The following is a 244,289-nucleotide window of genomic DNA, read 5'->3' as shown; positions in this document are numbered from 1 at the left end:
TCAGGGGGGAGTTTTTTCACACCCCTGAGTGCGAAAGTTGCAGCGCTGTAAAGTGCCAATGTAGCCAAGCCCTTACTCTCACAGATATTGTGGAGCACACAGCAAGCAGTAATAACGATGGGAATATTGGTTTCGCTGAGGTCTAACTGAGTCAGTCAACTGCACCAGCGCGCTTTTAAACATCCAAAGGCACATTCTACCACCATTATGCACTTGCTCAGCCTATAGTTGAACTGCTCCTTACTACTGTCCAGGCTTCATGAGCCATGGGCGCGAGGGGTAGGCTGGGGTAGGTGCAACCACGTGGTGCTTCTGACTGGGAAAGCAGCCTGAGGCAGAAGCCTCCAGCTGGCATGATATTCCAGGCAGGACTGACTCTCCATTAGACAAAACTTAAAGAAGAGAATGACCTGGAATCATTCCCATTTTTGTTCAGGGTCCCCCAACTGACCTGACCGAGGCTGGTCAGGAGCACCCATGAGACGACGACGATGATGATTAGCAGTTGTATTACATCGTCCGCAAGGCAAGGGGATGCTGCTGCATCGCACTGCAGTACCGCATCTAGGGTGACCAGATGAGAGGAAGAAAATGTTGGGACACATTGGCGGGGCCACCAGCGGAGCAAAAAAAAAAACAGAAACGGAGTGCGAAATATCAGGACAAATTGCCTAAATATTAGAACATCTGGTCACCCTAACTGCATCTGCCAGCAGCACCCAGGAGACATATGGTGACAGTGAGCTGAGCAGGCTCTATGCTTGCCGTGGTATGTCATCTGCACGGGTAACCCAGGAAAACAGGCGAGAAACTATTTTTTGCCATTGCTTTCACCGGGTGGCGGAGCTGACGATATGTACCCAGAACCACCCGTGACAATGTTTTTGCTCCATCAGGCATTGGGAGCTCAACTCGAATTCCAATGGATGGCAGAGACTGCAGGAACTGTGGGATAGCTACCACCGTGCAACACTCCGAAAGTCGATGCTAGCTTCGGTACTGTGGACACACACCACCGACTTAATGCGCTTAGTGGGAACACACACAATTGACTGTATAAAATCGATTTCTAAAAAATCGACTTCTATTAAATTGACCTAAATTCATAGTGTAGACATACCGTATGAGGTGCAGCACAGAATTTTTAGCCCAGGAGAAGGGGAACGAAAACACCAGTACACGATCCTTGCATCTCCCGATCCCATGCTGCTCCAGGATCTGGAGCAGTACCTGCTATAATTCAGCCAGCCCTAGGGCCTGTTTAAATTACAGCTACATGCCCCAGACACCCCCTCTCACCCTTAGCCCCAACCCCTGGTACAATGCCTGCAATAGGGCTTGCAAGGGCTTCCACAGAGGGCAGCCTTGTAGCTGTCTCCCTCAATTGTTGCACTGGGAAAATCCTCCCCAGCCAGAACACTTTTATGTTTGTAGCTCACTTTTGGACTCTACCATGGAAAAACTTAACCAAGGAAATACAACGGTTTGCCCCTCATCACAAGGATTGGACTATAACATAGTTGGCACCTGTTACAAGCTCCTATGATGCACAGGGCACATTGTTATGCTTATAAGAAGCACACAGGATCTTTTTCAGGGAAAAGGCAATACGCCGCATTTATTGAAGATCCAACAATTAGCGCACGCGCTCACACACACACACACACACACCAGCCAGTCGATGTTATAGTTACCAGTCCAGAGTCTGGATCAATCTACTGGCCAGCTAGGTTGATCATGGGTAGGGAGGAGCTAGGTTCCATCGGTCACAACACAATGCTCCAAGTAAGTCTTGGCAGGATGAACCCAAAGTTTCATGGCAAGACACCCTGTTTATTTAGTGATTTTCCTTCATTGGGACCAATGACTTTTGCTCCATCATGCTGTAATCTATTGTTGTTTGATGAGTGCTTGTTTTCTTAAATTGTCCTTCTCATTCTTTATCTTGCTCTTTCATCCTCAGGGAGTTATCACACGCTGGTTTTGATCACAGCTATCTTGTCCCCATTGATAGCTGCCTGTCTCATCTTTAGAGTTGTCAATCTGCCCTCCTCTGACATTTCAATAGGGGCATGTTGCAGCCTCCTGGCAGCCTTGCATCTGTCTCCAGTTCCTCCCTTGTATATCTGGTTCAGCGATGGCCTTCACACTTATCTCTTAACACACACATTCCTCATTCACACACAAAACAGAATTAATTTACACAGAACATTTTGAACAGGAACATTGTTGCAATGCAAAAGAGAACAATCATGGCATTCTTTTACTTATTTTAAAATGCTAAACCTACAACAAATTGGTGACCCTCAAAGGTCTGTTACTGCCTTGAAATCAGTCCAGACACAGATTCTGGCTGATGTATCTCTACCCATTGGCCCATTAGGCTGTTCCTTTCTGTTATTCAAAAAGGGTGGCTGGCAGGATATGATCAAATCATACACCAATACATTTAACACATGCTACATTATTATTCCTTATCCTTCATTCTAAATTATATAAAATACAAACATAAAATCATACTACTACATCAGCCAGGCCAGGCCTGGAAGTTTATAATTTTTTTTTAGTGGTTGGAGGTTCCTGTTTTTAACTTGCCCACATCTGGACCCACATGTCTATGATTTTTTTTTTCCAGTGATGCATTGAAATGTTAACTTTTCCACTTTTGGACCCTGAAATGGAAAGGAGGGGTTTGCCCAGAAACCACACATGGTTGCCTTCCATCATACAAAATGGGCCAGAGCCTACCTCACCCCATGGCAGAGGTGCCGACTCCCTGGGTGCTCTGGGGCTGGAGCACCCATGGGGAAAAAATGGTGGGTGCTGAGTACCCACAGGTAGCTCCCTATCAGCTCCCCCTCCCCAAGCGCCTCCAGGCCTTTCCACCAGCCCATCTGTGGATCAGGCTTTACTTTTAATAGTGCCCAGAGTTGCTGGGACAGGAAATTAGTTCCCTGGTCAATGAGGAGCTCTGAGGGAAGGCCTGCCCAGGAAAATATCTGGATTAGTTCCTGCACAAGTGTGGAAACTGTGGTGTCCCATAGGAGAACAGCCTCAGGGTACGGGGTGGTATAGTCCACCAGTCCCAGGATGAACCTATGTCCTAAGATGTGTTTTTCTAGGGACCAATTGTACCAAATCTCACTGTCTCAAAGGGAGTTGCGGTCAGGGGTGGGGAATTAAAGCGGCTTGACCCTTACCTTTTGGGGTGACCCTTTTGCAGCCAGGACATTAGAGGCAGAAGTCTGCTACAATATCATCCATCCCCATGCAAAAACACTGGGCCAATTGTGTTTCTTGGATTTCAACCTTACCTCGGTGTAATGTGGGCCTGCTCTAGGAATGCCATTGAGCGAGTTTAGGCACCAGGAGCTGGTATTGGAGATCCTTGGTTTGAAGATGTCTCTCCACCTGTGCAATGGATAGCACATCGTCTCCCCTGGTTTGAATTGTGCAATGAGCACAGCAACTCATTGCACAATTCAAACCAGGGGAGACGATGTGCTATGCAGTCTGTTGTTGTCATAACTATAAAGGGAAGGGTAACAACTCTCCTGTGTACAATACTATAAAATCTCTCATGGCCAGAGACACCAAAATCCTTTCACCTGTAAAAGATTAAGAAGCTTAGTAACCTGGCTGACACCTGACCCAAAGGACCAATAAGGGGACAAGATGCTTTCAAATCTTGGTGGAGGGAAGGCTTTTGTTTGTGTGCTCGTTGTTTTGGGGGTTGTTCGCTCTTGGGACTAAGAGGGACTGGACATCAATCCATGCTTTCCAAGTCGTTCTGAACAAGTGTCTCATATTTCAAACTTGTAAGTAACAGCCAGGCAAGGCATATTAGGTTTATCTTTGTTTTCTCAACTTGTAAGTGTTCCTTTTGCAAGAGTATTTACCTCTGTTTGCTGTAACTTTGAACCTAAGGCTAGAGGGGGTTCCTCTGGACTCTTTGAATCTGATTACCCTGTAAAGTTTTTCCATCCTGATTTTACAGAGATGGTTTTTACCTTTCTTTCTTTAATTAAAAACCTTCTTTTTAAGAACCTGATTAATTTTTCCTTGTTTTAAGATCCAAAGGGGTTGAATCTGGACTCACCGGGAATTGGGGGTGAGGGGAAGGAGGGGGAATGGTTAATTCCTCCTTGTTTTATGATCCAAGGTTTTGGATCGGTGTTCACCAGAAAATTGGTGAAGAAGTCTCTCAAGGCTACCCAGGGAAGGGTTATAGTACTTGGGAGGGAGATATTCTTGGGGGGGAGGTAGACAAAGTTTCCCAGATAACTCATAAATAATTTAGGTGGTGGCAGCAAAACCAAACCTAAGCTGGTAGTTAAGCTTAGAGGTTGTCATGCAGGTCCCCACATCTGTACCCTAAATTTCAAAGTGGGGAAGGAACCTTAACAGTTGTGAACATTTCTCTGACAGCCTCCCTGTGGGTAAGACCCTCCCAAAGGGTCTGGTCCTTCCATGGGGCTTTCATGATGTCAAAAGCATCACTAGGGACACTAATCTAGATCAGGAGCTTGGTCTGCTGTGTCTCTTCCCTGGACAAAAGGGAGTTTTGGCTGTTGGGAGGATCCTGGCCCCTCCAAAAGATGGTGCTATTCTTCAAAGACTGCTTTGATGGCCAGCAGTTCTTTGTCCAGGATTCATAATTCATTTCAGTGGAATTGAGATTTCATGAGTAAAAAGTGCATGGGTGAAGCTGATGATTGAGAGGAACAGGTTGGGAAAGGTCTGCCCTAGCATGAGGTTTGAAACATCCGCCTCCACCATAAATGATTTGGTAGGGTCTGGGTGCACCAAGATGGGAGCTGTGACACATCTGTTTCAAATTATCAAATGCAGCCTGTGCTTCTGGGGACCATGAAAACTGGACTCCCTTTTGCAGCAAGGAGAGAATGGTGAGAGGACTGGCCAAAGCAGAGAATCCTAGGATAAATAGTCTATAAAAATAAGCAAAACCCAAGAAACATTGGATTCTTCAGACATCCTTCAGTGCCACCCAATCCATGATCGCTGTCACCTTGCAGGAGTCTGTTGCCAACCCCTTGGGTGAGATAATATATCCAGGAAATTCAAGGGTGTCCAGTACAATGTATATTTCTCCAGCTTGGCATATAGATAATCTGGTGTAGTTTTTCAAGAATGTTATGCATTTACTTGTTGTGAAGAGCTGGGTCTTCAGAGAAAATCATTATATTGTCAAGGTATATAATGACAAAATGGTCCTGCATATCTCAGAATATATTGTTCATAAAGAGTTGCAAACTTGCTGGAGCATTGCATAGGCCGAATAACATGACTAGGCCACTGTACTGAGCATGAAAGGCAGTCTTCCACTTGTCTCCCTCATGCATATGCACCACTTTATAGGCCCACACAGATCTAACCTCATGAAAATGTCAGATGTGCGTAGCTGGTCTAGGAGCTTGTTGTTAAGGGGGAGCAGGGAGTGGTTTCATATGGTCAGTTGCTCAAGAGTCTGATAAATACATGGCTGCAAAGAGACATCCTTCTTCTTGACAAAAATGATCAGAGCACCCCCTGGGCACATGGATGGGCGGATGAAACTCTTCTGAAGTTTGTCCTGCAAGTACATGCAGCGAACCCAAAGTTCAGGTTCAGAGAGGTCATATACCTGATCAAATGGGACCTCTGCTTTGCATTGGAGATTGATCTGGCAACCATAAGTCTGAAGTGGGCCAGGATGTCTGCCTTCCCCTCTTCAAAAACATCAGCATAGTCACAGGATTTGTGCGGGATCTTGGCCGTGGCAGGTGCTGCTCCAGGGGACACTGAGGACACTGGTGGCTTGCTGCCTGAGGGTTGAGGTCTTCCAGAAGGTAATGTGAACCTCAGAGTATACCAGTCTGGTTCTTGGATCCTGGGAGGTGGGATAGTCAGCAATGCTGGAAACTAGAGTGTAGAGTACTGTGACGGGGTGTACCAATGCTGCACTGGTGTGGAGAGGGTTAAAAAGCTGCTTTGGGCCCAAGAGGACACACCCCATCGCCTCTGTTGGGCATGCTCCTAGGGGAGGGAGCATTTAAAAGGGAGTGACTAAGCTCAGTCTGGTATGACAGTGGAGGAGAGCTGCAACCTGCTGCTGGGAAGTCACCAGGGCTCCACACTGCCAGGACCAAGCCTCATAGCAGTTTGGGAGATGAAGCTGATGACTCACCATTGTCAGCGAGGAGACTCAAGATGCAGATCAGCAGGAAACATAGAAGAGACCCCCAAGACACTGCCAGAGGAACTGGAACAATGGTAGGAAGTGACCCAGGGAGCGTGTTCAGGGGTATAAGGCCTTAGGCCCTATTCATGGGCTACTGGCTTGAAGGGCCTAGGTCAGAACCCAGTGGAGCAGGGTGGGCCCAGCTTCCCCTAACTCCCCTCACTCGCCAGTGAGCAAAACTATCCTGAGCTGTTGCTGCTAGGCAAGGAAGTCTTTGGACTCTTGACAGTGGGTAACACTAACCTGAGCCATAACTGCCAGGAAAACTGACCCTTGAACACTCACCATTAGGTGTTACCTCCCCGGAGTATCACCATTAGGTGATACTGCTGGCCCAGAGCACACAGCCAACCCCCACCATCAGTTCCCCTTCTGCCAACAAATATGGGGGTCATGAGTGTAAGAAAGGGCATTCAGTGAATTAATCTGGGGCTCCCACACTCCCATCATCCTAATTAGAGGGTTTCCTGATTCCCCCAGGGCATGATAACTGTTACTGGCAAGGTCTGGTGGGTTATTGGTCCTGAAGAGAGAAAAGAGACCAATCAGTAGTCTTGACTACAACTGGGGAGTTCTTGCATATGGTGGGAACCGCATGGGCCTTAGCTAAGTTCAAATCAATAAAGTTACCTGATGCCACCACATTGACTAGAGCCTCTACGTGAATCCCAGAGCTGACTGTAGTCAAATCAATAGAAGTATTTGGAGTTACAAAAGAAACTGAAATGGGGGTCCTGCTGTGCCAATTGTGGCCTGTGGGTGCTAGGAAATGCAAGAGGGGGTAGAAGACCAGCTCTGCCCAGACCTGCTCCTTGGGGCTGGGGACCTGGTGTTTCCCAGCCCCAGTTCCACCCAGTCTTTGCTGGATATATCAAGACAAGATGGCAGGGTTCCCCACAACCTAAACACAAGCCTAACATAAAGTGTCAGTTCTTCTCCAAGTCTTGTGTGTTTGGTGTGTCATGGGCAGGGTGGCTAGCAACCTTTGGAGAATTCTGGTACTCTCACGACGAAGCTTCGTGAAGCAACCATCGATTCTAATGTACAAGTCAATCAGAATGTTCAGATTAGGTAGAGGCTCCATCTTGTCCTTTATATCCTTGTTTAACGCCAGGTGGAAATGGTAACACTCTCCTGCCTCATTCCATCCAGTGTCAGAAACCAAACAACAAAATTCAGCAGCATATGTGGGAATGGGCCAGTATCCCTGCTGTTAGGCCTGAAAGATTGTCTCAGTGGTTCACATATGGTTGGGGTCGGGGTTATGGATTTTTTCTGAAAGTGAGGGGGCCATGAGACCCTGCCCCCTCTGTGGCCCTGCCCCTGCCCATCCTATTCCCCCCTGAGGCCCCGCCCACCCCAGCAAAGCCAGAATCCATAGCCAGACTAGGGAATATGGACCCCCACATCTGCCTGGGGTGGGGAGGCCCTGGAAATCAGCCCCCAGCCTATGTTCTCACCCCCCCAGACCCTCTGCCCAGGGCAGGGGGAGGGTCTGCAGCTCCCCACAGCTTCACACATGGCACTTATCCTGACCCGGGTCCAGCTTCCTGCCTGGCTGGGGACTCAGGGGCTGAAAAGCCAGAACTGGGCAACTGTGTGGAGCTGCAGACCCTCCATCTGTCCTGAGCAGGGATGACACAGGCTGGGGGCTGCTCTCAGGCCTTCATCCACCCAGGGTAGGTGGAGGGTCTGTGGCTCCCCACAACTGCCTGGGTGGCTCTTACCTGGGCTGGGCTCCAGCTTCCAGCCTGGCCAGGGGGGCAGGGCCTTGGGGGAAGAGGAAGGGCAGGGGGCTGGGCCTGTGGTGAAAAGGAGGAGGGCCATGGCCCTTTAGTCCCCCTGTTCCAGTGCCTCTGGTTGAGGTCATCAAAGATAATGAACATAGCTTGAATGAATTCCTCTAAACACAGGAGCAGTCATCATGGTGGACATGAGCACTGAGCAGCCAGTGAGCTGCTGCTGCTGGCATAAGAGCTGGCTTGCTGGTCCCTTCAGCCAATCAACTGGTGTGGCCAACCAGGCAGCACGCTACAGGCCAGCCATAGTAATGAGGCTGCCTGGAGACTGGTTCGGCTGCAAGCCCTGATTGCTGACAACCTTGGAGCTTTGATCAGTGCCTTGCTCAAGGCCATGAGGCTCTAACCCTTGGAGCTATGATCACCCCAGGTGTTTGAAGTCTGAGTTTTATTGCTCCCTAGTGGTGAGGGGCAGGACTGAGATGAGCTAAGTAAGGCAGACTTGGTTTAAAAAAAAAAAAAGTTACTTGCAAGGTGAACTCGAGAGATGTGAACAGAGGCAACTAAACAGGAGAGTGCCAGAGGGAGTTGAGAGGGAATGAGTGAGAGTGGCTTTCCTTCCAGGTTCAATACTATCTATGATATCCAGATGCCCAGCGATAGAACAGTGGTGGTGACCTGCAATAGATGTGCCACGTTCTCTTTCCTGCCTGAAGCCAGAACGGGTTTCCTGTGCATGAAATGCAAAGTGCTGGCTGTGCTACAGGAGAAGATTCTTGAACTGGAAGGGCACGTAGCGATGCTACTGAGAATCACAGAAGCTGAAGAGTTGCTAGACAGACAGGTTTGGAAACACCAGTACGCTAGGTTCAAAGAAGAATGGAGTTGGTCATGGGAAAAGAAAGAAAGCAAGTCAGAGAGGAGGCCCGGCAGTTCATAACCACCAAAGGTAAGAAGTCAAGATGGGTTTCTACATCGTTGGAGACAAATGAGGAGAAGCAGGCAACAGCAACCAGATGGAAGAGGACCGGGAAGAATTCCACACAGCTAGAAGTTTCAAATTGATACCGTATCCTCAGTGTGGAAACCATGGAAGATACCTCTCCAGAACCAGCAAGTCCAAGAAAATGGAGGGATATACGGGACACACACATGGATGGAAGCTCAGCCCGACCTGTAAGAAAAATCAAGCTTCCTCGCAAAGAGTTCTCCTACCATCCAAGGAAAACAGACAATGCTTGTTTGAGATTCAATACTCAGAAGAACTGAAAGACCGTTCTGCAAGGGACAGGCAGACAATAGAACATAAGAACGGTCATACTGGGTGTGATATTTTGTACCTCATAGAAACACCCTACATCCCCATGTTCATCCTTATAATATGATTGTATGGTATCCAATGCAAAGTTTGCCATGTCAGGTGTCTTTGGAAGGCTCATGATCACTGAGCATTGTTGTTATAGTAATTGTCGTTACAGTAACATTATAGTAATGTTATAGGTTGTAATTTCATATATATATAGATAGGAGGCTGAAAATGTATCTTCATGCTTAAAATAAGCCCAGGCAAAAACTCTCCAAGAACAGAGGGGCAGTTCACACCTCATCAGGGCATGTATGGGACAAACCCAGCCCAGCCTCACAGGAACAAAGGACGCTGGCGTAGGCAGCAACAAAAGTATCTTTTGGACTCTCGAATGAGTCAGCCCCCTTCCTCTGGTCAGTTTGGGACTGTGATGAGATAATGCTCACCTGACTCTGAAGGGGGAGGGAGGTAAAGTCTACAGGGAAAAAAGAACATGATAAAAGAGAGAGATGTTTGCCATGCTCTTCCTCTCTCTTCCACCTACATCTGCAGACGCCACACCAAGCAACTGAAGCGCTGATCAAAGGGGAGAGCCTGGCTGAAGATTAACTAGCCAGCCTGAGGTGAGAAGCATCTAAGTTTGTAAGGGCATTGAAAGTGTTAAGATCAGCTTAGAATGCATTTTGCTTTTATTTCATTTGATCAAATCTGACTTCTTGTGCTTAGACTTATAATCACTTAGAATTTATCTTTATAGTTAATAAATCTGTTTGTTTATTCTACCTGAAGCAGTGTGTTTGGGTTGAAGTGTGTCAGAGACTCTCCTTGCGATAACAAGCCTGGTACATATCAATTTCTTTGTTAAATTGATGAACTCATATAAGCTTGCTGCATCTAGCGAGCATAACTGGAAATTGCAAGACAGAGGTTCCTAGGGTTGTGTCTGGGGCTGGAGATATTGGCTAGTGTCATTCGGTTGCACAATCCAAGGAGCAGTTTACATGTTAGAGGCTGTGCGTGAATAGCCCATGAGTGGGGGTTCTCACAGCAGAGCAGGGGAAGGGCGGCTCCCAGAGTAAAGTATTGGAGTGACCTAGCAGATCATCGGTCCAGATAACACAGGGGAATGTCACACTGTGTCAGACCAAAGGTCCATCTATCCCAGTATCCTGTCTTCCAACAGTGGCCAATGCCAGGTGCCCCAGAGAGAATTAACAGAACAGGTAATCATCAAGTTATCCCCTCACTGTTACCCATTCCCAGCTTCTGGCAAACAGAGGCTAGGGCCACTATCCCTGCCCATCCTGGCTAATAACCATTGATGTACCTAGCCTCCATGAATTTATCTAGTTCTTTTTTAAACTCTGGTATAGTCTTGGCCTTCACAACATCCTCTGGGAAAGAGTTCCACAGACTGACTGCGTTGTGTGAAGAAATTCTTCCTTTTGTTTGTTTCAAACCTGCTGCCTTTTTTTTTTTTGGTTTGGTGACCCCTAGCTGTTGTGTTATAACACTTCCTTATTTACTTTCTCCACATGAGTATGATTTTATAGACCTCAATTATATGCCCCCTTAGTTGTCTCTTTTCCAAGCTGAAAAATCCCAGTTTTATTAATCTCTCCTCATATGGCAACCGTTCCATACCCGTAATCGTCGTTGCCCTTTTCTGCACCTTTTCCAATATATATTTTCTGAGATGGGGCAATCACATATGCACGCAGTATTCAAAATGTGGGCAAACCATGGTTATATATAGAGGCAATATGATATTTTCTGTCTTATTATCTATCCCTTTCTTAATGATTCCCAACATTCTGTTTGCTTTTTTGACAGCTGCTGCACATTGAGTGGATGTTTTCAGAAAACTATCCACGAGGACTCCAAGATATTTCTTGAGTGATAACAGCTAATTTAAACCTAGGACAATGTGCTGGCTTCCCAGAGGCAAGATACATGACGTCACTCTAAGAGTGGAAGGGCTTCTGAAGTCAATGGGAAAGATCCATTGGTGATGTTTTGTATCAACACTAACAGCACTGCATCACAGTATATCTTGCAGATAGTAGATGAGGTCAGGGAACTTTGAAGTGCACTGGGAAAGAATGTCCAAGTGATCTGAGATCCTTCCTGTCCCACAACCAAAGGCAGATAGAAGATTCTGGAAGTGAACCTCTGGCTAGGCAAGTGGATAAGGGTTTGGGATGTGTGGAACATCTGTCCACCATCAATGGAGAAAGGGGGCTGTGTAGTTTGGATGGCCTCCAGCTCAGTAGAATAAGGACCAATCTTCTCAGGAACAGGATGGCTAAAGTAGTCAGGAGGGAGTTACTGATAACAAAAGAGGGAAGATATAAGCACAAAATCAACATGTTGAGAATAAAATCAAGGAATCAAAGGACATGAAGAGAAAAAATTCTTGAATTGCCGATACACCAATACTAGGAGCCTGAGTAACAAACAAGAGGAATTGGATTTGCTCATTTATGAGCATAAGTATGCTCTAGTTGATATTACTGAAAATTAGTTGGACAATTTGCACTATTGGAATGTTAAAATCAATGGTTATAAGCTATTTAGGAAAGATTGAGTGAGCATGCGGGTAGGGGAGTTAAAATGTTAAAAATAGCATTACCCATTTCCAAGGCACTGATAAGTTGGAAGAAAATTATCTTGAATGCTTATGGATCAAAGTCCTAACCAATAAAGCACAAGATGGGGTATTAGTTTGTATCTGCTACAGACCTGAAATCACAATGGGGAGCAGAATGATTGCTCCTTTTGCATCTATGTGCAATGTATAGGGGAAAAAAGCTGCATGATCGTTGGGAACTTCAATCTGACTGACATATGCTGGAGGTCTCAGACTATCAGTACTAAAACATCCTAGGAATATCTAAACATTATACAGGACAGTTTCCCAATTCAAAAAGCATTACAGCTAACATGGGAGAACTCTTTATTACACCTTGTCCTAACAGACAAAGAGGAAGTGATCATAGATCTTAAAAAAAACCAAACCAATAGTAGCTTAGGCGTAAGTGATTATTACTGGATAACATTTATAAAGTGCAAGCAGAATAAAGTCCAGACCAGTGCTATTAAAGCAATAAGTGTGCATTTATAGGACCAATTCCACAAAGCTGAAAACAATTGAGTCAAATCAATTAGGGGAAAGAATTTTATAAGAAAAGCATGTATGATAATAGGGAACCATTTAAGAACGCCTCACTAGAAGTCCAAAAAGCCACAATTGAGGAAGAACGCTGTAAAAAAAGTGACTTGGTTTAGTAAAGTGAAAGCAGCTATAAAAAAAGGGAGGGGGGAAATCTATAACAAATGAAAGAAAGGGGAAGTTGATAGTAATGGATATCAGTGTGACAGTCAGATTCCAGACACTTCCAGGGGAAAACAGGGCATCTGAACCCCCAAGGAATAAACCGAATCAACTGCTTGTATATAATGTGACTGTGTAAAAATGTCAGGCAAGGTCTTTTATGAAAGCTTGTAACGTTCTAAACTTGATGGTCATTCTGAGATTTATACAGACTGTGGTTATGAATGTATGTATTTGTGTAGATACAAAAATGTGTTCATCATTTGTGCTGAAACAATCAGCTGCACCTCACAACAAGGCAGTGGTCAGACAGACAGGGAGGGGTTGCCTTCTCAGACGGCCAAGACTAGTGCCAACCACCTACATTGTCCAACCCAGGAGAAGACAAGTGATGGGCCATTAAAGTGGACAAGAAAACAATGAAACAACTAGAAACTGAAGAGAAAACCTCAGTCTTGGAAAACTAAGAAAGAAGGGAATTTTTGACAGAGTGCCACTGCTCCTCCACTTTTGTCTACTCAATCCTTCCCAAATTGATTGTAACTATTGATTATAACATTCCAATCATGGGAATCATCCCTTCAAGACCAGGGTGTGGATGGTCATGCCTACTGGTCAAAGCACTGGGCGGTCCATCCTAGTGGTCAGAGCCAGCATCCGAGGCCAGGAACAGCTCTGAGCATCAGGGCTAGAAACCAGGAATCAGAGTAGTGTGTCAATCAGTAACCAGGAGTTAGAGTCAAGTGTCAGGGCTGGGTCATAGGTGGCCTTTGGCCATGGAGTAAGTTGCTCAGTACTGGGGCCAAAGGTCAGAGATCAATCTGGGGCTAGGCCAGCTCAGAACTTCAGAATCAGAGTCCATTACCAAACAGAGCCTGGGGTAAGAATTGGGGTCAATTTGGGCCAGAGTCTCATCTGGGTCAGCAATAGTCTTACACCAAAGACAGTAAATCAGGGTCAGGAGCTGAGCCTAAATGAAGAGCTGGTAGTCTGGGATCACAGTGAGTTGCAGCAAGCAGGGTTTAAGGCATAAGCACACCAAAGGTCTGTATTGTTCAGAGAACTCCCAGAAATGGTGTCCTGGTTTATGAGGAATTACAGCTAATCACAAAGGGCTAGCACTTATGCCCCTTACAGAGGGACTTCCTTCAGAGCTTAGCCTTTCATTTGCTCTTGGTGGCAATCCTGCCTTGGCTCCTGATGGCAATGAGGAAGCAGCACCTCCCTCACATCCTGGCTCTAGGCCCCTGGATTCTTACACCAAGGGCCAGGGCCAAGGGCAGGAGCAAGGCGGGGAACAAGGCAGGTACAGGAGCAATCACAGCTGCGGGTGTAAGTGTTGGGCAGCTGGCAACCTGCTAGTGTTGCTGGGCTTAAGAGCATATCTGACGGCTCCCGTCAACCAACTAGGCAGGTCAGGCAGTTTTGCTATAGCCCATTTGGGCTCATTAGTCTGCTTGCAGACTGAACCGGCTAGTCCAGGTGCTCATCCCTGACAATTTCCACCAGGTTACAGCAACACCAACTTGCTTGTAACCAGGGCCGGCTCTAGCCATTTCGCCACCCCAAGCACAGCGGCACACCGCAGGGGGGGCGCTCTGCTGCTCGCCAGTCCCGCGAAGCTCCATCGAGCCGCGGGACCAGCGGACCCTCCGCAGGGACGCCTGCAGGAGGTCCACCGGAGCCGCCTGCCGCCCTCCCGGCAACCTGCAGAACGCCCCCCACGGGATGCCTCCCCAAGCATGCATTTGGCGCGCTGGGGCCTGGAGCCGGCCCTGCTTGTAACCCAGGCTCCCAGCACTAGTGTACAAGCAATTCAAGAATTTCTTCTCTTCATATCCTTTGGTTCCTTGATTAATTTTGTCCTCAACCTCAATTTTATGCTGAGTGCCCATCTCTTCCCTCTTTTTACCCTCTCTTTTTGTTATTAGCTTAATGCCCTCCTGACTTCCCTAGCTAGCTACAAAACCAAACCTCTCCACCCTACACCACTTACTTAGCCAGCAGTTCACTTCCATACTCTTCTGCCATCTGTCTTCATTTGTTCATGGGACAGGAAGGATCTCAGCAATGACCACTTCGACAGTATTCATCTTCAGCCTGCTTCTGAGTTCCCTGAAGTCATCCACCACCTGCAAGATACCCCACAATATGGTGCGATTAGCACCAATATGAACCATCACTAATGGAACATTTCCCATTGATTTCAAAAGCCCATCTAATCTTAGAGTGACAGTTATGGGCCTGGTCTACACTACGAGTTTATATCGAATTTAGCAGCGTTAAATCACATTAACCCTGCACCCGTCCACACAACGAAGCCCTTTATATCGATATAAAGGGCTCTTAATACCAATATCTGTAATCCTCCTCAATGAGGGGAGTAGCCCTGAAATCGGTATTGTCATTTCAGATTAGGGTCAGTGTGGCTGCAATTTGACGGTATTGGCCACCAGACGCTATCCCACAGTGCACCATTGTGACCTCTCTGAACAGCAATCTGAACTCGGATGCACTAGCCAGCTAGACAGGAAAAGCCCCGTGAACTCTTGAATTTCATTTCCTGTTTGCCCAGCGTGGAGCGCCGATCAGCACAGGTGACCATGCAGTCCCAGAATCAAAAAAGAGCTCCAGCATGGATTGTACGGGAGATACTGAAGCTGATCTCTGTATGGGGAGATGAATCTGTTCTATCAGAACTCCGTTCCGAAAGACGAAATGCCAAAGCATTTGAAAAAATCTCCAAGGCTATGATAGACAGGGCCACAATAGGGACTCAACACAGTGCTGTGTGAAGGAGCTGAGACAAGCGTAACGGAAAGCCAAGACTTAAATGGATGCTCACGGAGGAGGGAGGGAGTGGGACTGAGGACTCTAAGTATCCCACAGTTCCGCACTCTCCGAAAACCATTTTACATTCTTGGCTGAGTGCCCAATGCCTGAAGGGTCAAAAACCGGTAGTTCAGGGTATATACGTCAGCCTCCCCCCTGCCATGAAAGAAAAGGAAAAAAATCATTTCTCACCTTTTTTCAATGTCACCATATGTCTACTGGATGCTGCAGGCAGACGCAGTGCTGCAGCGCTACACAGCAGCACCCTTCCTTCCTGATGGCAGACGGTGCAATATGACTGGTATCTGTCATCATCGTTCCGTGAGTGCTCCTGGCTGGCCCGGTGAGGTCGGCTGGGGGCGCCTGGGCAAAATGGGAATGACTCCCAGTCATTCTCTTCTTTAAGCTTTGTCTAATGGAGATTCAGTCTGCCTAGAATATCATAGCAGCTGAGGCTGCCTTCCCCACCCTTTTATCTCTGGCTTGCAGAGGCGATAAAGTCAGTGTTTTTTCTTAATTCCTGCATTCTTTATTACTTCATCACAGAAATGGGGGGATAACTGCCACAGTAGCCCAGGAGGGGCGGGAAAGGAGGGAAGCAACAGGTGGGGCTGTTGCAGGGGCACCCCCTAGAATGGCATGCAGCTCATCATTTCTGCGGGCTATCTGAGGCTTTGACCTGGAATGACTGTTTGCCTCTCTGGTTCTTTAGTAGGCTTGCCTGATATTCTAGGCAGGACTCACTCACCATTAGACAAAACTTAAAGAAGGGAATGACCTGGGGAGCCATTCCCATTTTTGTCCAGGCACCCCTGGCCAACCTCACCGAGGCCAGCCAGGAGCACCCATGACAGCAGCAGATGGTACAATATGACTGGTAACCGTCATTGCCAACTTGCAAAGCAGCAGACAGTACAATATGACTGGTAACTGTTTCTGCTAACTTGCAAAGGCAAGGGATGCTGCAGTACCACGTCTGTCAGCAGCATTCAGTAGACATACGGTGACAGTGAAAAAAAGGCTAAACGGGCTCCATGGTTGCCGTGCTATGGCGTCTGCCAGGGCAATCCAGGGAAAAGGGCGTGAAATGATTGTCTGCTGTTGCTTTCGTGGAGCGAGGATTGACTGATGACATTTACCCAGCATCACTCGCGACACTGTTTTTGCCCCATCATGCATTGTGATCTTAACTCAGAATTCCAATGGGCAGGGGAGACTGCGGGAACTATGGGATAGCTATGGGATAGTTATCCATAGTGCAACACTCCAGAAATCGACGCTACCCTCGGTACATGACACACACCGCCAAATTCATGTGCTTAGTGTGGCTGCGTGCACTCGACTTTATACAATCTGTTTCCAAAAACCGGTTTCTGTAAAATAGGAATAATTCTGTAGTGTAGACATACCCATGACGGTTGCGTTTAGTGTCATATAAACACTTGCACCATCCTCTCAGTATAGGATAGGCTGCTTGTGCCTCCTCAGTGCCACAGGCAGGGAGGGGATTTGGCAGAGCAGGTGTAGTGGGTTAGCAGTGATTCCTCTGCCTCCGGTTCAGTGGGAGGCCACTCCACCTCACTACATTTCTGGGCATCACCCCCCTATCCAAGATTACAGCTCTGGCTATTAGGGAGGGCAGGGCCAACAAACAATCTGACATCCCAGTTCTGGCAGACGGCAGACAAATACAGGCCTTTTGGCCTAACGTGGGGAGACTGCCACCCCAGGGGTGGGTTGGCAACAAAGGGGTAGGGGGACTCAAGCCCACCCTACTCTACCTGGTTGCAGACCAGGGCCCTAACAGTGTCAGAGTATTCCATCATTGGGTCAGCAGGGATCCACCCAAAACACACAGACACAGATTCAGGCAACAGTCCAACTGGACTAACATCTGGTTTCCCAGGGCCACTTCCTACAATCCCCTTGTTGGGTACTTGCACTCCACAGGCATCCTCTGTCTCTTCAGGATATACAGCAAGCAGCAGACCTGGCAGCTCTTCACCTTGGTCAGTCTCTTCTAGGGGCAGGGCATGGCAGATCATGGGTTCAGCGCTGGTCAGTCTGAACCAGGGAAGGGAGCAGACAGTTTCAGGACGCTCTAGCACACAGCAGCCTGGAAATGTCTGCTCCCTTCCCCAGCCCAAACTCAACTGGGTTAGAGGCTCTCTTTTATACTTCCTGTCATTCCCCTTGGCTTCTGGTGGGAGGGGCAAGCCCAGCCTGGCTCCACCCACCAGGGATCACAGAGTGACTCCTCCCACTCCAGGTCCTATTGAATTGCAGTAGGTCACTCCACCTCACTACAAGGGCAGCAGAGCCTTCCCAAAAGTCGGGGGCTAGGGCCTCCCTGAGGCCCCGCCACTTCTCCTGATGCATCACCCCTGCCTTGCCTCTTCCTCCTGTGGTCCTCTCCTCTTCCCCTGGAGGCCCCTCCCCTTCTCTTCCCCCAAAGACCCTGGCCCCCGCCAAGCTGAAGCAGGGCTGGGGAACCTGGCCTTCCCCACCCTCCCGGGGGCCAAAAGCAGTCCACTGCGTGTCCCAGGTGGAGGGACCCGGGCTCCCCACAGCTGCTCACACAGCACCGTTCTTACCCTTACCTGGCTCCACCCAGGGGGCAGAGCTGCAGCTCAGCCATGGTAAGAGCTGCACGGGCAACTGTAGGAAGCTGTGGCGTGGACCCTCTATCTGCCCTGGGCAGGGAGTCCAGGAGGTAGGATGGGGACATGGGGGGGAAAGAGAAAGGGAAGGGGGTGGGGTTGCCATGGTGAAAAGTGGGTGGGCCATGGCCCTCTGCCCCCCCACTCATTCTGGTGCCACTGCACTAGACAGTCCCCACTCAAGTCCAGCTCCTGGTTTTCAGGGTTGGTGTCATTGCTTTTCCCCAGGCATGATAAAAAGTCCGTGTTAGTGTAACCCACACACCTTCTGGGTGTGGTGTTCTGTCCCATCTAGTGGCACTGAGACCACTTAGAGAGAGATTAATGAGTTTGTTCTACAGCCTTAGCTAATAGCCATATGGCTTTTAGCTCATGTAGTACAGGCTCATACACTGAGATCCCTGGTTCAATCCCAGCCACTGACAACCAGGGTCTGTTGGTGTTACCATAAGCGTCGACTCCATGGGTGCTCTGGGGTTGGAGCACCCACAGGGAAAAATTGGTGGGTGCTCAGCTTCCCACCCAGCTCACCTCTGCTCTGCCTCATCCCCTGAGTGTACCACATGCCTGCTTTTTCCCCCTGGCTCCCAGCACTTGCGCCATGAAACAGCTGTTTTGAGCAGGAGGGAGGGAGAGGTGAGGCAGTTTGAGGCAGGAATTTGGGAAAGAGATCAAATAGGAGTAGGGAGGGGGCGGAGTTGGGGCAGGGACTTTAGGGAATGGGTTGGAATGGGGGCAGGGCAGGGCAGGGGTGGGGAAAGGGTGGATTCAGGGGGGTGGGACGCTTGAGTCCGCACCGGCGGTGGGGAAAGTTGGTGCCTATGAGTATTACAAGCGGGGGCTCATCTGGGATTTCAACTGGGAAGTCTCTGAAGCTCTGGACACACTTCCTCAGCTAGCGGAAGTATGTAACCCACACACCCTCTGGGTGTGGTGTTCTGTCCTATCTTGTGGCACCGAGACCACTTAGAGAGATTAATGAGTCTGCTTTACAGCCTTAACTAATAGGAATATGGCTTTTAGCTCATGCTGTAGAGGCTCATGCATTTAGCTCCAAAGGTCCCAGGTTCAATCCCAGCCAACGATGACTGGTGTCTGTCGGTGTGACATTAGCATTGTCCTTACCCAGTCGGTGTCTGAGGGTGAATGTGAATAGTTGGAGAGTGAAGTACCACTGCATCAACTTGAGATTGGTGTTCTTCTTAGTGTTCAGCTATTTTAGGAGGGCATAGTTGGTTATCAGCAGGAAGGGGATGCCGAGATGATAGTACCTGAAGAATCCACCACCCATCTGACGGCAAGGGTATCTTTCTCAATGACAGAATAATTCTGCTGTCTCTGGAACAGCTTCCTACTGATGTATATGACAGTTGCTCATCCCTTTCTGCTGCCTGTGAAAGGATGGCCATGAGCCCCACCTCTGAAGCACCTGTTTGGACAATAAATTCCTGGTTGAAGTCAGGGATGAAGAGTACCGGTTCCCATCACAGGTGCTCCTTCTGGGTCCGGAAGGTGTTTTCACACTCTGCTGACCAGTGTACTCAGTGGGGGCTGTCCTTAGTCAGGAGCTTGGTCAAGGAGGCAGAAATTAACTATAACATTGGCCAGCCCCAGGACAGCCGTACCTGTTGCTTTGTGGTTGGGGCCAGGCAGGCCTGCAGGGCCTGGACCTTCCCCATGAGAAGGCGTATCTGAGTTGCCCCAGGGTGTATCCCAGGTAAGTGGTTTCTTGCCACCCAATCTGGTATTTCTTCATGTTCGCTGTCAACCCAGTGACTCACAGTGCCTGAAGAACAGTTGCTACCTCCCAGCTCTGGCTGTACACCATCACATCATCTAAATAGGGTGCGACATACATAGTGTAGGGCTGCAGGAGGCGGTCCATTAACCTCAAGAACGTTGCCAGGGCTCTGTGCTCGCTGAAGTGCATTTGCATAAAATGATAGAGTCCAGTCGGGGTGGAAAATGCTGGGCTCAAAGATGTGAAGTCTGAATCCGTGGTTGTAGATCTGCTCTTGTGCCCCTTGGGCTGCCCACAAATTCTCCTTAGCAAGGTTCCCGGTCTGGGATAGGTGCTTCTGCAATTGCACGACACATTGTAAAAGTACCTGTGCCATCAAAGGGCTGTGTTCCCAGGCTTCCCTCATTAGGTCCAACAGTCTGCAAGGTTGTTGGCCATATAATAATTCCAAGGGTGAGAACTTGGTATAAGACTATGATGCTTCCCTAATTGCTAACAGCAGAGGGGGGAATCAGTTGGTCCTATTGGCAGAGCTCCTGCAGGAGAAACTTATGCAGTATCTCTTTTAGGGTCTGGTTGAACCGCTTGACCAACCCATCAGTCTGGGGGTGATATACCAAGGTCTGTAATTTCTTGATCCCTAACAGTGGACATACCTGGCAGAGCAGCTGGGAGTTGAAGTTGGTACCTTGATCAGTGAGGAGTTCGTGGGCGTAAGGAGCCAGGGTGGCTTCCCTCTGAACCTGAGGGTAAAGAGCCGCTCTCTCAGACTGAGTGGGCAGGGCCAGGCCAAGCTTACGCCACCCCCCGGAAGGGGTGGAATAGGAAGTGCAAAGGGCGGGGCCCTTAGCCCAGTGAGAGCAGCACCAGGGAGGGAGGCAGACGCAGACTGTTGGCTGCTCCCTTCAGACCCTGCTGCTGCGCCAGGGGAGGCTCTGGACCAGGAGAAACCTGACCTGGAGGAAGAACTGGGGCTACCAGGACTGCCTGCCACCAAGAACCCGAAGGAACTGGAGGAGCCTGACGTGGAGGAAGAGCTGGAGCTGCCAGCAGCTGAATACCCGGAGGAGCTGGAGGGACTGGAGAGACTCGCTTGAGCGACTGGGTAGGAAGTAGCCCAGGGACAGAGCTGCACAGTGTGGTGAGTCTGTTTGGTCAGCATGTTGTGGAAGGACCCCCACTGACCCTGTGGTGGGACCCTCGCCCTGCCACTGTTGGGGCCCTAGGCTGGAACGCAGTGGAGTTGGGTGGGCCTGTGTTGCCCTACCCCAGCCAACCTGCCTCGGGTAGCAGAATCCCGACAATGCTATGGACTCATGCGGGCGCTCCCCTGCCCAAGGGGCGTGCTGGAGACCCTTGCCGGCGCTCCCCTGTCTGAGGGGCACTCTATAGACCCTTGCTGGCACCCCTCCCTCCGCTAATTCCCTAGTGACAGAGGCGTGACTCAGGCCAGCCAGTGAGGCAGTAGCTCCCCACCGCCCTCTAGCGACTTGGTGGGCCAACCAACACAGGTCAGAGTGGGGGAGTCCAACCCAGGTGAAAATCTTCACGAGCTCTGCTGTAATGGTCTTGGCATTGGTGTTAGCCTTGGGGAAGTGGGTGGCATGATCCATTAGGATGAGAATATACCAGTAGCCAGCGTTACTCTTTGGGAGGGGTACCACCACGTCCTTTGCAACTTGCTTAACGGGAACATCAACCACAGGTAATGGAATCAGGGGCCCTCTGCACTCCCTGGGGAGCAGTGAGCTGACATTCGGAACACAAGTTCCAGTATTCCATTACTTCGCAATGGACTCCTTACCAGAAGAACTGGGCCAGGACCCAAGCCAGGGTCTTCTCCTGCCCCAGATGACCGGCTGCTGGGATGTCATGGGCGAGTTGCAGGATGGCCTGTAGGTGACACTGGGGAACAACTAGCTGAGTCCAAGTCTCTTGGGTTCGGGGGTCTCAGTTAATGTGGTATATGTAATTGCTGGTCAGCTCAAAGTGGGGTCCCTGGGCTGCCCGCCGGGGCTCAGTCACTTCTTCATCCATGAAGGTTAACTGTTCATGGGTATATCTGAGGGTGTGGTCTTCTCTTTGGTCATTGCTAAAGTCTGTAAACATGGTTGGGATGGTGGTCTCTTCATCCGGACAGTCCTGGCCCAGCACCGGGCCCAGTCATACATCAGGGTTCTCTCTCCCGGGTTCCTCCTTTTCTTCCTCGGGTGGGTCCCCCTCAAGGACCTCCTGAATAGGGAGACTCCCAGTGTTTGTAACCTGAAGCAGTTCTGTGAACCCTGGGCAGTTGTGGCCAAGGATGACAGGGTAGGCAAGCATGGGGGCCAACTCCATTGTCATCACCCAGGTCACTCTGTTCTCAGTTGGGAGACCTGGACACTGGGGTATGGTTTCATGTCCCTGTGGATACACTGGAGCCCTTATTTCCCCAAGCGCCTTCTTGGGGTCTGAGGTAAGCTCCCAGAGGATGAGTGTCTGTCAACAGCCTATGGGGTCAGTGACCTGTAGTGCCCCACTTCTACAGGGAGCATGAGCTTTGCAGCAGTCTGTCAGCAGGCCTGGGATTTGCCTATGTAAACTCAGCCAAAGCCGCAGTCCATGTCTGGATATTCCCATTATAGATGCCCTAATCAATCGCACAAGAAGCAGGGCCCTAAATTTGGGCGCCCCAGGCAGGTGACCACCTCAGCCAGAAGATTTGGCAGACTCAGGTTTGGCACCCTCTCACTCAGGTTGGGGCACGCCAACGGTCCCCAGAATGTAGGGTGATATTGGCAAGGGGTGTTGCTGACCAGGCTGTCATGTCTTCGTGCTCCTGGTTGTCCCTCGACCATAGGCCCAGATTTCCTCTGTGGGTCTGGGGTGGTCATTCTTGATGCCAGGGTTCAGGTCTTTGATCCGACAGGGGCTTCTGGGGCCAGGAAGTCTTCCATCAACCCCACAGCAATGGATAGCATAGCAGGCCAGTGTTGAAGGACCCAGGTCTTACCTCGTGGCGGGAGGACATAAACAAATTGCTCCACAACGATCTGTTTGGCAACCTCACTTGTGAAGCGCTGTTTGGGTTACAGTCAATGCCAGCAGGTGTCCTTCAGTTCCTGGGGCACAGCCCAGGGTTGGGCGTCCGGCGGATAGAGCTTCCCTCAGAACCATTGTCTGAATGTCTCTGGACCGATGTCTAGGGTGTCCAAGATGGTGGCCTTCACCTGTCCATAGTCCTGGGATTCGTAGTCTGGTAGCCCTTGGTAAGCATTTTACGCCGACCTGTAAGATATGGGGCCAGGAGGGTGGCCCACTGTTCAGGTGGCCTCCCAGCTGCTGAGGCGACCATTCAAAGATCACAAGGCATCTTTGACAGCCGTACTGATACTGTGGGGATAGAGGTGGTCATAGCCTCTACCTGGTGGGGCCCACCAGAACTGGACAGCAGGGCTTCCAGCTACTGCAGGCACTACTGCTTCTCTTCAGGATATTGGGCTTCCAACTCTCAGAGGAGCTGCTGCTTCTAGGCCCCTAGCTGTTGCACCAGCTGCTGCCGCTGTTGGAGTTCAGTCGCCTGCTGCTGCTGGTGGCTGTCAGCCAAGTACTTGATTAGCTTGCGGCAAGGCACCTCCTTTGTCTTGCGAGTCCAAGCACTTCCCCCTCTGAAGATGACAGGCCTGGGGTAAATCAGACCTATCCCACTCTGGGCAGTGTTCGTCCTATCCCCATTCTGTGCTCCTTTGGTCTTATTTCCTGGATAGGCCTCAGGATAGGCCTACGGGGTGATCCTCCATCAAACAAAAGGGGAATAGTCTCATAGACACAAAAACAAAGGGTGATACTTTCCCTTGCCTCCTCCCTGGTGCTGGGTGTCACGCCGTAGTCTGCCCCTGGATGTCAGTCCTTCCCCTAGCAGGCATTCAGGCTTGTCTGCTTCCCCTATGGGGAAGCTTACTTCCCTGTTGCCACTAGCTTTGTAGCGGCTTGTCTCCCTCTCTCTCCCTGTCCCTCCTAGTTTTAAAAGATCTCAGGAAGCCCTTAACTGGATCCAGGTATTCCTAATTGACCTGAGGTAATCCATGTGGATGTAACAGCTTATCCATGAGCTGCTGGAAGATTGTGGGTGTGCCATGCCATATAGCCCAAAAGGGAGGACAGTGTACTGGTACAATCCCTCCAGTGTCAAAAAGACAGTCTTCTCTTTGGCCTTGTTGGCCACAGAGATTTGCCAATAACCTTTGGTTAGGCCAATGGTGGACAAGAATCGACTAGTCTGTCTTTTCCAGCTTTTCCCAGTCAGTCGATTAGCTCATCTATCTGAGGTATGGGGTAAGCATCAAACTGGGATACCTCGTTTAATTTCGGAAGTCATTGCAGAATCCCATGCTGCCATCTGACTTAGGTACCAGGACAATTGGACTGGACCATTGACAATGGGACTTCTCAATGACTCCTAGCTTCAACATTTTGCTAACATGGGTCTTGATCTCCTCTCTTTTTGCCTCTGGGATCCGATATAGCTTAACATTCACCTTTATTCCAGGATCCATGATGATGTGACGGTGAACTTCTGTGGTCCTGCCTGGCCTTTCTGAGGTCACATTGTGGTTTTGTTCAATCATACCGACGACTTTGGCTTGTTGTTAAGGTGTCAATTCAGGTGATATTCCCACCTGCCCCTGAGGTTTGCTTCCTTGGGGTGGTGTCTCTAGAGTGATCAGATGAACCTCCCTGTTTTGCCAGGTTTCAACAAGTTGCTATGGTAGATTTGTTCCGGCTTCTGATGATTAGGCTGTCAAACTTTATAGTCGACCTCCCCAATGGCTTCTGTCACTTCATATGACCCCTGCCATCTGGTCAGGAGTTTGCTCTCTGCTGTGGGCACCAGCACCATTATCTGATCTCCCACTTGGAATTTCCGAGTCATCGCTCACCAATTGTAATAGATCTTTTGGGCCTCTTGGGCCTTCTCCATGTGTTCCCGCACTATGGGGGTGACTTGGGCTATCCTGTCCTTCATTTGCAGCACATGTTCAACGATGCTTTTTCCCTGGTTAGGCTGTTCTTCCCAGCCTTCCTTGGCAATGTTCAGTATGCCACCCGGGTGGCAACTGTATAAACAGTTCAAAAGGGGAAAACCCTTATAGCAAACATCAGAGAAGGTAGTAAGGTATCCCAATTTTTCCCATCCCGACTCACCACATTCCGTATCATGGTCTTCAGTGTCCTATTAAAATGTTTGACGAGGCCATCAGTCTGTGGATGGTAGACTGACATTCTTAGGTCCCGTATGTGGAGCATCGCACACAAGTCTTTCATCAACTTGGACACAAAGGGGGTCCCTTGATCTGTCAAGATTTCCTTGGGTCTTCCCACCCTAGAGAAAATTTGGATTAATTCCTTAGCTATCGTTTTGGACATTGTGTTTCGTAAGGGTATGGCTTCTGGGTATTGGGTGGCATAATCCAGTACATCGAGCACACTCTAATGGCTCCAGGCGACTTCTCCAGTGGGCTATCTTCTTGAATGGGACTTCAATAATTGGCAGAGGGACTAAAAGGGCCCTTAAGTGCAGTCGGGGGCCATGTAATTGGCATTCTGGACAGGAGGTGCAATATCGTCAGACCTCCATACAAACTCGTGGCCAAAAGAACTTCTGAAGGATTCGGTTGAGGATTTTATCCACTCCTAGATGTCCTCCGAACAAATGACTGAAGTCCAACACTGCCCTCTGGTGCTTTCAAGCTATCAAGAGCTGCTCCACTTCTTGCTCTTGCATTTGGACTACCCTGTATAGTAGGTCCCTTTTTATCATGAAGTATGGCCCTGGGGCCTTTGGTTTTCCCCTCCACTGGGACCCCATTTACCTCACCTACCTCTTTCCTAATGTTATTTTATAGCGGATCATTGGCTTGATCCTTCCCCAAATTCTCAAAGAGGGTCCAATATGCCCAAACTCAAGGGGACCTATTTTTGTTTCCCTCCAAGGAGGGGCCTCCATGGAACTGGATCCAGCTTCTGACTCATTGGTCATTTGTGTCACCCCCATTGTCAGCTGGATCAGACTTCTTCCCTATGAGCACAGCCTTTTGGTTCTGGGCCAAGATTCTGGTTCCGAACCTTTTATTGCCCCTCCTTTCTCGCCTAGTCTTCCGAGGATTCCCACCTATAGAGAATAGATCCTGAGCAAATTCACAGAAGACTGGAGGAGGGCTAGCTACTGGGGTCATTGTATTGATCCCAGGGTCACTACCCTCCTCTGACTCATCTATGAAGAGTAGGCCTCCAAACTCTGGGAAGTCTAGTCCTATGAGGACCAGGTATGGGAGCTTCAGGACCACCCCCACCATCACCCTTGTGGTATTCCCCTGGACCTCAGTTTGTACAGGAATGGTCAGATAATAGTTGACAGCACTGTGTACATAGGTTATTCCTGTGTGCTTGGCCTGAGACAGCTGATCCCAGCCCACTCATTTCCCTGAGAAAAGCGTGATGGCACTCCCAGAGTCCACTAAGGCAATGGTCTCTAATGACATTCATCTTAACTGGCTGCCTGTACCTATAGGGTGCCATCCCAACTTCCATGAGGTTTATCAAGCCACATGGAGCTTCAGGATCCCCCAGATTACATTGCATGGGCTCCTCCACATTAGGATACTGGCTGCTATATGTCCTACTTTCTCACATGCATAACACCTATATTCTGCTCAGGGTATTCCCTTATTCTTTGGGCTATTGGGCCTTAACCCACAACCCTCTCTCCCCAGTTCTCCAAGTCCCTTTGCGGCCTCTGGCTGCTCTTCAGCATCCTTCCTCCCCATCATAGTTCTTCCCCGCGCTTTGTAAGCCAGGGCCCTCAGGGTGGGGCCTGGCCTCTTGACCCAGAGCATCTCTTCCATGATAGTCCAAGAAAGTTATTTGGCTGTTAAGCGTCTCTCTATAAGGGTGACTAACTCATCATAGGGAGAGGAGTCATTTTGGCTGACTCATCCCCATAGGTCAGGCGGTAGTCTTCTCATGAACTTGTCCAACACTATGATTTCCATAAGTTTCTCCAGGCCATGAGTCTCAGGGAGCATCTACTTCTGCATTAGACTGATCAGGTCAAATAGCTGGGACCTTGATGCTTTGCTGTCCCGGTACTGCCACTCATGGAATCCCTGGGCCCTTATAGCTGTCAGCCCGGATCTTGCCACTGGCAAGATGAGTTAGTCACCCTTATAGAGAGACACTTAACAGTGTCTCACCCCAATGGATGTTTCAGGCAGTTTTTATTACACAGACTGAATTCCCTTTCAGCCTGGGACCAATCTCCCCAGTTCAAAGTCTTTATCTTCCACGAGTTGAGATGAGGGAGTAGAGAGGCCAATTGGTGATGTCACTGTCCCTTTTTTATACTTTCCTCCAGCTGCTAGAAAGATCCTTGCTATGTCACATGAGTTAGGTTGCCTCCACAGTGTACATACCCTCTGAAGAGTCTCTGGGATGGGCATTGGGAGTGTCTGGTATGGGCCATCAGCACATATCTGGCTGGTCCTGACGTAAATCTATTTCATTAGATGCTCCTTTGTTGCCACTGAAAGGCTGGCTCTGGGCGCCTCCCAACCTCACGACATATTTCAATAACACACACAGCAATAGTTCACAACTTCAGATACAATGGTAACACACAATTCAACAGGATAGTAATGTTCAATAGATCATGACTTAAATGATACCTCACAAGCATACTTTGTACAAAACATATCATAATCATATCACAGTGGTGAATATGAGGGTTCCAGGGTGCTATTTTGAGGTACAAATGTCACAGTAGCCCCTCAGAAGTCCCAACTAGTGCCAGGGCTCAGTGATGAAGAATCAAGGACCTTCACTCGACTCCTTGATGACACTCTGCACCATATCCAAGCAGGGGAGAAGCAAGTCTTGAAAGTCTCTGGAAGAAGTCCTGCAATGATGCTGGATTCTACTATATTTGTTTTGTCCTCCTTCAGTTCTGTCATTTTCCTAACCAAGGAAGTCCACCTCTTCACTATAATTGAACCCCACACCTACAAACCCAGTCAACAGTTTGAAATCTTTGTCTCCCTCCTTAAAGCCTCTCCCTCCCCTCTCCCACTTCTCGCACTGCTTAGGAATTTGATGACTTTTGCACAAGATCAGACATGAGCTCTCCACAGGGGTGTTGGAACAATTTGTATAGTGGGGATACTGAGAGCCATTGAACCAAACTGTAAACTCTGTACATACTGGAAACCACTTCAAGCTGGGGTGTGCATGGCAGCACCCCTAGTTCTATCACCCATGATTCTCCATTCCCTTACCTTTTACCACACTCTCCTCCTCCTTCCCAAACACTGACACTGTTTCTCATTTTTTTCTCCTCCTCTAAGCCCTCCACCTGCTCCTGTGTGACCCCATTCCAAGCGTACCTCCCCAGCCCCCATTCTCCCACCTTTTTCTTCAGCACCTTGGATCCTTCCCTTTGTAATCAGGGCCAGCTCCAGGGGTTTTGCCGCCTCAAGCAGCTAAAAAAAATAATAAAAGCCGCGATCACGATCTGCGGCAATTCAGTGGGAGGTCCTTCGCTCCGAGCAGGAGTGAGGGGCCCTCTGCTGAATTGCCGCCGAATACCTGAAAGTGCCACCCCGCTCTGGAGTTGCCGCCCCAAGCACCTGCTTGATAAGCTTGTCCCTGGAGCCAGCCCTGTTTGTAATACAAGCATGCTTCAGTCTTCCTCATCATGGAATAAGTCACCTCTGACCACATCTGCCTCTGCAGCTATCACACCATTTCCCTCACACCTTCAGTCTTATTGAACATGCTTCTACAATCACTACCTTAAGTTCCTCTTCTCACACCTTTTCCCTCTCAATCCAGTTTCTGCCTTCTGAACTCCACTGAAATGACTCCCAATATAATCTCAAATGACGTCTTCTTGGCCAAACCCCAGGGTTTCTGCTCCATTCTCATTCTCCTTGACTGCCCAGTGACCGGTGACAGCATCAACGACTCTACTTTTAATAGTTCTATCTGTTGCTATTTGAGGCATTGCTCTCTGATTGTTCTCTTCTTTCTTCTCTGATCAGATCTTCAGTATCTTGTTTGGTAGGTTACCTTTCTTTAGTCCCCTGCTGGCTTTCTCTACACCCTATCTCTAGGTGCTTTCATCTACAAGCATGGGTTTTGAATGCCATCTTCATGCTGAAAACTCATAAATCTACCTTTCCACTAAAAAAACCTCCATCTTAGACCATCCGATTCTGCATCTTAGCTTGTATTTCTGATGTTTCCTTGTGGATGTCCAGCTTAAACTCAGCATGGCCCAAACTGAGCTTCTGATCTTCTCTCACCCAAATGTTCTCCCCATCCCATTTCTCAGTCATCATGAGTAACACCACTATTCTCTCCTAGTCACTGTGGCCTGTAATATGAGCATTATATTAAACTTCACCCTCGCTCTTGATGCACACATCTAGGCCCTGTCCGATTCTTGTTGTTTCTTTCCATATATTTCTAAAATTCTGCCTTTTCTATCTGTCTAGCCAACCAAGGCTCGTATTCAGGCCTCATTATCTAATGTCTTGATTATTGTAATCTCTTCCTGGTTGAAGACTATTCAAAACACTGCTGATGGGATTATGTTCCTTGCTCCATGCGCCAACCATATCATCTGCTACTTTAATTTGTTCCGCTGGGTTCCCCTCCTCCACTACTTCAAACTTAAGCATCTTGTCTTTAACTTTATTGAGACTTTGACCCCTTTGCTCTGCTAATTAGAGGCTCAGCAGAATTTCTTACTTTTTTAGCTGTCTTCATCCAACCTACTTCTCACGTTGTCTTTTTTGTCTGTTTTCTGTGCCCTAACACCTAGATTGTGAAACAATACAAGTATGAGTGAGAATTTATTTACAACAGGAAAAACCCAAAGGCTGGTGGGTGGAAGGAGTCTTTTGGATCAGTGCCTTTATGGTGCAGGTGGGGACTCTGAGTCCTGTGTCTCATGCACTTAGAAGTCCCAGGGCCTGTGTCTTCAGGGAATGTGGGGTGCTGATGTATCTGGGGTACAAGGTGGCTCTTTGGCCAATCTCTTTGGGGTAACAAGCAAAGGAAACAGGACTGTCAGGCTTGTGGTATCACCAGGTCAGAGTGTTTTGGGCTGCTGGTGCTGGCTAGGACTATGTCAGCTGCCTTTCTGGATGCACAAGTACTTCTAGGAACAGCAGACACCCCACAGAAGTGAGGGACCATGCCTAACACGTGCCCAAAAGGGAGGGAAAAGAAGATCTGTGAGAGCGTTCCGCCCCGCCCCTTCCTGCCTGCAACACAGGCCCCGCCCCTTCACCTGAGCCTCCCCAAGTCCCCGCCCCTTCTTCGGGACCACTCTCTGTACCCCGCCCCATTCCCTCGCCTACTGGCCCCGCCTCCTCCCCTGAGATCCCGCGCCAGCCCCCTCCACCCTCGCGGCGGCGCCTCAGCCGCGGCGGCCATTTTGTGGCGCTGGGTTCGCGAGGGGAGCGGGGCCTGGGCGGCGATTAGCCCCTTTCTAACCCTTTTTCTGCACAGATTCCTCGGTAAGAAACCGACAGCGTCCGGGCCGGGCCCGGCCCCGCCCCTTAGCGGCCCCTTCCCCGCGCGGCTGGGCCCTGTCTCGGGGGGAGGCCGGGCTCGCCACGGAGCGTGTTCTCCGAGCCGCACAAAGGGGGGAGGGGCAGGGACTGGGCTGAAGAGGCCCCGAGGCCGGGGTGGCTCCTGCCGCAGCCTGGGGCGCGGGCCCCATCGTGCCTGTGTCTCCGCCCGCGCTTACAGGGCTCCGCTGTCGCCCGGGGCCGGGGGGTCAGAGTCTGGCCCCTGCGCCTCTGAGTTGCGTGGCTTGGAGCGGCCCACGCGGGGGAAGTGAGTATTTGCGCCCTGCAGCGCAGGCGCTGGCGGGGCCCGCGCGGCGAGCGGGCCCAGAAGGGTCCCCGGGGCGTCTCCGGCTTAGCCCGCGGAGACGCCCAGCGCCGCCTGTAGTGCAGCCGCCCTGCGCTAGCACTTGTGGCCTCCGCGAGTCGAGGCGGCGCGCTCGGGTGGGCGTGGAGTGCCCGTGGTCGCGGAGCCGTGTTTTCTTCTCGCAGACAGCCCGGCGGCTTCCGCCCCTTTGTGCTCCGGGCTGTTGACTGTGAGCCCCGGCGCGGGGCTTTGGCTCCAGGGGCCTTGGAGCGGAGGATGGGAAACAGGAGTGAGCTGGATACTGACTCGCCTTTAACATGCCAGCGTCTCGGGGGGCTTTGCAGAAATGAGCGATGGCTCCCTCAGTGCGTGCAAGGAGTGTTCTGCGACAGTGACCACGGATTAACGTCAAGCTTGTGTGCCTTTGGGAGGGGGCAGAAATAAAAGCAAGGGCACGATTAAGGTTGTGATGATGTGTGTACCCTCATAGGCCAGCTGGATACAAGGTGTAAGCACAACACTTCTTGGTGAGCTGACTACAGTGTTTGTGGCAATCAGATTCTTCTCTGTGGTTCACATTATCACGTTGTTTCACTAGTAGGTGTGTGTCAGAGGGTCCTGGCATACTTCACCTGTAATTCATTCTGGTTTGAACGGACCCACTTCTCAATAATAGCAAATACAACAAACAGCCTCTTTTAGACAGACTGGTTACCAGAGATTGTTGGATATGGGACAGTTGTGGACATCTTTCAGTGAGAGTGCCTTTAGGCTGTGGGTCTCTAATGCACTTTTTGTTACCATTGTTGGCTTTACAAGAAACCTTCTGCTCTGTTCTACTGTGAGGTGAGACATCAAAGTGAACGTGTGGCCTTGGTGAAACAGAAGCTGTTCTGGAAAGATTATAAAATGTCCATCTGTTCTTAAGGAGAAGAAGGCAAAAAAATTAATAGGAAACTTACTGTTTATCACAAAAATAAGGAAAATGACTCTTTGAAAGATGTTTACAAAAACTGGCATTTACTTTAATCGCTAACCTCCTAATAGTTGGTTCACTAGCTGGCTGCCACTTCAGCTTTTCATAGGTTTGGTAAAAATAAAGAAAATGGTTTTCAAAATAAGTCCACAGAAAAATGCATTTAGTTATGTTTAAAGGGAGGAAAGCTCAGACATAGTTGTTGTACAGTATTACTTACTGTTCCTGGATTTGAGTATTGCTCCACCCCCTACTTCAGACAAATAGGGTAAAGCGGATCTGTATTGAGTTCTCAGTGCTAGAGAGCCTAGGTTCAAATCATTGTTTATATCCCCACCCAAAAAAAGTTGGATTACAGACTCACTGGAACATCTGTCAGAATTGAATCTGTTCAAGAAAGTCTAGAAACACACATCGTTAGATCAGAATTGAAGTGTATTGGTAATGTTATATGGGAAAACAATACATCTCTTTTCACTATGGGCAGTTTTGAGAACCAGCTGAGAACCCTCACTTTTGAGAACCAGCTTGACCATGGAAAAGTAGCTCCATGTCCCCAAATTACTATGTGCAGCATCAAATGTTATGCAGATCCTGAAAAAATAATTTGAATTTGTGTATAAAAATCACAACACTGATCCAAAATAAAGTTATACACGAGACTGGGTAGATTCAAACAGGATCTTTGAAAAATCCATGTTCTAGATGGCTTGGGGTGGTATGTGAAGTTTAGCAGAACATGTCTCTGTCATGCCATAGGTATTACCTCAACATATTTTTATTAGTCTCTTAGTTTCTGGATAATTGTACAGAAGTTCACAACTAAAAGTTTTTGAGAAATGCTTTGGGTGACCTGGGATTCTTTTAGTGAAATGTTGCTTGTGCACAAAAGATCTGTTCTAAATCTGTACTTAAATAGCTGTGTTCCGGTGGAAAAGTGGTCAAGTTGTTCCATCTTTGTGTGTGTTGTATATTGCTGTTTGGAAGCACAGAGAAAAGTCCTCCTGATTTGGGGTTGTCTGGTGTTTAAAAAAAAATCTTCATTAAAAAAAAAAAAAAAGTGTTGGTTCTGTTCTGGTGATGGGTGTATTGATCAACTTAATCCAAGTGATCCAAAATCTAATTTGTGGGAGTTCAATTTACATTCCCTCTTATCCTACCCTCTTTTAAAATCTGTTCACAGGCCAGGGATAGCTCAATGATTTGAGCATTGGCCTGCAAAACCCAGGGTTGTGAGTTCAAGGGGGGGTGTGTGATTTAGGGATCTGGGGCAAAAAAAAAAATTAGTTGGGAGTTAGTCCTGCGTTGAGCAGGGAGTTGGACTAGATGGCCCCTGAGGTCCCTTCTAACTCTGTGATTCTGTGCTCTGTTTCCTGAGGGGCCTTTTGACTGTCTTTATCTTAATCAGGCTGATAGTGTATTGTTCTGGATGATAAGCAATTGGTTTTCATTAAAAAACAGTTTGTGGGTGAATGTAGACTGGGTTCGGCAACCTTTCAGAAGTGGTGTCATATTTATTCACTCTAATTTAAGGTTTTGCATGCCAGTAATACATTTTAACATTTTTAGGTCTTTTTCTATGTCTATAATATATAACTAAACTACTATTGTATGTAAAGTAAACAAGGTTTCTAAAATGTTTAAGAAGTTTTCTTTAAAATTAAATTAAAATGCAGATCCCGCCAGACCAGTGGCCAGGACCCGGGCAGTGTGAGTGTCGCTGAAAATCAGCTCACATGCCGCCTTTTGCACACGTACCATAGGTTGCCTACCCCTGATGTAGACAGTATTTGTTCCTAATAGGCGCAACCTGTGTTGAAACATCATAAGAAATGAAATTAACTTAAACTCTTGTCACATGTTCACTTTCTTCTTAACATATCTTCTCCCAGAGAGACCATTTCTCACACTATACAGTACTTTGGGCTATCAAATAGTTGCTGATGAATAGTTACTTAGAGATCTTTAAGCCTGGATATTGACAAAAGTTCTGTCAAATCTTCCAGTTTTCTTGGTCACTTGTGAGTCCTCAGAATAGAACTTTAATAATCTTGAGTTTTAAGCAATATGACGTGGACCTGAATTTTATATTGGGTTGTAATTAGATTTGTAGGTCTATAGCCTTCATTCTAGGAGGTATGGGTTCACATGAGTGTTTCAGTAGTGTGTGGAGACAAGTGGTGTTGCAAAGTGATGGGTCTCTAGTGTGTGGATTTATTTTTAACTTCAACTGTTCTTCATGGCCCTTCTAAGGATGTTGATATATGTAATTTTTGGAGTGATTGCTCAGCAAAAAGTATTGTTTGCGCTCAGGGTCATCACTAGAACTGTATACTATAAGTGAAAGGGTAAAATTTAACAAGTAGAGTTTGAGGAATTGAAACTTACATTGAGAAAGTAATACCCTGAAAAGTAAAAGCAGATTGGATATGTCAAATTTTGTGTAACATTAATTCTGCCTGTTAATCTGTGTTCTTAGGGCATAACTGTGACTTGAATTGTTCAAGAGCAATTATCATAAACTACTAAGTCTTCAAGTGACACATTTAACAGAAGACATCAAATTTTGCACACTTATGGATATTGTATGCTTCAGCGTAGTATATATGGTCTCAGACTTGAGCTGCCTTAGTGCATAGTTCATTGTAGACTGCTGCTGTTTGTGTGGCATCTATTTAGTTTTACGTCCTTTATTCGTTGTAATCTAAAAGTTTGTTTTGCTTGGTTGCCTACAGGATTGTCTTGACTTCTGCTACTTACCTTGCAAAAACTGATGTTTTTCTTTATTTTATTAGTTTTTGCAAAAGATTTTGATTTTAAGATTTCATTGTATTTGTCTACACATCAGTAGTTATATATTCGACACCTATAGTATGAATAATAAGACCAACACCTGTCTTATAATACAAGTATGTAGGAACAAAATCAGAAAGGCTGAGGCACAAAATGAGTTACATTTGGCAAGGGACATAAAAGGTAATAAGAGGTTCTTTAAATACATTGGGAGCAAGAGGAAGAGGACAAAGGAGATGTAGGAAGGAAGGAAGGAGAGCTAATAATATGACATCAAGGAAGCTCTGAGGTGTTTAATGCCTGTTTTGCTTCAGTTTTCACTAAAAAGGTTGATGGTGACCAGATACTCAGCATAATTAATATTAACAGTAAGGGGGAAGGAACACAAGTTAAACAGGGAAATAATAGGTTAAAGAACATTTAGAAATTTGATGTATTCACGCTAGCAGTGCCTGATGACATTCATCCTGGGGTACTCAAGGAACTAGCTAAATCAATCTTGGACCTGTTAGTAATTTTCTTTGAGAACTCCCTGAAGGACAGCTGAGGTCCCAGAAGACTAGAGAAGAGCAAACAGCACTAGTCTTTAAAAGGAACAAAAAGGACCTGTGGAATTATAGACAAGTAGCCTAACTTTGATACCTGGAAAGATACTGGAACAAATTATTAAACAGTCGGTGTGTAAGCACCTGCAGGTTTGTAAGGAATAGCCAGCATGGATTTGTCAAGTACAGATTGTGGCAAACCAAACTAATTTCATTCTTTGACAGGTCACTGGCCTAGTGGATAAAGGAGGAAGCTGTAGATGTGAGATCTTGATTTTAGTAAGGTATTTAACAGTCCTTCATGATATTCTCGTAAGCAAACTAGGGAAATGTGGTCTTGATTAAATTACTGTAAAGTGGATGCACAACTGATGGAAAGATTGTATTCAAAGAGTAGTTATCAATGATTTGCCGTCAAACTGGGAGGGTTTCAATAGTGGTCTTGCAGCGGTCAGTACTAGGTCTGGTACTATTCAGTGTGTACATTAATGACTTGGAGAGTGGAGTGGAGAGTAAGTTTTAAAAGCTTGTAGATGATACCAAACTGGGAATGGTTGCAAGCACTTTGGAGGGCAGGATCAGATTTCAAAATGTCCGTGACAAATTTTAGAATTGGTGTAAAATCAACAAGATGAAATTCAGTGAAGACAAGTGCAGAGTACTTTACTTAAAGAAAAATCAAATGCACAGCTATAAAATGAGGAATAACTGGCTAAGTGGTAGCACTGCAAAAGTATCTAGGAGTTTTAATGGATCACAAATTGAATACAAGTCAATTACATGATGCTGTTGGGGAAAAAGGCTAATATAATTAAGTGTATTAACAGGAGTGTCATACGTTAGACACAGGAGGTGATTGTTCCACTTGGTTCTGGTGAAGCCTTAGCTGTAGTACTGTGTCGAGTTGTGGGTGCCACAGTTGAGGATCGATATGGAGAAATTAGACAGAGTTTAAGAGCAACAAAAATTATAAAAGGTTTAGAAAATCTGACCTATGAGGAAAAGTGAAAAAACTGGCCATGTTCAGTCTTGAAAGAAGACTGGGGGGGGACCTGATAAGTCTTCAGTTAAGTTAAGGAGTATTACAGAGAGGATGGGGATCAGTTGTTCTCCATGTCTGCTAAAGGTAGGACAAGCACTAATAGGCTTAATCTGCAATAAGAGAAACTTAGTTTTTCCAAATATCTAATCTTTCTAACTATAAGGATAGTTTAAGCTCTGGAATAGGCTTCCAAGGGAGGTTACGGAGTCCCCATCACTGGATATTTTTAAAAACAGATTGGATGGATACCTGTCAGGGATGATCTAGGTTTATTTGGTCCTGCCACAATGCAAGGGGCTGGACTTGATGGCTTCTTAAGGTACCTTCCAGCCCTACATTTCTATGGTTTTTTAATCAAATATTTATAATCAATAAAAATTGCATCTGTGTATAGTTTGTCTTCATAAATTTAATTCCTATTGGTGATAGTGGATTCTGTGCCAGTGATGTCCTTGTAAATATTTCCTCTTTGAAATGCCTAGGTGATCCTATTTTATCAGCATGTGTGGTAATTTAGGATACTGAGTCAGTGTAGGTAACAGTGGCAGCTAATAGGAATGTGCAATATTAACAGCTACAGCTCTGAGTGTAATATTGCTGCTCCTGTGTGCATCCATGTGTTCACAGGTTTGAAACATTTTACTGGTGTTGTCTGAGTCTGTACATGTACTGTATATGCCTTTGCATCCCTCCCCACCTGAGGGCATATAGGGGAGTGCCGGCCCCCTATTACTGCTCTGTTCCTTTACCACCCATGGCAGTGAATTGGAATTCATCAGTGTCTTCCCTGCTCCTTGTAGCAAATTTGCCTCACAGATCTCCTTAAAAAAAAAAAAAAAAAAAAAAAAAAAAAAAAGACCTGTCTCACTTTGTATTCCTTTAGCAAGTTTTTCTGTATATTTTCAGAGAAAAAATATTTACCCTGTAGGTGGCTTTTTCTTTTTCCTTCGTTGATCGCTTGGTGAGCACCATGGCTTGTTTTCTCACTTTGTGTCTGGTGTTAAAACCTTGGGCTGCAACTCTGTTGCTCCTACAATGGCAACACTCAGTTCTTGTTCTGCAAAAGAAGGGAATGTGCCTAATTGATATTTGCTCTGGTGGTCCTTCTATAACAGGATCCTCAATGGTAAGGAAAGGTGGCATCAGATTCCGAGCATCAAACTACTTCCACTAGGGGGTCTTGCTCCTTTAGTGCTCCTGCAAGCCAGAACTCAACACATTTGATTCTGTGTCCCTGGGATGGGTGTAGTGGGGTTAGCTCCCTCTCTGATCTGCTCATGGTCCCCGAAGCCAAGCACATTAGTATCTGTGCACTCTGCACTGGCTCTCGTTGCCACATTGACCTTGGCACTGAGCTCTTTAGGCAGAACAGGATGTTGCTCGAAAGGTGACTCGGTGCCAGTTATTGTCCTCTCTTCCAGGGAAGAAGAAAAAGGACTTATGACTGTCCTGGGCAGCACATCTCAGGACTGGACATAGAATTGGCCTATGCCGTGGAGGCCTGGGCTTCCAAGGCACCATTTGCCTCAGTGCTATCATCCCTTGCATCAGAGGCATTACCAGGCTCTTTTCCTGTGTCATCTGTCTAGGTGCTGATACCTCTTATACCAGTACTGACCACATTGGTGCCTTTAGTGCTGAGAAGCTCTGATCATGCCATCTGAATATTCCTGAATCTGGGGAGATCTGCATCACATTTGACTTCATTTATTCTTCCTCTGTGGCATTCTTGGAACTCCTGTATGTACAAATCCACTTAAAGGATTGCGGTCATTCTTGCAGTCATCCAGAATTGACATTTGAAGCCCACTGTACAGTTCCCCTTTTTAGATAATCTGATGGTCTTCCTGACTCTTCCCAGTCCTACATCTACACCAGGGGATCCCCAGAGGGTGGTGGTATGGCATTACCAGGAAATTTGTGCTCCACCTACCTTTCCTGAAAGAGTGCCTCACTATTAGGTTTCCTCAGAGATTACCTCGAACTTCTTCCCAAGTCAGGTCTACTAATGGACTGGCCAAAGATTTCATTAGGAAGAGGTGGAAGGTTCCTGATGAGGACCTTAACCCAGATTCAGGGCCATCTTGCCTATCATTGTCTCCTTATGAAACTTTACTCCTAATTGGTGTCCTTGCAGTGATTATAGGGCATTGCAAGACTGCACAGAATTACTGAACACCAGTTATGGAGCAGTTGGTGGAAGAAGAGGATACAAACTACTTGAAAACTTGCAGGTAAAGTAGCTAGGTGGGGTAGCTGTGCTGATTGATTAGGGTGTCCTTGGACTCTTGCTCTAGGCTTCATCTGCACCCTTTCCAACATTCGCTGAAGTCAGTATTCCAGTCCTTAGTCCCATATGGACAAGGATCTCGTTGTTGCCGCCATCCTTTCCTCTGTGAGGTGGTGGATAAACCTGGAGACAATCTGCAAAGGGGTGCCCTTTCGCTTTCCTTTTTTCTTCAGCGATACAGGTAACAGAGGTTACCACATAAGGATGGGGATTACACTTTGATCATTTTGCATACTCAAGGTCTGGGGTCTTGCGTCAGCTCTTCACATAAATATATTAAAGCACAGGGCAGTCTTGCTTACAAATTTCTTTCCTTTTCTGAAGTGTCAGTCTTCAGATACAATACATAGATCTTGATCTTCCTTCCCCTCTGTGTCAGGAAGCAATCAAATTTTGAAGCCGATGGCATTATTTGATGCTAAACATGACAGCCCTTCACAGACATTGGAGCGAGCAATAGCCTAGCAGTTTACTGCATCAGGCAGTACACAGCTCATCATGTGTGGTCCATGGAGGATTCTCTGAAAATCCTTTTCTGTAGGTGAGATTCTCTTCAGGTAGTCTTATTCTGGTTGGTGGCAAAACACGTGCTGCCTATTCTGCCCCAGAGGAAGGGGGAAAGAAGTTTCGGTTCTCTTCCAGATGCCTTTCTTGGTCTGGTCTTGTGTGACTTCCCCACTGGCTCCTTTCATCCTCAGTTATCAGAAAGATGAGACAAATTACAGCCACAGTGACTTTCACAGCTTCTTCTTTGGTGAGACAGTTCTGGGTCATGGATCTGCTACATCCAGCTCTCTGTATGACCTTTCTCACTCCTGAACATTCCAGATGTTCTCTTTCAAAATCAGGGGAGGATCCATCACCCCAAGTCTCTGTATCTGATACATGGAAGTTGACTGGCTGAGTATAATACTGAGGCCAGGTCTACACTGCGACTTTAAATCGGTTTAATGGCCGATATACCGATTTAACGCTGTATCCGTTCACATGACATCGTCATTAATATCGAGTTAAACGGCTCCTTAAATCGATTTCGGAACTCCTCCCAAACGAGAGGAGTAGCGCTAAATTCGATAGTGATAACTCGGATTAGGGTTCATGTGGACGGAAATCGACGTTATTGGCCTCCGGGCGGCATCCCAGAGTGCAGCACTGACCGCTCTGGACAGCAATCTGAACTCGGATGCAGCGGGCAGGTAAACAGGAAAAGCCCCGTGAACTTTTGAATTACATTTCCTGCTTGCCCAGCGTGGAGCTCTGATCAGCACGGCTGGCGATGCAGTTTGAAATCGAAAAAGAGCTCCAGCATAGACCGTACGGGAGATACTAGGTCTGATCGCTGTATGGGGAGACAAATCTGTTGTATCCAGCTCCGTTACAGAACACGAAATGCCAAAGCGTTTGAATAAAAAACTCCAGGATACACAGCGCTGTGTGACAAGCGTAACGGGAAGCCAGAGACTCAAATGGACGCTCATGAAGGGAGGGAGGGGGTACTGAGGACTCCAGCTATCCCACAGTCCACAGCAGTCTCTGAAAATTATTTGCATTCTTGGCTGAGCTCCCAATGTCTGTAGGTTCAAACACAGTGTCTGGCGTGGTTCAGGGAACAGCTCCTCAGTTTATTTCCCCCCACCACCACGTGAAAAAAAAAAGGGAAAGATTGCTGTGCTATGGCGTTTGCTCAATGCACTCCGCGAAAAAGGCGCCAAAGGGTTGTCTGCTGCCTTCACAAAGGGAGGGGTGAGGCTGTACCCAGCACCACCCGGGGCAATGTTTTCTGCCCCATCAGGCACTGTGCTGTCAACACGGAAGTGGGAACTATGGGATAGCTGAGGAACAGCTACCCACAGTGCACCGCTCCTGAAATCGATAGTAGCTTTGGACCATGGACGCAAACAATCGATTTCGGGATCCCACTGTGGACGCGCTAAACCGATTTTATTAGATCTGTTTTGTAATATTGGTTTAAGCTAATTCGAAATAATCGTGCAGTGTAGACGTACCCTGAGAGAAGCTGCTCTGAAGAAGTACAGAACATTCTCCTACAAGAAGAAAACCACTTACTAGATCTCTCTCTAGGATGATGTGGAAAGATCTTCTATCTTGGCCACTAAACAAGGGCTTGGTTCACTGAAACTCCTGTCCCCAAAATTCTGGACTCAGTAAAATTTTCAGAAGTGACTAAGTGACTTAAGCTCCTGAATGTCTGTCACTTTTGAACATGGAAGTTGGTATAAAATTTTCAGAAGTGCCTATCTCCTACACCTCAAGCAAATGCACCTTTACTGTCAGGTCAGTGAGTCTGTTTAGCTGTCATATCTGTCATCAGTTTGTAGAAGTCCAAACAGTGACACTTCAAATGTAATCTTTAATTGGTGGTCGCTTTAGCAGATAAGATCTATGGGACAGTGGGAGTGAAGTATAGTGGGGACTGAAATAGGGAGTTGCTTCAGAAGGGAAAAAAAGAATTGCTTTAAGAAGAGTTAACTGCTGCTGTACAAATTCTCTTTACATGGACTGAAACACTGGAAGATTTAAACAGGTATTTAGAATCCAGAGTATGTGAGAACAGATTAGATTAAAGGAGGGTCAAACTTATTGTGGGGAAAGAGTCAAATTCCATTTTAAAAATATAGCTCAGGATATAAGTTTAAGACCCTGCACTCCTGTTTAGTACACAGCAGAATTTTAACTAGTAACAATGGGAGAGTTGCACAAAGATCAAGGGTGGAAGATAGGTATTCTGTAGTAATTAAGCTTTTAGTTAACGCTTCCAAAGCTCTTCTGCGGTGGTTGGCTCACCAACTGAGAGGCAGTGTGGACAAAACAACTCCTTTGGTAAAAGGTAAAGTAATTAGTGTAATACTTCTGATATTTAAAGGCATCCAAATACAAAATAAAGGTATATACATGGTATGTCTCTTAACAAGGATTGCACTGAACAGTTACTAAGCCTCAATATTTACGGTGCTTTCACATTTAAAAGTTGGGAGTTTCTGAAGGTGTTAGCTGTATTATTTAGGAACTAAAAGTTACTCCTTTAGGTAACTGTTTTTCAGAACTTTAAAATACCTTTGTTATAGCACTGATATGACTTTTTTTTCCTTCCTGCAGTCATAGGTTAAACATCTGAAATGTTTTCAGCTATATAAGCAACAGGGCTTTTCTAGGTGAGTATTATAATCATATAAGTACAGCTCTTTTATAACAATTCAGTAGTACTGCTCTTAAATTTCAGAATTATAATTAATACCTAGTTTGACTCTTTTTATAGTCTTACCATAAAAGATCTGTCAGTTAATATTTCTCCCAAATCAAACAAATAATGTTGGTATTTTTAATATGAAGTATACATTGTTTCAGATGCAGATTTGCTTTTGTAGAAATCATGGCAGTTTGAATAATACAGAAGTAGTAGTTAATTTATTCATAGTATATTCTAACGCTTCTATTTAGAAAAAAAAATTCACCTAAGTCATATTATTCTTGGTAAAATTGAACAAGCAAGCTTGATTTTAGGGATTTCTGCTTTGCATTTTTAATTCACACTCACATTGTGGGACTTCTAGAAAGTATTGACATAAGATTAGAACAAATAACTTCAGTTTAGCCAAATATTTAATATATTTCTGAAGAGATTTTAAAACAAAATTCCATAAATGGTGATGAGTACACCTTCCTTTTAAATCACTCTTCGCAATTCAAGGAGAGGAGGATTTTTTTATTTTTGAATTCCTCTTGTTTGGTGGATTATACCTCCTTAGTCTTCACTTCCAGATTGGTCCTAGTCCCTGAATTCATAGTTCTCAAGTGTCCTTCCCTCCCCCATCAGAGTAAGAGGCAGGGAGGAGAAGGAAGAGGTTGACTTCCCCACAAATATCCTGTGGTTTAGGGAAGGTAAACTGACCTGGGAGCCAGGGGACCATGAATTCTGGTGTCTCACCTGATTTCTGTTCATATTTCTGGAAACTGGAGTCCTTTATTGAGCAGGCACTCATACCTTGTTCTAGAAGGACTGGCAGATAAAATCATTTTTCCTCATTACACAAGTAGGTTAACAGAGAGTTCACATTGTCTGTGATAAGCAGGATACTAAGCAGGTTCCAAATTCAGTAGATCCAAATCTTACTCACTGAGACTCACTGCCTCTCAGAATGAATGTGCCAAATCTATGGATTTAGCTATCCTGTCTATAACCACTACATAACATCTTCCTTCCAGATCCTGGAATAGGTACCCAGGATTAATGATATCAATATCCTACTGCTCTTTAGCAACTAATTGTGTAACTCCCAGGCAAAATATGTGGCATCCTGTTCTAGTGGCTAGTTCACAGAGTGGATAACAATAGATTAATGGTTTTTTAAAGCCATTAGTGACTATTGTGATCATCTAGTCTGACTTTCTGCATAGGACAAGTGAGAAAATTTCCCCAAGTTATTACTTCATCAAGCCAATACTTGTGTTTGGACAGAGTTCATCTTTTGGAGATGAACTGGTGGGGAGTCCATCATATGTTTGGTAGTTTATTCAGATAGTTAATTATCCTTATTACTGGTTTGATTGTTTCTTGTTACTGCTTTAGCTCAAATGATAGATGTCTTGATTGGGGATCTGAAGATACAGGGTTCAAACCTCACCGATAACTATATTCATTTTCTTCAAAAACAAAGAAACCCTGGTTTAATAAATTGCATGGTGAGAAAACATGCTTCAGTTTATGGCACAACATGCAATAAGAGGTGTGCTTCATGCCAGCAGGGACAAGGGGGACAGCCGGCAAAATCTGGCTGCTGGAGCAGACACACACACCCGGCTGTTGCAGCTACTCCTGGGTGTAGTCCATTTCAAGAAGTGCATAAGAAGCTGTGGAGTGTTTTGGGAAGCGAGTGACATTCTAGGCTTCCCCTACTGTGAATACCTGCCACCATTCCTTCCATGGTACCTTTCTTGAAGATTATTTCCATCTCTATGCCTGATGTGACCAGAGTACATAAATGTGTGCCTATTGATTTCTGATGAGTTAGCTTCCCTCCAGTAATACTTCTAACACAATTGTTTGTCTTTTCCATCCAGAAGATAAGATGCTCAAGTCTTTGCTAGCACCATGTCTCAAAGACTTCAGTTTTTCTTTTTCAGCAGCATTAGTTTCCCAGGATTCACATCCATAAGTTGCTATGGAAAAAAATAAGGTTTTCACCAGTCTAAACTTCATACGTTTTGAGATGCCGCACTTTTGCAAGGGAGGCAATGGCTGGGTGAGCCATCCCTAGTCATCTTCTGATGCAACCCTGACTGTCATTAAATAAAGGTTTTCTTTTGTTAGTAAATTGCTCTGCAGTTGCAAAGTGCATTTGGAGGCATAATATACTTTAAGGTAACATTTTCACAAGCACCGATATGATTTAGGAGCTTAAGTTCAACTGGCTTTCAGTGGGTGTCTAAATTACTCTTGATGGGACTAGGGAGCCTATGTTATGTGCATGTGAAAATTTTAGGTTTAATTGTCACAAGGTCTTTAGGATTATAAATATTAGGTGGTGTCTAGGTAAATACATTGTGTCATAAATAGTTGTCTGATATAGACATTGCCTTTTCTCATCTGCAGGTGTGCATTTCAGGACAGCATGGCTGTGGTTATCCATTTGCATGGTTTTCTGATTGTGGTGGGGGACCATGGACATTCACCACTTGTCTGGATTGACCATTCCTGATGGGACTTGCATGTTGTAGGGGGTGAATTGGGTGAGGCGTTCTTCACTTTTTGCTACCGAGGAAGATGCAAGACGTGTTTATGGTGGGCGCAGGTGGTACCATTAAAGAGTCAAAAGTAACTCTTGCTGAGTTGTATGACAAATATAAAACATGATAGAGCTGCCAATTCAGATATGCCACCAGCAGGTCTGATCACCACCTAGCTCTACATTCAGTGCTAGGGTAAACTTATCTACTATACTATCAAATTCTAAGTACTTGGTGTAGCAACTGCAGCTACTTTTGTGCATTAAAGGCAACCAAAACATAACCTACATTCTTTATGGCCAGTATGCGAAATGCATTCCAAATCCTGGAGCTGCCTTTGCTAGCCCCTCATTTAACTCAATTATACACCTTCACCAGTGCCTGGTTTGCTGTCTTTGCCACCAATGCCTTCTAGTCCCCCTAAACTTGTCCATGTCCTGTACTTGCCCTGCTTCTTGTTCCTCCATTTCCCCTGGCTCCTTCTATACTATCACTGATACCAGAAAGGTCTGTGAAACCTCCAGCTGTAGCACCTTTTACATACTGGAATAAATGGGTCTGAAATAGCAGTGAATATGAGCAACAGTTTGAATCCAGTGTTTGTCTCTCAATAATCCTATAAAGCCTCAAATGAATTCTCAAAAGTAGTGCGAAACCCCTTCCTATCACTTTTTTTTTTTTTTTAAATGTCAGTGTTCATGGAATACCCCTTCAGTGAAATCTGATATGAAAAGATTCTTTTTATGGGCTCTGAGTTGATGCAGTACATATGCAGATGCAGTACTGAAATCATGGAAATGGATCAGATGAAGGACTTCTTAACACAAACCTTTAGTCTGTGGCAAATTGGAGTATGACTACTCCGTACTAGCTTGCTCGCAGACTAACTGTACATTAGCAGGTAGTTCTGTGTACTTTATTTGCAGACCAAATTGGAAGTAGTGGTTTTCCTGGTTCAGGTATTGGACCACTTCCAAACCCTGGAACACCTAGTAAACAGAGTGGAATATGAAGTGTTGGAGGTGGATCTCAGAACTCTGGGAATGGGCCTGGTTAAGTGATCTCCTTGCTTTGATAGTGGTGTTAAGAATTTAAGTGGGCCCCAGGGCTTTTGGGAAGCCAGAGTCAACTGCCATTAAAGTGCAAAGTATGCCATCTAGTGTGTCAGTGGATGAAATTCTTGTTCTTTTATGATTACAAAGTTACCCTGGGCTTGGTCTTACTAAAATACCATGAAAAAAGTATGCCTATGGGAATAGGAGTAGTTGCATTTGAGGCTTATAGTGAAATAATGGCAGCTGTTCTAAGTGACAGGTAGGCTTAAAAGTCAAACTTATTTTAGAGTTACTGTCCACCTAATTTATGTCATGTTGCTATTTATAGTGATGTGACTAATACATTCAGATTGGTTTTTATTGTATTTCCAGATTAGAACCTGTGAATTGTTTAAATCATAAATGTTTGTTTTGATAACTGCGGCCACTGGTTGGGCTCAGGACAGAGCGATGCTTTTAGTGATAACCAAGAAGTAACCTGGGTTGGGCCTTGCAGGTGAAGAAGGTCAAACCTTGTTTTGCACACTCACTGGCTGGATCTTTGTGCTGCCTTGGGGCCTTTTTGTGAGGCGATCATACCAATTGGTCCCAGACCCAGTACACAAAAGGGAGCTGGAGCCATATAAAAGTACCACTTCCACCATCGCATCAGGTGTGTCCATCTTTGTCCTCCATGTATGTTCTGCAGGGCCAGGCACCAGAATATGGGTTACCACAGAGGGCAGATTAGGGATGCTGCTCATCCTCAAGAGCAGTCCAGAAATCTACACTGTCTTTTATTTGCTTAGTGCAGCTGAGGACAGTGACCAGCTTGGGGAATACTCTGTAGGCATTGACATTGACCAGCAAGAAGCATAGGGCTCCCTCCACACTGAGGATGGGGCAGTGAGTGCTTGGTGTAGGGTGACCAGATGTCCTGATTTTATAGGTACAGTCCTGATTTTTGGGTCTTTTTCTTATATAGGATCCTATTACCCACCTCCCCTTGTCCTGATTTTTCACACTTGCTGTCTAGTCACCCTAGGTTGGTAGCATGTTGCAAATGGATCTTCTGCCTGTATCATCGTACTGCATGTTGGGGGCTGGGTGGGAGTGGCTCTCTTATACCAGTAGAAAACTTTTCTTGAAATGCCCAAACCTGTGCAGCTGGTGACTCCCTCATCTAAGGGACTCCAGAGAACACCATTCTTGTTAATTGCAGCCCTGTAAATTGCTGTAAATGTGTGTAGTTGTGCAGCTGCCCTGACATACAGTAATTCTTAACAACTGAAATGTTAACATGAAGTTAGGAATTTATAATAAAATTATTTGAGGTTATTAAACATTACAGACGCTGCGTCCTAAATGTATGGAAGTCTAAAATTCTAACGTAGAGCATTAATTTAATTAAAAAGCTTTGGATACCTATAAGCACACTCACTTGAGTTTTAAAACAGAGCGGTGTTTAGCTATACCAGATACTCTCATTGTAGATTTGTCTTTTACTGTTTACCCTCACAGCACAGTATAGCCTTTTGTGCATGGAGGCAAATTTCTGGCAATTGTTTTAGTGATGCTTGACATAATAACAAATCCAGCAGTATTGGGGTAGTCTCCAAAGAGAAGTGATGAAACAGCCATGAATAAGTTAATGCGGTACGTACTTATTAGGTGGAATGGGAAATTGGCCCAAAATATGATCTTCCTTCTGTACTATATATGAAATCTTGATATTTGCATTTGTTACTGTTACAAAATATAGGTTATAATCTAAACCCATCTAAACTACTTAGTGATGTTTCCTGCACCTATATCTCTTGGAAATGCTGTGTCCTATTTGATGGTGTTGGCCTTTTTCTGGTGTGTTACTCTTTCTCCTGAGTAGACTCATAGGGTTAGAAGGGACCGCAAGGTTAGTCTAGTCTAACCCCCTGCCAAGATGCAGGATGTGTTGCATCTAAAGACACGTGGCTATCCAGCTTCATTTTGAAAACCTTCAATGAAAGAGCTTCCACAACCTCCCTATGAAGTCTATTTCATTGTCCTACTGTTCTTTCAATTAAATTAAATCTCAGGAGAAACTTCCTAACAGAATGGAGGTAAACATTTTACAAGTTACTAAATTATACTTGGATATAAAAAAGGCCTCTTTCCTTGAGAGAGTTTTAATCTTATTTGTGTGTAATTTCCCCCCCCCGTCCTCCAACACTGTAATAGTTACATGAAACTGTATAGCCTTAAAGCCCTAATTGCTGAGCCATCTACCCACTATCAAGCCACTTTAAGTTATCTGAAGTTAGAAACCCAGAATCACCACTTCTGAATATGTAGATGCACACAATAAAATTTCTTCTTTCTCTAGCCTTTATTCCTAATAGTTGCCTATAGAACACTGCCAGTCACTATTCACGTAGGCACTAGGCAGCTCAGCATCTTGACTGCTATTTCTTCACAAGGTTAGCCAAGTCCTCTTTAAGGAATGATTGGGTAAACTGGCTGTCGATTTATAAATCTCAGTTTACCAGCTCATCCTAATTCCAGGATTAGTTCCAGTGTTCTTAAGAGTGAAAATTGAGTGTGGCAATTGTTACCTCACAGAATGACAGGTTACCTGGTTGTCCAGTTCCTACCTTGGACTAGGCCAGGATAGGACTTTCTTCTGCCTCCACCTCACTGGTGGAGCTGGTTAGTGCTATCACCTATATTCCTGTGCTAATACCTACCTGGAAAGTAGGACAGAGGCAGGTAGACATTAAGTTACTTGTTTTCTGGTAGTGCTAGGTTCTATTATACTAGGCAATGTGTAGAATACAGCTCCTGGCTCAGCTTACAACCTAAAAGAGAGAATGGACAAACACCTATAGATATAGGTGCTACTTACCTATTGTTAACGGGACATTTAATCTGTTTGTGGGATTCTTATTTTTTTTAATTCTGAGGAATTGGTTTTATTTCTTGTCTTGTTCCTCTCCGGGCCTGGTGCTATTGTCCTAGATCAGGGTGGATTTGATTTAAATCACTAGTCAGGAAGACTCTGTTTAATCATGGATTTCTACATAAAAGTGTATTCTTGTTGTTTGTTATAACCTTAATACATATTCTTCACAACTCAGAGATAGATGTAGGTTTTCTTTTTAGATTGGGGTACACTATACATTTTTAAAGTGATTTATTTTGAAAACTTTTCAGATTAGTTTTACAGCTATATCAAAAATGAATGATTGATTGATTGGTTATTTCATTTACCAAAGGTAATTAAGCCTTCCTCTGCAGCGTTGGGCATGGGTCACTTGCTGGTGGACTCTCTGCAGCCTGAGGTCTTCAAACCACAAATTGAAGACTTCAATAACTCGGACATAGGTTAGGGGTTGTTATAGAAGTGGATGGGTAGGGTTCGGTGGCCTGCTTTGTGCAGGAGGTCAGACTAGATGATCATGTTGGTCCCTTCTGACCTGTGAGTCTATGAGTAAGTCATTGGGAGGTGAACAATCTCCAGTTCAATAGGTTAATCATTAATATTTGGAGAATTTTCGTGCCATTAGGAAGATAGACATTTAAATTATTTTTAATTAAAACATTTATATATTCTAGATTTTTTCATCAACAGCAAACATAGATAATATTAACAAAATATACATAGATTTTTGAATTTAAAAACATACAATTTTTTAAAATCAGGTTTGTTTTAAAAATTGTCTAAAATAGTTAAATTCCTTTGATGTATTTCAATCAACTGTCAGCCAGGTCAACATGAGAAACTTAAAATATTGGCTTCTGCAGCTAACTCAGTTGTCTTGACCTTCGTTTTTCTGTTTTGTTCATAATCTGGAAGAGAAAAACAAGCTTTTCTGCTTTTTCAGGTTCCAAACAATTTCTCAATTTGGAATGAATTAGTCCAAAGGAAGAAAATATTCTTTTTACACTGATAGAAGAAGCTACTGCTGTTAAAAATGAGATTCACTTCAACAGTCTCTAAATCCAAGTGCTGAAGTGACTTCCATCAGTTCACTGGTGTGACTTCCTTTAAATCATCATCATCAAACACGTATTTCTTGAATGATTCACCCTTAGCTCTGAAGTTTATTATAGTTGGCATTATGGAGGGATGATTGCTGGATGTCCATGTCATAGCCAGTTCCTCCTCTTCAGCAGTTAAGGTTTGACCCTGGTACCGAGTATTGAATATTTGCAAGAAAATGAGCTGGGATAGTGCTTGTCTCATTCATTTTTTTTTTTATGCTTGTAATTTAACACACTCATTGCATATTTCTGTTTTTAAGATCTCACTCAAGTTTCTTCCAGATTTCAGCGGCATCAGCAGTAAAACAGCTTTTTCCCTGCATTTTGTTCAAGGCTACAGAAATAGGCTTCAGGGTACTCAGCATGTGTTCAACGTTTTTCTTAAGCCCAATGTTGAGAACTTTGTCTGTGACAGTGCCATCTATTTTTTTCACAATTTTGTTCGCAAACTCATTGGATTAGGCCACTTCTTGATACAGTGGAACTCAGTAGTGGACTGTTTTGAGCATTGCATGTCTTGTGGGAGAGTTAGCTTGATTCCGCCCACTTATTTCAGAGCAGCTGCTGCGAAATGGTTATTGTGGAAGTACACTTCTACCCAGATATAACACTGTCCTCGGGAGCCAAAAAAATCTTACTGCGTTATAGGTGAAACTGCATTATATCCAACGTGCGTTGATCTGCCAGCGTGTACAGCCCTGCCCTCCCGGAGCACTGCTTTACCACGTTTTGTCTGAATTCGTGTTATATCGGGTTGTGTTATCAGGGTAGAGGTGTATTTTTGCAATTTCAACAACATTAGCCTTTTATTTCTGGAACACTGAAATCTTTAGACAGGAGGTGCATCAAATGAGCACTGCAACCGTATGTTGTTAGCTTGGGACTCTCTTCTAAATTTCTTCTCATTGTCTGTGACCAAACTGCGTACTAGACACTTGCATTTTTTTCCCCAGTTTAATAGCTTTTACTGCTACTTCTTTTAAGTATTCTCCTGTGTGTGCATTTCCTGAAGTATCAGTTGTTTCTGTAAGGAAGACATTCCCTTCTTCTCTTGTCACACAAGCACATGCAACAGGATCAATGTGGACATAGCTTCATCCATCAAGACTCAGGTTAACAATTTTATCCTCTAGAACTTTCGCATACTACTCAATTTCTCTTTCATACGCTTTATCCAGCAATTTGCCTGCAACATCTGTGCGACAGCTACAGCTCCCTAGGCTACTTCCCCATGGCCGCCTCCCAACATCTTCTTTATCCTCGCCTTAGGACCCTTCTCCTGGTGTCTGATAATGCTTGTACTCCTCAGTCTTCCAGCAGTAGGTCTTCTTACTCTCAGCTTCTAGTGCCTCTTGCTCCCAGCATGCACACTGCAAACTGAAATGAGGTCCTTTTTAAACTCAGGTGTCCTGATTAGCCAGCCTGTCCTAATTGATTCTAGCAGTTTCTTCTAATTGGCTCCAGGTGTCCTAATTAGCCTGCCTGCCGCAATTGGTTCCAGCTTGTTCTGGAACTGCCCCTGTTACCTTACCCAGGGAAAATGGATCTACTTAATCTGGGACTAATATATCTGACTTCTAACACTCTCCTGTAGCCATCTAGCCTGACCCTGTTACAATATATATTTATTAACATTTTTTGCTGTTAACAAGCATGTTACCTCTGGAGAGACAAATCCACAGTTTGAGAACTTTTTTTTTTTTTTTAAATTGGAGATATACCTATCTCCTAGAACTGGAAGGGACCTTGAAAGGTCATCGAGTCCAGCCCTTTGCCTTTGCTAGCAGGACCAAGTACTGATTTTTGCCCCAGATCCCTAAGTGGCCCCCTCAGAGACTGAACTCACAACCCTGGGTATAGCAGGCCAATGCTCAAACCACTGAGCTATCCCTCCCCCCTGCAAACTGCAAAACTAAGCTTCTCTGATGGTTTCTTCTAGGCTGAGCACAGAGTCCCATTGGGTAGATAGAAAGATGAACCTAAACAATCTCTTCAGAAGCCCCTGGAACCCCATAAGATTGGGTCCCTAATCCATGAACAATTGGAAGTCATTTACAAAACTTTTCTTAAATATTACGTGAATATATTGTCTCATACTATAGAATTAGAATTTATAATCCCTATTCCATGATGAGGTAACTTTGAGCTATAATAGTTTTAATTAAGATATAACTTTACATTGTTTTTTGAGGGGGGAAAAAAGCATTTTATTAAAAAAGAAATCTGATTTAAATCAAATTTTGGTTTTGCTTAAAAAAGAAATCATTTTATTTTTTATCCACCCTGATTTTCCTCTATTGCTTGGCAAACCAATGAAGATCAGCCGTTTTGGTATGAAAACACTATACAGTGTCATAGCACAATATTATATATTTGGTTACGTTCTTATGAAAAGGTTTCCAGTACCCTATAGTTGTTTAATGACAGCTTAAAAATATTCCTGACATTGAACTTAGACCCCCGTCTCTCCATAGAAAGCCTCTTATTTGCTGATGGCGTTTGAATTGATCAAACCTTGCAGTAGAGTTAAAAACTGAAAATACAAATACTTAAATCTCAATCACCTCTTTACTTACCTGTTAAATTCCAGGTTCTTTGTTACCTTTAGTATGATTGATGAAATCAGATATCTAAAGCAGACAGATGGATTATATCTTTTGCCTTTAGGTAGTGGGCTTAGGGGAGAGAAATCTGAGCCTTTAATTGTGGTCTTTGTGAATGAAAAGATGTTCATTTCATCTTCATAGTACGATGAGCAGGATTTTTTCAATGTTAGAATATAATCTTAGCAAAATTAGAACAAGTTAGTGTGACCTGTTGTGGTTGAGTTAGCTCACACACCACGGTGAACTGGACATTTTTCATCTTTTGGATTCTAATATATTAGATACTAGTGATTATGAAACAAGTTTGAGGTTTCTAAATCAAAAATCATTATGTAGTTTGGATCCCTAATAATGGGAATTAGAGCGAGAGAACTTATTATTATCTAGTCCAGCCCTTCATCAGTACAGGATTGTTCCTTGCAGTATGTTCTTGATGATTCTTTTTTTTTTAATGCTTCACTAGATTGCATGGCAAAATTTCCCTTCTGATACATTTTATTTAAGTAGCAGTTGATGAAGAATAATAAAATATATAATAATCTTCTGTAAGTTCCAGTGGAACCATTTCTCTCCGTTTGGCACCTTTTCAATGAGACTTATACAAGATGGCCAGTTGTAACACACCTCTTTTTTTTTATTGAGCAGACTTTTTGAAGATTTAAATTAAGAATCCTTGGATTGATATTTGCCACTGAATGTTAACTTTTCTCAATCAGATTTTAGGAGATACTTTTATTGTCAGTCTTTAGTAAAATGCTGTTCATTTTTTAGTCTTTTCAAAATTGTATACAGTAAACTTTTATACACTTCATGTATAAGAACTCCATCTTCATAGTCTATCAAACTTGTCTATGGAAGCAGCTGTTGTAAGGCAGACAGCATTGCTTGCCCGCACTGAGAGGAAATATACTATTTAAAGGTGGGAGAGGTTAAAAACACAGGAGTCTGTCAGATTTTCTCCATCCGGAAAACCTACAGATTTCGTGTGTGTAAAACAATCCCATAGATCTTTGGGATCATCAGAAGAAAAAACTGCCTCCTTTTGGGTTAGTACATGCTGTCTGCTGGGTGTACTTTCTCTTTCTGTTTGCACTGAGCTCTGCTTCAAAACATTGGTTGTCAGTAGTGCCCTACAATTCAAGGTCCATTTTAGTCAATTTCACTGTCATAGGATTTTAACAACGGTAAATTTCATGATTTCAGCTATTTAAATGTGAAATTTCACGGTGTTGTAATTGTAGTGATCCTGACATAAAAAGGAGTTGTGGTGGGGTCGCAAGGTTGTTATGGGGTGTGTATATTGGAATCCTGCTACCCTTACATCTGTGCTACTGCTGGTGGCGGTGCTGCCTTCAGAGCTTGATAGCTAGCGAGCAGTGGCTGCTGGCTAGGAGCCCGGCTCTGAAGGCAGAGCAGCACAGAAGTAATGATGGCATGATATGATATTGCCACCTTTACTTCTGTGCTGCTGCCTGCAGAGCTGGGCCCTCAGTAAGCAGCTGCCACTCTGCTCCCACCCAGCTCTCAAGGCAGCAGCGCTTAAGTAAGGGTGTAGTATTGCCACCCTTACTTCTGCGTTGCTGCTGGCGGGTGCCTGCCTTCAGCGCTGGGCACCTGGCTGACAGCCACTGCTCTCTGGCTGCCCAGCTCTGAAAGTAGTGCAGCAGTAAGCGTAGCAATACCATGACCCCCTTAAAATAACCTTGCAACCCATCTGCAACTGCCTTTTGGGTCAGGACCCCCAATTTGAGAAACGCTGGTCTCCGTCATGAAATCTGTGTAGTATAGGGTAAAAACACACACACAACACACCATATTTCACAGGGGGAGACCAGATTTCACGGTCTGTGACATGTTTTTCATGGCCATGAATTTGGTAGGGTCCTATTTATCAGCCATGGTGAAAAGCTGGTTGAGTGCTGTCAAGAGCTGCAAAGTGAAGCTCCTCACAATCCTTAAGCAATGCATACTGGAGCATATTGTGATTCATTGCAGTGGAAAAGTGGGAGTAGAACAGCAGGAAGAAAAGAGAAGACCACTTTTTCTTGCCGCCCAGCTTGCCTTCTGGAGTCTAGTATCCCTATGATCTCCTGGCCACTGCTTTGTGACCGACCCATCCAGTGTCCAGACCCACAGCCTGAGAACCCCTGAGAGAATTGAGACTTTCTCCAGTCTCATAGAAAACAATTTTATGTGGTGTTGTTACTTCTTTGTGACCCTGGTGTGAAGAATTGGTTCTTTTTTCCTTTCCTGCTAAGTTGTGGAGTTCTTCTCTCATTCTCAAGCCCTAGGTGGTTGAAATAAAGAGCTTCTGTTGCACAGTTAACAACTGAGGACAGCAGGGGGAGGCGGGAAAAGAAAACACCAATACTTAGGAGAAAGGGAACCCAGCTCTGCCTTAAGAAACCTTTTTTTCTCTGGATGAGTTAGGCCCTTTTTCTACTACACCTTTCTTTCCTCTTTGCTCCTGTTGATCTCAGTGGGCTAGACTGCAGGTTGAGCATGAAAGAGCCCCAGGACAGACCACCTCTCTTCTGCATTGTCAGCCTTATCTCAACAACACTGATAGATCCCTATCTCACATGCATGTCCCTCAGATTTTCTCTGGGGATGCACACCAACATCCCTCCCCCTCCCGCGCCCCCCCCCCCCCAAACAAAACAAAACACCCTGGTGGAATATTTACATTTTGCTTTAACTGTGACTTTTCTGCAAAGTGTTTTTTGGTATCAGGAGTTTTACAGAAACTTTCTCTTTGTGCACAGCTCTTTCATAGGCTTCTTGAGAGACACTTCATTAATATAATTAACGATTAGCTGCAGTATGCACATTTTCAGTCTTTTAATAATTTGGCTACATTAAGAAACATTATGTGTTTCTGGTTGCATTGCTACCTACTAGTTACGAGAGAGAATTAAATATATCATCTTGGGTTTTGCAGGATGGAAAGTGTTTAATTTTTCTGCCCCAACATAGTTTAGAACTGAGGCAGTGAAAACATTTCTCTATCTATGATGGAATGAATGCATTTGAGATCAACCAGTTGCAGGCTCAGGAGAGGGAGGAGGGAAAAGAACAAATAGACCTTGTCTGAGCTATTGATAATAGAAAGCCAGTGGCTTCAGATAAGTAACATAGAATGTTCATCAGAATAGCCAAATCAGTCCCCTAGCTCTAGCTCAGAATGTATCTGTTTTAAAAATCAAATCAAATCTATTCTTAAAAGCTTTTGACTTTACAAACTTTTTTGACTTCAGCTAATCAGCGCAGTGGCCATCATTCTGCACTGTCTCCTAGTATATTAGTTCTTGCTTCTGGTGTCCTGTCCTGCTGGGAGTAGGAGTGTTATGATGCTTCCCATGATTGTGTGTTGGGAAGAGACAGGCACCAGTCAAAGTTAATTGGCCAATTTAAAGAGTTCTGTTAATGGGATTTGAAAGGAGCCCCAGTTAAATTTTATTGATTAGAAGGAGCAGTGGCCACAATATACCTATAGTGAGATAAAAGTAAGGGTCTATAAGGCTCAGACAGGGACACAGAAAACCCCTGGATCATTGGGGCACCATTGATGAACAATCAGCCAGTTGTCTCCACTCCGACAATTATGTGTCAGTACTTGAATCTCCATGAAGTGCATTCAGGTCCACTCTTTTTTTTTATGTTGCCAATCCATCTCTTCTGTCAATCTGTTTTTCTGTTCCCTTGTACTGTCCCTTGGATAGGCCAGATGATCTTGTTACATGGCTGTACCACTTCAGCTTGTGCTTTTTCATGGTCATCAGGAGGTCTTCATATGACCCAGCACTTTGGGTGGTGATATTGAGGATCTCTTCATTAGTGACGTGGTTGAAGTGGGAGATGCCAAGGATTTTATGGAAGTATCTCATCTCTACTACCTGTATTTTCTGTTCAAGTTCTGCCATAAGGGCCCGTGTCTAGCCTACAGAAAAATGGAGATGACCAGTGCGTGTAGCAGTTTGTTTGGATTCCAGGGAGATGCACTTGTTCCTCCAAACTGTCTTTAGCTTTGCCGCTGTTGCTGTTTGCACAGTTCTTGCCAGAATTTCTGCCTTTCGTCCTTTATCAGTGATGATTGCCCCCAAATATATTAGTTGATGTTTTATGGAGAAAGCAGGCTTTCCACTGAGTCTTCGGCACAAGGAGTGGTTGACTATAAAAGGACAAATGTCAAATGAGGTTTAAATGGTTGTAAATGCTGTTGGTAACTTAGAATAAAACCATATGCATAGAAGATGAATAAACAAGGCAAAAACCTAGGATAAATGCAGGTTGAATAGAGCTTAAATTGTCACAAATTTATCATATTACGAACTTTGCAAATATAGTTAAGACTGTTTCTAATTTTTAACCCTTTTCTTTGTTACGGGCTGAAACTAGGTATTCTGCTCTGCGTGGACAGAATTGATATGGTGTCATTGGGAGGGAGTTTCATTTGTTTTCATTGACAAGTACCTTGTATGGTAGTGCCCCCAAAACGGGGAAAAGACACATTTGCTATGCCATTTGTTCATGAGTACTGGCATTTTGCCAGTATTTTTACTAGATCCATTGTGAAAAAAACTTAATGGAAATAATGAATAGCTAAAACAGCGACTGTAACTGTACTGTGGCTCCCTTTAAAAATTGGCACTTCGAAGAACAAATATTGAGAGATTGTGCAGGGTCATTGAATCTACACCACATCCAGAAGAGGGGCCTTTCCTACTCTGTGGATCTCAGTTCTTCTTCTTTCCCATCTTGGTTCCTGATCCTACCCTCACCTGTTGGTTGACTTTCATGTGCCCTTTGGGCCCAGCACTTACTCTTGCCACTTATTTGACTCTTCTGCCCCTCTACTTCATTAAGATTCTCATTCACTATGGGTCTGACCCAGTGGAAGTCTTTCTGTTGGCTTCCTAGGAATGAGTCAAGTACTATTTGCTGAGATTTGAATCTCTTTTGTCGTCATGCATGTTCCGAAGGATGCAAGCAATGTTGCAGTGCAATTAAGAGCTTTTTTGCTGTTCTATCACAAGAGACTCTAGTAGAGGCGGTTAGGATGGCTGCTTGTACAGGTCTTTTCCAGCCTGTCTTCTGAATGAGGAGCCTGGCCCCCATAGAAGTAGCTGGAACTGATGAAGAAAGCTAGCCAACACAAGATGACATGCCTTGTTTGTATAGACCACCCACAAGTGTTTCATGACCAGAGTTTAAGAACCAGTCCATCCCCTGTGCAGGCCCTTGCTGGGAGCTTCCTCTGTAGTCTGTTTTCTAGTGTTTTCTTCTGGTTTGTTTTAAATGTCACAAGCAACATGGCTTCCATCCCTTCCATGGAGACTAGTCAACAATTTAACAGATTTCAGTTAGGAAGAGTTTTCTAAAACTATTTTATTCCAGCTATATTTTTTTCTTTTCCTAATTTAATTCTGTTAGTTCTAGTTTGGGCTTGAAGTGAGCCACTCCAGAAAAGTGGCAGAGTAGGGAGGCAAACAGACAACCACGAGGGTCAGTGGGAGGTATGGAGGCATAACTGCCACCAAAGACAGGGAAATAGGGAGTGTGGTTAGTGGGGTATGAATAGACTTACTCTTTTGTTCCCACTTTCACTTCTGGTTAAATACTTCTTTATTTTTGAGTTGTTTTAACTAGGTTTACAGGTATGGGACCTGATTATTCGCTTGTAATGTTACTTAAGAATAACTCCAGTAAATGGGGGAACATTGGTGTAAAACTGGTGCAAGTGAGGAGAGTCATTGGTATTTGCATAATTAAGAACCTATTGGTGTTTCCATCATACATGTTTTTGAGGTTTAAATGGGTTTACCTGTGAAAACTCACTTTGAGATGAAGTACTTGCTGAATGGATTAGAGAAAATGTGGGTGAGGTGATATCTTTTATTGGATCAACTTCTGTTGGTGAGAGGATGGTGGTGTCTCTCACCAACAGAAGTGAGTCCGTTAAAAGATATTACCTCACCCGCCTTGTGTGTCTAATATCCTGGGGCCAATACAGTTACAACAATATTGCATGCTATATGTATTATCAGGGGAATTTTTCTAATTACTACCTTCTGTGTGTTTGAGGAAGGTGGTTTCTGTTAATTTTGTGTTCTGGTAAAAACAAACTGTTACTTTTTAAAATACTTTTTCCCCATAACTGTTAATTTGGGGCTCTCATTTAGGAACATAGCAGTTGCCGGAGTGGATCACACCACTAGTTCATCTTATCCAGCATCCTGTCTCAGACAGTGGCCAGAACCATATGTTTCAGAGGAAGAAACCCTATAGCAGGCAGTTATGGAATAATCTTCCCCCAGAGAAAGCTGCTTCGTAAGCCTCTGTAGTTAAGATGTTGCCTTATGTTGCAACGTTTGAGGATTTATATCCTTTCCAAAGTTCTTGTTTATTTTTAAAATACTTATTATAACCCTGGGTATTCTAACATATGTTATAAAAGTTTACTCCTTAATGGAATCTTGCTAAACACTTGTTCTAAATCAGAGGTTCTCAAATTGGGGGTTGGGACCCGTCAGGGGGTTATGAGGTTACTATGTGGGGGGTTGTGAGCTGTCAGTCTCTGCCTCAAACCCTGCTTTACCTCCAGCATTTATAATGGTGTTAAATATATAAAAAAAAGTATTTTTAATGTATAAGGGGGGTTGCACTTAGAGGCTTGCTATGTGAAAGGGTCACCAGTACGAAAGTTTGAGAATCACTGTTCTAAATGATATCTTGTGCCAGTGAGTTCCATAGTCAAATTGTGCACCGTTTCCTTTTATCAGTATGTCACCTTTCACTTTCATTGGATGTCCCTGTGTTCTTGTACTGTGAGAGACTGAATAAAAGTTCCTGATCTATCTTTATTAGATTGTTCATTATTTGTAAACCTTGATCAGGTCTCCCCTCTAAGTTACAATCTCAGCCTTTTCAATGTCCTATGCAAACCTTGGAGTTACTTGAGTATAGATACTGCAGGAGTAAGTTGTAGTCTGTATTGAATTCTTAAATTAAAATGGGTGAGGAACAGATTTTAGGAAAAGTTGCTGTTGAACAGGACTTTGCAATTAAGTGGACCTTGAAATTAATGGGCTACTAAGGCAAGACTTTTAGTGTGTTTTTAAGTAGTACTGGAGGCATTCACAACAATTAGCTATTTTTTAAATAGTTTCCAATAAAATACAAAATAATAAATAGATGAAAACACAGGAAAGAGAAATAACATACCAGGTGATATCTTAGATCTGAATTGACAAAAATAAATCATAACTATAATAATTAAGTCTGATCTTTATTGTATCGATGATGCCACTAGCAAGGTACACTGCAGTGTACAGAGAAAGGATGAGCTAATTCAGTGTTTTCAGGAAGCTCATTAAAATGGCAGTTTGTGAGTGTATGTTAATTGTGTACATAATTAACTCTTGAAGAGATTCCTCACTAGTTTTACTAGAGCCTTATGTTTTAGTCTTTCTGGTTCTGTTTTAAAAAAAAAAAAAAAAAAAAAAGTTTTATTCTTATCACAAACATCACATGACTCAACACTCAGCCAATATGGAAAGGCCATGTTTCACTACATTAAGTGTTCCGTATTCTTTCAGTCCTTTGTATGTTCTTGAAAGCTGTTCCTCTTCTGATACTGATTTTTCTTTTACACCATATTTTTCCATGAATACAGTAAAAGTGCACTCTGAGGGCTACCATGAATAGGTAACTTTTTAGAATTAAACTCTCCCCCCATCCCTCACTCTAAAAGATAGTAGCAGTTCACCTAGAATAACTCAAAAATTTGGTTGTAAAGAATTTAATATTGATTTGAATCTCAGACACTTTCTCTAGATTATTCCTTGTAAATAGGAAACATTGAGCAATTAATTATTTAAGAATACTTATAAGATTTAGATGTTTTGGATTTATAGTGCATAGATTTATTTTTGTATGTGTCTTTATTAGTGATTGATATTCAATTGCATTTTTCAGGGGAATAAAAACAGCGGTGTTGATATTACAAAATGACAAAACATCCACCGAATAGAAGAGGGATCAACTTTGAGGTGGGAGCCCAGTTGGAAGCCCGTGACAGATTAAAAAACTGGTATTTTTTTTTAAAACTTAATACTATATTAACTATCACAAAAAGTTTCTTAGAATGTTACAAACACTTGGTGATATTATAGTTTTATTCTTATCACAAATGTTCATGGAATCCTGTTCACTGGTTTATGGAAAATTAGTTTATTCATTTGTTTTTAACAGGCTTATCTATGTACAATATACAAATTATATAGCAACTGTTTCAAAGTTGAGAGTCTTTTTAGCCCAAAATATCCAAGACAGAACCTCACCTTGCTCCCATCCAGCAGTATTTATGCTTCAGATAGTTTATAAGACCTGCTGTCTTTTACTGATTTCTAAAGGTGGCCAAATAGTGGATTGAGGGGCTGAAAATAGGACTATTCTCCTGTAGTGGGTGCCCTAGGTTGGGAATGTTGTTCTTTTGCCTGCCCTCTGGAGTTGAACTATGAGGAAGAATATTTGTTGACTATAAATTCTGTGATGGAGCAAAAAGAGAGAGTGTATATTTTGGAGTCATAGGAAGCTAGTTTACAGCCCAGGTGTTATCTATTGGGCCTGCTCAGTAAGCGGGAGTGCAAACAGAATGCAGCCTATCTGAAGCATCTGAGTGATCTTCAAGAGTAGTTCCAGATACCCGTAGAGAGCCCTATGCTAGTGAAATCTGGAGATAAGCATGGAGAGATCCATGTCAGAGAAGAGCCATCTGAAGATAGCATGAAATGCCTTTTATCATCGCTGTCATCTAGGAATCTAAGAATAGCATGTGGGTCCAATATTGCCTCTGAAATTGAAAATCACTGGAACCAGAGATTTACCTCCTGAATGCAAAGATCAGTCATTATTCACCAGTGACTATATTTTTCCTTCTGGCTGCCTGCATCAACTCCATGTTATATGGATCGAGCCTGGCTTTCCTCCAAGAAGCAATCTTAGTTTGGCACAGGTAATCAAGGTTACTGTTTTAATAACAGAGATAGTACTCAGCTCTTTGCCTCTGTCAGCCTACAGATGGTATTGCAGTCCAAACATCTGTGCATCTCCCTCATAAGTCTTACTGCTTCTGAGTTGTCAGCAGGACAACAACAAATTGAATTTTCCCCTGAGGCCCCTTTAAGAGGATGAAGTGCTCATTGTCGCACTTTACAGCACTTGTCCTAAAACAGGCTGTTAGATCTGAAATGCCTCAAACATCGTTAGTTAGAAAACAGAGAGGAAATAAAAAACATCAGATCTTAAATCCTTCTTGGCTGAGTTTGAGGTATGAAAGAATATAGGTTGCCATGATAGTTTTACAGCTGCAAATATTTAAGAGTATTTGCATCATATCTTAAAATCTTAGCTTTTGCTCAGATTAGGAGGACTGTTTTGATTATGATTCTGTCCTGAATTTTTGTGCATCTGTGGTTTTCCTCTCTCTGGATTTTTCTTCACTAGAAAAATTTGGCATGCTGACACTATTTAATTCCCAAGTCTGCCTTGTGTACATGAAGTACTCCCAAGATATATACTCCATTACAGCTACTATTGGGTTTATATTTTATTTAAGCCTTTGTGGTCCTCCACCGTGGCAGTCTTCAGCATTCCAAAAATACTCCTGAGAACATAAGAACGGTATAATAGGTCAAACCAATGGTGCATCTAGCTCAGTACCTTATCCTCTGACAGTGCCAGATACTTCAGAGGGAATGAACAGGACAATTACTGTATCAAGTGATCCATCTCCTGTCCATCCAGTCCCAGCTTCTGGCAGTCAGGTTTAGGGACACTTAGAAAATGGGGTTGCATCTCCGGCCATCTTGGCTGATAGCCACTGGTGGACCCATCCTCCATGAACTTCTCATTTTTTGTGAACCCAGTTATACTTTTGACCTTCACAACATCCCTGGCAATGAAATCCGCAGATTGACTATGCATTGTGTGAAGAAGTACTTTCTTATGTAAGTGTTTAAACCTACTGCCTATTAATTTCATTGAGTGAACCCTAGTTGTCCTGCCCCCAAAAGGGATGAAAAGAAGTACTGTGTCCCAGCCAAAGGATTTGAGTACCTATATACCCACCCATCTCTGGGCTTGCTGGTAGTCTCTGTGGCCAACAAGGAGGACAAGCAAAGGCACACCAGTTCCAACTCCCAAAAATAAAGAGGCCAAATAATGGGACCTTTTCGTGAGGAAAACTTATTTGACAGCCAGCAGTTCCGGGTGGTGAACCGCCAGGCTCTCTTTCGTCGGTAAAATTTTAACTTATGGGACTCCCTCTGTAAGTTCAAGGAGCCCTAGATTGGGCCCAGTAATTCAGCAGAGGAAGGTACCACGACAGCAGAGGTGCTCTCTCCAAATGGCGTGGGACGCAGTGGACTTGGCGGCTAGGGTGGTCACATCGACATGGTCATGTGGCGCAGCTCCTGGCTTCAGATCACTGGCCTGTCCCAAGAAATGCAGACCTTAATCCAGGACCTCTGATTTGATGGGAATGGATTCTTAGGCTGCATGGGTTGAAGGACACTTATGCCACCCTTCGCTTGCTGGGTATGCATATACCATAGTCTGCAAGGAGGCAGTTCCAGCTGCCCCCAGTGCCAAGACTTTGGCAAACTTGACCAGGAGTCTGCAAGGAGAAGGTATTAGAGACACGAGCTTTAGTCTTCAGTTGCGACCACACCCAGCATTTCTGCCCAAGGTCATTTCCCAGTTTCATACTGGCCAGGGCATATGTTTACCTGCCTTTTTTTCAAAGCCTCATATGTCAGATGAAGAATGCAGGCTGCACTCTCTGGATGTCAGAAGGGTGCTGGCCTTCCACATAGACGGGACAAGGCCGTTCCGTAAGTCGCCAAAGCTGTTCGTTGCGGTGGCAGACAGAATGAAGGTTCGCCCAGTGTCTCCTCAAAGGATTTCATCCTGGATCAGTGCCTGTCTCTGCTGCTGCTGTGAGCTGGCAAATATGCCTCTGCTGGGAATCCATTATGGCACATTGACCAGGGCACAGGCGTCATTAGCGGCCTTACTGTTGCAGATTCCAATCCAAGAGATCTGTAGAGCCGATGCCTGGTCTTCTGTCCACACGTTTGCATCTCATTTATGCACTTACTCAGCAAGCTCAGGATGACACTGGCTGTGGCAGAGCAGTGCTGCAAGCTGCACAACCGTGAACTCCAAGCATACCTTCATGGACACTGCTTGTGAGTCACCTAGAATGGAATCGACACGAGCACTTGAAGAAAAGCGGTTACCCACCTTTTTGTAACTGTTGCCCTTAGAGCTGTGTTGCTCATGTTCGTTCCATTACCTGCCCTCCTGCCCCTCTCTCTACTGGCAAGAAGGAACTGGGAGGGCATAGGGCTGGCGGTGCCTGATATACCGATGCATGAGCATGGCACTTAAGGAGGTGCCACAACTGACCCTGTGGATACTGCTAAGGCAAAAATCTCTGACAACTGCACTTGTGGGCGCGAACACACCTAGAATGGAATGAACATGAGCAACACATCTCAAAGAACAAGAGTTACGAAAAGGTGGGTAACTATTTTTGTGTGATGGAGTAAATATTTCTGTATTCACCGTCTCCACGATTCATGATTTTATAGACATCTATCATGTCTCCTCTAAGTTGTCTCTTTTCCAAGATACAGTCCCAGTTTCCTCATATGGAAGCTGTACCATACCCCAATCACTTTTTTTGCCCTTTTCTGTACTTTTTCCAGTTCTAATATATCTATTTTGAGATATGGGAACCAGAACTGCATGCAGTTTTCAAAATGTGGGCATACCATTGGTTTATATTTTGATTTTTTTTTTTTTGTTTTATCTATCCTTTTCCTATTGGTTCCTAATATTGTTAGCTTTTTTTGACTGATGTTGCACATTGAGCAGATGTTTGCAGAGAACTATAAGAACATAACGGCCATCCTGGGTCAGACCAAAGGTTCATCTATCCTGTCTTCTGATAATGGCGAATGCCAGGTGCCCCAGAGGGAATGAACAGAACAGCTAATCATCATGTGATCCCTTCCCTGTTGCCCATTCCCAGCTTCTGGCAAAAACTATTAAAGGTTTTCTGAAAGTCCAAGTACAATATATGGACTGGATCACCCTAGTTTGTGTGCTTGTTGCCTCTATCAAAGAATTCTAATAGATCGGTGAGGCACAATTAGACATAAATGTACTAATGCCTCTTGGATTTGTACATTGTTACCCCCACCCTGCACATCAACCCAAGTCCACATTAAAAATTAAAATGGTCAGGAAATGTAAGTGCATTTCCAACAGCAGCATAACATACATCCACCACAAAATATATTAAACTTGTTAACTTTTCTGTGCAGATCATAGTGTCTTCTGCAAAAGTTGCAGATGCTTAGCATCAGTAAAGATTAGGCTTTGAGATTTTTTTCTATATAATTACTCTTTCCTCCTAAGCTGTGTATTTATTTTTAACAAAATTACCAGCATTCAAATGAAGGATTTAGGAGGTAGTTTCTTTTCTATTGCATACAGATACAGTAACTTCATTAGTATTTCACAAGCTTTTGCATTGTACATGTACGATTTTGACTGTTTTATGTAGAAGTGTAACTGTTTTGTAATTTGTATTAATTTGAGCTATCCTTCAGGGCCTTAATAATTTTAAAATATTACTTTTGCTGAGAACTGGATGTACTTGCAATTAGATTTGAATAAAGTATCCCTAGAGTACATGCTTTGTGTGTGTGTTTTGTAGTACCTTGTAGTCAGTTATGGCAGATTCATAATACTGTTAAATTTCTTTTAATAAATGAGAATTTGCCTAGAGAATTTTCATTTCTGTGATACTGATTAGAAAGTTTTCAGATTTCTAATTGGACAAATACAGGTAAGTTGAACACTGTTTTTTTTTCTTTTCTGCATAAAACAACAAAAATCTGTGATTCAGAGGCAAAAGTATTTGTGTTAATCTGTAAGTGTATTTAGAGTAAGATGTATTAATGAAACACCCACTTATAATACTATAGCTATTGATAGAGTTAATGTACACTTTCACTTAAATGCTTACAGATGCTACAATTTATGTTCATTTTGTAGCATGTTTTATTGCATTATTATTTCAATTGACTATCATGATTGTCCTCTTCTATATAGAATAGTACACCTTACCACAGGATGCTGTGTAACCATCTAAAGTTGTAGTGAAAAAATTGTTTGACATTCGAATGTAGTATTTGAGAAGTATGTGGTCATGTAATTTAAGACTGTTATAATGCATGTGCACAAGGAGCAGAGTAAAGGTTGTGTTGTGTCATCTTGAAATTTGTGATGTTTATAGCTTTGCTTGCCTAATCATGCAACCACAATGTTCTCTAAATGTAGCTCAGTAGACTAAATTTCTTTTAGTTTGTTTTAAAAAAAATAAAAGTTAAGGTGTTCAATGTGCAATTCATTTATCTGTGTATCTGTCTTCAGCTAGCCTTTTCTGGGCAGCACTCTGGTTCTGCCATGTGCAGGAAATAGGTGAGCTTATGTTTAATGGATGATATTGGTGTGCCTGCCTCTTCAAAATGTCTGACCTTTGTTGCTACGAGTATTGGTACCAAATGGGGGGGAAAGCACCAAACAAGGCCACCCCTTTCTCCAAGCAAAGGCAGATGACTTATGTATGTTGTAGTTATAGACACTGGTTTATTACACACTGTCACCAACTATTTGATAAAATTAACTCTGTACCAAAAGTTTCTAAGAGCTAGTTGATGCTACTGAAACACTTTTGGCACCCATCAGATATAGTTCATGTGTCGGCTGGATGATTATACCAGGCTGATGCAAGTCACACCTTCTCTGCAGAACTTCACCTTCTCACATACCTTAGAGATAAAAGGAGAGGAAGTGGTGCACCAGGAAGCTGCCATCTGTCTTGATGTCGTGCAGCAATGCGAGTTTCCCCTGGAAAACAATGAGCAGAGAGCCTTAAAGAGAGGAAAGAGATGAGGGGGGATTTGAAAGAAGCCTTCAGTTACCTGAGTGGGGGGTCCAAAGAGGATGGAACCAGGCTGTTCTCAGTGGGAGCAGATGGCAGAACAAGGAATAATGATCTCAAGTAGCAGTGGGGGAGGTCTAGATTGCATATTAGGAAACACTATTTCACTAGGAGGGTGGTGATGCACTAGCATGGTTTATCAAGCAAGATGGTGGAATCTCCATCCTTAGAGGTTCTTAAGGCCTGCCTGACAAAGCCCTGGCTGGGATGATTTAGTTGGGGTTGGTCCTTCTTTGAGCAGGGGGTTGGACTAGATGACTTCCTGAGGTCCCTTCCAGCCCTAATCTTCTATGATTCTCAGTTGGTAGGAAGGTCTCTTGTGTGTATCTGGACATGACAGATGAAGGGATTCATTTTCCAGTTCTTGTCAGAGGTCATTCCACCTTTCATGAGTCCTGCTTGATTGAAAAGGAGGATGGTAGGTAAAATATAAATTTGATGATGTTCGTGTTGACTTTGAAGTCTGTATTTAAGAGTCTTCAGGCTGAGCAAGATAGAACATCTTTATTCTTGGGTGGTGGGGGTAGGAGTAATTGTGTATCTCTAGAGTACAAATCTTTTATCAATGTCTGTTGTGGTCTTCTGCCAAACAGGTCATAGTGCTTGAGATACCTTATAGATTTGAGAGGGCGCTATGCAGGCTGAGGGATCTAGCTGTTGGCAGATTTTTAGTTTGGGTTTCAGTAAATATTCCATGGATGCTTCCTATAAGGGAGAGATCCTGGAGCACTGGGCCTAGCACATGAGCTGAGGCCTGAACCAGAGGCTGTGAACCAAAGTTAGGCCATGTATTAAAGTAGATGTTCGCAAGTTCACTGTCCGACGTGTAACATTGGCAAAAGTAATGCTAGTGTTGCTAAAACATAGGCACTTCTAAGAAGTAACAGATACTGAGTATATGTAAGAACACACTCCAAAAAATAGCCCAAGGACATCCTGACTGAACACCAAATAAGAGGATGTTTTGCCTGAGACACCTGGAGCATGATATAAAGGGAGTAACACTCAAATGTCATGAAACACATAAGGTGATAGGTAAGTTGTTTGTTTCAGTCTATAAATGTTGAGGTACCTTACTGTAACCTTTTGTGTGGCCTATGGGACAGCAGAGCTCCTGCGGACTGAGCTTGTTGCCACAGGGCATCTGACTGAGTGCCTTTGTTGCCAAACTTATGGTCTTTCTGGGTAGTACTGTCGAGGTTTGCTGAACCAACTATCAGTGCTAGGCTGGGACAGCAGATGGAGAGAGTGCTCACGCACCTAACTGACCACACTTCCTAAGCGAACATCTCTCTGTATTTGAGAAAATTGTAGAAGGTGAATGTCCCAAAGTGTTATGTAACATTGTGACCTCCATTTTTTTTCTGCTGTGTATAGCAGCTTGTAAAAAAGTTTCCAATAATTTGAAGATATCTTGTGGCTCTTCTTTGTGTAGATGCAGATGTGAATTCCACTTAGATGTTTGTGCGTGCCGGAACCTTTTCCCTAGCCGTACCCGTAAAGGTTCAGCACTTGCACCTCATGGCTTTGGCCCCTCCCCTGGCTATATGAGTGGGTGACAGCCCTGACTTCCCTCAGTTCCTTATCATCCATGGCGATGAGAGTTGGAGTTGTGTGTGGTTGTAGTCTCTCAAACTCTCATTTAGTCATAGCCTAGTTTATTGTTGTTGTGTATATAGTCAGTTACTTAGTGTTAGTGGGTAGTTAGTGTTCTCTGGTGCTGCCAGTATTCAAACGCTCCCAAACAGTGACTCTCACCCAGGGTGCCTGGGTTGTCTCATCAAGGCCCACCTTAAGGAATACTGTTCACTTTTTAAATTTGTTTAAAAAGCGGAATCAGGTGGCGCTGGACCTTTGCCTCAAGCAGCACCTGTTTGAACAAGCCATACGGGCCGTATCTGGTACAGGGGCCCCTTGGGCTCAGAGAGCACTCCCACCTCTTGTTCTGGGACAGGTGCCTCACCAAAGAGACAGAGGAGCCATTCCTTGTTAGCACCAAAGAGGACGTCTCATAAGACTGGGATTCTCCAGGTGACTGCTTCGCCTGGAAAAGTGCAGACCGGCACAGGCCCAGTTCTGGTGTGTGGGATGACACAGGTACCGCTGATCTTCCTCGTTACCAAGAGGGAAGGGCAGAAACCTCATACCGTTGACTCTAGTTCTGGCCTCCAGGTGTCCGAGTGTGGTACTGACAAGGGAATTACCAGTACCAATGGTGTCCATGTTGTTGGCATGCTAGGCAGCTGCAGACCTTTGCCTTTTGGTCCCAACCTCACCGTTGGTCCAGGACTTTCCCAAGGCTATGCTGCCTATGACCCCTCCAATGGAGGAAGCCGCTAACCCTTTGTGTCTGTCGGTGGTGCATCTGGATGCTTCTCTTCTGTGTTGGGGATGGAGCCAGTACTGGAATCAGTGCAGGGAACCTTGGCCTGGGACTCTTGTTGGCCTGCTGCATTCCACACCTCAAGGTGGCTCCCAGTCATCCCCCCCCCCCCCCCCCGCCCCACACGTACACACATTGCCACCTTCAGGTGCTCCAGTACAGATGTTTGTTCCAGGACCGCCCTCTGCCTGTGGCCCTGGCATGCTCATACTACCTTCATTGAGAGCACTGATTCCCGCCTCTTTCTGTGCAACAGGTGAATCAGACTGCCTATTGGCTCTTTCAGGCATCACTCTGCTTATGTTGCCAAGATCGTGTGGCTCTGATTCAAAAATGGAGTTGTCATCATTCCACTGTGCATCACCTAATGAAATCTGGGGCCAACTAGTGAAGCAGTGTGGATTTCAGGGTTGATGTATGCCCTGTGGCTGAGACGGAGGTCCCTGGCCTAGTCTCTATTGGTCACCAATGTCCTATTCCAGTGGTTCTCAACCTATTTACCATTGTGGGCTGCATCCAATACTACCTGTATGGTACTGAGGATGTCACATGGGCCACATCTGTGTGCTGATTTTTCCGCGGGTTGAGAACCACTGCCCTACTCCAGTTAGTGGCCTTGGACTCAGTGGGATGCTTCTCATTCACAGAGATCCTGCTTAAAGCTGAAGTCATCCTCCAGGTTGACAGTGATGGATCTGAATCAGACTTAGGCCAGGCCATCGTTGGTCGTGCTCCCTGCAGAACTGCTATTGTCCTCCTTCTGGGTATGTCTTCCTGGGAACGAGAGCCGGTTTTGGGTCAGCCAAGATCTTCGTCCTTGTTGCTGGACAGTGCCATATTGCTGAGTTCATCCTCTTCTTCTATCCTGGAGGACATCCAAGGCGTACCAGTAGACCCATCCCTGGGCATCCAGGCAGAGGTCCTCCAAGAGAACACACACAAACTGGTGCACATTTTACAGCCTGCCGTGTCCTGGAGAGTGGGCCTCCTGATCAATGAGGCACTCCTTGAGTTGATGAGAGCCCTATGGAGTACACAGGCCTTGGTGGTGAAATAGTTGAAGTGCTGCTTTGGTCCTATGCAGAGATGTCAGGGGTTCTGTTCCCATCTGGCCTAGAACTCCCTGGTAGTAATGATGGTAAATGACAGGGCCTGGCAGAGTAGGTTCATGTCTACCGCCAAGGATAGACACTCCAACCGGTTGGATGTTCTGACCAGGAAGGTCTATACCTCATTGTCCCTGCAGATGAGTATTGCTAACAGATAGAGGCCCTACTGAATTCACGGTCCATTTTGGTCAATTTCATGGACATAGGATTTTAAAAATCATAAAATTAATGACTTTAACTATTTAAATCTGAAATTTCATGGTGTTGCAATTTTAGGGGTCCTGATCCAAAAAGGAATTTGGGGGTGGGTGGGGTTGCAGTACTGCTACCCTTATTTCTGTGCTGCTGCCTGAGAGCTGGGTAGATGGAGAGTGGGGGCTACTGGCTGGGGGCCCAGCTCTGAATGCAGAGTCACTGCCAGCAGCAGCATAGAAGTAAGGATGGCTTGAAATGGGATTGCCACTCTTCTGTGCTGCTGCCTGCAGAGCTGGGCCCTCAGTCAGCAGCTGCCACTCTCTGGCCACCCAGCTCTGAAGGCAGAAGCACAGAATCATGACATGGTATGGTATTGCCACCCTTACTTTGGTGCTGCTGCTGATGGGGCACTGCCTTTAGTGCTGGGTGCCTGGCCAAGAGTCGCTGCTCTCTGGCTGCCCAGCTCTGAGTGCAGAGCAGAAGTAAGCGTGGCAATACTACAACTGCCCTAAAATAACCTTGTGACCCCTTGCAACTCCCTTTTGAGTTAGGGCCCCCAATTTGAGAAACGCCGGTCTCCTCTGTGAAATCTATATAGTATATGGTAAAAACACGCAACACCAGATTTCACGGGATGAGGCTAAATTTTACGGTCTATGATGCATTTTTCATGGCCATGAATTTGGGAGAGCCGTACTAATGAAGAGACTTTACAGGTCAAGTATGACTGCCTAAATTGGTCAGTTATGGCTAGATTTGAGGAGCTGTTATGTGAGGAGTTTGAGGTGTTTGCTGCAGAGGGCTGCTTGTCCTAGAAAGTCACTGCAGTCTATCCTTGAGGTTGTGGATACCGTGGTCCGGGTCATGGCCTTGGCACTAGCCATGAGGAGGGCTTCCTGGTTGCAAAACTTCGGGGTTGCCCTAGATGTTCAGTAAGCCGTAAAGGACTTGCCGTTGATCGCTGAGTCTTGTTATCAGACAAGATGGGTGACACCTTGCATTCCTTCAGGGATTCCAGGGCTACCTTGAGGTCCTTGGATGTGTACATGCCGTCCATGCAAATATGCCACTATGGGGTGCAGCAGCAATATCACTCAGTCTTCCTTTGTGCAACGTTGTCCCCCAAAAAATGGACTATCCTATAAAAACGGATAGGTTCTAAAAAGAGGAAGCAGTCAGGTGCATGCTTTGGGCAGTCCTCAGTCTCTCCCTTGGCATAGGCCATGTGCTCATTTTTTACTCCTTTGTCCAAAGCACTGATTCAGTTATTTCTCCATCCTCCCATCCCTTTGGCCCCCTCTTACAATGCTTGGGATTCAGTTACCTCCAACAGCTGGGCCCTAGACACTGTAAGATCAGACTACGCTATCTAGTTCCTCTTCATGCCCCCTTTCCTCCTCCTTTCCCTGTCCTCCTTCAGGGATCTCTCTCACAAGACACTGCTTGTTAAGCAGGTTAGCTCTTTGAAGTTGGGAGCAGTGGAGAAACACTTGGGCCGTGTTTTTTATTCCCAGTACTGCCTGATACCATAATCCAAGGACGGAATGAGACCTATTGTTGACCTTCGTGGCCTCAACAACTTAATCAAAGTACATGAGATTCTGTATTGGCTATCCTCCTCGTGCTGTCTCAGAATGACTGGTTCGCTGCTCTGGACCTTCAGGACACGTGCTTTCATGTGGCCATTCTGCCAAGCCACAAGAAATTTCTGTGTTTTGTGATAGGAGAACACCACTTTCAGTATACTGTCCTCTCGTTTGGCTTCTCTTCTGCCCTGCTCCCCCGGCCCCGCCCCCCTCCCCGGAGTCTTTCCAAATGCATGGCGGTGGTCATGGCATATCTCAAGTGGAAGGGTATTCACATCTTCCTGTACCTCACTGACTGGTTACTGAAGAGTGGCTCCAGAGAGGAGGATCTCGCCCACTTGACACCACATTGTGTGTTTGCTTGATAATCTGGGACTCATTTCAAACACCATGTTACCTGTGTTTTCCCCTTAGCTGCACTCTTCCCCAGAAGAACAGCACCTCCATACTCTGGATGTCAGGAGATGTCAAACTTTTTATCTAGACAGGAAAACAACTGTTTTGTGTTTCACCTTGCCTGTTCATGTCATGTGGACTGCATGAAGGGGCAAGCCAAGTAGTTCTTGCCCAGACCATCTCTAGATGGATAATATCCTGTATCAGGACTGTGTATGAAAGCACTTTGGCTGTTCCTCCTCACAAGAGCGCAGGTGACATGGAAAGCATTCCTCAGTGACGTTTCCTTACTGGACATTTGCCGGGTGGCCATATGGTCATCCATAAGTACATTTACGGACCATTATGCGATTACTGAATCTTGCAGAGCGGCCGTGGGCCTTAGGAGGGCTGTCCTGTGATCCTTATTTCAGTGGACTCTGAACGCCGCCTCCAGATTGGGATACTGCTTGTCAGTCATCTAAGTGGAACGCACATCTGCATCTACTTGAAGAAGAAATGGTTACTTATTGTAACTGGTTCTTCAAGATGTGATGCAGATGTATATTCCACAATCCAAGCTCCTTCCCTTCTCAGTTGGAATCTCCTCTCATGGGTTTTTAATGTGATGGAACTGACACATTACCTTTATATCAGTGCACATAACAAAATTCATGTGGTGGGGGTGGGGCCTAGGGGTTTGAAGTGTGGGAGGAGGCTCAGGGCTGGGGAAGAGGGTTGGGGGGGCGGGGATATGAGGGCTCCAGCTGGGGGTGCAGGCTCTGGGATGGGGCTCAGGATGAGAGGTTTGGAGTGCAGAAGGGTGCTCCGGGCCTGCAGCAGGAAGAGAGGACTCCCCACAGCCCTCTTTCCCCACAGCAGGACTTGGACTGTTGGGGAAGAGGTGCCTCTTCCTGCCGTGGCAGCTGCACGGCTGGGGCCACAGGATAGGTGCCCCTCGCCCGGCCCCTGCAGGTCTAGCCGGGGCTAGGTTCACGGTGGGCTGCCCTGTGACAGGGGCCACGGCTGGGGTAGGTACTCCATGGCCGTGGCTGGGTCCGGGCTGCTGCATAGTTGGGGCCGGGGAAGGGGTGGATTACAGGGAATTTAGGGTGGCACCACCTCATATAGCCAAGGGAGGGGCCACAGCCACAAGGCGTGAGCACTGCTCCTCTATGGGTACTGTTAGGGAAATATCTCTGTTTCCAGTGCACACCTAAGTGTGTCGTCTTCATACCTCAAAGAACCACAGTGACAGTGAGTAACCGTTTCTTTTTTAAATTGGTTAAGGGGAAAACCAAGATGATGGTGTGATAGTAGCAGATATTTCTTACTTTGATACTGTATGCTAGAGTTTTATATTTTCTTCTTATGTGTAGGCTGTTTGATTCTGTGCATAAAGAATTCTGTCATGGAGAACAAGAAGTTGTTCTGATCATAATAGGGTTTTCATTAAAAGGTTTGTATTTTTAGGGTCTGGTATATGTTTTTTTCTCGCAAGGATGAGTTTCTTTTCTTCCAATATAATTTGTTGGAAGAAGTATACTTATATTTTCCTCCCCATTGAGGCATAGCTGATGCAGATGCCCCGGTAGCTTTTTTGCCCTGGATTTGAGGGGTTCGTATACCCCAGAATGTGATCAAGCTAATTGCAACCATATTATGTGCATTCAGCCACCCTGAAGTAATGAAATAGAACACCACATAGTTAAGGGTTAATTTGGAGACAGGCTTTCAGAAGCATGGTCAAAACTAGCTACAGTTTCTGCTAATCAAAATTGGAGGAGGGGATAGACTGGTAAACAACTAAGTCTGAAAACCTTGGTAGCTGGGAAACCTTGAGTTTAGACGCCTCTGATATTAAAAGTATACTCAAGCTTAGAAAAGTGGTGATATAGTAGGTGTCATTATGACCTATGTGTTTTGCAGAAGTTAATTATAAAAGATTAGCTACTAGAGCATACTTTGGAGCAGTCCTCTGAAGCTATCCTGAGAGATGTTTTTCCCGATACCCTTTCTCCCCAGTGAGTAAGGAACGGCCCACTGCGAACCTGCTGTTAATTACTCAGTAGCATTCCAGATGTTAAGAAAATATCTGGGATGTTCTAAACTTATTCCTTATGCTTTTGTGTATGCTTAAATGTAGGGCTGTCGATTAATCAGAGTTAACTCGCGCGATTAAGTTGTTTTAACTGCACTGTTAAACAATAGAATCCCAATTGAAATTTTAATAAATATTTTGGATGTTTTTCTACATTTTCATATATTGTGCTGTAATTAAAATCAAAGTGTATATTTTTTTATTACAAACATATGCACTGTAAAAATAAGAGAGTGTATGGGGTGAATTGAAAAATACAAGTACTGTAGTGCAATCCCTTTGTCATGAAAGTGCAACTTACAAATGTAGATTTTTTTGTTGTTGTTGCATAACTGTACTCAAAAAGAAAACAATGTAAAATTTGAGAGCCTACAAGTCCACTCAGTCCTACTTCTTGTTCGGCCAATTGCTAAGATAAAAAACAAATTTGTTTACATTTACAGGAGATAATGCTGCCCTTTTCTTATTTACAGTGTCACCAGAAAGTGAGAGCAGACATTTGCGTGGCACTTTTGTAGCCGGCTTGGAAGGTATTTACATACCAGATACGCTAAACGTTCATATGCCCCTTCATGCTATGGCTGCCATTCCAGAGGACATGCTTCAGTGCTGATGATGCTCATTTAAAAAAAAAAATGCATTAATTAAATTTGTGACTGAACTCCTTGGGGGAGAACTGTATGTCCCCTGCTCTGTTTTACCTGTATTCTGCCATATATTTCATGTTATAGCAGTCTTGGATGATGACCCAGCACATACTGTTCATTTTAAGAATACTTTTACTGCAGATTTGACAAAACACAAACAAGGTACTCGTGAGATTTCTAAAGATAGCTACAGCACTCAACCCAAGGTTTACAAATCTTCCAAAATCTGAAAGGGGATGAGGAGTGGAGCATGATTTCAGAAGTCTTCAAAGAGCAACACTCTGATGCGGAAACTACAGAACCTGAACCACCAAACAATAAAATCAACCTTCTGCTGGTGGCATCTGCCTCAGATCATGAAAACAAATGTGCGTCGGTCCTCACTGCTTTGGATTGTTATCAAGCAGAACCTGTCATCAGAATGGAGGCATGTCCTTTGGAATGGTGGTTGAAGCATGAAGGGACATATGAATCTTTAGCGCATCTGGCACGTAATATCTTGCAATGCCAGTCAGTGCCATGAGAACGCTTGTTCTCGCTTTCAGGTGACATTGTAAACAAGAAACAGACATTATTATCTCCCTCAAATGTAAACAAACTTGTTTTTCTGAGCGATTGGTTAAACAAGAACTAGGACTGAGTGGACTTGCCAGCACTTAAAAATTTACATTGTTTTATTTCTTAATGCAGGTTTTTGTATATAATTCTACATTTGTAAGTTCAGCTTTTGTGATAAAGAGATTGCACTGCAGTACTTAAGTGAATTGAAAAATATTATTTCTTTAGTTTTTTACAGTGCAAATACTTGTAATCAAAAATATAGTGAGCGCTGTACATTTGTGTTCTGTGTTGTAATTGAAATCAATATATTTGAAAATGTAGAAAATATCCACAAATATTTAAATAAATACTATTCTGTTATTAACAATGCGATTAATCATGCGATTAATTTTTTAAATCGCTTGATAGCCCTACTTATATCTAATAAACTGCAGGTTTAGACAAGAGCATGCTTACTTGCATTACTCCTTGATCAGACAGAATTGCTGAGTTCCTGTTGATTTATACTTTAGAGCTACTGGAGTGAAATAGTTAAGTTGCCACTGTTGGGGTTCTGAAAACCTTGGGTAACAGCTTTGAATGCTTCCGAAACTGTAATTTGGTCTTGGAGAGATTTAAAACTTGAGTATCTTTTTAACTATGTCAGTGAGGTTTAGCCTTTAAAGTTGTTGGTACATATCCAAAATCTCAACCTTGAGGCTGTGTTCTCTTGGCACTGGCATGTGGCCAAATATAGTTATTGGATAGAAAGGGTATTGTGGCAATTAGGGGGGACCAGTTTGAGAAATTTACGTAATTTATCCTTGGGAAAAACAGGAGTAGTCTATATATCCATGCGGTTCCTGTCTGCACGTATGTCAGGCTGTTAAATGGTAGTTGCAGTGAGAGGTCTGCCTAAAGTTAATGTGTTGCTGATAAGTCCTTGATAGGTTCAGTCACTACTAATAATTGTTGGGTGGTCCCACTTGCAATCCAGTATTTCTTCTATCTTATGAAATAGATCTGTCAATTGATGAGGAATTGTATACTGAACCCAGAATGATACTTCACCATTTATGAGGCTGTCATTGTGGGAAATTAGAGGTATGAGAGAGGTGCAAGTTGAGTGAAGTTGGATTTAAACAATGCATAAACGTTAATGAGAACATAAAGCAATTTATAATGAAATGATTTGGATAATGATAGACTGGTTATCATGACACCAATGCTGGGCAAAGTAGTGGAACTGCTGGTTTCAAACTTTATCCATAAAAATTATTGTAATTGAAAATAGGTTCTTGTCAAAGTACAATATCAGATTGGTTGGCAAGAGTACAAGTTTGAATGGTATAAGGGTAACTTGTGTAATATATTTTTCTGTTAGATAATTGATTTATTACTTCCTTAGGCAATTCATGTAATAAATAATGAAGTTGTGGAATCTTCATCATTGGGGATTTTTAAGAGCAGGTTGGACAAACACCTGACAGGGATGGTCTAGATAATTTATTCCTGCCTTGAGTGCAGGGGACTGGGCTAGATGACCTCTCGAGGTCCGTTCGTGTTCTGATTCTAATATAATATCCTGATTTTTTTAAAAAATGTACAAAATCAATATCTCTATTAAATGAACTAAATTCTAATTGATTCTCAAAGCTTGTTTGTTGAAGGTTTGAGTAAGGTGCATCTAGTTGGATATACCAGAGAGATTACCTCTATCTCAGTGCTATTCAGTATTGATCAGTAACCTGAAAGGAAATATGAAATTATTGCCTAATTAACCAGCAGATGACACAAATCGGTGGATTGGTAAACAATGATGACAGGTCGTAGATACTGAGCGATCTGGATCACTTGGTAAGCAATGCACAATCAGATATGTATTTTATTACAGTTAACAGACTGTATACTTACAAATGTAGATATTGCCTTGCTAGACCAGATGCATGATCCAGTTTAGTCCAGTATGCTGTCTCTGAGTACTAGACCTATTGATTGAAGAGGCATCCCAAAATTGTGTTTGTCTTGCTACCTTTGTTGGAAAGACAGTGAGATAAAACATAGTGAGATTCTTATTTGGATAGAAGAGATGTTTCATTTTACTGTTTGTAGAAGCTATACATAAAGCAAATAACACAAAAATAGAGAAACTATGGGAAAAGGCTGTTCGCGTATCTTCAGGTCTTGGTACCAGTACATACTGATTCATTCATAGATTCATAGACTCTAGGACTGGAAGGGACCTCAAGAGGTTATCAAGTCCAGTCCCCTGCACTCATGGCAGGACCAAATACTGTCTACACCATCCCTGATAGACATTTATCTAACCTACTCTTAAATATCTCCAGAGATGGAGATTCCACAACCTCCCTAGGCAATTTATTCCAGTGTTTAACCACCCTGACGGTTAGGAACTTTTCCTCGTCCACCTAAATCTCCTTGCTTGTAGTTAAGCCCATTGCTTCTTGTTATCATTAGAGACTAAGGTGAACAAGTCTCCCTCCTCCTGAGAACACCCTTTTAGATACCTGAAAACTGCATCATGTCCCCTCTCAGTCTCTCTTTCAAACTAAACAAACCCAATTCTTTCAGCCTTCTCATAGGTCTTGTTCTCAAGACCTTAAATCATTTTTGTTGCCTTCTCTGGACCCCTCCAATTTCTCCCCATCTTTCTTGAAATGCAGTGCCCAGAACTGGACACAATACTCCAGTTGAGGCCTAACCAGACGCAGAGTAGAGCAGAAAGAATGATTTCTCGTGTCTTGCTCACAACACATGTAATCGCACCCAGAATCACGTTTTTTTTTTTTTTGTTTTTTTTTTTTGTTTTTTTGTAACAGCATCACACTGTTGACTCATGTTACTTGTGGTCCACTATAACCCTAGATTGCTTTTCGCGTACTGCTTCCTAGACAGTTTCTTCCCATTCTGTATGTGTGAAACTGATTGTTCCTTCCTAAGTGGAGCACTTTGCATTTGTCTTTATTAAACTTCATCTGGTTACCTCAGAACCATTTCCCAATGTGTCCAGATCATTTGGAATTATGACCCTGTCCTCACAAGCAGTTGCAATCCCCTCAGTTTGGTATCATTAAACTTAATAAGCGTACTTTCTATGCCAACATCTACGTTGTGATGAAGATATTGACAGAGCCTGTCCCAAAACAGAGGCCCTGCCGAAACCCACATTGTAGTACACCTGCCAGCTAGGATTGGAAAATAAAACACCGAAATGGTTATCCAGCCAGTTATGCACCCACCTTTATAGTAGCCTCATCTAAGTTGTAATTGCCTAAGTATTCGAAAGATGTCATGCGGCATTCGAGATCAAATACCTTACTAAAGTTAGATATCCACATCCACGCTTCTCCCTTATCCACAAGACTCGTATATCCCACAGAGAAAGCTATCAGATTGGTTGACACGATTTGTTCTTTAACAAATCTCATGCTGGCTACCCTGTCACCTTACCACCTCCAAGTGTTTTCAGATGATTCCTTAATTACTCCTACGTTCTTCCCTGGCACAAGGTTAAACTAATGTTGTAGTTTCCTGGTGTTTTTTTCCCTTTTTACTAGAGGCACTATATTTGCCCTTTTCCAGTCTTCTGGAATCTCTCTCCGTCTCCCATGATTTCTAAAGAATAATAGCTAGAGGCTCAAATAACCTCCCATGTCTCTTGAGTATTCTAGGATGCATTTCATCAGGCCTGTGACTTGCAGGCATCTAACTTCTTCTAAGTTATAGACTTAGAAAAGCCATCTTTTTTTTTTTTTTTTCCACTTTTGCAGAACAACTAGATATATGTATGGCCTTATATTGTAATCATCCTACTGATTTTTGAGGCATCTTATTTTATTCTTAACCAGAGTTATTTTAGTGAACTCTTTATTTGCATAGGTATCCAGCTCATATTGAAGAAATTGACTATGAAGAAGGAAAAGTGCTTATCCATTTCAAACGCTGGAACCACCGATATGATGAATGGTTTTGTTGGGACAGTCCTTACCTGCGTCCCTTAGAGAAAATACAGCTAAGGAAAGAGGGGTTACATGACGAAGATGGATGTGGTGTAAGTTGAAAACAGCATATTCAATGATTTCCCATTATTCAGCTAGTGATGTACCAAGTCTTTTATGCATCTAAACCCATTAAGGTCCCTGAATGTAGCATGTACATGGCCAGATATAGTTTATGATTGTTATAGCTGAGTGCTAACAATGTCATTGGTGTGGTACAGACAGAGGAAGGAACAGTTCCTGCCTGAAGGAACTTAGTCTCAATAAGAATAGTATGAACTTCTATTTTTTGCATGTCTAGCCGAATATAAATTCTTTCTTATGCTCAAGTGCTGCTGCAGTGGCTGCCTGTTGAAGGGTATGGGGTGTGTTTTCATTTTTGCTTTTTTACTTTTTACGAAGAAACAGTTCTAGTGTTTTAATGAAGCAGTGTATTTTAAATCTTCCTAATTTTGTTTCTCTAATTCAGGAAGGGTAAATTGTTAGAGTTTTTTTTCTCTTTGTAGGGATTTCGTATAAACGATCAGGTATTGGCTTGCTGGTCTGATTGTCGTTTTTATCCAGCCAAAGTCACTTCCGTTAACAAGGATGGTAGGTCACCTATTCATTTTGTTGTACTTAATAACTGGATAACTTTAATTGTGTTCAGAATTTCCTCATGCTTCCAGAGAACATGGCACATTTCTGAAAGAAAAGTCATTATACACCTCTACTCCGATATATCGCGACCCGAAATAACACAAATTCAGATATAACGCAGTAAAGCGGTGCTCCGGAGGGGGCGGGGCTGCGTGCTCCAGCGGATCAAAGCAAGTTCAATATAACGTGGTTTCACCTATAACACAGTAAGATTTTTTGGCTCCCGAGGACAGCGTTATATTGGGGTAGAGGTGTACTATAGTATGTTAATTTTATGAAAGTTAGTTTTTCAATTTTGTAATTTCTCATTAAATGTTATTTGTATGTAACCAGTGGGTATGTTGTGCATTTTTTTCAAGGGGCTAGCATGAGTTACCAAATGTCCTAACTTGGGAGGAGAATCAATTAATTACAATTTTTTTTAGCCACTTCACATAATTGCTAAAGAAGTGTTGGCAGCGGAGAACAGGCACAATATAATCTTTTTTTGTCATTGTAAAGGAGAGGATCCAATTTGATGAAAGACAAATTCTTTTTCTAAGGTTCACATACATGCTTTCACCCTTAATGTATTTTTTCTATACTTGGAAGACACAGGCTAAATAAATAAAATACAAAGATCTTTTTTAAATATCTGGGACCTTATGATTGCTGAATTCATCTTTCTTGAAATGCGGTGGTCTGAGGTTTATTTTCTTTTTTCAGAGGTGCACAAAGCATTCTTCCACCAAAAGTACCTCTGTATTCTTGATGAGTGTCAGGCCCACTATTAAATACATAAAAGTGTATTTTTTGTTGAAACTTAAATTATTCTACATTTAAATCAGGTACGCTTTACTTTCAGCAGAACGCGTTATTTTCCTCATTGTAGAAATTGGAATTCAAATTTGTTACCTACAGTATGCTTTCTAGAAAATATACTGTAGGAAGCACTGTTTGGGGTTGTGGGCTGGATCAGATAATAGAGTATGGTCCAGTACAATTTTTAAAGTGTCAAAACAATGAAGCGTGCGTCAGCTTTCTTTCGGAGATTATTCCACAATTTAATACAGCTCTCTCAAAGATTATTTGCTGTGGACATCACTAAGATTATAGAGATTTACAGAATAATTTTCAGCGTAATGATTCTTAATATAGATCACTAAAATATGGGAGAAAAGGGTAGAAATGTGAAACACTTCAGTTTGACACACTGCTATACAGGAGCAGAGTTTAGATGTATTCAGCATTATAATTACTAGGCTCTTCTCTTGCCAAGCAGGGTGTAAGGCATTTATAAATTTGTTTGCAACTTGGTTTTTAGACTTGGGTACTCATTGTTAGTGGATTAGAGTCTCATGTTGAACTGTTCAGCATCTTATTATAATTTTCAGATATTAAACATTTTTTCATGTGTAACAGCAGTTGATTTAATATAGGAACTTTAAAGCTGGTCATGGATAAATAGGTATTTGGGGGTAAGGTGGGGTTTTTTTTTTTAATCTGTAGCAATATTTTCATAATTTAGGAGAGATGCAAAATAGTACTAAGAGCATCTCAGTTGCAGAAAGCAGATTCTACAGGTTAAACCAGTGAGTCTTAAACTTTTGTACTAGCGACTCCTTTCACATAGCAAGCCTCTGAGTGCGACCCTCCCTTATTAATTAAAAACACTTTTTTTTGTGTGTATTTAATACCATTATAAATGCTTGAGGCAAAGCAGGGTTTGGGGTGGAAGCTGACAGCTTGTGACCTCCCCCATAACCTCATGACCTCCTGAGGGGTTTCGAGCCCCAGTTTGAGAACCCCTAGGTTAAACACACAGGGCCATTTCCTACTTCCTGCACTCGCTGCCTTCAGTGGCACTACCAGTATGAGTACTGTAAACAGGAAGGAATTGCTCATATTCCTTCATTTGACTTTGATCCCTTTTGGATCTGTTAGTCTCAAAATTAATTCTTTTGTTTTATTTTTTCAATTGAAAGCATGGAGTCTAAGAAATAATTTCATCAGTCCCAAAGTGCATGCTTTCATGTGTCTTGACAATAAATTTTTTTACTCATGATTTTTATTAGTAAACTTGTTCCTATGTTAATATAGATGAATCTAGAAGAAATAAACTGTATTCTCCCTTCATACATGTTTCGTGAAAGAAGAGACCTAAAGTTTAAGGATATACATTTGTGTAACCCCAAAAAAGTGAACTTTTATTTAGAACCAGATGTGCATCTCTAGAACTGGAATGTTCAGTGTTTATTCTTTGAATATTTATCAAAATGGAAGTTAAATTATGCTGTTAATCAGGATGTGTTCTCAATTTTTAGGTACTTACACTGTGAAATTTTATGATGGAGTAGTTCAGACTGTCAAAAATATTCACATCAAAGCTTTTTCCAAAGATCAGGTGAGAAATGTTGTGTTTTTCTCCAATTTAATTCTAAAAGACTAGCTGTTTCTTAAATTTGAATTCAGTTGATTTGTTTGTTAGCGTCAGTGAAAAATCCATCAAGTGAACACTTAACTAATTTTTGTTTTTATCTAGAATTTTAGCCAGTAAATGATTTTAAATATTCGTAATTTATCACTACAGGAATGTGATTTAAATTTCTGTCCTATCTGTCATGTATTGTCAATACTTTAATCAGCTCTGCCCTAATAATATCCTGTGATAACTTTTTTGTTTTTTTTAAATATATATCTGTCACACAGTTGTTCCTGAGCGCATGTACGCACACTTAAAACTATAAGAGACTAGCTGATCAGTGTCAAATAAAATGTCAGATTCCAGCTCTAGGTTCTAAACATAACCCACAGTCATGTCCTTAGGCAAAAGCTGTGCACCAATTCTTGAAGGCCAGTAGGCTGGGAAGTGAATTTTAGATTTGAAGGTTCTTCATTGAGATGCCCTGCCAACAGGAATTGTCAGGCGAGAGTCTGTTGGCTAATCTCTTCTCTTGTCAATACAGAAGGAGATCGTGGAAGAATCTTCATTGTAATGACAAATGGATTTATTTTATTTAAAGTGTGTTTCTTATAGCACGGAATGATCTTTTTATGAAACGTTCTGCATAATAAAAACTAAGGGTTTTTTTTTTTTTTTGGATTGCATATGTTCATTCCTTTGAAGGTGTGCATGCATGTCTCATGCACTGGTGCTGGAGATTTTTCCCTATTAGTAACCATGGGGGTGGCTACTGATGCTGGATAATATCGATCTATTGTAGCTGTAAGGGAGATGCTGTCCTGGACAAATTTTCTGGTATGTTCTAATTTATCGTAATTAGTGAGAAAGGGTAAAATTTTCAGAAGAAGCTGAGTGACTTAGGAGCTCAAGTCCCAGTAAAAGGGGAATTAGCTTCCTACGTCATTTAAGTCCTGCCCCCCCCCGCCAAAGCCAAGACTCTCTCACCCTCTACCCCCCAGAGCCAGGGATCCAGAGAGAGAAACACGGCCTGATGCTGGATCCTGGGCTTGCAAGGAGTTTCCTTCCTTTAAAACGTGCTGGGAATTGCAGCTGCTGGGAACCCTCCAGTCCGTGTCTCTCTCCTACTCCCCCCTTTCCCCCCCTTTCCCCCCGCCCTTATCTTTTATTTGTGAGCTGGGCTCTGCCAGGTCCAGCAGCCCTTAGTGGCGGCCAACAACTATGCAGCCCATTTTGAGGGGTCAGGAAGGGGGAAGGAAGTTCTGCATGCACAACATGAATTTCTGAAAAATTCTGCATTATGCACATGTGCAGAATTTCCCCAGGAGTAAATGTGTGTGACCCATAGTAGGCCTCCCATAGACGCTGTTAGAGGGTTGAGATGGATAATCAGCTGAACATGCACTCTGAGTAAGATGGTTTGGCAAAAAACTAATGTGATCCTGGGATTCATAAGTAGGGGGATATTGAGCAGCCATAGAGAGGTTATACTTTTGTTTGGCCCTGGAATATGGTGTCCAGTTCTGATGCCCACAGTTCAAGAAGGTGTTGATAAATTGGAGAAGTTTCAGAGAAGAGTCAAGAGAATGATTTAAAGGATTAGAAAACATGCCTTCTGTAGATGCTTAAGAGCTCAATCTGTTTAACTTAACTAAGGGAAGATTGGGATGACTTGATTATAGTCTATAAGTACCCACGTAGGAATAAATATTTAATAATGGGTTCTTCAGTCTAGCAGAGAAAGGTATAACGTGATCCAGTGGTTGGAAGTTGAGGCTAGACAAATTCAGATTGGAAATAAGGATAATTTTTTAATGGTGAGAGTAATTAACCACTGGAACAGTTTGCCAAGTGTTGTGGTGGGTTCTTCATAAGTCACAATTTTTAAATGAAGATTGGATGTTTTTCTAAAAGATCTGTTCTAGGAATTATTTTGGGCAAGTTTTCTGGTCTGTGTTATACAGATTAGACTGATCACGTTGATCCTTCTGGCTTTGGAATCTGTTACTGCTGGGGGAATTCTGTGCCAAAAAGTTAAAAATTCTGTGCATAATACTTTAAAATTCTGCACATTTTATTTGTCAAAATAACACAATATAATCACGCCAGTTTCAATAATTTTGGTAATTTATTTCAAAATACCTGTTAGAAAGTATGTCTATAACAATGACGACAAAATTTTTTCCCCCAGAAATAGAGTTAAATCAGTGGTCCCCAATACGGTGCCTGTGGACGCCATGGCACCCACCGGGGCATTTATGTGTGCCCGCCTAGTGCCCAGCAGGGGAGAGAAGCCGCAGCCCCACACCTGCCAGAGACAGAACTCCGGGGCCCAAAGGCTGCAGGCGCTGGTGTTCTCTTCCCTGGCAGGTGCGGGGCTGCGGCTTCTCTCCGGCTTCTCCAGGGCTGCAGGCGTGGGGCTGCGGCTTCTCCGGGGCTCCAGGTGCCGGTGTTCTCTGTCCCCGGCAGGTGCCAGGCCACGGCTTCTCTACTGCTTCGAAGCCGGAGAGGAGCTCAGCCCTGCGCCTGCTGGGGACAGAACTTCTGGGCTGCAGGCTTCATTCTGTGTTAAAGTAAGAATAACAAATATATTTGGACCAACAATTCAACTATGTTTTACTTTTTCAAGATAAATAAGATGGAAACTGTTTGATATTTATTTTGCAAAAACTCCTTAATTTTTCTTACAAGTAGATAAAAAAGAGCAAATTCACATGGTAAGGTGAAAGAGTAATTGCTGAATAATTTAATTAATACCTGTTACGTCTAAAATTACCCTTTTTATCTTGTGTAATCTTATGTAATATTAAATATGATGATTTTTATATTATTTAATGTACAAATACAAAAGAAGCCTTGAAAAATTGTTGTCGTCCACCTCTTCTGAAAACACGAATGTGCTACTGGCCACAAAAAGGTTGGGGACCACTGAGTTAAATAAACCCCTACAATAACCCAGTTCCTGTTTCTCTGTTATGCTTTTATTCGGTGTCTTGATCTGGGTGTGTCACATGTGCCAGCTGGGCACATCTTGAGGGAAAAATCCACTCTTCCAGTCTCAGACACTCGCAACCCTTCGCAGAGCCCAGCTGTGGAGCGCCCCCCACCTGAGACATCTGCACCCCCTATTCCCCTATAGCCCAGCTATAGGGCATCCCCCTGAACTCCCGGCCCAGACACCCGCATCCCCTACTCCCAGAGCCCAGGAATCCAAGAGAGGAACAGCCTGGTGGTGAGTTCTAGACTTTTATGGAATTTCCTGCACGCTGCCTCCTTCTTTCATGATGTGCTGGGGACTGCAGGTCCAGTTCTCCCTCCTTCTGGCCATATCCTGTATTTGTGAGCTGGAGAGCTGGGCTCTGCTGAATCCATCAGCCCCTGGTAGTGGCCAGCAACTCTGTAGCACCCATTCTGTGGAGGCAAATTTAAATTCTGTGCAGAACATTATTTCTCTGCAAATTCTGCATTGCGCAGTAGTATAGAACTCCACCAGGAGTGATCTATGAACTCTGTGGTTAAATCAGTTTATCAAGGTGGATTTGATGGCAGGAAAGTCACATTCATCAGTGTTGTGAGGTTGCAGACTCATTGTTTACAAGGTTGGAAAAACTGTGTTTGACTGTGTCCTTGACCCTTCTGTGCATGTTCCTTTGACTAGGGAACAGGCTGTACAGATTCTCGCACAGAACATTGGCTATTTGTTGAAAGGGAGAGCCAGGTTTCCAGATTTTTTTTTGTAATGAAGCAGTGTGGGCAGTGGGCATTCAGAACAAAGTAATTCCTTCAGTTCTAGATCTGTAAAGAGTGAAGAATGCTTTAGCAGACTACATAAATAATGGGTGATTGGATCAGGTAGACTTGGTGTGTGGTGGTGAATCCTTTAGATTTTGGGGGGGGAGGTGTAGGGGGGGGACATCAGTCTGCTTTTGGAATCTCTGAAAAAGATCATGTAATGTCCAAAGATGGGGTTCCAAATTCTTATCTTAGACTTAATTGCTTGGATTTTCTCTTACCTTTGATAGATTTGGGATTACCAGTAGTGCAAGTATAATTTGCTGTAATAGCTATTTCTCCTTACCGTATCCCCGTTTAAGGGGGGGAGAGGGTTCAGATTTTTTTTCATCCTTTAACAGAGCTTCTCAAAGATCGGAATGTTTATCCTCCAATTTATTGATCAATGAGATCATGAGACTGAAGTCTGGTCCCTACTTTGGTAGCCTGTATTTATTGTGGAAGGTTTTTCCTAGTGGCTGTATGACATCAACAGTTTCCGGGTTGGAAGACAGAACCTCATTGTATAATTTGAAATAGTTTTGACATGTCGTCCATATTTGATTTTATAATTTCATTTATTGTTTTCTGTGTTTTTCTGAAGCATTAAGTCTACCAAGTAGAGCTTAGTTACATATCTTAGATATTAAAAGGGATATTAACAATTTATTACATTCCTATCAGAAAGTATACAAAGTGAAAACACTGTTTCAGGCCAGTGGCTTTTCACCTGGATCAAATAGTTTATTCAGACATGCTGTAGCTACCATTCAGCATTTTGGCAGATGATTTGATTTTAAGTCTGGAATTATCCTTTAAAAAGTATTTGAATTTTGATGTGCGTTAATGAATTGTGCTGATAATCTGTTGCTCAGTGAGTATCTGAATACAGTAAAATCTGCCTTAGTGACCACTTCTGACGAGGGACCACCTGTCATGAGTGACTACTTGCAGTGACCATGGAACATTTCCCCCTCAGAACGGTGTTTCTCAGACTGGGATCAGTGAATCCTTGGGGGTCCCTGAGGGTACTCAAGGCAGTCCGTGGGCCCTGCTGAGCAATTCTTCCCTCTCCTTCCCTCAACTCCGCTCCCTCCCTCTATCTCTTGGAGGCTACTGAAGCTAAACGGGGAGATATTAGGTGCTAAAAGTCTGGTGGCACAATGGGGCTAAGGCAGTGTCCTTGCCTACCCTAGCTCTGTGCGCTGCTCCCACCATGAGTGCTGACTCCACAGATCCCATTGGCTGGGAACTGCAGCCAGTGTGAGCTGCGGGGGTGGTGCCTGTGGGCAGGGGCATCATGTGGAGCCTAGGAGCCACTTCCAGAAAGATGTGCCATGTCGTTTTTGGGAGCCGCTCGAGGTAAGTGCAGCTCAGCCGGAGCCTTTATCCCAGACACCCTGCCCCAGCCCAGAGCCCTCACCCTGCACCCAAAATCCCTCCCAGAGCCTGCACCCCTCAGTCCTCCTGCACCCAAACTCCCTCCTAGAGCCCACACCCCCTCCTGCACCCCAACCCTCTGCCCCAGCCTGGTGAAAGTGAGTGAGGGTGGGGGAGAGCGAGCAACAGAGATGGTGGATGGAGTAAATGGGGGGTGGGAAGAGGTGGGATGGGGTGGGACCTTGGGAGAAGGAGTGGGGTGGGACCTGGGGCTGAGCACGGTGGCTTGGGGGTCCCTGAAAAACTTTAAATCAAAATGGGGATCTTCGGTTTGCTGAAGTTTTGAGAACCACTGCCTTGTAATTTAACCGTGAAGAGCAACGACCTATCAGCTGCGATGAGGGATGACATTTTCTTAGTCCCATCCATAAAAACAAACCTGTAGGAGAAACTGATCGTCGCTTATCAGTCTGTTTCTTTGATGTTTCCAGCGAAAGATATTTTTTCTTTTGTATGTTACGGTCTCTGCAATATATGGCCTCATACTCAACAGGAACTGGAAATTGAACTTGAACAAACAGGAACTTTAAAGGAAGATGTGAATGTGTACACTACTGTATGTTGCAGTTGCAAGCTAAAAGAAGTTATAATGGAAGAGAAAAATTGCAAATCCAAAATGTTTCTTACATTGGAGCAACATGTTGAAGCGGTATTGCAGCTAGAAGCTTGTACCAGTTGCCATCAAATTGCCAAACATTTTGGAGTTGGAAAAACAGAAATCCAAAACCTGTTATAATGGAAGGCACAAATGCTCGCTGATGTGTCAAATGCAAAATCTTCAATGGAAATTAAATGTACTAAAACTAGAAACGAAGTCAATTTTTTCACTTACTAGTGTGTTAAATCCACTGCCATTCATCATGTAAATGTCTCTGGTTCAATGCTAAAAGTGCAAGATATGAGGAGTTGGAAAACGGAGTTTAAAGCCGGCAATGACTGGCTTGAATCATTTAAGAAGAGTGACAGCCTTGCCTTTGGTATCGCATGCAGTGAGCATGGAGACATTAACCAAGATATGGCTTCAGATTAGAAGCAAAAGTTAGCTGAAGTAATACAGGATTATGAACCCTCTGAAATCTATAATATGGCTGAAACGGAACTGTTTAAAGACAGCAACATTACCAAAACCCTCCATATCAAAGGCTTGCAATGTTCAAATGGAAAATATTCAGAAGAAAGAATCACCCTTTATTATGCACCAACACGAATGGAGATAAAGCAAGGCCTATACTGATTGGTAAATCCCAATGCCCTTGAGGCTTTCGCAAGCTGAATATCAAAGAGTTGCCTGTGGAATATGAATTCAACAAAAAAGTATGGACGAACTCCAGAACTTTTTGAAAAATGATTACAGAGATTTGACTGCAGATTGCTACTAACGAGGACATAAAATTGTGTTTAGGGAAAATGCCCCATGCCGCCACCCTGTTAAACTCTCAGACATTAAACTCTGCTTCTTTTCCCCCAAACAGCAAGTCTGTGTAACAGCCTATTGATACTGGGGTTATTGAAACCCTAAAACTGAACTTTTGGAACAGGCAAATTCAGTTTATTCTTCATCAAATGGAATCTGGCGTAACTTCCTTGGGTCTGTTGCATTCAGTCTTTTGGTGAATACACTGGGTTCTTTGAGCATGGAGTGAGACTGAGCCAAGCGCCATCAAAAAATGCTTTGCTAAATGCGGACGCAACAAATGAAGATCTTCATCTAGAAGATGAACATAAGCTTCCTCTTTCAGTAGTTAACATGTTGCAAAGTCTTTTTGGGAGTGCTGAACCTTGCAACAACTAATGAGGTCAGATAGGTCAACGCCTGCTACAAAACTGGAAAATTTCAAGCCATGTGATGACTCTCACAGTGACACACAAACTGATAATGAAGGGGATAGCAATGGTGTCTCTGAACCCTGGTAAGAATAACTTTTATGACTGAAGCCAAGAATATGATTAAAAACATGAAAGTGTTTGCCATTCAAAAGGGCAATAACCAACTCTTATTGCTACTGAACGATGCAGAACAAACGATAAACATGCTCCTGTTGTTGCAGAGGCAGACAAGAATAAGTGACATTTTCAGATAAATGCAAACTACTATAGACTGAAAACAAGACTTTTTAATAACACAAGTAGTTGTAAAAATTCTTTTGCGTCAGTCTAGAGAACATGAACTTTTATTAGTGTGCTGAATTTCCTCTTTTGATTAACAAATACTGTTCTACTGTATTAATAAACTCAGCAAGAGATTTTTAAATACAGTACTATATTGTATACTATATGTAATGTTCATGTAATAGGTAATGAAAATTAAACATGAAACATTGCTAACACTAATAGCCTTTCTATGCCTTGTAAAAGTGCCCATTTTACAGTAAACCTTTGAAGAGAGTCCACCTCTGACAAGGGAGCACTTTTGCTAACCCCTATGACTGGTCACTCTTGGCAGGTTTTACTGTAGCTCTCTACCTATAATTTTAAATTTTTAACTTTTTGGGTTATATTGACATGACACCTGGACCCCTGTTCCTTTGCTTACAGTTTTCTTTTATTTCTTATGTTAAATATAAAGAAATTTCAAAATGCAAAAAATCATGCATTTTTCACTTCGTGTTTTCTCTATTTTAGAATATTGTGGGTAATGCTAGGCCTAAAGAAAGAGGTAATGAAATCCCTTCATCTCCTGAAAAACGGGAGAAGTTTAAAGAACAGAGGAAAGCAACAGAGAATGCTAAGAAGGACAAGGATGAAAAGGCATTAAAGACAGAAAAAAGATCTAAACAACCTGATAAAGAAGGAAGAATAATAGTCATCTCAGAAAAAGGCAAGGTCTCTGAAAAAAATATACCTAAGAATGGGAAAGAAGACAAAGAGAATATATCAGAAAATGATATGGAATATTCAGTAGATACTCAAATTGAGAAGAAATCTGAAAACGACAATGTGAAGAGTCTACCAGAAAACATAAAGGAAACTAAAAGAAAACGTGGTAGACCACCTATAACACCCCCAACAGGTTAGTACTTCAAATATTTGTATTTAGGCAGTTTCTAGAAAATCTTGTAGGGAATAGGAGCTGCTGAGCAGTTGAGCACTGCATTCTTTTCTGATTTGGGGCATGGGGATCTTTGTTCTAAGTAAATGGAAATAAATGTTGCTCTTGCAGCCCTTATTTTAGCTCATTTACTACAACCTCCCATCATGACAATCAGCAATATATTTGGTTGTATTTAAATAACATTGGTAGAGAGGTCTAAAAATTTAGTACTAGAGACATGGTTTTTAAGGAGATAGTTGCAGAGCTGTTATGTGTAGAGACTAACATGACAATATGTGATGTTATAAATGGGACTATATGGTAAAATGAATATGTTAACTAAAGAGTGAGGTATAATGTATCAAAATAGCTAATAAGAGGAAAGGAAATAAAGAAAATTGGAGAATTCAAGAGAGAGACTAATATTGGTTTTTTATAAAGCTCTGAAAAAGTAAGTTTGTATTTTTTTTTAAATATACAAATTTGAGTATTTTAACTGACTTTAATGGTATATTTAGTCAACTCTCATTCCTCTGGTTTTATGTAAATTTGTAGAGCAAAGTTCTCAAACATTACAGCCGATAACATTGGAATTAAGAAGGCGGAAAATACCTAAAGGAGGGGAAGTTCCATCAAAACGCATCAGGGTTGAAAAAAACTTGTGTGAGTATTTTTAGTACTTCAGCTTCTGAAACTTAGGGCATTTTATAACATGGTTCTTTCTATAATATTGTCTTTGAATTTTAATTTTAGGTGGTCTAAAGGCTATATGTGTTACCTAGGGAATCCGTTGCAATGATAATTTGTCGGGTATTGAAGTGTAGCAATATTGTAAGTAGTCCCCATCAAAATCTTGAAAGCAAGATTTCATAGATTTTTTTTTTTTAAGACTAGAAGGGATCATTGTATTCAAATCTGACTTCCTTAAGTAGTAGAGGCCATATAATTTCACCCAGTGATTCCTGAATCGATCCCAATAAATTGTGGTTTAACTATAGGATATCTTTTCAAAATACCTCCAATGCTGATTTAAAGATGTCAAGTATGGCGAATCCATCACATCCCTTGATAAGTTGTTCAACTGGGTAATTTACCTTCACTATTAAAAAATATTTTTACCTTATTTCTAACCTGGATTTATGTAGTTTCAACATCTAGCTATTGGATCTTGTTATGCCTTTGAATGCTAGATTAATGAGCCTTCTGCTAATACCTTGGTAATCACGTTCTCTCTGAACCTTAACTTGCCCTACAAGATTTAAGGAACTCAATTTCTTTTCAGCTTATTTGAATGATTGTCCCTATGCACATTCCGCTGATGATGGTACACATTTTCCTCATGTACTCGAGTTTGGAGTCTTTTGGCGAGCAGTATATGATGCACATGTGCCCCAAAAGTACTCTTTTTCTGCATCAAGAGCATAGAAAGGTGTAGTGCACCAAATGCCACTTAGTTCTACTCACCACCTCTTAGCTTCAAAATGAAGTAGCTTGCTGACCTTGTGACTGTCAGCAACTTTTTGCTAGTCTTGTGGTGTTTTGGTAGTCAGGACCCCACTTCCCCCCACACCCTAACTCTCTCCCAGACTCAGGAACCCCACCTGCACCCCAACCCCCCTATTCCAGGTTGGAACCCTCCACCGCATCCTAACTCCTTCCCAGGGACGTCCTTAGGATTTATGGTGCCCTAGGCGGGATTATTAAACTGGTGCCCCTGTGCCTGTCTTGCTCTTAACAACACAAACATAAGCTTACACTATTGGAAAACTTGCCACATGCATGTTATTAAAACCAGTTTAACTTAATTAAGCACATTGTCGTGCTGATGGACTAACATTAAAGAAGTAGCACTATAGAAAAAATTCTGATTTGACATGATGCAAATAATATAATTTTTAAATTTGTCAACATTTTATTGGAAATTTATAATGAAGAGGTATTGAAACAAGGATTAGTTTTTAATTAAAAGCAATCTTTCTGGCTGCAAAATCAGTAATAATGTCATCAATGACAAAGACAAAGTGATGTCTTGTTTGATGCAAGAATAGCAAGATCAGTGAATGTTCCTGACTCCTTGTAGAGTGTGGAGATAGTTTTTAGAGAGCTTTAGTTTTGAGAAACTCTGTTCTCCTGATGCTACTGTTACAGGAATTGTCAGTAGAATATGAGTGGCAATGTACACATTAGGATATATGTCAACAAGTTTACTGGTATGAGTAAACTGTACAAAGTCCATCATCGATTTTGCATGTGGCAACATTGATGATAATGTACTCAATTCTTCATACAGTTCAAGTCCTTTTAAATCAAAACGATTGCCGTGCTTCAGGAGACTCTAGGTCAGGGATCCACAACGCGGTGCCAGCAGGTGCCATGGCACCCGCAGGGGCCTCTCAGTGCACCTGCGTACTGGCTGGTGGACGAGCATCCGCTGAAATGCTGCCAAAATTCGACGGCATTTCGGTGGTGATGCCTCTGGATGACGCCGCTTGCCACTGATAAGCAGCGTCGTCCCAGAGGCATCACCGCTGAAATGCCGCTGAATTTGGTGGCATTTTGGCGAATGCTCGTCCACTGCCACGTTCCTTCGCCTGCACCTGCCAGATGAAAAAGGTTGGGAGCACTGCTCTAGGTTCTTGCACTTTGTCATTAGTTGCTCTTGTTTCCTATTTCGTTGATTTAGTCCTGTTCAGCCTGGTACCAGCTGAGTGAATGGAACCCCAGGCCGACAGTGGGTTGAGTGGCTCAGCCAGGGTATCAGCGCCGCCTGCTCAGCCAGCTGCCAGCCTGGGTTCCTTGGGAGTCCCCAGACCAGCAGTGAGTGCTGAGTGGGGCCGGCGCCAGGATCCCGGGTGGCAATGAGGCAGCAGCCGGAACCCCAGAGCAGCGGCGGGCTGAGCCGCTCAGCCCACCGCTGCATACCATCGAAAATCAGCTTGCGTGCCACCTTTGGCACGGGTGCCATGGGTTGCCGACCCTTCTCTATACATTAGTAAGGAGATGAGCATATTACAGTGTTGGAAGGGCTCTATTTAGCAGTAACAGGGCTATAGGAAAGTCAGTCAACATTTTTTGTTTCTCTGATGAAAACTGGCCCACTCTCTTCCCCATACCAAACTTGTCACAAATAATTGTCAACAACTTAATTTTCTGTTTTTGGCTAAGATATTGATTTTTTTTAATAAAAAATATTGAAATTGAATTCAGGATTGTTAGCAAGCTCTTTCGGCAAACAGAGTTGTTAAATGACAATCTAAATGGCAACTCTGTACTGCTTTCATGCTTGGCTCACCCCCCCAGCCTGCTGGTCCAACAGCTGCAGTAGAGGAGGAGATAGGTGGAAAACTGCAGGACCCCAAAATCCACCTCTTGGGATGCAGAGTGGCAACAGCAACAGCAAACCCTCAGCTCCGATCACACGCCAGTGGGCACTACTGCCAGCCCAACAGACCATGGTGAAGTTAGCACAGCATCTGATCTCAGGAATGGGGCACGCCTGGAGCCACAGCAGCTCATCCTGCCCTGTGCAGCTCCCCCCGGATGAGATGGATTACTGCCAGCCCGGGGGAGAGACGCGCTCTCTGGGAAGGGGTGGGGGAAGGAACTCACCAGTAGGATGACTAAATCCAGATGTCCTAATTTTATAGGGCCAGTCCCAATATTTGGGGCTTTGTCTTATATAGGTACCAATTGCCTCCACTTAGGGTGACCAGACAGCAAATGTGAAGAATTGGGACTGGGGTGGGGGGGGAATAGGAGCCTATATAAGAGAGAGACCCAAAAATCAGGACTGTCCCTATAAAATCGGGACATCTGGTCATCCTACAGGTGAGTTCCTTCCCCCACCCCTTCCCAGAGACCCCAACAGCCCATCCCCTCCCTCAGACTGTGCTGCATTCGGCTCTCTCTAGGACCCAGCAGCCCTGCTCTTACATGCTCCACTGCTTCCCATCTGTCTGGGCTCACAGCAGAGTGATGCCCCCAGACCTAGTGGTGCCGTAGGCGGCTGCCTGTTCTGCCTATGGCTAAGGATGGCCCTGCTCCTTCCCAGACCTGGCACCCACACCCCTGCCCCAGCCCTGAGCCCCTCTCAAACCCAAATTCCCCCAAACCTCCTCCCGCACTGCTGTCCCAGCCCTGAGCCCACTACTGCACTCCAAACCTCTTGGCCCCAGCCCAGAGCCCCTTCCTGCACCCGAGCCCCTCTATCCCCAGCCCCATTCCAGAACCTTCACCTCCAGACAAAGCCCTCATCCCCTCCCATACCCCCAGCCCCCTGCCCCAGAGCCCTTTCCCGCACCCAAACCCCTCATTTCTGGCCCCATCCTGGAGTCTAGGGGAAGCACCGAGCCTCCGCGCACCCCTCCACCCTGTGGGGGCTGGAGCTGAGAGCACCGGCTCACCCTGCTGCAGGGGAAGCCCCGAGCATGCACCTCCCCACCCCCACCCCACGTTTGGGGCTGTATGTCTGTGGCCCACAACTGATTTTTTTTTCTATGGGTCAGTGGCTCCTGATAGAAGAAAGGCTTTAGATCCCTGCTTTAGATAATGTGCCCATTGGCACTTTTCTCTAGTTTTAAGTAATATTAGTAGATAAGTATCCAAGTTACAGAGTGGCCTCATGAGGTCTCCTGGCTTTATGTACTGTCTGGCATGCAATGAAGCAATGCCTGTTTACGATGCCTTTATTAAAAATGCCTTTATTAAATGCCTTTATTGCCTAGGAGAATTGCATATATCTGGGAAATTCCCGATTTGTAAGTCGTATAATGCCTGGACAGAGAGAGAACAGAGAAGTGTACTTATGACTAAATTCATGTGACCGGCTTCCGATCCTAGCTCTTGAGGAACCCCCTACCCCTCTGTTGGAGCCAAAGAGTGAAAGTGCAGGTTTCTTACCCAGAGGGGGCCTCATCTTCAGATCCACCAAGAAATTGGTGGGCAAGACCTGAGAGTGCGGGTAGCCCTACAGGGAGATCTCCCACCTGCTCTTACTCCCATCAGAACTATTCGTTCTCAGACTTCACCATCCTGTATAGTTCTAGTGTAAGCTCAGTTCCATATTGGTCCATAGGAACTGATAGTGAGCTGACACTAAGCAAAATCAGAACCTCTGAAACCTCACTTACTGAGAGACTCAGCACAGATAGTAATCCATGATATGATTGTGGCATCATCAAGACCTTTGCATTGAAAAGTGCCAGCCTTGGCACCATGGTCAGCGTTCTTAGACCCAGTGCCACTTCTGGCCACACCACTGCATCAGCTGACACTGAAGTTTATGGCACAGAGACTTGCTGATCATGCAAGAGCCAGGGTCACCTCTTTTATCTGCTTTGCTGCACTAAAACAGTGTTGACAACTTCTCTCCTGCTGGCCTTACTCTTCACTCCATGAGCCATAGCTCTTCCCATAGATATGGAGTATTCTCGTCAACCTCATGTAAGACTTCAGGTGATAACAAAGAATCTGGATGGGACCTAAACTCTTCATATAGGGGATTTGGACATTCCTCCAGGGAAGGATACTGGGAGACCTCCACCACAAGGTCCCTGGTTTCCCATACCACGGCCACTGGGACAGTGCTTGGGGGTTCCAGTTTGGCCACATTGTGACCTGTGATTCTCTTTCAGTAGGGCAGAGCCTCAGGATAGACTCCAGCAGTCTGCAAAATTACTTCCACCAACCATGGCATCATAAGGTGTGTCAGAGCCAGCATCTCCCTGCCCACCACCAGAATAAGAGGAGGTCTTGGATTAGGTCTCATTATCAGGTGGTATACTGGCTCTGGTGGTATCGTCATCATCATCTCTGATGAAGCTGTTGTCCCACAGATTCTCTTTCAAATTTGATGACTTTTGGGGGTTCCAAGAACAACCTAAGAAGATTGTGCAAACTCTGCAAATCCCCATGGAAGAAATTCAGGAGCAGACCTACAAATTGATGCATATGCCCCGGTCCTTCACACCAGGAAAAATTGCCATTCTGGTGATTGGACCCAGTGAAAGTGTTGTTGTCAAAAACACCAATCCACACTAGCTCCTACCTCTTGTAAAAGGGACAAAATATCAAGTTCCAGCCAGAGGGGCTCAGTTTTCTCATGTACTTCCGATGTCACCTTTATTGTTCATAATGAAGGCCAATGAAAAATCCCATCAGTATAAATCAACACCCAGAGACAAAGATCCAGAGAAACTAGATTTATTGAGTTGAAAAGTGTACTCATTGGTGAACCTTCCATTAAGGATTAGCATTTACCAAGTCCTGCTGGCCTGTTGTGACTTCAGGAATTATGAAAGAATGTAGGCCTTTGTGACAAACTTCCCTCAGACCTGAGGGGGAGAATTTCGGAAGAGACTCAGATGATGATTTTGTGGCTAAGGTGAGCCTACAAGCAGCTCTGGATGCAGCAGACACTGCTGCCAGATCAGTGGTAATGATCATGATGGCTTTTGTCCTGCTTTCAAGAGGCATCCCCTGTGAGGTGTAGACAACAGTAGGTATCCCGTTTTGAAGGAAGCACCTACAGTTAATGGTGGGTGACGACTGCAAACAATACTACATTATACCCTTTGGACTCCAGGCTTCACTGAAGGTATTTACCAAGGTGCTTGCAATAGTAGTAGCACCATATCTAAGAGAGAGAACATTTTCATATACTCATACCCTGACAGCTGTCTGATACGAAGCAGATCTTCCTTAACAGTCTCATAATCCATTCACCTGATGCCCAATCTGTTCCACAACTTAGATAGGACTGAGAGTCAACATGCAGAAATTCTGCTTGCCTCCTCTCTAAAATTATAAATTTATTTGGAGCAATTCTAGACTCCACCAAATCAGTGGCTTATCTTCTCCAGGACAGATTCAAGACCCTGTCATCCCTTATGCATCCCATTTGAGTCAACAGTATGATACTGTTGCAAAAAAAGCAAACGTGATTCTGGGATGCATTAACAGGCGTGTTGTAAACAAGACACGAGAAGTCATTCTTCCGCTCTACTCTGCGCTGGTTAAGCCTCGGCTGGAGTATTGTGTCCAGTTCTGGGCACCGCATTTCAAGAAAGATATGGAGAAACTGGAGAGGGTCCAGAGCAACAAGAATGATTGATTAAAGGTCTTGAGAACATGACCTATGAAGGAAGGCTGAAAGAATTGGGTTTGTTTAGTTTGGAAAAGAGAAGACTGAGAGGGGACATGATAGCAGTTTTCAGGTATCTAAAAGGGTGTCATCAGGAGGAGGGAGAAAACTTGTTCACCTTAGCCTCTAATGATAGAACAAGAAGCAATGGGCTTAAACTGCAGCAAGGGAGATTTAGGTTGGACATTAGGAAAAAGTTCCTAACTGTCAGGGTAGTTAAACACTGGAATAAATTGCCTAGGGAGGTTGTGGAATCTCCATCTCTGGAGATATTTAAGAGTAGGTTAGATAAATGTCTATTTGGTCCTGCCATGAGGGCAGGGGACTGGACTTGATGACCTCATGAGGTCCCTTCCAGTCCTAGAGTCTATGAATCTATGCTGTAGCTAGAACCAAACCCACATAAATAAGAATGTGCTTTGCCATGTTGGGACACATGGTCTCTTGTACCTTTTATGATGACGTGCTAGACTTCACCTCTGCTGCATTCAGGTCTGGTTCAGGCTAGCATATGCCCTTCCAAGCATCACTTGGATATGCCCCCCTCTGCCCTCCCCCCCTCCCAGTACTGTAGTATAGTCTGTCATGGAAGAACCCTGTAAATGCCTGTATTGAATCTCCTCCCAGCCTCCTCTCTGATCCAGGATTATAGCTGTAGACACTTTGCTTAAAGCATGGGGAGCACACATGAGAAACTTTTCCGAGATATTGATATACATTCTTGCTTCTCTCCGGACCCAGAGAGGCAAGAAACTATATCAGTCTCTTGGAATGCTGAGCTGGATGCATGGCTTGCGAGTCCTTCCTTCAGTACATGACAGGGTGATTAGTCCAGGTAACAGAGGACAGTACGACCACCACGTTCTACATCAACAGGCAGGGTGGGGTAAGATCCTACCAGGTCTGCCAGAAAGCCATTAAACTATGGAACTAGTGCATCACACGTGTTTCTCTTTCGCTCATACATCCACCTGATCTACAGAATACTTCAGTGGGCAATCTCAGCAGATACTGCTGTACCAACAAGGCCCTTAGTTTTTGTGTGTTACCATTTTTAATCAGAAAAATCTCAGGTTTTACAAAAGCTATTATTTGGTATTTACCAATATTTCACCTGAATTTTAGACCACTTGTGTACATGAAAATACCAGTTATCTGAGAGATCAGTATATTACATTTTTTGTTGTTACTAAATTAATCTAAATGTAAATCCAAGACCATCTGTTAAAGTAAGACACTGTAGTAGAAGACACACACACACACACACGTATGTGTGTGTGTATGAAATTACAAGGGAAACTTACCTGGAGAAGTGGACCAGGCTTTCTCACTTCTGCCACTGGAAGTCCATCACCCCTCATCACTGCTTGATATCTTGATTTCTGAACTATGCACTGGAGAGAAAACAAAGTAATTTATCCTTGAATTCAGTCAAAGTACACCTGGTAGTGATCTCAGCCCATCATGCACCTATAGACAGCTATACAACCTTCTCCTAACCAACTGTGATCAAGTTCCTCAAAGGCCTGATTAAGATGTTCTCATCGGTCAAGGACCCAGTTGCTCCATGAGTCCTGAGTCTAGCTCTCTTGCTTTAATGAGAGCACCCTTTGAACAGTTACCAAAAGGTTCTCTCTTACATATGTAAATGAAAATTGTTTCTAGTTGCCATCACTTAATTGAGGAGAGTGCTGCAATCTTTATTCTCCAAAAGACTTCAAGCTCCCACCTACATTACATAAGATCACTGCTTAGGAGTCGCCAGTAGTGGAATATGCATATGGACAATCGCTCAAAGGAGAATAGGAAGTTACTTACCTGTTTAATAATCGGAACTCCAATTATTGGAGGTAGAGGCATAAGTGGTCTGCAGGTGTTAACCACATAACCAGTAGTACTTCATTGTCAAGCTTCAATGTTTTCATGATTGACACCGTATTGCGCAATGAAATTAAATTTATTATGCTGTTTAGCTGAGGAAAAGTTGAAAAACTGTCCAGACAGCAATGAAAGAGACCAAATTAGGAGACGATCATCAAGGCTGTTATCCAGTGGTAGTCCTGAGATAATAAATACAGATCTTGCTACAACAACTTTTGCTGAAGTTGGACCGTTGAAAGATCCAGCATCTATTCCAAAGGAACCAGAGGAACGTAAGTACTTTGTTGTAATGGTATGCTCTTGGGTCGTTATGAAGGAGAGTTGTTTAGTTGTGTTATAAATAATGACTAAGATGAAGTTTTAAATGACTTCCACTTGCAAAGAAGATTGATGAAGTTGATTTCATGTTTAGCTTTTTTGTGCAGTTTGTTACATTAGAATTCACTTGAACTGGGGACAGATTGCCTAGATAATCCAGAGTAACAGTTTCTCTAAGGTTTAAGGGATTCCTGTTGGAACTAGTTGAACCATATCTATTTATTTATTCACTTACTAATTAGTTAATTACTACTGCACCCTAGAACCCTCCCGTTATAGACTAGCACCCCATTGTTGGGCCCTGAACGAACACCAAACAAAGTGACACTATGATTAATTGACAGCCGTAGTTTAAATACCTTGATAGAGTCACTCCATTCTCACCCCAACGTTCTCAGGAAATCCAGCCTATTAAACCCAATCGGGCTGTGTCGTCTGTTGGAATCCCTGGATTTGATGAGGGGCATGGAATGGCATTAATGTCACATTCCCCATCAGTACCTACCCAAGCCAGGGAAGCTACTGATCCAACCAGTGGACCAAATTCAGTGATGAATACTGGTTACGTGCCACATTGTGCATACACTAAAAAGAATGTCTGGATGTGATATTCAAACACTAAGAGGAAAGGGAGTGGAGGTTTTGTTTCACACATTCCTACTATCCTCTTAAAACAAAAAATAGTGAGACAAATGCATCTTCTTTTGCCTTAAGTCTTTTCCAATACTTTGGGTATCTGATTTTTGTTTTTGTGTATTTTGCTCCCATAAACTCCTTTTTTTCTTTTTCTTATAGTTCCGTTAGAAATTCCTGTTGAGTCTGACCAAAACGCCTGTGAACAAGCACCTCAGTCTTCTGGAGATGTATCACAGACCACACCGCTTGATGTGAACAGCAGTTTAAAGGAAGAAAAAGTTGATGACTGTGAGCTCTCCTTTACGTCTACTGAAACCCAAGAGCCTTCTGTTACAGGTTCAGATTTAGATTTAACAAATGTAAAATGTGATGCCTTCTTTTTATTTTTGTGTATTTATGATAGAACACTGGCACTAGGCACCTTTGCTTCTTTTCAAACATTTCTCTATTACATAATTATTTATAAAAAAAAAAAAAAGGGGGAGGGGTGGGGAGATGGGGGAAGCATTTGGATGAATGCTGGATAAAGGGAAAGTACATACTTTGAGTTCTGATGCTCTGAGTTTTGCTATTATAGGTTAACTTTGGGGTGGTTATGAACAGTTTTCTGCAAATACAGTGGTAATTTTGCATTTCAAATTATTGAGTTTCACCTATGTGAAAGGTAGGGTAACTCTACAGTCTCATATATGCAATAACCATACAGTCTTGATTAATATAGTTGTGTTTTGTGGTCCCAAATAAGATTAAACTGATGTTTAAAGTGATATTAATTTCTCCTATATATTTCCCCCCTTTTTTAATCTCTGTAGGGGAGAGATAACGTTGTTGGGGTATCCTAACTGTGCATTTCCACACTGTAACATGTATGGATTTCCTTAAGTTAACCTTAACTCTGAATTTTCTGGGGTTATAATTCTTTGTGGGGATAACTGACATCTCTTTAATGTTTCTTTACCCTAAACATAATAATACATACTTTCAATCTTAACAAAATCTTAACATTTTAACATAGCTATGTGGGATTTCCGTTGTTATATATTTTATAATTATTAGAATTTTCATACATAAACAGTAAATTAGAAGCCCGAAGAGAATGTTATGCTGTGAAAATTCCAGTTATTTGAAGATGTGTTAATTTGCAAAATTTCCTAAGACTTGATTCATCCATTCTTGCTAGTGTATGCCATTCTGAACTAGTTAAAGCAGCCAGAGCATATTAAGCAGTTATATTGGGTATACAGCTGCTTGACATTGTTAGAGTAGTAGATTATAGACACTTGATTCCCTCTCCCTCTTGCCCTTCTGCATCCCTTTGTACACATGCTCACAGTCCCTGTCCTTCCATCCCCATCTCTGTTAAGTAGATCTGATGCAACAAGTAGATTTTTAAAAAACATTTTGGGGATTAAGGGTCATCTTTTGCAGCTGTTCTTCATAACCAAAATTTCTTCAGGAATTTCTCTGAAGGAGATTTTGTGCCAAAGCCACTCCGGAAGTGCCCTCTTTCAAAATGACTGCCATTTTCCATTGTTCTCAACCGACCTCAGCTAGGATGGTCCCTGTTTCCCATTGTTCACAGTGGCAATGAAGCCAAACAACCTTTAGGGAAGATGGCCCTACAAACACTGTTAGGAACAGGTGGATTCCATGGTGGCCATCTTTACTAAGGGTATCCTGTGGCTTCAGTCCTGTTCAAAGCAGTGGTTGATCATGGCCATTTTGAAAGAGAACAATTTTTATTGTGTATCCCTGAAGGAGATTTGTAATCTTCCCTTTGACAACCTTTGTTGTTAAAAAAAAAAAAAAAAAAAAAAAGCTAATGTTGATATACTATGAATTTGACTTGGTAGCATTTTGATTTAAAAAAAAAAACAATAACCTGGAATTATGTAAAATGAACATAGTACACATTAAATGGATTAAAAACAGGCTAACGTATAGGTCTCAAAATGTAATTATAAATAGGGATTTGTCATTGAGCAGGTGTATTTGCAGTCCTGTTGGAATTAATTCTTGGCCTTGTGCTATTTAACATTTTTTTAATCAATGACCTGGGAGAAAATATAAAATGATCACTGATAAAGGGCACAGATATCACACACATTGGGGGACTGATAAATAATGAACAGGGTAAGTCACTGATCCACAGTAATCTGAGTCACTTGGTAAACTGGGCGCAAGTAAATCATGTGACTTTAATATGGCAAAATTTAAATGTGTACGCCAAGGAACAAGGAATTTAGGCCATACTTACAGGTTGGGGGACTCAATCCTGGGAAGCAGTGACTCTGAAAAAGATTTGGCAATCATGGTGAATAATCAGCATAAGATCCCAGTGTGATGCTGTGGCCAAATAGAGCGAGTGTGATCCTGGGATGCATAAACAGGGGAATCTTGAATAGGTGTAGAGAGCTTATTTTGCCTCTGTATTTGGCACTGAGGCAACCACTGCTGGAATATTGTATCCCTTTCTTGTGCCCATAGTTCAAGAAGGATGTTGATAAATTGGAGAGGGTTCAGAGAAGAGCCATGAGACTGATTCAAGATTAGAGAACATGCCTTATAGCAGTAGACTCAAGGAGCTCTATCTACTTAGTTTAACAAAGAGAAGGTTACCGGGTGACTTGATTAGTCTATAAATATCTACATGGGGAACAAATATTTAATATTGGACTGTTCAGTCTAGCAGAGAAAGGTAAAACATGATCCAGTGGTTGGAAGTTGAGGCTAGACAGATTCAGACTGGAAATAAGAAGATGTTAATTTTTAACAGTGAGAGTAATTAATAATTGAAACAATTTATCCAGGTTTTGTGGTGAATTCTCCCTTAGTGACAATTTTTAACCCAAGATTGGATTTTTTTTCTAAAGGATCTGTTCTAGGAATTATTTTGGAGAAGATCTCTGTCCTGTATTATACAGCAGGCCAGATTAGATTATCACAACTGTCCCATTTGGCCTTGGAATCTATAACAAGGAAAGTTTGTAAAACGTTTGTAAAGCATTTGGATTAGCAGTTAATTTTAATAAAAAGCTGGAAAAGGGATATACTTTTCCTGGAAAGCTATCATGATGTAACCTTTATATATTCATTTAGAATGCAAAGTTTTTAAGTAGTTTCAAAAATGTTAGATTCCAAATAATTATAAATTGAAATGCTTTTTAAAATAACGTTTGATCCAGAATTAGTAATAGAAATGTGTAGAGACTTAGACTACAAATAAATACACCTCTACCATGATATAATGCTGTCCTCAGGAGCCAAAAAATCTTAACCACATTATAAGTGAAGTCGCTTTATATCAAACTTGCTTTGATCCGCCGGAACGGACAGCCCCACTCCCCCAGAGTGCTGCTTTACCATGTTATATCGGGGTAGCGGTGTATATTTTAAAACAAAGTAGCTGCAAATTAGTTGTTCTTCTTCTTCTTCGAGAGATGTCCCTGTGGGTGCTCCACTTTAGGTGTCGGTGCGCCCCTGCGCCTTTGATCGGAGATTTTTTGCAGCAGTACTCCTACCGGCCACGCATGCTTAGAACCTGTCACTCATTCTGAGTGTGTTACTAGAGAGCATGCGCGGCCAGTACCGGACACCAGTGCCTTCTCTAAACCGGCCGTTCCTACTAGCTTGAGACGGACTCAGCAAGATCCTTAGTATTTCTTTCTTTATCTAAAATTCCTGTAGTTAGCTAGTTTTCTCTGTTACTTACTCATTTAGTTAGTGTTACCTACCTTTTCTCATTAGTTAGAAAAAAAAACAAAACTGCCCCACCGTTAATAAATTACCGACATCAAGTGACCTCGCTATGTGTCACCTACACTCACATCGCCCTTGTTGGGGATGGGCTCTTCTTATAACAAATGACTCAGGGTCCGAGAGCCTTCCTCCAGTGAGCAGGACTCTGAACTGCAGGCTGCTGGGCCAGTGCGTCGATCTGAATTCTACCTCACAGTCCTCTCTCTCGCGAACACAGAAAACTGTCCCACACCAACCTTAAGACCCACCTCTGGGTGTTAACCCCGAGATGGCACCTGCTATGCTTTCCACCACCATGGCAGTATTGGGCTCCGTGCCATCTTCCCTCGGCAGCACGTCCGCTACTCTACTCACACTAGACACGAACGTCAAAATCCTATGACGCACTTGGCGGCACCCTCCCATCCTCAGGATCAATTAACTCCAGCTCCTGACCGAGTATTACCTCACTGCCAACTGATCCAAACCTGAGGAGGCGTTACTTACTCCCCTCCACTGCCATCAGATGATTTTTCAAAAATCTCAAAATCTCTCAAAGGGTGGCCAATGAGCTTAGAACTCAATTGGAGGGAATACCTGACCATAATAACTCAGCCCCTCTAGCATTGTAAGACACCACATAAGGAATTCACACTTTATGAGAATCCACTGTACTCAGGCCATTTAGCTCGATTTAGCCACAAGGGTACTCGATTCACACTTAATCAAGTGACCTCGAACTAGTGCCCGGAACACGCGAGAAATAAACAAGCTTACCATCATTCCCAATCTGAAGTCAAATAGACTAAGGTTACTGCGTGACATTCACTCTTATCTGCACCACATACTCGACCAGAGCTCTTTGGTATAAGAATAGCGATGTACAAGCCACACTAGATGTATAGTGTAATACGAAAGAGTACTTATAAATCGGATAGCTCTACGAGCATCAATCTCACACCTAACAAACAAAAGAAGAGAGAGAGAAATGAATTTATAACAGGATTATACCAAGCATAGCAGAGGCTACCATCTATCGTAAAGGTTAGGATCACTATCTCTCGATATTCCTAGTTCAACCCAAATCCGAATGAGAGCTCAGAGACCACTGTACCTCTGCAATTGCTGCGAAGAGGGCGCCAGGAGCCAATGGATAGACCAAAGCACGATTGCTAGACAAGCTAGAATCAAGACTAAAAAGGATGAGTAGTTGCATAGCACTTCTAGATGAAGTAGAGTCACACAGGAGATGCTGCAAGACACAAGAAACAACAGTTTACAGCTAGTTCCAAGGCCCAAATCATATCCTGCACCTCTCAAGCAAATAGGCGTGCTGAGTCAAGCCAATACTGCCAATGATCATCAGAAACATCTGCGAGGACTATACGAAAACTCAGCTAGACGTCTGCAGTGGGCTACAGGATGCAATAGCAGGTGTGTACGTAGGGAACCTCCAAGGAACTCGAGAGAGTACAACACAGAGAGAGAGTTCGACGTGGCGTCATGCTCTTCTATGTCTCTATTTCCTCGCGAAGTGGATTGCAAGAGGCCACCACAATAGAGCGAGGACCCTTGTGTTGACTGGTTATGAGAAAGCACTGTTGCGCTCTACCAGCCATGTCACATCACATTCTGAGCCGTCTGCATTATAGCCTATCCCCTCCACAACTGAAAACTTAACCACTACACTAAGGAGAGTGCACTATCACTCTGCGATCCTTAGGTATCCAACCCTCATCCCGAGCCCAGAGTGTGTCACGATTCATGTGACATCATAGAGATTATTCATACTGCACGTTGACCCCAGTTTTATACGCGACTGGAGAGAGAGGTGCGCTATTCCGCGCTACCAATTCAGCATCCATGTCATCTGCAAGAACGAGACTCACTCTGCCATTATATCACGCAGTGATTCATCCGGACGCGATGAACGAGAGCACCAAAACACACATACTTTGCTTAATAACGCGAAAGAGATTCACAGTTACCTCACCCAAAGCAGTCGCCACACGAGCATGTCTCCTCGCGCACGATATAGCTTGGGCTTGGATGGTGCGTTGGGTTGGAGTCCGCCCAGAGCGTTCCCTTCATAATACACTCATATAAGTGTTCGTATGAGGAACTTGGTCCAGGTCTGCGTGCCACAATAGCGGCTACGGGCCACTGTAGTGACTTCCCTTCTCGGAGGAGCGCATGATGGATGCACTCGCTCACACTTAACAGTCTTGTGGAGAGCATATGAGCGTACTATGCAGTTTTCTTAACTATGGGTCAGTACAACCCGAAGGGCAGGATATAAATACTCACCAATAGGACGACAAGGGTTGAGGCCCTGACAGTGTCTTCGTAAGGAGTGCCACGATACCTGGGGAGGCCTAAGCCTGCAGGGGTTGGGCGTTCCACATGAGCCACTCTCTGCACAGGGGGATTTCCTCCTCCGTGGATAAAGCCTACGGGCGGATCGTTGGCACTTGCGCGCGCGCTGCCGTCGAGGGAAGAGGGCTCTCTGGCATTTTGTGTAGCGACTGGCATGGGCGTATCACCTTCGTCGACGAGCCACCCTCCCAGCAAAGAAGTAATTGTTCTTAGCGAGATTCGCTGTTCAACACTGGTCGCTGAACCGAGTACCTCATGTTGGGTCGCGCACCATAAAGATGCGCGTAGCAGCATGGAATTGGAGACATTGTCCTGCGTATGGTCCCTCGGCACGTATGCCTATATCCTACACACAGAAGAGACACACTCTAGAGGATCTCAGAGCGACTGGAGTATGTACTTCCGGGGCGATCACGAGGTCAGACAGAACGAGAATCCACAGATTGACTGCTGCAAGAGGGGGGAAAAAAACAAAAATTGCACATAGAGGAGGTTAGGTCTTAACCAAGACTATGCACACGACCTGTCACTGGCAAGTACAATCAACCTGAGCACAGTCGAGGAGGCGATTCGTATTATTTCAGCACCCAGCGACCTAACAAGACGCTATTGCACGTCACTATCCAACCGCTTCTCCGATTTTTTACCTTTGGTCGCCGCGAGCGTCAGCAGAGAAGGGAACCAAGATTCAGATGCACTATCAAGTTTTCTCCCCACTACACCCACTTTGAGTCACAAACGACATCGATGTCAACATAGGCAGCATACGACGAGAATAGAGACGCGAGTGTAAGGCGCAGGTGAATCAGAGAGGTAGTATTTAGCATAAATATTAGACAAGAACAAAAAACCAACAAATACACCAATAATCAACGATTAAATCACACATAAAGCGATGCACGTTGCTGGGGCAAACACGCCGAGGAGCCAGCAAACTCCGCAACTTAGACATGCAGCAGTATATCAGAAACACGCGATAGCACGCAAAGTGACGACTATTCTACGAATCACACTGGAGGCCTAGCACAAGATATATATCAGATAACAATATAATACCACCATTAAATGAAGTCCTACCCAATGTAATCAGCAAAGGAACAACACAGACGAGCATAGAGAGAAACATATCAAAGGCAGAAGACAGAGGCAGCGCCACAGAGACCTATCACCAAAGAACTCAATCGACAGGGCGACCCTCCACCGCAAAACCAGAGAGGTAGCAGATATGCCAACACAATACAACTGCTGCTGACAGGCTTTCAGACAGCAGCCCCCTGGCTCTAGGCCATTGGCTTCGCGTGAGACTGCCTCATAGTCCCACATGAGAAAATGCACAATGGACTTGCGACAAAGGCGAATGCTGAGGACGGGGTTAATGCAACACGTAGCTCATGTCAATGCGCCACAAGCACACTAAGAAAGCACTGCGACGAAGTGACATTGAAAGGCCTGGGCTCCGAAGCTTTGGCTGACCACAGAGGTAGTTACCAGAAACAAACATAACAGGAGCAAGACTCACAAACAATATTCCAAAACAATAGTGTGTGGACCTTGACACATGCTTCGAGTGGTGGTAGGACATACGGCAGCACAACGGTGGACCCAGTTCACCTTGACGAAGCAGACAGCCCTACTGTTCTGGAGTCCGCTTTTTCTTACGATCCAACTCCATACTGTGATGATGCCGGACGCATCCAGCACCGGCATGGGGGCCATATCTCTGCCCACCATACATCAGTAAGCTATAAGCCCAACGCCCGCCACTGATGCTCTCTCCCGCGCGAGCACCGTTCCCTAACCTAACAAAACTTCACCTAGCACAATAAAGGCCGTTTTTAGACACCATGCACTCGCTCACCCCCGGCATATGCTGCGGTGTGCGACACATGCTCACTAAGATAACAAGGAGAGATGACACCAAGGCATGATAAGGCCATAAATAATACCAATGTACACACGACACTCTTCTCTTGCCCACTGCACCTGGCGCTCACCAGACACCAGCCGAGCAGAGGCTGTTCACTACACCCTACTTTGCTTCAAGACAAGTACCAGGAATCAGAAAACACGGTATATTTAGGTGCGCCATGAACAGCAATTCCTTGAGAACACGACAAAAGCACACCAGTCCTAGGATAGGTCTAGTAATCTTCCTGATTACAACCCCGAGAGCGTGACTGACCTATGATCAACCGCTAATCTGCGCGAGTGTTTTGGAACTGTATCTATTGTCAAGACACACGCCAGAAATACGGCAGTATGAGGAACAGAGTGCAAAAAAACTCCCACATCTGCACTAGCGAGGCCCCCACCAGCAAAGGGAGCTCAGCGCCCTCACAATCACAAAGAATCGGAAGAGAACTAAGGTAGGGGACGAGGAGCAGTTGCTTCCTTCACACACCTCTCCACTGGAGCGGAGGCAAAAACCAACATCGAGATCTAGCAACACGAGTGACCGACGCGCCCTTTAACATAATGACAACACACCGGGGGTCTCCCCGCGAGAAGATTTCACTAGCTCGCGCTCTTTGCTAAGCCAACAATCCAAAGACATAGGTGCACACATTACAAACTGCCAGGAAAATCATCTTTGTTTCTCGAATGACTCAAACGATCACCGCTCACTCACTAGAGCACTTTCGATGATGAGGAGTCCATTGATAGATCGACTTCGTTGAAGTCCATGTCTAAACAGGGAAGAGAGGATACACAGATACACATACGTACTCTCGTATTTCACACTCCCTGTCGAGCACCATATCCGACGAGGAGCAAAGAGAGAACAAAGGGGCGCATGGACCAAAAGTGCGGCGTCGCACCACTTGTGTCTATCTTCGTTGTTGTTAAAAGGAAAAAAAAATAGCCATTCCACAGCGCTTATTAGGTTTTTACAGGGGGCGCCTCTGGGAAAAGAGGTAGTTCAGAGCACAAAATGGGAGCCTTATCTCGAGTTTCACAAGCATTCTAAGCAGTTGTTATCAATCCGTCCTACAGCACTGGCCAAACCGGCCGCAGTGCTGCAGAGCAGGATCCTCCTCCCTCGGACACACACATAATCACGGCACACCAGGCGGTTGATGACACATCGCGTATGCTGTAGCACACCGGGCATACCCTTGGCGACCCAGGAAATAAAAACCACATTTAAGAGAGAGAGCGACAAAACAGTCACTGCGGAAGCCCGGGACGCACCTTCTCCTCAGTTCCTTTAACCCATCTAGATATTGAGGTAATAACTTAAAGCTGTCAGGGTGAAATGAAAATATTAAATCAAATTAATTGTGTGATTTTAAAAAATTAATTGTGAATTAATCAACACTGTTTTTAAACAATAACAAGAAAAATACACCATTTATTTCAATCTTTTTTGATTGTTTCCTACATTTTCAAATATATTGATTTTCACTTGCAACAACAAAAATACAAAGGTGCACAGTGTTCACTTTATTTTTTATTACATAATATTTTGTATTGTAAAAAACAAAAAAGAAATAGTAATTTTTTCCATTCACCTCATATAAGTAACTGGTAAATGCAAATCTCTTTAATCATGATTTGAACTTATACAAATGTAGATTTAATGGTAAAAAAAACCACTGGCATTCAAAAATAAAACATGGTCAAAGTTTTTAGATTCCTACAAAGTCCACTCAAGTCCCTCTTCTTGGTTCATAGATAGCCCGAATCACTAAAGGCCCAAACAAGTTGTGTTTACCCCATCTCCTAAGGTTCATAGGGCCGTCACCGGACAAGGTAATGATTCCTGAAGGCGGTCGGCGCCAAACCCCTATATCCAGATGTTAAGTCACCTACCCCTCCATGGGATTTCCTAGTATTCACGTCCTCTTTATATATCTCAGCCAAGCTCCTTTAATAGCCCTTAGCCACAACTTCTTCCCTTTTGACACCCCCAATGAAAACATGAAAAAGTGAAAAGGAACCTTTATTGGGTGCGACCTGCATAAACATGGGCACTTCCGCCAGAACCGCTATGGTGTGTAGTATAAGACAGGCCTCTGCGCAGTCGGAGCCAACCAAAGTAGTGCACTGTTCTTTCCTTATCCTATGGAGCGCAATGGATAAATCACTGACGGATTTGACACCAACTCAAAATGTTCTTATAATCTAATGAATCACGTCCTTGCTCAATTCCTTTTCACCTCGAGAAGCATATCCAACTACCACTACCAGCTTTCTTCCGAATACCCACAGCACCACAAACACCTTGAGGCAAATGCACATGCACACCCTACTGATTGTGCGTAGGGCCGTGTCCTTTTATAGGACAGAACACGACCCTTCCACGTAGGCTTTGCTGACCTCTTTTTGTCCATTGCGGACTGTTCCCCAGAGAAGCGATGGCTATATCTGCTCAGAGGCTTCCCGAGATGGCCTTCTGAGCTCTGCGCAACTACATCGTCTCGTCATCAGATAATGGAAACGTTAACAAACCTCCGGCATTGATCAGGACACATCACTGGAGATCAAGATCTACCTCTGTAGCCTCCTAGCAGAGTAACCCTTGTCAGACATCTGTAGGGCGGGCCGACCACTGGTCCTTTCCCGACGCAGAAATAATGAACAAATAATCACTCCAACGCACCTATGCCCTTAACTCAGCCCCCTCCTGACACTCGGATTTAGGATGGGCAGTCATTAGCTACGGCAACTGCTGCCAGATCACGAAGTCACCCTACCAATAATCTTGGAATGAGACTTTAGCACTGCTATGTGAAGTCACGCTAAATGTGGAAACACCCACAGGGACAATCTCTCGAAGAAGAAAGGAGGTTACTTCACACCCTATAGTGCAGCTTTAAACGTGAACGGTGTCTTCACGATGATGAGTGTCCCGTGGGTGACCACTAACCCACCACTCCTTCGCCCTCCTAACTAGTGAGTTGGGTAGCCTCAGTTGTAGAGAAAAGGAACTGAGGTACTGCCGCTGCATAGGCCACTAGTAACGACAGCCTCAAATGAGTGACAGGTTCTAAGCATGCGTGGCCGGTAGGAGTACTGCTGCAAAAAATCTCCGATCAAAGGCACAGGGGCGCACCGACACCTAAAGTGGGACACTCATCTCGAAGAACGTCAGTTACTGCACAAGGTGAGTAACCTCCTCTTTCTTCAAGTGCTTGTTCACGTCCATTCCACATTAGGTGCGCGTGCGCCACGTGCACGAGCATCGGAAACTTTTTCCCTTAGTGACTCCCGGAGGGGCCCCCACCAGAGTGGCGCCACTGCACCGTGTATATATACCCCTGCTGGCCCGACCCCCTCCAGTTCCTTCTTACCGTCCGTGGCGGCGTTGGAACAACCTCTTGCTCTCGTAGGAGAAGCAATCCCTTAGCCTTAGAAGTACATAGCTATTATCAGTTAGTTAGCATTTCATTGTTGTTGGACACTAATAGATTAGGTGCTTGGAGGATTCCAGCACATGCCCCAGGCTGCGGGGCATGCCGCAAGCTCAGGGTGACCCCCACAACTCTTGTCAACTCTTGTCTACATTGCCTGAGGTAAGCTTACCAAACAGAAGTGTAAGATCTGCAAGGCCTTTAAGCTGAGAATAAAGAGAGAGAGAGAGTTTCACTTAAAGCAGTTGCTGATGGAGGCCATGCTGCAGCCATCGGGCCCAGAATGCCCAATGCCAGCCCCAGCCTCCTTGGTGCGGAGCATCCCAGAATTGTTAAAGAGACCTGGTTCCGGCCAAGCACCATAAGCCGTCGGCCTCAGAACACCATAGGAGGCCCTGGCACCGCTCATCTTCCCTGGTGTGAGCCAAGGCAAAATCAAAGGAGGGGCGCAGATGCTCCCTGCAAAAGAGACTGGCGCCATATCAGTCTCCAGGTGTCGGGAAGAGGGGGATAGACACTGCACCAACTTCAGCACCGTTGGCAGTGGCGCCACAGGTCCCACCAAGTCCAACCAGAAGTGAACTCAGTGTGGATGAAGGGCTGGAGCGCGTAATAGATCAGTCCTCCGCGCCTTACGCCTTTGAGGCTGCAAAATGCCTCATCAGATTGTTGAAGGTGAGCCCCTCCCGGCCAGGGAGAAGTCTCCGGCACCCGAACCAAGGGTGCTCATAGACTTTATGGTCAGAAGGGACCACTATGATCATCCAGTCCGACCCCCTGCACAGTGCAGGCCACACAGTCTCACCCATCCACTCCTGTAGCAAACCCTTAGCCTATGTCTGAGTTATTGAAGTCCTCAAATTGTAGTTTGAAGACCTCAAGCTGCAGAGAATCCTCCAGAAAGTGACCCGTGCCCCATGCTGCAGAGGAAGGCGGAAAAGCTCCAGGGCTTCTGCCAATCTGCCCTGGAGGAAAATTTCTTCCCAACCCAAATATGGCGATCAGTTAAACCCTGAGCATGTAGGCAAGACTCACCAGCCAGCACCCAGGAAAGAATTCTCTGTAGTAATTCAGCTCCCATCCCATCACAGACCACTGGGCATACTTACCTGCTGATAATCAAATATCAATTGCCAAATGAATTGCCAGAATTAGGCTATTCCCATCATACCATCCCCTCCATAGTCTTATCTGGCTTTAAGACTAAGCTTGATATGTCTTTTGCCCCCACTACTCCCCTTGGAAGGTTGTTCCAGAACTTCACTCCTCTGGTGGTTAGAAACCCTCGTCTAATTTCAAGTCTAAACTTCCTAGTGTCCAGTTTATATCCATTTGTTCTTGTGTCCACATTGGTGCTAAGCTTAAATAATTCCTCTCCCTCCCTAATATTTATCCCTCTGATATATTTCTGCCACCCGAGCCCATTTTCCCTCGTAGTCTCGTTGGTAAATGAGTGAGAGCACCAGGGGCAACAGGCCCCGGCCCCCAAGGCCAAGGAAGCAAAATGCCTGGACCTGTTTGGCAAGAAGGTGTATTCGTCAGGGGGCCTTCAGTTGAGGATCGCCTGCTGGTTAGCTGTCCTCAACCGGCGTAACTTCAACTCCTGGGCAGCAGTGGGGAAGTTTTTAGGGACAACCTCCCACAAAGCTCCCAGCAGGAGTTCACGGCCCTGATGGAGGAAGGCAAGGCCATAGCAAAAACCTCCCTCCAAGCGTCCTTGAACTCAGCGGACACAGCAGCCAGGACAGTTGCATCGGGCGTGGTCATGCGGCGCTCAGCATGGCTTCAGGAGTCAGGTCTCCTGCCGGAGGTCCAGAATTCGCTCCAGGACCTTCCCTTCGAAGGGTCCAGTCTCTTGTCGGACCAGACAGACGCTAAGTGGCATAGCCTCACGGACTCTAGAGCTACACTCAAGTCACTGGGTATGCATACCCTGGTGACTCAGAGGAAGTCATTTAAGCCACAACCTCCTCCCCAGCACCAGTACCAGCCTCGTCCTCGACAGGAGCCCTACCGCAGGTGAGAGGTAGACAACAGAAGGCTGCGCAATAATAACAATAACTCCAATAGGCTGGGCCAAAGCCAAGGCCAACATAAATCTCAGCCAGGCTTTAAACCAGGCTTTTGAAGGTGCGCTCAAGGACAGCGTATCAGATCAACTACTGAATCCATCCCCTTGTTTCCTCAACCGCCCGTCCCGCTTCTCCTGTGCATGGGTCACGAATCTTCCCAAGGCACCATAAAAGTTGTCAACTCAAGCCAGTGAATATGGGCAAGCATCATGCCACCTGGCTGCTCTAGAAAAGAGTAGTCAAACAAAGCTTTTGCCTCAGCCAACAGCTCTGCACTGGAAACTGGCATTTTGACAGGACATTAGATATAGGTCCAAGAGATCCATTTGAATATCTTCAAAGTTCCACTTTTAGAGTTGAAGGGCTGAATCCACCTCTTGATCTGAAGGGGGAGGCTTTAAATTCTTCAGAGCTAGGGAGATGAAGCACTGGTTTGAAGTTTGCACTGGTTGTACACTCTGTGCTTGCGTGTTAAATCTTTCATTGTGTTCTGTGTATTCCAGTTCCTCCATCGTTTTAATGCTGGCACAGGTGAAGCAAATGTATGGGCTATGTGACTCTCATTACTCTCATAACTTCGGATGTAATTGGTGTCTCAGGTGCTGTTTGCAATGGGTTAAGTAATCTTGTATGCCCAAAGGCTGCTTAGAGCTTTGTGAACTGAGAAGAGCTCACTAAATTGAGGACTTCGACATTTTTATTCCAGACAGCAACATCTTTAGTGTAATGGTTCTGGAAACATTGAAGGTGCTAGAAAGAGGTACAATACGTAAGTAATGCGATAAGAGTAGTTTTCAAATCCTGGTTTCACAGGCTTAATTTTTAATAAGGCCTATGCTACACAGTTTTGTTGGTAAAAGGCAGCTTTTTCCAACAAAACAGTGGAGGTGTACACACGACAAAACTCCTTTTGGTGGCAAAAGAAAACCACCTTGCCAAGAGGCATAAAACTTTTTGCGGCAAAGTTAAAATGACAAAGCATCAGTCACCATTCATTATGTTGACATAACTGGCCTCTGCCAGTATCCCACAATGCCCACCATGACTGCTCTGCTCTCTGTTTAGAACTTGGCTTCACCATAGGCATGCACCCCTCCCCTTTCAAAGCTCTGGGAAGCTTTGGCATTTCTCATTGTGAAGAGCTCTGTGAGCTGTACTGCCCACAGTGCACTATTCTGTGTCAGTGCAAGAGCTGCTAGTGTAGATATGCTCTGTGGATACAAGGAGCATAGTGTAGACATGCAATAGCAATTTAATTAAAGTGGGATAACTTTTGTCGACAAAACTCTCGTGCAGACATGGCCTCAGTTTTGAAAACTGGGAAAGTTCCAGAGGAGTAGAAGAAAGCTGTGTCATACCAGTTTTAAAAGAATAAACAGAATAACCCATGTAACTGAAGATTATGTCCTCTGAAGATACATGAAGCTGAGATTGAATGGTCAGTGAGTGGGTGAGAGGTAGAGTTCCAAAGAGTTGATTATCTTTCTCCTATTTGTATGAAAAGTAATTTAAGGATAAACAGTTACTGACTCTCAGGAAGTCTGCATGCTTTAGCTTGTGCCCTCTATTGGTTATTACCGTAACAGCTTAGCTGAAAGTTCTAAATCAAAAAAGATCCCTCACAAGCCAGAGGTTTAAGATACGTATGATATATGGATTGGTGATCTGGGGCAGAAGGCCCGAATTATAAGTAATTTTCTCTTTCAGCATTCTAAGTCATAAGAACCCCAAAATTAAGTGGTGGGATACATAGACGGCTCACAGTGATATACCTCAGTATTCACAGGAAATTGCTTGTTTGCAATATTGAGTTCATTCTGCCTCCAATCCCCCCCCCGCCCGCCCATTGCTCCAGTGAAAGGTGGAACCTCTGAAAGTTTGTCGGTATGTCTTCAGTAAAAAGTACCTTACTGTCCCCAAATTGGGTAATTCTGTTAATATCTAGTGCATGTGACCAAGAATCACAGTAGTCAAGGTCCACTTTTTCCTGGGCTGTTGTGGGAGAGGAGGAGCTCCCCCCTTCCACCTCTGTACACTTTCCTTTACTACCATCAGGCTTGGGAGAGATTGTGTTTCCTTGGGGTACAATTTCTTCCCAAGGTCTTCCTGGGTAGAACAGTCACACACCAAATTTATATTAATTCCCATGAGCAGAGAATTCCGTGTGTGCATTATTGTATGAAGAGAGGAAAGATGCCTCTATGTGGTGGTAACCTAAACTTTGTAGTTCGAAATTCAGACATGTCTGTGTATTTCCTATTGTTGCCCTAGAGTTTGAATAGATTCCTTTGTGCCCATTGCAGTAAGCCATCAGTTCTCTAACTGGGGGTCGGGTCCCCTCAGGGGGTCGTGAAGTTATTATGTGCAGGGTCGTGAGCTGTCAGTCTCTACCCAAACCCCGCTTTGCCTCCAGCATTTATAATGGTGTTAAATATATTTTAAAAGTATTTTTAATTTATAAGGGGGCTTGCTATGTGAAAGGGGTCACCAGTGCAAAAGTTTGTGTAAGCTCTCCCTTCCTTTCTCTCTCCTGTTTCCAGCCTATCCTCAATTCCTCTGTTGCCTGCTCTTCTCCAGACTTCAGTTTATCAGATCAGTTAGAAGCTATTCTCTGTACCTTTGCAAGAATTTGTACATCTCTGTGGAAGAAAGATACACCAAGCTTGAATACAGGACTCCTGAGGGGGTCTAATCATGACAATTGTACAATAGTTTTCCTTGTCATCTTCATATTTCTTTTGTTGAAGCCTGAGATGCTATTGGTACTCCTTGCTGCAATTGATGATGATTTCCCATCTTCATGTTACTTCTAAATTGAATCATATTTCCTTCCAGTTCAGTTATATGTTTCATTCTTTATTAATACAATATTTGAGGTTTTGGGATTGGCAAATTTTGCCATCCCAATAGCATGGCCCTGTTTAGGTTTGTTGAAAAGATCAAAATGATTTGAAATCACTCACTGTCAGGAAATTCTTACTTGTATCAGGCCTAAATTTTGTCTTTCTTAATTTTTTCTTCCCCTTTCTCCTTGCCATTTCCCCCACGTACAACCCTAAAAAAGTTCCTCTTCGTTCTTGTTGTTCACTCCCAGTAAATAAATATAGATTGTTAAATGTCTCCACTTTTCTCTTAGGCAACCTGCTGCGTATGTATAAGCTCTCCTACTTTCCCCAGGAATCACTCTGTCTAGCACTATTGAATACTTCTGTTGCTTTTCTCTGTGAACTCCTTCAGGTTTGTCAGTTTCTTTCAGACAGAGTAGTACCCAAAACTGAATGCATTTCAAATGCAGTCGCACCAGAACAACTTACTTTCGTACTCCATGATGCCTCTGTGTATTTTAGCCCTAAATTGCATTGGCTACTTTTGTTATCTCGTATTAAAAATATCTATCAAAATTCCTATTTTTTTCTTATGCCTAGCTCATCTTGGCAGTACTGCTTCCCAGCTTCCTCCCTCCAAGTGACTGCTGTCAGTTTTTTCCGTTTATTTCCCCCCACTCTTTTCTGACCACATTTGTTAGCTCTCGTGGTCCCTTTGTATTAATTCTGTGTCCTTGTTGGTGTTTTCAGCTCCTCCCAATTTAATGTGATTTTTCCCCCCCCCCCCCCCCAATTAACAGGCTGCTTACTTGCATTTCCAGTTCATTGAACTTGCTTGCTCTGGGTCCTTCTACTAGATACTTTCCGCTCCCCTAACTCGAGATACCATGATTTAATATCCTTTTGTAGAGTTTTTTGTGATAAAGTATTTGTTTTATCCAAATGATTTACTGAAATCTAAATACACAACATGAACTACAGTGCCTTTATTCACTTACTTTGCACGTCTGTTTAAAAAAACAAAAACCCACAATATTGTCCCTAGAAAAAATTATTCTTTTATAAACGTTATTTTTCATGTTATACCGTGAGCCTCTAGATATTTAGTGATCTATCTTACTAGTGATGCGAGTTAGATTTATGTGATGGTTATTGCTGGGATCATTCTTTCTTTTTTTTTTTTTTTAAATTGTGCTATGTTGGCATTTCTCCAATTTTCTGGTACTCTTCCCATTTGACCAATTTTTTTAGGTATAGTTGTCAGCAACACAGGAAGTTCAAACTGTTTTTGTTTTTTTGGAGGTTTTTTTTGGTTCATCAGAATGTTTCTTTCAAGAATACAGTAATTCCCATCAAAAACATAAGTGAAAATGTTTGGAACCTTAGAAAAGATGGGAATAAATCTATTTAGTTCATCTTCTGGCCAATGTAGCAATGTTCTGTAGACTATATTCTCTAATCCTTGTTCCAGGTCAGTCTGAAGACTTGAGCAAAGTTTTTTTCCAGCAGCACTATTGAGAAACTAATAAGTAGTCTAATAACTCTCTGAGTAGGAAATGTTTCTTGAATTTCATCCTAAGTATGCCTTTGCTTTAATGTCATGCCTTCACGTTTACTATGTGCAATTTTTAAAATTCTTCTGTTAATAAATCTAATTTACCTGAAGGACAACTCTAACTTTTCCCTCACTGTAGCAGCACTCCGCAGCTCTTAACTTTAACAGATATTTATATTTGGATCTAACATCAGGAAATCCTGATGCATAATCAGTTATGTTAGTAAGCAAAAAATGTTTCTCTTGACCCGTGCTCTAATATAAGATACTAATGTTTAAAAAAACTTGATAGAATGTGCTATTATTGTTTTAAGTGAAACATGTAGTGTTCATGCTGCTTCCGTAGTGGACAGAATCACTGTACTACTGTTGTGCTACAGGCTTCAGTGATATCTGCCATTGGACCAAGTAAGCTCAGTTAAGCAAAGTCTCTCTATATGTTATGTTTTTATAATATATTTTTATGGAGATTTTAGTAGTAGTTACATCAAACCACAGTAAGGAAAACAGTCTCAGGTTAGTCCCTGTCTAGGCTGTTGATCTCAAAAGCCGCTAATAGCAACAATACTTTTTGTTTCATAGCTAATGTAGTATTTTATGTTTAAATACATGTTAATTTCTTAATTTTTTTTTTAAGTTTAGAGAATCATATGATAAATATAGCAAAAGCATGGGGGATTCTTATTTGTTTTGTCCTTACAGTAACAAAAACTTTTAAGAGAACACATGATTTTATTGCTTCAAAAGCTGCGACTGTTGACCAAGATCACAAGTTTAGATGCAAGCTCTTGGACTGTTCAAAATCATTCCGCAAAGCCAAGTTGCTACATTATCATATGAAATATTTTCATGGAGTTGAGAAGGCACCAGAACCGCAGCAGAGTCCGGTACAAAGAAATATTCAAACAAGAGGTTTTTTGGCTTCTGAAAAAGCCAAACAAAGAAGTTTAAACAGAAGGCGGACTACATCTGGTTCATTGTGTAAGTATGTTGGCTATCTCTTCATTTCTAAGGAGCATTCTAGTATCTAGAATGAAAAGAAAAATTAGTGGAAAACATTTCGGTTATGATAGATATTAGACAAAGAAGGGTCCTTTGAGTTCATCATCTTATTCTTCTATGCATCTCCCTGAATTGAGAAATCTTATTTAGAAACATAAATACAAATGGTATAATGTAACAATATTTCGAGATTAGAGAATATGATAAAACTTACTCTGAGCTGATTCCCTCTTCCAGAAACTGACCAACTTACTTAATGAACTGATTTATCCTTGCAGCTTCTTTTGCTCCCCTTCAGCAATTTTTTCCACTATTAAACCTTTGTGTGTTTAACTAAAAAAGAAAAAAGAGAAAAAATTCACCTGAAATACTGGAATATTTCATTTTATTTTTGGTTGGCAGTGTCCTTCCCCAAACAATACTCTCAGAAGAGGAAAGGACGAGAAGTTCTTTCATCAACCAATCTAAACATCTATCTCATTTCTTTTTCACTCTTTCACTCTCCTCATTCAGAAGAAAGGATAAAAGTAACTAAAAGTCCAATCTCACTTGTGATTTCTGTGATTCTTGTGATTCTTGTTAGAGTTCCACCAGCAACTTAAAAGCAAGCAGTTTAAGCTGCTGGTGGAACTCTGACTAGAATCCTGTTATGCATGACTACAAGTATAGGAGCTGAGTTTTTGTGAAAGAATTTTGTATAATTTACTTGAGTAGAAGAGGGGGAAAATCAAAGGGCCTGGGAAAATGCAGGATTCTCATTAGGTGACACCCACCTGTATCCATCAAAACGGAATCTGATTGGTTGTCTTCTATTTTACATTTTTGTTGTTTGCTGTGCCTTCCTTCAACACTGTGCTCACTAGAATTATGCATGATATTCTAGATAAAATCTTCCTAGTGTCTTATGTAATACTTTAAGTTTCTATTCTATATTCTTGTATCTTGCAACCTTGTTGTCTGGAACAGATATTCTTACTTCAGTGGGCTATTTTTTTTCTGTATTGTAGTTCCATTTAAACAGATTTTTTTATGGATTTTCTTCTGCTCTTAGCCCATATTTGTAAAATAATTTTTTTCAAAATATATCTTCTTATGCCACATTAATGCATAGGGGTAAAGACAAGACTATAATGTTTACCTAAATTCTCAGTTTCTTGGGTTTTCTTAGTTTAAAATCTCAAACTTTAATTTTGCATTAACATTTTGTATAAATAATTATTTTATACATTTAAATATAACTTGCAAAATTTTTGTGTAACTGGTTAAAAAGTGGCAGCTAGTTTATTTTAAGCCGGAATTAAAGCAAGATATATATAGCTTTAAACACACCCCCTACTATGATCGCTTGTTTCTTAATGTATATCCTTGCAAAGACAATGGTTCCTCATTTGAGAGGCTGCCTTTCCTGTTCATATACCACTTACCTACCTGAAAGTAGTTTTGAATATCCTACCCAACTAAAAATTCTACAGTCCAATTAGTTTTACAGTCCCCCTCCCCCAAAAGCAAAATTTAAAAAATTGGACTAAAAGCATAGGCAGAATTTTTCTTAAATGAGTTAGTGGGGAAAGCGTTTAAAGGTAACTACTGGCTATAGTTTTACTATATGTAACATTTAAATCAAGCTAAATAAGTATTGGCAGAAAAAATATTGTGAAGAACTGCTAATGCTTAAGAGAATGATCGAGATGGGCTTTTTCTCTTTCCTGTCTTGTCTGTGACTGTGATTGTTCCTACTTTTGTATGATCTGGTTCTGAGCTGCATTTCTTGTTCTTTTAATAATTTGATCTATAGAAATTCTAGTCTACTTTTTGTAATATCACTTGGTTCTGCCTTGGTCATCCCAGCCTCTGAGAACTTGATGTCCTCTCATGTTATTCTTGGGGGAAAGTAAAGGCCATGTCTTGTGTATCCAAATGCCCGAGGAATGAAAACTTCAGTGCTACTGCATAGTTTGATCTGAACTAGAATTTATACCTCTGACTAAAGGATCAATTTATTTTAACACAAACTATTTTAAATCCTTTCTATGACAGCTGTCTTGATAACAGAAATAATATAAAAAGTGTTTTGTTTTTTTTTAAATAATAGGAGACATTCTGAGGCTTACTCATCCTGCATTTCAGCTTCTCATATTGCCATATTTTGTGCTTTTCATTACAAACTTTCAAGCTCCTTTTTCATTTCCTGTCTTAATTCGTCTGCTACTAAAGATTTTTTTTTTTCATATTAAGTGCTATGCAGTTTTGGAAAAACTCATTTGGACCAATTGTATTTTTAGTGATTATATTTTGAAGTTTCTGTATTGCAGTGCAGGAACTCATAGCCTTTTAAGGGCTTCTGGTATTCCTTTATTGAATTAAGCTGACAAAACAGACCATTTTTCATTGAGGTTTTTGAATCTTTATTCAGTTCTTCTCACATGCTTTTCAGGCACAAAAGCCCATTTTGGGAGTTTTTTGTTTTTGTTTTTAAAAAAGCAAAACTGCTGTAATTCTACCATATTGGGAGAAGCAGGCCACAGAAAGACCATTTAGGGGAACTCAATCTCTGCATGCTACGGAGCAATACAGAGGCAATTTTTGTGGGGTGTTTGTGGCCAGTGAGTTTACTCTCTACAGATTCACTTCATCCTCGTGTAGTATCTGTGTTGGTGCAGCTGCATTGGTGATCTGCCACTAGCTTCAGGTTGAAGTGGAAGGAAGTTTCTTTTTGATTCTCCACTCGCTCAACCTTGTGGAGATGAAAGAAGATATAGGTGTGATCTGTGAGTTATAAGGAGAATTTATTCAAAAGAATTTGGAGGAGAGAGAAAAAGATCTTAGAGTCATTGTGGATAATTCTCTGAAAACGTCCACTCAATGTGCAGTGGTAGTCAAAAAAACAAACAGAACCTGGGGAATCGTCAAGAAAGGGATAGATAATAAGACAGAAAATATCCTATTGCCTCTATATAAATCCATAGTACACCCATGTCTTGAATACTGCATGCAGATATGGTCACCCCATCTCAAAATAGATATATTGGAATTGGAAAGGTACAGAAAAGGCAACAAAAATGATTAGGGATACGAAATAGCTTCCATATGAGGAGAGATTAAAAAGACTGGGACTTTCATCTTAGAAAAGAGACAGCTAAGAGGGGATATGATAGACAGCTATAAAATCTGATGTGGAGAAAGTAAGGAAGTTTGTTATATTTGTTCACAAAACATTGGGTCTGATAGTGGATGCATATTTGCCATCTTTCCACAAGACACACTTTTGGAAGGTTACAGATAAAGCCTCCACAAGGATTAGTCCTTGCATTTTTCATTTGTTGATGATCTCTCCCATTTGCTGAAAGCCAATCAAAAACTTTCTACTGGGGTTGACGCTGCTAGAGAGCATCTTGAAAGGAGATTCGCTTTTCACACTTTGGTTCTAAAATAATGATAGGCATGGATGCCTACAATCTGGGGGTTGGGACAACGTATCTGGGAAATTTTCACTTTCTATGATCTTTGGAGACCTCCGGAGAAGAGGCTCCATGTAAACTAGCTAGAACTGAGGCTCATCAGGCTGGTTCTCACATTCCTTCTTTCATGCATTAGAGGGCACACAATTCAAATGTTTGGACAGTGTGTTTGCAACGTATTGCCTGAACAAATAAGGGGAATTCGGTTACCTCTGTGTAACTGACAATCCACCTAATGCATTATTGATAATGTAGGTAGATGAGGTAATAACTTTGATTGAACCAACTTCCATTGACGAGAGAGACTTATGCAGAGCTCTACTTCGGATCTGGAAACTGCACTAAGAGTACATTTCTAATATCCATGTCTCTCCAATATTCTGTGACCAACAGGGCTACAACGACACTGCATACAACTTGAGATGAAACTCAGCAGCCCTTCTGATATTTGACTTTCTTTGCTACAAATCAGAAAGTGTCCAAGGTTCGGCTCAAAAATAGCCTACTGAGGGAAAACTCCTTCACACCTATCCTTCATTTCTCTTCTTTCCAGAGTACTGACAAAGATTCAGTAAGACAGAACAAGGTGATTCAAGTGCCACCAACCTGGCCATGGGAGACCTGATTCTCAGACCTTTTGGCCCTGACAAAGATTGTCAATCAGTCTTCCTTGAGTCGAGTCTTGTCACAGTAGAATGCCAGGGTGGAACGTTAAGGCTGTCAGTCCCTGCACCTTTCACCATGGCTGCTAAGTTTCTGGAGCAGAGGGTTTTGTGCTTTTCTGTAGAGATCAAAGCAGGTTTGAGATAACTTGTGTGCTGCCAGATGGAACCAGTTTGACGTGCATGCTCAAGCCAGAGTCCTAGACTCAGTGTTTGTTTGTTTGTTTTTTGGTGGTTCCTGCTGTCTTGGACTTCTTCTTTTCTCATGTTTCTAATGTCTTCACAGCTATCTCTGGCTACTGTATGTTTGTTTACTGTTAATTTAGCTACAGTGTCTGTTTAGTGTGTCCATGTGAAGAGTCATGGAGTTTGCTCATCTCCTAGTGTAACAATTTTTAAAGACTTCTACTTCCTGCTCAGTGGCCTAATGATCCTTGAGAGTTGAATTTGGCATTACCAAGCATATAGATGGCCCCTTTGTGCCATTGGGATTTTAGATCTCTGTGAAGGTTCATTCTTCTGGGCTGCCACGTTGTCCAGGAGGGTCTTGGTGTTGCAGGCTCTGCTAGCCAGCCTACTTGACATCACAGTCCAAAATCACCAGGGGGTACTTAGTGTGTCAGTATCTCTCCTGGTCTCTTTCCCAAAGCCTCAAAATAATACTAGGAGAAGAGCTGGTTATCTGTTACGTAAACATGACTAAGCCATTCAGAAAATTAAGCAGACTATTTGTGCCATTTATAATTATAACAAAAAACAGCTAGACAGCTAAAGGATGGCTAGTGAATAAGACTGTGCATCAGGTCATGTTATAAATTAGTGTTCCGATACCTAAATGTCTAAAAGCTAACTCACCTAAGGGCACAGCTGCTTCAGTGGCATATATCTACAATAAGAACATTGTAACAACTACTGTACTGGGTCAGACCAGTGGCTGGTCTAGCCCGGTATCCTGTCTGCAACAGTGGCCAGTAGCAGAATTTCTGGGAGAGTGAACAGAGAAGGGCAATTTTCCTCTCCTGGTTTCTGGCAGTGAGAAGTTTAGGGTCACCGAAAGCATGGTATGCATCCTTGATCATCTTAGGTAAAGTTCGTGGAGGCTGTCTAGTTCTCTTTTGAATACAGTACCTGTAGTCATCACATCCCATGACAATGAGATCCACAGGTTAATTGCGTTTGTGAAAAAATAATTTTGTCTTAAATCTTCTGTCTATTAATTTCAGCCCGTGACTCCTGGTTTTGCATAGTAGGAAAGAGTAAATAACACTTCTTCTCAAGTGGTGTTCCTATGGGTTCCCCACTTCAGGTGCTCTCACGCCTCTTACACTTTTAATCTGAGGTTTTTGGTAGTAGTGTCTGTTCTATCTGTGCATGTGGCTTCCTTGTGTCATGCTTCAAGGCTGTATAAGGCTACGTGGGTGAACTGCCTGCAGTTCCCTCTCAGCTGCCTTGGCCTGAGACAAGCATTAATGTGCCTTACTATTTGAAGTTGACAGTTGAGTCTAGTTACCTTTCTTCATTCTATTATTTAGTTAGTTATTTTATTTGCTGTATTTTATTTAGGTGTTTAGGAGGAGCCTTGCTCAATCCCTTTCCCCTTTAAGGGAGGTGGGAATCTTGCCCTTCTAGCTACTTTTGCCTTGGGATATGCCAGGCTCTCTGGACTTTTGGGAGGTTCTCGGGAGACTTTCCTGGTTAGTGGTGGGTATTCTCGTTTTATCTGTAGCTTGGGATAATCTTATCCTGTATGTCCATTTGCTGTGCTTTTAAAGGCAGGGCAAGGAAAAATTGGGTTTTTTAAAACTGAGATGCTTAATGATGGAGCGTTCCCTCCAGCCACCCTCACCCTAAGTTCCCAGCCAGGAGATCTCTCTTCCCTATCCTCACCCCCTACAGAAGTCTGTGTGAACACATGTCCCTGTTAACTTTGGCTCTTTCACCTGTGTCTTCCTGAGGTAAATTCACAGAAAAGATACATAGAAAGAGGATCCATTCTCTGCAGAAGAAGTTCTACCTCAAAAAGACCTCTGTCCCTGCAAAGGAAGACTGCTGTGAAGTCATCTCATCCCAATTTGGATATGGCTAAGGCTCCAGATGCTCTTGGTACTAATCCTGTATCATGACTCTGGACTCATCTGAGAAAAAGGGCAACAAGCATGCCTCAATACCAAGATCTGCCGTACTGTAGAAACAGGACACTGCATAAATGAAGCATTCCACCTCTAATAGAAGGGTACCCACAACTCCTTAGGTAACATCTTCATCAGAGTCAACCACTAAGACTGCTTCAGTACAGGGAAGACACCACATTTCACATAGGGTCTTGACCCCTCCCAAGGCATCATCAGTACCAAATATTTGGGCCAGAAAGGACTTGCTGGAATAACATACACGCTTGGTACTGACTACAGAATGAGGCCCCATTCTTCAAATCCACCCTGTACTGCAGGAGTTCAGATTCCTTAAGGACTTACTTGTTTTGGAAGAACCAGAGTCAGCCTTATTGATGGGTACTGAAAGGTTATTGGTAATGAAACAGGCACAGTCTCCGAGGTAGGTAGGGCCTTTCCCCAGTACTGCTTGATCCTCAAAGACTTTCAGAGTGTGCTGAAGCTGCCCCTGTTGATGAGGAGGAATTATCCTCTAATTTGAGAGTCCTGTGGCACCTTAATAGACTAACAACGTTTTGGAGGTGAGCTTTCGCCTGGGTGAATACCACTATCGTCAGTGCCATGTAAGTGGAAATTCCAGGGGCAGTGTTTGTGTTGGTGTGTGTGTGTATTATAATATGCATGTTATATATATATGTTGTATATAATGCAGGCAACTGAGATAACAAGGTAGTTTCAATCAGGGAGAAGAGCCCTGTCTCGAGCATTTGAGGTACGTTGAAAACTAAGAGCAGGAGGAGGTGCATGAGTTGGTTCCTGCTGAGCACCACCTCGATGCCCAGGCTCTGTCCCACTGATCTACACTCATGACACCATCACGGACCCTACCAGGAGCAGCCACACCATCACCGCTTAATACACCTACGCCGTCACCAAGGTCATATACGCATCATCTATGTGCCCGCAATTCTTTCGCATGCCCTCTGCTATTTACCATCGGCCCCAACTGGACAGTCCTTACGGGAAAGGAAATAGGACACAAATCAGTACTATTAGGAATGTCAGTATACAAAACTGTAGGGTCAGAAACCACTTCACCCCCTGGCCACACAATGCAGACCTTTAAGGTGGCCAACACCTGCAGCAAAAAACTTCGGGACCAGACTTAAACAAGAAACTGCTGACGTTCAGTTCATTCTGCAAAATTTGCACCACATCAGCACAGGATTACAACGAAGACTGTGAATGACTTTCCCAACTACAAAACCAGTTTCTTCTGCCTTGGTTTCACACCTCACTGCCGCAGACTAGGCCTCATCCTCCTGCATTTGCGAACTACCTTGTTATCTAAGCTTGCCTGCTATATAATATATAGTATATCACACGAACATATGGGGAGAAGACAGAGAAGCACTCAATACACCCGAGTGCAAAGTGCCTGCAGGACCTGAGACAAGCAAGCAATCTCCCAAACAGATACCAGTCACCATCACGTAGAGGGACATCACAGCCAGCGGTCAAGGAACTGAAGAGCTGACGCACTGGACGACATGCAATTCCACACTTACGGCTAAGAAAGCTAACAGCAGTCTGAACGCACTAGCAGCCACAGTGAACCAGCTGCTCGCAGCAAGGCTCCCACCCATAACTGGCTTAGAACAACAAGGAAGGACAGTGCTGAATCCCTGAAAGACCCCTGCAAGGGAAACCAGAACCGTCCAACTACTGACCAATAACCTGCCTGCCCCACAACATGGAACAGTCCTCCCTGAGGCATGCATAGCGCCAAGCTACGGACCGATGGGGCCAGTACATGAGCAACAGCTCAGAAGGGCATTTGGGAAACAACCAGAGCGCAAAACCCAGTGTGCTCTAGATAGAGCATCGCCCAAGACTCAAGATTAGACAAGACCAATCGTGGCAAGCCGGGATTGACTACGGAAGCCTACGAACTCAATGCGCACACATGGATGTGACATGCTCGGCGCATACAAATTCAACGGACACTAAGGACTCCTCGAAAGCCTCAATGGGAAAATGGAAGACAACACTGGAAGTCAACTTGAAGGCAGCTTGCACAAGTGGCCATCAAGTGTGATCTACAAGGTGCATGCACTGTCCCGCGCTGCGTTCATGCATAAGGCTTAAACCCCCGATCAGGCAGATAATCACTACGGATGGTACAGGTAAAGTTCAGCGAGTGGATACCATCAGGCCACCTCGCTCTAGCAGGGATGACATAAGCGCTGGATGCAAGATGAACGGGAGACATCGACTCGCTAGTTGCCACTGAGCGCGGAAAATCCTACAGGGGATCATCGGGATGTCATTTGGACTGGAGATGTGTGCCCGGATGTAGTGGAAGAGAGGAAGGTAGTCAAGACTGGTGGGGTGGAACTACGAGCGGGCCACAATAGGATGACAACAGACGAGCTACAAGTACCTTGGGTCCCACATGTCACTGAAACCACGATGAGGAGGCAAGAAAGACAGCAACATCCACGGTATCACCAGAAAGGATAAAGACGGGTCCTGAAGAGCCAGCTCAGTGGGAAGACACAAGATCCACGCATCCAACAGATACGCCTTGCCGGTATAGTGAGCTGGCCAAAGGAGGACATTGGAAGTGGCCGATGTGAGAGACCCGGAAGCGCTCCTCACACATGTCACGAGGTTTCCACCCCAAGTCCAACACCCCGAGATGTTATAACCGAGCCGGAAAGAAGGCGGGCGGGGCTTGGTGAGCGTCAAAGCCACTGTCCTGGATGAATACCTGGAACATCCAGGATACAGCAGTAAGAGGCCCCCAAAGATGAGCGCTGGAGCATGCCGAGGCGCAGCAGACCATGGAGGAAACGCAGCAGAAGAAGTGGCCATGGCCAAACAGACCCATTCATGGGTGGTATACCATCGAAGATACTGAGGTGGCTGAGATTGGAAATCCTACCCAAGTGGCTGGAAAGGGCTGGACTAAAAGACTAGCACTGAGGCCTGATCCATGCAGCACAGGACACAGCACTGAGCACCAGATCATTAGATTGCAGGGGTCTCACCACACTAGAGAAGGACCCAAGTGCAGGACTTGTAAAGAGGCCTCAAGAGCAGTCTCCGCCCCTCGCCCCCAAAAATCCGCCTGGATTCCCCACACACCTCTCTCTCTTCCCCTGGAAATTTCCACTACATGCATCTGATGAAGTGGGTATTCACCCACGAAAGCTCATGCTCCAAAACGTCTTTTAGTCTATAAGGTGCCACAGGACTCTTTGCAGCTTTTACAGATCCAGACTAACATGGCTACCCCTCTGATACTTGACCTTGAATTTGAATGTCTCAATCCAAGATTCCCCTACTTTTCAGACAAGTGTTTTCCCTTCTAATGCTTTTGAAAAGGTGTGTATTTGGGGGCGGGGGGTTGCACAAAAATGCGCCTGTGTTCACCCTATCTGGTTCAAGCCTTTTGGACACACCCAATCCCTAGTGACCATACTGGGATCCCTGAACTACATATTGACAGCAGTTTTCTCATGCCCCTAATCTTTCTTGTGGGGAACAGTTGGAGTAGAGGAGTGTCTCCCCTCCTCCTCTACCTCAGGTGCAAGAATCATTTGAGGAGCAGGAGGCCAGAGCAGATAAAGAGGCTACTCTGCAAACAAATATTTCTTCATCTTCCCCAGATGAGGTAGTAATGCTTGCCTAATCAATTATGGCTGATGACTTCAGACACCTCCACAAGTTAATTAAGCATATTGCAGATTCCCTACAGCTCCCTCTGAAGGGCTCAGGAAGTTTCAACGTAAGCTCAATGGACTCCCTCTACCTGAGCTGCCCTGCCTACTAATGAGGCCCTGTTGGATGCTGCCAAATCCATGTGACAGACCTCTGCAATGACGCTGCCAGCATATAAACAGGGTGATAAGAAATATTGCTTCCCAGCTATTGACTCTGAATTTTTGCAGACCCATCCAGCACCAAATTCCGTGGTTGTGCAGATGGTGAATGAGCCACAAATGTGGCAGGCAACGCCACACGACGGCCATGCCATATGATAATGACCAAAAACGCCTTGATCTTTTTGGCAGAAAAACATACTAATCTGTGACTCCTCGATTTAGGATTGTAAATTATCAGGCTGTCATGTTGAAGTACAATCACTCAGATTATGCCAATTTCAACACCTGCGTTCAGTATCTGCCAGTTGATCAGTGTGAGCTGTTTCAGGCTGTTATCAATGAGGCTAGAACATTGCTACAAGCCTGGTTGGATGCAGTCCCCATTGTAGCTTGATCTGTCTCTACGGCAGCAGGCATGCCTAGGGTGTCCTGGCTGTCTGAATTCCCATAGGAGGTCCAAAATATGGTTGAGGACCTTTCCTTTCAATGGCCTCAAGCTCTTCATTGAATCCATTGATGAATCCCTGCATACTCTTAAGAATTCCAGAGCCACACTGAGATTCTTTGGGATTTACATGCTTGCAAACAAACAAATTTAGTAGTTCCCAAACAGCTTAAAGATCCCACCCTGCTTCATTCCCAGAATTCCAGAGACCTTATGAATCACCCCAGAAAGAAGTCAAGGTTCTCGAGGAGAAGATCTCCTGCTCTATTTGCATCCGCTGCTGAGCCTTCATCATCATCTAAGCATCAGTTTTGATGGCCTGGTCAAGGGCCCGGAACAGCCTCACAAAATCAAACTGTGTCCACACCATTCTACCCATCATGCATCTGTTGGAGACACTCTCCCACTTTCTGTCCACATGGGAGAGAATTGTATCAGACAATTGAGTGCTGGAGGTTATAAGATTGGAGTATGCTATGCATTTCACCTTTGTCCCTTCTACTCGCCCCCCTTCCTGTTCCTCCTCAGGGACTCCTCTCATGCATAACTTTGTAAAGCAAGAAGTCAATTCCATTCTGTGAATAAATGCTATAGAACTAGTTCCAGCTCATCATGGAGGGAGGGAAGAATGGAGAGTGGAGGCTGATTTTAGATCTAAGGCTTCTAAACAGTTCTTTGAAGTCACAGAAATTCAGGATAAAAGAACAGGAGTACTTGTGGTACCTTAGAGACTAACAAATTTATTTCAGCATAAGCTTTCATGAGCTACAGCTCACTTCTTCGGATGCATAGAATGGAACACACAGACAGGAGATATTTATACATACAGAGAACATGAAAAGGTGGAAGTATGCATACCAACAGGCAGAGTCTAATCAATTGAGATGAGCTATCATCAGCAGGAGAAAAAAAACTTTTGACGTGATAATTAAGATGACCCATAGAAGGTGTGAGGAGAACTTAACATAGGGAAATAGATTCAATTAGTGTAATGACCCAACCATTCCCAGTCTCTGTTTAAGCCTGAGTTAATTGTATCTAATTTGCATATTAATTCGAGTTCAGCAGTCTCTCTTTGGAGTCTGTTTTTGAAGTTTTTTTGTTGCAAAATTGCCACCTTCAAGTCTGTCACTGAGTGGTTAGAGAGGTTGAAGTGTTCTCCCACTGGTTTTTGAATGTTATGATTCCTGATATCAGATTTGTGTCCATTTATTCTTTTGCGTAGAGACTGTCCGGTTTGGCCAATGTACGTGGCAGAAGGGCGTTGCTGGCACATGATGGCATATATCACGTTGGTAGATGTGCAGGTGAACCAGCCCCTGATGGTGTGGCTGATGTGATTAGGTCCTATGATGGTGTCACTTGAATAGATATGTGGACAGAGCTGGCATTGGCCTTTGTTGCAAGGATAGGTTCCTGGGTTAGTGTTTACGTTGTATGGTGTGCAGTTGCTGGTGAGTATTTGCTTCAGATTGGGAGGCTGTCTATAAGCTCCAGATTCCAAAGAGAGACTGCTGAACTTGAATTAATATGCAAATTAGATACAATTAACTCAGGCTTAAACAGAGACTGGGAATGGTTGGGTCATTACACTAATTGAATCTATTTTCCCTATGTTCAGTTCTCCTCACACCTTCTATGGGCCATCTCACTTATCACTTCAAAAGTTTTTTTTTCTCCTGCTGATGATAGCTTATCTCAATTGATTAGACTATGCATCCGAAAAAGTGAGCTATAGCTCACGAAAGTTTATGCTGAAATAAATGTTAGTCTCTAAGGTGCGACAAGTACTCCTGTTCTTTTTGCGGATACAGACTAACACGGCTGCTACTCTGAAACCTGTGAGTATTCTCTTTGATGCTTTACTGAGGGCAGAGGGTGGCTTTTGTAGAGCAGTGCTTCAAATACTATTAAATTAAAGAACTCCTCAGCCTGGTCATTGTTAGTTTGCTACAGTGGCACTTTGTGGAAGAAGTGTTATACTATTTTATCAATAAGAATTCTTGTATCTGAATTGGTTGCCTCCACGGAGCCATATTCACCTCCCTTCTTCTTTCTGCTTCAAAACCTGGATAATTCTGGAGGTAGAGTTTCTGATGAATGACTGGTGGACAATGTATTTATACCTTCTGTATATGGAAAGCTGTGATTGATTGTTATGCATATCCTCCAACCACTGTTAGAGCTACTTCTAAGCAGCAGTTGTGGTCACGTGGCTAGGCATATAAATCCTACAGTGTAGCTCTGTGGTGGCAATAAACTCAGACAGCCAGAATTATTGCTGTCAAGTATGTCCTTTTCATGGTTCTAGGTAGACTTTTGAAACAAAAATATTAAAGCATGCAACTCGTTTTTATTCTCTTTATAGATGCTCCTCTTCACATAGCCCTAAGGACTACACCACACAGAGATGAGAAAATAGAAAAGAGAAGAACTTCTGCACCTTCCTCAGTAAATACATTAAAGGCTCACCAACCTTCCCTTAGAGAGCAAAGCAAAGAGAACCATATAGACAGATCACACAAGAAACCTCAAGAAAGGGAAAGAACTGAAAATGGTATGGCTTCTTAACTGGTCTAACATTGGATTATGATGGGGAACTTCAATGCAATATAAGAAACTGTTATAAATGTTGGTGCACGATTCTTTGGCCTACCTTTGTCCCCTACCAGATACTTTTGTAATCTTGAAGAGAACATTAAGCAGTATTTTTCAATGTTTCTTAATTGTTGTTTCATATATTCTTAAATAGGAGCTCTTCGTCACAAAGCACTTTCCTCTGCTGAATTCTGTTTGGAAATCCTAATAATTTGCTTGTGAAACTCCATTCCTTTCCTAAGAACTCATTTGTGATATCACAAATTGTCGGTTATTTTAAGAACTAAAAGGCAGTTAAGATATGCTGTGAGAGAGCACTTAACCTCAAACACCGACGTATTTGGTAATTAGCAAATGTGTCAAGAATACATATGAATGATAGATTATGGGTTGTCAGATTTAATGGATAAAAGTTAGTTTCCCAACATATAGTCTGTATATCCCTCAGTGTGAAAGTTCCTCTTTCATTGTGTAGCTGTATGAAAATGTTAAGACAAACACCCTATTGCCTGTGAGTGAACGCTTCACAAAATGATCACTCTCTGACCTACCAGTCCTCATCCTCAAAGGAAACCTGCCCAACATATGAAAAAGACAAGCCTTGAAGCTTAAACTCATAACTCTGTTTCTCCCATTGACATAGCTACTGCATCTCATGGAGGTGGATTAAAACTATAATGAGGGGAGAAGCTCTCCCATCGGCATAGTAGCATCTTCTCTAAAACAGTACAGGAATGCGCATGAAGATAAGCCCCTAGACCTGAAGAAGAGCTCTGCATAGCTTGAAAGCTTGTCCCTCTGACTATCAGAAGTTGGTCCAATAAAAGATATTACCTCACCCTCCTGTGGTCTAAATTAGCTGGTACCACTCAAAAGAGACCTTGGAGTCATTGTGGAGAGTTCTCTGAAAATATCCATTCATTTGTGCAGCAGCAGTCAAAAAAGCTAACAATGTTTGGAACTATTAGGAAAAGGATAGATAATGAAAGCAGAAAATATCATCATGCCACTATAGAAATCCGTGGTACCTTGAATACTGCATACAGAACTGGTCACTCCATCTCAAAAAAAGATACATTAGAATTGTAAAAGGTACAGAAAAGGGCAACAAAAATGATTAGGAGTATGGAACAGCTTCCATATGAGGAGAGATTATAAAGACTGGGGCTGGTCATCTTAGAAAAGAGATGACTAAGAGGGGGATATAATAGAGTTCTATAAAATCATGAGCAGATAAAGTGAACAAGGTAGTGTTATTTACCTTTTTACATAACAAAGAACTAGTAGCCACCTAATTAATTAATGGGCAGCAGGTTTAAAACAAACTAAAGGAAGTACTTCATACAATGTACAGTCAACCTGTGGAACTCATTGCCAGAGTATGTTGTGAAGGCGAAAAGCATAACTGGATAGGTCCATCAGTGGCCATGAGCCAGGATGGTCAGGAATACAACCCCATGCTCTGGGTGTCCCTAAACCTCCAGCTGCCAAAAATATCTATCTGCTGGCCACTGTCAGACAGGATACTGGATTAGATGAATCTTGATCTAACCCATTATGATGATGATATTTAAAAAATATAAAGCAAATGGTGAATTCTGCTTGTTTTATAATCAGAGAAGTCCAGATAGTCAAGTCTTCTTGTCCTTGACCTAATTTAGAGGTATCAGAATTGTGGATTGTGAAATTTCTCACTTCTTCGTTGGGGGAATGGGGACGTTGAATCATTTCTCCCAGTTGTTTCTCTGGTATTATAGGTAGATGGGTTTAAAAGATTTTTAAAAACAACAGCAATGTGTATAAATTGTATCCCTTCTCAGTGAAATTTTACTTGCATATTGTCTGTCATAATCCCATTAGTTCTTCAGCTGTCCGTAGTCTTCCAGGAAAAAAAAAATCCTGAATTTCTTATCTATTGAAAAAAAATCAAAAAAAAAATAATCAAGATCTCCTTTATATCTTGTAAGGAAGGAGAAAAAAAGTCAGAGCTAATTTTTTTTATTTGCAGCATTTTAAAGTGAGTATTGCCCACCTCATCTTAAATATTCTACTATGTCCCTATGATTTATAACTTTTTAAATAAATAATATTCTCACTAGTAAATATCTTTTTGGTGACAGGACTGTCCTATTTCATGGATATACAGTGCCCAGCACAATGGGGCCCCCTTTCCAGACTAGTGTCTAGAGCCCCATTGTAATATAAATTCACTAACAACAAATACTCAACCACACAAAACACAAAGATAAGAAAAAAAAAAAGTACAGCAAGTCTTATTTTCAACACCACAGTCTTGTTTTCTGCACCACAACCTTAACACTGCCTATTTTTGTTCAGTGGCCTAAAGGAAGGATCCATCGGGGCCGGGTGTATGGAGGTCAACTCGTGGTGGTGAAGAACAGTGACAGGGAAACTATAAAGCGTTAAATGCTTAAAAGATTCTGATTCTTATTCTAAAGCATCCCTCAGGACGATCACATTATCTCTGTCTTAGATCAGGTCTACACTACAGACTTGTATAGGTATAACTACGTTGCTTGGGGATGTGAAAAATCTGCACCCTCTGAACAGTGTAGTTCTATTGACCTAATTCTCTGGTGTAGACAGCACTATGTCAACAGGAGCACTTCTCCTGTCAACAGAGCTACCACCTTTTGTAGGTGAACTAACTATGTTGACGGCAGAAGGTCTCTCGCCAGCATAGTAGTGTCTTCACAAAAAGGCTACAGCAGTGCAGCTGCAATGCTGTACGTGAAGAGAAATCCTTATTGTTCGGGTTGATGTCTAGTGACCCTTTGTTTGTACTTCCTGGATAGATGTTGCATTGAACACAGCAAGGATCCATGGGAGTGTATGAATAGGAGAATGTATCTGGTATGTTGTGTGGGAGAGATGGGCACAAAGAAAATGGCAGGAGTGTGCGCGCGCGCGCGCACAGAAATTTGTGAGGGCCAAGGTCCTACGATGCCCAAGAAAGTAAAAATTCTCTACATTGATAAACTCAAACACACAACAGTTGCACAGGAGTTCCCTTCGCTCAGATCCCCCCTCGCTGCTAGTTTGGGGGGCATACCTGCACAACCACACAATCCATGGTCGCTGTTCCCCATCAAAATCAACATTACACATGAACTTACTAGAGCTGTGGGCAGTCTGCAGTGCATGTTCTTGCTTCCCGCATATCCTGTCTGGGACCATGTGAGCCGCTTGCTCACACTAATGTGACCAGGGACAGCTGCCAGTGAGACTGGTGCCTGCCCCGGTGGGCAGGACTGGATGCAATGCAGCTGTGCTGCAGGAAGTCCCCGGGCTGGCTCCCGCAAGTGACAGCAAAACATGCCACTGCTTTTGTATGGTTCCTGGCTTGGTTGCTGGCCGTAGCCTTGCTGGTCTCGCTAGCTCTCGCTGGAGCCCTGCAACTCCATGGATGTCGGCATTCCTCGATTTAAATTCTGTATCCATGCAGGGCTCTGCACAGGGTTCAGAAACAATGAAATGACTTATTCAGAGAAGATAAGAGGCATTAACAATAGAAGGTCTACTACAAGGCATACCTACCTTCACAAGTGGAAGAAATTCCATACATGTAGCCAGAATAGGCAGACAATGGCAACTACCTCTCCTTTACCAATGACATTAGATTACATACTGGAACTCAAGAAATTGGGTGTTTCAATGAGCTCCCATCGGAGTACACCTTGCAGCAATCATGGCATTTCCACAACAAAGTGAACAAGTTCTCATTCTAACCACCCTACCACTGAACATTTTCTGAAGAGTTTTTTGTAACCTGGACCCGGAAATACATGCCTACATGCCATCATGGGACCTCAGTCTGGTGCTGCAGTGTCTTACGGGGCTCCCTTTTGAATAGTTGGTGACATGCTCACTTCTCCACCTCTTGATGAAGGTCGCCTTCCTCGTTGCTATCACACCCGCCCAACGAGTGGGATAACTGGGAGCCGTCATGGGATATCACCATACAGAATAACTTTCAAAAAATAAAGTTATCCTAAGACTACTCCCCATGTTTCTACCTATAATCGTTTCATTATCCATTTGTATCAACCCATCCATTGGAACAAACAAGAAGCAACACTTTATATCCTATATGGTCGTAGGATGCTAGCTTTTTACGTTGGAGACTTTCCGAAAGACTGTCATTTTCAAGTTCATTTCTTTCCATGGTGGAGCTATCTAAGGGAGACATCATATTCAAAGAAATATCAGGTGGTAGCCGTGTTAGTTTCTTTCCAGAAAAACGACGACAAGTCCGGTGGCACCTTAAAGGCTAACAAATGTATTTGGGCATAAGCTTTCATGGGTAAAAAGCCCACTTGCTCAGATGCATGGAGTGAAAATTACAGATGCAGGCATTATTATACTGACACATGGAGAAGAGAGTCACCTTACAAGTGGAGAACTAGTGTTAACAAGGCCAGTTCAATCAGGGTGGATGTAGTCAACTCCCAATAATAGATGAGGAGGTGTCAGTACCAGGAGAGGGAAAGTTGCTTTTGTAGTGAGCCAGCCACTCCCAGTCCCTATTCAGGCCCAAATTAATGGTGATACAGGACAGGCCCAACAAGGAAAATAACAGAATACCACTGGCCATCACCTACAGCCCCCAGCTAAAAACTCTCCAATGTTTAAAGATCTAGAAAACATTTCCTATGAGGAAAGACTAAATAAACCCAATTTTTTCAGTCTGGAGAAGAGAAGACTGAGAGGGGACATTAGAGCTTTCAAGTACATAAAAGATTGCTACAAGGAGGAGGGGAAAAATAGTTCTCCTTAACCACTGAGAATAGGACAAGAAGCAGTGGGCTTAACGTGCAGCAATGGTGGTTTACGTTGGACATTAGGAAAAACTTCCTAACTGTCAGGGTAGTTAAGCACTGGAACAAATTGCCTAAGGATCTGATTAAATGTCAGACCAGTGCCCAGGTGGAGGTAGAGGTAAGGTTAATATTGTCAACTTGCAGAAGCTAGGCATATTGATAAACATGCAGAAATCAGCACTCTCCTCGGTCCAAAGGCTAGAAATCATAGGAGAGATTCTTCCAGAAGCCCGGTTCTGGGCCCTGGGCTCAATCATAGAACACATCAGAAACCAACTTATCACCACAGCAATAAACTGCCTGAAACGTTGGGGCACGTGGCATCGTGCACTTACTTGGACATAGTTATGCGTAGGGAGTCTTGGCTCCATTCCTCTGGTTTCCCAAGGGAGATACAAAATACTATTGAAGACATCCCTTTTGACAAATCCCATCATTTTAAGCAAAAGATAGATGAATTGCTACATGCCCTCAAGGATTCCAGAGCCGCCCCTTGCTCTCTCAGTATCTACACTCCTGCTCCAAAGTTCAAATTCCACTGCTCACCATACACCCAGTGTTATAGGGCCCCCCAGTTCTACCCTCAGAGACCTTATGAGCCCCTGAGGAAATGCCAAAGAACTAGAGATCTCGCCTCCTTGGACCCGCTTTGCAGGCTTCGATGTAATAGCTACAACCTCTAGCCAAGAGGTATTTCTGAGGTAACCCCAGGAGCTGCCAACCACTCTGCCTACCACCTCACAACCCCCCTATCCCCCTTGTGGGTTGTTTAGCACTCTTTCCCATGCTTGGAGTGTGATAACAATGGACAGATTGGTTAACATCATCCACCGTGGCTGCATGATCAAATTTATCACACTACCTTCTCGAAGACGACTCCTCCCAGTTCTTGTTCAGAGACCACTCTCATGACAGTGTCCTCACCCTAGAGGTGAACTCCTTATTACAACAGGAGTGGTAGAACACATTCGCCTGGAATATCAGTGAACGAGGTTTTTTATTCAACTTAGTTCCTGATACTCAAGAAGAAAGGCAGGTGGAGACCAGTCTTTGATTTCACACATTTCAGTTGCTTCATTCAGATTCAAGTTTCATATGGTCACGCTGGCAGCGATTATCCCATCCTTAGAAAAAGGCATGTGATTTTTCGACTCTGCATATGAAGGACGTTTATTTTCATATTAATATCCATCTGACCCAGAGATGTTTCCTGAGATTCACAGTGGGCACCCACCATTTCCAGTAGAGGGTACTCCCCTTCAGAATAGCCACTTCTCCCAGAGCCTTCACCAAAGTTTTCTATCATAGCCACCTATGTTAGATGTTATCAGGTCCTGGTGTTTTCATATCTCGCTGATTGGCTTCTAGCTGTGCTGTCCAGGCAGGAAGCCCAAGTGTCAAATTCCATGTTGCTCAACCTTCTTTTATCCCTCATAGGCTGCATCAACATTGAGAAGTTGATCCTAGACCCGATGGAGTCTCTGGACTTCATTGGGGCTATCATCAGTTCAGTCACAGCATGGACCTACTTACCAAAAGACAGGTTCCAGGCAATGAGTGTCAACATAACTAAAATTGTGAGCAATCCTTATATACCATCCAGGACTTGCCTGTCCCTCCTGGGCCTATGGCTTCATGTATGAGAGTGACCCCTGTTGCAAGACTCCACTTTCACTGCCTTCAGATGTGGCTCCAGTCAGTTTACTCACCAAATCATCACTCCATGGATTTCATGTCATGTATGCATGGCGATTCCTTTCCTTCCCTCCTTCCAGACAAGATGATCATTACCCCACATGTCCCTGGTTGGCTGGGTAGCCAATGTGGGCAATCAGATGACACAAGGAAAGTAGTCTCCCTCAGAATCCAGGATGCGCATAAATATCCTGGAACTCCAAGCTGTAAGAAAGACATGCCAATCCTTTCTTCCATTTATTCGTTCCCATTGCATTCATCATGTCAGACAACATCCATTTTTTCTATATCAACAAATGGGAGAGTGAGACCGTCTGCTCTGTGCTCAGAAGTGCTCAATCTCTGGAATTAGTGCCTCAATGACCAGATCCTCTTGTCCGTAGCCTATCTTCTGGGGACACAGAATGTACTCGCGGACTCGCTCAGCAGACATTTTACGATTGGCCACAAGTGGGAACTTCACAATTCTGTGGTACATGATATCTTCACCTGGTGGGGGACTCCAGCCAGATATCTATTCACTTCACAAATGAACAGCAAATGCACCACCCATACTGCTTCAGGCAAGGCCTCAGTCACCGCTCTCAGGGCGATGCTTTCCTGGTCAGACCAAATTCGCTACACCTTCTTGCCTTGAATACTGCACAAGATCTAGTGAGACACAGCAATGGTCATTCTGATAGCCCTCTGCTGGCCCAGACCATTCTGGTTTCCTAATCTCCTTTGCATGCCATCCCATCCACTGATTCTCATCCGCAACTTCCCTAATCTTATGACCCTGTACTATGGCACGATCAGACTTCCTAATCCTCATATTACACCTCAGAGTGTGGCACTTGGATAGGCTTCTGCTTTAGAATAGAGGTGCTCTTCAGCCATGCAAGACATTCTCTCCAGCAGCAGGAAGAACTCCACTAGGCAATGTTATAGAGCCAAGTTCAAACATTTCTCATCTTGGATGCCATAAAAAGGAGTTTTACTTGAATCAGCAGGGATCCCCCCTCCTCCTGGACTACATTCTATCTTTAAAGTCACTGGGTCTTGCCCTCAACTGTTTGAGTCCACCTGGTGGCTATTAGTGCATTCTGCTCTCCAGTGGAAAGTTGCTTTGTCTTTACACATCCACTAACCACTAGGTTTTGGAAAGACCGTACCAAAACTTTCTCATTTGTCCAAACGATCGCATCCCAGTGGGTCCTGAATCTAGTTCTCTCTATGCTAACGAAATCACCCTTTGAACCACTAGCATCGTGCTCCACGTCCCGCCTTTCTGTTGCTATCACTTCTGCAGGAAGGGTCAGTGAACTCATAGCTGTGATGGCAGACCCATGTTTCACGCTCTTCCACAAGGATAGTCTCCTTACGTCTACACCCCCAAACTTTTACCAAAGATGGTCTTCCAGTTTCACATCAATCAATCTATTCACTTGTTTTCTTCCAAAAACCACACTCAGCTGCAGAGGAACATTGACTCCATTCTCTAGATGTCCGACGTGTTCTGGCCTTCTACCCACAGAGAATGAAATCAATTAGGAAATTCCCTAGACTATTTGTTGCGATAGCAGAAAGACCTAAGGGGCAGGCCATCTCCACCCAGAGAATCTCTAAATGGATTTAGAGTTGCATTAAACTCTGCTACTAATTGTTAGGCCTACCTTCCCCCGCTCCATGAGAGCTCAGGCTTCGACCATGGCCTCCCTTAAGGATATGTTGCTTATGGACATACATAGAGTAGCCATGTGGAATTCTGTGCATACCTTTTTGTGCACTGCACTATGCCTTAGAGGACTTAATGGTGAATAACTCCTTTGGCATGGCAGTTTTCCGTACCCTTCTCTGGTTTAGATACTGCTTGTTAATAACCCTTAGTGGAATTACTCAAAGAGGAGGTTACTTACCTGTAATTGGAGGTTCTTCGAGATATGTGGTCCCTATTTGTATTCCACTTCCTGCCCTCCTTCCCCTCTTCTCCGAATCTGTCTGGTTTGTGGTAGAGATGGAACTGGAGATGCAGTTGATCTGTCCCACCCTTTATCACTTCAGACAGAAGTACAAGGCAAGCTAGGGCGCATGTGTGAACTAGTGGACACTACTTTCAAATTCTCCAGCTCTGGACACATGGTATGCATGCGTAACTCTTAGTGGAATACAGAAGGGGGACCACACATCTCCAAGAACCTCCAGTTACAATTAAGTAACCTCATCTCTTTGAAAGAGAATGTCTTTTCAGAGAAAAAACAGGCTAATTACTGAAAAAACTTAAGTGCATGAGATCACTGGCTTGTTCTCTGTGCTTGATTCCTCTGTAAGAATGAGACCCTCCACTTTCTCTTTCCAATTCCAGAGGCAGTCTTTCCCCTGGACTTTTGTTTTATTTTACATTAAGCCAAGCATGTCAGAAATACCTGCAGCCTCCCAGAGTCACTCTAAGGGGACAGCTTTATTAAAATGAGTCAGCGTATGTTAAAGATTGAGCAGTGTCCCACTCAGAGTGAAATTCTTTTTGGGTCTCATAGGCCTTATGGCAGCCACTACATTCGTGCATCTGAGAATGAGACCTATGCAGCACTAGTTATCTCGGATCTACAGACCAAACTGGGACAGCCTTCAGATGTTGATCACCATGCCTCAGAGTACTATAATTTCTCTAAAATGGTAGTCGGGGTGAATGTGTTCGGGGTGAAGAGTCCAGTCCTCTGGATCCATCCCTGACAGTAACTTCAGATGCATCAAATAAGGGTTGGGGGCTGTATCTAAATCATTTGACAGTTCTAGGGCACTGATTTTTTTCAGGCGGGAGCCTTGCACATCAGTGTATTAGGGCTATTCATTTGGCCTTCGGGTCGTTTCTTCCACCTTCAGGGGATGGTCATGAAGATGATGGACAATACATCAGCGTTGTATTACATCATCAAGCAGGGGAGTGCTCACTCTGTTCTCCTATGCACAGAGGCTGTAAGTTTATGGGATTGGTGTATTTGCTGTGAAATTTATCTTGTAGCCCCATACCTGGCAGGAGAAAATAATGTAGTTGTGAATCATCTCAGCAGAGCTCCCAAATTCAGTTGATTCAGACCATATTCTCCATCTAGCAGGAGATGACCAGATGTGGACCTGTTCACAGCAGGATCAACAAAGTGTCCTGATCCAGAGAGGGCAGACAGTCAATCCCTGTCAGATTCCTTTCTTCGACATTGTCAGAGGGGCTTCATGCTCACTTTGCATGCCCCCTTCCATTGATCAAGAAGGTTGTAAGAAGTTTCAGGACAGGACAAGGATGATATTCATTGTCCCAGCTTGGCCACATTAGCGGTGGTTTACCAATCGTCTTCAGCTGTCCTTAATGCGTCTTCCTCTGTCCCCAGATCTCCTGTCCCAGCAGGAGGGCAGGATCTTTCATCCAGACCCACGGTCTCTTCACCTGATGGCGTGGGTGATCGTACTTTCACTCTCTGTGCTTGACCAGTGTTCTTTGGCAGCATATGCTAATTAACCCTTAACAGTCAACTAGAAGTTATCATTTAAAGTTGACCAGATTTCAGACATGGGTGAGGGGAAGCTCTGATTTCCCCTGTATTTGCTTTCATTCCTTGTGTTCTGGAATACTTAGCGTCTGATTCCTTAAGTACATTATCTAACTCCTCATTAAAAGTGCATTTGACAGCCATCTCTGCATATCATACTGTAGCAAATAGCGGCTCACTGATTGGTTTTTGTTTGGTTAAAAGATTTATGATGGGTTTGTCATATGTGTATACCCCATTAGCTATCCTGTCTCTTCTTGGGACCTCAACTTGGTGTTGTCGTGCTGGTAAAATAGCCCTCTGAACCCTTGGCTAAATGTTCTTTTTTCGATTTATCTATCAAAACAGCTTTCATTTTTGCCATCGCATTGATTAGGAGAGTGAGTGAGTTGAATGCCCTTATGGCTTGATCCACCTTTCACTTCTCTTTCATCAGGGCAAGATAATTTTTAGACCGGATCCCAGATTCTTACCTAAAGTGCTGTCTGATTTCCACATCAATCAGACCATTAGTTTGTTAGCTTCTCCTCCTTCCCCCCAGCCTCACTCTAATAAGTGAGAATTTATCCTATATAATTCATATGTCAGAAGGGTCCTCACCTATTACCTGGACAGAACTCAAAGCTTTTGGAAATTTGTCTAGATAGTTTGTGTCTTATGCTGAGAACCACATGGCGTGTATGGTGTCTTCCTAGACTGTTTCTTTATGGATTAAACAGTATATTGCTGAATGCGATGCACTGGTAAAAGTTCCTGCACCTGCTGTGATTTGACCATCGTTCTGGAATAGCCTTCCAAGGGGAGCAGTGGGGGCAAAAGACATCTCTGGCTTCAAGACTAAGCTTGATAAGTTTATAGATGGGGTGGTATAATGAGGTAGCCTAATTTTGGCAATTAATTTGTCTTTGACTACTAGCAGTAAATATGCCCAATGGGATGTTAGATGGGGTGGAATCTGAGTTACTACAGAGAATTCTTTCCTGGGTATTTGGCTGGTGAGTCTTGCCCATATGCTCAGGGTTTAGCTATCACCATATATGGGGTCGGGAAGGAATTTTCCTCTAGGGCAGATTGGAAGAAGCCCTGGGGTTTTTTTTGCCTTCCTGTGCAGCATGGGGCCTGGGTCACTTACTGGAGGATTCTCTGCACCGTGAAGTCTTTAAACCATAATTTTAGGACTTCAGTGGCTCAGACACAGGTTTGATTCAGGAGTGGGTGGGTGAGATTCTGTGGCCTGCGTTGTGCAGGAGGTCAAACTAGACAATCCCAGTTGCTGACATTTGCAAAAGCTGCAACCTGGACTTCGGTGCATGCTTTCACTAAGCCTGATGCTCTGTACTTGGCTTCTAGGGTGGAGGCTGGATTTGGCAAAGCGGTGCTTCAATCACTATTCAGTTAGAACTCAGCTCCCACTTTTGGGTCAGTTGTCAGAACTGCTCATCAGTCTACCACCATATGTGGAAGTATGCACTTAAAGAAGAAATCATGGTTACCTACTTGTAACTGGAGTTCTTTGAGATGGTTCTGCATATTCACACTTCCCCAGCTTCCCGTCTCAGAGTCCTTGTTTGTTCTGTGTCTCAGGCTTTGCGGTAGAAGGAACTGAGCTGATGAGGGCACTCCACCCACTCTATAACCTTGTTATCAGTGTCTCGTGAGCCTGAGGGAAGGGGAAGGGGGGGGTGTAAGAGTGCTCTGACATGGCTAGAAAGAATTTTTTACGTAAGACATAACAAGGCGGCACAATATCCATAAGTGTGAATGTGCAGAGCCATTTCAAAGTTTTACAAGTTTTGAGTCTCAGGTCACAAGTTAATATTCATTTTTGTTGTAGACAAAAAAGTGTTTTAAAATTTGCTATTTTATATTAGCCTTTTATAGGAGTGGAGAGGATTTCAGGAACCTCTTGACCAAATAACCCCAAATATTCATATTGACTCTATCCCTATCTCAATTGATATAGCAGTTTTTATTTTAGTTTGAGTATTCATATGCACTTTAGAGACCTCTGAAAATTAACTCTAAACAAAAAATTCTGCTAACCTGAACTGTGGTGCTCCCATGATAACACTTTTTTTGTTGGCTTAGACAGTTTTCATCTGGTTCGAAAAAATGATTCATGATTTCGCTGTAATCACACTATACAACTTAATCTAAACGTAAAAGTGCATTTAAAAAAAAATGTTGTGTTTTTTCTATAAGTAATTCCTAGGTGCTGGTAACAGCTCCGTAAGTTTAAATTGCACGAGACTTGGCTTAGGCCTGGTCTACACTATGCGTTTATACCAAATTTAGCAGCGTTAAACCGATTTAACCCTGCACCCGTCCACACAACGAAGCCCTTTATATCGATATAAAGGGCTCTTTAAACCGATTTCCGTACTCCTCCCTAATGAGGGGAGTAGCGCTGAAATCAGTATTGCCATGTTGGATTAGGGTTAGTTGTGGCCACAATTTGATGGTATTGGCCTCCGGGTGGTATCCCACAATGCACTATTGTGACCTTTCTGGAAAGCAATCTGAATTCGAATGCGCTGGCTAGGTAGACAGGAAAATCCCAGCAAACTTTTGAATTTCATTTCCTGTTTGCCCAGCGTGGAGCTCTGATCAGCACGGGTGGCGATGCAGTCCCAAATCCAAAAAGAGCTCTAGCATGGACCGTACGGGAGATACTGGTTCTGATCGCTGTATGGGGAGACAAATCTGTTTTATCAGAGCTCCGTTACAGAAGACGAAATGACAAAGCATTTGACGAAATCTCCAGGCTATGATAGACAGAGGCCACGGCAGGGACTCAACACAGTGCTGTGTGACAAGCGTAACAGAAAGCCAAAGAATCAAATGGACGCTCACGGAATGAGGGAGGAGGGACTGAGGACTCGAGCTATCCCACAGTTCCTCCAGTCTCCGAAAAGCATTTGCATTCTTGGCTGAGCTCCCAATGCTTGTAGGGTCAAAAACATTGTCGCCAGTGGTTCAGGGAATATGTCGTCAATTTACCCTCCCCCCCCAAAAGAAGAGGGGAAAAAAATCGTTTCTCGCCTCTTTCCAATGTCACCGTATGTCTACTGGATGCTGCTGGTAGACGAGGTGCTGCAGCGCTAAACAACAGCATCTTCTCCCCTCCCCTCCCTGGTGGCAGACGGTACAGTACAATATGACTGATAGCCATCCTCGTCGTCATCCTGTGAGTGCTCCTGGCTGGCCTCGGTGAGGTCGGCTGGGGGCGCCTGGGCAAAAATGGGCATGACTCCCGGTCATTCCCTTCTTTAAGCTTTGTGTCTTGGAGATTCAGTCCTGGCAGATGGTGCAATAGGACTGGTAACTGTCCTCATCATAGCAGCTGGAGGCTGAGCTCGTCTCCCCCACCACCTTTCATGTCTAGTGGAGATTCTGGACTATCATAGCAGCGAGAGGCTGTGCTCCTCTCCCCCCCTCCCCTCTTAATGAGTAATGGAGATGTCCTGCCTGGAATATCATAGCAGCTGGAGGCTGCCTCCCCCTCATTTTATCTCACTAAAAATTCAGTGTTTCTTATTCCTGCATTCTTTATTACTTCATTACACAAATGGGGGGACACTGCCACGGTAGCCCAGAAGGGTAGGGGGAGGAGGGAAGCGAGGGGTGGGATTGTTGCAGGGGCACCCCCTAGAATGGCATGAAGCTCATCATTTCTGCGGGATATCTGGGGCTCTGACCCGGAGCGGCTGTGTTCTCTGGTTCTCTAGTAGACTTGCCCCGTATTCTAGGCAGGACTGACTCTATTTTTAGACAAAATATAAAGAAGGATATGACCTGGGGAGTCATTCCCATTTTTGTCCATGCGCCCCTGGCTGACCTCAGCGAGGCCAGCCAGGAGCACCCATGACAGCAGTAGACGGTGCAATAGGGCTGGTAACCGTCTCTGCTACCTTGCAAAGGCAAATGAATGCCGTTGTGTAGCACTGCAGTACCGCGTCTGTCAGCAGCATCCAGTACACGTACGGTGACAGTGAAAAAAGACTAAACGGGCTCCATGGTTATCATCCTATGGCGTCTGCCAGGGCAATCCAGAGAAAAAGGGCACGAAATGATTGTCTGCTGTTGCTTTCACGGAGGAAGGATTGAGTGACGACATTTACCCAAAATCACCTGCGACACTATTTTTGTTTCATCGTGCATTGTGATCTCAACCCAGAATTCCAGTGGGTAAGGGAGACTGCGGGAACTATGGGATAGCTATGGGATAGCTACCCACAATGCAACGCTCTGGAAATCGACGCTAGCCTCGGTATATGGACGCACACCGCCGAATTAATGTGCTTAGTGTGGCTGCGTGCACTTGACTTTATACAATCTGTTTTACAAAACCGATTTATGTAAAATCGGAATAATCCTGTAGTGTAGACATACCCTTAGTCAGGTCATTAAAACCTCTGTCATTTAGCCAATTGCCTTCTTTGGAAACCTCAGAATGGAAAACACTGACATATCTGAGTTTTTTAAAATATTGCAAGCATTGATGAGCGTGCCTGTACTAAGATATAAACATTTAAAAAAAAACACTTATGAAATGTAGGTTAGGGTTGTCTCCCCCTCCCTCCTCGCCGGTTTCTCTTGCTAAATACCCATAGTCTCTGCAAACCACAAACTTTACATACACACTAAGTCACCTGTGTCTGCCAATGCAAGTTGTAAATTTTTACATTTAAAATGTAAAAAGTTGTTCCCCTAAATTATCATGATATTAAGCAGTTTCACCAAGAATAAATGGCAGAGCTCACCATCTCCATCTGACTAGGGAGGAAGAATTGGCAGCTGGAGCACCCTGCATGATAGTGGCTGTCTGAAGGAGGAAGGGAAATGGGGTGGGAATGCACCATTTGATGGGTGCAGGGGGGAAAAGGAGGTGGGCGTGTGTGTGTGTGTGTGTGTGTGTATATGTGTGTGTGTATGTATGAAGCTGGTGTTACCATCCATATCTCCCTTAACACACTCCTGTTTTCCCTGCACTAAGGCTGCCTGGCTGAAGTACGTGTATTTTCTGTCCATATACTGGTAGTCCAGTCTGATGAACCTCTTGTGGCGTATCAGATTGACACTAGCCAACCAATAAGCTATAGATGGCTAGCTGGCTGGAGCAGCTGCGGGAAGAGGAGATCTCGTAGCAGACAGAACTTCAATATGTCTCCCCCTCTTGCACCTTTCCAGAGTAGCGGGGGGGACACTGAAGGAGCCGGAGGAGGGGAGGACAGTGCTAAAGCTATGTAGGGACAGAGCTAAGAGTCCCATTCCTATGGCAACTGTCAAATCATTGCTTAAATGAGTCTGATGAACCAGACTGTTTGTGGATGTGCATTTGCTGTGGCATGTGTTAAATTAGGTGTGATACTCGCGACATATGGTGGATGGGTTACTAGTGATCTGTGTGTTTGGATCTATTGGCATCAATATTTATTTCCTGCATTTTGTGGTTTTGCATTATTGATTAAAAAATTTGAGGAACATAAAGCGTCCTCTAATCGTGTTTTGTGTGTAGGATGGAATTTGATATGTAACACTCCATGTTCTTTGGCCTTAATCATTTTGTTTACTAATAATCAGAAATTGAAATACTCTTTTTAAAAATTTGGTTGTGACTGGTATATACCAAAGGGTTACTCAGATTATATAGTTCTCCTTTCCTTTATATTATGGCTGCACCTAGAAAGGTCAACCCAGTCAGGGCCTCATTGTTCTAGACGTTATACAAGCATACATAAAATGATGGTTCCTTTCTCAAAGAGCTTTCAATCTAAAATATGATATAACTGGTAATTTAGACCAAAAAGGCGACGGGTTGAGAGCAGAAAGATGGGTTAGCAAACTATAAGAGTGTGCACATTTCTTTGGCCGCAATAAGGTAAATTCCTGGCTGTGCTATGTATGACCTAGGGAAAATGACTTAAGCTCTTTGTGTTTCTCTCATATAAAATAGAGATAATGCCTTCTCTTTTTCTACCCTTTGTCTGTCTTGTCTAAGCTCTTCTGGGCAGGGACTTTCTTTTACTATATATGTACAGCACAACTGCAATCTTGGTTGGCGTCATGTGCTACTATAATACAAATAAATAATACAGTAATTTGTGTTAATTTGGCACTCCTCACTTTAGTGCTGCTGAAAAATACTTGAGCACATCGTGATAGGAAATTGCAACAACCAGTAGAAAAATGTTCGTTTTTCTTTCTGCATCTGAACTGTCCATGGTTGCATAAAGTAACATAGATCTAAGTTAAACTGTGTATGATGCAGAATGGGTCCTTAATTGTGAGCTGTCCTTTCTAAAATAAACTGCAATTTTATCTAATTTCAGCTGTTAAAGATGAAGAGAAGAATAAAGAGAAGACATCCAAAGACTGTGTAAGGTCAAAATTGAAGAAGAAGAAAAAGAAATTTAAGTCTGGTAAAATACACTTTTTCGCTCTCCCCACCCCCACTCCCCCATAGAAAGTGTCCTTAGTTTTTCAGTTTGACTTTCTTGACCCCAGTTCAAAGTTTTCCATGACCAGTGACAGTATATAGGAGAGATTGTATTGTTTTGTCTTTAATCACTGCCGGTTCTGATGTAATACTCCATGAAAGGTGAAGTGTGAATAGCATGGCATTTTCTTGCTGATTGAAGGGCACAGCCATTGAGGTAGATGGCTGATAAAAACAAATGAATCAGTAAATAAATGTGGGTGCCCAAGTACTACTTCTCCAAAACATCCCTCTCCCCCCAAAACATAGAAATCAATTCCCTTGGAAGTGATGATGTGACAACATTTTTTTTTTTTTTTTTCCTTTTCTATCACGGTTCTCGATAGGAGTTGCTGGATGCAGACCATTTCTGAAAATCTGGCTACTTTGTTTAGTTGCCCAACTGGGAGCTGAGTTCTTTTGAAAATGTAGCCTTAGTTGAGGGTTTTGAGCAATTTTGAAACTCTAACCCCAGCTTATCATTGTCCTTCATAGCTATTATTCTTCTTTGACTTGTGTGTCAGTGTGGATCCCACTGTATGTGTGCATGCTCTCATGTGCTCAAGATTGGATTCTTTTGAATAGCATTGTCCTTCAAGTCTGCACCTTTGCCACCTCTGTGCTTCCGTATGAGGGCATAAAGGGCAGAGAAGTCTGTATTCTCCCTCAGTTCTCTCTAAACTGTCAGTGACAGTAAGACAGAACCCAGAGAATTTCGGACCCATTACTTCTACAGAGCTTTCAAATTTTATCCCTTTTTGACCAGATTCATGAAGAAAATGTATGTTCGCCACTCTTCTTGCTTTTTTTTCTTTCATTTGGGCTTTCCAAAAAAAAGAGAGAGCACCCTTGAACAGAAGAGTGAAGTATTTTGCACCAACATAGTGGGCTCTGAACAGTCAGGGTTCAAACCCTGCTCATCCTGTGATGATCTCGTCCCTCTTACTGGTGATCACACCTATATTTTAAGCTCAACAACTCTGTCCAGGATTGTCCTCCCTATCAATAAGAGCATACTGGAGCCAACTAAAGGACTCTGGCAAACCTGGGCCGCTCTTCCATTTCTACAGAAGATATTAGGTGACCCCAAAGAGGTCTGAATATTTTTATGCCCACCCAAATGCAAGATATTTGGGGGGGAGAGGGGGGATGTCCACAGTTCAGAACAAATTTAGTCCTGAAAAGGTACTCCCAAATACAGTGATCCAAAGAAGTTAGTCCTGTTTTTGTGTAAAACATACTCCTCAGCACTACTTCAGCTCCAGAAGCAAAGTACCATGATTTGTTTGAAAAATATCTGCCTCACCTGGGAGAAGGTCATTTGCTTTGTAATCCAGTAACTGAGAGGTTAACGAGTGGAGGCTGGAAACAAAGAAAAGTCTACAATTTCTTATTTTCTGTTTATTTCGGGACAAGGAATAAAGCCGCAGAAAAGGCAAGATGAACAAATAAATGTATGCTAAGCACACCAAGAAGCAGAAGAGTTGTGTGCAGAATGTTGCTTATCCACTGCAGGAAAAAAAAAATATGGATGGGTTGAAAACTCTCCTCGTGGTGTATGACAAGCAACATGAAGGGCATCTGAATTACTCTTATGTGCCAGAAGACTCAGAGAATCCGCCTGATACCACCACTAGCGTGACAGCAAAGGAGCTGGAGTTGGCCACGATAGAGCTCTGCAAGATGGAACTAGCAGAAGAAGAGTGTGTGTGTGTATCCGTAGAGGCTGGCAGAAATTGAAGCCAAGAAAAGGCAAAAGACAGGCAAGGAAGAGAGACTGCACGCCCTGAGCATGCTGGCCTTACAAAAGCCCATGAGTAATACTCCCCCAGGGGCATCCAGCAGGGACAAGCTTTACCCTGTATACGTAGAGAGATTGAAAAGATATGTGCGTTGCAAAAGATTCCAGAGGAATAAGGTGTATTCCTGCTGAACTCCAAGCTGTCTGATAAAGCATTGCGGATCTTTAATGAGGTGGACATGGAGGAGGCATTGAAATATGTTGAATTATAAAAAGCTTTTGTTGCAAAGGTTTCAGATCACTGCTGAGGTTTATCATTTAAGGTTTAGGAACCTCAAAAAGCATGACAGGGTGTGTCATAGAGAATGTGTGATTCTTCTGCGAGTGCTTGCTCATATCGATTCCAATTAGGTGTGTGCATGCCACGTGCACGCTTGTCGTAAGATTTTTACCGTAACAACACTCAGTGGGTTGGCTGGGTCACCCCCTGGAGTGGCACCGTTATGGCACCAGATATATACTCCTGCCGGCCCATCGCCCTTCAGTTCCTTCTTACCATCCGTGACAGTCATTGGAACTGTGGAGCATGGCATAGCTGATCTCCACTTCCCTAGCTTTCCTCATGTTTTTCTCTATAGATAGCTCTCCTCAATGCACCGTCCGGGCCACGACAGCCTGGACACAATCCTCACTGTTCTCAAGGACATCTTAGGATCCCTAACTTGGTGGCTGAATCCCTCCCTGGTCTGTGCAGGGATGCCATTCCATGCACTGCAACCTTCGATGGCCCTGACCACAGACATGTGGTGGTTCGTCTAGCGTGTCAGGTGTTTCGAGAACATCTCCAAGGCCGTTGTATTATAGTTTTCACAGACAACACAATGGCCATGTTTTACATAAACAAGCAGGCAGAGCAAGCTCCTCCCTTCTTTGTCAGGAAGCCATTCAGCTCTGGGAGTTTTGTATAGCCCATTCAATCGATCTAGTAGCGTCCTTTCTCCCAGGAGTTCAAAACACCCTGGCAGATCACCTCAGCAGATCCTTCATAACTCACGAGTGGTCGATTCGTCCAGATGTCATCCATTCTGTTTTCTGGAAGTGGGGATTTCCCCACATAGACCTCTTCGCCTCTCGAGAATCGGAAGTGCCACATGTTCTGCTCCTTCCAGGGACGCTCCCCGGGCTCCCTCTCGGATGCATTCCTGATATCCTGGAAAGACTACCTCATCTATGCCTTTCCACCTTTCCCGCTGGTCCACAAGGTCCTACTCAAGCTTCGCAGAGACAAGACCCACTTAATCCTGATTGCGCCAGCGTGGCCGAGACAGCACTGGTACACCACGTTGCTCGACCTGTCGGTGACCGATCCAGTTCCCCTACCACTCTGGCCAGATCTCATAACTCAGGAACAGGGCAGACTTCGCCACCCAGACCTGCAGTCCCTCCATCTCACAGCATGGGTGGAGCTTCGTTGCTCCGCCTTGGTTCAACAGGTGCTCCTGGGTAGTAGGAAGCCTTCCACTAGGTCAACATACCTGGCCAAGTGGAAGCGTTTATCCTACTGGTGCGCTCAACACGATACTGTCCCCATGCAGGTACCAGTCCCTACTGTCCTGGAATATCTCTGGTCCTTGAAACAGCAGGTTATAGCGGTCTCATCCATAAAAGTTCACCTGGCAGCCATCTTGGCTTTCCATCCAGGGGAGAATGGGCGTTCACTCTTTTCTAACCCTATGGTTACCCGATTCCTCAAGGGCCTGGAGCGCTAGTACCCGCAGACTCGACGCCCATCCCCGACGTGGGACCTCAGTCTAGTTCTATCCAAGCTCATGGATGCCCACTTTGAGCCGATGGCCACCTGCTCACTGCTGTACCTTTCCTGGAAGACAGCCTTCCTCATCGCCATTACATCGGCAAGGTGAGTGTCGGAACTTCAGGCCCTCACAGCGGACCCCCCCCATATATGGTTTTTCATAAGGACAAGGTATAGCTGCGACCACACCCCACCTTCCTCCCTAAGATGGTGTCTGCCTTCCACGTCAACCAGGACATCCTCCTCCCAGTCTTCTTCCCGAAACTGCATTACTTATGTCGGGAACAGCAGTTGCATTCCCTGGACGTTTGTAGGGCTCTCACCTTTTACATCGAGAGGATCAAAACCCTTTCGAAAAACACCTCAGCTCTTTGTAGCGGTGGCAGAACAAATGAAGGATCTTCCGGTCTCTTCACAGCGAATTTTATCTTGGATGACGTCTTGCATCCGTGCCTGTTATGACTTGGCTCACGTTCCAACTAGCCAACTCACCGCCCATTCTACTCAGGCTCAAGCTTCATCTGCCACCTTCCTGGCCCATGTACCCATCCAGGAGATATGTCGGGCAGCTACCTGGGATCTGTGCACACCTTTGCGTCACACTGTGCATTGGTGCAACAGTCCAGAGATGATGCGGCATTTGGTTCAGCGGTTTTACTTTCTGCGATACCTCGCTCCGACCCCACCTCCTAGGTAAGACTTGGGAGTCACCTAATTGGAATCGATATGAGGAAGCACTCGAAGAAGAAAAGATGGTTACTCACCTTTGTAACTGTTGTTCTTCGAGATGTTGCTCATATCCATTCCAAACCTGCCCTCTTTCCCCTCTGTCGGAGTAGCCGGCAAGAAGGAACTGAAGGAGCGATGGGCCAGCAGGGATATATATGCGGCACCATAACAGCACCACTCCAGGGGGCGACCCAGCTGACCCACTGAGTGCTGCTAGGGTAAAAATCTTCTGACGAGCGTGCACGCAGTGTGCGCACACCTAATTGGAATGGATATGAGCAACTCATCTCGAGGAACAACAGTTACAAAGGTGAGTAACGGTCTTTTCTAATGAAAAAGTGAGCAGTGGGGACATGGATGGATGGATTGGGCAGTTAAATGTCCTGTTTGTATAGGAACTTTTACCGAGTGTATGTATTGAAGTCAGAGCAGCAGTTTGGGATAAAACCCCTGCTACTGTACAGGAAGCAGCTGATGTTGCTGACTCACATATACAAGACAGACCCTTCAGTGAGCATAGATGCAAGAGGGAACAGCAGAAGCCTAGTTTGACTGGGCTTTCCATTTTATCCCCAGGAAAAGGGAGGGCAGTGGTGAGTCAAAGTACGCCTCACCCCAGAACCCATCCCCTCCTGGTAATCATAATTAGACTCAGACTCATAGGTCAGAAGGGACCAATATGATCATCTAGTCTGACCTCCTGCACAAGGCAGGCCACAGAACCCTACCCATCCACTATTATAACAACCCCTAACCCGTGACTGAGTTATTGAAGTCCTCAAAATTGTGGTTTGAAGACCTCAAGCTGCAGAGAATCCACCATCAAGCGACCCATGCCCCACGCTGCAGCGGAAGGTGAAAAACCTCCAGGGCCTTCTGCCAATCCGCACTGGAGGAAAATTCCTTCCCGATCCCAAATATGGCGATCAGCTAAACCCTGAGCATGTGGGCAAGACTCACCAGCCAGCACCCAGGAAAAAATTTCTGCAGTACTCAGTTCCCATCCCATCCAACATCCCCTCACAGACCATTGAGCAGATTATCTGCTGATAATCCAAGATCAGTTGCCCAAATTAAACTATCCCATCATATCATCCCCTCGATATACTCTTACAAGCTTAGTCTTAAAACCAGATAAGTCTTTGCCCCACTACTTCCCTCGAGGCCGTTCCAACTTCACTCCCCTAATGGTAAAACCTTTCGTCTAATTTCAAGTCTAACTTCCTAATATCCAGTTGTACCCATTTTCGTCCTTGTGCCTACATTAGTACTAAACTTAAATAATTCCTCTCCCTCCCTAACGTTAATCCCGTGATATATTTATATAGAGCAAGCGTATCCCCCCGGAGCCTTCTTTGTCCAGCTAAACAAGCCAAGGCTTTCTAGTCTCCTTTCATAAGGCAGGTTTTCATTCCTCGGATCATCCTAGTAGCCCGTCTCTGAACCTGTTCCAGTTTGAATTCATCCTTCTTAAACATGGGACACCAGAACTGCACACAATATTCCAGGTGGGTCTCACCAGCGACTTATATAACGGTACTAACACCTCCTTATCCTCTGGAATACCTCCCTGATGCATCCAAAAACCGCATTTGCTTTTTAACGGCCATATCGCTTTGGCGGCTCATAGTCATCCTGCTATCAACCAATACCCCAAGGTCCTTCTCCTCCTCTGTTGCTTCCAACTGATGCGTCCCCAATGTATATCTAAAATTCTTATTATTAATCCCTAATTGCAGGCATCTAACGCAGGAGAGCCCAAAAAAGTGTACTCGTTCCACTGAGCACATGAAAAGAAATTGCCCTAAGCAAGGGAAATCCAAATAAAAACCATGTTAAGCCCTGGTTAACGCATCTACCTTCGACTTAGGACCCCAGGAGGTGGTTTAGGTGATTCTAGTGAATTTTGTAAGAGCTGACCTATTGGATGTTGGTTAAAACGTTTATCAGAGATGTACAGGAACAGTAAGGTTTGCCAAGGTTGGAGGGACACTGGTGTCCAGATTTCTTTGGTTGGAAGATAAATGGTTATGGATTCTGATGTGCTCCCAGGGCAAAATTTAAAACTCCTTGCATTGGAAAAATTTGAAATTAGCACCAATAGAGCTGGACTGGGAATGCTTAAATGTTGGTACACTGGATAGCACTCCAGCAAATGTACTAATAGGTAATGATGATATGTCTGTGCGTAAAGATATTAATATTATAACTACTAGTAAGAGCATAACACCAAAACCTCACTTCATCGGGAGAGATGAAGGGGCATACACTGGACATTTCCAAAGGTCAGTCCAGCTCATCACAAAGAATATCTAAATGGATAACACAGCATGTCACACTGTGATACCAATTAGCTGATGTATCTCTCCCACTAAACATCTGTGCTCACTCTTTCAGAAGTGAGCCAGTTTCTGAAATATACAGGACAGCAATATGGAGTAACCTACTAACTTTTGTCAAGCATTATCCGTTGGATGTAGCTGCTGGGGCAGATGCCAAATTCAGGAGAGCACTACTGCAGTCCCTGTTGGACTGATGCAGCTTATGCTCATTATCCCACTATTCAGAAAGGATATGCCTTGCCAGTCGCTTATATTGGTATGCACAGTGACACATACTCCAGGAAGAAAGATTATTTACTCAACAGAACTTCGGTTACTCCATCTTTCCTTTCAAAATCTTCTGTTAATGTGGGCTTCATGTTGTGAGGGAAATAAGAGGGAGTTGCATATTTTTCATCCATTAGTCCATCACACAAGAGTGTGAAGGAGGCACAGGGTGCATGCACAGCCCTAGTGAGCACTGTTATTCAAAACAATCTGATCGTACATGCTTGTGGCACAGTGGGATCCAGTCTCTTCAGGCTGTCTTCAGTCTCAGCAGACGTCACTGCACTGGTTTATATCCAGTTGACGTTTTGAATGTTTTCTTCACAACCATAAGGGCTAGTAACTTTTTATTAATAAAAAGCTTTGATTCTGAAGCTTAAACATATCCACTTAGAAGAAGTACTGTCTTGTTGAACCACCCCAATCTGACCCCTGGTATTACATTTATTCTGGATATATTCTCATATCTGCAGCTTTTTTTTCTCTTCTTCATGCATGACTCTGGCTTGATAAAATAGCACGTAGACTTTCTTTAAACAGTACAAAATGTGTGGAAGCTGTCAAAGATAACAATGGTCCCTAATCACAAAACCATTTTATCACAAATACTCTCTTCTGAATACATTTTTGCAGGAACACAGTCAACCAGAAAGATCACACTTGACTTCATGTTTCTTTACCTTCTTTTGTTCCCAGTAACATCAAATTCCTGGGGGGGTGGGGGGGAGCCTTTTTTTATTTTCTGTCTCATTTCTTCTTTAACATTCCCACAAAGAAGTCTATTGTAGGATTCACAGCCTAGTCACACAGTTGCAGAACATCTTTTTGAGCAGTAGCTGGCAGTTAGGATGTGTGAGCAATCTTACGCTCAGTCCATGGAATGTTGGGTTTATAAATCCATCACTCCTCTATTCTTGTCTATCCAGCCACTGGCACACTCTCAGAACTTCTCTCTCTATTGTTTTAGTTTTCATATAATATATAGTGTATATATACTATAGTATATAGCATGGTCTGGTCATTAGAGCAGGTCTTGTCTATTTAGACCTGTAAGCTCTTGGAGAGTCTCATAGCCCGAGTTCTGTCCTGAACCCAAGCGTCTACCCTGCAATTTTATAGCCCTGCAACCTGAGCCCCGCAAACCTAAGTCAGCTGACCCAGGCTCTGACATTTGGTGCTGTGGGTTTTTTTATCACAGTGTACACATACCTAATGTGTCTATACAATGCCTAGTACAGTGGGGTTATGATCTCAGTTGGGCCTCGAGGCATACCATAACAAGTAAAAAAAAATAAAATGGTTTAGATAGTTGAACGTAGTATTAACTAAAATATTATGATTTAACTGTTGTAGCCTTGAGCTATTTTCTGTCCGTTATTTGCTGGGTTTTTGGTTTCCTCGGGTCTTGTTTACCTTTACAGATCCACAATGACCTTTCTTCCTCTCCTCTGTTGGAGTCCAGCTTAAAAAAAGGCTTCTGGAGGCAGAGATGAACTGAAGGATTGTTTTATAAAGGGTGTGTGTAGGGTGACCAGAAGTCCTGATTTTATAGGGACAGTCCCGATATTTGGGGCTTTTTCTTATATAGGCTCCGATTACCCCCCACCCCCATCCCAATTTTTCACACTTGATGTCTGGTCACCCTAGTAAGATGTTAATTATTAAAACCAGAAAAGGATAAAAAAATCTCAGTGTAGGTGTAGTATATGAAGCTAGTTTTCCCTCATTTTTTAAATAACTAAATTTAAAGCTGTCAGTGTCCCTTTAATCTTTAGCTGACATCAGAGTCCACGCAACATCATCTTCAAGTAGTCTCCCCTCGTATTTATCAGGCAGAATCCAAAGGCTACCTCTCCACCCTCCTTTTGTCTACCCTCCACCCTGGAAGCCACCATTCTTCCACTGCAGGAGGACAGGACAGTAATGCTATTAGTATTTCTAAATGCCTGACTTGTAGATCCCCACTTTAGTGTTGTGTCCTTCTCTCCTCTCCCCCCCCCCCCCCCCCCCCAGTACTAACATATGTATAATTTTACAGAATACCCTGACAGTGAAGAAAACATTGACATTTCCCAGGAGCTTTCCCCCCCAAAATCAGTCATCACCACAAGATACAATTCTTCAAATAGACCTTATCCCCACTTAAGTACACCGTTACATGTCTCTGATTCTGGGCACCATAGAGACAGTGTGAAAGTAAATGGTAAGATGGATCTCATTTGTGGCTTGATAGCTTTGTGTGTAAGTAGTAAATGTGAGTAAAAGGGCAATGTATAGTGTGTCACAGCAGATGGATTTAAGCAGCCTTAGTGGTGCAAATTCGCCTATACCAGTTCAGATGTGTTGTGTTTACATGTCCCTGCCATCCTGAGGAAGCTAAACCCAATGTACTTTCCTAGGCTATGTGCTGCTGCGTGGTTTTTTTGTTTTTCTTTTTTTCCCAATTTCACTCCATAATGGTTCTTTTAAAGTAGAGTAGACACTTGTTTGCAGCAAACCCTTGTAAGAGCAGTCGGCGCTTACAAGCAATATTTCCCATGGGAACAGTTTTTTCCTATTGTGAATTGTCAACGCTACTCTTAACAGCAAGCCACTTAGCAGCAGCAGCAGAGCAAAATATATTGCTACTATTGAGTGTCTACGCAACTGTCTCTCAATCTCTCCTGGTCACCTTTTTGTTCTTTTTCATAACTCAGTATGTGGTTTACAGCAAAAGTAGCCTTTGGTAAATACATTCTATTGAGTTTCCATTTATAAATAGTTCATAAAGGGCTAATAAATAGATGTTTAGAAACGTGGTATACAGAGTAGTACTCTGTGAGCTAAGATCATGTGCTATAAGCATATCAGTAGAAGGTGTTAATAGATGGTTGTAAATCATGGTGGTTCTTCAAGTACTATGTGTATTCCATAGCTGTTATACACATGTTTCATGTGCCTGAGACTGGAGATTTCTAGAAAATAATGGCCACTACATCTCATAAGGAGATCAAAATTTTAAATTTAATAATAAATAATAATTTGCTCAGTTTCTTTGCAATCACTTGCTGGTACATGTTCTGAGTTTTCCTTTTTAATTTAAATGTTTGTGTCCTTGTATTTGTTTAATATCTGAAGATTAATCCCATGATGTTAAAGGGAACTATTAGTGTGTGTTGATGTCTTTCATAAAACATCGTGATGCATGGTTAATAATAGAATTAACTGAATTGATTTCTTTTGATTAATTAAAATATTGTTTTAATGAGTCAAGTGGAGCATTAATTCCTTACTCAGCTTTTCATGTGTTCTTGGTTTAAAATCAAATGTCTGGTTCCACCAACTAAAATATTCACTAACAGTTGTTCCTCTATGAAAATACTGCCTTGCCTTTGACTCAGGGCTTGTCTATGCTTGAAATGCTACAGCTGCAGCAGCACTTCCATCTAGGTGCTACCTGCACTGATGGGAAAGTTCTCCTATTGGTGTAGGTAATCCATTTCCCTGAGAGAAGTGGTAGCTAGGTTTACTGAAGAATTCTTCTGTCAGGCTAGAACCATCTACACCAAGGGTTAGGTTGGCTTAACTAAGTCACTCAGGTGTGTGTGAATTTGGCTCTGGCTACACTAGAGATCTTACAGCTGCGCTGCTGTAATCTCTCTGTTTAGCCACTCTAAATGAATGGAGGGAGAGCTGTCCCTTTGACTTAATTGATCCGCTCCCAACGAGCGGCAGTAGCCACATCGGTGCGAGAAGCTCTCCCGCCAACATAGCGCCATCCACACCAGTACTAAAGTCGCATAAGTTAGGTCGCTTGGGAGTGGCTAATTCACACCCCTGAGCAACATAACTTACACAGAATTAAGCTGTAGTGTAGCCATAGCCTTCATTCCTTATTCTAGATAGAACTGTCTACGTAGACAAGCACTAGACAAAGTATAGAACACTAACCATCAAACAAAAAATGCAGTGAAACATTTTCTTCTCTCTATCCTCAAAAACAACCGCAAAGTTTTGGCTTTCACAGGTTCTTAGGAAGAGCTGGAAGTAAAAAAGGATAAATATAAAGAGTGATGAATCTAGGAGTGGGTTGAGATTAACTCCAGGTACACCACACTACATTATACTTATCTCACAAAAATCAGTTAGGAGGATAACTCAAAGTAATTAGCCAGATACTAGCTTGCTGAAATATCAGGAAATAACAGAGTAGTAGTGGCCACTTTATTAAGGTTGTGTAACAGTTTTCTTTCATCTCTTCTCAATAATTTATATCTCTCCAGAACTTTGAAGTTTCAGCCTGAAAGCCAGATTTGGTTTCTGCTCAAAAGCAACTCTTAATTTTTGGAAATTTTGAGCAAAAATATTTCAATTATTTTTGAAACATGAGGAGAGGTAGTAAAATAAACTTCCCCAATATTTGAGGTCAGTGGTAGTCATGTGCCTAAATTCCTTTAAAAATCTGGTTCTAGGTTTCTTGCTTAGCTTCCTAACTCCTGATGGGTGCAGATTTGGGCTTCCCTTCTGCAGTACTCATAAGGGGGATGTGTGTGTGATACATGGTGTTTTGTTGTTGTCTCGGGTACTGCTCACATACTTAAAACTTAGCACTTGCTGAAGTCCTTTGCTAGATTGGGGCCAGAGTGCACGGTATTATGTAGGTCTGAGTCCTTGCCAGAGAGTTTCATATCATAGAATGTATACAAACTATTTACAATTTTTTGCAAGCCAGCACAATTTGGAAGTCCTGAAGAGTGAAATTCCTTCAGTTTTCCATCTTTTTTCCATTTAAACAAAAAATAACCTAACCTTAAAAAAAAAAAAAAAAAAAAAAACACCTCTCCAGGAAATTCATATTGTAAACATAAAGATTGCATGATTAATTATTAAAAAATAAAAATAAAAAAATTGCATGCACAATCCTGACTCTGCTCTTTTGTTAGTCTTCAGTTGCCTGAATGACCTACTGTTTCTCAAACAATATGATCTATCATACTTTTTTCTGCAACTGTAGATTCACAAATATAACAGCTTATGATAATACATATTCTTTATATATGCCAGACAGTCCTAAAACTCATACACAACATACAATTCATTTAGAAAAACAGATACAGGAATAGTGACAATTTGGTGACATGTATAGGCTTCCTAAGTTGGCAGTTATCTTTTATAGTTAAAAGAGTTGCAACTCCTGAGTTGCATCTAAAAGTCTGTGCTGATGGTTGAATAGAAAAATATATACTACACAAAAGTTACTAGAATACTTAAATGAGAGGAAAAAACAAATCAATGACAGTAAAGATGTTGGACCATTCTGACAAAGATTTTAGTGTAAGTAAAATAGTGGGGCTGTCAGATGATTAAAAAATAATCACAATTAGTCACGCAATTAAAGAAATTAATCGAGTGATTGATCGTGCTGTTAAACAATAGAATACCATTTATTTAAATATTTTTGGATATTTTCTACATTTTCAAATATATTGCTTTCAATTTCAACACAATAGAAAGTGTACAGTGCTCACTTTATATTTTTTACTAAAATTATTTGCACTGTTAAAAACACCAGAAATGTATTTTTCTGCACGAGAAATACTGTAGTGCAATCTCTTTATCATGAACGTGCAATTTACAAATGTAGATTTTGTTGTTGGTGGTGGTGGTTGTTGTTGTTACATATCTGCATTCGGAAACAAAACAACTTGCCTACAAGTCCGCTCAGTCCTACTTCTTGTTCAGGCAATCACTAAGACAACCAAGTTTGTTTACATTTACAGGAGATAATGCTTCCTTCTTATTTACAATGTCACCAGAAAGTGAGAAGAGGGATTCGCATGGCACTTTTGTAGCACGCATTGCAAAGATATATGTGTACCAGATATGCTTAACATTCATATGCCCCTTCTATTCTGATGGTGCTCATTAAAAAAATGTGTTAATTAAATTTGTGACTGAACTCCTTGTGGGAGAACTGTATGTCTCCTGCTTTGTTCTACCTGCATTCTATCATATATTTCATGTTATAGCTGTCTCAGATGATGACCTAGCACATGTTGTTCATTTTAAGAACACTTTCATTGCAGATTTCACAAAATGCAAAGAAGGTACCAATGTGAGATTTCTAAAGAATGCTACAGTATTCTACCCAAGGTTTAAGAATCTGAAGTGCCTTCCAAAATCTGAGAGGGATGAGGTGTGGAGCATGTTTTCAGAAGTCTTGAAAGAGCAACCCTCTGATGTGGAAACTACAGAACCCAAACCACCAAACAATAAAATCAGCCTTGTGCTGGTGGCATCTGACTCAGATGATGAAAATGAACATGCATCAGTCTGCACAGCTTTGGATCGTTAACGAGCAGAACCCGTCATCAGCATGAACACGTCCTCTGGAAAGGTGGTTGAAACATGAAAGGACAGATCGATCTTTAGCGTATCTGGCACATAAAGATCTTGCAATGCAAGCTACAACAGTGCCATACAAACATCCTGTTCTCACCTTTCAGGTGACATTGTAAACAAGAAATGGGCACCATTATCTTCTGCAAATTTAAACAAACTTGTTTGTCTTAGTGATTGCCTGAACAAGAAGTAGGACTGAGTGGACTTGTAGGCACATTGTTTTGTTTCTGAGTGCAGATATGTAACAAAAACTACATTTGTAAGTTGGACTTTCAGGACGAAAAGATTGCACTGCAGTACTTGTATGAGGTGAATTGAAAAATACAGTTTCTTATCATTTTTACATATAAAATAAACACTGTAGACTTTGTATTCTGTGTTGAAATTGAAATCAATGTACTTGAAAATATAGAAAAACATCCAAAAATAGTTAATAAATTTCAATTAGTATTCTATTGTTTAACAGTGTGAGTAAAACTGCGATTTGATTAATTTTTTTTTAGTTATTTGCATGAGCTAATTGTGATTAATTGATAGCCCTATAAAATAAATGAAAAAACTACAACATGTCATATATCTGGGGCTGTACAGTATTGGTTTAAATATATTTGTTTAAATAGTATGTTTTAATGTAATTACAAGCTGTACGCAAAAGAGGGCAGAGTTAAGTTTGCTTGGGCAACCTTAACCCTAGCATTTTTTACTTCACTATAAACTTAAAACAAAACAAAATTGTTTCTGATATTGAATATATACGAAGAGCTCAGTTTGTTCCCAACTTTGTATCAGATGCACAAGGAGGAGCGAGTTCAAAGGCTTCCGTCCACTCCTTGTTCCCCTGTGCTGGGACTGGGGCCAGGTCTGCACTACAGACCTATATCTGTATAACTACATCACTGAGATGTGAAAAATCAGCCCCCCTGAGCAACATAGTTATACCAACCCCACCCCCTGTGTAATCAAGGCTATGTCAACAGGAGAGCTCCCATTGACATAGCTACCGCCTCTCAGGGAGTTGGATTAATTATGCTGACAGGAGAAGCTTTCTCATCAGCATAGGAGCATCTTCACTAAAGTGCTACAGTAGCGCATCTGCATGGGAGGGATGTATGCTGAACCTGGTGACTTGTGATACAGTGACCACTCTTGGTAGACATTGTGCCTCTTGGACAGACAGTGGCTCCCAGTGGTGCAATATGCTACAGCACTGTCTCCTTCTATAGAATGTGGCTTTGAAATGTGTAACTGAACTCTTATTCTCAAAGCAGTTCCAACTCTGGAAATATTGAGTTATTGATAAAGAGCTTATTTAAATTTTTAAACATTCCTGTGGCAACATCAGTGGATTTTAAGACGTGACGGAAAAAAATCTTTGGCATCAAAGAAGATAAACTTTTGTTCCCTCTAGATACACCTACATCTAGCTGGGAATAGCACCACAAAATCTGTCCCAGTTTCAATAAATTCAGACCTTGAAGAGAGAAACTTGTGTTAGCTGTCAGCATAGTATTGGCCATCTCTGAAGATGTGAACTCCTCATTCCAGAAACAAATATACTTTTTTTCCGGATTGTGGTTCTCACTTCTGCTTTTCTACGGAAGTAGGAACAGGTCTCACTTAAAGTGGGAAAGGAATCTTGTGACTTTGTTTTTGTTTTGAGACATTTTCAGATATATTTTTGGGAACTAAAATCTTAAGAAGAATTCTGAAGGTTTTGATAAGGCAAAAGGTATTTTGGAGTAGCTATTAATTAGCAGATATGATTTTGCTAACTAATGTACAAATTCAACACATTCTAAGCCTAATACTGTACTATTACTTTAAACACAGAATCTTAGACATATTTTATAGTGCCTGCAATGCATATCCCCAGATACACAGTAATTTAGAATGGCCATCCCATTTGGCTTTTTCCTGTAATCACTCTGACGGATATATTCAATTTAACTTTTTGACACAGAGGAAGATACCTTGAGTGAGTCATCTACAGATAGTTTGCTTTGGAGTGATGATGACTGCAGTCAGGACATTGATGTAACAACTAACCCCGATGAGGAATTCGATGAAGAAGACAGTGACTTTGGGATTGTTCGATGCATTTGTGAAGTGGAAGAAGAAAATGACTTTATGATTCAGGTATATGATTGTAGACTGTGGATGTGTAGTGAACTAAATGTAAATACAGGAAAGGATGTCATCTGAAGCCCAACAGTGGAAGTATCTATGTAGGAATATGTGAGAGTGTATCCCTTATGAAATGTATCATTGCTCTGCCCTGGCATCTCAAAAAAGATGAGGTTAGCAGGGGTGAGCAACTGTTCTGTGATAGCAGGTGAACAAATTATACTTTTGGTAGTTCCCCTCAGAAATTCGTGTTCCATGTAAGTTCCATCAAGACCATCATCATTAATGTTGCCTTTTTGAAAGTTTGAGTAAAATCTCCAGTTACTTTTGAATTAAGGGTGAATGGGAGGGGAAAAACATTGTTCCTACTTCTTTACAAAAACACTTCTGTAACAGAGCTGCAGCAAAAATGGCTGAAGTTTTTAACTCGTCATGGACATAGTTCTCTTTGAAGATAATGTCTTTACTAGGTTAGAGAATAAATATATTAAAATTAAAATGTTGAGATTGATTTGAAACCTTCCCCAAACTTCTGAGCATGCTCGGAAGCTATTTATTTGCTAGTTTTAAAAGCCCTGCCTCATCACAATGTACATTCACCATACCTGGCCCAGTCAAAAGGATGAACAAGTACAGTGAGTTAGTCCTTGATTCAGTTTACATGAGGGATATTATTAAACGCCTTAGTAAAATCCTCTAAAAACATTTTTTTTATCATTGGGGCAGGAAAAAATCTGGTGGTATTTTATTTTTTAAAGTAGAACCTGCTGTTTTGGGTGGGGTGGGCCCTGCAATTCTTGATGCATTATGTAATATTCTTTACATTCTAAATTTTCACTTTTTTGAAGTTCCATTCATTCAATCTGGATATATTACTCTCCTTTCAACCAAGTTTGTGAAAAACCTGTCTCTAGCTACACAATAGCAGCAGCAAATGTGGAACTTTCCCTGTCTCTCTAAATATCTGTACAAGATTCCACACTTGGGTCTTCAGGGAGCTCCCCAAGCTCTTAAGTGCTGTGATCCTCTGAGGCACATGTACATTGTCAGGAGAGCTCTACCAAGTGAATGTGCACCAGCTACAGATCATTCCAGCCTGTTCTCTACTAATTTCAAGTCAGCAAAAAGCACCTGGCAGGTAGTGTTTTGATTTTAACTGTTGTTGCTCCAGCTCTGTTCACCAGTGCTCTTTGGGCAAGTATCTTTTGATCATTTCTCTGAATTTTGGCGAGTGGTGAAAATAAAAATTTGAATCAGTTCTATGGAGTGGTTTGGATTGCTGATACTTTGGGCCTGGAGTACCAGTTGTTGAAAGGGCTCTTGACTCCATTTTTGGAAATGGTCGGTTTTAGGAATGTTTTGGGGCTTACTTTTGAATCCCCAAACCCCTTTAGTTAGTTTGGCTTGGTTGCAAGACTTCAAGTCAAGTCTGAACTACCTTTCGGCTCATAAATGCACCCAATGTAGTCTTTTATGTATTCAATTTTTTAGTGCTTTGTTGATTGGTCATTATCGCTGACTGCTACTTTGTAATTCTGTTGTGTGCGAAAAAGAGGATAGAAAGAAGCTCCCAGTGCTGCAAACTACACCCGTAGAGGATGTGGAGTACGTGCAGCGCTGGGAGAGCTCTCAGCGGCAGCGGCAGCGCTTTGAAGTTTCAAGTGTAGCCATACCCTAAGTCTCATTAACCTTGCAGGATACCAGTCTGGGACATACGAGGAGAAAGTAAGAAATCAGGTGCTGTCTGTTGGAAACTTTTTGAGGGAAACTGGCTGCCTGCCTTTTAAATATCCCTAGGTTGTGAATTTCTCGTGTCTTTACAATTAGAGACTGTTTGATTTTTTTTAATCATGAGACAAAGGGATTTGAGATCTTTTGCTTACATTAACCTCAGGGAGCAGGGAGGGATCAGAGATTGCTTTTGTTTGTTCATGACTTAAGGGGTTGGGGACTCTTGTTTTCCTTGAACCCCAAGAGCACTGAGAGTGGATATAAGTTAAGACATGATAAAAACTAGTGTTTTTATTTATCCTTTGGGTTGCCTAGATTCTTTGAGGATGAGTGACCCTTTGGCCAATGTCTTTCACACCACTAATGTGCACATGGTTGGGGGGTCATGGGGGAGGGGGGAGAATGGGGAGAGATCAGACAGACTTTCAGCAGTGTGGCCTAGAGCTCTTAAAATTTGGTTCATGGGTTATTTTTGGTAGGTAAGTTTACTGCATTTTGCTGCTGCTGCTTCCTTGTGAGTCCTAGGTCGTACTAATTGCCTTAGCTTGGGCCAGCCACTACTTGTATGCATATCTCCTACCAGTGATATCAGACATCTTGACCCAAAAAGGCTTTTGCATCCTCACATCTTGGATCACAGGATGCTGACTGATCTAACTTGTACTGTGAAAATGGGGAAAATCCTATTACAGTCTAGGAAACTACTCGTTAAATATTTTTCTCAGAAACAGATGAGGTTTCACCATGAGTAGCAGATTTTCTGCAATCTGTTTTCATATTATCCAACTTAGACGTCTTACTGTAGTTAGTTTTTCAGTCTCTCCTTGTATTCTGCCAAAGTATATTTGTCAGTCATCTCATCATATTACCCTCTTGTTGATTATAAATTGTTACCGTTATTTTTTATCTCTGCTGTAAAAATTAGGCACCACTAGAGGGTATTTATGCAATCTCAGAAAGGGCTGTTTTTTAAAACGTTCCTGAAGCTCAGCAGTGCCAAGGCTGCATCTCCCGTCAATTGAATTATATAGACATACTTTTAAAATTATAGCTCCTGAGTTATCTTTCTGTTTTTACAAATGTAATATGAAATTGAATAATGCAATCAGTACAGTAGCGTGTATTTATATTTTAATGATAAATTCTTTTGTTCCATATTTTCAGTCTTTGATTTGCAACAGATTTTTGTATTGATAACATGTTACTCCATGGTAGTAGCTATTAGGGAGTGGAAGCTGGTGTTATAGCAGATGCATAGGCACAGTTAGTACTTGAGAACATGCAGGAATTTGTTGGGAGTGAGATACACATTAATTAGCATTGGAGTTGTCCTAAAGTGATCAGGAGTGAAATAGTAATGTTTGCAATTATCAGGCTTAGATATCAGACTTAAGATGCCCTAGAGAGATGAACTGGGGAAGTTTACATCTCTCTCTGCTATTTCAGGCTGTCTGCAGACTTAGGAAAATATAATTTCTTCAGTTACACTGCTCTCCTATGCATAGATGTGAGGACTAGAAGTGTAACTTGATTAGAAATTAAAACTTAGATGCTGGAGTACAATTTTCTTGCAAGGGGTGGATTTCTGTGGTATATTCTATTATTGCAAAACACAAAGGGCAACATATGGTGGTAGCTTAGTGTCTTACTCCTTCATTTTGAATGTTTCTATTACACAGATCTTCTGGAAGGTTGTGGGGATTTTTGTTTGTTTGTTTTTGGCTTTTTTGTGGGGAAGGGGGGACCAAGAGCTTTTAGGGTTGAACTAATGTTGTTGGTTCACAAAAATAGTGACTGTAGATTGCTCTGGCTGGCTGTCATGAGGATGTGGCTTTCTGTCTAGGAGAGGGACGTTGTCTGTATTTCAGAGACATGCCCAGAAGGGTCTGGTGGGTGGCTGGCTTTGTTATGGAAATTGCTGCAATTTGGAGAAGTCCATGGTGGTTGTGACAGCTAGGTGGCGTTGGGTTATTTTGTTAGCTGCATTGCCTACATTGCCATTAAAATTGGCTAGGACAGCAAATCTTAGTTTATTAGAAACACTGTGACAGGTTGGATCACAGAAACCCCACTCGGAGCTGCCAACGGATGTGTCAGGACTACCTGTGCTCCTGTTTTTTTTGCCAGCTCAGGACTTCAGCACCCTGTTTTGCTGAGCCAGACGCTTTCGTCAGCTTCAGCAAAGACCCAGGGTCTGAATTACTTGCCCCACAGCTGCAGGTTGTGAAAACAGCTCACGGAAGTGTGCATAATTTCAGCACTCAGTTGCCCAATTCCCAATGAGGTCTAAACCCAAATAAATCCGTTTTACCCTGTATAAAGCTTATACAGGGTAAATTCATAAATTGTTCACCCTCTGTAACACTGATAGAGAGATATGCACAGCTGTTTGCTCCCCCCAGGTATTAATACATACTCTGAGTTGATAAGTAAAAAGTGATTTTATTCAATACAGAAAGTAGGATTTAAGTGGTTTCAAGTAGTAACAGACAGAACAAAGTAAGTCACCAAGCAAAATAAAATGAAATGCACAAATTTATGTGTAAACTGAATACAGATAATCTCACCCTTAGAGATGTTTCAGTAAGTTTTTTCTTTTTTTTTTTCTCTCAGGCTGGACACCTTCCAGGCCTGGGCACAATTCTTTTCCCTGGTACAGCTCTTGTTTCAGCTTAAGTGGTAGCTAGGGGATTTTTTATGATGGCTTCTCTTTCCGCTTTGTTTTGTTCCTCCTCTTTATATATATTTTTGCATAAGGTGGGAATCCTTTTGTTCCTCTCTGGGCTCCCACCCCCTCCTTCTCAATGGAAAGACACAAGTTAAAAATGGATTCTACTTCAGGTAACATGATCACATGTCACTGCAACACTTCAAGACTTCATTCCTCCCAGCCTGACTCATAGGGAGGCCTGCCTGCAAACAGAGCCATTCAGTCAATTGCCCTGGTTAAGGGGAGTCATCAAGATTAATGGTCCACACTTTGCATAATTACAATAGGCCCTCAGAATTGTATTTCATATTTCTAGTTTCAGATACAAGGGTATGGCTACACTTGGAATTTCAAAGCGCTGCCGCGGCGGCGCTTTGAAGTGTGAGTGTGGTCGGAGCGGCAGCACTGGGAGTGAGCTCTCCCAGCGCTGCACATAAACCACATCCTCTACAGGTGTAGCGTGCAGCACCGCCCTGATTACACTGACGCTTTACAGCACTGTATCTTGCAGCGCTCAGGGGGGTGTTTTTTCACACCCTTGAGTGCGAAAGTTGCAGCGCTGTAAAGTGTGAGTGTAGCCATACCCAGAGTGCTACATGTATACAAATGGGATGATCACACTCAGTAGATTATAAGCTTTGTAATGATACCTTACAAGAGACCTTTTGCATGAAGCATGTTCCAGTTACATTATATTTACTTATTAGCATATTTTTATAAAACCATATAGACTGCAGTGTCACAACTTAGTTGATTAAGTAATTGTCTAGACACTCTTTGGTTGTCTTATCTGGGGAATTGTATAACAGAAGAATACATATGGGTTTTTATTTTGCCATCTCTGGATTCACATACTGAGACATCTCCTATCTGAGTCGGCTAGCTTTTGAAAGTTTCTAGAATCATAGATCATTAGGGTTGGAAGGGATCTCAAGAGATCACTAGTCCAACCCCCTGCTCGAAGCAGAACCAATCCCTAAATGGCCCCCTCAAGGATTGAACTCCCAACCTTGGATTTAGCAGGCTAATGCTCAAACCACTGAGCTATCTCTCCCTCCTATTTTAGAAGGGTGCATCCTTTGGTGCTGTTTATGTATATGTTTTTCATTATCCTATGGGGCGGGTGGGGGAGTCTCTCTTCTTTATTGGGTACCAGCCTCTTTTTCACATTGCTTCTTGGAACGTTCTGATTATTTTTATTTGTGTCATCGCCGAAGCCACTTACTGTTGAAGAAAGAAAATCCTGTGCAGTTGTAACCTTAAAGAAGAAGAAAACTACTTAATTGTAAATCTGCATTGTTGAAGATATCCCCTCAGGATTCTCATTCAGACCTCTACCTTACCCCAGAATTTGGAAGCTCAGATTTGAGGTGTCTACTGTATCTGCCCTCAAAGCAGTCATTTGGAGATTTGCCCATTCCTGGAGGAATTGCTGACTTTTTTTTTAAATGTGGGCACTTCAAATGCCAATTAGAATGAGATAGAATGCTCCCTTTTCTTACTTATCTGAAAGAAACTGGCTAGAATTTTCTGGGACCTCTGAGGTGCTTGTTGTTGGAGCATACACATTCCAGGGAGCCCTTGTACCAACCCACAGGTGTCTTGAGGCATCAAAAACATAAGTGCTAAGGCAATTTATGCATGGGGGTGCAAGACCTGTGAGTGGGAGTCTTGAGCTCTTATCTACAAAAACGCAGAATTACGAGTAAGTAATATTCTCTTCCCTGCTCTGTTCATCTCTAAGAAGTTCAGTGCCATTAAGCATGGAGAATATCTTCATTTTTCTTTACAAAAAGATTACATACAAAAATTGTATGCAATTGGCACAGTTAAATAACAAAGGGTCTGGTGCAGCTCCCTTTGAAGCTGACAGTAAACCTCCCACTGATTTCGGTTGGAGCAGGATTGGGCCCAGTAACAGGAAGTGCGAAATGTTATGGTTTCAACTAAACCATGTACAGTTAATATAGTATAAAATTCATAACCATTTGTGTCTGAATACAATAGTTACAGAAAGGTACATACATGGTTTTTGCATTTAAACAGTACATTTGTACAGAAAGAATTATTAAATTAATAGTACTAGAACTGAAACAAAATCTATTTAAATATGGACCTGTGTCAGATTGTCACTGAGGCTTCATTCTGGTCTCTGCTTAACTCTGGAGGACCATGGGGTTTTGCTATTAGAGCTATATAGGCAGCAATTCAGTTTTTACACTGATCACCCTTTCATTGGAGGGAAATGAGACTTTCTCCTGGGGCCTACATCCTCACAGTAAGGTCTGGACAACAATTAGCCCCAACATAAGAACATAACATAAGAACAGCCGTACTGGGTCAGACCAAAGGTTCATCTAGCCCAGTATCCTGTCTGCCGACAGTGGCCAATACCAGGTGCCCCAGAGGGAGTGAACCTAACAGTTAATGATCAAGTGATCTCTCTCCTGCCATCCATCTCCACCCTTTGACAGACAGAGTCTAGGGACACCATTCCTTACCCATCATGGCTAATAGCCATTAATGGACTTAACCTCCATGAATTTATCCAGTTCTCTTTTAAACGCTGTTATAGTCTTTTCCTTCACAACCTCCTCAGTTAAGGAGTTCCACATGTTGACTGTGCGCTTTGTGAAGAATTACTTCCTTTTATTTGTTTTAAACCTGCTGCCCATCTAATTTCATTTGGTGTCCCCTAGTTCTTGTATTATGGGAATAAGTAAATAACTTTTCCTTATCTACTTTCTCCACATCACTCATAATTTTATATACCTCTTTCATATTCTCCCTTAGTCTCCTCTTTTCCAAGTGAAAAGTCCTAGCCTCTTTAATCTCTCCTCATATGGAACCCTCTGCAAACCCTAATCATTTTAGTTGCCCTTCTCTGAACCTTTTCTAGTGCCAGTATAGCTTTTTTGAGCTGAGGCGACCACATCTGTACTCAGTATTCAAGATGTGAGAGTACCATCGATTTATATAAGGGCAATAAGATATTCTCTGTCCCCTTTTTAATGATTCCTAACATCCTGTTTGCTTTTTTGACCGCCTCTGCACACTGCGTGGACGTCATCCATGATGACTCCTAGATCTTTTTCCTGATTTGTTGTAGCTAAATTAGCCCCCATCATATTGTATTTATAGTTGGGGTTATTTTTTCCAATGTGCATTACTTTACATTTATCCACTTTAAATTTCATTTGCCATTTTGTTGCCCAATCACTTAGTTTTGTTAGATCTTTGTGAGACTATCTGCTTTGGTCTTAACTATCTTGAGCAGTTTAGTATCATCTGCAGACTTTACCACCTCACTTTTTACCCCTTCACCCAAATAGAACAAATGTGCATATTCTTTTCTGGGTTTAAGTCATGAATATTTTTGTTGTTGGTGTGTTTTTTTGTTTATTTGTTGGTTTGTTTTAATTTTGGAAGATGCAGAGCGGCTCCACATACCAGCATGAGGAAATTCACTCCTCACCTCCTTTGTATACATAATTAATTTGTATTTTTTTTTAGTCCTGTTGTTCTCCTCCTCCTCCCCCCTTGTTCAGTGGTGGCTCCAGGCACCAGTACTCTAAGTGCATGCCTGGGGTGGCAAGCCACAGGGGGCACCCTGCCGGTCCCTGCAAGGGTGGCAGTCAGGCTGCCTTTGGCCGCTTGCCTGCGGGAGGTCCACCGGTCCCGCAGATTCGGCGGCAATTCGGCAGCGGGTACGCTGAAGCCGTGGAACCGAGGAGCTCCCGCAGGCAAGCCGCCGAAGGCAGCCTGCCTGCCATGCTTGGGGCAGCAAAAAAGCTAGAGCTGCCCCTGCCCTTGTCCACCTTTTCTCCTCCTTCAAAACCTCTAGCTCCTTATTTTAGCTCACTTTCCATTACTAATCTATACTCTGGCTCAATCTGCTTCCTCTCACCTGTTACAGTGGGTCTGTAACCAGGTAAACAAAAGTGGGAAGCACTGGACAGACAGTAAAAAAGGAGTGACGAGCATCGTGTCCTTCCATGGAACGCTCTGAAATGTCTGGGGCAACTTTCAGCATTTTAGAAGATTTAAGACATTTCAAAACATTCACTTTGGTTAAAACAGTTGTCTTGAATTCTGTAGTTGGGTATTTTGCCTGTGTGGTAAATTATGCTTTGCATATTCCTCATTTATATCTGTTAAACACATGTATTTTTAAAATGTCAGGAGGCCAGCATCAGCATCTAAAACCAAAACAGGATTTCCCTTGCCCCTTTTATATAGAGATATTGGGCTCATGAGAGTTTCCCCAGCCTGCCTCATTCCACAGTCCCATGCTTCGATATCTCCTGATTCAGTATATGAACTCAAACTGAATGTCTGTGTGTGAATTTTTGAATCATTTTTATAAACTTGCTGTAAAACTTTGAAACAGAAGTAACATACTTGTTTCCTTGTTGTTTGTCCTGATCTTTTTCTTTTTCCTTGACTTTTCTTTCTTTTGTACTCACTAATCTGTCTTTCTGCTTTTTCAGTATCTGCTTTACATCCAATTAAAGGCACATAAACTAAAAACCACTTCTGTCTGAACATGTTTTGTGTGTGATTGCTACCAGTAATCCTTGAGATTACTAGAACTGAAAAATTGGAGAGAAATACTTTTGTCAGTTAGTTTGTTGCCCTGTGTTGCCTTGACACTATTTTAAAATCATGCTTTAAAGCAGAGTGGGTTTCAGTTTGACAGCATCCTTGTACTTTTCTGCCCTTTCCCCTTGTGGGCCCAGTTTACGCTAGCATGTTCGCTAAAATCTCTTACTTGTGCAGCTCCTCTGTTGCACAGTCATGGGGAATTTTACAAAAGTGCTAGTTTAGACAGGGCCTGGAGCTCTCCTCTTGTTCTTGACACGTCCTCCTTTGGCTTCCCTTTTCCTCTGCTTGCTTTCCCTCATCCTATTAACCCATCCTTTCCCTTGGGTTTTCCTCTGGACCCTCCCTTGGTAGGATTTCTCTGCCTCCTCTTCCCTTCCTTTACTGGGGAGACCTGTTTTGGAAGGGGTGCCTGCCTTTTTTCTCTTTTGGATGGGGAGTCTTCCTCTCAACTGATCTTTCTATTTCCCATCTTACCCACCACCATTGTCTTAGTGGTGAGAAGAGGGACTACTTCCTCCCCTATCCGCCTCCAAGGGATGTCTTCTGCCTTTTACAGCCCTCCACCCCATCCTGCTTGACTGGCCTGTCTTCTTCCTCTTCTTTCCACCACTCTTCCCCTCCAGTTCTTGGGGTGAAGGAATGCCTCTTCTTCTCCTCTCCCCATTTTGTGGGAGAGACTCTCCTTAATCCCAGCCTCCTTGGAGACATGGTATATTGATCTTGCAGTCTATTTGTGGGGCAGGAGGCAAAAGTCTCTCCTCTTCCACATTTCCCTCTCCACCTTTGGTGTTGTGCTCTCCCCTACCCCCTTTCCATGGTCTTCTCTGCCTCTGCCCCAAGGTCACTGGACCTAACCACGAAGCTGGGTGTTCAGAATCTGTTGATGCTTTCTTAATGTGCTTTACAGTCATGTGTTCTCCCCATAGATGGAAGATATGTCCCGAAGGATATATCTAGACTAGAGTTTTTTGCTGCAGGAGTAAACTACAGACATTTATGTAGTGTCTAAGTTAACATTTACAAAAGTATAACTTGAGTTAATTGGGAATCAGTTATCTCAAAACAGGAACCAAACTTGAGTCTAAACAATCTCTGTGGCCCTAGGGACAATAAACATGTTTCTCAATTGAGTTAGCCCAACTCAGCTGAAAACTAACGTTCATGCCATTGTAGGTACGGTTTAATACTTTTAAGGTTGTTTGAGCTGGCCATTTTGTAACTATTTGGTTGAGCTAATTCGACTGAAAAACAGCTTCTTTGTTCCTGTCAGTACGGCCTAGGCAGAGAGAGCCACTCAGGAAATTAGGGAGAGTCAGGAAGGGTTTTTCCTCTTGCACCTCTCTGTAACAGGCTTCTGTAAAAGAAGATACTCAGAACCATGACACAGTCCTGTAAATAATGTTCTCTCATGTGCAGTTTTGTCCCACTTCCACCATCTTTTTCATTATCAAACTTAGAAACTCCTTAGAGAAGAGACTTGGTTATCTTATTTATCTGTGAATTTCTTTGTACCCCTTTTTAGACTGTATAAATGGGACTAGTAGTAACTTCTAGGAACTGTTTGGAAATTGCAGTGGGGTACTTTTCAGTCTTTTTTTTTTTTTTTTTTTAAACCATGAAACACAACATGCAGCTACAGCCTTATCTACACTAGAAAGTTGTACCTCTTTAATACTGATATAGTTTAATACTGTTAACTTTCAAGTTTAGACCAGGTTTACATGTCTCTGCCTTTAAGGTATCTTCACGTTCGATCTAGTACCTGGATTGTGATGATCTTAATAATGATTGAATGAAGGTGACTCAGCTATTCTCTCACTTCTGAAGTTTTGTAGGTAAATTGATAGGGGAAGCTTGAACTTGTTCTGTGGCTACCCTTGCTCTGTGTGGTTGAGGTAATGTCTTTTATTGGACCACCTTTAGTTGGTGAGAGAGACAAGCTTTTAAGCTACACAGAGCTCTTCGGGTCTGGGAAAGCTTGTCTCTTTCATCAAAATAAGCAGGTCCAATGAAAGATGATATCTCACCCACCTTGTCTCTTTAATATCCTGGGACAGATACGGCTGCATCAATACTTGGTCTATGTGCTCATCTATTACAGGATTTTGGTCTCAAGGGGTATCAGTTTGCTACTTTTTATGATCTCTAATGTCACTCTAAAATGGTTGTGATTTTTATGAAAAATGAATGGGGAAGATGGAAATTTCATTGTAGTTCCAATCTTTTAATATAATTGCTGTTCTTAAAATAAGACTGGATTTGGGTGTCATTTTCTAGGCCTATATTTCTCTTAAGTTTATGAGCTTTTTTGTTACACAGACACTACATACATACACATATTAATCTTACTAATTGAGGTAATTGTATTGAGGATTCATTTGTTGATGTGCAATTCTTAACTTCAAACAGTGTGAAGAGTGTCTGTGCTGGCAGCATGGAGTCTGTATGGGTTTACTGGAAGATAATGTACCTGAGAAATATACCTGCTATATTTGCCAAGATCCTCCAGGTACAAAGATTTCTAAGGTTACAGACTCTTCTAATACATGTAGTAATTTTATTAGCTTTTTATATTTATTACAAAGTATATATGTATAGTTTTTTTTCTTATACCACTATTTTCTGCCCTGTTAGTTTGTCTGTCCTTTTTAGATGATTGAATTTTTTAAAAAGTGAATTTAATTTGCTTTCATTTGTTATTGTTTAGTCAACATTGTTCAGATGTGTTATGTGAAACCATAACAGCCGTTGGAATTAAATGTGTATAATTGTAAAGATACTCTTCATAGAACATACATTTTGCTCTTAACACAGATTTAAGTTGGGGTGTGCATTCTGACTGGAAAACACAGATCAAGTTGTCTAATTTTTCAATCTGTTCTATTTTTGAGCTCTCCTGAGAGTTTTTAATTTGTTTGAAACTAATGATAAATAGTTGTTGACTAAGTGCTAGGAAGTTTTAGGTAATGCTGTAGTTTTAACTTATTTAACCAAAGCAATTAATTGATGTAATATTGAACTAAGCAATGTTAAAGATGGTAAATAGAATGAAAATGGAATAATTTAATATTGTATCACTTTTGATATGTAATGTTTCTGACAGTGGCATTTTCCCACACAGGCCTCTGAGCATGTATCAGTGTAATAGAACCTGTGCCTGACAGTGTTGTTACAAATCACCACTTTTATTTTAAATATTCCTTTTTTCGTTGGCTGTGGCAGTCTCATCAACAGCAGTCCTGTAGACTCCTTTAAGGCTGATGCCAGTCCTATCTCAGGAAATTAGCCAGCAGAAGGCTGTTTCCTAACAGCCATAACTATCTCTCCTCTCCCCTCCCTTCATCTCTGAGATGCATTTGTGATTCACTTTTTTTATTTTGTGTTAGAATATAGATAAGGTAAGAAGCCATCAGAATAAATTCCTGTTGTGCACAATCTAAATTATTCAGATTGTATCACTCCATATCTTTTTTTTTATTTTTTTTTTAAATCCATTCTTGAAATATTATAATAAAAGATATGCTCTAGTTCATACAGGAATTAATTCAGGGAAGTCCAATGACCTGTGTTATGATCACAGTGGTCCCTTCTGGACTTACAATCTATGATTTAATAATTCCTTCAAATAATCACTCTTAACAAGTTCGCTGAATTTTTTTGGAGAAGATTGAGAAATTTGGGGCTTCTCTCTCCAGTTCTCTTAATTGTTGGAACTTGGGGTAACTGACAGACTGTCTTCTGCACTGTCCCCGATACCTTCAAGGGTTTGTGTGTTTTATACTCTGATCTGTGCCCACTCTGGCTACTTAGAAAGTTGTTTGCTGCCATTGTGTTGCTGTTATTGAAGAGATATTATCAAGGCATCACTTAGCTGACTGACATCCACCACTTACTATGGAGGTTCACCCCTCTTCAAGTCACAGGAGTCCTTCCTAGTAGTCTCCCTGTCTGACCTTTCTTCTTTGGGGACAGTAAACCAGAAGGGTAGTGACCTTTTGGCTCCAAGTCCACCTCTAAATCAGTAACATCCTGGATAGACTTCAGTCCAGATTCAGTTTGTCTTAGGGTACGTCTATGCTATCTGCCAGATCGGCAGGTAGTGATCTGTCGATCAGGGATCAATTTATTTCATGTAGTGTAGATGCGATAAATCAATCCCTGATCGCTCTCCCGTTGACTATTGAACTTCAACTTGGTGAGAGGCGGAAGCAAAGTTGACGGGGGAGCTGCTGCAATTGACCCCGTGCCATGAGGATGCAAGGTAAGTCGAACTAAGATACGTCGACTTCAGCTACGCTATTCTCATAGCTGAAGTTGCATATCTTAGGTCGACACCTCCTCCACATCCCCCCTCCGAAGACCAGGCCTTGGGGAGTTGAGACTGCCAGTCAGGGTCCTAAATGATCTGTAGATTTTAAATTAGGATGAATTGACATCGATTTTTTTTGTTGTATTTGGCAGTTTTTCCTAACACTGACCACATGTTGTTGCTTTATTTACTAAGGGATGTTGCTGGTGTGCCTGGAACTACTTTGCAGTGGTTCTGGTCATATCTACAAGACCTCACAATGTTGCTAGACAATGTATGTCATTGCCTACGGATTTGGATCCCTTAAAAGTCTGTCCTATTTACCATGAGATATCTTTTGTTGGATCAATTTCTGTTGGTGAAAGAGAAGCTTTTAAGCTACATAGATATTACTTCACCCACCTTGTGTCTCAAATACCCTGGGGCCAACGCAGCTACATCAACACTGCAGTGTCCTGTTTACCATGTTGTTTAGTGTTTGCACAGAGTAGGTCTCTGGGTGAGGTCATCTCTAAACATTGGATGATCATATCACCATGGTGATGGTACACAATTGTACATCTCCTCACCTGCCCTGTGGACCCTGATAGCTTGGACTGGGTATGTCCGAACTGACTCTTTCCACAAACTGTGGATGCCCCAGCCAAGCCTATTGATTTATTACTATTGTGTTTATCACATCTATTTTATAATGTGATAACTCAGTCGCATTTCAGCTGTTTCTGTGATACCCCAACGGGCTCAGCAAGGGGTAGATAGTCATATATTTGCATAAGGTTTTGGTCAAAATTGTTTGGTCAATGGCTGCATCTTGGTACATGCATTCTACTCATAAAATGTGACTAATTAGGCATCAAAGAAACTACTGGTGATGGGGAAGTTCACAGCCCTGTGGTGTATTTGTTTGCCCACAGACTCTTTAAAATCATTTGCACTGAATTACATAGTGTCTTTATGCCTGAGGATTTAGTTACTGGAATGTGCAGTACTCTGTTGATAAGAATACATCAAAAATATGAAGATTTCAGTCAGTTGCAACTGTCTGGCATGGAAGTCCTCACTGAATACTGCTGCTTTACACATAGGTAGAATTCCCTGGCCTGGAGCAAGGTGTCATATGTTCTTCCCACTTCATATGTTCTTTCTGTCTTTCGGGCAGTGGAGTGTCCCATGTCAAATAGACTTTTAGTAGTCCTATTGTTAAGAGGAGTTACTATTAATAAGATGGTGCAAGGTTTATATTAGTCGATATCAAGTTAATGACAGCTATTACCTGTAATGTTCACAAACCAAAGTTACCTTAATGATTATTTTAATCTACTCATTACTGTTGCTTTAGGTCAGAGGTCCAGCTTAAAATACTGGTATGAGAAGGAGTGGTTAAGTAATGGTCACATGCATGGTTTAGCATTTCTGGAAGAAAATTATTCCCACCAGAATGCCAAGAAGATTGTAGCCACTCATCAACTTCTTGGGGATGTGCAGAAAGTGATAGAAGTACTGCATGGACTGCAGCTGAAGATGAGCATTTTACAGTAAGCAGCGTTTTGAAGTCTTAGCTGGCATGTACTAGACGTGAAACAGATTTCAAAGAGTAGAAAAATAACTGACAATGCAGATTTATTTTGATTTTATATACTGTTCTGTAGATATATAGGCATGTAGTTTGATATGATGAGTTGTGAATTAAAAAAACAAAAATTAGTTGCAACTCCTTGGTACAGTGAAACAAATTTATAAAATATTAAAAAAAAAAAATTAAAAAATTGGCTTGGGTGTATAGATATACTCAAACAGAAGTGTGGAGAAAGAGATAGCAAGCAAGCAAAGTATAGAAGAATACTCTTCTAGAATGTTTATACGCAATACAGAAAAAGTAGAATATGGATGATAGGTATATAATACTTACGTTGATATTCTTGACACATCTGTCTTTTGTATCTCAATATTACTAAACCATAGTTTTGCTATTGGGAACATTATTTTTTTGCCCATCTCCATTGTTGCTCTATATATATAGTGGAATGAGAACATTAATATCTCAGCAGCCTTTCAGTGGCTTGCCCACCACTTCATAATCTATTTGAGCTTTATTTTGTGATTACCAGTGCAACCAGAAAAATTACAAAACGTTCCATCATACATATATGTAGTAATAGATATGTAAAGTCAATAACCAACTTTTTCTGCATTTTTATGAGTTGAGCAATGTTTTTTCAGTTTCCTGGATGTTCTGGGGATGAAAACAAAATGAATTATCCTAACCTTAAATCCATCAGTTTTAGAGTGTGATTTCATAAATGTCTCTCTGTTCACTGATCAGCTGGTCACATAGCAGCAGCCATTTGGAAAGCAAAGCTCTTGGTGTCTTCGGCCTCTTTGAGGTGAAAGGAGAAGTTTTAAATCTGTCGTGTCTGCAATGTGATAATTGCAATACCTTTAAGTGTTTGAATAGTGGATTGCAAAAAAACATACAGGGTCATGCATCATGGAAATATTATGTATCCATTCATCATGGGATTCCTTAATCACCTCTGTGGAATACTTTTCTACATAGTAGGAAGGAGGTGAAATTTAAATATCTCTGGCTCTTTAGGACCTTTCTTCCCAGTGTTGTACAAAAAAGGGACATGAGAGTTTTAGATCTTTAGATTCTTCAGCTATGGAACACAATATCTGTTTTGTGGCATTAAGGTATGGAACGAAACGAGTGTTTCTTATGGAATTTTTTCCTTTTGGTTTCCACCTTATCTTGATCTTGCTGTAAGGTATTGTACTAAATTAACTCCCAATTTTCTCATAAAATGCATCATTAAAGAATCTTCAAGAGATTTCTAGGTTTGAAGAAAAAGTATCTTGATGCTGTTCTTTGAGTGATGTCTCTATGGATGCTCTTCTTCAGGTGATTGTGCGCCCCAAACCTCTAGTCAAAGGATTTTGACAGCAGTGCCATGTTGGGCAGCACATGCGCTATTCCCATCTCATGCTAATATCAGCGGTTAACTGGTGTTGTGTGACCAACCACCCCTCAGTTCCCTCTTAACCACTCTTGGTCTGAGTCAGAGCTACAGCAGTGCCTCTACACGACCTACCTTAGATTTAGATTTTGGATTAGCTGCATAGTGTAGTAGCTAGAATGGTTAGTTAGAACTCATTCCTATCTCTTTTTTTTCCTCCCTATTTTAAAAAAATACCCACATACTAACACCAACATTATTTTTATGTTACATTTTAATTCACCCCTCGGGGACAATTTCACCTGAGAATGCCCAAGTCTCCAGTTTAAATGTTACCTCTCCTTCTGAGAGGCAATGCCAGTCTCAGACGGACATACCCAGTGTGTCTGCTGCTTGGAGGAGACACACATACACCAGAAGTGCTTCTACTACCACAACCTTGGGACCTGTGCAAGGAAAGTGAGGGACCTTAAACTCAAACTCATTTTTATGGAGAAATCTCTCCACCTGGCCTCCAACCCAGGATCCCAAAGTCCTCCCAGTCACCTACCTCGGCTTCTGACAGACCTCCCTCACCAACTCTGCATGGAAGGGGCCTGTCTCCTTAAAAAAAGGCCCAAGAAGAAAGCTACCACTTCTCCCACAAAGGGAAACTAAAAAAAAATAAGCATTCTCCAACTTTCTCCACGTCATCGGTGCTGACTGTGCCACAGCTATGTACCTTTGAGTCAACAGGATCTTGCAGTACCCCTAAAGTCAAAGACTCTAAGTGAGCCGTCTCTCAGAAAGATGGCAGAGACAAGACTGACCTTTCGGCCACAGCACTGACTGCAGCAGCAAATCACAAATACCGATTTACTATGCAGCACCTCAGCATACGGTGCTATCTTCTGGCCCATACCTCAGACAGCGGTACCAAAGCCTACTTTACCTCCTTAGGTACAGACACCATCAGCACCAATTCCCCCAGTGCCACAACATCTTCCAGTATCACAACAATACCAGGCACCACAGCAATTGCAGATGCAAGTCGACGGTACCAAGATCTCTTGAAATGCAGCAGTTTCTCTGACTTAATAATTGTTGCGTCACCAGAGTCGCCTCTTCTCGGTACCACTATAGCGTCTGTGCATTCAGCACTCACAGCAAACAGATCTGCCCCTCCTTTTTCTAGCGAGAGGGATGAGGAGGGAGAGGTTTATTCATCACCACACTCTTCACCCATATAATTTACAGGAACAGCGAGGATACTGTTCCAGGGGTGATATGGACATCCGGGGTGCCACCACCAATGCCATTCCTGCCACAGTGGCTATACTGGGACCAGTGAGTAACATTACTCCAAGCCTCCCTGTACCTCCAGGGAAAAACAGAGCCACTCCCCATCAGTGTCAGAGGCAGAACCCCGTAAGCTCCCTGAAGAGGCTTTTGAGGAAACAGAGGCGGCTGTGGATCAGGAGGCCAATCCTGCAAGTAACTCCACCGCCTCTCCAGATGAGACCATCATGCCTCTGCCACCTACAACAGGAGACAATTTTAAGCAATTTCAGGAGCTGTTTAAAAGAATCACACACATGCTCCAAATCCCTCTGGTTGCTGAGTCCCAACACAAATTGTTTCATATATTACACACTTCAGCCTCATCCAAAATGGTTCTTACCATAAATAAGGTACTCATGGAGCCTGCCAACACCATCTGGCAGACCACTGCAGCGATCCACCCTACTTGTAAAAGAGCAGGTAAAAAGTATTACATCACATCAAAAGCCCTAGAATTTCTATTGCCATAACCTCAGCCAAACTCACTGGTGGTAGAGGCAGGCAACACCATTCAAGGAACAACCCATATCATAGAGTGGAAAGATTCGATCGGTTTGGTCATAAGGCCTATTCGTCATCGAGATTACAGTTCAGAATAGCCAAGTGTGAGGCCTTGATGGTGAAATACAACCATACAAATTACTCGAAACTGTATGAATTTATTGACTTTATCCTGGAAGACAAAAATGTACAATTTAGGTCAGTCATCTCTGAAGGCCACCACCTGGCATGAACAGCTGTACATGCTTCCTTAGAATCAGCAGACACAGTGGCAAGATCCATTGCAAACGCCATAGTTGTGCGATGGGCCTCTTGGCTCCATCTGTCTGGATTCTCAAGTGGGGAGGTGCAATCCACTGTAGCAGATCTTCCCTTTGTAGGTCCAAAAATATTTGTAACTAAGACCAAGTCCCTCCACACATTGAAAGACTCTAGAGCAACTCTGGTCTTTAGGCATCTACACACCTGCACAAAAATGAAAACAAGGAAGATATTACTTACCACAGTGCTCATGGCCAGCTCCCTACCCACAGCCATAGATGCAGTACGATACCTAGAAGCAGAGGCAAAGACCCACAAGACATAGGCCACTCCCATCTCAGTCTACCACCTCGCAACAACCTGAATTGAAACATCAGATTTGAGGGGTTGGTCGAGGGCCCGAGAGACCCCCCCCCCCCAATTCCAGTTGCTGAAACCACTTTCTGCCAGACATCCATTTACAGACCATTTAATACCATTCTCCCTGTGACAGGTTGGATCACAGAAACCCCCCTGGGAGCTGCCAACTGATGTGCCAAGACTACCTCTGCTCCTGTGGGCTGGGCGTCCCGTTTAAATAACCTAGCAGTACAGAGCAGGTGGTCTCCTCCAGAACCAACACTGCACATAAACGTTCTGGAACTGCAAGCAGATTGCAACATATGTGCACGGTTTCTCCCCATAATCAAAAACAAAACCATACAAATCCTGATGTATGTTGCTTGTATGTTCTATAGTAAACAAAAAACAGGGAGGAGCAAGGTATACTCCCTCTGCAGTGAGGCTGTAAGACTGTAGAACTGTTGCATCCATCACATCATCACCATATTAGCCACCTGTCCACCTGGCTTTCAGAACATCACAATGGACATGTTAAGTAGAAAGTTCTCCCACAATCATGAGTGTAAAAAAAATACCTCAGTGATATAGGACATATTCCGACAATGGGGATTCCCCACAATAGATCTGTTTGGCACAAGTCAGAACAGCAAATGTCCAACATGTTGCTTCAGAGCAGGCTTAGGGCCAGGATCCAGGGGCAATGCCTTCCTCTTCAGATGGAACCCACCTCTTCTTTACATTTCTCTCCTACCAGGGTTGTCCAGGATCATATAAAAGCTCAAGACTAATCAATCCAGAGTTATGTTAACAGCCCCCACGTGGCCCAGGCAAACTTGGTTTCCATACCTGCAGCAGAATTCGGCATGTCTGCCGCACATTCTCCAATTTCTTCCATATTCCTGTGACAAGATGCAGGCCAGATCTTGCACCCAAACCTAGAGATACTCCACCTGAGAGCATGGCTCCTCCACGGTACTAAGGCAACGAGATGACCTGTTCAGAAGATGTGATGGATATCTTGCTAAACAGCAGATGGTTGACTATATGTTCAGCCTACCTCCACAAATGGAAGTGTGTTCACACATTGCCAGAACAAACACATCAGAGCCACCACCTCCTGGACTGTATGCTTCAACAAAAAAAAATTAGATCTTTCATTGAACTCACTCAGAGTACGCCTTGCAGCTGTCACAACTTTCCACCATAAAATGAATTGGTTTTCAGTCTTCACTCATCCAATTAGAAAACAGTTCCTACAAGGTGTCCGGAACCTCTGTCCCGAATGCCTCCATGGGACCTTATTTTAATACTTCATTCTCTTACCGGACATCCGTTTGAACCCATGGCTACATGTTCACTATTACATCTTTCAGTGAAAGTATCCTTCCTTGTCACCATCACATCCGCAAGAGGCGTAGGAGAACTTGGGGCCTTCTTGGTATACCCTCCCTCACACACAAACTATTTCAAGAACAAAGTAACTCTGAGACCACATCCTAAATTTCTGTGTAAAGTACCCTCTTCATTCCACCTCAACCAACCCATTCATCTTCCTGCATTCTTCCCTAAACCTCATAAGAACAGACAAGAAGCGGCACACCATATTCTAGATCAGGGGTTCTCAGACTTTATTGCACCATGACCCCTTTCTGACAACAAAAATTACTACGTGACCCCAGGAAGGGAGACAGAAGACTGAGCCCACCCAAACGCTACCACCCCAGGTGGTGGGGGGAAGTCTGGGTAGTGGGGCTTGGACTTCAGCCCTTGGCGGTAGGGCTTGGGCTTTGGCCCTGGGCCCCAGCAAGTCTAATGCCAGCCCTGGCAACCTCAATTAAAACAGGTTAGCAACCCACTTTGGGGTCCTAACTCAGTCTGAGAACTGCTGCTCTAGATGTCAGAAGGGCACTAGCCTTTTATCTCAATATATGGAGATATACCTATCTCATAGAACTGGAAGGGACCCCAAAAGGTCATCAAATCTAGCCCCCTGCCTTCACTAGTAGGACCAAGTACTGATTTTTGCCCCAGATCCCTAAGTGTCCCCCTCAAGGATTAAAATCACAACCAGGGCCAGCTTTAGGCCAGTTCGACCGATTCCCTGGAATCAGGCCAAGCGCCTAAGAGGGCCCCGCACCGGTGCCTTTTTAATTTTTACTCACCCAGCGGCACTCCGGGAGGTCTTTGGCAGTATTTGAGCAGTGGACCCTTCACTCACTCTGGGTCTTCGGCAGCACTCAAGCACCCACTGCCGAAATGCCCTCTTAGGCGCAGGGCCTGATTCCAGGGAATTGGTCGAATCGGCCTAAAGCCGGCCCTGGTTGTGAGTTTAATCCTTGAGGGGGACACTTAGGGATCTGGGGCAAAAATCAGTACTTGGTCCTGCTAGTGAAGGCAGGGGGCTGGATTCAATGACCTTTCGGGTCTTTGGCATTTTGGCAGCGGGTCCTTGAGTGCTGCTGAAGACCCGGAGCGCCGCCAGGTGAGTATGAATCGGGCCCCGCACTTGCTAAAGCCGGCCCTGCTCACAATCCTGGGTTTAGCAGGCCAATGCTCAAACCACTGAGCTATCCCTCCCCCCCAAATGGAGGGGACTAAATGGACTAAATCATTCAGGAAGGCACCAAAACTATTTCTCTCAACTAGAGAGAGATCTAAAGGAGAAGCTCTATCTAAGCAAAAACAACAAAGAGTCCTGTGACACCTTACAGACTAACAGATGTATTGGAGCATAAGCTTTCGTGGGTGAATACCCACTTCGTCAGACTCTCGAAATGAATTTCAGAGTGCATTCATTTCTGCAGCTGTCAACATGAAGTACAACCCCCACCAGGGGCTAGAACACGTTCCAGCAGGTATTTCTCTACAGTGGTAGCCTTCCTTAATAATGTACGTATTACAGACCCGTGTAAAGCAGCCACTTGGTCATCAGCCCATATGTTCATTCAGCCGTATACAGAGAGAGATTCAACATCTAACACTTTACTAGGACTCATGATCCTATCATCACTCATAGACCCAACTTCGAAGCCCCTCCTTTCCACTGACAGGCACTGCTCTACAGTCACCTGAAGTGGAGCACCCACAGGTACATCCTCGAAGAAAAAGTTACTTACCTTGTGTAGTAACTGAGATTCTTTGAAACATGTCCCTCTGCGGGTGCTCCAGTACCCGCCCTCCTCCCTTCTACTTCAGAGTTCTGGCAAGGTCCTCTGTGGTAGAGAAGGAACCGAGAGGGGGTTGGTCGCACAGTACTAGTTAACTGCTGCTGTAGGTGCAAGACTGAGACAGTGCATGTGTGGCCTAACTGGCTACTGCTGTCGAAATTCTCCAACTTGAGGCGCTGGGGCACACAATCACCCAAAGTGGAGCATCCACAGGGACACGCATCATGAAGAACCTCAGTAACTGCACAAGGTGAGTAACCTTCTCATACTGATGTACAGATCAGAAAAACGTCTTCATAGCCTTTCAAAAAATATTTTGAGAGTGTCCTTCAGCACTCCTGAAGGAAGAGGATGAAAAGATCAGTATTGGCTTTGACAGAATCAGTATAGTGTGAGCCAGCTTTCAGAAGCCGTTAGTAAACAGTGCCTGGGGTCGGTGTTAATTTGTTCCTTGGGTGCTTCACTTTCAGGTGCTCCTCCTGTCTGCAATAGGCCAATCCATCCTAGATTGACTTTTGTTGCTTCTCTTGTGAAGCTAGCCATCACACTGGTGACCCGGACAAACCCTTAATCTAATACTGATAGAAATACAAGCCATAACAGTAATTGCACTAATGGGAATGTATTGCTACATGCAACATCAAACCAGAAAGGCTAAATTACGGCACCGGGCTAAGAAGGTGTAGTTGTGCTTCTGGATCTGGACTGGAAAAGACATATATATGCAAGCCTCCTAAATTGGTGAATAAACCTGTAGCTGAAGACACTTCTAGAGGTGAACCCTGTCACATTTTGAAATCCTTATTTTTATTGGGGAATTCTAGCCCTTTACTGATGAGATTTGCCCTAAGAAGATTTGTTTTGTTAAAGCAGCACTTGTCAGTTTTGGAGTAACTGCCACTCCATGGTCTGTTCAAGGAGTTTCCCTTTAGGTCTCAGGCCTCCAGCCGTCAAGTCTTACTGAGCCAGGAGCTGCCTCCCTCTTCCTCAGAGCAGAGTTTTAGGCTTTCAGCTCCACCTGCATTTCATGGTGATTATCCCAGCAGGTCTGACTTAGGGCCTACTTAGCACTTGCAGTTTCACTTTCTCCAGGGACAAGTGACAGTGGTTCATCAGTGACCAAACAGTCCTCACCTGGTAAACTACATTTATTTAAGACAAAAGCATTACAGAAAACATCATAAACAATAACATTTAAATACATACTTAATCTTACAAAGTTCCCCCATCTTGCCTATGGAAACCCTGTCAGGTTCCAGTCCTTCAGACTCTTTAGCAGGTAACCACCACTTGCTGTCAGTTGGCTCAAAATCAGGCCCCCGAGTCCATTTAAATGCAGCCAAAAGACTTTTTGTTCCCAGGACTCCTGAAACGGATAAAACCAGTCACTGTCCCTTTGCCAAGGGGGCAAGAGTTCAAACTCTGGATGTCTCCATAATCAGCATTGGGATTCTGCATAAATCACCGCTTAGTGATCTCAGATCCCCCAAGCAATTCACACAGTGAGCCAGGAGCACACAAATACATATAACATGTATTGGTACAAAGGTCTCTGAGCCCATATTGTCTGGACCGCCTCAAACCATCTCTTTGAAGTTACCATGCTTTCAAGGTCTGGCTTAACATAAAGTTGAAACACTAGTCTCCGAAGATGCTGCCTGTGTTAGCAATATCTGTCACAGGCACCAACAATAGTCTCCTACAACATGTAAAAAGGAAATGTTAGCCACTCTAGCATGGATTTGAAAGGAATGTTTCAGTTGTGCAATTGTCATGTTGCCTATAAGATGCATATAGCAGACACCTCAAACATCTTTAGCCCAGTATTACCCATTTATCATGTCTTCAGAGAGCTGTTTTGACTTTTTTTTTTTTTTAATCTCTGGCTCTTTATTCTGGAAGACAAGTCTTGATGGACCGTTCAGTGACATGGGGATTTCGATTACTTTGGATTTCAGATTTGATGAATACTTCTCCCGGATCTCTCCTCCAGTATTCTTTCAGGAGTTAGCCCAGGCTGTCGTTTTATTTTCTTCTAGTTTGGGCCTGGTTCTAGTCTATGAGAATAATCTGTTCAGACATTCCAAAGATGCTAAATACTTGCTTTGCTTTCCTTTCCTTTCTTTTTTTGCTGTTGACCCCTAATGGATAAATGAAGGAATTCAATGAAAATTACAGAAACCTAGTATTCATATTCATCTAAAATTCTTGGTTCCTCCTTAAACTATTTATAAGTGTACCCAGTTGCCCTGCTGCTGAAATAAATTCTTGCAGGGTTATTCTGTACTATTCAACCTGATGCAAATTTAAGTAAACTAAGAAATGGAAAATATTATAGAAAACAGTTTAGTGGGAAAAGTGTGGGGTTCTAGTGTACACAAAGATAGGCTTGGCTAGGTGTGAAACTGCTCAAACACTTAAATAATGAAATAATTTGCAAAGGAAGGGTCATTGAGGAACGAGTATAGACATGTATTATCAGATTTATGGATTTAGTTTGGAGGACAATTTCTCTACAGGTTGCTAGAAAATGACCCAGAAGGACCTTTTCCAGTGCTGTGATCTGAGAGTTCATTTGGCTTAAGGCAGTGGACCCAACACGGTGCCCGCAGGCGCCATGGCGCCCACGGGGGCATCTTAATGCGCCCGCATCCTGGCCCCCAGGAGAGCACCTGCCAAAATGTCGCCTAATTTCAGCGACATTTCAGCAGGGACGCCTATCAATGACGACGCTTGTCGCCGGCAAGTGATGTCATCGAGAGGCGTCACCTCGAATTTCGGTGGGGATACCTCTTGATGACACTGCTTGCTGTCGACAAGTGACATCATTGAGAGGCGTTGCTCCCGAATTTTGGCGGGGACGCCTCTCGATGACATCGCTTGTTGACAGCAAGCGGCGTCATCGAGAGGCGTTTCCACCGATATTCAGCAGCATTTCGGCGGATGCTCCACCCCCGTAGTGGTCCTTCGGCTGGCACCCGCCAGTCAGAAAGGTTGGGGACCACTGGCTTAAGGAGATTGCATTTGAAGTGCCTTGCTTCCTGTTCTCTTATTACAGCTTGTTTCTCAACAGTAAATTAAAGTTTCATATAAATGACATGTATATAGGAACATGGAGCAAGTATCAACTATTTTTCCGGTTTTTGTTAAGTAATGGATTATTTCTTTCCATGGTAAAATCAGAACTTTATTTTTAGAATAATAGAGAAAAGAATACTTAATGTCAAACAAATCACAATGCACAAGTAATTCCTAGCATACTCATCCGAGAAATATATTTCCTGCTGGGAAAATTTCCTGATCCCAGAGTTTATATTTGAGTTCATTTTCACAAGTTTTTCTTCAGCTATTAATACATGAAAGAATTGTTGTTAAAACCAAATACTGAGTGTGTTTGCTGTCTTTATATGTTTGAGGCAGTCGGGGCTGGAGGGGTTGGAGTGTCAGGATTTTTTTGTTTTGATATATGGTCTTATAATCTAATATTAGCCATACTCTCTGGAGGATCATTCCTACTACTCTGATGAGATTTGTATTTGTTTATATGAATAAAGGACTGTTTCAGATCTGTATGCACATACACTAATCACTTGTTTTAGAGCAAATACTTTCTCAGTTCTAGTGTGTTTAAATATTTCTTTCTTAAAATCAAATTTAAAAACATGAAAACAAATTTCTGCTTCCATAAAGAATATTCATAGATGATTCAGGGGATTTAGCAACAACTGAAAATATTTTCTCATTTATTTTAACACATTTTTATAATTGAAATTTAACAGAAGTATTTGCACCACAAAAAATGGTGATATGAACATGCCAAATTTGAAGTAGTTCCAAACTGGAACCTGCCTGTTACATCTAAATATTGTGGGGTATAGGATAACTAATGCCATGGCATTAAGCAGAAAGCATTATTAAAAATAGTGACTCTAATGAAAAAAGATTCTTTTGAAAGATACTGAACAGAGATCACTGGAAAGTGAAATCTCACCCCAGAATGTTTAGGGAAGCTTACTTGTAAGGAAGTTCATCAGTTCTGATGTGTTTAAATAGAATGTTCTCATTTCCCTTCCTTGTAAAATAAGGTCATAAAGAAACTCTGTCATTTTTAAGAAGGTTAAATTTAAAAAGTGTTTTTTACTTGTTTTATCTGTAAACAGAAATAAAGAGCATCCAGACTTAAAACTTTGGTGTCATCCTTGGAAGCATCTTACAGTGGATGAAAAAATTCATACGAAACACATCATTCACATTGAAGAAAGCTGCTGCAAAGAAGAGACTGTAAGTTATAGAACTTTCAATGGAACAATTGAGAAACCTTCAACCATTCCTTCTGTGGAGGAATCCTATATTACCAGTGAACACTGTTACCAGAAACCTCGGGCCTACTACCCTGCTATAGAGCAGAGACTGGTTGTGGAAACCAGAGGTTCAGCCATGGACGATGGAGTGAACAGAATAAGAGAGAATGGAGATGATTCCCTGTCAGAGAGATTTGGATGGAATCTGGACAGAGAATTGTACAAGTTGGAGAATGAGTCCAAGCATAATTACTCTAAGGTATGTTGTATTGGTATAGCCCTATTTCTAGGGCATTTGGTTTTACCAGGCACATTCACTGTACTTTCTGAAAATCCTTGACTGCTTTGAGTATTATCTGTGTTGATCCCCACTTCTGGTGCATGTTTACTTCATGCTCCAGGGTCTGGAATTTTCTGGTCAGCAGTGTCCATTGGGGTTGCACGTGCTCTCCGCACAATCTGAGGGCATGTTACAAAGTGTTGTTCGAGCCACCGTTCTTACCACATGTGGCTTCAGGTTGACGCTCAGTGATGTCTGCTCTACTCCCCATAGAAGTTAATCCTTCAAAAATTTCACTTTAGAAAGTTAATGTTATAGTATTAGTTTACTAACCGCTTTGCTGTGCGTGTCTGTCCTGTTGGCAGCTTTAGATTTTGACCATTGATTTGATTGGTGCTTTAAAGTTGAGGCAAAAGTATAAAGGTTCAGATACTCTTCCTTGTGTGACTTATCCTTGTCAGTGAGGTGCCTTTTTTGTGGTGGTGGTGGTGGCAGTGGTGTTGTGGCAAAAGCCTTAACCTTGGTAAGTGCTTGGTCTGCTGGCTCTTCTTAGTCCAGAGGAGGAGCCATAAGTCATAGAATCAAAGGAGATTAGGGTTGGAAGAGACCTCAGGAGATCATCTAGTCAAACCCCCTGCTCAAAGCAGGACCAATCCCTATCTAAATCATCCCAGCCAGGGCTTTGTCAAGCCTGACCTTAAAAACCTCTAAGGAAGAAGATTCCACCACCTCCCTAGGTAACCCATTCCAGTGTTTCACCACCCTCCCAGTGAAATAGTTTTTCCTAATATCCAACCTAGACCTCCCCCACTGCAACTTGAGACTATTGCTCCATGTTCTGTCATTCGCCACCACTGAGAACAGCCTAGCTCCATCCTCTTTGGAACTGCCCTTCAGGTAGTTGAAGGCTGTTTATCAAATCCCCCCTCACTCTTCTGTTTTGCAGACTAAGTAAGCCCAGTTCCCTCAACCTCTCCTCATAAGTCATGTGCCCCAGCCCCCTAATCATTTTTGTTGCCCTCTGCTGGACTCTCTCCAATTTGTCCACATCCTTTCTGTAGTGAGGGGGGCCCAAAACTGGACACAGTACTCCAGATGTGGCCTCACCAGTGTCAAATAGAGGGGAATAATCTGGTGATCTCGATCTGCTGGCGATGCTCCTACTAATGCAGGCCATTATGCCGTTAGCCTCTTTGGCAACAAGGGCACACTGTTGACTGATATCCAGCTTCTCGTCCACTGTAATCCCTAGGTCCTTTTCTGCAGAACTGATGCTTAGCCAGTCAGTCCTCAGCCTGTAGCCATGCTTGAGATTCTTCCATCCTAAGTACAGGACTCTGCACCTGACCTTGTTGAACTTCATCGGATTTCTTTTGGCCCAATCCTCCAATTTGTCTAGGTCACTTTGGACCCTGTCCCTATCCTCCAGTGTATCTACCTCTCCCCCCAGCTTAATGTCATCTGCAAACTTGCTGAGGGTGCAATCCATCCCGTCATCCAGATCATTAATGAAGATGTTGAAGAAAACTGGCCCCAGGACCGCTCCCTGGGGCACTCTGCTTGATACCGGCTGGCAACTAGACATTAAGCTGTTGATAACTACCTGTTGAGCCCGGTCTAGCCAGGTTTCTATCTACCTGATCGTCCATTGATCCAGCCCATACTAGTTTAACTTGCTGACAAAAATACTGTGGGAGACCATATATCATTCTCTAATTGAACATTTGACTGTGCTGCCTTAGTCTGTTTATGCAAGAACTCTTCTACGTCTCTGATGCCACTCAAGGTCAATAGTTACCTTTTAAGATCATGAAACTTTTCCTTTTATACAGCCATCAACTTGTACTTCCTGCATAAGAAATCTGTCTTCGGGCAGGAAGCAGAATATGGCACAACCCTTGTTAAGTCCCAATAACTAGTCCTTTGCTGGTGGTCAATATTGGTAATGTACCAGGGGGAAAAAATTTCTTCTCTCTCTGCTGCAAACTCTTTCAGAAATCCTGTTAGCCTGCTCAGGTGGTGTGGGTTTTTGTTGTTGTGGGGGTTTTTTTTTCCCCCTCCAAGTTCCATTATTTTCATTGGTCAGTATCACCCCCTTGCTATTATGGAGGGACTAACCACTCAGACTTCAAACACCTGACTTGATCAAAGGTCACGTAGCCCCAGTCACATAGTCATTAGAGACACAAGGAAACGAACTGCTCACTGAGCCTTTTCGGAGGCCCAACAGTTCAACTATATGACCCTCACAGAGACGCAATCAAACCAAACATGCAACTCAGCAAGTTGTTAGGATCTACAGATACATCCCAGAAACTTCCCAGTTAGCATTGCCTGTTCACCTGCTCATGTGTTCACTTTAAGTGCATTATAGCTAGCCTTTCTGGATGGCATCATGAAAGCATCCAAGGCAAAAAGTGTGTTAGCTACCCCAAAGGAAACCTGTAAAACTGCAACCTAGTCATCCAGCAACGTGTTTGTAAAATGCTACAGGCTTGAACTTCATTCTGTGGAGAAGCATCATTTAGCAGGAAAGTGCTCCAAGATGTGTCTCCAAAATAAGTAAATATTTATGATTTGAGGGAAGGGAGTGCATTCTTCTCCTATTTAGCACTCTCTTCCTTCTAAAACCTTCTTCATTGAGTAATGTCCCTATGGGTGCTCCACTTCAGGCGCGCATGTGCCTCTTGAGCCCTTGATGGGAGATTTTCTAGTAGCAATGACCATTCAGCCCACACATGCATCTAGTACCTCCTTGTGACACATAACAAGGCTACATAAAGATGCACGGGCAAACCACCCTCTGTTCCTTCTGAACTGCCTTGGCCTGAGGTGGAGCCTTAGCATGTCATGCCTCGGCTGTCTTGTGTTTACAAATTCTTATAGTAGTTTTGTTTAGAATTAGTTAGTATAGTTAGTTGTTAGTGATAACTATATTGTTGTCAGTATATGGTGATTGGATAGTCTTGTTCCTCTCTGTCCTCCTCAGGGAGTCTTTTATTTTCCTGGCAGGGCATGCCTGGATCACCAGGTTATAAACACTGCCTCTCCTGCTGTTAGTGACAGCCACTCTTAAGTGTCTGTTGCTTGGGGGAGTCCCATGTCTCCCAGAACTGTAGCTTCTGCCCAACCCTCACACCCAGGGCAAGAAATAATAGAGAGATTAAACTGAGACTGTTGACCCTTTGACCAGCTTCTGAATCAGCTCAGGAGACACACCTCTCCCCCTGTACATCTGTTTCTCCAGACAGATCCAGCACCCCTTCAGCATCAGTGCAGGCTTCTCCTGCGAAAGGGAAGACTTTGGAGGCTCCAGGGAAGGTTTCCAAAAAGAGGAGTGTGGAGACTCGTCTCACGGAGCCAGCTCCTAAAGGGCCCAGATCCTCTGAGATCCACAATCTCGGAAGCCATGACCTCTCAGCTTGGTACCATAGAGGCATGAGACTCCTCCAGTACTGGTAGAACTGAAAGTGCCAGAGCTTGAAGGAGAGAGAGAGCTCTGACAGACCTTGGTACCATCTGAGAGACAAGGAAGCCAAGCATCAACACTCGAGGCTGCCACCATCTGGCACAGCCCCACCATTGGTGCCTACGCGTTCAGCACTTTCGCTACTCAGCAAGAAATGGCACCAGATACCATGGGAACCTGCATTAGGACACCCCCAATTAACAGTACCTTTTTCAGTTACTACATCGATACTGATCCCCTACTTAGTACCACAAGAATTCAGGTACATTAAGCATCTGTCTGATTAACGTACCTAAGCCCTCACTCCTCCATAGTACTGAGCATCTCTTGGTACTGAGACCTCGATCTCCGGATCACCATGATCCTCTGGTACCTCACCATTTTCTGTGGGTGCTCCTCCACTGGAGGATATTGAGTAGGATGGAGACTTCCAGTCAGTCTCTCATATTTCTGTACAGGGTTCTCCGACTTACCTGTGTAGGAACCCATTCTTTGACAGTCATAGGGAAGATACTCTTGCTCAACAAGGAGGGTGGTGGAAGCAACCCTGTGCCACCCCCGCTCCCATACGGGTGCCCTCCCACCAATGGCCATACTGGGATCTTTGGACTGTTTATCGGCATCAATTCACCAGACCACTGGTACTGTCTCCTAAGAAGGCTGGAGTCGTACAGTCCTCTCCTTACCAATCAGCCCACTCACAGGAGGAGACATTTGAGGAGCAGGAAGCCAGGGTGGAGAAAGAGGTCACCCTTCAAACACCTGTTTCATCATAGTCGACAGACAAGATGGTTATGCCTCCTCCACCTTCCATGGTTGCTGATTTCGGCAATTTCAAACTCTTATAAAGAGGGTAACCGACACTTCTGATTCTTCTCAGAGGTCTCACAGCACAATCTTAAGAATATTCTGCAGTCAGCAATATCCTCCAAGGTGGCGTTACCCATTAACAGGGTACTCCTTTCATCCAGCAAAGACTGTGTGGCAAATACCTGCTACCCTTCCATCAATGTGTAAATGAGCAGATAAAAAATATTATGTTCCCCCTAAGTGTTCTGCTTTTTTTTGAGCAGGGTAAGCAGAACGTCTCCAAGTCTATTCTATATGACAAGGACCAAAAGAGACCAGACTTTTTTGGACAGAAGTACTATTCATCAGCAACCCTGCAGTTTAGGAACAAGAACTATCAGGCAATCATGGCCAACATTTTACAATTTATAATTTTACAAACTGTAATAGATTTACAGCCTTTATTGAACATCTGCCACAGGAACATAGGAAACAGTTCCAGGCCATCATTTCAGAGGGCCAATTATTGGTCAGAACCTCTCTTCAAGCATCCTTGGATGTTCCAGACACCACTGCCAGGCCCATCTCCATGGCAGTATTTATGTACAGGCCGTCATGGATCCAAACTCTGGGTTTCTGAGAAAAGGCCAGAACACTGTTGAGAAATATCCCTTCAGTGATTGTAAGCTAGTCTTGGAGACCACAGATGAGTCCTTCCACATAGTAAAAGACTCTAGAGCTACTTTATGATCTCTGGGCGTAGATACATCTACAAATAAGATTTGGTAGGTGACAGACTTCCCAGAGATCACATCCTGCTCATTTCATGGAATTCCTAAGTCCCACTTGACCCTCCCAGGAAAAGACAAATACTAGAGAGACAATGCTGCTTACCTGCCCTTTATGAGCACCCCATTATTTTAAAATGTTGACAGGTCAGTCGAGGGTTCAAATCCTCCCATACTTCTGGTTTTACAGGTGCATCTGTTTCCCCTCCTCCCCCTTTGGAGATCACCTTCCCCATTTCCAACATGCTTGCAGATGGATCACTACAGACAGCCGGGTCATAGATGTCGTAACATCCGTTTATATCATCCATTTTACATCCCTTCCCCCTTCCATCCCCCTTTCCTCTGCTGGGCCCCTCTCCCAAGCTATTATTGAGATAAGTGAACTCTCTCCTTCAATTAAGAGCAATATAGGCAGTCTCACCACTTTACCAAGGCAAGGAGTTTTACTTGACTTATTTCCTTGTACCAAAAAAAGATAGTGTGTGGAAACCGATCTTGGAACTAAGACTTCTAAACAAGTTTGTAAAACCTTAAAAATTCAGGATAGTGACTCTGGCAAATATAATTACTTCACTGAAGGAAGGGTATTGATTTTTGGTTCTCATTCTACAAGATGCCTATTTCCAAATAACGATAAATCCATTGCATAGGAAATACCTACGCGTCACTGTAGGCCAGAATCATTTCCAATACCAACTACTTCTCTTAGGCCCCAAGCTTGTTCTCAGAGGTGCTGGAAATAGTGGCTGCTTACCTCCATCAAGAAGCGATCCTAATCTTCGCATACTTCAACGTCTGCTTACTCAAAGGCAGGCTGTTCCTATGAAGCAGTGCTGTCTTCCAACCAGGCAGCAGTTGCTCTTTTCCAGGAACTGGGTCGCCAGCTGAATGGAAAAAAAAATCCACATTAACTCCTGTAGAAAAGATACAGTTTACAGAGGCATACTTGAATTCATTGACAGCCAGGGGCCTGCCTTCCCACAGACAGACTTGTAACTTTGTCAGCGCTGGTAGGGACAGTTTAGGGAAGCTTAGACTACAATAAGGAACTGTCTACGGCTCCTGGATCACATGACAGCTTGCACCTTCATGACCAATCACCCAAGGATACACCTCTACTACTACCAGGGTTGGCATAAAATGACCTTTTCTCTAGCCAGAGTTGCTTTGGACAGGCATGTGATGGTTCTTCTCTAGACCCTCAGTGTCTGTGCAGGCGTTCCTTTCTGTCAGCTCCCTGAGTAACTATGACAACAGCTGTGTCATTATTGGGATGGAGAGCTCACCTCAGTACCCTCAAGGTAGATGGACAAATCAGGAAAACTGTCTCCACATCAATCTGTTGGAACTCAGGGTGGTCAGAAATCCCTGCTTTCATTTCCTGACCCTCATCGTGGCAAATCGGAGTCCTGACGGACAACCTGTTCTGCATGTTCTATATCAACAAGTCTTGAGGGACAAGATCCCCCTCTCTGTGCACCAAAGCTATGAAACTATGGAATTGGTGTATAGTCCATCCGATCCAAATTTCAGTTATCTCCCATGTATTCAGAACTATAGCTGGTATTCTCAGCAGACAGTTATCCCAGGACTACAAATGGGAGCTAGACTCTCAAATACTCCACACTTTATTCCAAAGGTGGAGACTACCAGAAGTGGATCTCTTTACCACCTTCAGGAACAAGAAGTGTCCTCCATTCTGCTCAAGAAGGGTTCTGGGCCTTTCTTCTATCTTGGCAGCGGGGTCTGCTTTTTGCATTTTCTAAACACCACTACTATTAAGGGTGATGAACAAGATCAGAAAGGACAAAGACAGAGTTATCCTCATAATATTGATCTGGCTGAGATAAGCTTGGTATCCTGACCTGCTTCGCCTATGCGTCCAACTGCTGTTCATACTTCTGACCATTCCTCATTTCCTCTCCCAGACTGTGGGTCATGTGCTTCATATTAGCCTAGGATTCTCCACCTTCGGGGGTGGTTCCTTGATGGTTTGTGGGGTTAGAATCTTCCTTCTCTGCAGAAGTGCAACAGGTGTTACTGAACATCAGGAGTCAACCCATATTACTTACCTGCAAAAGTGCAAGAGATTCTTACTTTGCTGTTGTCACCACTTTTTTGTGTCTGAATCTGTGCTGCTCTGTCGCCCTGGATAACTGTTAATCTAAAGAAATCGGGATTATCAGTTCAATTAAGATCCATTTGGCCGCAGTATCAGCCTTTCATCCTCCAGTAGCAGGATTCTCCATATTTCTTGACCCTGTGTTGTCTAGGTCAGTAGTTCACAAACTTTTCAGTCTGCTTCTCCTCCACCTCCACCCTCCCCCATTTATCATTCACAGAATTTGTTCATTACTTGTAATCTGAAGCTGTTTTGGTTTTTTTTTGCAAGGGCTCTACCCTGAGATCCTGCTGCCATAATAGCTGGAGCAGGATAAAAATTCAACAAATAATGCGGGAGTGGGTGGGATGGGAGCAGGATTTTTAAAAATAGTTTTCCTGCAGCGCAAGCAACATGAATGCTCTGGCCAGCACCTTCTGCTCTCTAGCCACCCAGCTCTGAAGGCAGCACCACCACCAGCAACAGTGCAGAAGTAAGGGTGGCAATGCCCTCACTCTGCACTGCTGTTGGCGGTTGTGCTGACCTCATAGCTGGACAGCTGGAGAGCAGCAGCTGCTGGCTGAGGTATTCATGTTTGCTGCATAGGAGAACTATTTATTTTTAATCCCACTTCTGTCCTGCCCCGCAATACCCACTCTATTTTTATCCTGCTCCCACTATTATGGTAACAGGTCCTCTTGGACCTGCAGGATCCCAGTTTCTTTGTAACCATTAGAGAACCTCTGGCATGCCCCCCAATTTGTGCACCGCTAGTCTAGGTTGATAATAGGTTTAGGGAATCTCTACCCCACTCTAATTTGGGACCTTAACATGGTAATTAAATACTTCATGAGACTCTGATTTGAAACAATGGCAACCAGTTCTCTGCTCTCCTTATCTATGAAGACTGCCTTTTTATCTCATCAGCCTATAGGATTGGAGAGAATGAAGCCTTGATGGCACACCTCCCCCTCCTGCTCCCTCCAATATTCTGAAAGGACAAAGTCTCTGTGCCCAAACCCTAAATTCTTACCTACGATACTATCAGTGTTTCATCTTAACCAATCCATTCATCCACCAGTTTTTTCCAAAACCCTGCAAGTCTCTGCAGGAAACATACTATCGTATCTTGATTTTTTTGAAGAGCATTGGCTTTCTACTTGTATAGAATCAATCAATTACAATAGTCACTTAGACTGTTGATCTCCATCATAGATAGATCCCATAGGTCCTCGATCTCTGCTCGGAGGCTGTCAATGTGGATCTTTGGGTGTATTGTCACTTGTTATGAGGCAACAGCATTCATCCCCCCTCCAAAGGGTGATAGCACATTCTGTCAGAACCTAAGCAACATCCTCAGCATTATCCAGTAATGTGCCAGTATCTGAAATATATATGGCCACTACATGGGCTTCAGTACATACATTTTCTGATCGTTATGCCTTGATCCATGCCTTCTGATCCTATGCAGCAGTTTGTAAATGCATTACTTCCTTCAGTACTGGACTCAGTCTCAAACCTCCTGTATCCCCCTGTCAAGTTACTGCTTGGGAGTCACCTGAAGTGGAGCACCCTTAGGGACGCTACTCAGAGAAGAAGAGGTTACTCACCTTGTGCAGTAGTTGCAGTTCTTCAACGTGTCCCCCTATGGATGTTCAACTACCCGCCCTCCTTCCCTCGTGCTTTAGACTATTCTGTATGGAACATTTGGGTGGATAAGAAACTGTGGAGCATTGACCTGCACGTCTCTGGATAGCCTTGGTGTGTGGCACAGGGAGGTGAGGATGCATCGCAGGTTGAATGGACACTGCTAATGGAAAATCTCCGATCAAGGGCTCAAGAGGTTCATGTGCACCTGAAGTGGAGCACCCATAGGGGGAACACATCTCGAAGAACTGCAGTTACAGCACAAGGTGAGTAACCACTTTACTGCTTGTTATGGCCTGAACATCTCAGACTGGGGAAGCGCTCAGGATCCAGAATGGAAAGCTTATTACCAGATTTCCTTGCTGGGACTGAGCTGCTCTGTGTGAGAGAAGTGCTTTCCGTATCTGAACAATTGGCTTTTTCCAGGGACCGTATGCACATTAAACACAATCTAATTAGGTGTTACTATTAGATTACATTTAATCTGTTAATAAAGATTTAGTGTTTTCCATACAGTTTTTCAAAATGGTAATCTGGGGGCAAGAGGAGAAGGAAAGGGTGTTTCTAACCCTGGAACTTTGTAAATTAGTCTAAACTGCCTCCATTACTGACCAGAAGGGTAGTGCAACCAAAATATTGACTGTGGAAGAGGTCAGTCCCATACAGTAAATCCAGAAACAAATCTTCTGTTTAAACTGTCTCTGTTTCTGCGGTGTCAGACTCTCATTCTTTTGCTTTTGAGTATTTTGTTTGAAATGTTGTTGGTGTTTTTGTGCCTCATCCAAGAGTGTGAAACTAAGGCAGCATCTTTGTTGCTGGTAAAAGGTTTTAAAATTCTTATTAGTGGGCAACTGGAGTATAGAGACTTTTTAATCTTCATGTTTCATATTCATGCATTTTGATGGGCTAAGATGGGCTGTTAGCCAACAAGGATTCTCAGACTAGTGATTGAGAAATAATACAATAATTCTGCAAATCATAAACACAGCAAAAAAAAAATGTAGGGAACTGGATAACTGGGGGGAAATTGTACTATTAGCGTCAGTAACTCTAGAGATCCATACAGCCTGATTGGCTGGCTGAAGTATTTCCATTTCACTAGGATAAATGCTAACTTATGTACCTTTTGTCAGGTAAGAGAATGTGTATCTAAGAAAATCCCTTCAGAGGAAGCTATTGAAATGAAACTGCTGGAAAAAGACAAGGAAGGAGTTGTGAATGCTCAGCTGCAGTGGCAACTTAACCTTCTAGCCCACGTTGAATCTCTACAAGATGAAATTACACACAGGATGGATTTCATTGAGAAAGAACTGGATGGTAAATTAAATGTATTTTCTTTCACAGATTAAAGAGCTTGTACGTTTTTGTCCCATTCAGATTATGCTGTTTCTCTCTTAAATGCATTGTCTTGAGATCTGTATCGTATTTCTGCAGATCTAGAAAGATACCAGCATCGTTTTTATCGAATAGCCATCTGTAATAATTGAAGGTTGTGGTTTAAGGAGTAAATTTGGTTTTGATATAGTCACTGGAACATGGGTCCAATTTTGGAATGTGATGAAAACTTACTTTCTTGTAGAAAAGATTTGCAGTTGACTCATTTTTAGAAATGTGTGTGTGTGTGTGTATATATGTATACACACACACATCAATAGGTATTCAGATAAACATTCAGATTGAATTGTTTGTGTAACATGTTGAGAATTTTAATAATATCAGTGCCTGCGGAGGGTCCGCTGGTACTGCAGCTTTGGTGGACCTCCCGCAGGCGTGGCTGCGAAGGGTCCACTGGTCCTGCAGCTTTGGTGGACCTCCCGCAGGTGTGCCTGCGAAGGGTCCACTGGTCCCGCGGCTTCGGAGGACCTGCAGGAAGTACGCCGAAGCCATAGGACCAGCGGACCCTCTGCAGGCAAACCTCCGGAGGCAGCCTGCCTGCCATGCTTGGGGCGGCAAAATCCCTAAAGCCGCCCCTGACCAATACTCAGCTGTTGTACTTTCTTATAAAAGGATTTTAAAGCACTTTCCAAGGGAAGGTAAGTATATAGTTTCCACATGTATAAAATAATACTAAACTTCAACAGAGCCACATAAATTGTCTTCCTGATGCATGTGTGGCAGCTTGGCTTAATGTATATTGTGCTAATTTTTGTTAGGGAAGTGCTGGTGATATTTCAGAGAAGAGGATTTCAGACAAGCTTGGAAAGATTTGGTCTGACTTTTTAGAAATCTTTGATTAATTCCTAGTGTATGGAACCAAGATGTTCTCCTTTCCCCTCCCTGTCTTAAGGACTGTCATACTGGGTCAGACCAGTGGTCCATCTAGTCCTGTACCCTGCTTTCCCACAGTGGCCAATACCGGGTTCTTTAGAAGGAATGAACAGAATAAGCAATCAAGTGAGACATCCCCTGTCGTCCCCTTCTAGCGAATGGAAGCTAGGGACACTCAGAGCATGGAGTCGCATCCCTGACCATCTTGGTTACTAGCTTTTGATGGACCTATTCTCCATGAAATTTGCTCATTCTTTTTTTAATCCTTTTATAGTTGTGGTCTTTAGAACACCTCCTGGCAATGAGTTCCACCGGTTGATTATATGAAAAAGTACTTCCTTTTGTTTGTTTTAAACATGCTGCTTATTAATTTCATTGGGTGCCCCTGCTTCTTGTGTTATATGAAGGAGTAAATAACACTTCCTTATTCATTTTCTTCACACCAATCACAATTTTATAGACCTCTAGCATATCCCCTCTTAGTCATCTCTTTTCCAAGTTGAATAGTCCCAGTCTTTTAAATCTCTCCTTACACAGAAGCTGTTCCTTACCCCTAGTCATTTTTGTTGTCCTTCTCTGTACCTTTTCCCATTCTAATATATCTTTTTTGAGATGGAGTGATCAGATCTGCACTCAGTATTCAAGGTGTGGATTTATATAGTGGCATTATGATAATTTATGTCATCTTTTCTATCCTTTTCCTAATGGTTGCTAGCATTCTGTTAGCTGCACATTCAGCGGATGTGTTCAGAGAACTATCCACAATGACTCCAAGATCTTTCCTGAGTGGTCCCTTCCTTTCCTGTCCCTCCCTTTCTATTTCTTTACTTTATATTTTCATCATTTTTATTCTTGCTTTAGTTTTAGGGAAAATATTCAGTCTAATAGAAACATTTAAAAGGGGCAGGAGCTGGTTGTGGATCCATTGTTAAGGCTTGCAAATAAAGCAGAGATTCACCTTGTTTGTTGTTCATGAACAATACAGATGAGTCTCATCTTACACGTATTTAACATGCGCGAATTCAGCTTTGCACGGTCAGCAAAAAAAAGAGAGAAAAATAACAATTTAAATACTGTACCTGTACATACTCAATGTAATTTTGACTATACGCAATTTTCATTTTATGCACTGACAGCAGAACGTAATCCCAGCATAACTCACCTGTACATTGTATCCTTCCCAAGGTGTATTCTTTGAGTACAGAATGAAATTTCTATTTCTACAAATTAAATTTGTTAACTAGTGAGTTAAAATTAATTTTAAAAATGGATCTTCAAAGACTTTATCATTTAAATAAGTTTTAAATAAATGTACAGTTTTAGCCTCCGATGCTGTAAACATTTATGCTCATGTGTTTAAGAACATCAGGAATCCCACGGAAGTCAGAGTGTTCGTGTGAGTAAAGTTATGTTATCTGCTTAATCATTTACAGGATCAGGGCCTTAATTTTTATATTTATTTATTTACTTCAGCAGTCCAGGCTTACGAATGCGCAGAGCTGGTGTGTATGCCCAGTGTTTGACACACACACAGTATTTGTATAAAATTGTATAATTCTGTACAGACACACATTATAAACATTTAATCAGTATGAGTTTAGGTTGGCTCAAACCTATGCTGATTAAAACAATATACCTCATCTCACTGTTCTGTATTATGGGTCTGCAACATATTTTGCAGAAAAAGTATTTTGTAAAACCCTCTGAAAGTTTTTAAAAATCTTATTGGGACACTTTTTGTATCCTTTATCCTGTACAGCCAAAACCTTAATTATTCTGAATCTGGAAGGGGACAGAAAGTAAAACTAATGTAAAACATCTCCAAAAAAAATCCAAAATGGCTCTTTTATACATACAAACAGTGTGATATTGAAGTCTGATATTGTGGGTTCTACAGGGATTAAAAGCAAGTGCAGCATGTCCCACCAGAAAGCTGTGAATCTCCCCTATACAGTGACATAAAGCCCTCATTTCTAGCTCAGTAGAGTGGTAAGATGTCACTTTTACCACTAGTCTAGGATTGCTTCCCCGTGCCTGGCCATCTGTGGTTTAGAATCATAGAAGATTAGGGTTGGAAGAAACCTCAGGAGGTCATTCAGTCCAACCCCCTGCTCAAAATAGGACCAACCCCAATTAAATCATCCCAGCCAGGGCTTTGTCAAGCCAGGCCTTATAAGGATGGAGATTCCACCACCTCCTTAGGTAACTCATTCCAGTGTTTCACCACCCTCCTAGTGAAATAGTTTTTCCTAATATCCAACCTAGACCTCCCCCACTGCAACTTGAGACCATTGTTCCTTGTTCTGTCATCCGCCACCACTGAGAACAGCCTAGCTCCATCCTCTTTGGAACTGCCCTTCAGGTAGTTGAAGGCTGCTATCAAATCCCCCCTCACTCTTCTCTTTTGCAGACTAAATAAGCCCAGTTCCCTCAGCCTCGCTTCATAATTCATGTGCCCCAGCCCCCTAATCATTTTCGTTGCCCACTACTGGACTATCTCCAATTTGTCCACATCCTTTCTGCAGCGGGGGGGCCCAGAACAGGACATGGTACTTCAAATGTGGCCTCACCAGTGCCAAATAGAGGAGAATAATCACTTCCCGCGATCTGCTGGCGATGCTCCTACTGATGCAGCCCAATATGCCGTTAGCCTTCTTGGCAACAAGGGCACACTGTTGACTCATATCCAGCTTCTCGTCCACTGTAATTCCCAGGTCCTTTTCTGCAGAACTGACGCTTAGCCAGTCGGTCTCGTGCCTGTAGCAGTGTATGGGATTCTTCCATCCTAAGTGCAGGACTCTGTACTTGTCCTTGTTGAACTTCATCAGATTTCTTTTGGCCCAATCCTCCAGTTTGTCTAGGTCACTCTGGACCCTATCCTCTCCCCCCATCTTAGTGTCATCTGCAAACTTGCTGAGGGTGCAATCTATCCCATCATCTAGATCATTAATGAAAATGTTGAAGAAAACTAGCCCCAGGACCGACCCCTGGGACACTCTGCTTGATACTGGCTGTCAACTAGACATTGAGCCATTGATCACTACCCGCTGAGCCCAACGATCTAGCCAGCTTTCTGTCCCCCTTATTGTCCACTTATCCAATCCATACTTCAGCTTGCCTTGCAGAGAGATTTTTTGCCTTACAGAGATGAACACATTGATTTAAGCACATGGTAACTCTGTAAATTACCAAACATTATTTGGAAAGTTTTGTTTTCTCTGATTTCTAAAATATTGTATATGTTAAAATTACTGTTGTTTCTTTCAAAATATATTTATTTCAAAAACTCTTAGTTTTATGGCTTTGGAAATATGTATGTATATATTTGCCAGCTAATCACAGTAGTGAATAGTGTTAACTTTTTCTATTTCTTTTTCAGTTTTAGAGAGTTGGTTGGATTACACAGGAGAGCTGGAGCCACCAGAACCACTAGCTAGACTTCCACAACTCAAACATTGTATAAAACAACTTATTACGGACCTAGGCAAGGTGCAACAAATTGCTCTTTGCTGCTCAACATGAGACTAGAGAGCTCTTGAAATTGCTGTTGAATATGAACGTAGAGTGTTTGGCACAAACAGCTCTATATATTTAAATGAAATTAGCATGCTGATTGCATGTGATGCAGACTGACTTCAGGGATTTGTGAAGAAATATGACTGTTCTGAAAGCAGTAACACGTTTATCCTTATCTTTTGATCTTTTGGGGGTTTACTAGGCAATTTTAACAATATGGAAGGGGATTTTACTCTTGTATTCAAGGGTAGGAGCAGGCTGACAAATTATACTCTTAGATTTTCATTCCTTACGAAAGTTGTTGAATGAAATATACTTTTTGCGTAATTAAACTGACTTAAAATTGTGCCACTGAAGATAAAGCAGAGTTCTAAGAGCCAAAAATGTTTAGTTGACGAAGGTTGTAAATTATGTTCTACAGAGTTTATTTAAATGAGTTGTATACCAGGTCAGGTCATGCTTTATTCCTACTGGTTTATGCACAGTACAGTATTTAATCAATAGGTGACGTTATAACAATTTTCAAGCATAGCAAGTTTGAATGTCCATCTTTAATTGTTTAACTCTTACATGGAGGTTTGCAAGTAATGCTAGTCTAAAACCCCACTCTTGTTAATTTAAATACATATACCAGAAGGGCACAGTTAGGTTGCACTTAGTTTCATAGTAAATGATTTGTTTTCCATATGTATCATGTCGCTATCACATGACTCTACGGTACTGGGGAAATCCATTTACACTGTGCTTCTTGTGCATTCTTGAACTTTTAAATTTGGCCATACTGTGCTTCCTTGAACTAGTGCTACTGGTTCAACTTTGTGACAGTATACAGTGATATGTTTAAAAGATGGGATACGTACCAGAAGTTCCAAACTTAAGGTGTGCAGTTTTCTATCCATTTGTTGTTTGCCATTCCGGTTATATTTTGAAATGTAGACTTTTTTTCAGTACTCTAAACATGCTCATTGTAAAGACTTACTATGAATGTGTGGTTTTGGGAATCAGTTTATTTTATGTTTGTTTAAATAAAGCCTCAAAAGCTATGCATGAGGTACTGTCCTCACAGTGAGGTATTATGTTAAATAGTATATGTTCTCAGTCTCTTTTTATACTTTGTTTTAATTTTCTAGTTTGTATTTTGTGAGATCAAGATGAAAATGCTGCTTAAGTTGAAGATACATTATATATAGTACCTTTTGAAACGTTGCTGTATTGTATTTGATATGTTACAAGCCTTTTACGTGCGGCTCATATCTCCATAAATAATGGTTGTGATTTTTTTCTTCCCAAATATTGCTGAGTGTAACTTCACTGTGGAAAAGGGTAAATTGTTTCTGCATTGAGAGAGTGTCCTGAAAAAGCAGAATTTTTCTGTTATCTTCGTCTCTCTTACAGTTCTATTTGTGGTGGTACCACCAAAGGGTTAAAATTAAAGCACAGTTGTAATCGAAAGACCCAGAAGTGTACAAATTGTTAATTATGGATATATGACTCTGTAAAGTTTATATGCTGCAAAGAATAATGATTTACTATGTAAACTTGAAATATCCACTATCATAGGAATAACAATATCTACAATTAGTATTTTGATCATTTAGTTCCTTCAGAAAATGGAATAACTAGGCTACACAAGGTAGTAGTTAAGGCTTTTATGCCAAGACTCATTTCAGGGAATAATTTATGTCACACCAGTTTATGGCACTAGTTGATATATAATGAATTTGACATATGTATAGCAGGAAAATAAACTTATTTTGCTGTAACACAGTTGGAATAAAGCTTACATTATCTTAAATGCCACTTTGCTTTCTAAAGGTAAAAACAAATGCTTAAACCATGGCATTCCTCTTAATGACATCAGAGTTATGAGTAACAGGCTCTGTAGCTCTATAACAGACAGCAGTAACCAAATGACGAGAAGGCTATCCAAACAAGGGTTTTAAACAGCTGTGAAGTTTTTATCAGATTACTGTTTTACCAGTAAATTATTCCCTGTTTGAAATCTGTATAATGACCACTCAAACTGGCAAATAATTAAATACAATTACATTAACAAATCAACTTGTTTAAGGTAATGGAGTGGTTAATTCCCAAGTTTTTCTCTCCAGAAATGGAAATTTTCCCTTTGCAAGTAACTGGTTTTGGAGCATTCATTTTCAGTTTGCTTCCCAGTTTATTTTTGCTCATGGCAAAGAAAAGTCCACTTGGTGAATAGCAGTACTGAAGGTTTTGTTTTCCTTTAGCAGGATGATTATACAATAGGGAAGCCCTTGCTGATGAAACAGATCTGGATGACTGAAAATATTTATTTGAAATAGTTTAGTGCTTTTCACATTCAGGAAAGGTTCTGTATCGTGCCCTGCCTGAATTGTTTTGTCCCTGTTTTTATAAGTTTCCACACATGTAGCTCTCCTTATTCTTGACCAACACTATTTTGGTCTGGCAAATCACTTTTTGTTGTTTCTTTAAATCACTGGTAAGTGAACGCAACGTGGAGCCTTGATAAAATGAGCAAACATTGCACTGTGGATACATAAGTATATATGTCTTTGTTTATGCACTATTAGAACTGAGGGCGTTGTATATAGAATTTTGCTTTGGAGCAATATTTGCAAAACTTGAAAACTTCTGTATCTTGGTGTTTGGAATAAATAAATAGGTTTTTGTTGGTTAAGTCTTAGTAAAGCCTATTTCTGTTTCAGTTTAATGATTATTCAAAGTAGTTATACATTAAAAAGGTCATTTTTGGACTTTAGAGAGACGAGATTGGTGAGTTAATATCTTTTATTGGACCCATTTCTGTTAGTGAGAGACACAAGCTCTGAAGCTTACGTAGAGCTCTTCTACGTTAGATACTGTAGTTCAACAGGAATAATACTGACCCAGTACTCACTAGATTGATCGGTTCCTCAAAAATGTCATGTATAAGAATTCCCAATAAACTAACTGACCTTTTCTCTGCTTAGAGTAGAATATTTTATAATATATTTGTTTTAATTTAAAACCCCACCAGAATTAACAGGATACATATGTAGGCTTAAAAAACAGCCCTGTATAATATTAAACCAAATATTTATAAAGCAGTTCCTTCATCACTTACTAATCAGAGCCTGAATGCAAGATTTGAAGTTTCTCCTGCATGAGTTCATAGCATCACAAATGTCTGCCATTGTAAAGAATGTAGCAGGAGAAACATGGAACACTGGACTTGAGCCTCAGCTGATCAAGGTGGATTGATTTAAAACAAAGTGATTTAAATCGCCAGTTTTAATCATGATTTAAATCACTATGCAGGAAACCTTGGTTTAAATAACCAATTTTAATCTTGTTTTCCATTTGTACTTTCTGTTTACCTAAAAAGAGGTCAATTCTCATTGGCTAGTAACCATTAAAAACTGTTGATTTGCAGCTAAATACAGCCTTTGCAGTACTGGGCTTATTTATTCTGAAGAAGAGAAGAGTGAGGGGGGATCAATGTGACAGGTGTCTGCTGGTGGATTCTCTCAGGAGGCAGGTGGGAGAGTTACGGGAGGAGGTGTCTAGGCTCAGGAGTATCCATACCCTGGAGAAGTATCTTGATAGTGTCCACGATGAGACGTGCAAGGCTGAGGATTCTCTCCAGGTGCAGAGGGCTCCTGCTACACCACCAGAGAAGGATGAGATGGCTCTTGCACAGGGAGGACACTGGCAGCTGGTTACTTCTCGCAGCCGTCAGTGTTCCACCCCTGCCTCCCATCACACCTTCCGTTCTGGTGAAGAATCGTTATGGGTGGCGCTGGAGATGAGGAGGGAGGAGGAGGAAGCGAAGCCATGCACCTCCCTGAGGCTGAGAGGATCCCATCTACCACACCCAGGAGGAAAACGTAGGTAATTGTGGTGATTGGAGACTCGATGCTGAGGGGGATGGAAGCACCCATATCTGTTGCCCTGACAGGGCCTCTCGGGAGGTATGCTGCCTGCCGGGGGCCCATATCCGAGACGTTACGGAGGGATTGTCGAGAATCGTCCGCCCCACTGAACTACTACACCCATGCTACTCATCCATGTGGGAACCAATGATAACTGTGAGAGGTGATCCTCAGCAGATCAAAGGTGCCTACAGGGCTCTGGGAGCACGGGTGAAGGAGTTCGGTGCTCAGGTGGTGTGTCTCCTCGATTCTTCCGGTCAAGGGTAGGGGCCTAGGCAGAGACAGATGCATCCGTTAGAGGTGAATGCCTGGTGCGGAGATGGTGTCGGTCAGGAGGGCTTTGGCTTCCTCGACCACGGACTACTGTTCCAGGAAGGAGGACTGCTAGGCGGAGATGGACTCCACCTGTCAAGGAAGGGGAAGAGCATTTTTGGACGTCGACTGGCTAACCTAGTTGGTGAGGAGGGCTTTAAACTAGTTCGATGGGGGAAGGTGACCAAAGCCCAAAGGTAAGTCTCAAAGAGGGAAACCTGGAGGAAAGGGATGGAACTTGGAGAATGCGGGTTTGTAATGCAGGGAGAAAAGAGAAAGTAATCGGAACTGGAGGTGGGGGAATCAAATCATTGCCTTAAGTGTCCTAATGAAGCCCTTATATCTGAGGTGTGTAGGAAAAGAGAACACCAGGAGACAATTCAAGGAGGAGGATGCAACAGGGGAATATAAGCAGCAGAAGAAAGTAGGGCAGTTGGCTGAATTTTTAAAGTGCCTGTACACAAATGCGAGGAGCCTGGGAAACAAGAGGAAGAATTAGTAGTACTGGCACAGACAGGGAATTACGATGTTATTGGCATAACTGAGACATGGTGGGGATAGCTCGCATACCTGGAGCACTGGTTGAGACACCTAATGGATGGGTATAAGCTGTTCAGGAAGGATAGGCAGGGCGAAGAGGGGGGGGGAGTAGCGCTGTATGTAAAAGAGCTGTATGAATGCTCAGAGCTCCACTACGAAACTGGAAATGAGAGCCAGTTGAAAGTCTTTGGGTTAAATTTAGAGGGGAATGTCACAAGGGGATGTTATGGTGGCTGTCTGCTACAGACCACCAGACCAGAAAGAAGAGGTGGATGAGGCTTTTTACAGACAACTAGCAGAAGTCTGTAGATCACAGGCCCTGGTTCTCATGGGAGATTTCAATTATCCTGATATTGCTGGGAGAGAAATACAGCAGTGCACAGGCACAATCCAGGAAGTTTTGGAGATCGCTGAGGACAACTTCCTGGTACAAATGCTGGGGGAACCAACGAGGGGCCTTGCGCCTCTTCGACCTCCTGCTCACAAAGAGAGAAGAGTTGATCGGGGAAGTAAGGGTGAACGGCAACTGGGCAGCAGCCGTGATCATGACATGGGTAGAGTTCAGAACCCTGGTCAAAGAAGGAAGGAGAGAAGCAGAACGCAAACCCTGGATTTCAGAAAAGCGGATTTCAGCTCCCTTAGAGAAATGATGGGCAGGATTCCCTGGGAAGCTGAACTGAAGGGGATGGGTGTCCAGGAGAGCTGGCAGTTTTTTAAAGAAACCATGCTAAGAGCACAGGAAAATATCATACCGATGTGCAGAAAGAACAGCAAGCGTAGAAAGTGCCCAGCATGGCTTAGCAGGGAACTCAGTGGTGAGCTGAAGCAAAAGAAGGAAGCTTACGAAAAAAATGGAAGCTTGGACAGATGACTGGGAGGCATATAAGATTATTGCTCGGCACTGGCTGCAGGGGATAGAATCAGAAAGGCCAAAGGGCAATTTGGTTGAAACTAGCAAGGGATGTGAAGGATAATAGGAAGGGGTTTTACAAGTATGTAAGCAACAAGAAGAGACTAGGGATGGTGTAGGTCCCTTACTCAATGAGGCAGGTATCCTAGTGGTGGAAGAGATATGGAAAGGCTGAAGTACTCAATTCCTTCTTCACTTCAGTCTTTACGGGCAGGATCAACTCCCAAGACTACTACACTGGGGAACGCAGAGAGGAGAGGAGGAGAGCAGCTACCACTGTGATAGAGGGTCAGGTTAGGACTACTTAAAGACGTTAGACGTGCACACAAGTCTATGGGACCGGACGAACTGGCATCTGAGGGTGCTGAGGGAGTTAGCTGATGTGATTGCAGAGCCGTTGACCATTATCTTTGAAAATTCATGGCGAACAGGAGAGGTCCCAGAGGACTGGAAGAAAGCAAATATAGTACCTATCTTTAAGAAAGGGAAAAAGGAAGATCCAGGGAACTACAGACCAATCAGTCTCACCTCAATCCCTGGAAAAATCATGGAGCAGGTGCTGAAGAAATCCATCCTGAAAAACACTTAGAGGAAAAACAAGGTGATCAGAAGCAGTCAGCATGGATTCACCAAGGGTAAATCATGCCTGACCAACCTGATTGCTTTCTACGATGAGATGACTGGACTTGTGGATGGGGGCAAAGCTGTTGATGTTGTATACCTTGACTTAGTAAGGCTTTTGACACGGTTTCCCACAGCATTCTCATCAGCAAACTAAGGAAGTATGGGTTGGAGGAATGGACTGTGAAGTGGATAGAAAAACTGGTTGAATCAACGGGGCTCAGCGGGTAGGTATCAATGGCACACTCTCTAGTTGGCAACCAGTAACAAGTGGTGTGCCCCAGGGGGTCTGTCTTAGGGCCCGTTCTATTCAATGTCTTCATTAATGATCTTGATGATGGGATAGCTTGCACATTAAGTAAATTTGCAGATGACACCAAGTTGGGGGGTGGTGGACACGCTGGAGGGCAGGGATAGGATTCAGGGAGACTTAGACAAATTGGAGAAGTGGGCCACAAGAAAACCTCATGAAGTTCAACAAGGACAAGTGCAAAGTCCTGCACTTAGGACAGAAAAACCCATGCACTGCTACAGGCTGGGGACTGTTTGGCTAAGTAGCAGTGCTGAAGAAAAGGATCTTGGGGTTACGGTAGATGGAAAGTTGAACATGAGCCTACAGTGTGCTCTTGTAGCCAAAAAGGCTAATAGCATACTGGGCTGTATTAGTAGGAGTGTTGCCAGCAGATCAGGGATGTGATTATTCCCCTCTATTTGGCACTGGTGAGGCCGCATCTGGAATATTGTGTCCAGTTTTGGGCGCCACACTACAAAAAGGACGTGAACAATTGGAGAGAGTCCAGCGGAGGGCAACAAAAATGATTAGAGGACTGGAGCACATGACTTATGAGAGAGACTGAAGGAACTGGGCTTATTTAGCCTGCAGAAGAGAAGACTAAGGGGGGATTTGATAGCAACCTTCAACTACTTGAAGGATGCTCCAAGGAGGAGGGAGCTAGGCTGTTCTCAGTGGTGACGGAGGACAGAACAAGGAGCAATGGTTTGAAGTTGCAGTTGCGGAAGTCGAGGCTGGATATTAGAAAAAACTTTCTGACTAGAGAGTGGTGAAGTATTGGAATGGGTTACCTAGGGAGGTGGTAGAATCTCCATCTTTAGAGCTATTTAAAGTCCGGCTAGACCACACCCTGGCTGGGATTATTTAGGGAAAATGGTCCTGCCTTTAGCAGGGGGTTGGACTAGATGTCCTCATGAGGTCCCTTCCAACCTTTTGATTCTATGATTTGACAGCAGCCTTCAACTACTTGAAGGGCAGTTCCAAAGAGGATGGAGCTCAGCTGTTCACAATGGTGGCAGATGACAGAACAAGGAGCAATGGTCTCAAGTTGCAGTGGGGGAGGTCTAGGCTGGATATTAAGAAGAACTATTTCAGTGGGATGGTGGTGAAGCACTGGAATGGGTTACCTAGGGAGGTGGTGAGATCTCCATCCGTAGAGGTTTTTAAGGCCCAGTTTGACACATCCCTGGCTGGGATGATTTAATTGGGGTTGGTCCTGCTTTGAGCAGGGGGTTGGACTCAATGACCTCCTGACGTCTCTTCCAACCATAATCTTCTATGATTCTAAATTTGGTACATTTTTGCTAAACAAGAGGCTATACTATGTCTCCATAAGTTTTATTTAAGCAACTATGTGTAGCTTAATATACATTTATTCCAATTCTTAACCTTTACATTTTTATGGTTAGAAAATGCTTAGTGATACATTTTTAATTTATCAGATGAATAAATTTTTTACTCATGATTTGTTTCAAGCTGTATTTGTATGGAAATTTCTGCTGTTGTGCTGCTTAAATTCCATTTTTTTTGTTAGTGTTATAAGCCTATCTCTTAAATGTGCAGGATACATTTTTTAAGTTTATCAAAACATGTTTTGCATTTGAAACCAACTAGTTTAACAAACAAAGGCAGTATTATCCGTACTTAGTGAATTGAGCTGATTGTCTCTGTTCACCGTGCCCTTCAAGATTTTAGAATTGGTCGATCTCATCTTCTTGCACCTAATTTTTATTCCTAGATTAGAAGAAGAAAAAAAGCTTACCTGCTTTTGCTTCTTCCAGTTAGTTTCTTAACTTCACATGAATTAGGCATTGAACTGAACTAGCTAAATAAATTGAAATGAAGGAAATATTCTCTCTGCACCCAAAGAAGAGGCTAGTGCTGTCAAAAAGCTGGTGTAGCATTTCAGCAAACTGTTTCCAGCTGCTTAGCCAGTGATTTCACCAGTTCAGTGTAGTCTGACTTTCTTTAAAACTTCAGCAAATATGTAATATTTGTAAAACATACAATATTTAATATTTTATTTAATTTACACTTTTTAATAGATTGTAGTAAGTTTAGGCCTTGACATAGGTATTTGTGTTGATGTCCTGTTGGGGGATGAGAGTGCTGTATGGAAGGAGTGTGATGGGGACCCCTGGATTCGGTGAGGGACAAATGAGAGAAGGCGTGGAGTGCACACTAACTTTCTGGGAAAAGCTCGCTGAGCTTATGGGTCAGGCTGGGGAGAACCTAACCAGGGCCCAAGGAAGGCCAAAAGTCTGGTACAACCGTACGGCACGTGCTCGCTTCTGTGGGACCAGGGACCATGTGATGTTTCTCATCCCAGTGAGGAAGAATAAGCTACAAGCTACCTGGGACGGGCCCTTCAGTGTCATCACCCAGCTGAATGAGGTGAACTGTGTGGTGGAACTGCCCAACCGGGCTCACAGCCACCGAGGGGACCATGTCAACATGATGGAGCTGTACTGTGACAGGGAGGTGCTGGCTGTTTGTGGGCAGTGGGAGGATCCCCTGGTGGAACAGGAGCTGACCTCCCACTGGAATCAATTCCTCTCTCTGCCCAGTTAACCCCTGTCCATCAGGCAGAGATCAGAGAGGTGCTGCATTCGTATCCGCAGCTGTTCTCCAGCCAGCCTGGGCTCACTAACCTAGCTGTCCACTGTGTGGGGACAGGAGACAAACTTCCCTTCAGGCATTCCCCATTCAGAGTCACTGGGAACAGGGCATAGGCTGTGGAGAGAGAGCTGAGACATGCTGGCTTTAGGAGTGATCCAGCCATCCACCAGCCCCTGGGACTCACTCGTGGTGCCGGTCCCCAGGAAAGATGTCAGTCCAATTTTGTGTGGCCTACTGGAAACTCAGTGCCATCACCATGTCTGGTGCCTGCCCCATGCCTAGGCCTGACAGGATCCTAGACAAGTTGGGGGGAACTCAATACACCACTACCAAGGATCTCACCAAACGCTGCTGATAAGTGCCTTTGGATCTAGATGCCAGTGACTTTTGTCACTCCTGTGGGGTTATACAAATCCCTGGTCCTACCTTCTGTCCTCAAGGAGGCGCCGGTCACTTGCCAGCACCAGGCGGATCAGTTACTGAGGGGGATGGAGAATTTTACCCTAACATACATTAATGATATTTGCGCCATTAGCCAGACCTGGGAGGACCATGAGTCCCAGTTGAAGAGGGGGCTGAGTCATCTCCAGGATGCAGGGCTGACTGTAAAAGCTGGCAAGTGCAAGGTGGGGATGGCAGAGGTATCATACCTGGGCCACAAGGTGGGGAGCAGCTGCCTAGAGCCAGCCAAGGTGGAGGCAATTGGAGATTGGCCTGCACCCCAGACTAAGAAACAGGTCCAGGCCTTTATTGGAATGGCGGTGCCCCACTTTAGCTCTGTCAGCTCCCATCGCTGAGCTATGCAAGAAGAGTAGGCCAGACAAGGTGGTCTGGACTGGGCAGTCCCAAAGGGCTCTCTGTGCATGGAAGGAGGATCTGGTCAAGGGCCTGGTGCTGGGAAATCCAGACTTTGGCGAGCCCTATGTGGTGTTCACTGACACCTCAGACAGGGCTGGGCACAGTGCCTATTCAAGCTGATGTGCAGTGGGAGAAACAACCCATCATGTATGTGAGCAGGAAACTGCTGCCTCAGGAGCAGGGCTATGCAGCTGCAGAGAAGAAATGCCTGACCCTGGAGTGGGCTCTTAAAGGGCTGCAGGTGAATCTAGTTGGGCGTTTGTTCAGTGTACACAGTGAAGTCTCACCCCTGCCGTGGCTGCACCAGATGAGAGAGGCCAGTGCCAAGCTCCTGAGGTGGAGTCTGTCCTTCCTGGATTATGAGATGGAGGTGGTCCATGTTAAGGGGAGTGCAAGTGTTATAGCTGATGCTTCGTCCCAGAGTGGGGGTCTGAACTTCTCCAGGTCATGAGCTAAAGTGACCCCGCTCAGTTCAGTCCCAACGGGACAAGAGATGTGACAGAGGTCTGGTCTACACTACGAGTTTGTCGAATTTAGCAGCGTTAAATCAAATTAACCCTGCACCCATCCACACAATGAAGCCCTTTACTTTGACATAAAGGGCTCTTAAAATCAATTTCTATACTCCTCCCGATGAGGGGAGTAGTGCTGAAATCGACACTGCCATTTCAAATTAGGATTAGCGTGGCCGCAATTTGACGGTATTGGCCTCCAGGAGCTATCCCACAGTGCACCATTGTGACCACTCTGGACAGCAATCTGAACTCTGATGCACTGGTCAGATAGACAGGAAAAGCCCCACAAACTTTTGAATTTAATTTCCTGTTTGCCCAGCATGGAGAGCTGATCAGCACAGAAGACCATGCAGAGCTGAGCAGCACAGGTAACTGCAGTCTGAGAATCGAAAAAGAGCTCCAGCATGGACCGTGTGGGAGGTACTGGATCTGATCGCTGTATGGGGAGAGGATTCCATGCTAACAGAACTATGTTCCAAAAGACAAAATGCCAAAACATTTGAAAAAATCTCAAAGGGCATGATGGAGAGAGGCCACAATAGGGTCTCGCTACCGTGCCGCATGAAAGTTAAGGAGCTCAGACAAACCTACCAGAAAACCAAAGAAGCAAACAGAAGGTCCAGGTCAGACATGCCGCTTCTACTCTGAGCTGCTATGGAATTCTACCCCACCTCTGACCGTGGATTCTGAGGAGGGGGTAATCTCAGCCATGGCTGAGGATTCTGCAGACAGGGAAGATGAGGAGGAGGAAGAGGATGACGAGCTTGTGGAGAGCACACAGCACTCTGTTCTCCCCAACAGCCAGGATCTTTTTCTCATCCTGAATGAAGTATCCTCCCAACCCTCCCAAGGCAGTATCCCAGACCATGAAGCCATGGAAGGGACCTCTGGTGAGTGTACCGTTGTAAATATAAAACATGGTTTAAAAGCAAGCGTATTTTAATGATTTATTTGCCCTGGGGACTTAGGATGCATTCGTGGCCAAGTACAGCTACTGGAAAAGTCTGTTAATGTGTCAGCAGATGGAGTGGAAATCCTCCATTGACATCTTCATGAAGCTCTCCTGGAGGTACTCCAAAAGCCTTTGCAGAAGGTTTCTGAGCAGTACAGCCTTATTCTGTCCTCCATGGTAGGACACTTGACCATGCCATGCTAGTAGCAAGTAATCTGCTATCATTGCATAACAAAGCCTGGCAGCGTATGGTCCCGGTGTTTGCTGGCACTCAAGCAACATCCATTCTTCATCTCGCTGTGTTATCCTCAGAAGAGTGATATCATTCATGATAACCTGGTAGAAATACGGGAATTTAATCAAGGGGACAGAGGTGACCATTCCTACTGGGCTGTTTGCCTGTGGCTGAAAAGAAATCCGTCCCTGCAGTTAGCCAAGCTGGGGGGGAGGGGTGGATTGGCGCTGAGCTTTTTGCATTTGGCTAGCAAGGATCTTCCCTGATACTAGCCATGTGCTGGGGGGGATGGGTAAAGTGATCATCCCAGAGAATTAGATGGGGAGGTAGTTTGGTTTCTGCTGCTGCATGTTAACAGGAAAACCGCAGCACTCAACGGGCTTTGCTTGGTATGTGGGAAAGGAGAGCTCTGCTTTATGTAGGCTGCAGAAGCCGAAAGACAATGGCTTACCATGGCCACATGCAAGCCGAATTCTGTTGCCTGGACCTGTGTCTGTGATCTCTTAACATCAAAGCCGCAGGCACTCAATATTAAGATGCAAAATGCAACCTTGTACCGAAATCACGTGCTATGTAATGTGAATAGTGTTGTTCACCCTGAAAGAGTATAACCATTGTTCTGTAAAATGTGTCTTTTTAAATGATTCTCTCCCTTTTTTTCCTCCCTCCCCTACAGCTGCAAATTTTTCAAGCCTCCATCCTCCGTCCCGAAGGCTATGTCAGATAAGGCAGCGAAAAAAATGGACACGAGATGAAATGTTCTCTGAAATCATAGAATCAAGCCGCAATGAAAAAGCTCATCTGAATGAGTGGAAGGACACAGTATCACAGTACAGGAAAGATGCCAGTGAACGTGAGGACAGAAGGGACAAATGTGAGGGACAGGAGAGGCGCTCAAGATGAGAGGTGGCGACAGGAAGATGATAGGAGGCAGGATGCGACGCTGGGGTTGCTGCGTGAGCAAATGGACATGCTCCAGCATCTGGTGGAGCTTCAGGAGCGGCAGCAGGATCACAGAGTGCCACTGCAGCCCCTGTATAATCACCCTCCCTCCTCACCATGTTCCATAGCCTCCTCACCCAGACTTGTAAGAATGTGGGGGAGGGGAGCAGGGAGGCTCCATGCACCCTGCCACTCCACCCCAGTGGACAGCCCAAGCAAAAGTCTGTCATTATTTTGAACTTTTTAGTGGCCTTTTCCTTCCTCCTATCCTCCTCCCAAACCCTACCTGGCTACCTTGTCAGTTCTCTCCCTCTTTTATAATCAATTAATAAAGAATTTTTAAACTATAGTGTCTTTATTTCCTTAGAAAGCAAGCTATGATCAAAGGGGGAGGGTGGGTTGCTTACAGAAAATGAGTCAATCAAGGGAGCAGGTTTTCATGAAGGAGAAACAAACAGAACTTTCACACCATAGCCTGGCCAGTCATGAAACTGGTTTTCAAAGCTTCTCTGATGCACAGCGCTTCCCAGTGTGCTCTTCTAATCGCCCTGGTGTCTGGCTGCGCGTAATCAGCAGCCAGGCAATTTGCCTCAGCCTCCCACCCCACCATAAACGTCTCCCCCTTACTCTCACGGAGATTGTGGAGCACACAGCAAACAGCAATAACAATGGGTATATTGGTTTGGCTGAGGTCTGAGTGAGTTAGTAACATGCGCCAGCGCGCCTTTATAACGGCCAAATGCACATTCTACCACCATTCTGCACTTGCTCACTCTGTAGTTGAACAACTCCTGACTACTGTCCAGGCTGCCTGTGTATGGCTTCATAAGCCATGGCATTAAGGAGTAGGCTGGGTCCCCAAGGATAACTATAGGCATTTGAACATCCCCAACTGTTGTTTTCTGTTCTGGGAAGTAAATCCCTTGCTGCAGCCGTTTAAACAGATTAGTGTTCGTGAAGACATGAGCGTCATGAACACTTTCTGGCCATCCCACATGAATGTTGGTGAAACATTCCTTGTGATCCACCAGTGCATGCAGCACCATTGAAAAGTACTCTTTGCAGTTTATGTACTGGGTGTCCTGGTGCTCCGGTGCCAAGATCGGGATATGGGTTCCATCTATTGCCCCACCACAGTTAGGGAATCCCATTGCAGCAAAGCCATCCACTATGACCTGCACATTTCCCAGAGTCACTACCTTTGGTAGCAACAGCTCAGTGACTGCTTTCGCTACTTGCATCACAGCAGCCCCCACAGTAGATTTGCCCACTCCGAATTGATTCCTGACTGACCGATAGCTGTTTGGCGTTGCAAGCTTCCACAGGGCTATCGCCACTCGCTTCTTAACTGTGAGGGCTGCTCTCATCTTGGTATTCTGGTGCTTCAGGGCAGGGGAAAGCAAAACACAAAGTTCCATGAAAGTGCCCTTATGCATGCGAAAGTTTTGCAGCCACTGGGAATCATCCCAGACCCGCAACACTATGTGGTCCTATCAGTCTGTGCTTGTTTCCTGGGCCCAGAATCGGCATTCCACGGCTATAACCTGCTCCATTAACAGGATGATCTCCAAAGTGCCGGGAACCACGGTTTGAGAAAATTCTGTGTCCATGTCCTCATCACTCTCGTCGCCGCACTGCCATAGCTGCCGCCTCCTCGTGTGATTTTTCAGGTCCTGGTTCAGCATAGGCTGCACGATAATGCATGAGGTGTTTACAATGTTAATGACTGCTGCCTTGAGCTGAGCAGGCTCCATGCTTGTCATGGTATGGCGTCTGCACAGTTCACCCAGGGAAAAAAGGCGCAAAACAGTTGTCTGCCGTTGCTTTCATGGAGGGAGGGGGAGGATGTACCCAGAACCACCAAGGACAATGTTTTTTTGCCCTATCAGGCACTGGGATCTCAATCCAGAATTCCAATGGCCGGGATCTATGGGATAGCTACCCACAGTGCAACGCTCCAGAAGTCGACGCTAGCCTTGGTACATGGATGCACACCGCCGAATTAATGTACTTAGTGTGGTCACATGCACTCGACTTTATACAATCTGTTTCCAAAAATCGATTTCTGTAAAATCGGAGTAATCCCATAGTGTAGACATACCCAAAGTGGGTTTTTCTTCCTTATTATGTTGTACGTGAACCTATGTGACTCTTACTATTTTGCATGGATACTGTGTATGTCTCAGTTTCCGTCTGTATTGCACCAATGCCTAGGTGGTGGGAATAAGGGCATGTGACTTTTGCTGAGACACTCGGGGCCAGGTGAGGCAGCTCCAGCTGCCTGCATGTAAGCGATGGTTGGTGCCCTTTGTAATCTGAGACCCAGGAAAGGGATGCGACCAGGTGACACTTTTCCTGGGAAGCGAGACAAAGATTGGGAGGTGGAGCAACATGCATGTCAGAGGTCAGGTCACTGGAAGCTGGGGAGTCTCCTATTTGGGACTCGGAGTAGGGAGTCAAAGACGTCCGGCCCGGGATCTCACCAAAATAGACTTTGCTGAATGTTGCTGAATTCTATGCTAACGCTCTATTCTGCGCTGTGTTCCTGTCAACTAATAAACTTTGTTTTACTTGCTGGCTGAGAGTCGCATCTGACTGCAGAGTGGGGGTGCAGGGCCCTCTGGCTTCCCCGGGGGTCCCAGCCAGGTGGATCTGCCAAGGGGAAGGGTAGTGTGAATGGGTGCTGAATGCTCCGAAGTCAGACCAGAAAGGCTATAGCTGAGGAGGTTCCTTGCCCTGGACAGCATGCTCAGAGGGGAGTCACGCCACCCCACAGTCCTGTCTGACTTCATACAGAGAAGTTCCAACGCATTGGATCTATGACTCCATCACAGACATATGGCTCAATTTCCTTTTAGCTTGTCAGCAGCTATTATGGCAGCTCTCTGCAGCACAGAGAAAGCAGGGGATCATAAGCGCAGCCCTGTGAGTGGATTCCAGGCCACTATGGTGAGTCATTCTGGAATCAGAACAAGTAGCAGATTCATTGCCCCTTCCTGTGAAGTTGTCAGAGTCCCTCTCCTGAGGTTTTGTGCAGTTGCATTACAGCAGTATCCTGAGACTGCCATGTAAGAGAGAGCTCCTGAGTGCAGGGGTGAGAACACTGCCAGCTCTGCTGGGAAGTTGACAGGTTTGAGTGGAGAATGAGAAGATGGTCTCTTGGCCTCCTTCAGGTGCCCTATTGGTATTTACTGTGGGTGTGCATGCTATCTATGTGCCTGGGACTGGAAATTCTTCAGTAGCAGCAGCTGTTGGTGTGTGCCTTGATCTTTGCCCTTGGTTGGGAGCACTATGAGGCAGTGCAGAATGACTGCTCTCCAGTTCCTTTCTAGTTCTTGTGGTCTGGGATGGAACCCTTCTGTGCCTGTAGCCTTCTAGCTTTTGCTCTAACTTTTGTAAATATTTTTTTATATTAGATAGTTGGTAAGTCATGGAATCACAGAACCAGAGGGTAGAAAAGACTGCAAAGGGTCATCTAATCTAACCCCCTCCCACAATGCAGGATTTGTTGTGTCTAAACCATCCAAGACAGATGCTCTCCAACCTCCTTTTGAAAACCTCCATATAAGGAGCTTCCACAACTTCCCTAGACTGTCTGTTCCATTGTCCTAGTGTTCTTACAGGTAGGAAGTTTTCCCTGAGATGTAATCTAAATCTGCTGTGTTGTAGTTTGAACCCACTGCCTCTTATCTTGCCTTCTATGGCAACAGAAAACAACTTTTCTCCATCTTTTTTTTATGGCAGCCTTTCATGTATTTGAAGACTGCTAGCCTCTGCCTCCTCCCTTAATCTCTTTTCCAAACTAAGCATATCCAGGTCCTTCAACTCATCATTAGTGGGGCTGTTTGGAGAACATAGTATGCCCAGGGACCTGGGCTTCAAACCCTGACTGTGCTGCTCTCAAATCTTCCTGGTACGTGAACTGCATAGAGCTTCCTATGCTGCCTTTTGGGGAAATCACATGTTCCATCCAAGTGAGATCTGCCACTCCTTTCCTCCTTAGATGTTCAGACTCGCAGGCATACAATGGAACTCTCCATGAGGACCCATCTGATCTGGGACCTTCTGACTCCCCATCTCATCAGCCAGATCCTCTAGGCAGTGCCCCTCCAGCAGCAACACTTCCAGCTTGGAATCCCCCAGCAGGCCCAAGGACTCCACAAAATGGAGGCATGAAGCTGGTCAGGAGAAGTTCAACAAGTGACAGTAACTGGGGCACTAAGTAAGAGTGATTGCAGTATAATTAAGTTCAAAATCCTTGGGGGCAGGAAGGGCACCAGTGACACAGGGATGCTAAAGCTCATAGAGTTCAATAAAAGGAGAAGGTACGTCAATAAGGCTCTTAAGGCAGAAGAAAAGGAAGTCAGATCTTCGGAGATGGGTTGGATGCCGCTAAAAGAAACAGTCCTAGAGTCTCAGAAGGCATGCGAACCACGGAGCAAAAATGGAACCAGGAATGCCAGGTGGAAACCATTCTGCCTAAATGGCAAGATTCAAGAGGTAATTTAAGCCAAACAGAAATCCTTCAAAAACTGGAAGTCTGACCCTGGTGAAGCCAATAAGCAGAAGCACAAATTACAATATGCAATAGGTCAGAGCGAGATAAGGAGAGTAAGATGGATTTTGAAGAGCAAACAGTGAAAAATTCAAGTATGTCAAAAGAAGAACTCCTACAACAGAATAGCTAGGTCTCTGGGATATCTAAGTTTAGAAGTGCAATTAAGAAAGAGAAAAGTGTTTTCTGAGAAACTAAGTATTTGCATCAGTCTTTACCACAGAGGATGTTCGCAAGATGCTTTCCCCAGGGCTGCTTTTTCTGGTAATAAGCATGAAGCAGTAGCACCAACTGAGGTGAAGTATTAGTGCTGGAATAAACTGGTAATTCAAAAAGCCTGAAATCATGATGCACTGATGGTTGCATCTGAGAGTTCTGAAGGAGCCTGGCAGAGCTACTTGCAAAACCATATCTCACTAAAAACAGCTACGTGACCAGAGGATTGGTGGGCAACAGCGTCTATTTTAAAAGGCTCTGGAGTGATTATTCTGTTAAATAAACATGTTAAAAACTCCAGGACCATGTAAAGTGCATATAAGAATATTAAACAAATTAGCCAAAAACCTCTGTCGTGTTTTGTTTTTTGTTTTTGTTTTTCCTTTAATAAATCTTGGACCAGTGGTAGGATGACCAGACAGCAAATGTGAAAAAATTGGGATGGAGGTAGGGGGTAATAGGAGCCTATATAAGAAAAAGACCCAAAAATCAGGACTGTCCCTATAAAATCGGGACATCTGGTCACCCTAACCAGTATGACTGAGGCCAGTTAGCCGACACTGATCCTGGGCAGTAACATGAAAAGGCAGTTGTGGGATGCAGTCATAAAGAATTAATGGATGGCAGCATTATTAATGTTAGTCAACATGGTTTTATGGAAAATAGCTCATCAAACAAATGGGGGGTTTTGTTTGGGGTTTTTTAGTTTTTTGTTGTTTTGTTGTTGGTTGGTTGATAAAAGGAACTATTGATCTGATATGTTTGAACTTCTGTAAGGTGTTTGACTTAGTCCCACACAATATTCTGGTTAAATGAGCAGCAGTCTGGCTCTCTTGCTCGCTCTCTGTAATCAGTGTAGCACATTGTGCCCGGGGTCCTAATGGGGCCAACTATGGTCACTCAGTTAGGGTGAACTGCAAAGAATGGGGCAGATAATCCCCATAAATCTGGTGGATATTCTAATACTTAAATTCACCAAGCCAGCACAAAACAGCTTCTTTATTACCTTACTGATTACTTAGACATCCAAACAACACAGTTCCCTTAAACTGATCCAGCCTCAGGCCTCCATCCAGGTACCTAAGGCAAATATGATGATCTCTCAAAATTTTATTTCATTATATAAAAGAAAAGGTTCTACCAGTCTGAAAGGATTGGACACATTACCTCCCAGGTTAATGAATGTTTCCTTACCCAAATACATACTACAGCCATTTCTTATTAACAAAACTAAAATTTATTAAAAACAAGAGTATGGTTAAAAGACATGAGTTCAATTTATTTAGGTGCAGATTCATAGCAGAGATGACGAGCTTTGTAGTTGCAAAGACTTCTTTCAGAAATAGTTCATAAGTTATATGTCCAAATATCATATTCAAGGCATACCAACATAACTGGGTTCTCAAACTTCCCCTGATGATACCTAAGCAGATCTGAGACAACAGAATCAGGACTCAAGGATCTTTTAGACAATTTCATGTCTTTTGACAAGTTGGGAGTTATTAGCATGACTTTGAAGGAGATCCATCACAGATACTTAGCTACAGAATTAATATAAGGCAATTTGCGTGTTCCTCCGCCATTCACAGATTACTTGCTATACATTTCAAAGAGATGAATACAGAGATATCCTGTGTTTACAATTCATTTAAATAGGGTGTTCTTTTGACCTCTGAATTATCAGAATACAGCATAAACAGGGACTGTTGATTACATTGTCAACCCTATTCATACATCTGTAAATACACAAAAACACAAACATCATCTCCCCACAGGTCTTGTGGGGGTTATTTATTTTGCAAGATGTTTGACTCGTGGCTAGAAAGGGTTACACACACACATTCAATGGTTTAATTCTCCAATGAGGCTGTTTCTGCTACCATCCCCAGGCCCATGTCCCCTAACAACTGTAGGCTTAATTGAAAGCAGGTTAAGAAATGTTCCTCTAACACTCAGATGCTCAACTCCCAGTGGGGTCCAGACCCCAAATAAATCTGTTTTACCCTATATAAAGCTTATAGCAGGTGAACAATTTGAGTTTACCCTGTATAACACTGAGAGCGAGATAGGCACAGCTGTTCGGGTCCTCCCCCGCACACGTATTTATTAACCCACAGTACGTATTAATAAGTAAAAAAGTGATTTTATTAAATACAGAAAATAGGATTTAAGTGGTTTCAGGTAGTAACAGACAGAACAAAGTGAATTACCAAGCAAAATAAAATAGGATATGCAAGTGTATGTCTAATACGGTAAGAAAACTGAATACAGATAAAAACCTCACCCTCAGAGGAATTCCAGTAAGCTCCCTTTTACAGATTAGTCTCTCAGGCTACGTCTACACTACCCGCCGTATTGGCGGGTTACAATTGATTGCTCGGGGATCGATAGATCGCTTCTCATCGAGATGCGATCTATCGATCCCCGAGCGTGCTTATATCGATTCCGGAACTCCACCAACCCCAACGGAGTTCCAGAATCGACAGGGAGCCGCGGACATTGATCCCGCGCGGTGAGGACGAGTGAGTAATCCGATCTTAGATATTCGACTTCAGCTACGTTATTCACGTAGCTGAAGTTGCGTATCTAAGATCGATTTTTTCCCAGTAGTGTAGACCAGCCCCTAGTCTGGGTCCAGCAATCACTCACACCTTCAGGTATCCTTGGGGGCAGAGATGCTCTCTCTTGAGCTAACTGAAGACCAAATGGAGGGGATGCCCAGGGGTTTAAATAGACTTTCTTTTGTGGGTGGAGACCCCCTCCTCTCTCCTATGCAAAGTCCAGCTCCAAGATGGAGTTTTGGAGTCACATGGGCAAGTCACATGTCCATGCATGACTCAGTTTTTACAGGCAGCAGCCATTGTTTACATGGTACCCTGAATATCTTCACGTAGACTTCTTGTGTGGATTGGAGCCTTCCAAGATTCATTGTCCTTTAAGTGTTTCTTGATTGGGCACTTAATTTGCACATTCCTTTCTTAAGAAGCTGACCAAATGCTTTACTAAGGCTACTTAGAAATCAAGCATGTACACACCCAGTATTCATAAATTTGAATACAACAATGATGCATGCAAATAGGATGCATAGATTCAGTAGATCATAACCTTTACAGAGCGATGTTACATGGTATATGTAGCATAAAACATATTCCAGTTCTGTCATATGTATACATTCAGAAGCATATTGCCATAAAGGTGCACACCCTTTATGGGGTACACAGTCACACCCCCTTTCAAAATATTTCAGGCTGTGATGACCCCTTCCCACCCCCCAGGTGATGACCACTCCCATCCCCCACCATGCCACCCTGCCCTGTGTGCTACTGCTGCTGGGGGCAGCGCTGTCTTTAGAGCTGGGTGGCCGGCCAGCAGCTGCTGTTGTCCATGCATGACTGACAGCTGGAGCACCGCAAGACACAGGTTGACAGCTCGTGACCACCACCCCATGTAATAACCTTGTGATCCCCTGAAGCATTGTGACCCCCCTAGTTTCAGAACCCCCGGTCTAGACCATCGCTGATGGGGTTTGTCAAAACTGTTCTTAAAAATTCCCAACAATGAAGATGCCACAACCTCCCTAGGCAATTTAGTCCAGTGCTTAACCACCCTGACAGGAGGTTTTGCCTAATGGCCAACCTAAACCTCCCTTGCTGCAATTTAAGCACATTGTGTCTTGTCCTGTCCTCAGCACTAAGAAAAACAATTTTTCTCCCTCCTCTTTGTAACAATCTTTTACATACTTGAAAACTGTCATCATGCCCCCTCAGTCTTCTCTTCTCCAGACTAAACAGACCCAATTTTTTTTTTTCCAATCTTCCCTCATATGTCATGTTTTCTAGACCTTTAATCATTTTTGTTGCTCTTTTCTGGGATTTTCTCTAATTTGTTGCCATCTTGCCTGAAATGTGGCACCCAAAGCTGGCTACAATACACTAGTTGAGGCCTAATCAGCGTAGTGTAAAGCGGAAGAATTACTTCTCATGTCTTGCTTACAACATTCCTGCTAATACAGCTCAGAATGATGTTTGTTTTTTTTTTTTTTTTTTTTTTGCAACAGTGTTACACAGTGCAGTCATATTTAGCTTGTGATCCGCTATAATCCCTGAGCCCTTGCCCCCGTATTTAGCCTGTCTGAAGTGCAGAGTGCTCCTGCTGCTGGGGAATGGAGTCCTGCATGGGGGAGCCGGGGGGCGGGAGGGGGATGGGTTAGGGAGCTGGACAGGAGCAGCCTCTCTCAATAAGTGGTGCTGCTTATATAGCCAGGCCCTAGTCAGCATGACTTGCAGCTGTAAGTCATGGTATCTAAGGCAGCCCAGTGAGCCCTGAGGGAGAGTTCCCAAGTCTAGAGGGCAGGTCACTGGCAGTGAGAGTTGGATACCTAGCTGCCCTTTAACAATTTCTCCCACTGTATAGCAACCTTGACCAGAGCATCACTGGAATGCAGACCCGCCTTAAAAGGCCAGCAGGCTGCTACTGTCTGCATGGGCAGGAGAGGTGCTGGGGACTTAGCTAAAAGGTGCTAAGTTCTGTTCTACACTGTGTTCCTGTTGACTAATAAACCACCTGTTTTACACACTGGTTGAGAGTCACATCTGACTGTGGCGTGGGGGTGCAGGGCCCTCTGGCTTCCCCAGGGGTCCTGGCCAGCTGGACCCACCAGGGGGACTGGTACAGTATAAACAGCTGCTGCCTGCTCCAAGGTCAGATCAGAAAGGCCATAGCTGAGGAGGCGCCTTGCCCTGGACAGCATGACTGCAGGGAGTCATGACCCACCCCTCCTCCCCAGCCCTGGCTGGCTTCATACAGAGCAGTTCCAGAGCATCAGTCCTGTGACTCTGTCACAGGGGGCAGCTCTGCACAGGAGTGAGGTGGGGGAAGGAGATAGGGCTGGGGGGCAGCTCTGCATGGAGAGAGAAGAAGGGGTTAGGGGGAGCGCTGGGCAGAGGGGGCAGCTCTGTGTGGGTAGGAGGGGTCAGAAGAGAGGCTGGGGGGAGCTTGGTGTGGGAGGGAGCAGTGCAGGAAAGGGGCTGGGGGGGCAGCTCTGCATGGGGAGAGGAGAAGGGCTTAGGGGGACCACCGTGCGGGGGGGGCAGCTCTGTACGAGTGGGAGGGATGGTTCAGGAGAGGGGCTGTAGGGGGGAAGGAGTGTCAATTCTGTGCAGAAGGGAGAGAGGAAGGTAGCAGGAGAGTAGCTGTGGGGGGTGGGGTGCAGCACGGCAAGGGGCTGTGGAGGGAGGCAGCCTGTATGGGAGGAAGGGGGTAGGAGGGGGGGGGGTCCCACACAGGGGCAATATGCTCAGTGCTCTCCTGCTTCTGGCCTTGCTGGGGGTGGGGGAGCATCAGAGGGTAGAGGTAGGGCAAGGCCAGTATTCCTGCCTTGGGGGGTGGCACCCCAACTGGCCCAGGTCCCGTGGGTCCATACTGTAATTCCCCCCTGCATTTAAGGCACCCAGGCAGCAACATGCCCTCTGACTGGTCTGAATTTCACCTAGGGTTGCCAGCTTTCTAATTGCTCAAACCCAAACACCCTTGTCCCACTCCATCTCGTCCCCACTCCTTCTCTGAGGACCTACCCCCCCACTCCATCCCCAGTCCTGCCTCTCCCCCACCCTCACTCACTTTCACCAGCTGGGGCAGGGGTTTGGGGTGAAGGGGTCGGAGTGGCAGAGAGCTCCAGGCTGTGCCTGGGGGTTGGTGTGCAGGGTGGAGTGCTGTGTGCAAGCTCTGGGAGGGAGTTTGGATGCAGGAGGGGGCCCAGGCCTGGGGCAGGAGAGGGTGAGGAATGCAGGCTCCGACCAGGCGGTGCTTACTTTGGGCAGCTCCCAGATGCATCTGGCCTGTCCAACCATGCATGGAGACGCATACCCCCGGCCACCCCTGTGGCTAGCAGCCAGATGTGCCAGCCATTTCTGGGATCTGTGTGGAGCCAGGGCAGGCACAGAGCCTACCTTAGCCCTGCTGTGCTGCTGACCATATTTTTAGCGGCCTATTAAACTCCCCCAGATTGGTGTCAGTAGCCACCGGGAGAGTGATTCTGATGCTTGGAGACTCCCAGCCAAGCCGGGAAGGTTGGCAGCCCTAATTGCACCCAAGGGCATGACACTGTGACCTGGCTCAGCGTCCAGCCCGAAGAGAGCTCCGTAAGCCCCAGTATAGGGGGCGGCAGCACTGGCTGAGGTAGGAGCAAAAAGCTGGAGGCATACCTGGTTTAAGGGAGCACTCGTGACGTGCCTAATACTGTTTTCTCAATTCTTGATGCTAAATTTATTAGTCTCAAAACTCTGTTGGATTTTCTTTTGTCCCAGCCCGGCAGGAAAAGCCCAGGAGACTGAGGCAGGGTCTAGGGAAGCTGCGAAGGTGAGACCAACTCCCCGACAGCCATCCAGCAAAGGCCTGGGACTCGCCCTCTCCCTTGCTGGGAGTCCGGAGCGAGAGCTTTGCACAGCCCCCTAGAGCACCTGGCCCAAACCTCAGCCACTTTAATAGGCCAAATTTTTACATGCTGATTTTGCATGAAATCTGGAAACGTATCCAATGTGCTGTGCAGAGGCTGCATTACATGAGCTAAACTGCATGAAAGTCCTGTCCTGGGGCCATGATCTGTCGGGTGGGGGGGCGTGCTGGTGCCATTGCCACAGGACACAGCTCAGTTATTCAATATTTGCATTTTATTTCAGTTGACAGCTACAGCCCAGTAGTTGGAAGCCATTTCCTGGCCTCAGGCTCATGGCACTTTACGAACCGCTTGGACCGGGCCAGTGTCTTACAGGGTTGCATGGCCTGGCTTTAGGCTAGTTTGTCTTTGTGGAGAGGAACTTGGCTTTCTCTGCTGCAGGCCTATGATGACAGGCTGATGTCAGACATGGGAGTCTGCAGTTGGCGATGGCCCCAGCTCTCCGGCCGGTGCTGGTGTTCGGAGGGGCCATGAGCCTGCAGTTGGCAGCGCTGTGTATGGAGCACGCAGGTCTGGACTGAGGGGCACAGGCTGATTCTGCCCTGTCTCTGTCTGTTGTATTCAGTGTTAGGCAAGGCCAGTCAGTCAGAGTGTCACGTGCACTGGCATCGAACTCTCTTACACACAGCACATAACAGGGCCTCTGTACATTATAATTCACCCCAAACTCCTCTTTCTAGCAAGTCCTTTCCTTCTGGCTACTGGGCTTGGTAAGGCATCCTCAGAGGCTGCTTGTGTGCTGGGATTCCCAGGCAGCAGCTTACTCAGCCAAAGCTACCAGCACTGGAGGTGAGAGTGACTCCGAGCAGCAGGCGCTGGGTTCCTTGTGGCGAGCGGTGGATCCAGGCTCAGATGGGCCCGAGTCAGGTCCAAAGCACCCGGACCACCCCACCCACCAGCCAGGTTCAAACATGAGACAAGGCCAGCTGGGGGGGACAGCTCAGAGCAGCGCTGCTGCAATAAATTACTTGGCTTCAGGCCAATAATTTATATGGTGCGTGTGCGGGGTGGAGGGTAAAAGTCCAGAGGCTGGGGAAGCAGCTTGGTTGGCTGAGACTGCAGCCCCACGGTCCCTGGCGCCATGTGCTGGTACGGCACCCTCAGGCACTCTTCCACAGACTGCCCTTCTCCGGGGGCAGCTCTTCCGTCAGAAAGAGGTAGGAGCTGATGGCTTCCCGCAGGCCCAGGCTGACAGGGGACTCCCCTTCTGGGGCTGGAGCCTCTGAAAACAGGGCCGAGCTATAGACAGAAGAGAGAGATGCTTAGCACAGTCATGCTATTCACCAGCAGCCTAGCACCCGCTGGACCTGGCCCTGCTCCCCATTCTAGCCAGTGTCAGCATTACTGGCACCAAAGCTAAGCACCAGCACCAGCCTAGAGGCAGACAGGCCCCAGCCTGAGCTGCTGCATCCCTTTGTGTCTGGTGGGTCCTTGGAGGCCCCCCTCCCTGCTCAGCACCCAGACCTTGGGAGCCGGGCATCCTAGAGCCTGCACTCAGATGGGCAAGGACTGGGCAGGGGGATTGCAGGTTCCCCCCTCACAGCAGGGCTCCCCCCCCTCCCCCACAGTGCACAAGAAGGGCTCCACTCCTGCTATCCCAAACAGCAGTGGAACCACTCCAGCCCCTGCACAAGTGAGGGGCAGCACCCTCCGCTGCCAGCAGCTTCCTACCTGTCAAGCTCCTCCCAGTTGAGAGACGATTTCTTGACAACCACAGGCAGGGCCAGGTTCTGGGCTGGGACTCGAACTGCTCCTTGGATGAAGCACGGCTCCTTGAGGAGGCAGCACAACCCGTCTCCAATTTCTGGGGCAGAGAAGCAGGGAGCATCAGCAATGGTGTCCCATTAACCCGCCCCCGGAACATGCACACCCTGCATGCAGCACAGACACATGCTCCTCTGTTGGGGTGCCAGCTGCACTAACAGGCGCCCTGCTCACACCAAGGGGCAGCTGGAACTGAGCAGAGCAGGCCGGTGAGCACTGCCACTCAGGGTCACGTAGTGCAGGCTGCTCGTTGCTGGGGGGCTGGAGCACTCTGCTGAGAGATGCTGGGCAGCTAGACCACACCCAGCACCCACAGGCCTGCTTTGCAGACACATCTCTGCAGTCGTGACCCCTGCAAGTCACGTGCACAGTGGGATGGGCTTGGGGTGAGCAGGGAAGAACATGTATCCCCCCCCCCCCCCAAGTACATTGGAGGCAGTGTAGTCAGATGTGGCCAAGCCTGGCCCTGGGCCACACACTCCTCACTGGAGTATGGGTAGTAGGGCCCATGGAGTGGCCCTGTCATGAGGTAGGCACTGGGAGAGGGCACAGCATGGAGGGGCGATACTTACCCGGGGCTCTTACGCCTGCTCCAAGCAGCACCATCCCTAAAGACAGGGGTCTATTCCTGGATTCATGACACCCCTGCCCGCCACCCCAGAAAATGGGGCTAAGAGCCCAGGCTGGGGAGGAACGGGCTGTTGGGGGCTGGGGCTGCGCTTTGGCTGTCCCAGGGTGAGCTTGGCACCCAGAGCTCTTTGGTGCGTCTCCTTTTTCCCCCCCTCGCCTTCCCCCCGGTCTTTGGGGCTCTGCAGGCCCAGGGCTGCGCACATTGATCACCCACTTCCCCCTGGGGCAGGGGCGGTTACCGGAGTAATAGTCCACCAGCTCTTGCAGGCTGGGGAAGGTGAGGCGTGGGGCGATGTAGAGCCAGCCGTTCTCCAGGCGATTGATGCGATAGTGTTTGACGGAGTCCCAGGAAGAGTGGTTGGTGTGCCTGACTGACAAGGAGTAGCAGCCTGCAAGGGGAGCGATCACGATGCAAAGCCTGGCTCCAGCACACTGCCACGGCCGGGAGCACAGAGCTGAGTTGGGGCAGGGGGCTCCTGCCGCACCAGCACATCGGCTTCATTGCAACTGCACTGGGCCCAAGCCCTTGCCACAGGCCCCGGGGTGTTAGGAGCATTGCAAACTATGGGCGAAGCTGAACACTGTACACTGATTGGTGAAGGGAACAGACCTATTGGGGACATCGGCCAATTGACAGCAGCAAAATGAGATTTTCACAAGCTGGGGTCTGACTGGCCAATGTTCTGTGCCACAAGCCAAGCTGATCAGCTGCTGGACAGCCGTGGGGCTGCAGGCCGGCATAGGCTTTGTCACCCTTATGCCGGCTGACCCTCTTGCCCCCACATCAGACAAGGTGAGACACCCTCTTGTCTTTGGAACACCCGCTCCAGAGAGCCAGCCAGCTGCCTGGCTGCAGGCAGGACTCTGGGCTGTGTGCTTATCCCCATCGAGCAGTGCGGGAGGGAGCCCCACCTGTAGGAAGCTCACTGACGCACACTGGCCAGCCCGCTGGCGGGGTCGCTCCCCGGTCCCGGCACGCACAGCACGGTTTTCAGTTCCTATGCTGGTAACTGAATGCTGCAGGAAGCTTTCTGCCTGGGGGCAGTGGAGTGGGGGGGGAGGGAAGTGTGACACAAACCCAGTGTACTCAGGAAACCGCTGGGCTCGGCAGCCAGCTAAAGACACAGGTGCGAGTGATCGGAGATAAGGCCACTGATCTACACATCGCCGTTATGTGCACCGCAGATGAGGCAGGAGGCCTCAGTCAATAACACATCAAACTCAGCCCTTGAAACTGTTGATCGTCTGGCCCCTGAGCCAGCAGGTGCCTGCTTCCTACCGTAAGTGGCCCTGGGGAAGGCAATGGGAATCGTGAGCACAACACACAGCAGCTGGTGTGTGCAGGGGCAGGTTCCCACTTTTAAAGAACTTGTGCTTCCCTTGGGGACGGCGCATGCTGTGATCATGCTGGGCCAGCCGGGACCGAACAGCCTGGGCCTGACTCAGCTCTGACCTGCTGGGCTGTCACACTCCTCCTCAGCAGCAGCCAGCCTCTGCCTTGGATCGCTAATGATTGATTTAGCAGGGCTTTTAGGGAAAGGTACAGGTCCGGTTCTGGACCCAGCTCTGCTCCACTAGCACCAAGGGGAGCTAACACTTCTAAAAGAGCCCAGGATTTTCAGCAAAATCTTTGCTTGTGCCCTGGGGCCACTCTAAGTTATGCTGGGGCCATTTCAGCCCCAGCCTGCGGCAGTAGCATGGAACTGGAAAGGTGCCAACATCACACCTGAGAGCAGGGCTCTGACCTCAGTGGAAACAGGTGTGCTGCTGCTGCTTTGCCTAGCCTGGCAAACAGCCGCCGCAGTAGGTGAATTTCCTCTCATACCAGCCCCAAGCAACAAGCAGCGAAGGCCCACCCCCGGGCTCTGTGCTCCACCAGGATGTGTGGGGGCCAGTTTGGTGGCTGTTTCAACGAGCAGCCTTTGAGCAGCAAGTCCAGCGGCAGCTGCGGCTCTCATGTGCTTGGGACCTGAGAGCCCTTTGCCCCATCTCTGTCATTCCCCACGAGCCACCCTCTGGGGAGAGGCCAGGCTGGGCAAGGGGTGCACAGAAATTCCCTGCTCAGGTGCCAGGCTGTGCCCAACAACAGGCGCCAGCTCAGGCTAGACTCTGTCCTCAGCCACACTGATGGCAGCAGCCCAGAAATCTCAGTGACCCTGGAGCCCTTCCCCCATCAGGGACTGTCTGGCATGGCAGAAGGTGCTGTGGGGTGAGCTCTGGGGCTGGGACACTGCCCACATGTGGGGCTGGTAGCCTCGGGTTGGGCAGTGCCCAGGCATCTTGCTGCAGGACTCCTGCTCGCTAAGAGGAAGCAGACCCATGGTTCCTGCCCCTTGGCTCCAGCCCGGCTGGCAGGTAGTGGGTGCTTGGCAGCAGCTCTGTGGAGTCATTTACCTTGCCTGGTCTGGCTTTCTCGGATCAGGAAGGAACCGCTGTGGTTGCACGGCAGAAGCAGCAGCTCCTCGGCTTTCTCCCGGCTAACGCCCTCATACAGCCACCTGGCAGCAATGACAGGACACTGAGCACCAGAGGGTGGCAGAAGGCAGCCCCACTCCTGGGCCATCCCAGCGCCCTGCCCCCCAGAACAGGCAGGGCTCAGCCCTCCCCCACTATGGGGACAGCCCTGCCTTGGCAGGGGACAGACTGGGTGGTCCCATTCCTGGCTCCCACCTGAGCCACAAGTTCCCTGGGGCCCAGGTTGTTTGTTACACTTGGCCCAGGCTTCCGCTGGAAAGGCTGCGCTGGCTAACAGCACACAGCAATACAGTGTGGGCGTGGAGACCGGCAGCAAAAAGCAAGAGGAATGTAGGAAGGCGGACGGGCCAGGCAGCACTGTTACACCTTCCGCCCACACAGGAACCCCAAGGTGTCTTCCACGAACACAAGTGGTCAGCACTCAATGGCACAACAGGAATAACATGGTCTCCAGGAAGCTAACTACGGTGTTCAGCCAAGAAACCAACCCTTCAGACTGCATCTTCCTGGAGCACTGCCCCCAGACCCTTGTCAGCACCACACGGAAGGCAGCACAGAGCCCCCGGCACCACGCTGAGGCTTCAGCAACACCAGCACCACATGTTGCAGCACCCAGGGCTGCAAGCTGATCACTGGCCACAGCCGGCCCATACGAGATGGCAGCAGAAACTCTGCAGCTGCAGGACACAAGCCCAATACTTGGTTTCTCAGGATCCCACTCACTCTGCCTTCCAGAGCAATGTTTGCCTTGGGGGCAGATCCAGGGGAGAGGAGCAGGACCATGGGAACCATTCAGGAGGTGGGAAAGCGGGGCTGGGGGGGTCTGCTCAGCTGGCTTTTACTGGCTGTGAACTAACTGCACAATTCTCCAGGGCATTTAGTGTCCCTGCTCCTGATGGGTCATTCTGCGGCTCCGGAGCCACTGCTGAGTGGGAGCTTTAGTGACGCTGGACGTTCTAGGCCAGGACCCAGGTCTGTGAAGCACCTACATGTTTTGGGCACTACAAAAAAGCAATTATTATAGCGGCCATGCCAAATTCCTCAGTCAGTTGGCATTGCTCCACTTTCCGAATGTCCCTAACCTACCCCAGCATGCCTGGCAACATGGCTATTCCAGGGTGAGAGCCCAGCACCATGGAGCCAACTGACATAACTGGGCCAATTTGAAATTCACTCCGAGGAATAGCTGAGGGTCTCCCACGTGCTGGCCTGTCAGTGCCGCTCTGTTTGGCCAGCATCTAGCACGGTGGGGCCTGGGCTGTGACTGGGGCTGCCACGGTACAAATCCCAAAGCATATTCTGGAGAATTGCTGCAAAGTGGTTGGTTTCACATCTAGTGGGGCCTGAGTTCTGCATTTCAGCCCCAGAGCTGGGAAGAGCAGGAGACAATAGCTGGGGGGAGGGGAGAGGAAGCTGTGGCTCAGCGGGTGTCACTCAGGGGGTCTCAGCTGCATGTGAGCTCCCTGCCATCTGGGTAGCAGAGTGCGCCACACACTCAGCTCTAGGGCTGTCTGTGCTTCACCTGGAGCCTGACCCCCTGACCAGAGAGGCCATGCAGCTTTGTCCTCTGACAGCAGCTAGGTGGCCCCTGCATGCGCTAGCCTCAGTCCCGGGACAGGCCCCATCTCAGCCCCCCATGCCCTGAGACCATGTGGACAGCGCCAGCAGAGACGGGAGAGGTGGCCTGGAGCATGGAGACTGCCGCCCCTCCTCCCTAGCTGTGCATTCGTGAGGTGCCTGGGTGGGGCTCTGGGCCCCTGGCACTGCCAGAGTGCACTGAGGCCGTGGGCACCTATGGCCTGCGGAGCCCCAAGTGCTGTTCCAGCCCCGCTGCCTGTCTGGCACAGCCACACAGGGTGACTCACCCAGCCTGCAAACAGCCACCAGTAACACTACTCTTCTGTGCATTCCCACCACATTTGCTTGCATGGGAGTGTTTGCAGGGGCCGTGCCTTCCTGTGTCGTGCAGCACCTGGCGCCAGGGGCCCTGACCCCACACTGCCATGATACAGCACTAAACAGCAGCACTGATAACGCCAGGCCCATGGGCTCCTACCTGTGCCACACCTTCGCCACGTGGCTGCTGGGGACCGAACACTCCTTGCCGGTGACTAGTGATACCACGTTCCACCATTCCCCGACCCTGGAAGAGAGAAGAGTTTCCAGGAATGCCATGGCCACATACCTCCAACCAAGGCCTATGGCTGTGCTGTGCTGGTAGTCCCGCAGCTTCTTGCCTGGCTTGGTCCCCCTGCCCCCTGCACGTATAGCCAGCCATCTTGGCCCACTGAACTCACCAAGGGCCTCTTTGTTGCTGTGTCTGAGTTTCTGGGGGCTCCTGAAAACAAAGCAGTGGGGCTCGATGCCATGGGAGCTTGAAACGTGCCTGCAGGGCATGGTCCCCACACAGCCCAACACCGTTCCCGTGGGGCACAAGGCTTGCCGGGAGCCAGGAATGGGTCAGCAGAGGCTGCTCCCCTGTGATGTCTCCGTGTTCTGGCTCCTGGCGCCAGCAGAGGCCTGTGTGAGCCCCAGGCCAGAGGCAGGCTCCAGGGTATGTTGCAGCAGGCAGGATTGCAGGGCATGGGAAATATATGACTAGAGCCTCTCCTAGAGCTCCCCAGGGCCTGGGGAAGCCGCAGGCTGCAGCGCTGGTGGCCGTGTCTGTGTGTTTAGAGGCCATGCATCTCAGGGAGGGGATGGGGGCAGAGCCCCGGTGCGCCAACCTTTTCCAGCCTGGCACAGTACAGTGAGCACTCGGGCACAGCCTGGTGAGCACACCAGTGCCGGGGAGGCCTCAGTCTCCTGTCCGGGCCCTGGGGTAGCACTTGGGGCTGAGCCCTGGGCACCCAGGTTGCTCCCATTTGGGACTTACTCAGACAGGACATTCAGCTGCTCGCCTGGTCGCAGGATGGTCTCTGCCTCCCCTCCAGCGGGGAAAGAGCACAAGGCAACTGCCACATAGCTGTTCAGACCTGTCGAGAGACCACAGCACCTCAGAGCACAGCACTGCCCTTCCCTGCCCACGGGGGCAGTGCCCGCAGCCTCACAAGAGGGGAAGAGCAGTGCCGGGGTGAGCGGGCCCACGGCTCCCAGTGGGTGCCCAGAGAAGGGATGTGTGCAGGAACAGACTTTGTGTATGCCCCTGGCCTGGCAGCGGTACTGACTCTTGTGAGAGGTCATGTTTTCTTTAGAGCCCCAGCTCCCAGAACTGGGGAGAATCGGGGCTTTCAGGAAAAAGTCAGTGGCCAGCCCCAAAATCCAGAAAGCATAGCCCTGAAGCTGAGGAGCACACCTCCCCTCGAAGCCACAGAGTGTGACCCCCCACAAGCTGGACAGCATGACCCCCCCAAGCCAGAGATCATGACATCCACAACCCGAAGAGCATGGCCCCATTGCTGAAGAGCACCGCCCCCCCTCAAGCCACAGAGTGCGACCCCCCCGCTCAAGCCGGACAGCACAACCTCAGAAGCCACAGAGCGTGACCCCACAAGCCAGAGAGCACGGCCCCAAAACTGGAGTGCACCCCCTCCCCCAAGCTGGAGAGCATAGCCCCTCCCACCTCAGAAAGTTACAGTCAAAGACACACCCCCCCCAACCCAACTATTAGGATTTTTTTTAAAAAATTGAAGGATTTTAAGCCAATCTCATGCTTTTTGGAGGCCTGGTGGTGAGATTTGCATGTGAGAGGTCAGCAGCACAGCACTAGCCCCCACTGCAGGAGTCCTGCTTGGATTTACAACCCCCACCCATGTAACCACAGTGTGTGTGTGTGTGGGGGGGGGGGGGGGGTCAGCCCCATACTGGGCCCCTTGCATTTGGCACTGTGGGACTTGCCTAGTTGCAGGGGCTATAGATGACCACTGGAGGGCGCTGGGCAGGGGCAGGGTTTCTAGCAGTGCTGGGGGAAGGGTGGGGTGTCTGCTCTGCACTGTAGTTGAAGGCTGCTATCAAATCCCCCCTCACTCTTCTCTTCTGCAGACTAAATAAGCCCAGTTCCATCAGCCTCTCCTCATAAGTCATGTGCCCCAACCTCCTAATAATTTTCTTTGCCTCTGCTGGATTCTCTCCAATTTGTCCACATCCTTTCTGTAGTGGGGGGGGGGGGGGGGGGCCAAAACTGAATGCAGTCATAGGCACCGACTCTGTGGGAGCTCCGGGGCTGGACCACCCATGGGAAAAATTAGTGGGCGATCTGCACCCACCGGCAGCCAAGATCCCCGCCCCACCTCACCTCCTCCTCTGTCTCCTTCCCTGAGCGTGCCACGTCTCAGTTCCTCTGCCTACCTCCCAATGCTTGCAGCCGCCAAACAGCTGTAGCAAGCTCTGGGAGGGAGTGGGGAGGAGCGGGAACATGGTATGCTCAGGGGAGGAGGCAGGGCCAGGCGGGAATTTGGAGAAGGAATCGAATAGGGGCAGAGAGAAGGCAGAGTTGGGGCAGGGACTTTGGAGAAGGGGTTGGAATGGGGGCCAGGGGCCACAGGGGGTCGAGCACCCACTGGTGCCATTAGAAGTCGGCACCTATGGACGCAATACTCCAGATGTGGCCTCACCAGTGCTGAATAGAGGCGGAACAGAATTGCCTGTTTAGAGTACAGCCTGGATTGCTGGAGCAGGTTGACTTGGCTGAGGCCAGGCCCCCCAGCCGCTCTCAGACCCCATTAGGAAAGCCAAGAACCAGCCTGTTTTCTTCTGATCTGCCTGTGGGGCTGGAATGCAGCCACCTGTTGCCATCCCCTGCATCCCCTTGCTGCCAGGCTCTGCATGCTCCTGCCTCCCAGCTCTCCTGGGGCACGCCCTGGCTCAGACCACGGTCCCAGGTCATTGCAGGCCGCAGGGGCCCAGTGCAAACAGGCAGAAGCCGTGTCAGATGCAGCCCTCGTTCTGTGCAGGAAGAGGCGCCGGCCTTTCCTGCCAGCCTCATTCCTCCTGGACTAAGCCTGTGCTGGGTGCCTCAGAGCTGGGCCAGAGCGGGCGGAGGGACACTGCAGCCTCCCAGCAAAGGACACCCCGAAGTGCACATCAGCTGGGCAGCAGTGTGGGGAGGGAGAGGAGCCTTGTGCAAACCAGCTGGAGGAAATGAGCAGGTTACTGGTGCCCCAGAGGCCAGCAGCTTTGGCATCTTGCCAGCCCTTCCCCACGCTAAAGGCAACTTCTCAGTACCCTGTCCTGCTCCTCCATGCTAGAGAAGCTGGGTCTGGCCATTGGGCAGCCACGCCCCTGCCCCCTCGCTGCTGGAGGACATGGCAGGGTCTCAGGCGGCTTTGAACAGTGATGCTCCGCAGGCTGAGCTGCATGTGTCCTGCTGGCAACGGAAGAGGCTGATTCCTAGGGCTCTGCGCTGAGCCAGCAGGCCTAGCATGATGACAGAGTAGGCATGGGGCAAAAGGGGGTGCTGCAGTGCCCCATGGGATGGATTCAGGATGGGGTTGTTGTGCACAGGTTGGGAACTCTGAGCCCACATCTCACCAGTGCTCAGCGCTGCAAAGGGGCCATGATTCCTACCTGTCTGCACAGGGGCAGTGGCCTGCATGGCAGCAGCTGGGCTGGGCTGAATGACAAGCTGCTTGCTCCTGCTGGGCAAACTTCCCATCACTCCTGGGCACCAGCGGGGCCTCAGCAAACAGCTCTGAGCTTCTGCAGCAGGGAGAGAAAGCTGAAAAACCAAGGGATGGCTAAATGCTTGAACTTGTGGGCTGCTGCCTGCGCTGCTCCCTGTCCACCCCTGGTCTTGTGGGATCCCTGCCCTCCTCACAGCAAGGGCCTTCAGTGAGGCTTTCAAATGGCTGACTGGTTCTCATCATAAGGTGGCCCAAGCAGCTGCCCAGGCAGAGCCACATCCTGCTAAGGTGGGCCATGCCCTGAGCTATGCACAGCCAGGGCTACGTGGTGTGAGAGACGGTGGCCTGCCTGGGCTGCTGGGGCTGGCTGCTTGCCCTGGCTGTTCACACACAGGCAGGTACAGGCCTGCGCATTCACACCCACCCATACAACCCCCCGCTCATTGGCACGTTAGCCTAGGCCATGTTTATAAAATTGCCCCATTTGGCTGTTCTGTGTTGTGCCGCTCTGAGCACAGGCACTGGGGCCAACAGGGCATGTGGAGCCTTGTTTGGGTGGTTTTCTGTGTCGTTGCTCTTGGTTTAACCTGACCAGCCACAGCAAGCCCAGAGGTTCCTGCTGCAACACAAAGGGGAACTGGGGGCTTACGGCAGTAGGGCATTGCCCCAGAGTCATGTCAGAAAAGAGTTTGACGTATCCGGACAGGGCCTCCCCCATTAACCAGGTCAGGGACACCACAGCCCCACTGAGGCAGGCAGGCTGCGAGGTCATGGCAGCCGGCTTGTGGGGAGAGCGACACAGAATGGCCAGGGGCTGCACAACACAGCACTACATTCGCCCGTCCTAATGAGACCCAAGGGAATGGCTCAGGGCAGTGATCACGGGTGCCATGGAGATCTCGTGCCTAAGAGGACCCCAGGGGCCTGCCAGTCTCTGGTCATTGAAGATACCACAGTAATTCTTACCAGAGAGGGCTGGTGGCCAACTGCCACTGTGGGGGTCTAGGCCCTGTGTAGCTAACTGCCCCCTACTCCCAGCAGCGTCAGCTGGCTATGGCAGGCCACATTGTCCTGTCGCCTAAGTACCAACACATACACACAGACCATCGGTTTCTTCTGCTGCCACCCCCCCTCACCTCCAATGCCAAACTGGGGTGTGGTGGCATTGCAAATTTTTAAACAGCTGCTGCACTACACCCCAGAGGTGGCTGCATTTCAGTGGTGGGTGAAATGACCCCAATCTCACAGGGAGGGCTGTGAGCCTTAGTTCATCACTGTTTGTAAAGGGCTTTGAGTGCATGGGCTGAATGGGATGAGCATGTTATCACAGCGTCTCATCGTACAGTCACGACTCTCCCCCATTTCCTCTGACTCAGCTCCGGGCCCATAGAAAACGGGTTCAGACAGAGCTACAGCAACTGAATAGGGCACGTGCTGGCTTTGCTGCCCTGAGGAACACAACTGGAGTGAGGGCTGACCAGTCGGCAGCTGCATCCTTTCCTTCCTCCCTCATTAGGGTATCTGACAGCAGGCAGTGTATTCAAAGCACCGTCTTCATTATGTGCAGCCCATCCGTTCAGAACAGGCCCCTGGGCCAGAGCTCACCAACCCCCAACACCACCTGTATCCCCCAGAGAAAAAGCTTGTTCCACTTACTTGACTCTCATCTCAACGAAGACGCTACAGGGCTCCTCAGAGCTTGGCAGATGCTGTGCAGAGTCTGCAGTGTCACCCCTCCTGCTGCGGCAGGCTGCCTAGGGAAGGAGTCACTCCAGTGCTGGGCAAAATCCACCTGCACACAGGGAGGCACTAGGAGTCCTCTGAGCCCACTACTGCAGGTTCTCCCAGCTGGTGGCTCCCCTGTGCAGTGCAGAGCAGAGCCCACCACTGCAGGCTCTCCGAACTGCTAGATTATGCTGTTCAGAACCCCCCGGCAGCAGGTCCCTGTCTCTCTCCTAGGTGCCGCTCTCCTCTGGTACTAGAAACTTCTGTGTAGCTTATTGTTGAATGTGAGGTGTGTGACAGGAGGGAGCTGGCTGGGGCCTCGAAGCCACGACCCGTCCACATTTCCTGTGACGTGCGCAAGTGCTGGAGAGGAGGCTGGAGCGCTGGTTTCTGTTTCTGCTCAGAAAGCAGCTGCTTGCAGCATCCTGTTTCCATGGGGGCAGGTGTCACTGTGGATGGGGACAGACCCATATCTGCTGGTGCTGGCTGGGAGCCCTGGGGAAGGGTGCAGGAGCAAGACATCCCTTCCTCTGGAGCCAGCCTTGAGAACATGGCAAGCTGGTGAATTCCTCCCTGGGACTGGACTCTGGTTTTTAACACACACACTTCCCCCCCCCCCACACACACATATACAGGCATGTACATCTGAACCTTCTCCTCATACAGGTACAGACACCTGAACCCCTCCCCCTGTACAAGTATGTACACCTGATTCTCTCCCCCTATGTATAGGCACGTATGGCTGAACCCTTCTCCCCAGTACAGGTACATACACCTGAACCCCCCCAAGTATGGCTGAACCTCTCCCCCCAGTACAGGTACATACACCTGAACCCCCAATATAGGTACAGACATCTGAACACACCCACTCATGTACAGGCATTTGCACCTACACCCACAAGCTTCAAACAGCCCCTTGATTTCCTGGTGCAGATATAAAATAACCCTCCAGGCATTTAGCCCCTTGGCTCCTCAGCAGTCCAGCCTGCCGGCCCACCCAAGAAAGCCCAGGAAGGGCCCAGAGAGCCAGGCGGCTGATTGGCTCCTGCTGTCCGCCCCATGCAAAGCAAGTGGAAATGCTCCTTGAGCAGCCTCCCCTTGATCCCGTGTTTCACACTGGCTTCGCACAGGGGTCAGCCACTCTGTGTAGTGCCAGGCAGGGCAGTGTGAAGGCCCCTGGATCAGCCATGGTGCCAGCTGTGATCTGCTGACCTTGGGCGCATGGGGCCCATTACCCATTTATTACCTGCTAACAGCTTGCTCCCTAACGGGATTCTGCATCTGAACCCTCCTGCCTGTCCAAGAGCCCCGCGTGCTTTGGCCCACCCCCAGTTCTGACCTGTCAGCTGAGAGCAAATGGCTCAGCCTGAAGCAGGGCATTCTGGGTGCAGAGCCTCCACTGTAATGCACACACTATGCTGCTCCAGGCATGGGGCTGGAGTTAGCAGGGAGGAAGAGGCAGACTGGAGGCACAGGCACAGTATTCCTGGCTGACGGACAGCATTGCCCTGTGCTCAGGGCAGCGATAAGCCCCTGTCAATGGAAAAACAGTGGGCTGATTCCAAACAAGTCAGCACTGCTAGGCTGTGAATGCTGTGCAGGGTTGCTTAGCTCCCAGCTGCAGTGCAGGAGATCTTATCTGCCCCAGCATCTAAAATAACCCGTGTGTCACCAAGCTATCACCACACTCCAGCCCACGTGCTTATGCTGAAGAGGAGGAGGCAGCTTCATGGAAACTGTGTGACGGTGCCTGGGTGCTATGAGCATGCACAGCCGCCAGCCAGCAGCTTGCTGAGCGTTGGGACAATTCACAAGAGCTCCCCCCACCCCCCAAACCCACACAGGGCCCTGAGTCCCAGCAATGCTGGCTCCTTGCCAAGCCCGTAGCCCCTGCATGCAGGTCATGGGCCATTCTGTTCACTGGTTCCAGCCACTCCCTTGCCTAAGCTCTGATGCAGGCAGGCGCCAGGCTCCATCGCTGCACACAGGGGGCGTCCTCTGAATTTCTGAGTGAAGCTGGATATTATATTTGTGTTAGAGCAATGCATATTTTGCAGTGGAGGCCGGACTCAAAAGAGACACGGCCTCGCTGGCTGGGTGGTGACGTTCTGCAGGGCAATCCTGCTGTACTGGAGGAAGTTACCTGCAACTGAAGAGCACAAACTGAGCGCACACATGACTTGTCCTCTCCTAGTCTTAGAAAGCCTGGCCAATGTTAGAGGAAGTAACAGACCAACATAGACTCAGACTTTAAGGTCAGAAGAGACCATTATGATAATCCAGTCTGACCTCTTGCACAACGCAGGCCACAGAATCTCACCCACCCACTCCTGTAACAAACCCCCTAACCTATGTCTGAGTTATTGAAGTCCTCAAATCATGGTACAGAGAATCCTCCAGCAAGTGACCTCTGCCTCATGCTGCAGAGGAAGGCGAAAAACCTCCAGGGCTTCTGCCAATCTGCCCTGGAGGAAAATTTATTCCCAACCCCAAATATGGTGATCAGTTAAACCCTGAGCATGTGAGCAAGACTCAACAGCCAGCACCTAGGAAAGAATTCTCTGTAGTAAGTCAGATCGCACCCCATCTAACATCCGCGTATCTAAGATCGATTTTTTCCCAGTAGTGTAGACCAGCCCCTAGTCTGGGTCCAGCAATCACTCACACCTTCAGGTATCCTTGGGGGCAGAGATGCTCTCTCTTGAGCTAACTGAAGACCAAATGGAGGGGATGCCCAGGGGTTTAAATAGACTTTCTTTTGTGGGTGGAGACCCCCTCCTCTCTCCTATGCAAAGTCCAGCTCCAAGATGGAGTTTTGGAGTCACATGGGCAAGTCACATGTCCATGCATGACTCAGTTTTTACAGGCAGCAGCCATTGTTTACATGGTACCCTGAATATCTTCACGTAGACTTCTTGTGTGGATTGGAGCCTTCCAAGATTCATTGTCCTTTAAGTGTTTCTTGATTGGGCACTTAATTTGCACATTCCTTTCTTAAGAAGCTG

The 244,289-nt window shown here is 44.5% G+C and overlaps 2 protein-coding genes across 11 annotated transcripts; one reads left to right on the top strand and one right to left on the bottom strand.

Annotated features, from left to right (window-relative positions):
* The first annotated feature begins 30,295 nt into the window (after nucleotides 1-30,295).
* On the top strand, nucleotides 30,296-207,874 carry PHF20 (PHD finger protein 20). Of its 9 annotated transcripts, XM_075072327.1 has the most exons (22): nucleotides 30,319-30,412; nucleotides 35,310-35,368; nucleotides 41,534-41,589; nucleotides 44,028-44,164; nucleotides 59,799-59,913; nucleotides 78,738-78,909; nucleotides 79,363-79,447; nucleotides 81,799-81,878; nucleotides 89,730-90,117; nucleotides 90,694-90,801; nucleotides 99,253-99,432; nucleotides 100,274-100,450; nucleotides 118,737-119,015; nucleotides 131,971-132,159; nucleotides 148,593-148,682; nucleotides 157,669-157,833; nucleotides 163,972-164,147; nucleotides 175,591-175,690; nucleotides 178,830-179,025; nucleotides 190,199-190,598; nucleotides 200,550-200,733; nucleotides 205,064-207,874. In XM_075072327.1, exons 5-22 carry the CDS (start codon nucleotides 59,831-59,833, stop codon nucleotides 205,204-205,206), a joined length of 3,195 nt encoding a protein of 1,064 aa, XP_074928428.1. In that variant the 5' UTR covers nucleotides 30,319-30,412; nucleotides 35,310-35,368; nucleotides 41,534-41,589; nucleotides 44,028-44,164; nucleotides 59,799-59,830; the 3' UTR covers nucleotides 205,207-207,874. The 9 variants fall into 9 exon arrangements, with proteins under 9 accessions (XP_032645140.1, XP_032645143.1, XP_074928428.1 ...); XM_032789249.2 differs by lacking the exon at nucleotides 35,310-35,368 and having other exon boundaries at nucleotides 30,296-30,412; XM_075072328.1 differs by lacking the exon at nucleotides 44,028-44,164.
* A 21,450-nt stretch (nucleotides 207,875-229,324) lies between these two features.
* On the bottom strand, nucleotides 229,325-241,570 carry SLA2 (Src like adaptor 2). Of its 2 annotated transcripts, XM_032789261.2 has the most exons (8): nucleotides 241,216-241,570; nucleotides 239,504-239,654; nucleotides 236,874-236,973; nucleotides 236,055-236,141; nucleotides 233,918-234,021; nucleotides 231,763-231,912; nucleotides 230,801-230,933; nucleotides 229,325-230,368 (listed from the first exon to the last, which is right to left on the bottom strand). In XM_032789261.2, the coding sequence occupies exons 2-8, from the start codon at nucleotides 239,589-239,591 to the stop codon at nucleotides 230,230-230,232; spliced, it is 801 nt and encodes a 266-aa protein (XP_032645152.1). In that variant the 5' UTR covers nucleotides 239,592-239,654; nucleotides 241,216-241,570; the 3' UTR covers nucleotides 229,325-230,229. The 2 variants fall into 2 exon arrangements, with proteins under 2 accessions (XP_032645152.1, XP_074928561.1); XM_075072460.1 differs by lacking the exons at nucleotides 239,504-239,654; nucleotides 241,216-241,570 and having other exon boundaries at nucleotides 230,146-230,368; nucleotides 236,874-237,233.
* Between the last annotated feature and the right edge of the window lie 2,719 nt (nucleotides 241,571-244,289).

This window comes from Chelonoidis abingdonii, chromosome 14 (genome assembly GCF_003597395.2).
Source record: "Chelonoidis abingdonii isolate Lonesome George chromosome 14, CheloAbing_2.0, whole genome shotgun sequence".
In the NCBI taxonomy this organism is placed as follows: Eukaryota; Metazoa; Chordata; order Testudines; family Testudinidae; genus Chelonoidis; species Chelonoidis abingdonii.
Note: the sequence above shows the minus strand (reverse complement) of the source record. Positions and strands in the feature narration are given on the sequence as shown.

Coding starts and splice junctions, on each gene's coding strand:
- PHF20 (XM_032789249.2), top strand. CDS start 59,831: ATGACAAAACATCCACCGAATAGAAGAGGGATCAACTTTGAGGTGGGA. Junction 100,451..118,736: donor CCAAGAGCCTTCTGTTACAG/GTTCAGATTTAG, acceptor TTGTCCTTACAG/TAACAAAAACTTTTAAGAGA. Junction 119,016..131,970: donor GACTACATCTGGTTCATTGT/GTAAGTATGTTG, acceptor TTCTCTTTATAG/ATGCTCCTCTTCACATAGCC.
- SLA2 (XM_075072460.1), bottom strand. CDS start 237,181: ATGACCTCTCACAAGAGTCAGTACCGCTGCCAGGCCAGGGGCATACAC. Junction 234,022..236,054: donor GTGGCGAAGGTGTGGCACAG/GTAGGAGCCCAT, acceptor CATTGCTGCCAG/GTGGCTGTATGAGGGCGTTA. Junction 230,369..230,800: donor AACTGGGAGGAGCTTGACAG/GTAGGAAGCTGC, acceptor TTCTGTCTATAG/CTCGGCCCTGTTTTCAGAGG.